The 247,674-nt window shown below is 40.6% G+C and overlaps 2 protein-coding genes and 1 non-coding gene across 10 annotated transcripts in view; 1 reads left to right on the forward strand and 2 right to left on the reverse strand.

Moving 5' to 3' along the window:
* The window catches only part of XPNPEP1 (X-prolyl aminopeptidase 1), a 50,915-nt gene extending 17,752 nt beyond the window's left edge, over positions 1-33,163 (reverse strand). The window contains exons 1-9 of one of the 3 annotated variants that reach the window (XM_035028697.1): positions 33,050-33,163; positions 25,908-25,996; positions 19,267-19,391; positions 8,457-8,520; positions 7,122-7,226; positions 4,715-4,807; positions 4,248-4,391; positions 2,406-2,501; positions 164-245 (exon numbers count right to left, since the gene is read on the reverse strand). In XM_035028697.1, the coding sequence (XP_034884588.1) occupies positions 164-245; positions 2,406-2,501; positions 4,248-4,391; positions 4,715-4,807; positions 7,122-7,226; positions 8,457-8,520; positions 19,267-19,391; positions 25,908-25,996; positions 33,050-33,081 (830 nt within the window). In that variant the 5' untranslated portion in view covers positions 33,082-33,163. The remainder of the gene's footprint in view (positions 1-163; positions 246-2,405; positions 2,502-4,247; positions 4,392-4,714; positions 4,808-7,121; positions 7,227-8,456; positions 8,521-19,266; positions 19,392-25,907; positions 25,997-33,049) is intronic. The other 2 variants (XM_035028704.1, XM_035028713.1) reach the window with 2 other exon arrangements.
* A 75,895-nt stretch (positions 33,164-109,058) lies between these two features.
* Positions 109,059-233,245, forward strand: ADD3 (adducin 3). 6 transcript variants are annotated; one of them, XM_035028727.1, is made up of 15 exons: positions 109,059-109,246; positions 200,919-201,141; positions 214,741-214,879; positions 218,930-219,081; positions 220,028-220,108; positions 220,963-221,112; positions 221,601-221,744; positions 221,858-221,956; positions 223,064-223,246; positions 223,804-224,061; positions 225,739-225,858; positions 226,308-226,394; positions 228,555-228,678; positions 230,263-230,358; positions 230,990-233,245. In XM_035028727.1, the coding sequence occupies exons 2-15, from the start codon at positions 200,947-200,949 to the stop codon at positions 231,280-231,282; spliced, it is 2,121 nt and encodes a 706-aa protein (XP_034884618.1). In that variant the 5' UTR covers positions 109,059-109,246; positions 200,919-200,946; the 3' UTR covers positions 231,283-233,245. The 6 variants fall into 6 exon arrangements, with proteins under 6 accessions (XP_034884618.1, XP_034884656.1, XP_034884628.1 ...); XM_035028765.1 differs by lacking the exon at positions 109,059-109,246 and adding an exon at positions 110,790-110,804; XM_035028737.1 differs by lacking the exon at positions 109,059-109,246 and adding an exon at positions 111,136-111,440.
* LOC117998858 lies at positions 139,327-139,433 on the reverse strand. Its single transcript, XR_004676103.1, has one exon. It is a non-coding gene; the product is annotated as a U6 spliceosomal RNA (small nuclear RNA).
* Positions 233,246-247,674: the final 14,429 nt, after the last annotated feature.

The raw sequence follows: 247,674 nt of genomic DNA on the forward strand, positions 1-247,674 counted from the left end.
AGAGGGAAAGGAAGAGAGAAGCAGCAAAGGGGAAAGGCAGAAGAAAAGCAGAACACCAGCAGGACCTCAGGCAGTGATGGGGTTGACCAGCAAGGAAGGGGAGACAGGCCATCTGAGGAGCTTCGAGGAAGGAAGGACTTTCCGGTGTGGGGCAAACACTCACATGATCGTCTCCAATCCTATGATTGCATAGGAGAAAAACACCGGATTGTGCTCCACATCTGACCCTCGGAGATTGAACAGCCCTTAAAAAAAAAAAAAAAAAAAAAAAAAAGACCCTGTCACCTGCCTGACTTGAGATTTTAACAGATAGATTAGAGCGGGAGGGAAGCACTCTGGCATCCGTGGAAGGCTTCCATGGAAGGATTCGGCAGCATCTCTCAGAAAAGCAGGAAACCTGACTTCCTGGTTCCCCCACGGAGCTGCAGTTGCTCATGTCCACCAAATGGTGGCACCAGAACTGTTTCTCAAGCTGCCACATCACTGTCCCGGGAACAGAGTGGAGGTTAGGCAAAAACTTGAGAATTACCCTCCAAACAAAGAGTTGAAACGGTCCGCCCGGTGGTGACCTGCCAGGCCTGGCCTTGCCCTGGGGAAAACCTCTGGCACTCCCAAGTGAAGGGAAAAGAGCCAAGCGCCCTCTCCCTTCTGAAGCAAACGACTAGGGCAGAAAAACTGAGACCCACCCACGAGGAGGGAACCCAAATAAGGCCCTCTGGCTAAGAGTCAAGGAGCCCCATGGAGGCGGAGCTTCCAACACAGGAACAAAAGCAGTGAGTCAGCAGGGCTTAGGCCCATGAATGAAACCCAAATCCGAGCCCACCCAAGGGCAGGCTGTGGTACCGAACCAGGGTGGGGGACCCGCCTACAGCCAGTGTCAAGGGGGGTTTAGGGAGGTCACTGCATGTTTAAGAAACTACGGGGGTCAGCAGAAAGCACAGCCTGATGCTTGCTCTCCTGAAGAACACAGTATAGAAAAGACCCCGGTGAGAAAAGTATTGCTTCCATTTTAGAATAATGGCTTCTCACAGTAAAGCAATGCAACTTCTTTTACCTATCAGACTAACACTTTTTAAAAACGACAGTACCCGGGACTGGGAAGGTGTGGCAGGACAGGCATATTCATATCCACCGTAAACATTTCTGGGGGGTAAATGGCAAGATGCGTCCAAAGCACTACCACGCAGACACCCTCTAACACCGTAATACCACCCCGAAAAGCCAGCCACAAACAGAAGAAAATCATCGGAAACCAAGACACAGATTTTGCTGGTAGCATCATAATAAGATCATGGGAAAATCAGAAATAACTCAATGGTCATCCTTAGGGTAATGGTTAAATAAATTATGGTATAACCAGATGGTGGGATATTTATATTAACTTAAATTATGATTATATATGCTTAGAGTATACTGATACATTGGAAAAATCAAGGTATAAGATTTATATACGCACAGAATATTAACAGTGACTATCTCTGGTAACAAAATTATAGGTGATTTTTTTTTTCTTCTTTTTACTTCCTCTACATTTTCCAGGTTTTCCACAACAGGAATGCGTTTTCTTAAAATCAAAGGGAGAAATTAACTTTATATATGCTATTTTCTCTAATGTCAAGGTTGTTAATTAATTAAGGATATCAATCACTGATACATGACATACCTGTCAAGCATCACTAATATCTGACAGTTTTGGGGCTGGGGATTGGAAAGATAGGACACTGTGTAGTAGGGTCTCTTTCTCTAGTGAGAAAATAAAAAGATAAGGTAGTGCCCATTCTCAGTTAACCCTGGGTCAAATCCAGTCAGAAAACAGAAGACAGGACAGGAAGGTTCAACCAGATTCCTTCAGGTTCTGGAGGATGACAAGGTACTAAACAATTACATAAGGGTTACATAAAGATTCACAAACTGCTACTGTATCCAAAAGGTTGGTGAAGAATTTTTAGTTCCTGAGTTTTCTGAGGTAGAAGTATTTCTAGAACATTCTCACTGTAAAGAACTTAGGGAACTAGAGGAAAAGTGTAGAGAAAAAAATAATCTTCTATGATGCCACTTCTACAAATAGAGACACACATGAATGTCGATAGACTCAAAATGTTAGGAAGAAATGTCCTTCCTCAGCGGTGTCACAGTGCTGAAGAGACTGGCCAGGGGTGGGCATCACCACTGATTTAACGTCAGCCCCTAGCTGTAATACTACTCTGGGAAAAGCCACATTCCTCTCCGCTTTCTCTATAATTCTTTCTCCGTCCTATCTGGTGTATCATATACCCATTTGGTGACACAGTCTTTTGCTTATTTCCTGGCCACTCAGAAAGCTGATTGGCCTGAACACACAGATTCCCAGAGAACCCAGGGAGAGACTGGGTAACATGCCCAAACACTAAAGCCAGAGCTCTTACATGCAATCTCATCCAGGGCAGTGACCACAAACCACACGACGTTCCTCTCAGCCATTTTCAACCGAAGGTCTGCAACCTTGTCCTTCCAGGAGATGCCTGCAAGAAACAAATGTGCTTGCATTGCAACTCTCGCTCCAGGGACCCACGGGAGCCAAGTGGAAGAACCCATCTCGAACACTGCTAACCAGCACCACATCCTAGAGAGAGTATATCACTTGAGCAAACAGGAGGCCTGATTCAAGCCTCTGTCCAAGCCTGTTGACTTTCTGGAGCCCTGACTGCCTCACCCACAAAATTAATGCATCTGTTCATCCAACAAGTGTGTATGAAGTATCTAGACTTCCCAGGCATAGATATCTGCCAGGCGCTGTGCTGGTCACTGTAGTTCCAGCTCTGAGCGATGCCCAGCCCCTGCCCTCATGGGGCTTACAATCTATCTAGAATCTTCTAGACTGTAAGACAGACAATTAATCCAGCAATAGCTATACTTCTGTGTAAAGACTGACGCAGCTGCAGAAGCACAGGGAGCTATGAGAACATACTGCCTGGCAGAGAAAACTCAGCCAGTCTTGGAGGCCAAGGGAATACCACCCACCACTTCACATTCTTGGAGCCCAGAGACTCGCGTCTTGGTGCCAAGACCTAGGAACTCCCTGCCATCTGACTCACTGTGACTCATGCTTCCAAATCACACTTGCCCTGTCACAGCCAGGGTCTCCCTATGGCTCTCCAGATGAAACTGTGGCCCTAGAGAAGCTCACCCTATCACCACCATGACCACCACCACCACCCCCATGAAACAGCACTTAAACTCAGGTTACAACCCCTGGGAACAGGGTAACCATCTGCCATATTCACCCACACCTGGCACAGTGTCCTGCACGTAATAGGCACTCACGTTTGCTGAACAAATGTCTTACCCCCAACATTTGCTCTCCCCTCTCCTACAAGTAATAGGTCCAAGCCTCTGATTCAGTTTAAAAAAATTCAAAACACTCTCACGGAAAATGTTTAGCTGACCCTGGGCCACTCACTGGACCTATCCCCCTCAGTGTGCACTACCCTCCGGTGAGGGCGTCCGTCACAGGGAAAGCAAGCTGGGGGCTGCCCCCACAACCAACACCGCTTTGAAGATCAGCTCCGGAATGCTGTTTAAAACTTGGCCAAGAGTCTGGGCTGTAATGCTTTCTTCCCAGGACCCCTCTGGGCAATCTGCCTGCATTCCAGACATCCCCCATCCACCTCTCCTCTTCTGTTTCTACTGCACGGCTCCCTCCCCTACAGCCCCACATCCCTGGCCTCTCTCTGCATCCCTCGCTGTTCCATAAATCCACACTTTCAGCTCCCACGAACAGTTCACAGCGCTCGCTCTTCACCAACCACTATCAGACAGGCCAAAGAAACCCACCCACACCCAAAGCCTCTAAAGCAGAAGGTACTAGATGCAAGGTGGGGGGGGTCCTAGGAAGGTAGATCTACAAATGTGGGCAGAAGGAAAGGAAATGGAACCTAGAAACCCGCACCCACCCCTGCCCCGGCCATTTCCAGTATCAGACATGTTAGAGAGGCAGTGTGGTAAAAAAGCCATCTTAGCAGCAGCCAAAGGTCTGCCCAGAAGAGCGTGGCAAGAATAAATTATGTAAAATAAGTGGCAAGTGGGTGGCTCCTGTGGAAACAAATAAAGCTCCTGCTTTCATCAAATGCCGCACTGTGCCAGGGTGGGGCCAAATCCTGCCATCAGCTCAAGCTCAACTCTGATGCAGAGGACTGGGATGGGGAGAACGGTGACAGGTGGAGGGGACGGTGGCCGGGAGCCCCCGATGGACGCAGGAGGGTTCTGACCTGTGTAGTCCAGACCCAGTGTGAGGAGGGGCTTGCATGGGCGCTCGGGGCGGTCTGTCCAGATTTTGTCCACGAGGTTCTCCTTGACAGGAATGAGGTGGTGGCCTGAATTTCTCAGAACCTTGGCCATCTTCTTCCAGTAGTCTGGGGAGAAATACACGTGGCCCAGCCATGCATGAACCGCACGCCATTTCAGCTGAGGCAGGCAGCAGTGCCTTCTGAAAAGCGATCCTCCCGTGGCCCAGTGCTGGGTTTGCAGGGTGAGCAACTATAAAAAGGTTATCTTCACCACCCATAGCCTTCCCCTGCCTCTCTGCCAGAACTCTTTTCTTCACCTTGACCTTTATCATGACATCAAGTCATGCTGAGCCCCCGAATGATCCAAGTCCCACAAGCAAACAAAGAGTATGGAGAACCATCTAGAAGCCACTTCCTCACCCACACTGGAAGGACTCCAGCTCACTCACCTGTAGGAATGATCAGTGGGTCCACACCAACCCTGGATCCTTCAGGAAGTACACTCACCAGCCAGTCTTCCTGAGTTGGTGTGTCCTTCAGACCTACAGAGGGAAGAACATAGAAGAAACAATTCCCAATGGACCCAAGGTCATAGTTCTACCCAGAAGGATGCAATCCACCAACAACATGATAACAGGGTCCTTATGAAGCACCTTCTGTAAGGTGGGTTGGCAGCACTTGAAAAATCTGAACCTTCCTTAATCCTGGAAGCATGCAAGGAGAGTAAGATGGTATATTTAAAAGCGTATGATGGGGCACCTGGGTGGCACAGCTGGTTAAGCATCCAACTCTTGGTTTTGGCTCAGGTCATGATCTCAGGTTTGTGGGATCGAGCCCCGAGTCGGGCCCTGTGTTTAGCATGGAGTCTGCTTGAGATTCTCTCTCCCTCTCCCTCTGCCCCTCCCACTTGTGCTCTCCCGTCTCTCTCTAAAATAAATAAATAAATCTTAAAAAAAAAAAAAAAGCATAGGGGTAAGAAGACCAAAAAAAGGGAAAGAAAGAAAGAAAGAAAAGGCAAGATTTTCATTCGACTCCTGGTAAAAATGGCATCCTGAGAATCACTGCAACAATGACATGTGTCGTTGCAAAGAACATTCTCTCAGCCTTTGGTCATTTTACCACTACTGGGCACTTGATGAGCACTTGGGTGGCGACCGGTGAAGGCTGGGAGCTGGGGACCTCGCTCACACCCCACACCAGGTTAAGGGAAACATGGGCCACGGTGCTCTCCCCTCCCTGGAAGGCAGGGTGGGTGGCAGACAGGAGGCACCCGCCCCTGAACCAGGCCTGACTGGATGGCTGAACACAAGTCTCAGAAGCAAAGAAATCTTTCGAAAGATTACAAGAGGGCCGCACAGGTCCCGTCACCATCGTCTCTACGATGGCTCCCTGCCTTCCCAATTCCCAAGAACAAACAGCCCTTCCCATTTCCAAGAGGCTAGTCCTGGGACACCAAATAAGCTTCAACAGAGGAACTGAAATTATTTTTGATATTCCAGTTTTTCTTTAATCTAAGCCAATACCTTCTACGTTTGGATGTATGCTTCTTAACTGATCAGATTTTACTAAAAAGTTATCATTTTGGTGAAACAGATCTATATTTAGAGTGAAAGTTCGTATATTCTAAAACAGTACTTATCTTTACTGTTTTCCCTACTGACTGCTGATAACCACATAACCACAGAGGGGAAGTTCAAAGGTTTATAAAGAAATGAGCTCATGAATCTCAATTCCAAAAAACTGCCTAAAAACTGGCACTGACCTGTTATTTTGCTATTTGATTCTTTGCTATTTTTTTCCAAACCGCTAAAAAGCCACTTACTAATGAAGTTTCTTTTAATGCCCCTAGTATGACTTTTATAGGATGAAGTCATGCTATTTCCTAGCAGACAGATATCTGGCAAAACCCCAGGGATGAATCACTCCCCAACCAAACCCACCAGAACTTCCCTACACAGGAGAGATGCCTGAGGAAAGGGGGGTTTAGGGAAGACATGGCAAAGTAGAGAGGGACTTGGAAGGAAGGAGGACTCGTCCCCCGGGGCCGCCATGTAAGGAACAGGCAGACAGAATTCGCTTCTCTGACACTCTCACCCCCAGAGTGCTGACAGCTGGAGATGTGGGCCCTAAAGAGAGATACCCACCCCCCAGGGGTACACTGAATGATCCACTGGGGTGCAAACAGAAAGTATTAAGATGTGTATTTGTATTTTTTTTCTAAAAAATAAAGAAATTAAGCTTTGCTCACATGTGAAATGCAGATGGACACCAGGACGTGTGTATAACCCTATAAACAAGTACACATGTATGTTGAGGGTGCACGAACCATTAACAGAGGCATGCAATCAAAAAGTTTAAAGTCCGCCAGCCTGTCCATTTGTAACAAATGTCTGCCTCTGTGTGTGTGTCTGCATGTATATGTGAGAGAAAGAGGGCTTTCTTGGGCCATGAACTGGATCGTGTCCCCCCAGAATTCGTATATTGCAGGCATAAGGGTGGCGTTCTCATCTGACAGAACTGGTGGCCCTTTAAGTAGAAGAAGAGAGAGCTCTCTCTCTGCCAGGTGAGAAGGCGGCTGTCTGTCAATCAGGAGGCAGGCTGTCTCCAGAACCTGACCAGGCTGGCACCCTGATCTCCGACTTCCGGCCTTGAGAACTGAGAAAAAAATTTCTGTCGTTTAGGTCACCTAGTCTATGGTATTTTGCTATGGCAGCCCGAGCAGACTAACCCACCCTCAATTCTCAAAAGGGTCCTTGACCTCATCAAAAGGTTAAGATCCAGAAACCCTGAGGCCCTCGAGGGTCCCTTCCCAAAGCTGGCCAACTCAGGTTGGGCTGGCCATAGGCCTCTACACACCCATCTTCATGAGCGTCCAGTTGCTGTCCATCTGCTTGGCCGCCTGGAGAAAGTAGCGTCCGTCAGTCCACATGGCCGCATGCTCTTCTGTGATGATGGCCGTGCCTGGAGCAGGGGAGCCAAAGAAAGCGAAAGGCTTCTGACGACCACACGCAAGCTGCACACAACGGCAACAGGCCAGCAAGCACGTGAGAAGCACCAGCTCCTGTGTGGCCCAGCCTCCCACCAGCACTCACTCTAGTGGGACAGATGGGCCTTCGACTCCAGGAAAAACTCTAGGCAAGGGAAGACGATGCCACTGAGAACCAGCTGTGGGTCAAGCTCTGAAGGACGCAGGCTGCAGGCAGCCCTGGCTGCCCGGTCCCGGCCCAGAACCCCATTTGCAGAGCACGAGTCAAGGCCAGCAGAACAGGGGACTGTCCACCTATGCTCCAAACAGCCTCATACTCAACAAGACAGCGGTGAAAATGATTCCCGCACAGTGATCACAGCCTTCTGCTCCACCGAATACCCCAAGGGAACTGCTTCACCTTTCTGAGAGAAACCAAGTGGACTCTTAAGTACTCACAGGGACTCACTGGTCACCAGCAGGGAGCTGACACCTCCCACCCCTACCTGCCCAGTTCCTACAGGCCTGACAGAACCCCGGGCTTTCAGCAGAGGTGCCAGCCAAAAGCAATCCTGAGGTGCCAACCAACACAAGCATGTATAGGAAAGGAAGCAGTTCTTGCCGAGTCTAGCTAGCTCAACAGATGGGAGTCTAAGGGGCGGAGGAAATCACCCTAAACCTCAAGAGCACAACAGTTTTGGACGAGTTAGGGCAGGGCACCAATGTAGCTCGACGTTAACCTTTGTTATTTAAACTGAAAGTGAAATTACTGAGCCCCAAAGCCAAGCACTTAGAGAATTACATAGGACCAGCAAGCTAAGGCAGGGGACCTGGGGTGCTCTTAGTGTCCCATTTCTTGCTAGTTACACAGGTATTTTCAGTTTAATCGATGCAGCTTTCTGTATGTATGCTATAGTCAAAAGTTCCAAATATTTTTAAATAAAAATGTTTTAAAACGTTACTAGCAAAAAAAAAAAAAAAAAAAACCAACAGTAAGAAAAATAAATAAAACTTTAATAGCAAAAGCACTGAGAAAAGGGCCACTGAAAGGTGAACTTCGAGAGCTGCGGGATGCTGGGAGTTCACACCTTTCTGCAGAGGCTCAAGGGGGGAGTGTCTGGTTTACATTTTCTTTTTGGTTCTCTCACAGCCTGAAACTTGGCCCAGTTATTTTGGGGAAGCAAACAAAAGTACAGAAAGAACAGAGAGAGAATTTAGCAACTCACCCGCAGAGCCATCAAATCCAGAGACGAAGGCCCGCCGGCAGTCACACGGAGCAATGTACTCGCTCTGGAAAACAAAAAGGATGAAGTGGACCTGGACCCGTCACGTACCGACTGCTCTCCATGTGCTCAGTTGTGTGCGAGGCCCAGCAGGGACACAGAGGCTGGCGAAGCCTTGGCACCTTCAAGGAACAGTCTAGCTTAAAAGTCAAGCTGCACATGAAAAAAAATTAGCACACACTGCAGAAGACCCTAATTAAGTAAGGGCTAAAGAGCTATTCCCGCTAGCCTCTCTTTCTTCTTCTAGAGAACAAAGCAAATCAAGACAAAACATAATAAACTGCTCTTTCCTCACTGAGATCTTACTCAAAAAACAAACCAACAGCCTTCCCCCTTCCTTTGCCACTGACATTTAGGCATCTGTTATTTTTCTGAAAGGAAAGGCTGAATTTCTGTTTTAGGTGCCAATAATTCTCCGAGATCCCCTTGGGCATGAGCCTGCTTCCGAACTTCCTGTGTGCGTTCCCCTCCAAGGTAGCATCACCAATCGCTCCCATGCAGACCCTGTCCCTTCCTATTATGGAATAAATGGAAACACTTCCTCCGATCCAGGAGGCTTCAGCAAAAGCAAATGTCATGACCCAAACCAGGTCTTTGCCATCCCTCGCCTCTAAATGGAAGGGGCTGGGAGACTGAAGAACACAGGCGGTCCTCACTCCCATGCAGAGGGTACACGGCCATGGGTACTTCTGCCAACAGCCAGGAAGCACAGAGAGTGAAGTGACTTCCCGAAAGTCACACAGTGGCAGCGGCGGGCTTTGAACTTGGGCTCTGAAGCACCCCGCCACGCTGCTCCCACAGGACACATTATCTCTCATCCTCGTAACGACTCTCCAGGGTGAGACAACCGGCAAATGAGAACACTGAGGGGTGAGGCCAGAATCGTTAGGCAACGTGCCCACTCCCAGGTCAGGAGCAGGCCCAGATGTGGTGTGTTGCGCCCCTTCCAGTGCTGGCAGCTTTCTCCCGAGCTAAAGCACCCGGCAGGGTTAGGAACGCTGAGGATGGACAATGGGTGCTGCCGGACCAAGGCACTTTTAGGTCACCACGAAGGAGGGGCGAGAAGGCACCCACGTCTCACTCCTGCCCCTTTCACCAAGGCAGCTGCAGCCAAAGGACCGCTACCCACGAGATGCCGGAAGAGCTCTTGGGGACCCTTGCCCTCCAGCAGGCCCCGCTAGGTGGTCTGCGGTAAGTCTCACTGCACCTCTTGGCTGGGTTCCTCATCTAAAACAGCTCTCCTCAGACTGCTGCAAGCAAGAGCAGGTACATGTTTTACCCCAGAACACAGAGGAACACTTGATCTTAGCAGTAAGAACAAGAAGAAATGGCCGCCAGCAGCACTGATGAGCTGCAGAATTCTCATTTGATTATAACCCAGTAATCACTGGGTGCGAGACTAAAGAAAATGGAGGGCAGAGGAGAGTTCCCACCCTTCTCCCGGGATTGTCGTGAGGAAGACTAAGTGAGTGTTTGAAACAACTCACCAGAAAACCGAGAATGCGGCATGTATGCAATGGAACAGATAGTATTAGTTTCTTGCTGAATCGTGCGTGAAAAAGCCACCAAGAGGCTGGGCAAACGAGGTCAACAAAAATAACTCTCGTGCTATAACTCAGGGTACACAATGGGGAAGACACAGGGGACACTCCTGATGGACGAGGAGGTCCCCCTGCTTGGGACTCACCCACCTATGACATACAGTGAGGATGCCAGCAAAGGGCTGGCAGAGAAGGTCCTACTCATCTCGGCCCAGCGAGACTCTTCCACGCAGGGACGCAGCTCTCCTGCCTCCTCCAGGGACAGGGCCTCTCGAAGGAGCTGCCTATCAGCAAAGGCAGGAGGCAGGTTTCTCCAAAGGGAGGTGGAATTAACAGCAGGTGAACATGTTTGGTTTGGGATCAAGACAAGGTCTGGGCAAGAATGTCTAGACATGACCTAAGTAGTCAACACGCCAGGAAGCCGTCACTGACCGAAGCTGTCACCTCCACACAAACGGGCTAGGCAGAGTCCAGACAAGAACTGGGCCTGGGCCTCCCACTCTTCCCCCAGTTGTGAAGCTGGCAAAACCCAAGAACATTCTCCCCAGACAACAGAAAAAGGTCTAAAATAAGCCAAATCCTTAGCATGCCGGGAAAAAGAAACAAGGAAGCAGAGCTATTGGCTTTTTCTCCAAAACCACCATTTCTCTCCATCTCTAAGACCAGCACTCAGTCCAGGCCTCCATCATCTCCCCCTGGACCAGGGACCCAACAATCCATTCTTCACACACACTCAGAGTGAGCTTTCCCAAATGTCTATATAGGCCATGTTAGCATCCTGCTCAAAACCCGCCAATAGCTCCCCATCATACTTAGGGTAAAATCCAAACCCCAGCCCAGTCCCCAAGGCACTGCCTGACCAGGCCCTGCTGTTCTCTCAGAGCTCTCCTCCACTCTCCCAGCCACTCAAGACATTAAAGCCACACCACCTGCTTTTTGCTCTTTGTACTTCCCAAGCTCGTTCCTGCCTCAGGGCCTTTGCACATGCTCTTTCTTGTGCCTATCAGAGGCTCTCTCTGATCGTGGCTTGGCTAGCTCCTTCTCATCACAGCATAGGTAACACATATTGGTCCTCAACCAGTATCTGCTGAATAAATGAACAAGCGAAAGGAAAGATGAACCTGGGGCTCCTGGGTGGCTCAGTCTTTTAAGTGTCTGCCTTCGGCTCAGGTCATAATCCCAGGGTCCTGGGATTGAGCCCCACATCGGGCTCCCTGCTCCTCAGAAAGCCTGCTTCTCCCTCTCCCACTCCCCCTGCTTGTGTTCCCTCTCTCGCTGTGTCTCTCTCTGTCAAATAAATAAATAAAATCTTTAAAAAAAAAAAAAAGGAAAGATGAACCTTTTTCCCTCTATCTGGTTAAAACCTTAGCCATCTCTTTGAAGACGGAGGAAGGGCTACAACCCAAGGAATGCAGGTGGCCTCTAGAAACTGGAAAAGGCAAGGAAATGAAATAGATTGACCCTGGAGCCTCAAGAAGAAAACAGAGCCCTACGGACCCACTGTAGACTCCAGAGCTCCGGAACTGTAAGATAATAGATTTGTGTGATTGTAAGCCACTAAGTTCGTGGTACTTTGTCACAGCAGCAGTAGGAAATAATATATTACTCAGACCAGAAGGGATTGTAACTGTAGTTTCAAATCCAAAAGTCCTGGGGTGCAAGCAAGCAAACGAAACCAGCGAAGCAGGATAAGGAAGAGACTTTTCCAGAGAGCAGCTCTTCTCAGCTCGGATTCCTTTCATGCTGGAATGCAGGCCACGCGTTGCCACCCCTTAGTATTTCAGAAGCTAACTTTATGTGTGTTCATGAGAGATCACCTAACTTTTTTTTTTTTTTAAGATTTTATTTATTTGCGAGAGAGAGAATGAGAGACAGAGAGCATGAGAGGGAGGAGGGTCAGAGGGAGAAGCAGACTCCCTGCCGAGCAGGGAGCCCGATGCGGGACTCGATCCCGGGACTCCAGGATCATGACCTGAGCCGAAGGCAGTCGCCCAACCAACTGAGCCACCCAGGCGCCCCAGATCACCTAACTTTTAAGTGGTGGCATCAGATACAAACAATGTAAATAATACACAGCCAAATAAAGCACATCTATAAATAAGAAAAAAAAAGCTTTAGCCACCTCTCAAACTCCAGCTCAAACATGCCCTCTTCCACAAAGCTCTCCCCCTCCACTCAGAGAACTCCCACGTGTCAGAATTTTTCAGGACCACCCACACGGGCATTTATCCATGCCCTACCTTAGGTGATGAAGACAGAACTCCTACTATTGCCAACAACTACATTCCCATCTAGGACTTCATTTCTCAGGTCCCCATGCAGCTAGGTGGGATCACATGACTAGTTCTCAGCAATGGAATGTGGGACCGAAGTGATGTCCGGTCAGGACAGTTAAAAAGCAGTGTGGCCTCTCCACACTCCTCCTCCTGCCACCAGCTGGAATAGTGGCATCAGAGGATGGAAAGAGCCTGGATCTCTGATTCACTCTCTTCCTAGTAGAAGAAAGACACCCACCACCACCCACTCCAGACCACTACATAAACAAGAGACAAGCACCAGCCCACTGAAACCGTGAGAGGTGTTATCACAGTAGCAATACTCTAATTAATACAGTGGATAAAATCACTGTGGGGGCGCCTGGGTGGCTCAGTTGGTTAAGCGACTGCCTTCGGCTCAGGTCATGGTCCCGGAGTCCTGGGATCGAGCCCCGCATCGGGCTCCCTGCTCTGCAGGAAGCCTGCTTCTCCCTCTCCCACTCCCCCTGCTTGTGTTCCCTCTCTCGCTGTGTCTCTCTCTGTCAAATAAATAAATAAAATCTTTAAAAAAAAAAAAAAAAATCACTGTGATAAAAATCATTACTCCACCCTAGGAGAGAGCCTGTTTAAGAAATACCAAACAGGAAGCCAACTCCAGGAAGAATGGGAGTAGGACAGAGGTTAGGAAAATCTGATTCAAGTCTTCCAGAAGGAGGAATCATAAAAAGAGCCAAAAACTCAAGTTGGCAGAGTCCCCCCTGACAGAACATGACCCCCTGATTGCATTGCGCCCAAGAGCAGAATATGAAGCCTTAAAGATGCGGAGGATAAAGAACTGGGATTTCTAAAAGGCAGCGCTGGTACAGCTCGGGCCCAACCAATGGTTCTCCCGGTTTGGAGCCAGTGGTACGACGAATCTCAGTGTTTGACTTGGATGGTACATGGAAGCATCCAGACTACCAGAAAGAATGGACAATTCCTCACTGTGAAAGTGCCCCTGGGCCCAAACTCATGGTTACCACAACCCTTGTTCTGGGTTTACCAAGAACGAACCCTCAGAGTTGCAGAGGACAGCAACCGGAGTGCCCGGGCCTTGCGTAATTATGCATTTGGGGTGCATTTTCTCGCTAGCACGGAACAGTGTGTGGGTGTGTGTATTTGTGCTTTGGAAAGTACACAAAGGACAGAATTCAAGATTCCCCTTCCTTCTCCAACACCCTCCCTTCCCCCACCCTTAGGAGAAATTCCATCAACCCTGAATCTAGCCTGAAATGAAACAATAAGGAACAAGAGCCACAGAGAACAGTAGCTTCTGTTACTGAGAAGGCTGCTGCGGCAGGTCACACACAAAGCCAACCCTTGCTCCTTGTCCTCACGGTCCTGGCAAGGCCCCAGAGTCCCAATTAGCAGTCACCCCAACTATGCCCCACCTCGCCAAAGGAACTGAAACAAGGAACTGAGGACTTCTCATTTGTTTGTCTGGATGGCACCACAAACCCTCCCAGGTTCCAACCTCGCCAAGCCCCTCTGCCATCTGCCTGTAGGTCCATACTCAATCTATGTTCTACTGCTTCTCCTCCAAATCCTTCCCCTCTTCTCCACTCCGAAGGCCAAGCACCAAGTCCAAGCCCTCCGTACCCTGACACCAGGATCCTGCAATGGTCTCCCAATGGCTTCTCAGTTCCCAGTATGTCCCTTCTCCATTCCACACTAAACACTACTCCTTTGATTAATCATGTCACTCTCTTGTTCAAAAGCCCTCAATGGGTCCCTACTATCTGATAAAAACCTAAATTCCTGACTCACAGTTTCCTCATCCAGGGAGAAGCCATCCAATTCTAAAATTCTGGGGTCATTAGCAGGGGATGAAGAGCTGGGAAGAGCCTGGAATATCACCTGTGGTTTGGCCAGTCTCACTGCCATTCCCCAGTTTAACAAGGAACTGCTTTGGGCATATTAGGCCCAATCAGGGTTTCAGACTAGGAACAGCTTTATAATGACGGGAAAAATAAAAAAAATGGCTCACGAACAGCACCCAGAACCAAGAATATCAAAATAAACTTGGCTTATCTTGGCTACAAGGACATCCCCTACTAGTAAACATATAGATTGTATCCTAACTCCAGGCAGAAGAATACAAACTGAAATCCCAACCCACCCTTAACCAGAAACTTTCAACTTCTAATTCAAATAACACTCACAGTCCAGCCTTTCCTACACCGAGGCCTCCCCTGGAGGTGAAGGCTCACAAATGTAGTAGTACTGTAAGGAGTCTTTGGCTGGGACTCTACAACAGGCTGGGCGGCCCTCTCGGAGGAGAGACCCGATTTCACACGACAGAGTGCTAGGGGACTGTGACGGTGAATTTTCTGCGTCACCTTGGGGGTTAAGGCACCCCCAGAGAGGTAGCTGGTAAAACATTATTTCTGGCTCTGTCTGTGAGGTGGTTTATGGAAGAGACCACATCTGAATCAGCAGACTGAAGACTACCCTACCAATGTGTTCAGCATCCAATCCACTGAAGGTCTGAACAGAACAAAAGTATGGTGGGAAGTCGAATTGGCTCTCTCGTTTGAGCTGAGACATCTGTCTTCTGTCCTCAGAGATCACCGTTCCTGCTTCTCGGGCCTTTAACTCAGACAGGGACACACGCCATCCGTGCTGTCTGCAAGCTGGAGAGCCAGGAACGCTGGTGGTGCAGTTCTAGCTCAAACTCAAAGGCCTGAGAACCAGGGGAGCTAATGTGGGAGCCCATCCCTCAGGATAAGTCTCTCTCTACATAGATATCTCTATATATCCTATGGGTTCTGTCTCTCTGGAGAACCCAGACTGAGGGACTTACAGAAGACCCCATACCAATTGCCATATAAGGGGCTCCCACCACAGGAATCACCATCCTGCTCAATACTGAGATAAAACAGCTGCAATCAAATCAATCCAGGGCAACTGCCTGATGCTTGAAAGGCAGAAAATTAAAAACACCACTGGTACATCAGCACAGAATCCACATGACATGAAGCCCAAGCCCAGAGGCTAAAGCCTGGCCCTGACAGGAGGGCGGCGGGGGTCGGGGGAAGGGGGGCATTTCCTCAGGGACAAGACTAGAGTCTGCCCTTCTTAAATGCTGGGTGCCTGTTACCTAGACCTCACGACTCAGGCCCAGGCTGTGTTGGCCAGCCTACTTATTCATCTAGTCCTCAGCCAAGATGAAACTTTCATTCCTACGAAGGTGGTGAATCTTGTTCGTCTATCCTAGAGGACAGAGGTGAATGGAAGAATTGTCATCAACCCCCACCCTAAACCGCACCCACCTCCCCCCACCTCCCCATGCTTATTCAATCTAACAGTAATGCACCCCACTACCATAGCTTCCTCACATGCCACCAAACCCCGCTCCAGCCGGATCTGCTACTTCTCCAATACTCACATCTTGCACTCTCTCGCCTCCCCTTCACCCACTTTTACATGCAGAACCCTAGTCTTCGGTGGCTTCTCCTCTCCTCACAAGGATCTCCCATTCCTCTCACCTCTTTGAGGATCAAGTTCTGACCCATCATAGCATGAAAAGTACCGCTGTGGATCAACGGACCAAGGAATTCCATGGAACACTGAGTCCCTGAGCCTACCCCTGAGAGGACTGTGGGAATTCCATGGTCATTTAAGTCTAGAAAATGCTGAATACTTCATCCTCTCCTTAGAGCTGCACAGTGCACATTAAAGGCCCTGAGAAGTCCTGCAGTTAAGAAACTTGCTCAAAAGGGCAAAGGACTTGAATAGACATTTCTCCAAAAGAGACATACAAGCATATGAAAAGATGTTCAATATCACTAATCATCATGAAAATGGAAATCAAAACCACAATGAAATATTACCTCATATCTGTTAGGATTCCACTATTGAAAAAAAAAAAAAAAGAAGTGTTGGCAAGTATGTGGAGAAACTGGAACCCCTGTGTACTGCTGTGAGAATGTAAAATGGTACGGCTACCATAGAAAGCAGTATGGAGGTTCCTCAAAAAATTAAAAATAGAATTACTGGAGCGCCTGGCTGGTTCAGTCCATAGAGCATGCGACTCTTGATCTTGGGGTCCTGAGTTTGAGCCCCACATTGGGGGCAGAGTTTACTTTAAAAAAAATTGAATTACTACATGATTCAGCAATCCCACTTCTGGTATATATCCAAAATAATTGAAAACAGGATCTCGAAGAGACAATTATACACCCATGTTCTCTGCAGCGTTACTCCCAAGAGCCAAGAGCTGAAAGCAACCTAAATGTTCATAAAAAGATTTTTTAAAATGTGGTATGTAAAAAAAAATGTGGTATATACATACAATGGATTATCAGCCTTTAAAAAGGAAATCCTGTCATAAGCTACACCATGGACAAACCTTAAAGACATTTTGCTAAGTGAAATAAGCCAGTCACAAAAAGACAATTGTATGACTCCACTTCTATGAGGTATACAAAGCAGTCAAACTCTTAGAAACAGAAAGTAGAGTGGTGATTGGTGGGAGGCAAGGGTAGGGGGTGTTCAATGGGTGTAGAGTTTCAGTTCTACAAGATGAAAAAGTTTTAGAGATCTATTACACAACAGTGTGCATACAGTTAACACTCTTGTACTGTACACTTAGAAATAGGTGAGATGGGGGCGCCTGGGTGGCTCAGTCGGTTAAGCGTCTGCCTTCAGCTCAGGTCATGATCCCAGGGTCCGGGTTGGGGCTCCCTGCTCAGTGGGAAGTCTGCTTCTCCCTCTCCTCAACCCCACCCCACTCATGTTTGCTCTTTCTCTCTCACTCGCTCTGTCAAATAAATAAAATCTTTAAAAAAATAGTTGAGGGCGCCTGGGTGGCTCAGTTGGTTAAGCGACTGCCTTCTCATGCTGTTTCTCTCTCTCTGTCAAATAAATAAGTAAACAAAATCTTTAAAAAAAAAAAAATAGTTGAGATGATACATTGAATGTTAAACTTGTTATTCATTTCAGCCCTTCATTTGCTCCTGAGGCCAGGAAATCTTGTTTCCAGGCAGGGATCCAATCTTCCTGCTATCCCAGGTTAATGCTGTTGTCACAACCATGGGGTCTGACACCTTTGGGGAGGGGCAGAAAAGAGGCCAGTTAAAGTGGACATCTGTTGGCAACTGCTCAACTTACAGCAATCTCTTACCTGCCGCCCCTCCATCATGGTAGACCCTCATCAGTCATGTCTGCACCACATGCCATCCCACATATGCACACACAGACAGACACACGCACACACACCAGGACCAAGGGTAAACACCAAGCTACTGTGCTAATCAAGTTCTCACTCAGGACTCTGGATTTGGGATTAAGGTTCTAGCCCAATCTGGTATCTTGAAAGTAAAGGATCAAGAGATATAAATGTGGGAACTTTTGGATGGCCCCCTATTTACCATCTACCTTGTTGCCTAAAAAAGGGAGAAACAGATCTATGGCGAGAGCTGAAACCCTTCCCATCCCAGTAGTTCTGGGCCAGCTGCATACCTGCCCTCAGTTTCCATGAGACACCCAATCTGAGGCCCTGACATTCCACAAGTCCAGAGACCACCATTCACAAGCTGGAGTTCTGCCTAAGCAGTGGCCCTGCCCCTAAACCCTTATAAAGCCTTTTTATTGTTCAAAGGATCTCAAGGCGGTTTCTATTACCTGCAACTAAAGGATCCTACAGCGCCAGCTAACTGTATTTCTCCCTATTGCTTATGCCCTCCTTGGGCTTCTGACAGGGGAATTTGCTATGGTGTTTCTGAAAAGCACTCCAACCTTCCCTGCTTCTCCGCCTTTGCCCCTCCTAACCTTCCCACCTACAATCCTTTCCACTTCCTCTATTTATCCAACTCTACCCATTCTTCAACATCCAGTTCAAATGTCTCCCCTGCTCATGAAACCTTTCATCATCTTCCCTCCCACCCTCAAACTTCCATAGTGCTTTGTCCGGATTTTCTTGATAGCACTTCCACATTCCACCTCGTAATACAGACATGTCTTTACTCCATCACTCAACTGTCTGCTTCTTGAGAACAGGACCACTCTCAGCTTCCTGTCCTGCACCACACCCAGGGCAGTGCCTTGCACATAAGCAAAGGCTATAAAATATATATGTACAGATGACTCTATGGAAGAATAGTACTTTTTATGTTGTCTCATCCCTCCATCAAACCATAAGCATAGTGAGGGCAGGAATTCAATCATAAATTCATCTTTGGAACCCTGCAGTCCCATGGCCATGTTATAGGCATTCAAACACTTGCTGACTCAATGACCTAAAAGAGAAGATACTAGAATCCTTTCACCCTTCTGCCCTTTGGCCCCATCACATGCAGTCTCCACCTCTCCAAACCCGACTCCTCCATATTTAGGTCACTAGTGTTTTCTCAGTGACTTAAGCAACACTTACTGAGTTGCTTCCATCAAAGGTAATGGTTGTGGGTGGAAGGAGAAGAGAGGATGGTATTCAGAATTATCCCTAAAATCTGCTGGGGTAGAGATCCATGACAACTTTCTGGCTCTTTCTCTGGCCATGTGAGAGGGATGGGACACTCTGGACGGTAAGAAGGGAGGCCGGAGAGACAATTCTTATAAGGACAGGGTGTGGCAGAAGAGATGGGGTAAAGTGTGTCAGCAACACAAAGGCCCAGACCTCTGCTCCTTCAGTTGTCCATTAATGCTTCCACAAGTTATTGAAAGCTGGCTATATTCACCAGAAATAAGGAAGCCAGGGACAAATCAACACACGTTCAGTAAGACCCTATTAGACACAGGTCCCTGTGCCAAGCCCTGGAGGACATGCTTAGTTGTGGACTGACAACTAGAATCCTACAAACACACTGGAGATGGGGGAAAAGAATGAAAACACATACAAACACACTGGAGATGGGGGAAAAGAATGAAAACAGATGAAAGGCTGATGAGATCCATCACCGGCCCAGCTCCACTCAGTACCTGGTGAGCATCTCCCGACGGGATGATGTAGGCCTGGATTGGTTCTGCCACATACTCGGCGTTCCTCATGGCTTGTCTCAGCTGCCAAAGCAGCTCGGAGGTGATCTTCGGAGCCATTCCGCCGTCTGCAACAACAGGAGAGTTAGTTCCAAAACCAGCCTGCCCCATGCAACTCCATGACTGGTTCAAAGGGAGCCCTAGAGATCACCTATAAATTGTTTTGTAGTGTACTATTGCATCCGTTAAAGTTCATTTACCCAATTACGTATTCCCCCCCCACTTTTTTTTTTACTATAAACAAAGATAAATCTCCTCCTTGCTCTGCTCTCTCTCGTTCTCTGTCTCTCTCTCTCAAATAAATAAATAAAATCTTAAAAAAAAATTACAGAAGACATATAGATTATTCTTATTTAAAATTCTGTACGTGCATATGCACAGAGAAATTTCTAGAAGGCCAGTCACCCAAGTGTGGATCGGAGGAGAGGGAGAAACAGACTTCCCGCTGAACAGGGAGCCCCATGCGAGGCTCAATTCCAGGACCCCGGGATCATGACCTGAGCAGAAGGCAGACGCTTAACCGACTGAGCCACCCAGGCACCCTTGGAATGATTTTTATTTTCTTTTTCTGGTGTCTTACTGCTTAAGTTTGACTGCATTAAAAGAGGTGTGTTTTACATTTTTGTTAAATAGCCAACCACTGATTAGGAGTAGAAAGGTCAATCCACTAAAAGTCAAAGTCAAAGTCATGTGCTCTGGTGAATACCTACTATCAACTGAGGGCGTGCAACCTCAAGGAGAAGGGGATCGGGGCCTTAGTGGTCTGTGTTCACCACTCTAAAATATGGTGGGAGCAGAGTAGATCCAGGATTTTCGGACTGAGCCCTGAAAAAGTCACAGGGGTCCCTAGGAGTCTATCCCAGTAAAGCTAGACTTTTTGGGGATAGAGTCACCAGCTCCAGAAAATACAAAATAGAAACAGAAATATGAAAATCATTAAAAAGAAAATGATAAATGTAGTCTTACTAGAAATTCTTACACTTTTACTAATTTCTATGTACTCAACAAGGGCATTGCCTCCTAGTGAGTACAGAAGACTTTCTATGTGATAAAGGCACAGATGATGCAAGTTGACCTTCAAATCATTTTTGTTGGTTCTTCAAAAAACCTTTTCCAAAAAAATATTGATATCAGCAAACAGTTCTGATAAATCATACTGTATGGTAACTACAGATAAATGAATACATAAGGACTATCTCTAGCTATAGTCCCATGTGTGTATAACAAAACACCTTCACAAAAAGCCAATTATAAAACAGTGACCATACATATTTTCCTATATCCCATACAGTAGCACAAAACTATACTATTAGAATTCAGGTAGAATAATGACTTTTTCCAGCTCATTTTTTAAACAGATTTTATTTTTTTAAAAGAGTTACAGATTCACAGTAAAATTGAGCAGAAAATACGGAGAGTGCCCATATACCTCCCTTTTCCCAACATACCCACAACCTCCCCCACAATCAAGACCCCCACCTATGGAGCTAGAGAGCATTACGCTAAGTGAAATATGTCAGTCAGAGAAAGACAAATACCATATGATTTTACTCATATGTGGAATTTAAGAAACAAAACAAACGAACATGGGTAGGGTGGGGAAGGAGAGGAAAACGAAGAAACAGACTGGTAACTACAGAGAACTGATGGTTACCAGAGGGGAAGTGGGTGAGGGGATGGGGGATGGGGATTAAGGAGTGCACTTACTGTGATGAGCATTGTACCCCTGAAACTAATAGCACATTATATGTTAACTAACTGGAGTTTAAATAAAAACTTGAAAAAAAAATAAAATAAATTATTTTAAAAAGATCCCTCACCAGAGTGGTGTATTTGTTATTACTGATGAACCTACACTGACACATTATCATCCCCCTAAATCCACAGTTCATATTAGGATTCACTCTTGGTGTGGTACATTCCATAGGTTCTGACAATCGCAAAATGTCATGTATCCAATATACAGTATCATACGAAATAGCTTAATAGTTTTCATTGCCCTAAAAATCCTCTCTGCTCAGTCTATTTATCCCTCCTCTCACTGTCCCCAACACCTGAAAATGACTGATCTTGTTACTGTCTTCATACTTTTGCCTTTTCCAGAAAGTCCAACAGCTGGAATCACAGAAGTACACAGCCTTTTCAGATTGGCTTCTTTCACTAAGCAATATGTATTTAAGGTTCTTTTGTGGCTTTTCATGGCTTGAGAGCTCATTTCTTTTTAGTGATGAATAACAGTCCATTGACTGGGTATACCACAGTTTATTTATACATTCATTTACTGAAGGTCTTCTTGGTTACTTCCAAGTTTTGGCCATTATGTATGAAGCTGCTATAAACATCCATGTGCAGGTTTTTGTGTGGACATAAGTTTTCAACTCCTTTGGGTAAATACCAAGGAACATGACCACTGGATCATAAGGTAAGAATATATTTAGTTTTGTAAGGAACTGCCAACTGTCTTCCAAAGTGGCTGCACCATTCTGCATTCCTACCATTAATGAATGACAGGTCCTATTGCTCCACTTCCTCACCAGCATTCAGATTTTGCCAACTCATTTTTTTAAACAAATAAAAATACTTTACTTAACCAAAAGCGTGCTAACATACAGTGCTGTAACACAGAGTTACACTGGGGCCATTACACTACCAGTTATCTTCAAGGATTGACACCCTGACTCACTGTAGCTTGAACTCTGCTAGGTATGGATCTTTTTAAGTTTCTTTCTCTTCAACATTTTCATCTGCTTCTTCTCCATCATTACCAGCATCTGGGGCTACAGAAGTCTCAGTCATGATGGTCACCTCCCACAGATTCCCTTATGAGGTACCATACTGATCTTGGGCCTCACTGAAAAAGTGCCCCATTCTTAATTTGCAAGGATAGCTTCAACCACCGGCCTCAGAACTCCATCTCAGAGTCTCCAAAGGACAGACGTACTTAAAAGACAGAGTCACGGGAAAGGGTCCTAGTCACAATTCAAACATGCCCATGTTCCTTGCATTATAGCTACTTCTGAATACTTTACAGAGGAGCATCCTCTCCTTTTGTCTAATGTACTGAACCTATAATTTCTCATCTAAGAAAGAGAGATCACAATTATCTTATCCAACCTAAGTTTATATGTCAACACCTCCAACTAGCTTCAAAATAAAGCCCATTGTGATCTCATAAGCTTGCCAGCATCTGAAACCTTTTTAGGACATTTCCAGGGGTTTCAAACCAAATTTCTAAGCAGTTAACAGTATTAAAGAGGGCACGTACTGCATGGAGCACTGGGTGTTATACACAAACAATGAATCACGGAACACTACATCAAAAACTAATGATGTAATGTATGGTGATTAACATAACATAATAAAATAAAATAAAATAAATAAATAAATAAATAATAAATTTTTAAAAAAGAGTCAAGCCAAAATGTAGACTTCCTCTGGAGCAGTATTTCAACCCTGATTACAAAATAGAACTACCTGGGGGACTTCTAATTTAATTAGTCTGGAGTACAGCCTGGGCATCTGGAATCTTAAAAAGCAAATATATGATAGAAGCCAATGTATTTTCTGTCAAGATCATTAATGTCCTTATACAGTTTGGCTTCTATTTGGGCACATTCTGACGTAAGGAATTCGATGGCACTGACTGGGTGTTCACAGCACTGACTATAGTATGTATCAACATTATCAGTCACTGACTTCATCAATGAAGCCAACAGAACGAATGGCAAGCCCAAAATCCTCAATTACAAACTGAAAACCATCAAAGGTGAAACGGAACTGGTCAAAGGCATCCTCTGGCTCCTGGGCACCAGAACCTGCGTCCTCACCACCACATTCTGGCCTTCCTCACCGTCTCCTGCCTCACCATCACCGTCCTCCTCTTGACTGGCCTTACTCTAAACAGGGGCATTTCACACTTTCCCAAACAATGCCGCCTGCCATCACCACTGCCCCTGCTCCCTCCTCCTCCATGCCCTTCACATTTGGCTGGCCACCTGGGTCAGAGGCAGCCACTTCTTTGTCGCCCATATGAGACACAAAGAAAGAACTCGCAAGACCACAACCTGCAGGTAGGACGTGGTAAGCGGCAGCGGCATCCACAGCAAAGGTGAAGAAGACAGTGACGGGCAATGGCCAGAGCAATGGGCTGTGGCCGTGGAGAGAGCTTCCACCGAGGTGGCGACGACGCCCAAAGATGGCGGGGGCAGCTGTAGCCACAAGCACAAGAGGCCGTGAAAGTGACTGACTGGGTGAGCAGCTAGCTGACGAGGGGACAAAGCTGATATAACTACAAGAAGCAGCCAAGAGACAGATGAGAGTCTTACAGGGATCAAATGGGTTACCATGTGCAAAGCACTTAGAAACAGTGCCTGGCACATAGGAAATGTTATGTGTGTTCAATGCATAGAGTTAGACACACAGTTAACTAGCCATGAAAGCAAAGTGATAAATAGTACAACAGGTATATATATTGCTTCTCCTTAAGACAGGGACATGTCATCCTCATTCCTGAATCCAGGTATCTAGCCCGCCACCTAAACCTACGTATACTCACTCAAAGATGACTGGGGGAATGTCCCACCTTCGTGTCATGATCTCTTCAGACTCAATATAATCAACAGTAATGAATCTTCAGTGAAAGAAGAGAGCTAGGCTATTAGACGACGTCGTATTACAGCATCTGCTCATTCCACATTCCATGACTTTCAGAAATTTAGAAGCAGCCAAGAGCTAATCAGGGTGTGCAGGGAAGTAGGAGGCCAAGAGCAACAAGCCTAGTCCATGATGTAACATTAGCCCATACGCTGCCAGGTATTTTTAAATCATGCTTTAAAGAGAATGACTCATTTCAAAGTCTCTTGCATATGTGGGCCTGCTTTTAGAAATAAGTTCCGAAACCTTCAGCCTTTATCATAAACAAAACTTTTCACTGCTTAGAAGTGCATGAAAAGCACACTGTATTTACCTCACTGGGTGGGTAGGAGAATTCAATTTGAAACAACATGTGTGAAAGCACCATGCACAACATCTGGTACATATAAAAGCTCAAGAAATATTATTCGAATCTGGATCTGCAGCACCAGCTGAGTTTCTAACATGCCTTGTTATAAGCCTAGAAGGGGCTGGTTTACTCCAATTTCAGCATCTTAACACACGCATAGATGCCAGGCTGCTCTTCCAGCATCAATAGCTTTAGAGACAGTGGTCTGTTTCTCTCCCTCACTGCTGAGCTAGGACCAAGGGCTTTACACACATTAGTGGTTAATTCTCAAAATAACCCTCCCAAGGGAGGTTTCAGTATTCCCATTTTACAGATAAAGAAACAAGAGTTAAATACTGGCCCCAGCCAACTGGATTATCAAGCACCAGGACCCAATATCTATCCAACTCCCAAGTCTATGCTCTATTATACCGTATTATCTAGAGGACATGACAGAGGCTCTCTTAAAATATCCTAAGACCAATGGAATCAAAACAAGAGGATTCCACTTTCCAGTTGGATCTGCAACCTCAGACAACTGATGTACCCTGAACCTCTATTTCTTCATACAAACTAAACAGAAGTTCTCTTTAAATTCTACATTTGATAATTCTATCAGTTTACCTTTCCTTACTTTTTTCCCCTTCCTTCTTCCTTCTTCCTCTCCTCCCTCCTAATATGGCCCAAAATATGTTGGATATCTGTATTTTTAAAGAAAAGGGACCTAATTGTATGCAATTATAGCATTATTCTCCCAAGGAGAGACCAGTCATGATTTATAAACTTCAGGTAATCAATTTTTTTAGTCAACTAAAAGAAAATGCTCTGGTTCTCCTGGGTGGCCTACAGAAAAGCACTAGCTTTCAAGGGATAGAAATACAGTAATATACCACTTTTCAGAATTCAGGTTTCTGGCAACCCAACAATACAAATAACCAGTTCTGGGAAGAGAGCATGGTTCCAGAAATTTTCCCAAAAAAGATTTTCCTGAATGCATAATTTATACAGCAGAGTAATATACTCTTAACTTTTCTCTTTTCAAAATCTTATGACAAAAATTGAAAGCCAACCTCTAAGGTAATCAATAAAAGTTTACATTAGAGATGAGAAAAACTAGAATTGGGCTTTTGGGGGGGGGTGGGTAGCGTGTGCATGAGGCGGGAGAAGGAGTGAGAGACTCTTAAGCCCAGAGGCTGATGCAGGGCTTGATCTCACAAGCCTGAGATCATGACCTGAGCCAAAATCAAGAGTGGGAAACTTAACCGACTGAGCCATCCAGGCAACCCCTAGACCCTAGAATAGCGCATTTTCAGTAATAACCTATCTCCTCCACCACCACTGCCCAAACCCCAGAAATAGGACATACAAAAATTATAACTCTCTAACTTACTACCTAAAAAAAGTGGTAAATATACAAATAGTAACCAACTACCCAGAACCCAAAGGACAAAATGGTCTTTAATTTCCAGATACATGTCCCCTTAGTCCCAGCCATGAGCAATTATTAATCCTTTACCCTCTATTCTCTCCCAACTTGTGGTTAGAGTACAGGAACCTAAAATTCTTTTGAGACATTCCATCTAATTAATAAGCAAAATATTACCTCTTTCCACACCTGGGTCTCCTGAGTGTGTCACCTCGTTAGGCTCAATTATTCTTAAATTTTTCAGCTGAAAATCCTGATGATTCGCCCTTAAGAAGAGAAAGAAGAGGATATTGCAGACTTTGACCATAGGAAACGTGGCAAGGCTTAGTTAGCAAGTATATCTACTTGCCTTAGCAATTTTCCTTCGTGACTCAGAAGGACTCTCACCCCAGTATCATAACGAAATAAGTAGAAGTTTCAGATAAAACTTGCAGCTAAAACAGCACCATGGTAGGCAACCATCAGATCTAACCTCTAATTCTTGAATTCTCTTCAGCTATGTCTAATCTCCTAACTAGTCTAAAAAGATTTTATTTGCAATGACTGTATTTTTCACATGTATAAATTCTTTTGGTTCTTTTTAAATCTGCCTGCTCTTTCTTCACGGTGTCCCATTCTTTCACTATGGTTTCTATTCCTTCTCTTAGTTTTAATTATTTGGGGCCTTTATTTTAAAATTCATTTCAGACTTCCTATTAGAAGGTCTTGGGGTAGTAATCTTCAAGTTTGCTGGGTCTGCTGGCTCCCCCTCAGTAAGTTATTCCTTATTTGTTCTGTAATCTTTTATTAAGAGCTTATCTTCAGTAGAGACTACTTTATGTATGAAAATTAGTCTCTTTGCTAACAGATGATATTTTAGCAAAGTCCTAAAAAAAAAAGTGAGGGATCAAGCCATGTGAATGTCTAAGAAAAGAACGTTCCAGAAAAGGGGAGGGGCGCCTGGGTGGCTCAGATGGTTAAGCGTCTGCCTTCGGCTCAGGTCATGATCCTAGGGTCCTGGGATCGAGCCCCACATCGGGCTCCTGGCTCAGCGAGGAGCCTGCTTCTCCCTCTGCCTCTGCCTCTCTCCCTGCTCATGCTTTCTCTCTCTCTCTCTGTATCTCTGTGTCTCAAATGAATAAATAAAATCTTTAAAAAAAAAAAAAAAGAAAGAAAGAAAAGGGGAATTTTAAGTGCAAAGGCCCTAAGGCAGGAGTATGCCTGGTATACATCAGAGAAAGCAAGGAGGCCAGTGTGTTGGCAGGTGGGGAGATATGTGGTTAGCAGACAAGATCAGAGAGGCAACAAGGAGCCTGTAATAGGTTATACAAAGGGTTTGGATTTTATTCAGTTATGAACTTAAAAGTAATTCTGTTATAATTTTACCACATTTTTATGTGTTAGTAGAGGGAGAAGAGCCCGCATTACCTCCATCTACCACACAGAGAACCAGAAGACCAGACATTTTCACTAATCACTCCAGGCCTATTCTCAGAAGGAGAATTTAATTTTGTTGGACAGAATGGGATGTTCTTTACTGAGGGAACCATATATTCTTTCATTAAAAAGTAAGACATATCAATATTTCTTATAAATTAAGTGCAAATATCCTCAAGAAAATACTAGCAAAACTGAATCCAGTAACATATAAAAAGGATCATACACCACCACCAAATGGGATTTATCCCAGGAATGCAAGATTGGTTCAACATACAAAAATTAATGTAATATACAATTATCAATGGAATAAAGAATAAAAACTACATGACCACCTCAACAGACAGAGAAAAGGCACTTTGACGAAATCCAACACCTCTTCATGATAAAAGAACTCCGTAAACCAGAAGAGAAATTCCTCAACCTGATCAAGAATACTACAAAAATCCCCAGCTAACATCATCTTTAATGTTAAAAGGCTGAATGTTTTCCCCCTAAGATCAAGAACAAGACAGAGATGTCCAATCTTGCTACTTCAGTCAACATTGTACTGGAGGTTCTATCCAAGGCAATTAGGCAAAAATTGAAATAGAAGGCATCTAGATTAGAAAAGAAGTAAAATTACCTCTACTTGCAAAGGGCATTATCTTCAGTATAGAAAATCTTAAAGAATCTACACCAAAAAATTAGAACCAACAAGCTCATCAAGACTGCAGGATACAAAATCAATATATAATATAAATTGTTTTTCTATATACTTAAAATGAACAATCCAAAAATGAAATTAAGAAAAGTTCACTTACAATAGCATCAAAAGAATCAGTACCTAGGAATAAATTTAACAAAATAGATGCAAAACTTATATTCTGAAAACTACAAAACATTGTTGAAAGAAATTAAAGAAGACCTAAATAAGTGGAAAGACATTCCATGTTCATTGATTAGAAGACTCAATATTGTTAAAATGGCAGTACTCCCCAAAATAATCTGGAGGCAATCCCTATCAAATTTCAGCTAGCTTGTATATGCAGAAATTGACAAGCAGATCCTAAAATTCACATGAAAATACAATCCAGAACAGCCAAATCAATCTTGAAAAAGAACAAAGTTGGAGGATTCATCCTTCCTGACATCAAAACCAATAAAACTACAGTAATCAAGACAGTGTGAGGGGCGCCTGGGTGGCTCAGATGGTTGAGCCTCGGGTCATGACCCCAGGGTCCTGGGATCAAGCCCCATGTCCGGCTCCTGGCTCAGCGGGGAGCCTGCTTCTCCCTCTGCCTCTCCCCCTGCTCATGCTGTCTCTCTATCTCTGTGTCTCGAATGAATAAATAAAATCTTTAAAAAAAAAAGAGAGGGGCACCTGGGTGGCTCAGATGGTTGAGCGTCTGCCTTCGGCTCAGGTCATGATCTCCAGGTCCTAGGATCAAGCCCCATGTCGGGCTCCCTGCTCAGCAGGGAGTCTGCTTCTCCCTCTTCCTCTGACCCTCCCCACTGCTCCTGATCTCTCTCTCTATCCCGAAAGAATAAATAAAAAATTCTTTAAAAAAAATAAATAAATAAAATAAAAAATAAAAAATAAAAAAAAAAGAGAGTGTGATATTGGCATAAGGACAGACTTAGAGATCAACGAAACAGTTCAGAAATAAACCTCACATTTACTGTCAATTTTTGACAATGGTGCCAAAACTATTCAGTGGAGGAAAAAAAAAAATAAATAGTCTCTTCAACAAATAATGCTGGGACAACCAGATATCCACATGAAAAAGAATGAAGCTGAACCTTTACCCTCACATCATAAATAAAAATTAACTCAAAATGGATCATAAACATAAATGTTTTCTTAGAAGAATAGAAACAAATCTGCCTGATCTTGGAGTGGGCAATGATTTCTTAGATATGACATCAAAAGCATATGCAACCAAAGAAAACAGATACACTGGACTTCGTTAAAGACTTCTGTACAAGCACCTGTGTGGCGCAGTCGGTTAAGCGACTGCCTTCAGCTCAGGTCATGATCCCAGGGTCCTGGGATCGAGTCCACGTCGGGCTCCCTGCTCAGCGGGGAGCCTGCTTCTCCCTCTCCTTCTGCCTGCCACTCCCCCTGCTTGTGCTCTCTATCTCTCTGACATATAAATAAATAAAATCTTTAAAAAAAAAAAAAAAATAGACTTCTGTACTTCAAAGGATACCATCAAAAAAGTGAAAAGACAAGAAAAAAATGAGAGAAAATGTTTGCAACTCGTATCTGGTAAGAGTCTAACATCCAGAGTATATCAAAAGCTATTACAACTCAACAATAAAAAGACCACCCAATTTTAAAATGGTCAAGGGCATCGAATAGACATTTCTGAATAGACATTTCTCCAAAGAAGATAAACAAATGGCCAATGAGCACATGAAAAGATTTTCAACATCTTTATCCATTAGGGAAATGCAAATCAAAACCACAATGAGATATAATTTCACATCCACTAGGAAAGTTATAATAAAAAAAAAAAACAGACAATAACAAGTATGCGTAAGGATGTGGAAAAAAGTGGAACCGTCAAACATTGCTGGTGGGAATATAAAATGGTGTAGTGACTTTGGAAAACAATTCAGCGTTCCTCAAAACATTAAATAAAGAATTATCCTATGACCCAGAAATCCCACTAGGTATGGGAAATTTAAAACATTAAGTCCACATAAAAACTTATATACAAATGTTCATGGCATATTCATAATATCCAAAAAGTAGAAACATCCCAAATGTTCATCAACTGATGAATGGATAAATAAGGGGCTTATCCATACAATAGAATATTATTTGGCAATAAAAAGGAATCAAGTAATGATAACATGCTACAATATAGCGAACTCTGAAAACATTTTATGCTAAATGAAAAAAGCCAGTCACAGAAAACCACATATTGTATGAATCTACATGCAATGTCCAGAAGAGGCAAATCCATAGAGACAGAAAGTAACTGGCCATCGCCTAGAGCTAGAGTGAAGCTGGGGGGAAATGAGGAGTGACTGCTAACGTGTATAGGGTTTCTTTTGGCAGGGGGATAAAGATGTTTTGAAAACTGATGGTGGTGATGGTTGTACAGCTCTAACAAATACTCTAAAAGCCACTGAAATGTATGTTTTAAAAAGGTGAATTGTGTGGTACATGAATTATATCTCAAGAAAGCTGTTATAATACTTTACAAAGTAAGAAACCTCTTTTTTTTGGACAGAGATCCATGTAACATTGTCACTGGCTTTCCTTTGACTTCATATACCTGTTGACAAGATGGTGAGCCAAGGAAGTCAGTTTCTCTGTATGTTCGGAGTTAACTGGTCCCAGTAACTAATTAAGACACAGGCAAGACAGTTGGAGGGAAATTATTCAGAAGTAGCTCTATTCATTCACTTTACAAGAGAACAAAGATGACTTGCCACAGGCCATACACCTCAGCTGCAAAGCCAAGACAAGAAATCAGGTCTGACACGTGATGCTCATGGGAGAATTTGAATTCAAGCTCTCTCCCTTAGCATCACTACCTCTACCTTCCTATCAAGATCAAAGGGACCATGAAGCAGCTAAACATTATAGTTGTTCCGCTCCGGTCCTACCCTGGGCTCTGCAGAATCCAAGATCCAGCCGCTCTTCACTTACTTGAACAGATACATTCGCAGGCTCTCAGTTGAAGCAGGGCTACCATTTAAATGTTAGAGCTACAATGTACCTTAGGGACCATCCAACTCAGCTCCCTCCTCTAGACAAAGAAACAGAAACAGATCAAACAACTTGCTGGAAGCCTCACAGCTAGCTGGTGACAGAGCTAGTCTAGAACTACAGTCCAGGCCTCCCAATTGCCAGCACAGTGCTCTTCCCCTTTCCAGAGCTTCTTCAGCCTACACCTTCTCAACGTCATGATGTGCCATGTGCCAGGGGGTGGGTCAGGGTAAGAAGCATGCAGAGAACTTCCTGTTCAATCTTTGCATAAGATGGGAAGGGTACATCTTTCTCTGTCTCTCTTTTTAAAGAAATCCCAGCAGGGTTGTGCTTATCATCCCCCTTTCCCTAGTCCATGATGAGAAACATACACATCTATCACTCGGGACAGGGCAAAACAAGGACCACGTTGCTCAATCACACCTCAGGAGTTCAGATAACGGTAGACTGAAACAAGTTATAGGGTGTAGTGGGAAATGTGGTCTTTTCCCACCCCAAATCTATCCCTCCCTCTTTTGGTCAAAGCACAATGGTTTCCATCTGAGACTGTCTTGTCTCCATTTTCAGTCCACAGAGTTGGGATGAATCTCATCCCCTAACCCACCAAGTTCTGGGACCCAATCTATCCCTGTGGCCATGACTGGTTCAGGAATAAACATAAGGTCAAGTCAGCCCACTGGAAATCAGATCTGGGATTTGTGCTCCAACCATTAGGAAAGAGGGCTCTATTTCTGCTGGGGCTGCCAGCACAGAATGGTCATACCTCCCAGAAGGAAAGTTTGCCTTAGAACGAAGCCTTAAGAAATCAGAGCCAAGAGATGCAAAAAAAGAGGCCAAGTCTGATGCCAGTGTTGGTCTCCTGGACTCGGTTGCACTAGAAGCCAGCTCAACCCCTTTTTACCTAAGTCAATTTTACCTGAACTTCAATAAGTTCTCATGTTTACACTGAATAGCACTTAAATTCTGCCACTAGGGGAAGGGCCTGGGGCAAATGGCCCTTCTCAGCCTCTCAGTTGCCTTCTGTGTGTGATAAGGAGGCTCTGCCAGTTGATGCCAACAGACCCTTCTGCCCCCAAAATGTTGTGATTCTATAAATCTAATCTTGGTCCTCAAAGCTACTCATGTGCCTAGGACCTAATTCATCATTATCCACTTGCCTAACCCCATTGCCAGCACTTAACATAGGGGCAACTCCTTCCACACTAGGTTTGCCACACCTCCCCACATCCTTACACCAAGATAGGTCTGGTTCTCTACTCATCCCCAACCTGACATAGCGAGGCCAAGGCCAGGTCAAGGTCAGCTTGGAATCTGTCCACTCACAATCACAAGTACAAGCCATGGTCTGTGTTCAGCAAGGGAGCCTGGCCATGCTGCCAAGTGTACTCATTCAAATCTCAACGGGGTGAGATCCCTGATCCCATGCGGATCGCCAGGGATTCTGGCTTCCAGCCTTTGTGATCTCCAAACATTTCTCAGTCTCCCACTTTGTTAGCTACTGTAATAAGTACACCCTAGTTGTGGGGGGAGTATAGGCTGAAATGTGTTTGACACCAGGAGATTATCCTTCCCACCTCCCTACCCCCAGGGAGAGCCCAGGACAGGTTACTGGTGGGATCTTTCTAGAGATTATGCCAAAGTATTCCCTTATAGACAGCCTCTGAAACCATGTGGGTGGGGATGGGCCCGCAGGTGCCTATCTTCCTGGCCATGGCAGATCAATAAGGCGAACTGCTGGTGTACTGTCAAGGTTGTAATCTGAAGATTATATTCCACGGGAAGAGGGGCGAGGGCAGGGGCTCACCCACTTCCCCGGACAACCGGAGGCGCCTGGAGGGGCCAACTTCCTGCAACAGCGGGGACCTTCCTGCCAGGCCAGGGGGAGAAGTGGGACACGGCCACCGCCCCTCGGGCTGAGCGCGGCAGCTCGGCGGGCACAGGCATCCGGGGGCCGGGATTGGGCTCCCAGACGATGCCCGCGGCCCTCCTGAAACGAACCGGAACTTGCCCGGCTGCATGGCCCCCTCCCCCTGCTCCCGCTCCGGGGGCTCCCGCAAGCCGGAGCCCTCTCCAGACTGTGATGGGCCGCCTGCCGCTTCTCCCCCTCTCGTTCCTGCCCTCCGGGGTGCAACATGCTCGTCCGGGCCCCAGGGATCGCGCACTGCCCAGAAGCCGGCTCCCCGGCAGAGTCCCTCACCTTACTCGCGGTGCCTTTCTGGAGGCTGCCATTCGGCGGTGACGTGCCCCGACCCACGTCAGGGGAGCGCAGACCAGCTGATCACCCTGGGAAGAGCAGGAAGGAGCGAGGCCGGCGCGCACGCGGCAAGCGCGCGAGCCGAGCGGCCACGCCCCCTTCTGTGGCGTGCGCTCGCGCCGCGGCCCCGCCCACCCGCAGGCCCCGCCCACCAGCGCGGCGCTCCCGTGGGGTCGTCAGGGAGGCGGGAAGCAGCAGGCGGGTCTGCTTTCCACCCAGCAGGCTTTGCCGCGGCGCACCATTTCTGTTGATTTTTCTCCCTGTTCCCCAAAGAGCAAAAAGGGCCTTTGCCGGCTGAAAGGGTTGTGGCCCGAAGAGCTGCCCTCCAGGGAGGTTCCGGCCTTGAGGAGGGCAGAGAGAGAGACGAAGCCAGTTCCGATAGTACTGCAGCAGGGTCTCACTTCCTGAGGCTTTAGAGATGTCCCTCGAAATCACTTCCCCAGGCAACGTCCAAATCCAGCTGGCCACTCCACTTGGAGAGCTAACAAGCCCTTCAAACTTAACATGTCTGAACCGCGCTCCCGGCCCAAAGCAACAAAACAAAACTGCTCCACCAGTCTTGGCCATCCCAGTCAGTGGCTACTCCATTCTTTCAGGATGCTCAGGCCACAATCTTGGAGTCATCCCTGCCCTCTTCGTTCAAGCACCGCATCCGGTCGGTCAGAAAATCGTGTTGACCTGTTTTTAAAATAAATCCCTGGGCGCCTGGGTGGCTCATTTGGTTAAGCGACTGCCTTCGGCTCAGGTCATGATCCTGGAGTCCCAGGATCGAGTCCCGCATCGGGCTCCCTGCTCAGCAAAGAACCTGCTTCTCCCTCTGACTCTCCCCCCTCTCATGCTCTCTCTCTCTATCTCATTCTCTCTCTCAAATAAATAAATAAAATCTTTAAAAAAATAAAATAAAATAAAATAAATCCCTAATCCGACCCCTCTCACCCCCCGGCCCCCAACAGTCCCTTTTCTGGTCTGGCGCACTTGTATGATTGATTTCACCGGCCTCCCTACTGCGGGCGGCGCTGCACAGTCCGGCCTGAACACTGCGGCCGCGGCAGCCCTGTCAGCTCTGGGATCCTGTTGCTACTCTGCTGAGCCCTTCTGATGGTTCCTCGTGTCACTCAAGCCAAAAGCTCTACTCGATCTGCCCCTAACCTCACTTCCTTCTTTTCTCACCTTGTTCACTCTGCTCCAGCTAAACTAGCCTCCTTGCTATCCTTGGAAAAACCAGGCACACTCACCCCAGGGCCTTTGGACTTGCTCTTCCCACAAATATTAGGGCTGTCTTCCTCACCTTTCTCTCACCTTTCCTTTGAGTCTTTGCTTACACATCATCTTCTCTCTTTAAAATTAAAAATATATATATTTATTTATTTATTTGAGAGAGAACAAGCAGGGAGAGGGGCAGAGGGAGAAGCAGACTCCCCGTTGAGCAGGGAGCCGGATGCGAGGCTCCATCCCAACACCCTGAGATCATGACCTGAGCTGAAGGCAGACGCTTAACCAACTGAGCCACACAGGCGCCTTATATACCACCTTCTCAAAGAGACCTTCTCTGACCACCCTATTTAAAATGCAACTCCACTCCCACTCCTAATCCCCTTTACCCTGCTGTATTTTTTCCATAGTGCTTATCACCTTCTACTACGATAAAAATTTACTTGTGTGTATTGTATTCTATCCCCTCTTATACACACACACACACACACACAATAGCCATCAGTGCAGGAATTGTGTCTGTGTTGTTTAATGATGAACAATTCCTGCCGTGTAGTAGGTTCTCACTGCATATTTTCTGCGTGAATGAATGCCCCTCGAATGTGCAGTCCTCAAGGGTAAGGGACCCTGGTGCTTAGAACAGCACCTGGCACAGTCAGCACTTCGGAAATATTTGCTAAGTGAAAGTAACCACATGTTTAAAGGTGACCTACACTTCTTGCTTTGACCTTGGTGAAGGCCTTAATACACCTTATCAAATAGGTCCTGCAGCCTGCAAGAACTCGAAGTTCTGGTTGTTATTCAGTAAGCATTTAGACAAGCTAAATTAGGCCCTGTAGAAAAAGTCTGAAAGAACTAAAAGATGTGGCGCCTTGGCAAGCAGCAGACAGCTGTTCCATATCCCCAAATTTATAGAGCCAAAAAGAGAGAGATTGTAAATAAAATGACTGGTTCCAGCCCACATCTGATAGATGGTGGGAAAGATCAAGTTGTAAGAGAAAAAAGGAAATGTCAGAGAGATGGATAAGGGGGGGCATAAAAGAAACAGGTATTTCGTAACCGCACTGCCGAGGAGGAGCCTGCTCAGCATTTACAGCATCTGGCTTTAGCAGAGAAAGAGAATACTTTGTGTTCCCTGGACTGGATTTGAATTCCGGTTTGCTGTCTAACAAGGCATCCCTCCCCCTATTAAGCTTCTTTTGGGACAAGCTCAGAGAGAAGTTGTTGAGCCAAATTATCACAAAAGGTGAGAACACTGGGGTTATGTCAGGCTCTTCTGACTCTCCAGTCCTCACATGTCTGAAGAGGTGGTACAGTCACTAACATTTCCTGAGTGCTGTGTGCCTGGCCCACAACAACCCAAGGAGTGGAGGACTGTTATCCTCATTTTACTGGTTAAGGGGACTGAGGTTTGCAGAGGTTAAGTCACTTGCCCAAAGTCCACAAGCTAGGCAGTGGTGGGGCTCTGTGGGCTACATTCAGGCAACAGGATGGATTCCTAGCCCCCAAGCTCTTAAACACAAAGGGGCCCTAGAGGTCATTTCATCCAATCTGCTAGTCCACACACCGGCAAGAGAGTAGTAGCCAGATTCATCATTCAAACTCAGACTGCATGGGCCTTAAATGTAGCCAGAAACATTAAGTGTGGAAAGACACATTACAGGTTGAATTGTGCCCCCTACATACACAATTCATATTTTGAAACCCCAACCCCCAGTACCTCAAAATGTGATCGACTGTATTTGGAAATAGAACCTTTGCAGGTATAATTATTAAGATGAGGTCATACTGAAGTACTGGACCCCTAATCCAATATGACTGGTATCCTTATAAAAAGGGGAAACTTGGACACAGACAGAACACCCCGTGACAATGAAGGCAGAGATCAGGGTGATGCATCTACAAGCCAAAGATTGCCAGCGAACCAGAGGAAGCTAGGAGAGGGGCATGGAAGAGATTCTCCTTCTCAACCCCCAGAAGGGACCAACCCCGCCTTGATCTTGGAGTTCCAGCCTCCAGAACTGTGAGAAAATACATTTCTGCTTAAGCCATCCAGTGTGTGGTAGTTTGTGACAAAAGCCCTAGGAAACAATACAAAATGAGTTCTAAATGTTCAAGCGTATGAATTGTGGGACTTATTTTGGCCACACGATACTCATTCATTCTCCTTCCGGTAACCATCCTTTTTCCCTCGGAAGACCCATCCTTTCCTCCCTCCCTCACCCCTCATTCTCAATCTCTGTTATTCTGGTGAAACACTCGGATTCCAGGAGTCTTTCATGACCTGGGCGTAAGCTGCAGTGAAAACTCCGAGATTGCTATGGGATTAGGGCAACGCGGTTTTCATGGTGAGTGCCGGAACGGAGCTTTGTTCTCCTCTGCCAGGCGAAAACCTGGACGCATGTTCTCTGGAACTGTTGCCTTTATATGCAACATGTGAGCGGCACCAAAGTGCAGAAGGCAGAGCAAAAGGAGAGAGGAAGAGAAGCAGAAACGTCATAACGTTATTTGAGCCCTGAATCCTGCCATGCCTGAAACCAAATCTCCCCCTGGACTTTTCAAATGTCAGCCAAAAAATTTCCCTTTGTGTTTAAGCCAGTTTGACATGGATTTTCTGTCACTTGCAATTGAAAGCCTCCCTGAATCATTTAAGTAAGTTACATTCCATCTGTACAACTGAATGTTATGCATGGAGTAGATATAATTTTATTAATATTGATAATTAATCATGAACTAAGAAATGGAAAAAGCCGATTATAAAACAATGTAATATCCCATTTTTATAATCATATATGTACATATATCTCTATTAATATAGATACTTTTTTTTAGAATAAAAGGAGAATGATCCACAGAATATTAACAATGCTTATCTTGAGGTGGCAGAATTTGGGTTGATCTTAATTTTGCTCTGCTTCTTTATTTTGAGATTGGTTTTGTTATTTTTAAAAAACTCAAAATACTACTCATTTCTCTGACCCTTTCTTCTTGAAAGATAGAATGAAAGACCTGTACCATTGTCCAAATCTGAGCATCACAAGCATAGTAGCCCTCCAATATTCACCTTAATAACTGCTTGATGGCCTGACCATTGATGTGGGGAAAGGAGCAACATCCCTTTTGATAAACCCCCAGATGAAAGGACTGAAAAAATAAAAATTCTTGTAGGATATCAAACAAAATTACAACTTCAGAGGAGGGTTTTAAACTTTTCAAACATTTCAATTTGCTCTAACAAAATTGATAACTATAGAACCAGTGATGAGTGAGGCTCTCATAAATTGTTACAATATGGCCTTATTTTTTGTAAAGTTAAACAAAAGATAGGCTTGTGGTTACACCCTAGAAAGGAATGGGAGAAGAAAAGCCAACTTTGGGGATTGTAGAGTCTGCCAAAACAATGTACTGTAAATTAAGGGTGGGAGAATGCATTTGGCTCAGCTCAGAATCTACTCACCCTTTGTATTCAATGAAAACTGAACTCAGACCTTTTGATATCTGAGTTCTATTTACTCTTGGCAAAATTCAGTTCTTTGGTTCACATGAAAAAAAAAAATTTTTTTTTTAACTTAAAGAGACCCAAAGGATTTCTTAGACATCAAATGGTTCTTGCACAAACAACATAATGATGAGCTAAGTATAAATGAATCAGGAATATACAGAGTAAGTGACTGAAACATGCAGACCTCCCCATGCTATAGGAAAAGAGGCTCAGGGAAGCACTGTGTCTGTCTCTTCCTTTAAGGAGGATTCCTTTTTGCCATATTTTATCCTTTTCTCAAGAAGTCTTTGAGGGACCTTTGGAAAATGTGGGAAAAAGATGAGAGTATATCCAACTGTTCCTGATGTTGACTTTTCACAATGCCTTCCTGGCTCCGCCTTGAAATCTGGGCTTTGGATAGAAACAGCATGGCCTAGAGGTAAAGGTCAAGAGACGAGTTCTGGCCCTGACTCTGCCACTAAATAGGCACGTGACTTTGGAACTGGCAGATCATCCTCTTCTCCGGTTTCCTAGGAATTTGGGTTTGACCAGCCCCTTCCAGACCTGCTACGCATTCGATCGAGTTCTAATCAAGAGACTTGAAGTTGGCAGCCTGGTAGATATGTTTTGTGTGGCTCTCACTATAGTCATTTTTCGTAACAGTTTTATTGGGATATAATTCACTTTCTACACAATTTGCCCATTTAAAGTATATAACTCAATGGCTTTTAGTATATTCAATTTTAGAACAGTTTATCACCCTTGGCATTTACCTCCCATTTCCCTTGGCACGGACTTCCCATGTCCCTCCATCCTTTCTATTCTAGGCAATCACCAACCTACTTTCTATAGATCTGCCTTTTCTGGACGTGTCATGTAAATGTAATCTTATAGTATATGGTCTTTTGAATCTGGCCTCTTTCATTTAGCATAATGTTTTCAAGGTTTATCCATGTTGTACTATGTACTTGACTCCTTTTTATTGCCAAATAATATCCCATGCAATGTTTATCCATTGATGAACATTTGGGTTGTTTTCACTTTTTGGATATTGTGAATAATGCTGCTATGAACATTCATGTACAAGTTTTTGTGTGGACATGCTTTCATTTCTCTTGAGTAGATATGTAGGCATAGAAATGTTAAGTCATATGGTCACTCTATGTTTCACCTTTTGAGGAAGTGCTAAACTGTTCTCCAAAGTGGCTCCACCAATTGTACATGCCCATCAGCAATGTATGAGAGTTCCAATTTCTCCCCATCCTAATCAACACTTGCTGTTATCTTTCTTTTTTATTTTAGTCATCTATTATAGTAGACATAAAAGGGTATCTTGTGGTTTTGATTTGCATTTCCTGATAGCTAATGATGTTGCGTTTTTTTTTTCATGTGCTTATTGGCCATTTGCATATCTCCACTGGAGAAATAGCTATTTAGACCCTTTGCCCATTTAAAAATTGTGTTGTTTTTTCAGTATTGAGTTGTAAGCATTCTTCATATATTCTAGATGCAAGTCCCTCATCAGATACATGATTTGCAAATATTTTTTCCCATTCCGTGGGTTGTTGCATTTTTAAATTCTAGTTAGATAGCAACATTTAAAAAAGGAAAGGTTTGCTATTTAAAAATCCCTATCTTCAGCTTCTTTTGAAAAATCAGAAGATTGGTTTGGCAACACCGGCCCTTCCTTCTATGCAGCAACAAGCAGCATGAACAGGGGCTTCTCCCTTAAGATGGGACAGAGAGCCCTCCATTTGACCATATAGGAGGATCTGTTACCTGCCAAGCCACTATAGACATCCCAGTATGCAACTTCTAGAGAATTTGACAAAGCATGGCCTGGATTTAAACTCCATTGAAATTGCCCTTGCAATTGAATTAAATCAACTACATCTTGCCGAAATGTTTCACCTCTGGCACTTAAACACAGAATGCCCCAAACTGAGCACCAACTAGCAAGTCCTTCACTCTTCCTGTTTAGTGGTTTGGATTTTGCAAGGCATGGGGCAACTCACTGGGGCTTGGCAAGGTCTGCAGAATTTTGGCAGCCCTGCTGGTACTTATGTCATGAGTGTCCCTTGCCATAATGCATCCTCATTATTAACTCAAACAAGCCGAACTCAAACAAATGGAATAAAAAAACAGAGGAGCAGTCTGCCTGAGCTTCAAAACACTGCATAAAAATATCAGGAAAATAATTTCATGCTTAGGACCATAGCCAAGAATAAAAATCACAATTTCTGATTGTTAAACATCCCCTCCTCTAACCATAATTTGCCTACTAAAAGCAGCCCCTTCTCAGAATAAAACAAAGAGCTCTAAAAATATGTATTAGTAACTTAACATACTCTATAACATTCTTCTCTTCTATTTCTCATTAACCTTTGTTTAAATTTTTATTCATAACACCACTTCATTTAAATCTTTTTATCCTTAGTATTATTTTTTAAACAACTTCATTGGTATATAATTCACATACCATATAATTCACTCATTTAAAGTACACAAGTAAGCGATTTTTAGCATATTCACAGAATTGGGCAACCATCACCACTATAACGTTTCATCCCCCCTAAAGAAATCCCATATCTGTTAGTATCACTCCTCACTTACCCCATCCTCCCCAGCCTCATAAAACCACTAATCTGTCTTCTGCTTCTATAGGGTTGCCGCTTCTGAGCGTTCCATATAAATGAAATTATACAATATGTCACATTTTGTGTCCGGTTTCTTTCATTTAGCATAGTGTTTTCAAGGTTCATCCATGTTGTAGCCTATATCAGGGTCTCAGTCCTTTTTATGGCAGAATAGTATTCCATTGTATGAATATGCCACATTTTATTTATCTGTTCAAATGAATATTTGGAATATATAAGGAAACTCATACAATTCAATAGCAAAAAGAAATAATCTAATTTATAAATGGGCAAAGGACCTGAATAGAGATTTTTCCAAAGAAGCCATACAAATGGCCAACAGGTTTATGAAAAGGTGCTCAACATCACTAACCATCAGGAAAATGCAAATCAGAACCACAATGAGGTATCACCCCACACCTGTTAGAATGGCTATTATCAAAAAGACAAGAAATAACAAGTGTTGGGGAGAATGTAGAGAGAAGAAAACCCTTGTATATTGTTGATGGGAATGTAAAATGATACAGCTATTATGGAAAATAGTATGGAGGTTCTTTGAAACATCAAAATAGAACTACAGTCTGATCCAGCAATCCCACTTCTGGGCATATATTCAAAAATCACCATCTTGATAAGATATCTGCCCTCCCACATTCATTGCAAGATTATTCACAATAGCCAAGACATGGAAACAACCTAGGGGTTCATCAACAGATAATGGATAAAGAAAATGTGATAATATATACACAATGGAATATTATTCTGCATTAGAAAAGAAGGAAATCCTCCATTTGAGACAACATGGATGAACCTGGAGGACATTATGCTAAGTGAAATAAGCCAGACACAGAAAGACAAATATTGCATGATTTCACTTACATGTGAATTCTAAAAAAAAAAAAAAAAGTTGAATTCATAGTAACAGAGTAGAATGGTGGTTACCAGAGGCTAGAGGGGAGTGGAGAGTAAGGAGGGAAGAGGTAATGTTGATCAAAGGATACAAACTTTTGTTATAAGATGAATAAGTTCTGGAGACCTAATGTACAACTTGATGAATATAGCTAATAATAATGTATTATATATTTGAAATCTGCTGAGAGAGTAGATCTTAAGTATTCTCACCACACACACACAAAAAGTAACTATGGGAGGTAATGAATATGTTAATTAGTTCAATTGCGGTAATCATTTCAGAATGTATACATATATCAAAACATCACATTGCATACCTTGAATACATATAATTTTTATTTGTCATAAATAAATAAATTTTTCAATGGACATTTGTGCTATTTCTACTTTTTGGCTGTTATAAATAATGGTGTCACGAATATTTATGTATAAGGTTTTTTGTAAATGTATGTTTTCATTGCTCTTGGGTATATACCTAGGAGTAGAATTGCTAGGTCATACAGCAACTCTATTTTTAATACTTAGAAGAACTACCTGACTGTTTTCTAAAGTGGTTGCTCCATTTTATATGCACACCAGCAATGAATAAGAGTTCCAATATTTCCACATCCTGGTCTGTTCTTACTATTCTTTATCGATATATTTGTCTTTCCTCCATCTACTCTCTCCATATTTCTTTCTTTTTTAAGATTTTATTTATTTATTTATGAGAGAGAGAGCACAAGCGGGGGAGGGGGGCAGTGGCAGGCAGAAGGAGAAGCAGGATCCCCGCAGAGCAGGGAGCCCGATGTGGGACTCAATCCCAGGATCCTGGGATCATGACCCGAGCCAAAGGAAGACACTTAACTGACTGACCCACCAAGGAGTCCCTACTCTCTCCATATTTCAAATGAAATTCCTAATGACTTTTGCCACTGGCAAAGTGAGGTAGCACTTCATCTTAGAGTGAACCCTTATTTAGCCTCTCCTTTTAGGGAAACCGGCAGGAAAAATTACACTCAGATTTCCCCTATACTCTAGTAAATTAGATTTGTTTCCCTAGTGCACCATAAGCCTGAGTCTCTAAGCACCCAGTATAGACATTTTAGGTACAAACAGAAAAAGGAGTACTAATTCAATCACTTACATTAAAGCCATAGATTCATGGAATTTTGGAACTGGAAGGATCCCTTCACCAATGCCTTCATTTAATAAATGAGGATATTCAAACCAAGAGGGTCATGTGAGCAAGGCTACACAGCCGGGTTACTGCAGAAGCCTGGTCTTCTGCTTCCCCTCTATTCCTCTTGTTCTTCAGCCCACAGTCTCTTAGTCAGCTGTGCAAACCCAGCATAGCAAACCCTGGATGGTTATAATTTCAAGAGCAAGGGCTACATTCATGAAGTAAAGTGAAAAATTAGGTGATTCCCTGGATAATCTCTACGACAAAACTCACACAAGTGAAAACCGCCATCAAAGGTTGTGAATTGAGTACCCAAGGACTAAGTCTGGCCCATAGATATGTTTAGCTCATCCCACATGGTATTTTAAGATTTTTAAAAAGTAGTTGTCAACACATAAAAACGAAGAGATTTCACCCCACCACAAATTAAAAAAAAAAATCTATTAAGATTGGACCTGTGGTTCTTGCTAAAATTTTGCAACCAGACATGGTGGAGTTGAGCAGTGGTGCCCAGTGCCCAGCCAGTGGGCCTCCTGCATCATGCTATCTGCCTTGTTCCTGAAAGTATTCAGTCGGGCACTCTTAATCCAGGTGATTGAGACATCCATAAGGTGTTAGTGCATTTGCTGTCTGCAGGAGAGGTCTAGGCAGGTTGACCATAAACACCTTTGCTGCAAGCATTTTTGCCACGTTAACTAATTGGCCATAAGGCAATTTTGCCACACAAGATAAAATCATGAAAAATAAAAGAGGGACATTCACTTAAAAGAACATAATGAAACATGAAAAGTGAACAAAATTTAAAAGACTATTACAAAATGCAAAATTTTTGAATATATTCAAAACATATAGTGTAGGTTCATGGCGATACTGCACAAATAACTGATTTTATTTTGTGGACTGTACCTATGTACTTGTCTTCAAAGTCTTGTTAATAGTATTATATATATATATATATTTTTTTTCTCGTTAATTTGTCTTTTCATCCAGCATTGCACTTTTTCTTTTCCACTAAGATTTCTTCCTTCATTAAAAGAAATACTAGGATGGGGCACCTGGGTGGCTCAGTCGTTAAGCATCTGCCTTCGGCCCAGGTCATGATCCCAGAGTCCTGGGATCGAGCCCCATATCGGGCTCACTGCTCAGCTGGAAGCCTGCTTCTCCCTCTCCCACTCCCCCTGCTTGTGGTCCCTTTCTTGCTGTGTCTCTCTCTGCCAAATAAATAAATAAAATCTTTAAAAAAAAAAAAAAAGAAATACTAGGATGGATATTTGTTACTGAGCTCTGTATTGCATTGTGAAAGCCTTCTTTAAAAAAAAAAGATTTTATTTATGTTTTTGAGAGACTGTATGAGCATACAAGCTGGGGGGAGGGCAGAGGGAGAAGGAGAAGTAGACCCCCGATCCCAGGACCCTGGGATCACGACCTGAGCCAAAGGCAGATGCTTAACCCGCTGAGCCCCCCAGGCGCCCCTTGTGAAAGCCTTCTATACTGACATTTGCTCTTGGCATATTGTCGCATGTCTGTTGATAGATGTTCTAAAGTTCTATGGGAGATGTGGGCTCAAAAGTACACCACTGTATAGACCATTATGAGGGCTAAGATTTATATAATAAAAAAATGAGAGTACTGCAGCAGTGGAGAAATGAAACCAAACTGTCAACCAATTATTTTTTTCTTTTATGACACAAATGCCTTATGGCCAATTACTTACGCAGCAAAAACGTTTGTGGCGAAGGTGTCTAGAGCAGAGATGCCTACAGTGACAAAGCCAGACATGCTGCGGGACTGCTCCCAATCTACATGGCTCTGGTTAATAGAGAGGAAAACAAACACCAGACAGACAGATGCTGGTGGGCAAGTGAGATCCTTGCAGGCTTCGAGGGCTTATCAGAGGAGCAGATGATCAAAAAAGGGCACCAGAGTGCTGAGAAAGTAGGGTGAGGAGGAGGCTGTGGGGCCTCTGTAGGACCTCCTTTTGGCCGAAATTCACAAAATAAGCAGCAGATGCTGTAAGACCTCCACAGATTTCAAGGAGAACTAACGACAGTGTTGCCTCAGAGCACAAGTCCCCACAGGAGAAAGGCTGGGAACAGCATGTGGTCTTGTGAGCTGGGGCCCTTCCCCTCCTCAGGTGCAAGGAGCTGGGCCTCCCTTGTTTCCAGAAAGTGCCATCTAGTTTGCTCTGCTGTTCAGCACATCCATTTTTTTAATCAATCGCTCATTGCTGATTGGGAAAAAGAAGAGGTGACCCAAAAGGCTCTCTGAAGACTCAACAAAAGAACACACGAGAAGCACTTTGCACTTTATCCGGAACCCAGAGAGAACACAGTGAACATTAGCTCTGTTATTACTGGTGAACTCCCACAGTGCATTTTAAAAATCTGAAATCTATGCATCTTCATAAAATCATGACTGTCAAAACCGGAGTCCTTGGAGACCTCCTAGTTCACTAACTTACGGGAAAAGCAGTTTCCTCCTCCAGAAGAAGAGGTGGTGGCCCTGACCAGCGTGTGGCCCCACAATCTAGGGTTTTGTCAATGCTCGGATTGTGTAGAGCAAGGCACACCTGTAGCTAGGAGGGGGGCTCGGCCCAAGGGGTAGGCCTTACTGTTATGCTGAAGAGTCACCTCTCTGGGCAGTTTTGGCTCACTACTTAATAGTCAGAAATTAAGAGGCCCCTGGGTGAGGCTCAGAGACAAATGAGCTCTGAACACATGGGGGAGGGCATGATTTACATCCTCTCCCTCCTCAGTGGAGTCGCCCGAGGGAGCGTGCGAGGAGTGGGATGGAGGGCCCTCAGGCTGGAGTTCAGCGCAGCTGTAAAAACAGCCTGTCCCCATGATTCCCCCACCCCCAGCTCTCTGGCACAAAGGAGCTGCCTAGCGGCTTAAAGAAGTAAGAGCCAACCAGGAACTGCTCTTAAGTGGAGAGAGAGTAAAACAGAAAGTTTCTATTGTACGACCTCATCACCAATCAGGTTTTTCTTCCTTTCTTTGGAATTAGGAAGAACTGGAATCATGTGGGTGTTAAGTAATTAAAAAAAAAAAAAAGAAAGAAAGAAAGAAAAGAAAGTTACAGATTGAAAAGCTCTAGAGAAGATTTTGTTGTCTGTCATGATCACCGGTTCTCAGGGCCTAACAACCACAGACAGGCTTTAAAAATCTAAAAACTTGAAGCTGCTGCCCTGGACAAGGCCCTAACCCACCCTCCACCTCATCGGTGCCCCTCTCTCTGGGCTCCAGCCCTACCTTCCAGGTCCTCTAAGGGAACTTCCCTTGTGCTTTGGGACTTTTGCACAGAGTAAATGCCCCAAGGGGCTGCATGTTCCCTGAAACAACAACAGTGCTTGGGGTGAGGGGGCCGGGACTGGCGGAGCTTAAAGAAAAGGGGATCCAGCTGATGGCTCAGAGCAGCCATAGGACAAACTAGAAGAAGGAGCCCTGGCTCTTAGAAGACCTGGCTCTGCCAAAGCTGAAATGTGTGACCTCAGGAACCCATGCCCCACTGGGCCACAATTCAAGGAGAGCTGTACTCTTTTAACGTATGCACTTCCCTGTAAGCATATTATACTTCAGTCAACAACATTTTACTTAAAAATACTTTTAAAGAAGAAAATACAGGAGACTACCTTGGGGTAAGGAAAGATCTGGGGTAAGGAATATTTTCTTAAATAAGGCACAAAGAACACAAATCATTAAGGAAAAAATGGATTAATCAATAGTATAAAATTTTTTTAAATTAAGAGGGAAGCAGAGATAATAACTGCAGTGAACCTGCAAACAGCTTCAGTCTGATAAAGAATAACATCAGGAGTAGGTAACGTTTATTTTGCCATGAACTATGCCATGCCCTTTGCAAACATCACCCATTGAACCCTTATAATGACCCTGTTGGGTCAGCACTGTGATTCACCCCTAGTCCTCTCCCCCTGGGGGTTGCCCCCAAATGCCAGGTTCATTCCAACCTCTGAACACAGTTTCATAGTTTCTCCTACCTGGAAGTCCCTCCCCCTCCTCTTCAATCTAGTTCTGCAATCCTTCCAGGCCCACCCAGAGCCATGCCTATTCTCCAAAGTCAACCTCTATCACTCTAGGCCAGCACGGCCCGATAGAACTTTCTGCAAAGTAAAAATATTAATTTTGCACTGTCCAATATGGTGGCCACTAGCCACGTGTGGCTACAGAGTACCTCCTATGGTGAGGATGACCGACAAACTAAGTTTTTCATTGCATTCCATTTTAATTAATTTACACTTAAATAAATTTACACGTGGCTAGTGGCTACAGTATTAGATAGCACAGTTCTGGACTATGCTGACTCCCTGTATTGCCTTGATTTTTTTTCCTTCTCCCAGAACTAAATACAAAGTTGGTTAGTTCTCTAAATATTTTATTTGCATAAGTCTTACCTTTGGGGCTGGACCATTAGGTAAGGTAGGAAAAAGCTACTTTTGTGGCCCTACTATTGGTGTATAGTGCTGAGCACAGAGCAGGTTGGTATCCTGCTAAAATCAGTTGTCATTCAGAACAGGGAGAGGGGAGGGGCGCCTGGGTGGCTCAGTTGGTTAAGCAACTGTCTTCGGCTCAGGTCATGATCCTGGAGTCCCGGGATCGAGTCCCACATCGGGCTCCCTGCTCGGCAGGGAGTCTGCTTCTCCCTCTGATCCTCCCCCTCTCATGCTCTCTGTCTCCCATTCTCTCTCTCAGATAAATAAATAAAAAATCTTAAAAAAAAAAAAAAAAAAAAGAACAGGGAGAGGGGAAAATGCAAAGCCAAGAGCACTTGGAACCCAAAGTAGAGGATGCTCCAGGACGGAGGGGTGGTGCAGGGTGGGGTGAGGTTCCAGGGAAGAAGCGAAAAGCTCCCCTGTTAGAGAAGCTGTGCCTAGAGCCCAGATGAAGGCAGCTTTCGCTCTAGCCAAGTACTTAACCTCCTCTGAGGCCTCCTGCATTTCCTGGAACCCTCGTGTTGCACCTCACAAGAGGCTCACACGTTCAGTGACCGTCGGGGTACAGATGGTTCCACTGCGGCAGGCGGGAGGGAGCCCCAGTGCCCCCGGGTGCTGGCTAGGGGCGTTGACTATCTAACACTCCTGGAACGCTGTCAACTCTCTCTTCCTTCTCTCAGCCTCAGAAACACCCTCATTGAGACTTGCTCTCTGAAGGGCTGACTGAACAGCAGGGGTTGGAAGGGGAGGTGGGCCAGGGACACCTTGATATGGACCCAGTCACCGCAGCTTGTCCTTAGGCTCTGCCCACCAGTCCAGGGTGTTTTCCATGGGGACAAGGCATGAGGAAGGGGTCAGCAGGGGCACACTCAGAAAAGGAGAAGGGGCTCTGAGTCCACTGAGACAGGAAGATGGAAGACATACAGAACGTTCATCAGGTCCACCCCCGCCCCCCGCCCCACCCACAAGGCACAGGCACTCGCACAGGTCAGACGGGGATTTTGAAACAGACAAAGGTTAAGTTGCAAGATGAAGACAGGAGTGAAAGTGAGAGGATTTGGGGAGCCTGGATGTTGTGGCAAGTAGTCTACACACTAGGCAGTCTGGGAGGTCCTTGAGTGGAGTGTGAATGGTCCCCAGTACCTTCCTTTAGGGGAAGGGGGGAGGTGGAGAGGAATGGAGATATCCCAATAACCCCCAGGATGCCCGGACTGTCACTGGAAGATGTCTCTGGGCTGGCCGAGCGAAAGGAAGAGCAGGAAGGTACCTGGGTACCTGGGTGTGTTGCAGATGGGCACCCTGGGGTGCCAAGTGTCCCTACATAGTCTGGGAGGAGAAAGTATATGGGGTCTGTAGGCTGTGGTCTGCCATCTGTAGTAAACTCCACTCTCACCTGCTACGCCCACACTTGTCCTTCCCGTCCTGAGAGAAGTGCGTCAATAGAGGAAAGGCCCAATACAAAAAGTTCTTCACCTCTCTAAGCCCCTATTAGGAAAAAGATCGCCTTCTCCCTCTTCTCTGAATTCTGCCCTCTCTCCCTTGACCTTCACAGACAGGCTCTGCAGCGTGTGACCCTACCACCACTGCCTCACTTCCCCCCTCTCCTCATGGACTATCCTCCACCTACCGCATCCCTGCACAGGGACCACCAGTGACCTAGCAGCCACCCCCCTGAACAGGCACTGCTGAGGCCTGATCTAACTTGGCCTCTGAGACAACCCCTCGCTCTTCATGAACTGCTCTTCAAGAGGTTGATACAGTGTTCTCTCAATTTCTCCAGCCTCTTGGGACCCCCTTCCTTTTCCCACTGCTGTAGGTGTCAAGGCTTCTTCTCACTCACCCTGCACTCCTCCTGGGCACTGGCCCTGCACTGTCCCTGGATGCTCGCCCTGAGCCCACTCACCTCCACTGTCATGTTTTTAACTACCATATCTATATCACCAGTAAAACCCAATTTTCTGAGCACTGCGTCCTTATTCCTAACTTTCTACTCAACAGCTTTGCCCAAATATTCTGCAGGCACTTGAAACTCAATAAGTCCAAAACTAAAATTATATGCTCTGTCTTTGAAGTTTGATTCTCATATATTTACAAATATTCAATATCATTCTATTCACTAATAAAAAGCCAGAGCCTGATGAGATGCATTTTTGCATTTATTTTCCTTCTTTCCTTTGACAATACACGGATTTCCATTCAGGCAAGATCCCTGGCCACCCCATCCCATCTCCAGCCCATGTGTGTCTGGTTAAGATAGGGCCAGGAATGGTCCTTGTTTACCAGTGTATCCCATCCTCTTGGCCCCAAACTTAGGTTTAGGAATAAGGAGTACATGGCCCAATTTGAGCTAGTGAGATATGAGGAGATATTCTCTGGGGGCGGGAAAAAAACTACCTCACCCTTATAAACTTGAACAATTGGTTTTATCCTAATGGATGTAACTAAGGAAGCATGAACTGCTCAGAACATTCTGGAAGCCTTCCTATGATCATAAGGCAGCCAGTCTTATGGTGAAGTAGAAAGCCTGGAAGTCCGAAGAGAAGAAGGCAGTCATTAGGCAGTCTGGGAGGTCCTTGAGTGGAGTGGGGAGAAGAGAAGAAGCTGGGTCTTTGGTAAACTTCGGAATCAAGCCCTACCTGAAGGCCACCTTACCACTGGGCTTGCCAAAAAATTCCTTTTAATTTTAAAAACTACTGGACCTGGATTTTCTGTTACTTGCAACTGAAAGCACCCTAAGTGATACAACTAGTAATAAGCCCTTAATAACTATTTGTTGAATTAAACTGACTCTTTTTTTTTTAAGATTTTATTTATTTATTTGAGAGAGAGAATGAGAGAGAGAGAGAGCACATGAGAGGGGGGAGGGTCAGAAGGAGAAGCAGACCCCCTGCTGAGCAAGGAGCCCGATGTGGGACTCGATCCCGAGACTCCAGGATCATGACCTGAGCCGAAGGCAGTCGCTTAACCAACTGAGCCACCCAGGCGCCCTAAACTGACTCTTAAAAATGCATTATGTGTTGACCTCTCAGCAATATAATGCCTTGATCCAGTTAAACTACACAGATCTCATTAAGAAAGCAAGTCAGTGGCAGAGATTGCTCGTTTTAGAGGTTTCCAGAAATAGAAGGCCTTACGAAATGCCTCCAGTCATACCGTGGAAATAACTAGCCATGCTGCTAACACATGAGCCTAGTTTGCTCTCTCTATTTCAATTTCCTTGTCTCTAAATCCAGGTGATTAAAACTTACACTTCCTTCTACTGCCCCAGGTCATGAAAAAGTTGGGAAATCAGAGGTACTAAATTTTGCAAGGTGTTTTTTGGGTTTTTTTCCCCACAGCAAGAAGTACAGATGTTATCTATAGAAAGCATGCCTAGTAATCTCCTCTTCACCTTTGGAGGGGCCATTTGTTTCTTGGAAACTTGTCAGAAGACCCCTTAGGTTGGCTCCTTACGTTAAGAAAACATCTGATGAGGTATCAAAATCACAAACAACTCATTATGCCCAAAATAAACTTATCAAGCTATAAGAAAATCTGGAAAATGAGAAGGATGAACTAGATAGAGGTTTTCAATCACACTTTTCTAACATACTGGTAAATCACAACCCAATTGTAATGTGAGTTGTAAGTAATTTCTTACCAATAACTGTCTAAGTACCATGTTTACTGTAATGAACATCTGTGAGTTTCGCCCACCCAGCCTCCGTTCTCCTGGTTTCTGGTAACAGCCCCTCAATTTTCCTTTGGGGAATACCATACACCCACTGTTAGACCATGTGATTCAGATAAAGCTGACCCTAACTCCATCCCCCACCCCCCATGGTAGAGAGAGAGAAAATACAGTCCCAACCAATTAGCACATCCCAATGACCCAAACCCAGGGCCTGATTCAGAAAGAGCAGGCACTTCTTCCAATGAGTCTTAATCCTGGGATTTATGCTGGAACTATTGGGAAAATAAAGCTCTCTTTTCACAGAGGGTGCTAAGCCTTGCGAAAACAAGCCAGCAGCCGTTTATCACTCATGAAGAGACTGTCTGAAAATGTCAATACAAAGAAAAGCAGAACCTGGAGATGGAGAGTCTAAGTCCTGATGAAATCATTTGAGCCCCTGGATCCCGCCATGACTGAAGCATCTGCTCCTGGACATTCTTTTATTACATAAGTCGGTAAATTTTATCTGTTGCTAAAGTAGGTTTGGTCAAGATTTTGTTTTATATAAGGATCGTGAGTTTGTATTTTTGGAAAACAAATGGAATGAAATCAAGGTTACCCTCCTAATAACATCTCTCTTGCTTACCTTATGATATGCTTTCTTGAGTGAGAAAGAAAGAAGCCAGCACCAGCAATGGCATTCGACCTACAGTTTAGGTGTGTCTTGAAGTGAGAAACCAAAAATCTGAGCCTGCCAAAGTAATGTGTCCGGTTCTTTTTTTTCTTTTTTTTTTTTTTTTTAAGATTTTATTTATTTATTTGACAGAGAGACACAGCGAGAGAGGGAACACAAGCAGGGGGAGTGGGAGAGGGAGAAGCAGGCTCCCCGCAGAGCAGGGAGCCCAATGTGGGACTCGATCCCGGGACTCCGGAATCATGACCTGAGCCGAAGGCAGTCGCTTAACCGACTGAGCCACCCAGGCGCCCATGTGTCCTGTTCTTGACCATGATTCATCTGAGGGTCTTCACAAGACGAAGGCTGAAAACCTCTTTACTGTGTTATTGCTTAAGTTTCCTTCCAGATTGTATAAATGACTTTTATCATCACAGCACATTTCTGTCTTTAGCTTTTTTGATTTCTCAAAGCACTTTCCTGCTCAACACATGGGCACGTTTGCACTTTACACAACTCTACGCACCCAAGAGAAATTATGATACCACTTGACAGATGAAGAAACTGAACCTGAGAAAGATGCAGGGACCCACCCAGCCCCGGAGCAGGAGGAACTCAGGTTTGCTCATTTTTTTTTTTTTTTAAGATTTTATTTATTTATTTGAGACAGAATGAGAGAGAGAGAGAGCACATGAGAGGGGGGAGGGTCAGAGGGAGAAGCAGGCTCCCCGCCGAGCAGAGAGCCTGATGCGGGACTTGATCCAGGGACTCCAGGATCATGACCGAGCCGAAGGCAGTCGCTTAACCAACTGAGCCACCCAGGCGCCCCAGGTTTGCTCATTCTAACCAGCAACCTTTCCTCATCCTGTGAGGATATAGGAAAGCACTTGGGAAAGAAGGAAACTCTATCAATGCCAGATGTATTACTATAAAGCCAAACCTAAGTACAGAATGACCTTGTTATCACCCCTGGAGTGGGGATGCTTACAGATCGGGCCTGCTTAATCTCCTTGTCCCCTGGGGAGAGCATCCGCAGCTTTCTCCAGCGGGGCTAAGTCTTGTAAGTTCCTGACATCACTTTCTCCAGAGGGGACCCATCAGGAGGAAAAGAGTGACATCTCCTTCATTCCTTGAAAACATCGCCCCCCTAATTATGCCCAACTCAGGCCAATCCAAACGTCAGAGGGTAACAGGGGAAATGTCAGGATTCAAAATTTATAGACAGTGTGGACATGTGTGATGGTTTGTTTGGGGAAATGGATTCGTCATGTGCATGATATATGGCACCAGATAAAGCATCCTGACAATGTTACACGCTTGGGGGTGGGGGTGCGCGAGCATATTATTTTGAAAGCACGCTGTTATGACATTTAAAAAATTCCAGACTGAATGCTGAGCAGATCTAGAGGCTGATGCGGTGCGGGAACACGCAGCTGTGCAGGACCATGAAGAATGAGCCGTTTTTGCATCACAAAGTGCATTTTTCAGTTTCTTCTCTCCCAAATCACGGAGTTCAGAGCATTTTAAGCAAATTTGATTGAGGTCTATTTAAAAGTGTGTAATGTAAAGATGATAATAAAGACTCGTTTTTGAAATGTTGAAAATGCGAATACTCCGAAATTAAGAATTCGTTCAACATTGCAAAATTTTTAACCTGAGAACCAGTGACTTGGAAACTCTGCTTATTCTCTTGCCAGCTGGCCAACGTAAAAGGCCACCATCCTTTGTTAGGAGGAGCCTGGGATCATGAGGTTTGTTTGTTTTTGACTTACAAGAGGTCTCACAAGGTACAACTCTCATATAAAAAACTTCCCTATACTCAGATATACTAAATGTTTTAGAGGGCTTGTTATGTGTAGGCCCTCACACATCTGCTATTTTAAACTTCACAACAGCCTAAGAAGTAAGTAATACCACCCTCATTTTCCAGAGAAGAAAATAGAGGCTTAGAGGAATCGAGTAATTTGCCCAAGGTTACGTGAGCAGGAGGGTGCAGAGCCAGAACCCATAGGTAGGGCTTCTAACCCCTCAGACACAAGCACCTCAACCTTTTGGGGTTGAGATGAAGGACATTCGTGCATGCATCCATTGACCTCCAGGCAGGTACAGGCACTGAGCTGGGCACTGAGATGATGGGGACAGGAAGATTCCAGAACCAAGATCTCAGATGGGCAGACAGTGGCACAAGATACAGGGTGCAAAGTTCCAGGCTGGTCCCTCCAGACTTCAGTATCTGGAGATTTGCATGGTAGTAAGACATAGGAGGTAAGGCTGCGGGTATTCCTCCTACCAATTGACTCACTTTCTCTAACTGAGTTCAAAGCCCTGAGAGAGAACATCTGTTTAGTTCACTTAATCACTATTAATCCCCTGGTGCAAAACTTTTATACCAGGCTACCTTATAGCCTGTGGGCCAGCCAGTGGACTAGCTGCCTTTAGGACAAGTGTTCACCACTGTTCCAATCAGCTATGACTTTGGAGGTGGAGTGGGATGGTGGTGGGATCCTATAATACAGAACCGCCTATCTATGCTTAAGGAAGAGCTTAAGACCATTTCTTCTGCAAGGAACTGTCATTCATCCAACCTTCCTTTCCTGGAATGCTGGGGAGTCTAACCAGGCTGGACTTCCCAGGGCTGGGCCTGAGCATGGAGCCAAGAGGAAGTCTGAGACCTGAATGAATGGGGAGCAAGAATCAGATACAAAACCAAGGGTCAGCCAAGAAGATCAGGCAGGAACAGCTGGGGAGGCAAGGCCCAGCGAGACCCTCTGAGATAAATGGGCCTGCATCAAACCTGTGGGCCAGCAGGTAGGAGGGAGGGTCACTGTCTGGTTTGGACTTTGGTTTGGCTTTTGATCCTTTTGCAACACAATGCACAATCCACACTTCATATATTGATCCCATATACAAATAAATAACTAAAACGTAACTTCACAAAACAATGTTTACCCTTGCTAGATGGCTTGCCTGCTGTTATTTTCTTATCTTTTTTATCTCATTTTTATGTTTCTAAAAAATGTGACTCACTAAATTGATTTCACAGCTCATTAATGGGTCATAGCTCACAGTTTGAAAACATTGACTTGATTATATTTACATGCATCCTTTGGCTATTTATTCTTTTCTATGATTGGCCCTTGGCAATGCCAATACCAAAATCTTTCAACAAATGCCATGTTCTTTTTTTTTTTCTTATTTATTTGACAGAGGGAGAGAGAGAGAGAGAGTGCAAACAGGGGGAGCAGCAGAGAGAGAGGGAGAAGCAGGCTCCCCACTGAGCAGGGAGCCCCATGCGGGACTCAATACCAGGACCCAAGGATCATGACCTGAGCCAAAGGCAGACACTTAAATAACTGAGCCACCTAAGCGCTCCGGTAAATGCCATGTTCTAAGATGTATACCCTTCCCATACAACCCCTTCTCTGAGAACTCTTTCCAATTCCCCCCCAGGAAGGCTCCCCAAAAGTAATGAATCTTTAGATTCATGTGTCTATAACATGATGTTTCCATTCTGGGCATATCTCATTGGACGGGAATGGACAACTGATCCAAAATGGACAACAGTTTCTCCCAGAAATTTGAAACTAGACCCCTGAGATGATAGCTAGTTAGATGATGGGTGGTCCTTGAGGCAGGGCTGTAATATATAGTTGTATAGGTTGTGGACTACACAATGTTAGGGATTGTCAATCACATAGAGTGTAGCGTGAAAGGTGCCCCCTAGAGTTGCTTAGTGTACATGGTGTACAACTCTACATGACAACCCTGCTGGAGCTGGAAGTTAATTAATTCCAGGGATACAATGGCCATATTCTATCATTTCCATGTAAAACAAAGTGAAAAACATTTTTATATTATCAGATAGAACTAGAATTCATTTTAGGGAAAGAATTATCTCTGTATGGGAAAGTACCTTGAAAAGCTACTTATGGAATCTTTCAATAACAAACATAGGCTGGTGCTGAGACATCAGGAGAGAAGGGAAGCCACACTGCTGGACACAAAGAGAAATATTTCTTGTGTTTCTCCTAAAATGGAAAAAAGAGTTGAACAATGCTAAATTAGGAGGAAGCTGGTAGGCCACTGCCTAGAATGCCAATCTGTAAGCAGCAGTAAAACCTCACATAAAAATGCCACTGGAAACATGAAGAAAATGGAAAATTTGAGGTTATCAAAACTTCTTTCAGAAAGAGTAATGTAAGTTTGTAACAGATATTTTGTTTAGCCACACGGGTTGGGATGAGTCACCAGAGCATGGCTGCACAACAACAGATAATTGGTTTTAAAACAACTTCCTAGGAGAGTGGGTCAAGCTAAACACAATTCTCTTATTTTACCTAGTGAGCTGTGCATGTTTGGGGCTGGAGCGGAATTGCTCAGGAGGACAGCAGAGGCCGAGTGTGAGCCTCATCCTTTGCTTTCCCCCTTATACCCCACAGAGGACATTGCCTCCCTTCCAAATATTGGTTTGAGAAACATCTCCTTATTAGTATTTCCAAAGCGACAGATTGTTGATCTGTCCATAGTATCCAAGAACTTTTGTCTGGTTCTGGGTATAAGAGGAAGGAGAAAGAGGGAGAGAGAAGAGTGAAAACTAAGGAGAGAAGTTCAGAAGAGGTGAAGTGAAGCGGTGTGTGACTTAAGATTGGCGACACCTACAGTTTCATTTAAGGTTTGCATCATCAGAGTTGTAAGCTCTTCCTCCACTTCTTCCTCTCCAGTTCCTCCGTACAAATTTTCATGCTTGTAAATAACTTGCGTGAGGGGTGTGTATGTGTGTGTGAGTCAGAAAAGGGTTTAAGTTTCATGTCTGGTCACTGTGGAACAGAACAGAGACCATATGAGCTGAAGAACTCAAGTGGGAAGAGAATCCACAAGATCCATTGGGAATTGAGAGACAATGTGGAAAAGGCTTGGGATACCCATAGGACAAGGAATTGAGAGCTTGTTCAAGTTTCACCTAGAACTCAAGGAAAAAGGAAGTTCCAGTTAACATCTGGGTTACATACAGCAGAGCAATGAAAGCCAGCCTCCAGAGAGAGACAAAGGGTTAAACAGACACACAGAGAGACCATGTTGCTTCTTGTATTAATTAAGTAGGCTAAGCTGTGGTAACAAGTACACAAACTTATAATTGCTCAAAGGCAATAGTTTATTTTTCACTTACTCAACAGTTTGAAGACAGCTCTTTTCCATCTGATGATTCAGAAACTCAGGCTCCTTCCAACTTGTGGCCGTACTATCCCTTAGGGTCCAGGACTTCATCATTATCTATGTCCAGCCAACAGAAGGGGGATGAAGTAGGAGGGGATACACAAACTTCTTGACCTAGAAATGGCCTGTATCACTTCCACTCACATTCTGTTGGCTAGAACTCACTCGTAGACACATCTAACTGCATATGTAACCTGGAAATTGTGGTCTATCTGTACATTAAAGAAGAAGAGGAAATGGATTTTTAGTAAACAGCTGTCAGTCTATCACAGTCTGCCCTTCCAGACACAGCTGTCCATTTGCGCCCTTCTTCCCAAATAGAGAGCCTACACCCATGTCCTCTCAAGGAAGACAACCCAGAGCTCCACTCAGTCACTACAACCACTTCAAAGTCTGGGACTCTTGAGAACACAATATCTTCTCAATCAGGCCTACATGTGGCTCCTCATGGTCCCACAATTTATTAACTAAAAGACCAGTAATCCACTCCGCTAACTCACATCTGTTATGCCATGGGGGAACAGGGACATGGTAATTGCATAAGACTCTCATTCAGAAAAAGGAAGAATGGGAAAGAGTCCTTGGCTAACAGCATGATGGGATCCTGCTAGGTGGGCAGTGTGAAGACCCTCTGCCTGATAAGAGGGGAGAAGTGCCTTGCTTACTCCTTTAATCTGCTCTCTGGGAGGATTTCATTGTGTTTTTCTCTAGGGCCCCTTAGTCCATCCTACTGGATATCCTTCCTTGTCCATTATCCTTTTTGGCCACTTCCGAAGTATTCTCCTTGAAGACCGTACAGCCTTCAATAGCCCACTTTCTTCTCATGCAAATTTAGGAACAAAGGGTAAGCTTGACCCAATAAAGATGATTTCATCCCAGCTTGTGACTTCTTTAGTAATATGATTCCCTCCAAAACTTAGTAAGCTTCTCATTTATTTGCATCCATTGAATTCCAAGTGCTAGTAAGCACACCCAGAATTTTTTCCTGGACATAGTTCTGAAGCCTAAATTATTTTTTTCCTCCTCTCCATAGCTTTCTCACAACTTAATGGCAGCTACCTTGAGGCCATCTGAATGATAGACCTTTAATCTGATTTTTGCTGCAGGGGCCGAGCTGCTATATTTAACTGACTTCTTAATGGGTTTTTGTCCTCTCCAAGTCTAGGGTTTAATTTTTTTTTTTTCTTCTAGCCTTATTTCTTTCTGTTTGGGATCCAGAATCAATAGGCTTTTCCAGATTTGGGGGCTGTCTTCATTCCCTTTCATTTCTGCTTATAAACTGGTCAATTATTGCCAGGGACCATATTTTTCTAGGAGCGTCACTTGTTATAAGCAGCAAGGAGCTCAACTCCAACACACACTAACATTCTGTCTCTTTCCGAACGGCTTCCCCAGAGCTACAGGCTCATCTTGTTTCTGCCTTCCAAATGATGAGGGCAACAGTTTTAACAAGGATTTTGCCACTGCATAACATGGGTCACCATTTTTGCGGCTTACTCTATTTTCTTGTCTCTCATGGCATGACTACTAAGCGCTCATACTTTAGGTGTTTCTTACATTAGCACTCCCTCTCTAACACTAATTTCTGTATTACTTAAGGTAGGTAAACTGTAGCTAAAAATAGACCCAAAATGTATAATGACTTGAGGAAAATAGAAATTTATTTCCATTCTCATAACAGTCTGAGGCCATTGTTCCTGGTTGTTGGGTGACTCCCCTGCACAGGAATAGTATTCCTTTGTCCTGTGGCTCTGCACACAACGCCGCCCCCCCTCCCCGCCCCAGAACTTCCTCATCTTATGCAACCAGTCTCAGAAGGTAAAGAGACTGTGAAGGGGCATACCTGCTTATTGAAAGGTTTGACCCAGAAATGCTCCACATAACTTCCACCTGTGTTCTATTGGCTAGAACTAGTCATGTGGCCATACCCAATTACAGGGAAGCTGGGAGACTAGTCCCTGGCCGAACAGCCATTTTCCATTTTTCCCCTAAAGCACGTCTCCACACTTCCTACCTTCCTTGATGTGGCCTCCTCTCTTCCTCTAGTTGTGGAGTTTGTTTTGTCAGTCCTCAGATCAGTTTCTTGGGTACTCAGAATGATTTGTTCCAGGGACAAGACAAGCCTAGCGTCCTCCTACTATGCCACCATCTTAGCTCCCCTCCTGAGCAGCCATTTTCCAAAAGCAACTGTATAGTTCCAGGGATCCACAAACTATAGCTGTCAAGCCAAATCCAGCCCATTGCCTGTTTTTTAGATAAAGTTTTATTGGAACATAGCCATGCTCATTTATTTACATATTACCTATGGCTGCTTCCACACTTTAACAGTAGTGCTGAGTGTCTGCAACTGAAACTATATGGCCGACAAACCTTAAAGTAGTTCCTATTTGGCACCTTTACAGAAGAAGTTTGCTGACCCCAGCTTTATACTGTGGGCCATCTTGCCACCACAAGGGGGAGTCTGGAATGGCTGGGGCCCACCACATGACAGCTGAAAATAAGCCAATCAAACAGAAGGCAGAGCCTAGAGATGGAGACAAACCAAGTCCTGTTGACCTAATTTGAGCCATGAGGCCAGCCACTCCTGAAGCCAACCCAGCCTTGGGCTTTTTAGTTAGTCGATCTGATACATTTCCTTTTTCACTTAAACCAATTTGAACCGAGTTTCTGTCTCAACGGAAAGGGCCCTAACTGATAATCTCTCCCACCCTAGCAGTGGCAGGGAGTGGGCTAGAAAGCAATGCTTATCTTATACTTAAGAATAGTAACAAAACTTCAGTCTGACTTAGCCCACCAATGGGTCAGACTTGAACTGTGGACAAGAGCTACTGAGGTGAGACCAACATGTGACACTTCCCCAATTTAATCCTGCAAAGCTATTGAGTCACGGATCACTGGGAGCTTCCTTTGAATATTTCATGTCCCTGTCTAAGTGGATCGAATTTCTCAAAGCAGGTGAATGTGAAAGGCAAGGGTTCAACAAGGCAGCTGCTTAATCATCCCTCAGCCCTAGGAGACCTTGGATAAAACCTGGCCAAGAAACAAAGCAGAGATTTTTTTTTCAGTCCGGCCTGTCCTGGAAAGGCCCTGTGTCATCTACACAATGAAACATAATAAGCAGTCTTTCTTCCGGGACGAGCCCTCAGAGTTCTCTGCAGGTGCACTGACAGAGTATGGAGGGGTTGGCAAAGGGCAGGTGGCTTTGTTCCCCCTGCTGCCTCCTCCTTAGAAGTTGCTCATTACAGAGTGAGACGGTGGTGTTATATAACACAAACTCAGCCTAATTCCACTAAAGTACAAGGAAGAGCAAAATATTTCATTGTCCTCAGTACACAGCAGACAGACCATATATAGGACTCTTTAGACCTTGACAGATGGGCAGTGCATTGAAGTCATAATATGCCCTGGACTTCCCATGAGGTGCCCTTGATGAAGGCAAACACTTGTTCTATGATAAGAATCTTCTAGGGTAGGTTAGCAAAGCCTGTATTTCTAATAAATTTTGGCATTGGCCAAGCAACCTCCCTCCACGGATCTCCAAGAGCCTTGCAAACATTTGCTGCAAACTGACACACAAACACATACACACCCACAACCATACTTACTCTTTAGAATCTCCCTTGTGAATAAGTGAAAAATAATGATACACACTCCCTTTTAATTAACAAACACCTACTCCTATAGCTACTTATCTCCTGTGACACGAATAAGAAATCCATCCCCCAGGAGATGGAAATGGGTCCGGATGCTTTTTAACCTTTTGTGAAAGTATGGGAATACTGTGTAAACAATGTGGTTTCTGAGTAGGGCAAGAATTTTTACTCCACTGAAGCACAAAAAGCCAGAAGCCCTGGAGGCCATGAGTGTGTGGACAGTTCTGCATATAGCTAGCTGAGCTCAGTCATATGTGTCCAGGTCCCTCCTCAGAGTCAACTGACGAGGACACAGGATTGGCGGCAGATCAGAGGAAGTTTGACTCAGGGAAATAAACAGTAGGTAGGCCAAAAAGAAAGTTTAAATCATGGTCATCTAGGAGAAAAACACAGGTTGAAGCTAGAGATGTAGAGCTAAGGGGTGAGGCTAGTTCATGTGTCGAAAAATAAGTCAGAACCTGAGAAGGTCGGATGGGGAGGTCAAGTGCAAGGTAAGTCAGGGCAAATGGTCCAGCAAAGAATATGTATATAATGAGAGAGAGAGAAAAAAGAGAGATCTATTTTCAGAAACTGGCTCATGCAATTGTGGAGGCTGACAACACTGAAATCTGTAGAGAAAGCCAGCAGGCTGGAAATTCAAGTAAGAGCTAGGGTTGCAGTCCCAAGTGCGAAACATGCAGGGCAGGCCAACAGGATCTCAACGCAGGCAACGCTCCTGTTAGTCTGGAGGCAGAATTCCTCCCTCTCCAGGAAACCTCTGTCTTTGCCTTTGAGACCTTCAAATGATTAAATGAGGTCCACCCACATTATGGAGAGTAATCTGTTTTATTTGAAGTCAACTGATCGTGTTAACCATATCTACAAAGTGCCTTCCTGGCAACATCTAGATTAGTGTTTGACCAAACGCCTGGGCACCATAGTCTAGCCAGCTGACGCATAAAATTAACCATCACATGGTGTTTAATGACACCCAACAGAACCAGATGCTTACTAAGTTCCTTCCATCACAGAGATTTAAGGCTAGGAGAAACGCTATAGATGAGGAATCTTAAAAAAAAAAACAAAAAACCAGACAGTCGTGAAGAGTGACCCTTGGGTCATCCAAAAGAGAAGCACGGACTTAGGTCTCCTAAACCCCAGTCCAGCACTTTTTCTCAAACTCTGGAGCTAGGCATCCCAAGCCCCAGTGCCAACACCCACAAGGTTTCTTTTTTGATCAAACTTGGTTGGGTGTAAAAACAGACATATGCCTTTAAATGAAAGCCAGCTAGATCACATTCTAATCATCCAAGTATCTATTTCTTCAATAACTTCAGGAGGAAGTTAGGGATAGCAGAGGCTAAGGACAACAACAAAATGCAAGAGTTTCCAAGAGTCTGGAAAACATATGTGGATTTGGAGCCTTGCCTTTATGGGTTTTAATTCTAAGTCAACCTCATCTAAGCAGCAATTACCCTGGGAATTCTCATTTGCACCTATGTTCATCTATTTGCAAAAATGAGTTTCATCAACATGGGCCTACTTGTCAAGATAGGGGTATTTACTTTCCCAATTTTTTAGGGCTAAAATGGTGAAATCAGCTTGTTTCTGACTTTCTGTGAATGAAATAACAGTGTTCGCTGTGTGCAACCATCTGGCCCGTGCGCAGCATGGATTGTGTGCATCAAGCTCTGCCTGGCATCCCTCTGAGGTCAGAATCCTCCTATGACCGTGGTGCCTCCAGGAAGTGCTTAGAGCCACAAAAAAATTGGCAAAAATAGGGCACCTGGGTGGCTCAGATGGTTAAGCGTCTGCCTTCGGCTCAGGTCATGATCCCAGAGTCCTGGGATCAAGTCCCGCATCGGGCTCCCTGCTCGGCAGGGAGCCTGCTTCTCCCTCTGCCTCTGCCTCTCCCTCTCTCTCTCTCTTTCTCTCTCTCTCTCTCTCTCCGTCTCTCATGAATAAATAAATAAAATCTTTAAAAAAAAAAATTGGCAAAAATAATCCACAAGAGCATCATGAATGCAAAAACCCTTTCCACAACAGAACAATTATCAGACAAGCCAGGCACTTTTCTGTGGGAACCAGGGTGTACTTGAAGAAATCACTCAGAGACCAAGGCAGAGAGAAACGATCTGCTACCATTCTCCCAATTTGGCTTGCTTTTATTTCTCTAAAATCACAGTTTGCAATGTGTGGGTGTTACCATGCTGTTTTTTTCCCCTAGCAGAAATAACAACCATGAAAACCTCCACACTGCACTGGAACAAGTATTTGTCAATTTGAGCAGTATATATTGAGGAATGACGATAGCTGATTCAGTGCTCATTATGTGCCAAGGAATGTTCTGAGCATTTTACATTAACCAACTCATTGAATCCTCACAACTACCCGGTGAGGTAGATATCATCAGTCCTCTCATTTTTTCACTGTGAAAATGAAAGAGAGAGACGTTAGTTTAGAAGACTAAATTCCCAAAACAAGGGCCATAGTTCATCAATCCTAAAACAAATTTTTGTCACATGTTAGCAACCACTGAAATTAGGACCATGCCCTACCATTGATGGCACATTCGTATTGTGTTCTCATTTAATTGGCAGCTTTTTCTTCTTTCTTAGTGATGCTTAACACAATGATGTGTCTTGTGGTCAATAACATCTTACATGTGATGAGAAACGGAAGGTGGGAGAGCCAGAGCAAAACCCAGGCAGTTTGGTTCTGAAGTCCATGTTCTCAGGCCACGCGGTGAGAAGCAAAGGGGAAGAATAGGCTTTGATTTCAACCAGGAATACAGGAAGTGCCATGAACAGGATTTCCAAGAAGACCACACCATTTACATTCTTTCTTTTTTTTTTTTAAAGATTTTATTTATTTATTTGACAGAGAGATTGACAGCGAGAGAGGGAACACAAGCAGGGGGGAGTGGGAGAGGGAGGAGCAGGCTTCCCGCTGAGCGGGGAGCCTGATGCGGGGCGGGGCTCGATCATGACCTGAGCCGAAGGCAGACACTTAAAGACTGAGCCACCCAGGCGGCCCTACATTATTTCTTAAATTGGTCATTAAAAAGCAAACCTGTTTAGTTGGTTTTGAAATGGAAAAAAAGCCAACGCAGCCTAAGCCAGTTTCTCGGTCCTTTTATTTTTTCTTTAATCCTCAATGCTTTTTGATAAACAAAAAGCTCACCCTGGTTCCCTCCCTCGGACACCCCCAGGAATTCTGATATGCTGAACTTACCGTCACCCCACTCAGAGTGAGAATCTTTGGCCTGAAGAATATCCAAAGATTTTCTTGTTCTGTGTACAATTATGCATGGGATTTGATCAACCTTTGTCGTTTCCTATCTTCTTGAGCATAATAATATTCACACAGCACTAAGCTTAGAATTTTTAAAAAGAGTGAAGGCGAATCAAAGGGTGAAGAGGGAGTTAGGGTGTGTGTGTGTGTGTGTTGTTGTTGTTTTCCTTTGCTTTGTTTTATATTTTGGGTTGGTAGGAAGGAAATCACTATCTAAAAAAAAAAAAGAAAGAAAATCTGTAAGTTAAACCAATTTATTATTCCCAGTTTTTCTATCAACAAAACATCGATTTTTGTTGTCCAGGAAACTAGAGGGAGTTTCTGGAGAATTAATTACCTCATTCCAAACCAAGGGTCACTAAGAACTCTCTTTTCAACTCTATTTTCATAGGAAACAAAGGCCCTTCCTTGTAGCTCACCTGAGTCTCTCTCCAGTCTGAAACCTGAGCCTCTACTCATTCCTGGGATTTCGCACTTCCTGCTGCAAACCATATGTTAGGTTATAACGGGAAAACCCTACAGTTACAGTTGGGGAGGGTGGGGGAGAAAGGATGAGGTCACAAATCCCTGTAGGAGGCAATCACAGCTCTACCCCAAAGCTGCTAGAAAAACATGTTCCAATAAATTAGATTGTTTTCATAGCCCTTCAACTTCAACATTTGGCTCCTAATGGTTGGAAGTGTCTCTCCCTCTACTCTGTGTCGTAAGTGGACTCTTTCTAGACATCTGCAAAAGCTCGTGGCTTACCCGCCCTGACCTGTAATCGGCCTGGATTTTATTCCCTACACCTGGAAAGTTATTTTAATTAGATGTATTTTGATCCTTCTCCTTCCTTTGGTGGAGACACTGCATACAGAGGGCCTGGGGGAGGAGGGGCCTCCAGGCTCACTAACACAGACCGAGGCCTCTTCCCGGGCTTTGGTGGTGCTGAGGACCCACCTGGGATTCCAACAAAAGATGCCTGAGGTACCCAGGTGAGAGCACCGGGGAGAATTTTCCCTCCCCAGGGCACAGGATGGGAATGAAGGCACACTCACGCACACCACTGCTGGAAGGAAGACCCCAGCACCCAGGAGTACTCCGGGTGCCAACCTGTGCCGAGAGAAAGTCATCACCTGGATGAACACACGGTCATTTTCCCGTAAGTGGAAGACAACAGGCATGTTACCTTAAAAATGACTGGCAGAGAACTGATCCAGGTCAGAAAGGCGGAGGAGAAAGAAACAGGATTTGAAATCTAGCAGACCCAAATATGAATCCTGGCTCCACCACTTGCTAGCTGGTGAGCTGCAATGGATTACCTGAGCTACCTGAACCTGGGCTGCCTCCTCTATAAAAGGAAGATTACAGTATAAAGTAGGACTCTTGTGAGAATTAAATTATGGATTTACAGTGCCTGACACAAAAAGGCACTGAGTAAATGGTCTGCCCCTGTGCAGTGCCTCATCCAGATGTTTATGACTTAATGTCTCTGCATGAGGGGATTAGGGCCACACCTTTGCTTGGGAGGGAGCATCTCTCCAAGACAGCAGTTATGCTCTGTTTTTTTCTCCCCAACTAAGCTCTGACTTTTCCCATTCTTCAACGCATCTCAGCCACTTTTCTCTGGAGTCTAGTGGGCCTCAGATGTTAGATCTGGGCTTATTCCACTTCTCCTAACAAGAGACCAGGAATGTGGACATCTCTGGCCTTGTAGGAACGATATGCTATTTGGACCAAGTGGGATTAATGTTGTGAACCATTCACTGTCTTGCGTACTTTCAAAAACGACTTGAAGGGGCGTCCTTTCTTTCTTCCAATTCTGTTCTTTGAATTTATTTCCACAATAAGCACATTTTAGAAGCCACGTGGTCTGGCTGCTTCCATTAATCCTTTCTATGGCCTAGATGCCTTTAAAATCCCCATTCTGCCTGGGGTGAGAACCCCGTCTCCTCCATGAAGCCCTCTCTGACTGCCCTGCACCCGCTGTGCCCTCCCTTTCCAGAACTCCTGCAACACTGCTAATCAGCACCAGATGGCTCAGCAGGGAGCCCTCCTTTCGCTGCATAGTGCTGTGGTCATTGCTCCTGATTGCTCTTAAGTCCCTCGGCGGGGCTTGCCAGATAAAATACAGGCTGCCCAGTTAAATTTGAATTTCAGAGAAGCAACAAATACCTTCTTAGTATAAGTCTGTCCCAAGTATTGCATCCGTATTGTCTGCTACCTCTGCCGATAATAAGGCCAGCCTGTCATGCTTCTGCATCTACAGCAGGATTCAGCATGGAAGTGAGACTGTTCTAGGCCACATGGTAAATAATGGTTGGTAATAACAACAACAATAGTAACAGCTGACATTGATCAAGCATCAAGCACCTCCATTTGCCAGATACTGTGCTAGACACAGACGATGTCAAGGACAGGACATGTATACATTACATATTTACATAATGCAAGGTGGAATATGATTTTTTTTTAAAGGCGATGTAGCTTAAAAGATCGAGGGGAGGTCCTCGAAGCCATCTAAGCCAGCTCTGTCATTTAGGGTCCCCGTGACACTGGGTGCTTACCTAATCTTTCCTTATTCTCCTCATTTATAAAATGATGTCTTTCCTCCTGTAACTGTTGAATTGAGACAATACACTGGAGGTAAATAAGATAATATAATAAGGACAAAACACAGCACCCAGCACACAGTGAGGGAAGTTTTCAGGAACTGTGAAAGACATCCTGGTGGTGTAGATGGTGTCACTCTTGAAGTTTAGAGAGGGACGCTCTTTGGCCTGAGTGGTTAGTAGTCTTCGAGGACTGGTAGATTTGACAAGTCGAGGGCAATTCCCAAGAGAGCAGGAAAGTAGAAGACAGTTTTAGGAAATGGTGAGGAGACTTATTTGCCAGAGATCAGCAAATGAACTGCTTCAGTTTGCATGGGATTGATGAAAAACTTTCTTTACCATCAAAAATGCTATGTTAATCTAAAGGAATTTTAAGTCCTCATAGCTAAAATATCTGCTGTCTTGAGTTATAGCAATTTACAGATCTTTAAGCAATTTACAGCAATTTAAGGACACAAGTTTAATATTCAGGGATAGGATGAATTTTTTTAAAAAGGAACCACCACGTACTATTCTAACTTGATTTCTTAGCTTATCAAAATGAGATAACCAAGGCACTGAGATATTTACTGCCTATGATTCTATCAGTTGACAATAAAAAGAGTTGTCCTTTGTTAGTAACGAACCTTGAGAATCCTCTCCAGAAAATTCCTTTCGCCCCTTCTTTCTTACAGGAAGACTCGGGTACAGAATCATGGGCCTAGCACTTGGGACCTTTTGCAGGATCTGGGCTTCCATTGAGGTTTCTGCTCAGAGCTGGGGCTGTGGGAATGAAACCAGAGAGGGTGCCAGATGGCAGGGTGTGGGAAGTCTCGGGCTGGAAAAGGATGGCCAAGATAAACAAGCGACTGGAGGTCTGAAAAATGAATGGATAAACATCCAGACCAAAGTCAACAGTGCTGGAGAATCCAACCCAATCTCCACAGCCGGGGAGGTTTTGACACATGAGTTCAATCTCAAGTCCTTGAAAGAACTTTTGTGCATCTGATTCTGAAGCATCCCTGCCTTGGGGCACTGGGTGTCGGGGGATCACACAGTTCCTGGAGCAATGCAGGGACTGCTTGATTTTCATCAGTCTGATGAAATCTAAGATTGCTGCGTAAAAATCAGCGGATGACTGGATGCTGTTTGATATTAAAGAGATAATGTTCATTTGTAAAGTCTGATAATGGTATGTGTTTGTGTTTTTAAAAGACTCTTTATCTTTTAAAACTTCGTACTAAACGTTTACAGATGAAATGATAGGATGAGGATTTGCTTCGAAATAATCCAGGGTTGGAAGGTGGGGATTAGCCATAAATTGACAATTATTTAAACTTGGAGAGCATTATATTATTTTCTCTACTTTTATATATGATCCTTGAAATCGCCCATGATACAAAGATTTAAATAAAAGCTGTCAGACATACTTATTTCTTATTATCATAAAAAAAATCCAAACTAGGATCTAACAGAATATATGTCTGGGTTTTTTGTTTTTTTTTTTTAACATGATGGACATTGGTTTCGTGTCTACATAGAGCAAAATGAAATGGCGCCCAGCAAAATCAAGCCATTTGGAGCTACGAAATAAATATCTTACACATCTGAATATTTCGCTGCAGAATGCCTACACTCTCCCGCAGACTCACAGGTAACATGTGTATCAGACTACTGGTATTCTCACTTTCCTGGATAACTGGATTGTATAGACCTAATCTTAGGAAACAGTAAGTTCAAGGGGTAGAATGTGTAGTGTGGATCTAAGAGATGCTTCAGACATCCAGCAGTTATCACTTGGTTGCCTGGTGGCCCCCGTTTGCAGTTCAACGGGGTCTTAACAGACTGGGGCAAAAAGAGGAAACAACTACTTGAAAGTAAGGACTCTAACACACTGACCAAAAAATCCCCGCTGGAATTCTTTCCTGACTCAACTCATTTCCTCCCAGTCTTCTGGTACGATGGGGTTTTTTTGTTGCTGTTGTTTATTTGGTTTGTCTTTTCAATTCCCAATAAATTTGAATTATAGTAACTTGATGGTGTATGCTATGGGGGGAAAAAAAAAAGAAAAAAGAAAAGTATTTAGAACTCTTGTTTAAACAGGATTAACGGATTCATCTTTGAAAGGAATACATGACCATTTCCTGACCAGCAAAAGACCCCAAATCCTGTGTGACCGGGGTTAGTACTTATGCAACTCAAATGCCTCGAGGCTGCTGCCCTTGGGGGCTGGACAGAAATGCCCTGCTGTTTCTCTCAAGAATGGCTGGCACGGCCACGGACGAGATAATCTTACTTAGCTTGCACACGTTGTTAGAAACCCAGCCCATGTCATATCATATTGTTTTTAATGCAGTAAAGGGTCTGATGATCCTGCACAGCTTGCTAAGTGCAGGAAGGCCGTGTGCAGGCCTGGCTGCTCCACTCAATGAGTCCAAATCAATTATGCTCTAATCAGGACTGTTTCCGGAACTGGTCAGAGGGAGGTTCAGAGCAAAAAGGCAAAATGGCTATTTCTCTCCAGATCCTGTTTGCATCAGCCGACTCCATCTCAGACACATCCTGTTTGACCTCTGGCATAGCAGGGGAGGGTGATAGTTGGTTTGACTTTTGACTGTCACTGATCTAAGGGCCTCTGCTCTAAAAATATTTTAGGAAAAGCTTGAATGAGTATTCAAGCTCAGTCATCATCCTCCGTCTGGAAGGATACACAGTCTGGGCTATTTATTTTCTCAAATGCTGGTTCCTGGTGCAGCAGAATCCCTGGGAAATGCTTGTTTAAAATGCAGATTTCCACCTCTACCTTAAGGCATGGTCTCTAGGAAGGTGCTAGTAACAAACCACACAGGCGATTCCGAAGAGCAGGCAAGTTCAAGAACTTGCATCAGGGGCGCCTGGGTGGCTGAATCGGTTAAGCGTCTGCCTTTGGCTCAGGTCATCATCCCAGGGTCCTGGGATCGAGCCCAGAGTCAGGCTCCCTGCTCAGTGGGGAGCCTGTTTCTCCCTCTCCTTCTGCTTGCTGCTCATCCTGCTTCTGCACATGCTCTCTCTCTCTGTCAAACAAATAAACAAACAAACAAACAAATAAAATCCTAAAAAAAAAAAAAGAACTTGCATCAGGATGTGAACTGCTCAAATCCATGCAGGTCCGACTCCCCTATTTATGCTCTAATGCTGGAAAAATTGTCTTGAAATTTGGGTACCTACAAGGGACCTCCAAAAGAAATGGAGGAACTCACATCCATACGTTCTCAGGGAGTGGTCAGTGAGAATGGGAACGTCAGCCCAAAGGCTACCGTTTTCACCAAAGCATGTCCAAAGGAGAAAAATAAGGGTAAGATTACATTTATTCAAATTGCTTTGTGATTATGTTAACCATATCTTTCGAGAGATGTTAAAATATCCGTCTCACTCTGTTTGGGCTGCTGTAACAAAATACCACAGACCAAGTAGCTTATCTACAACAGAAATTTATTGTGCACAGTTCTGGAGGCTGAATGTCCAAACTCAAGGTATCAGCATGGTAGGCTTCTGGTGCGAGACTACTTCCTGATTCATAGCCAGTGCCTTCTTGCTATTTCCTCACATGGTGGAAGAAGCTAGAGATCTCAAAGGAGTCTCTTTTATAAAGCATTAATCCCAGTCCTGAGGGTTCTACCCTCAGGCCTTAGACACTTCCCAAAGGCCCCACCTCCTCATACCTAGGGATTAGGATTTCAAGACATGAATGGGGGGTCTGGGGGACATAAACAATATATTTTCTTTCAGAGACTTATTTTCCATTTCTTTATTTATTTTTGGAATATCAGTACATAATGCCCCTTGCACAAAATTCAAAATGTACATATTGACTATGTGGGACATCTTCCTTCTACTCCAGAATTCTGGTTCCCAAACCCAGAAGCAGCCACTGTTACAGGTTTCTTATATCTTCAAGAAATGCTCTATACAGGTACAAGCAGATATATTTATAGAAATTCATTTTTGATACAGCAGGTAACATCTTGCATCTGGCTTTTTTTACTTAACATATTACAGAGATACTTCCATATCAGTACATTTGGGGAATTTTTTTTTTTTATTAAATAATAGTGATGGTATATTGTAGTTGAGCATTTTAAAAATGCCCTGAAGACTACACACACACACACACACACATACATTTAGCAGTCTCATACTGGAACCCCAAAATATTTTTTTTTTTTAAAGATTTTATTTATTTATTTGACAGAGAGAGTCACAGCGAGAGAGGGAACACAAGCAGGGGGAGTGGCAGAGGGAGAAGCAGGCTCCCCGCCGAGCAGGGAGCCCGACGCGGGGCTCGATCCCAGGACCCTGGGATCATGACCTGAGCCGAAGGCAGACGCTTAACAACTGAGCCACCCAGGTGCCCCACCCCAAAATATTTTAAATTTTTTTCTAGTTGTGAAATCTGAAAACTGAAGCTGGCATAATATAAATATAAATATAAATATAAATATAAATATAAAACAATAACAATGATTATAGTATTATAATAGTATTATAATACAACATTTTGTAATAAGATATTTATGTAATAATGATTTGTTAAACTATTAAATGATAAATGATAAGAAGAGTAACAAACATTTCAGAATCCAACAGTTCTGGGCTAAAGTCCTACTTCTGTCCTTCTGTAGCTCGAAGAACTTGGGGAAGTTACTAATGTCTCTGAGCCAGTTTCCTCATTTGGCAAAACTGAGGGTAGAATGGGAAGTGAAACGCCCCCTCCTGAAGTTGTGAGGATTAAATAAATAATGAATAGAAATCACCAGGAGCCTCACACCCAGGGAGATGACTGGCGCATGGGGCACAGCCATAGAGCTGGCAACAGACACATGCTGCCGAGAGACTACGCGAGGAAGGGCTGTAAGTGTGCAGTGACTTCGGCAGTTGGGAGATAAGTGAAGACTCAGGCAGAGCTCAGCAGAGTATTACCAGCAGAAACCAGAGCTGGGAGGAGGGGAGTGGCAGCTGCTGATGAGAGCAGTGGTGAGTATATGCACAGTTGTTGAAGCTGGGCACTGTGTGGTCCAGTCTCACAGCAAGCAACATCTTGGCCAAAGAAATACCATCTGGCAACCAAAGAGAAAATTCAGCCTTCTGGTCCTTTATCTGCATTTTCTGAATACCTGGAAGGAAGAGTGTAGAGTGATTTTTCTTTTTTTTCCCATCCAAATCCTACTTGTAAATAGGAAGAAATGGAGAATGGGTCCCTTCTGTGTGCAAGTCGATTGGGAAAGACAAAACATTGAATAAGCGCTATTGAAACAAGTTTTAAGAAGTGGCCTATACAGTCTTGAGAAGTCAGATATTGTAAAATATTCTTTTTAAACAATGATGACAGAAGTGATGCATCATGTTCTGTTTCTCATTTTTTGTTTGCTTGGGTTTTTATGGAGAATTTCAAACATATATTAAGTAGAAAGACAGCATAATGAGTCTTATGATCATCTTCAACAACGATCAACTCATGGCCAATTTCCCTGCATATTCCTGCACCTCCCCTCAATATTATTTGAAGCAAATACTATACACCATGTCATTTCATCTCTAAATATTTCAGCATGTAATCCCTTAACATCATCAAATAGCCAGTAAGTGTTCAAATCACCAGTGGTCTCATGGATGCCATCCTTTCTTTTAACGGATTATTTGAGTCAGGATCTGATAAAATGCATACATTGCAATAGGTTTTTTTGAAAAATCAGTACGAACTCCCTCCATTTCTCTTTCTCCCCCTTGCAATTTATTTATTGACAAAACATCTTTCCTTCAGAGTTTCCTTCTGTCTGAATTTTGCTGATTGCATCCTGTGGCATAATGGAACACATTCCTCTCACTCTTCCCTAACTCTTGTATTTCCTAAAACTTGGAAATTACATCTGAAGGCTTGGTCAGATCCAGGTTTGATTTTGTGTGTGTGCATGCATGTCAAGACTATTTCAGAGTGTTGTTTCCATCAAGAGGAACTTATGGCTACTTTTCTCTTTTTTGTGCTGTTAGCAGTTACTAGTGTTCAATGCCAAGTATCTCAGTGTGTTTGGTTTTCCTGTCTCTTTTGTTCACCGTCATCCAATGAACTGTTACTCCTGGGTGAGGTCAAGTTACAGGTTAAGGTCTCCAAGCTTTGGATTACTAAGAATTTTCAGAAATCCATCACCCCAAAGTTATGCTTTTTCAGGATTTTTTTTCCAGTTTGTTGAGTTATAATAGACACATAACACTGTATTCGTTTACAATATACAACATAATTATTTGATGTATATCTATATTGCAAAATGATCAACACAATAAGTTTACTTAACATCTCTCACCTCACATAGTTACAATTTTTTTTCTCATGGTGAGAACTTTTAAGATCCCCTCTCTTAGCAACTCTAAAATGTACAATACAGTATTGTTAATTATAATCACCAAGCTGCATATTACATCCCCAGAACTTATGTATCTTATAACTGGAAGTTGATACCTTTTGACCACATTCACCCCTTTCCCCCCCTCCCCACCCCCTGCCTCTGGCAACCACTGATCTATTCTCTGTATCTATGAGTTCAGTTTCTTTAGATTCCACATATAAGTGAGATCATACAGTACTTGTCTTTCTCTGTCTGATTTACCTCACTTAACATAATGCCATAGAGGTCCATCCATGTTCTCACAAATGGCAGGATTTCCTTCCTTTCTGTGGCTGAATAATATTCGATTGTGTATGTATTTGTGTGTGTGTGTGTGTTCACATATATATATGTGTGTGAACATATATATATATACACTACATTTTTTTATCCACTCATTCATTGATGAACACTTAGTTGTTTCCATGTCTTGGCAATCGTAAACAATATTGCTATGGGCTCATATGAGGGTGCAGATATCTTTTCCAGACAATGATTTCATTTCCTTCAGATATATATCCAGAAGAGGGGTTGCTGGATCATATGGTACGTGTGTGTGTGTGTGTGTGTGTGTGTGTTTTCGAGGATCCTCCTTACTGTTTTCCATACTGGCACACCTCACATGTGTTCCCTTTCCTCCACATCCTCACCAACACTTGTTGTCTCTTGTCTTTTTGATGGTAGCCACTCTAACAGGTGTGAGGTGATAGCTCATTGTGGTTTTGATTTGCATTTCCCTAATGATGAGTGTTGTTCATGAGCATCTTTCCATGTACCTGTTGGCTATTTGTATGTCTTCTTCAGAAAAATGTCTATTTAGTTCCTCGGCCCATTTTTAGATTGGATTCTTTGTTTTTTGCTATTGAGTTGCATGAGCTCTTTATATATTTTTTATATTATCCCCCTTATCGATATATGATTTGCAAATTTTTTTGTTTTTTGTTTTTTGGTGCAAAAAGGTGATTTTATTAAAGCACGGGGACAGGATCCATGGGCAGAAAGAGCTGCTACTGGTTTGCAGACATTTTCTCCCTTTCAATAGGTTGTCTTTTCATTTGATTGAGGATCTTTGCCATGAAAAAACCTTTTAGTTGCTTTTGCTGCCTTTGGTTTTGGTGTCAAATCCAAAAAAACTCACTGCCAAGACCAATGTCAAGGAGCTTACCTCTATGTGTTCTTCCAGGAGTTTTATGGTTTCAGGTCTTATGTTCAAGTCTTTAATCCATTTAAGATGGTCCTTTATCTGCATCTTTCTGAACACCAAGAAGGGGAAAAGAGTGTAGGGTGATATTTCTTTAAGCCCCACTTCTCTCTTAAGAACTTCACCCTGTTCTTGTGTTTCTTCTACTAAAATGGTTCCCACCCTGTAATCTCCTCAAAACCTTCCTTATCGGTTAATGCGCCTCTTCCTCATCTTCCCCTTCCCTTCTGATTCTGTATCAAGAAGCCCAATGAACTATTCTTCCGGCAATGACAGAATTCTTCTTAAAGGACAGAATGATTCACAAAAAACACAATCCGCTTTGAGTGTTAAGAGGGGGGGAAAGGTGGGAACTCTGCTATGCAATCATTTTTGTCCCTTCACAAATGAATGAAAGATCAACCAGGCCAAACTCCAGCTGGGATGCTGAGATCCCTGAAATGTGCCAAGTGATGAAACTTGAGCAAAACTGTGAGGTGCTGTGAGAAGTATGTGCCCATGACAAAGTGCAAAGCGCACACTGCATTTCATATGAATTAGTTGATTACAGGCACCTTGCTGGACCAGCAAGAGGGGATATCTGGGGACAGAGACTGTTCTGAGGCCTCTCCAGTAATTGTGTTAAGGGAGCCGGTTATTCTCTCTGCATATAACACTGGCATTCATCACCCTGAACCATAAATCCTGTGGTACGCTACCTTTTTCCATTTCTAAATAAGCCATCCATGGCCAAAGCCCAGCTGGGAAGTGCTGGGCGAGAGGCCCACCGTCCCAAAGTGAGCACATGATGGGCAAAAGAAGACAGGAGCCAAGGGGAAAGGGCCAGTCGCTTAGCTCTGAAAGCATTCCAAGCTCCTTGGAATAGAGGCCTCTCCCAGCCTCTCTTCCCTACTCCCCCCTGCAAGAAAATTAGAGCCCAATTTAACAAGGCAGAAAGATGGAGGACTTGACCATGTGTTAAACTTGGTTACTTTCAAAATGATACTCTGGTTTACTTAAAGGTGCAGTACACAATAATTCAATTGATGTGTTTCATCAACTCAAATGAAAGGTGTATGTCAATGTGAATAAGTGATAACTCTCTTTTACACAGACAAACTCAAGCTAGGAGAGGCAAAACTGGAATTGTGGGGTTGCCCAGGCTTTGGGATTAGACAGACCTTGTCACATCCTGACTCCATCAGTCCATCAGTTTTTATCTGTGTGTCTTTTGGAAATTGCTCAATCACTCTGTGAACCATGCTTTCCTTATCTGTAAATGAGAATAACTAACCATGCCTACTTCATAACATTATTGTGAGAACATGGGGGGGACACTTGGCATTGTGCCAACAGAACATGGGGTTCAATAAATACTTTTTTATTGTTGCTGCTAGGAGTTCTTGGAGAATCAGACTTCATGAATGCGCAAGATTTGTTCAATAAACTTTACATTCTTGGAATAATTTTACCTTTGTGGAAAGGTTGCAAAGACAGTCCAGAGAGTTCCCAAATACTCTTCACCCAGATTTTTTTTAATGTCAACATCTAATACTATCGTGGTACATTTGCCAAAACTAAGAAGCCCACCCTGGCACATCCATATTACTATAAACTATTACTATTATCATTACTATTACTATAAAACTTGACACTTTCCAGATGTCCAAGTTTCCTATTCCAGGATATAATCTAGGATGTCACATTGCATTTAGAAGAATATTTTTCTTTTTCTTTTTTTTTTTTTAAGATTTTATTTATTTGCGAGAGAGAGAATGAGAGACAGAGAGCATGAGAGGGAGGAGGGTGAGAGGGAGAACCAGACTCCCTGCCGAGCAGGGAGCCCGATGCGGGACTCGATCCCGGGACTCCAGGATCATGACCTGAGCCGAAGGCAGACGCTTAACGACTGAGCCACCCAGGCACCCCGCAAGATGCACTTTTAACAGGGTGGCCAGAGTAGGTCTCATGGAGAAATCACGGGCAATCACTTATTTTCCGGGCAACTTTTTTTTTAATTACTCAAAAAAGCTTCATTTGTTTATTTAGCTTTCTGACTCTGTGATTGTGCCTTCCACACTTTGGCAACGAGTTTCTGCTCCTCAGTAAGGAAAGCATGCTTGATCCTGTCACGGACGGACTCAGCACACACCGAGCTCTCGTTTTGTTTTTTTGGGGTTTTTTGTTTTGTTTTTTAAGATTTTATTTATTTATTTGACAGAGAGAGACACAGCGAGAGAGGAAACACAAGCAGGGGGAGTGGGAAATGGAGAAGCAGGCTCCCCGCAGAGCAGGGAGCCCGATGCGGGACTTGATCCCAGAACTCCAGGATCATGACCTGAGCCGAAGGCAGTCGCTTAACCAACTGAGCCACCCAGGCGCCCTAGAAGAATATTTTTAACTGACACAGCAGTCAGCATTGTTAGTCAATCAGTGACTCCATGGTCAAAACTTAAATGTGCCTTTTTAAAATCCTTGAGAGGTCTTGAAAATCATTTATTCTCTTAAGTAGTTTTTTTTGCAAACTATTAGTTGATGTAGTAAATCCTTTTGCATGGTCAGTGAAATGGTCAAATGCAGGTTAGCGTCTGCCAGAATGATCACATTATTCGTTTTATTCAGGCTTGAAATTCCTAAGATTTTACTGTGCACGTACTCATGGCCTGCAAAGAGATAACAGTGTTTGGCACTCAGTAGGTGTTCAAAAAGTGTGTGTTGATCACCTAAATGTAAAAGGTAATCCAGATCTTCTGACAGCTTGATCTGCTTACAGGCACAGTTAAGTGTATTTTGCCTTGGGCTGGGTCTTATTTTGAGTGATCTCTTGGAGTTTGGCTTTGCCTTTGCCTATAGAACCTGTTTGTACAAGACTACACAGAATCTGAGCAAATAAGACTCACTGTTTGGCAAACTATGAATTTCTTTACTACCATTCACTCAGCAAGAATTGTCCCTTGGGGAGATCAATTCTGATGTTGAAATAAATCGGTTTTACTTTTATCTCCAAAAAAAAAAATACTCATGTGTGTGAATTCAATTTCTTGCAGGTTAGTTGTGGTAGTTGCTGTTTTTTATAAACAGTATTAACCCGGGAGGATGAGAATCCCCAGGGTGGCTCTGGCAAGGAGAAAGACGGAAGCGGGGGTGTCCAGCCAGCCATGAGTTTCCTGGTATGATCGGGTGGGTTTGCTGCAGCCACACTGGGACCTCAGGGGTAAGTTATTACAAGGTCGTTGTGGCAAGGGCATGTCGTCCTTCCCCAGTATTGACAAATGCTGTACTGCATCCAAGCCATTCACTGAATCATTCTTGTATTTAATTTAAAAACCCTATCGAGTGACAACTACATACCATTGACTAGATGTCTGTTACGGAAAATGTACCCTGTGAAGCATTCACTTACTTGGAGGCTTATTAGAAAGGCAGAATTTCAGGGGCACCTGGGTGGCTCAGTCTGTTAAGTGTCTGCCTTTGGCTCAGATCGTGATCCCAGGGTCCTGGGATTGAGCCCCATGTCGGGCTCCTTGCTCACTGGGGAGCCTGCTTCTCCCTCTCTCTCTCTGCAGCTCCCCCCTGCCTATGCTCTCTCCCTCTCTCTCTCCCTCTCTCTGTGCTCTGTCAAATAAATAAATAAAATCTTTAAAAAAAGAATGCAGAATTTCAGGACCCACCCCAGTCATCTGAATCAGAATCTGCATTTTAACAAGCTCTGGAGGTGATTCTCACTGGACTAGATGACAGGGGTAAGAGCCAGAATCCCATCATATAAGTGATATATATTTATTGAAGGGACTATTGATAAAATTTCAGTCAGCCACAGGATACCAATAAGGAATGGTGAGGCACACTGGCCTTAGTGTTAGCAGAAACCTATTAGCACCCCAGCAGGAGCTGCTCAGTAGAACCAATGGTCTTTGGTAGCAAAGAATGTGTCTCTGGCAGGGCCAACAGAAAATATCCATCACACCATGAAACATGGCCTCTGTTCTCAATGACTTTGGTCTCTAGAAGACCTTATGTACCTGTGGGTTGGCGGTGATGAAAGCCTCCATTGTTGCAACCTAAACAAAAACTACCTTTTCAAAATGACCTTGAATGTGATATTCTAGGATTCTCTTAGATTATTCCTTAACAACCTAACCGTATTTCTGAGTAATTATTATGTGAAAGGCACTCACCTAGATCCTGAGTAGGTAGAAGTGTTAGATATGGTCCCTGCCTTCAAGAAGTTTGTGATTTTAGGTTTAGCATCGATTAATGCTTCTTACATAAAACTGAAAAAAGGCTCAAAAATTCAACCAGAACCCAATGAAGCAGGCTATGAAGTTGAGACTCTGGAACCAGACCACTAGGTTTGAACTTCAGTTCTAATATTTACTAGCTATGGAGCTGTGGATATCCTGCCTAGCCTCTCTATGTCTCCTTCTCTTCCTCTGTAAAGTTGAGATGATAAAATCAGTTGCCTGCCTCAATGGGCTATGGTGGTGGCTGTCAGGATTAAATGAGTCAGCATGTGAAAAGTATTTTCAGTGGTGCCCAGCACATCATCAACCCTCTACGTGTTAGTTATTGGAAACTAAGAAATAACCATGTCCTCAGTGGCAGAGAACCTAAAAAAGCAGAGTACCAGGTCCATGACATAAAGCTGCCCTTCTAAATTTATGCATTTTTATTTATTGATTGGCTTTTAAAGATCTATTTATTTATTTTTAGAGAGAGAGAGAGAGAATGCACGAGCAGGGGGAGGGGCAGAGGGAGAGAGAGAGAGAGAATCCCAAGTGGATTCTGCACTGAGCACAGAGACCAACGTGGGGCTCAGTCCCACGACCCTGAGATGACCAGAGCCGCAACCAAGAGTCAGACACTCAACCAACTGTGCCACCCAGGCACCCCTAAATTTATGCATTTAAATAAGTCGATTAAAGGATAAAAATAATAAGTTAATAATCATAGAGTTGGTACAAGGATAAAGAAGTATTGAAGCAGTTAAGTTTGAGAAACCCTGACCCTCAGTTACTTCTAGCCCCCAGACCCATGCAATGCCTTGTCTAAGTGTTCTTAGAGGGTTAAGAGACTTTCTGAAGGGACAGGTTCCCACAAAGCCTTCTGGGTTAAAGGAAAATGAAATGTAAGTATAAAAGTAGGAGTGCTTTTAAGAAATTGAAGTTAGTAGGGCGCCTGGGTGGTTCAGTTGGTTAAACGTCTGCCTTCAGCTCAGGTCATAATCCCGGAGTCCCAGGATGGAGCCCCACATCAGGTTCCCCACTCAGCAAGGAGTCTGCTTCTCCCTCTTACCCTCCCCCATCTCGTGCTCTCTTTCTCATTCTGAAATAAATAAATAAAATATTAAAAAAAAAGAAATTGAAGTTAATTATGTATTCAAAACCAACTAAAGGAGTTGTAAACACATATGGGGGTGCAGCTACCCTGCATATCAAGGTCAGAGGCTCTAAGAGCTACACATATAGTTATGCCAATGGAAGTCATGTACATACATCTGAGGGCAGAGGTCAGCTCTTGAGATTTCATTTAGTTACCTCTTCGTCAGGATTTCCAAAATTTCAGGCCTCTTTTCTTAGATCCAGCATTGTTTTTTTTTTTTTCTTCGCGTTCTGATGAACTTGTGACCTAAATTGTATTTCCAATCTCCAGTCATTTAGTGGAAGGCCATTAGTGACTGGTTAAACACACACATGCACGCGCACACACACATTCATGTATTACATTTTCAGACCAATTGAATTACAGAAGGAGCCAATCTGAAAAGTTATTGAATTAAAACCCTAGAAGGGGGCGCCTGGGTGGCTCAGTTGGTTAAGCGACTGCCTTCAGCTCAGGTCATGGTCCCGGAGTCCTGGGATCGAGTCCCGCGTCGGGCTCCCTGCTCGGCGGGGAGTCTGCTTCTCCCTCTGACCCTCTTCCCTCTCATGCTGTTTCTCTCTCTCTCTCTCTCTCTCTCTCTCAAATAAATAAATAAATAAAATCTTTAAAAAAAATAAAAAATAAATAAATAAAAATAAAACCCTAGAAGGGAGAGATGGGTTTTATTGTTAGTGGTTGGCATGACAACTTGATATGCTAGAGAGGAATATGTGCTGAGTTCATGTCTTGGAGCCTCTGACAAGTTCAAGGCAGGGCTTTTGCCTCTAAATCTTGTTGCCAAGGTAATGCAGCATAAGGCCAGAGTCCACTGAAATGAATACCTCTGACAGCTCATGCCAGCAGGAGCTATCTGATTAAAAGGGATCTTAAAAAAAAAGAAAAAGAAAAAGAAAAGAAACAGTATTTTAACAAGAGCAGGAGGAGAATGCAAAGGCGGGATATTGAAATATGGACAAGAGAAAATCTGAAAGGAAAGCAGTTAGCGGGTGCCAAGAAGTAACTCAATAAAGGGGTCTGTTTTATTAGCAAGGGGTTGGTGATGTGTGAAGGTCTACAGGCAGGGATCCCAGCCCGCCGGGCCATTTTGTTAGTGAAATGATACTGCCCCAGTTTGGTTCCCTGGCTCAAGTTCAGCAGAATGATTTCACTTGATTGGTGGCTGCCCCTTCCCGACTACAGATTTTAATTTGACAGATTTCCTTCTCTGATAATACATTAAAGAAAATGGTTTCTGAGGGACCTTATAGGTCACACATATATCTCAAAATGAAAAGGGAACCCACAAAAACCTCAACCCAGAGTAGAGGCCACCAAATGCCATGCCTTCAGCCACCAGAAGAAAGAATCCTCAAGTTCATGATCATATTTCCAAGAGGGATTTGACCCAGACTCCAAGTAAGCTGACTCTCTTTCACACTTCCAGGGATTTAATGGGGATAATTAGTAAGTGCGGACATGTGGGTAGGAGGGTAAAAGGTGGAATCTGAACGGAATTCAGAATCCCAGGTCAGCAGTTCTAACTTAGTTCCTATGAATTCAGATCAGAGTACTATTTCATAAACAAATGAGGGAATGAAAATTTACTATCCTCATCCCACCCTATATAAGTAGCGTCGACAGTGTGATCTGTAATGGAGAGGATATTGGCCTTAGAGTTACCAAAATCCAACTCCTGCCTCTGCAATTGATTTGCTGAGTGGTGTTGGCCCAGTATTTAACATGTTCTGTCTCTGTTTCTGAAGCTATAAAGCAAAGTGGATTATCCCAGTCTCTTCCTGTAAGACTAGTTCTCTACCTGGAATGGATAGCCAAATCACAGAAAAAGCTCTTTTTAGAAATTCAGATTCCCTGGGCCCTGCCCCAATTTCTGCTAAGTCAAAATTTAGACCTTTCAAGAGCTCTACACATGATTCTGATTTGCATCTCTGTTCAAGAACCACCAAAGATTATATATAACTTGTAAAGATGAATAAGCTAACATATGGGAGTTGTCTTAAGCTCCTCAATCAATCGAAAAGGAAAGGTGCTACCAAGTTCAGCTTTTTTTCCCCCAGCTTACATTTTTAATATTTAAAACATGGCAAAGAGATTAGGAATGTAGGAAAGTTGGCATATGTAAGGGAGTTCACATTTCTCTTTACAGTTTGAGGTATTTGGAGATGTCCAAGCTTTAAAAGAAAAGCTCTTGAAGTAACTCTTTTTGTTCATGGTTTCCATGCAATATCCCCCACCATCTTTATTGATCTGGAGAATGAAAAGTGAGGTTTATCTAATGCTTACTGGCACAATTTTGAGTGTTTTGTTATATGTTAACTCATTTGATCTTGCCCCCTCTTATACACACTATGGAGAGATGAAGTAACCTGAGGCCATTGGTGACAAAGGGTAGAGCTGGGCTTTGAACCCAGGAACCTCACTCCAGAGCCCCACTCCTAGTCACTGTGTTGAAACCATTGGTAGGTCAAACATTTCCATGAATAAATTGTTCAGCCTATATATGGGAGTTTTTCTAGGTCTGAGTCATCACTTCCTAAAATGTGGTCCTTAGACTTCCTATGTCTGCATCATCCGAGGTGCTTATTAAAAATTCTGTTTCCAGGGATCAATCCCAGGCCTCTGGCACTAGCATCTCAGGTATGAATAGATGGCTGGAACTGGCATTTAGAAAGTATACTCCTTAGGTGATTGTTTTTCCAACTTCACTGAGGTGTGACAGGCAATACATTTAGGTTGTACAATGTGATTTTTTTATGGTGTATAACACAATTTAATATATACATATATGTTGTGAAATGATTACCACAATCAAATTAACACATCCATCATCTCATATAGTTAACCTTTTATGTGTATGGGTGTGGTGAGAACACTTAAGATGTACTCTCTTAGCAAGTTAGGTGAGTAAGCCCAGTAAAATTTAAGAACCACTGGCCTGGGATTAACATTCGTTGGTCACCATTGTCGAGGATGAGGACATTTGGGAGCCGTCAAACCAAAACTGTTTTCCAGAATTAGACACTGGGCACTACCTGGGGTTGTTCATGGATAGTTTGTGGCTGTTGGATAGTTTGCACAAGACACAACTTCTGCCCAGAAAAAAAACTGGTTGTTGTCTGTCGTGGAGGGAAGCCAGCAAAATGACAGTATGAATTTGCCTTCAGAGCCCAGATCTCATTTCCCCCCAAGGGGTTCCTACTTATTGGTAGCAGGGCTAGCACTGGACTATAACTTTGATGTTTTCCTTCGTAATTTCCAAGCTCTTGGAAGTCCCCGTGTCACTCGCTGCACGCCCCATTGCGGACACAATGACAGAGTCAGGGAGCAGACCATGTGGAATGCAGTCTGGCCCCCTTGGGGCTTTGAATTGAGCAGGAACTTGCAGACTCCCACAAGAGATCACTGTGGTGTCTTTTTCAGATGGGCAAAGAAAAGGAGGCCAAGAAGTAAACCCAGAAGGGTTGGGGATTTGTACTTTGGAAGTAGTCCACAGTGATTTTTTTTTTTAAAGATTTTATTTATTTATTTGAGCCAGAGAGAATGAGAGAGAGAGAGAGAGCACATGAGAGGGGGGAGGGTCAGAGGGAAAAGCAGACTCCCTGCCGAGCAGGGAGCCCGATGCGGGACTGGATCCTGGGACTCCAGGATCATGACCTGAGCCAAAGGCAGTCGCTTAACCAACTGAGCCACCCAGGCGCCCCAGTGATTTTTTTTTAATTAAAAATTTTTATGTGAGGCTTCTTGAGATGTAATTTATACACAGTAAATTCAGGTGGGTTTTTTGTTTTGTTTTTAGTGTGTGGTTCAATGAGTGTTGGAAGCTATACTCAACATCATACCACCAACACCAGTTCTGTGAATTTGACTGATGTATATGGTCAGGTAACCAACATCAAAAAAGACAGAACACTATCAATTCCCCCGAAAAGTTCCTTTGTACCCCTTTTCAGCCAACCCCACCCTCTTTCCCCCATTCTTTGGCTACCACTAATCTAATATGCATCCAAATTCTAGAATGTCACATAAATGAAATCTTATCATATGCAGCCTTTCGTTGGTGTGGATGTCAATAATTCTTTCCTATTTATTACTAAGTAGTATTCCATTGTATGGGTTGCCACAATGTATTCGTTGATTCACCAGATGATGGGCATTTGGGGTATTTTCACTTTGTCGCAGGAACTGAGATTTAAATGAGCACAAATTCAGCAAGCCCACAGATAAGCCGACTCTGGAAAGTGAAATGGTTTATGCCTACAGTCGTTCATAAAAATCACCATCACACTGGAAATTCCAACTAACACCTAAACATCTGTGGCTCTGGAAACCAATGAGAAGGAAGAAAATGCATTAGGTCGTGTTGGTGGAGTGATTAGAAGAGCATTTGGTGTCCTTGGAGAGCCCTAAAATGATACTACCATGCTGAGACACATGAGGGCGCTCTAACCAGCTAGCATTAGCAAAGCCTTCGTTCTAACAAAGGTTGTTTGTTTTTTAATTTATTGGAATGCTTTGTTGAAAACCCTGGTGAATTCTCACTCCCACCCTTGGTCTCATTGGCCACTCTCGGATGATAGAAAAGAATTTGGCATCCAGTGAATCTGTCTTTGACTAATCCTCAGGGGTTTATTGTACCCAAGCACAGTTTTATGGGGAGGCTCTAGTCAGCTTCCCTACTTAAAGTTACATGGAAAGGCTTCCAAAGGAACTCAAGATCAGAATACCTCATAAATCACAAAGAGAACTGAGATGGTCCCTAAAGTTCCTTTTTAATTTTATTGTTATTTTCAGGCCTTCCCAGAATTTAGCACACGGGTGTTAAAAAATAATTGCTGGGCAATAATTTAGAGAGACTTGTGAGTCACTCCTTTCACATGGATCAACAATTTAGCTGGTTGAGAGTTGTTCATTCTCATCCAAGGAAACACTGTGATCCATATAGAGGATTGCTATCTTTATAGCAAAGCAGGAGGGAGAGAGGACAGGGTTACTGGTTTGGGTTTTCTGAGAGGCTATTCAAAACCAAAACCAAAAAAAAAAAGTTCTGGATACATTTAAAATTTTTTGAAAATCAATGACTCATTTGTTACAGAGGAGTGAAATCCAAAATAAAAGAAACTTCATATAAACTGCATTAGAAAGCTCTGATGGGACTCTAAATGAATTTCATGCTGGGGGTGCATGATTTTCTTCCAAGGTCCGGGGAGTCTTAAGGATCCCTCTCTTAGGGATAGGGGTTGATCCCATCATAGCAAGGATGTTTCTGCAAGGACTTCGTACAATTAACAGAATAAAATGCTTACTGAAGAAAGAAGTCTTTTACTCAGTCAAAACTCCCGAACATAAAATATGATTGTTTCAAGCAGAAAATTATCTTTGGCTGTTATGTCCAAGTTACATAATACCATGGCCTTAAAATTAAGAAGAAGACAGGGAAGAGATGATTCTAAGGACAGAGTGTGGCCCTGGCCTGGATTCATGGATGCTTGGCACCAATCAAGAGAACCACCCTGGGGTGCTCTCTCTCCCCATTTGAGTAGAATCCTGAACCGCAAGACCTGGGCCTACACACAGTCCCACTGTAGACTTTCTCAATCACCCCCTTCAAAGGACATTCTCCTGTTCTATCCTTACCTTATCTCTTGGATCCAAAGCTCCCTGGCTGTGTGAATATGGTGGTTAAATGTTTGGACCAATGAGTCGTAGCTAGCTATGTGATCTTAAATAAATTAACTTTACCTCTCTAAACTTCAATTTCCCCACCAAAAAGTGGAGATTGTAAAAGTCTTTATTTTGGGGGCACCTGGGTGGCTCAGTTGGTTAAGCGAATGCCTTCGGCTCGGGTCATGATCCCGAGGTCCCGGGATCGAGTCCCACATCGGGCTCCCTGCTCAGCGGGGAGTCTGCTTCTCCCTCTGACCCTCCCCCCTCTCATGCTCTCTGTCTCTCATTCTCTCTCTCGCAAATAAATAAAATCTTAAAAAAAAAAAAAAAGTCTTTATTTTGGGTCTCTGTAATAGTACCCACCAGAAGTTGCTGAGAAGATTAAATAAGATAATGCATATAAAGTTATATAACCCAGTGTTTGGTACATAGTAAGCCCTCCAGAGATTGACATTATTATTTTTAGCATTATTATCATCATCAACATTATTATCAATATTTCTGGTTTGCTCCTCTCAACTGTCACCTCATCCCCCTCTCCTGCTAAACCACCTTCAGACTCCAGGGGGAAGAATCTTCCTAGTCAACCAAGCCCTTAACCTCTCCTCTCCCTGCATCTGCCCAAAGCAAACTCAGCCAATGCTAACAGTCTTGTCCCATCACACATCAGGGTTGTGCTAAGAATGCCAGGAGCATCAAGTGGCCATCAATCTAGCTATAACCATCAATTTGGGGTGGATTTACCTTAAAAGTGACGTGCACTCCTTTCTATTATAAATCCCTACACTATTCACCCTTCCAGGTGAGAAATGTGACTTCAAGAGCATATTCTGTCCATCAACAATCATCTTCCTATAAAGGAATTGCAGAAACAATACAATGTGAGTGGACAGGGGTCCTTTTTAAGGAGAGGAAATACTATTTTATATCATTGCAGTTATGTCCCCAGCAAGCAATAGAGTCAAGTCCCAAGCTGACAACGGTACCTCCAAGTTTTGCAAGAGAACTGGAAGAAGAAAAGGAAATCCAAAGAGATTGTGATCCCAGTTTAACAATGAATGAGGAGAAGCAAAATGCCTCAAAATAGATCTGTTCACGTTTCCTTTTTAAGAATGGGAGGGGGAGGTTCCTCCAGACAAGTCAGAATAACTTACAGTCAAGTTGTATTTTTAACAAGTTCTCTCGATTAGCTCACGTAGTGTTTAGGATTGTAGATTCTGGATCTGTCCAGCGGGGTATTCTGCTTCTGTCTCTTAATCCCCATAGGCCTTGGTTTCCCATAGGTAGAATGGGGATAACAATATTGTACACCTCACAGCATTCTCATTAGAATTAAATGCAATCATCCGTTTATACCACCAAGCACAGTGCCTGGAAATGAGAAAAGGGATGGGAGAGGAAGGAGAAGAGAAGATCAGAAAGTGACCAGGTCCAGACTCACGATGAGATTGTGTGAACCCAAGAGTGTGATTAATTCAACCACATGCACCTGAGGTTCAAGGAAAGCAAGAAGGTGAAGGAGCTTTAGCCCATGGACTTTGATGGTGTGTTTCCCTGCTCAGCATCTTTTGGCGTATTTCCTCCTGTTCCACTGTGTCTGACGAGGTGGGTTTGCTGGATAGCCAAGTTCCAGATAAAAGGAGTAGCAAACAAAAAGAAGCTGAGGCACTTATGCATATGCAAAGAAATAAACCCACAGACTAAAGGGACTTCCGAGGCTCTTTAGGTCAACCCTCTGAGGTTGGAGAGGTTACGTGGCCTGCTCAAAGTAATGCAGCTAAGGAGACACCACGCCAGGACTAGAATCTAAGGGCGTCATAATCTACCTCCCAAGTACATCAGACTGCAAGAGGATTGGAGATACTAATAGCAACACTACCTTCTTTTATATCTTATGCCCAAGGAAAAATGAAAAAGAAGATTCTATGCAGACACCGTTTGAAGTTCAACTCACAATAGGCCTTACACTTTAAATGGGTCACTCTGTATCACCATGGTGATTCTTCCAAGTTCTCCTGGAATCATCAGCTGTTTTCTAATGAGGGCACTCCCCAGAACTTGCAACTCCACCAAACAGATAACTATTTCCCAAGAGAAAATACTTAGCTCCTTATTTTGCAGCTTAGTCAGCAATTATTTTCCCTTCTCTACTTCCCAGGGAAACGATCTAAAGATTGTGCCTAGGGCTCCTGGGTGGCTGTCGTTAAGCAGCTGCCCTCGGCTCAGGTCATGATCCCAGGGTCCTGGGATCGAGCCCCACATCGGGCTCCCTGCTCGGCAGGAAGCCTGCTTCTCCCTCTTCCACTCCCCCTGCTTGTGTTCCTGCTCTCGCTGTCTCTGTCTCTGTCAAAGAAATAAATAAAATCTTTAAAAAAAAAAAAAAATTCTTAAAAAAAAAAAAAAAAGATTGTGCCTACATTTGCTTTAGAAGTCCCAGAGTTCTCAACGCCTGGGTGGCTCAGTTGGTTAAGCGACTGCCTTCGGCTCAGGTCATGATCCCGGAGTCCCCGGATCGAGTTGACCCTCCCCCCTCTCATGTGCTCTCTCTCTCATTCTCTCTCTCTCAAATAAATAAATAAATAATCTTAAAAAAAAAAAGAAGTCCCAGAGTTCTTTTAAAAACCTCTTGATTCCACTGATGGCAACTCTGCTTTCCTGGGTTTTGTGTGATTTATATGTTGAGAAACAGCCACCTTCTTGCCTTCTATCTTTCTAACTGAGCAATAAGTATATCACAACTACAAAGCTTAGTAACAGTACAGCTGTTCCTCAAAAAATTTTAAAAAAGAATCACATATGATTCAGCCATTACAATTCTGGGTATCCATCCAAAAGAATTGAAATCAAGGTCTCAAAGAGAGATTTGTACACCCAGGTTCAGAGTAGCATTACTTACAGTAACTAAAAGCTGGAAGCCACCCAAGTATCTATCAATGGAGGAATGGGGATAAACAAAATGTGATACATATAATAAAATAGTATTCAGCCTTTAAAAGGAACAAAATTCTGACGGGGATCCAACATGGATGAATCTTGAAGACATTATGTGAAGTAAAATAAACCAGGCACTAAAAGACAAATACAGTAGGATTCCACTTATATGAGATATCTAGAGTGGTCCAATTCATAGAGATGGAAAGCAGGATGGTGGATTCCAGGGGCTGGCAGAGGGGAGAAATGGGGAGACGTTGTTTAGTGGGTACAGAGTTTCAGTTTTGCAAGATGAAAAAGTTCTGGAGATGGATTGCAAGTAACGTGAATATACTTAACACTACCGAATGGTGAACTCAAAATGGTTGCAGTGGTAAATGTTATATGTATTTTATCATAGTTAAAAAGGTTTTAAATAAAAATAAAATGAGAGAGTGAGAGAGAGAGAGATGGGGAGTGTCTAAGTCCTATATACTTATTACAAGCATATGTATAGTTATTTTAACTGTCATTGGTCTCATTATACTTCTCAGTCATAATTGTGAAGGTTCGCTGCTTAGGATTCTCTCTCTCTCCCTCTGCCCACACTAGCACGCATGCATGCTCTCTCTCTCTCTCAAATAAATAAATAAAATCTTTAAAAATTTGCTTTCACACAATTCATAAAGGAAATAAAGTGAAAGGAAAGACAACACCACCTGGGCAGACCTCATCACCTCCGCAGAGATAATCTCTGTTCAAGCTGGGTATGTAGTCCTCCAGAATTTTTGTTTTTGTTTTTGTTTTTTAAAGATTTTATTTATTTATTTATTTGAGAGAGAGAGAGAGAGAAACAGCATGAGAGGGGATAGGGTCAGAGGGAGAAGTAGGCTCCCCGCTGAGCTGGGAGCCCAATGCGGGGCTCGATCCCAGGACTCCGGGATCATGACCTGAGCCGAAGGCAGTCGCTTAACCAACTGAGCCACCCAGGCGCCCAGTCCTCCAGAATTTTTGGTGCCTATACATGCATGCATATATGATTTGTGCATTTGTTTTTAAAAAATAAAATATAATCAAATAACACATGCTGTTCTACAACTTGCTTTTCTTCAATTAGCAATATATCCTAAACAGCTTTCCATATGAGTACATATAGGTATGATTCTTTCTATATGTTCCTTACGCTATCTAACCAATTGTCCAATAAAGGATGTTTAGATTACGTCCAGTTTAGTGTTGTTGTAATTAGCACTGAAATGAACATTCTTGTGTCTGTATCTTTGAGCACTTATTTGAGTGTATCTACAGGATTAATGATTCTGCATCCAATTTTACAATGGGGCAGCGGGGTGTCCCCACACCACCAAGCAATTCTCAATAACAGCTGGGTGTCCTACAATTTAACTTGATTCTTTTTTTTTTTTTTTTTGAAAGAAAGAGGCGGGGGTAGGTAAAGAGCAGGGGGAAGGCAGAGGGAGAAGGAGAGAGAGAGAATCTTAAGCAGGCTCCACGCCCAAAGCAGAGCCTGATGTAGGACTCAATCTCACAACCCCAAGATCATGACCTGAGCTGAAATCAAGAGCTGGACACTTAACTGACTGAGCCACCCAGGCATCCCTCAGCTCAATTCTGACACTATTCTGACACATCTGCCTGGAGAGAGCATCAGATTCCACAAGTTAAGGGCTCAGTCCCGCAAGACTGCCCTCCAATTCAGACCAATTGCAATTCCAGATGTTTCTGACCTGTGCTTTTACTCCTCTGCTGTAGATTACAAGTTCTAACAACTCCCTCCTTGGGTTTTATTAATTTGCTAGAGCAGCTCACAGAACTCTGAGACACATTTTACTTACTAGATTACCAGTTAATTATAATAAGATATAACCCAGGGACAGCCAGATGGAAGAGATGCATAGGGCAAGGTATGGGGAAAGGGCACAGAGCTTCCATGCTCTCTGATGTTGCCCTCTCCCCAAATCTCCATATTTTCACCAATTCGGAAGCTCTTGGAACCCCATTCTTTTGGGTTTTTATGGGAGCTTCCTTACATAGGCATGATTGACTAAATCATTGGCAACTGAGGATTGAACTCAATCTTCAACCCTTTTCCCCTCCCTGGAAGCCAGAGGGTATGACTGAAAGTTTCAACCCTATAATCATATGGTTTGTTCCACTGCAACCAGCCCCCATCCTTAGGTGTGGTCCAAAACTCATCTCATTAATATAACAAAGGACACCTTTATCTCTCTCATCATTTAAGAAATTCCAAGAGTTTTAAGAAGCTACATGTCAGAAACAGGATGAAGACCAGATATATTATTTCTTTTATATTATAAGTCACAATATCTCAAGGATAAGTTCCTAGAAGTAGAATTCCTGGGTCAAAGGGTGTATGCATTTTACATTTCCATAGATTTTCTCTATGGACTTTATTATCAGATAAATCTGGGGTTGAATCTGGGCTCTGTCACTTACCGGCTGTGTTACTTCAAACAAGTTATTCATTCTCAACCTCGATTTCCTTAGCTATGAAATGGATGTAACTTAAAGTCTATCTCAGAGCAGTTCATGGATGAAACATGTTCAGTTGATAATGGTTAGCAGTTAGCTCACATACGCTCATCTCTTTCTCTCTCCTTTATTGTCTCCCTCGTAGCTCTTCCTTGGATTTTTTTTCAAAGATCACATTTCATTTCATGTCAACAAATATTTGTAGTGGTCTAATATATGCAAGGTTTGACAAATGCTGAGGGGACTCTAATTTTTTTAAAAGACACAGTCCTTTTTGGAGCTTACAGTATTATACAGGAGAAAAACATCTCTCAGGTCTTAGTATATGGCAAGCCCTTACTTAATATTTTTGGAATGAATGAGTAAATGAAGGAAGGAATGTTGCTGAATAACACCACCCAGTCTGGAAAAGAGCTCAGCAGAGGTGCTATCATCCATACAGTGGAACGTGGAATCAGGAGTGATGGAATTGAGGCTTCTCAAAATTTTCTTCTGAATTCCACCTAATGGCAAGGGAGACACTGGGGCTGAAGGCCAAAGCATTTGGCTAGGAAATCATATGGAGTCTTGTATTTTATCTTGAAACTTCACATAAAATTTGTATTCTACTCCTTACATGTTGTTTGCTTCCATATAAATAGCATCCTTCTCCTTGACCCCAGGGTAAAGTGGACACGCCGGCAAGATGTACTGTATTTATCAGATGACTCAAGTTCCTCCTGACATGGTGTCAAGGGTGTGTATACATGAGTTTGAGAAGCATGAGATTAATATGGATGCCGAATGAGCCTTCATTTCATGCTTCACCAACTGTCTCCCCGTCCATCTGCCCTGCATACCCGTCTCACACCCCCAGCCGCCCATCTCCCCCCTGTCTGCTAAACTCTCTCTCTCCCTGTTGTCTCTTCAATCCTGATTTTGTTTTCCTAACTAATCTAAGTGTTATGTTGAAACTCCACCACACAAAAAACATTGAAGAAAAATGACTCAACTGCAAAACTCCTCCAGTAACCATCTGAGGTCATTAAAGTTTCGTGGGACACCCTTCATTTATCCCCATTGTGTTGGCTTTTGGTCTGTCTCATTCCCGGCATCTATGACAATAGACTCTTAGAGGGATGCAGCTTGTTTCGTTTAAATCTTGACAAGCACCCAGACGAATGCCGTGGTCAATTAATGTTGCTCTGGTTCCGAGCACTCGGTTATGTGCTCTCCTCTGTGCTTGAAGGCCACTGTAAATGGAACATATGTTTTGAATTGCTTCTCCAGAGCTCAGGGTGACTCTGATCTGTCTGCTTCTTCTCCACTCCCACTGCCTGGGCTCTGGGTCAGGCCCTCATCATTTCTCACTTAGATTATTGTTCTAGTTCCCAGTGTGAAATTTCTTGTCTTTCACTTCACCCTCCTTGAAGCTGCTAGAGTGATTTTTCTAATAGAGGTCAGTCCACACCATTCCCCTGCTTAAAACTTAGGTGGGAATGATCTACAACTATGCACAATGACATTATGTTTCACTTATCAACATGAGTGAAAGCACCAGACACCAAAGAGTGCATCCATTAAATAAAGCACGAGACCCAGCAAACCCAACTGGTGGTGTGTTATATATTTCAGGAGTGCCAACAGGTACATGAAGAGATGCTCAGCATCACATTATCAAGGAAATGCAAATCAAAACCACAAGGAGATGTCCCCCCACGCCTGATAGGCATGGTTTTACTAGAAAACAATAAAACAGCAGGTGTTGGTGAGGACATAGAAAAAAGGAACCCTAAAATACTGTTAATGGGAATGTCAACTGGAGCCACTGCTGTGGGAAGTAGTGAGGCAGTTCCTCAAAAAATTAAAAATAGAATTATTGTATGACCCAGCAATCCTGCCTCTGGGTATTTATCCAAAGGAATTGAAATCAGGATCTCGAAGAGTACCCACATTCCCATGTTAAAGGTAGCATCATTCTCAATTGCCAAGATATGGAAACAACCTAAGTGCCTACTGACAGATGAATGAATAAAGAAAATGAGGTATACATTACAGTGGAGTATTACCCAGCCTTAAAAAAAGAAGAAAATGCTGCTATTTGCAACAACATGGGTGGACCTGGGGAACATTATGCTAAGCAAAATAAGCCAGACACAGAAAGACAAATACTGTATTATCTTACTTACATTTGGAAACTGAAAGAGGCGAACTCAGAGGCAGAGAGTAGAATGTGGTTGCCTGGAGAAAGGTGGGGTGGGGAGATGATATTCAAAAAGTACAAAGTTTCGGTTCTGAAAGATAGATTAGGTTCTGGAGATCTACTACACGGCATAATTCCTGCAGCTAACAATACTGTATTGAAAACTTAAAACTTACTGACAGGGTATATCTTATGTTAAATTTTTTTACCACACAAAGAAAGATAATTATAATAAGGGGGGGGTAACTTTGGGAGGTGTTGGATATGTTTATGGCCTTGATGGAGATGATGGGTACATGGTATAGACATATCCCCAAACTCACTGAGTTGTACACATTAAATATGCATAGCTTTTTACATGTCAATCAGACCTCAGTGAAGTGGTTAAAAGAAAAAAAGAAGTCAGGATAGCTGTTATGCTTGGCAGGGGGGTGGAGCAGTAGTGATTGGTAGGGATGGTGAAAGGGACTTCTGGGTTGGCATTAATGGGATGGCGTTAACTTCTTGATCTGGGTGCTAGTAGAATTGATGTGTTTGGTTTGTGAAAATCTATCAAGCTGTACACTTACGTGTTGGGGACTCTTCTGTATGTCTACTCCTGCAGTAAGAAGTAAAAACAGACAGTATTGGTTGCTTCCCCTTAGCACGATGCACAGGGTCCCATTTGTCCCCCTTCCCTGCCACCTCCAATCATCTTGCCCAACATTCTGCCACATCAGATGACTCCATGTTCTCCAAACGCGGCATGCTTCCTATTTTTCCCTGATGCTGCTCAATTTGACAGAAGTCCTGCAGTTGAAAGTTGGCTTATCCTTTGATTCTCTGTTCAAATACCACCTTCTCCACGAGATCTCTTCCTGACCAACCTCAGCAAAATTAATGGTTCTCTTCTCTGTGCTTTCATAGTACTTTGTCCTTCCTTTCCTGCAGCTGCAGTGACCCTACTTTCAATATTTAAAAAGAGGATTCTTGTTCTGAAGAGTATGAATTATACTTACAGGGTCACTAGGATAGACTGCTGGGCTCAGGAATGGCCTGGAACATCCAGGCTGTGTAAAACACAATGTATTATAGTAATTTCTCTGGATCTGTGTCTTCATCTAGACCAAAGGTTCTTAATCTTTTGTGTGCCATGAATCCCTTTGGCAGACTGGTAAAGCTTAAGGGCCCTTTTTTACAGTAAATCTTTATTGAAGTACAATGACTTTGAGTCCACAAATTATAGATGGATAGCTCAATGAATTTGTATAAAGTGAACACTTTCATATTGCTAATATCTGGATCAATAGATAACCCAAAAGCCCCACACACCCCTCCCAGCCACCACCCCACAAAAGGGTAAACTCTATCTTGACTTCTAACTTCAGAGATGAGCTAACCTGTTTTGAAACTTTGTATAAACTGAATCATACAGCGTGTTCCCTTTTGGGTCTGGTTTCTTCTTTTCAGTCTTAGTTTGTAAGATCCCTCCAAGTTGCTGAATGTAGCAATTGTGTATTCATTCTCATTGCTGGGTGGTATTTCACTGCATGAATATACCACTGCTGATTTATCCATTCTTCTATTGATGAACATGTAGTTTGTTTACAGTTTTATGTTGTAATGAATAGTGCAGTTATGAACCTCCTCATACATGGAAAACATATATTATGTACTCACTTCAGAACACTGTTTTTAATGTATAAAGTAAGATACATAGGAATACAAAATAACTAAACTAATATAAAGCTTTCAAAATATAAAACAAAATTTGAGATATAGTTACATTTGTGCTTTTTTTAAAATTTTATTATGTTAATCACCATACATTACATCATTAGTTTTTGATGTAGTGTTCCATGATTCATTGTTTGCGCATAACACCCAGTGCTTCATGCAGTACATGCCCTCTTTAATACCCATCACCAGGCTAACCCATCCCCCCATGCCCCTCCCCTCTAGAACCCTCAGTTTGTTTCTCAGAGTCCATAGTCTCTCATGGTTCATCTCCCCCTCCGATTTCCCCCCCTTCATTTTTCCCTTCCTGCTATCTTCTTTTTTTTTTTTTAACATATAATGTATGATTTGTTTCAGAGGTACATGTCTGTGATTCAACAGTCTTACACAATTCACAGCGCTCACCATAATACATACCCTCCTCAATGTCTATCACCCAGCCACCCCATCCTTCCTACCCACCCACCACTCTAGCAACTCTCAGTTTGTTTCCTGAGATTAAGAATTCCTCATATCAGTGAGGTCATATGATATATGTCTTTCTCTGATTGACCTATTTCACTCAGCATAATACCCTCCAGTTCCATCCACGTTGTTGTAAATGACAAGATGTCATTCCTTTTGATGGCTGCATAATATTCCATTGTATATATATACCACATCTTCTTTATCCATTCATCTGTTGATGGATATCTTGGCTCTTTCTATAGTTTGGCTATTGTGGACATTGCTGCTATAAACATCGGGGTGCATGTACCCCTTCAGGTCCCTACATTTGTATCTTTGAGGTAAATATACCCAGTAGTGCAATTGCTGGATCATATGGTAGCTCTATTTTCAACTTTTTGAGGAACCTCCATACTGTTTTCCAGAGTGGTGCACCAGCTTGCATTCCCACCAACAGTGTAGGAGGGTTCCCCTTTCTCCGCATCCCCGCCAACATCTGTCGTTTCCCGACTTGTTAATTTTAGCCATTCTGACTGGTGTGAGGTGGTATCTCATTGAGGTTTTGATTTGGATTTCCTTGATGCCGAGCAATGTTGAACACTTTTTCATGTGTCTGTTGGCCATTTGGATGTCTTTGGAAAAATGTCTGTTCATGTCTTCTGCCCATTTCTTGATTGGATCATTTGTTCTTTGGGTATTGAGTTTGCTAAGCTCTTTATAGGTTTTGGATACTAGCCCTTTATCTGATATGTCATTTGCAAATATCTTCTCCCATTCTGTCGGTTGTCTTTTGGTTTTGTTGACTGTTTCTTTTGCTGTGCAAAAGCTTTTTATCTTGATGAAGTCCCAATAGTTCATTTTTGCCCTTGCTTCCCTTGCCCTTGGTGATACATTTGTGCTTTTTTATTAACACAATTCCCAGATTTGGCAGTGGGTCTAATAACTATTACAATTTTGAAGTAATGATGTGCGTGAATGAAATTTAAAATTTCTGCAAAACTACAACCTTCTATGAATATGTCCATCATTTCTGTTGGTGACAAAGTCACAGGTAGTGTGAATACCTCTGCAATTTGTTCTATAAATTCATAACTGAAGGAATGTTAAATTTCAGTTAGAGGTTAGTAAAAAATAGAGATGTGATTTTTTTTCTCATCCAACTTCAGGAAGTCCCTGAATTGACCTCTGATCTAGACTTAACCCCCTTAAAAGCAAGGATCATATACTACCTATATTAAAAATTCAGAATCTGACACAAAACTTGCCACTCAGTATGCTCAATAATGGGTTTTTTGGAATGACAAATTCACAAATGACAATAGCAAGCTTGGGTTGAACATGTAATATGTGCCAAGTCCTGGGCTAGGTTCTTTAAATGTTCTTCTAAAAATCCCCACAACTTTTGACTACTGGCCCCATTTTATAGATGAGGAATGGAGGCTTGGCGAGGTTATATAACTTGCCAAAATTTAACAATCAGTAAATGTTAGGCCAGGAATTCAAACTCAAGTACTTCTAACTCCAACCCCCCCCCCCCCCCCCCCCCCCCGCAGCTGATTGCTAACTTTTATGTTTTACTGCAGACAAATGAATGAAGAGATAAATGAGTAACTAAACAAGAATTAAACAGGATGGTTTCTCAATGCTGAGATCCTTTTTATCCAAAGGAAGCAGATTAACTTTAACCATTTCCCTGGAAAAGCTATTCTCTGAGGGAGGGCTCCTGAAATTTAGGAAAAGGTAACTAAGTGCTTAAACAGATGTTTCTGAATTCAGCTATTCTCTTTTCATTGTTTTTTAAAATTATAAAAATAATATTTATACATGTAAAAGCATTCATAAATATAAGCATTTAAAGTAAAAATTTAAAGTGTTCTTCACCTTCCTAATTCTACTCCTCAGAAGTAACTATTAACATTAACAGTTGCCTATATAGATTTCCAAACTTTTTTCTAAAACATACATCATGTATTTGTATCTACACGCATGCACAAATATATACACACATACATATATGTTAGTATGGCATTACTCTTTTTTTTTTTAAATGAAAGTCAGAGAGAGAGAGAGAGAGAGTCATGAAAGTCAGAGAGAGAGAGAGAGAGAGAGAGAGAGAGGCAGAGGCAGAGGGAGAGAAGCAGGCTCCCCGCCTAGCAGGGAGCCTGATGCGGGACTCGATCCCAGGGCCCTGGGATCATGACCTGAGCTGAAGGCAGATGCTTAACCATCTGAGCCACCCAGGCGCCCCAGTATGGCATTACTCTTTGCACGTTTTTCTACAACTACTATTTTCCAGAATAATATATCACGGACATCATGTCAGTTTAGTATATCCAAGGTCAGCATCATGTTTTATTAATGCTGCATCGTATTTCATTTTGTGAGGCTGTTATAATTGTTTTTACTATTCTAGTGAAAGTTTTATATTATTGTTTCTTTTGTTTGTTATTGGAAAACACATAGTAGTGTGTAACTATCTTGTTCAGATGCTCATACAAGGATTTCTGTAGAGTAGCTTCTTTTAAGTGGATTTGCTTGGTTAAACAGTCACATGTTTTTATTTTTTATAATTATGGCCAAATTCAAGAGGAGACACTTTGAAGCTTTCATTCCTAAGGAGACTTTCTATGAGGTTTTAATTGACTGTGAGATCCGTAGCACTGTACTATCTCACTTTTAGATTCACAGAATTCCATTCACTCCAGTAAAATTAATACTCTCTCCTCCCAGTGCACATTTTAGCTCCTACCCAAACTTTCCCTTATTTTGGAAGCAAATGACTTTTTTTGCAGGAAAAGTCAGAAGGCCCTCATGCTTCAGAGTAAGGATTAAACTCCACCTCTACTGCAAATTTTTTTCCTAATTGGTCAGTATACATTCAGCTACAAGTTCATAAAGTCCATGTTCAAGCTTCCTTCTCTTTTTCTAGTTGTACAGCAAAAGAATATGTGAATTTATTGGGAAGGGAAATGCAGGGAAATACATAGGAAGTGATTATTTAGGACTGGAAGCAGGGGAAAAGTTAAGAAGATTTCAGAACAAACCACTGGAAGAAGGACCTGAAATCATGCCATGAATTCCTCAAGCCTCAATAAATATTGATTTTATTATATTCTAAGAAAAAGAATCCTCCCAGTCTTTTTATTAAGCATTCTCTATATGAAGGCATTTTATATAAATTATTCCTAATTCCCTCAACAAACTCGCAGAGTAGGTTGCCATTTTTCCATTAGACAAATAAGGAGACTGAGCTTCACAGAACAGATACAATTTGGTTCCGATTCCACAGCTAGTTAAGTGCTTGAGATGGGGTCCAGGCTCGGGTTCACCTGATTCTCTTTCCACTGTCCTATATGATTCAGTTGCCATCAAAGTCACCAACTCAGAACTTCAGAGGAAAGAACCCGACCAAATGAGTCAAAGTCCTGAGGCAGAATTTAGCTCAGCACAAGAGGGATAGGAGATAATGAATGCCATTTAATAAGAGGGTTGGGCAATTCGTTTTCTGTCAGGAATATTACAGACAAACTTCCTGCAATGGATCAGAGGCTGCTAGATCAAATAATCTCCAAGTCCACTTCCAAGTCTACAAATGTATAATTTGACTCTCACAACCATTTTACAGAGAGGGAAACAAAAGTTCAGAATTATTAAGTTAACTTGCTCAAGTTCAATAGCAAACTAACACAGAACTCAGGAGTCATGGTGACTCTTCTGCGGACCTTTCTACAGAACACACTTTACATCCAAGATTGCAGACTTTCTAGCATTTTGAATCCCTTTATTCGTTGTTTGGGACTTCAGCTAACCGAGGTTCCACCTTGATTTCCTAGAACAATGTATGATTGTGGCTGGGAGAGTAACGCTTCTGTTTTTCCCTCCTTATCTCTTCTTCACTCCTGCCCTCACCCCCTCCCGCTTCTCTTCTAAGAATAAGGCACAAAGGGCAGACGCGCTTGGTGTACCCCACGTTCTTCTTTTTTAACACCTTGGATTTCTAATCCAGCAGTAAAAGTATTAATGCTGTAGATAAAGAAAGTAATGGCATGAAGGAAGGGCCCTGGCATACTCCTGGATAACAGAAAAGCCAATCCCAACCAGAGGTACATCCTATAGGTACTCGGGCAATCTTTTAAAAGCGTAGTCAAGGTTGGATCAATTCTACGTCCCATCCCATGGAAAAGAAAAAGAAAAGAAAAAACTAAGAAAAGTCTTAAAGAAACTACCACCTTCTAGGCTGAAGCATACTGAGCCGTGGCCAGACTGCAGGGAGACCAGCTCAGAAAATCCACACGGGTATTGGGAGAGCCTCTGAATGTTTGAGAAGCATGTTTCATGTATGTGCCACCCTCGCTGCATGCCACGTTGCTCCCACGTGGGGCCACGTCCCACACTGGTGTCTTAATTACCTCCCTGGCGAAGAAGTAAGAACCACCTCTCAGAGAAAGAACTCACTTTTCTGAGAGAGATTGCCACTCACTCCCCCCTCTCAAATCCACGGTAAGAAAGTATAAACCCTTCAAGGGAGTTTGAAAAGCGAAGGCCTTGCTAGTACATTTGGAGACATAGAGAAGATCCTTCATTCTCACTGCTTTACTTAATAGAAAATCCGGGTTAGTACACTTCTGTCAAGGCGGCTGGAAAGGCTCACCATTTAGTTGGCAATTAACATCTAAGCAATTAGGCTGCTGGAAAGCCTATTTGTTTCGATTACCTGGTTCAAATTAACTTTAAACGTTTAAAGTGAGGAACTTGAGCGCAGGTAGAAGGAATGACCAGGTGCTGTTTGCCTCTTTGGCCTAGCAGGGTTGGAAGGTGGTCAGAGAAGTCCAGAAGGGTGGTTGAGAGTCCAGATTCTGGAGCCATTTTATTATCTGGATTCAAAACCCAAACCCGCCATTTGCCAATTCTTTGATCTTGGGCAAATGACTTAATTTCTCACTGCTTTATTTCCCTTCTTCCTTTTTTTTTTTTTTTTTAAAGGTTTTATTTATTTATTTGACAGAGACACAGCGAGAGAGGGAACACAAGCAGGGGAAGTGGGAGAGGGAGAAGCAGGCTTCCCGCAGAGCATGGAGCCGGATGTGGGGCTCGATCCCAGGACCCTGGGATCATGACCTGAGCCGAAGGCAGACGCTTAACGCCTGAGCCACCCAGGAGCCCCTATTTCCCTTATTTCTAAACAGAGATAATACGATAATACCTCATGGGGTTGTTGCAAAGATTAAAGGAGATATCTACATTATAAAGCACTTTGAATAGTACTTGGAAAGTAGTAAGTGTTCAGCAAATCTTAGTTTTAATGGTAAGAATGGTGATTCCCCCCACCCCCCACCGCAAATTTGAAAGGAAAATGATTGGTTATGCAGACTCTATTAGATTTATATCCAGATTTTGTTGTTATTTTTGGTTTTTACAAGTAGCAACCACTATTAAAAATAAAAATAATTAACTAGATTGGTTTTTACATTTGAGCTCCATTTACACTGCATATAATCTTCAAGTGATGATTCATTTTTATTAGTGCTGTTAAACTGTAACATGCTCCTTATCTCACCCTGGGTGTGGCTCACACCCAGAGCCACAGAGCAGTGTTGGCTTTGTTTGGCATCCTATCTGTTGTGACTTGATTTCAGGAATCACTACCAATAAGGTTGTGAGAAACTTGTCTTGTCCCAAGACTGTTGCTTATAAGACATGAGTGAAGTCATTCATTTCTTAGAGTCTTAAAAAGTTATAGGTCTCTTTTTTCAAATGAGGGGGGAGGGGAGAGGTCAACCAATGACTAGGATTTCACCCAAATGATTAAAAGGACAGGATGTCCTTTTTCCCCTAGGGGCCACTGAAGGAAATGAGAACTAAATTTAATATTATGAGTTCTCATGTTCATAAATTGATGTCTTCGGCTTATGTGGCCTAGTAATTATGCCCTGCTTTGGAAAAGCTTACTCTGAAAGTTGAGTCTGAAGATAGAAATTCCGGAGCAAGGAGGACTAAGCAGAAACTATGAAATAAAAAGGTTTGAGAGTTTCCAGCAAGGTATTTATCTCATGAGTAAACTTGGGGCAAATTCTGAAGTGAGACTGATGTGTCACGTCCCAGCCACCCTTTTACTTCCTGCCTCATCAGGTAGAACTGATGTCAAGGCTTAGAGCCCTTTCGTCAGCCTCTGCCTGCTGAAGTGTGTTATTCAGGCTCTGCTATCAGATGTTTACACTTTAGTGAAAACTTAGGTCAGTGTATTACTGCTCCCCAGGAGGATTTGTTTTCAAAGCCTTAATTATAAGTTGCAAGGTTGTTAATTGCTGTGTCATAGATTATACTGCAAGCAACCGAAACCACTCTAAGCAAACACAGAACTATATTGGAAGAATAAAGTTCACAGCTTGTAGAATTGAAGGAGAAGCTGAACGATCAGGTTTTGGAAAGGACAGGAGCCAAGTCACTTCGGTGAGATCTTTGCAGCAGTATCTAATCACATTCTCTTCAGGGACCGCCCTCAAGATGAACTCTGATCTTTTTTTTTTTAGAGAGAGAGTGAGAGTGAGAGAGAAAGAAGGGAGGAGGGGCAGGGGAAAAAGAGGAGAGAGAATCTTAAGCAGGCTCCACACCCAGTGCAGAGCCGAACACAGGGCTTGATCCCACGGCCCTGAGATCATGACTTGAGCCGAAATCAAGAGCTGGACCAACTGCCTGAGCCACCAGGCACCCCAGACTCTGATCTTCTTAAGTCTCTGTGTCACTCTACTCAGTATTCAAGTGTAGGGAGAGACCATCTGGTTGCTTCAGCTTGGAGCCAATGCCTCGCCCAGGGGGAGGCAGGGCCCCAAGACTACAGTAATGGGGTGAAAAAAGGTTCCTCAAAGGAACACTGAAACACTCTTACTGAAAATGGAAATAGACACTGTGCAAACAAAAACATGCATTTACTATAATCACCAGGGAAAGGAGTTTCACTCACCTGTAAATAGGTGTAGGGCACAAACACAAGGATTGGCCCAGCACTTAGGGAGCCGTTTTTCTTCACATGAAGGACCCCTCCTAAGAGACCCCTTCCTGGTCTTCAATGATAGCATTGAGTCAAATGAGATGGAAGGGACCTCAGGATTCTTTCAGTGGTTTTTCTCAAAAGCTTTTAAATCAACACCTTATGATTTGCCTGTATTTAAGAATACCATTGACTTCTATGAAGCCATACTTTGTAGTCTTTTGGGATGGTGCTGAAATGTGGTTTCTAAGGTAAATATATGAATGAACACTAGTATATCCGAATTACTAGTTTCAACTGTAGACCACTGGCCATCTACAGTGCTGGCTAAATATGCAGTTTCCTGAGTTCAACTTATTAAAGCAGAGTCATGGTGGGAAGGTGTTAGGGTGGAGGCTGATTTTCTAAATCTTTAATAAGTTTGTGCAGGTGGTTTTGATGTACACTTAAGAACCACTGAACCAGACTCAACAAATCCCATTATTTATTGAGCATATACTCTGTGCCAACCAGCATTCTAGAATCTAGGCATACAACAAAGAACAAGATTAACAAGGTTCTTGCTCTTTTGAAGTTTCTTTTGGGGAGGAAATTAACAATGAACAAATACCCCCCAAAAATTAACTAACAAGATAATTAGAGTAGAATAAGGATTCTGAAGGAAAGAAAGAGGGTAATCTCAAGCTTAACATGACCAAACAGAAGTGTTCATTTTTACCTGTCATGCTACTTCTCAAGTTTCTTCCATCTCAGATAAGGTGCCCTCATCCACCCAGATGCTCAGACCAAAGGCCTAGAGATCATTCTGGATTGATTCCTCTCTTTCTCTTCTTCCCCTTACCTCCCACGTGCCTTCTATCAGCAAGTCATGTCATCCCTTCCTCCAGATCGCCGGGTACACTCACTTCTTATCTCCACAGCCACTCCAACAACAAGACCCCATTTCCTCTTGTGTGGATGACTTTAATGGCTTCCTAACTGGATTGGAAGAGTCTCAGGACCCTGAGATCATGACTTGAGCTGAAATTAGGAGTCCAGTGCTTAACTGACTGAGTCACCCAGGTGGCCCATTTCCAATAGTCTGTTTTATTTTCTTCATAGCCCTCAGCATCTGAAAATACCTTTATTTATCAGTTAGCACCTGTGTTTTGCCAGTACAATAAAAGTTCATGAGTGCAAGGAAATCTGTTTTATTCCCTGTGCTATCCCTAGCACCCAGAAGAGTGGCTAGCCCATAGTAGGAGTTCAGTAAATACTGTGGTCTCGATGAATGAAAATAAGTGAGTGAATTAATGGAAAATAACTTGAGGTGGGGCTACTTAAACAGGCTGTCAATAAACAAAGGCTGAGTTTTCAGGATTATGGGTTTGGGGATGACAAAATTCTAACTTTGCCCTACACAAACTCTTCATTCCAGACAAACAGGTTTACTTGCTGTTCTACCAACACACCTCATACTTTCCTGTCTCTATTTAGTGAAGAGACCTAGGTCATGCATTCACCATGAGCATGGCCCTGAGCAAAGTGTAGGGGGACGTGACTCAGAAAACTCACATACACACCTCTGCTCCTGCCACCTCCATCATCCAAGGCCCTGCTCCTCCATCTTCCCCTGTCACAGTCCTGCTCTTCTTCCCACTCTGAGATATCCTCCCTGCTTTCTCCAGTAGGAATTGGCCTCTCTCTTCCCTGACTCCTTTTGGACTCTTTGTATATACTACTTACCCTGAATCTGGTATACTTACCCAATGTGTGCCTTGGGCAAGTTATCTGAGCTCTCTGAGTCTTACTTCCTTCATTTGAAAAATAGGATTAATAATACTGATTTAGCAAGATTGATAAAATGATTAAATATAACATATATAAAATACCAAACACAGCGCTTGGCACATAATCACTCATTAAATTATAGTGATAACACAAACAATGAATCATGGAACACTACATCAAAAACTAATGATGTAGGGCGCCTGGGTGGCTCAGTTGGATAAGCGACTGCCTTCCGCTCAGGTCATGATCCTGGAGTCCTGGGATCGAGTCCCACATCGGGCTCCCTGCTCAGCAGGGAGTCTGCTTCTCCCTCTGACCCTCCTCCCTCTCATGCTCTCTGTCTCTCATTCTCTCTCTCACAAATAAATAAAATCTTAAAAAAAAAACCAAACTAATGATGTAATGTATGGTGATTAACATAACAATAAAAATTAAAAAAATTATAGTGATAACAATTCATTTTTCTTCCTATTGATAATAAAACTATAGTAATTATGTCTTAATAATTATTAAAATGAAAAGTAACATTATTGACATGCAGATATTTATTGAGTATTCACCATTTGCTAGGAGCTTCACATTTATTATCTCATGTGGTGATTTTGCAATCTAGTTGCTTCACACATTTGTATTTTATTTCCCAATTAGATGTTTAGGGCATAGGCTATGTCTTAAGGTTTTGGGTTTTGTTTTTTATTTTAATCTTCCCAGGGCCAGACTAGTGCATAGTTCATAGCAAGTGCTCAAGAACTATTTGTTGCAAATGATATGATGATCTGTTGCTTTGAAATTTAGTGACTTGCATTAGGTTAGAATATAAGCTGATTTGAAAAATCAGACCAATTTGACCTGCAGTTTAAAACTTGAGTTTATATATGTCAGCTCCTACAATAGCATGCTGGTGAAAATTCCACCTTCCATTCATTCAGTAAATACTTTGAACAGTACTATGTGCCATACTCTGTTATAGGCAAAGGCTTCTAAAATAGAGAAATGATGACACTTGTTTGTCTGTATTTTTGGCATGTTTATAAAGTCCATTTTTGCAGTTGCTTGTTCCTTCCAAGAGACTGGCTCATAAGCTTTATGTAAGCACTTAGAGAACATAGAGAACATACAGCATAATGAATAGTTAGGCTCAGGAGTCAGAAAGCCTCAGTTTGAATTGCAGCTCCACTATTGTTTTGCTTTGAGATCCTGGGGAAGTTACTTACCCTCTTTAAGCCTCAGTTCCTTCATCTGTAAAATGAAAATAATAATAGTATCTACCTTTAGGGATTATTGTAGGTATGAAAATAACGCATCTGAAGCATTCAATACCGACATACTGTAAGAACACAACATATTAGCTATCATTAAACAACTAGCTCATATTCCTCTACCAAGCATACTAAGGATACTGGACAAGAAGAACACACCTTTAAACTCATTTTTGAACAAGGAGAGAGGAAATGAACATATGCATAAGTTCCATTATATGTCAGGTATTAGAGTAGATGTTCTCCACATGTTATTTAATCCTCACAATAGCATGGTGAAACATATTATCTTACAGATGAGGATGTTAGGACCCAGAAAGGTTAGTATTTTAACCAAGGTATGCCATAGAAATGGTGGAGCCAGGGTTAGTCCTCCTCTGAATGCTTCTCACATAATGAAAAAGGACCCACCTACATTTCATTCATTGTGACTCTTGCGATTCTACATACATTGCATTGTTCCTATAGGATAGCAGTGCCCAAATTTTGATACATGAGAATCACTTGGGCTGCTTTAAAAAAACCTCAATCCAAGGCTCACCCTAAAAAGATTCTAATTCAAGGATAGGGCCCGACAATCAGTATTTTAAGAAATACCCCCAGGTATTTCTGTTCCAAGTGGTTACTGATCACATTCTAGAAATAGTGCCGTCAGGATTAAAACAGGATTTAAAATCAGGTAATTAGAACATATATACTAAAGATTAGCAGCTGAAATCTTAAGGCCTATGACCATGTGATGAAATGTAAAGATAAACTGATATATTTTAGGTTTCACGCACCAACTGCATACTTTGTATTCATTTTATAGTTTCTCTTCACAGAAACTGATTTTGTATGAGTTTTTACGTCCTACCTGTGAATGGGCTTCTCATTCAGAGTATCTTATTTGTAGTAGTTGTTTATTGGCAGTTATTTATTTAGCTATGGTGATTTTAAAAGTTTCACCAAATGGAAAATGAATAAATGAGGATAAATACCTTTTTTAAAAAAAGGAGACCACTGAGGGTGATATTTAGTTAATGTTACAGAAATTTATCAGGCCTGATTACTTAAACAGTTGTATAAGGATCTGTCAGGTATTTGGTTGAAATAATTTCTTTAAAAGAAACCATATAGGTCACATAGTACTAATAAAATATGTTGATGAATCTTTGAGTATTGTCCTGATTATGTCTCCTCAGGGAATGAAGAACTCATTAGCATGAGTTTCATGTCAGTCCTTCTTACTCTGTTCCCCAAGTACTTTCCAGGCAGGCATGGCATAAAAGGGGGATCAAAATGTATATAGCATGGCAAAGTTTCAAATGAATGGCTCATCTAGCCCTACCAGTTAGGTACAGGATGGTATGTAGTATGATAAGGCTGTTGTGCATCACTGAGTTTACTTTTCTGTCTGAGAACTTTTTCAAAAAGGTAAATTTTGGCAAAGGGATGGGGAAAGCTATATAAATTCTTAGCTCTTTATATTCAACTGCATATGCATATTCCCCAGTCCAGGAAAAAAAGCCTCAAAGCCGAGAAGTTGTTAAATTGGAAGCAGCAGGGTGCATATGAGCGTGTGTGAACACACACACACACACACACACAGAGATGAACCGATTTGCTTTCTGAAACAATAAGTAGTAAAACAGGTTGTTTAGGGTAAAGTCCCTTGAACTACGTAATTGCTTTTAAATACATCTGCTTATAATAATACCTTATATTTACATAGTCCTTTGAAAACTTCAAAGCACTTTTCCATTTATTATTTCATTTGAACTTCACAACCACTCTATGAAGTAGGTACAGCAGGTATTATAATCCACCACCTGAAAGATGGCTAAACTGAGGCACAAGGATGTCAAGAAACTTGTTTGAGGTCACATAATCAGTTGGTGTCACAACTAGAACTAGAGCACTGGAATTTTGAAACTTAAGCCTGTGTTTTCTTGGCAGAAAGTGTCTCAGCTACTGCTGGATCTACCCAGAGTTCATGTGGAGATTTGTGGCTACAATTTAATTGGAGAATACAAATCAGGCATGCCTAAAGAGCTCTACAGAAAGGAGATTGTTTCTCTTAGATCATGACTGTGTTAGAAAAGGGAGGTAGAGGATAGAGTCAGTTGTTTTAGACAAAACAAATTGCAAACAAACAAAAACACTTTGTAATCAGTTTCTGGATATTTTGGGGGCTATTCATTCATTAATTCGTGTATTCATTTTTTTTAAGGATCTACTAAGTGCCTTTATATAAGAGACTGTACTCAGCACTTTTAGGAAGATACAAAGAAATGCATTTAATTGGGAGGGCGTTGAATTATACAGGTAATTGCCATTTTATTCACTGTCTATTACCACCTGGTAAATGAAATGCCTTCCTTACAGAAGAGCAAGATAAACAAAACCAGATGAAGAAATTGGGCAACTAATTTCCTTCGATTCTCTCCCTGTAGGAAGCATGCTTTTTTTAAATCAAGGTGATAAACTGTCCTGCCAGATACACAAAACACCAAGTTTGCTATGTCATCTAATGTAACACAGACTTTAACTGTAATGGCCCCTTGAAACTAGGGAGAGTGGGCTTAGGTCAGTGCCAGGTTCTTTACCAGGAACACCAGATCAGGATTGAAGGGAAAATGTTACTATCTAATAGCACAAAAAGTAACTTCCAAAAAGCATCTCTGAAGGCCGGAATTAAAGTCTATGATACTTTCCCTTGCCTGGCTCTTAAACTTTTCCTCTTGGCAGGCATACTTAAGGATGTAGACAAAAGGGAACAGAGGCACCAATGGGCCCAAGGAAACAACCAACAGAGTTGAAGTCCCTGTCATTTGGGTGGAAGATAAGCAAGAGTTTGCCAATGAGTGTTTCCTTGGAAGTCACTTAAAAAAAACCCAAAACAACAACAAAAAAACCCACAACATTTTCCTGGAAAAATTTCTTCACTTTCTAGGGTAAACCCAAAGGCAAAATTTGTGCTAATGTTTGCACACACTGTTAAGTACTTGTTTGATATTCTTTAGTTTATACTACAGGTACACAAACAGTGTCACTGAGTGAAACTATTGTTTTTTTGTTGTGATAGGTCCTGCTCAGCCCCCAGTGTGGGTATATGAAACTGTGTGTATGTTCATACGTGTTGTTTATTTGCCTTGTGTGTGTGTATGAAGAGTGGAGAGTCAGAGTAAAACCCAGTTCTGTCCTTAACTCTGTCCCCATTTTGCTTCTCTGGGTTTCCATCCTTTCCATTTATAAAATTACAGGACTGGAGTCAGTGAGCTCTAAACTTTGTTCCAACTCTACCATCCAGCAATGCTCAGTTTTTAAATGCTTTCATTATTATTAAACATTATGTACTCCACTCAGTCAATACCCTTAGCAATATAGTAGGGTCCTGCTTCAGGAAAACTGTTCATAGTTACGTACAAAATCTTAAGTCAGATAAAATTAAGTTTATTCATTTTATAAAAATGATTATTTGATCTGCAAAATAATTCCCAAAATGGCAGTAAATAACAAACTCTGGTTATACATTTAAAATAAAGATTTATTTTTAATCCAAGTTTTCATGAAAAGTAATCTAGAATGAGACACACTTGCATTAATTAACAAAAATATAAGCAAATAAATGTCATAAGTCATAGTATTTTGGAATGTTAAAGGAAAATTTCAATCCAACATCATTATTTTACAAAACAGGGAACTAAGGACCAAATAAGGTTACATATTAGCTCAATATCACACCTGTAGTTAACAAAGGCCCTGCAAAGAAAATCAATTGCAAAACATTTTCTATATCTCTCTCTATTCATATTTTGAGGCCACAACTCTACATTTACCTATGAAGAAAATAATCACAGCTGTCCATTCACTGCTTAAATCAAGGATTATTAATTATTGAATAAAATTTAAAGTTATAATGCAGACTATCAAGTTTCTCCTGTATGGGCACATTACATTTTAATAGTCTAAATAGTAGATTCACATGTACTTAAAGTAAGTTAATCTACTTATTTTCTTAATTTTGCTAATTTTTGAATTGCCACTGAAATAGAATAGTGCTCTGCTATTATTGTTTAGAATTATTTTAGATATTTGTTTTTCTATAAATAATAAAGTGATTTTTAAAACATGAATACACACTGAAATCTGTCAATAATATATTTTCTAATACCAACATCCACTGAAATTCCAGGTATGCTTATAAGGGTTAGAAGGCTTGGACTTCATTGCTCCCTGTCACATGAATGAGTTTTGTTATTCTTTTTGAATTCTTGTATTAAATGCTAATAACCTCCTTTTATTTGGTTATCATTTTAGTGCAATGATTGGAAATTAAATATTAGCACGAAATACTAACTGGTTTCCAGGCACACGGGTTTGTTTTTGCCATGGACCCCAGTGTTTGAAGTTAGCAGGGCTCTTTAAAATATTTTTAAAACTAGTGAGCTTCCAGCATTTCATTGATTCACACTAAATCAGTCCCTCGATCATCCAGTTAATTTTAACCTTGACCTCTCACAGCTGTACTGCTTTACTCAGTCCCAAAAAGTCCCTGCTTCTGCTTCTTATGAAGCAATAGTAGAGAGGAGAAACAAAGCCCATTCCTTTAAGAAAGATTCCGCCTCCTTTTTTTTATAAGCAAGCGCCTAATGGTAACCGGGAGTCTCTACTAAGTCACACACTTTACTACTCAGCATTGGGAGAAGCTGCTGCGGCTGCTGTCTGTAGCTGCGGCCGCCGCCGCGGGTCTGAGGCTGCAGTGGTTTCACTGCAGAACCCACACTTACAGAAGACACACACGTCTACTACCCTGGACACAAGCAAGCCTTGCATCTTCCGCGGGTAAGGCGATCTTTTATCCATTTTGTCCAGAAACTGTGGGAAAGGGAATGATCATGGAAAAGATTGCTCATCAGACATGCTTAAAATGGATTATGGTAATTTGTCTTCCTTTGGGGGGGGTTGTTTAGATTTGTGACTGGCAAATGCTCTATATAGTGGAGACTATTGTCTGGTAAGTGCTCTTAACATACTTTTTTTTTTTGCTAGTCATAGAAAGGCTAACCTTGATGCATGCAAAAGCTTTTCATTTTTTGCTTTATAAATGCAAAAAAAAAAAAAAATCCAGCCACTCCCAATATCTCTCTCAAATACTGCAGATATTTTTAAACACCAAATAAAATGACAGGCTGAGCATTTTCTAAGTATTTCCTCCCCAAAGCCAGGAAGCCTTCCCTCGATCCTTTAGGGGTGTTTAAAAATCATAAGGCATGGTTAGATTTTGAGCAGATGGGAGATGGTGGTAGACTGAAATTTCTATAGCCTTAGTCCAGTGGAGAGAGAAAAGGAGGATAAATGAATCACAGTTTGTGCCAACACAAGATTCATTTTCCACACTTCATATGTGGGAAGAGGAAACTACATTTTAATTAGCACATTTTTAGGGAAGAGGGAGGGGATGAAGATGAGGGGGATGGCATGAAGTATTTGAGGGGGAAGAAAAGAGTCTGCAGAGGAGGAAGGAAATGAAGTGGACTGTCGCCAGTGCCTTGGAAACGAAGGGAGACAAGGGTGGGGAATGAAGTTTGTTCTGTTTGGTAGGGTGGGGTTGACTCAAGGGACCGTGAATAACCAGAATGGCGCTTGCAGGGGTGTGCTTGCGAGTGGATTCGTGCCGTGGAGGACATGTGTGCGGGAGGGATGTGCAAATCGTGGGTGGCTGAGAAAGGTGTGCATTGCTGGGAGATCTGTTTCGAGAACAGGTTGGGGTGAGAAATGTATCTGGGCGACGGGGGGTGGGGGAGGCCCAGTGTCACCTGTGGATGGATCCACATCCGTGCTATTGCACGTTGCAAAGTTTACCCAGCCCCAAATTCATTTTGAAAGCTGGCCCTGCCTCCCTCGACTTTTCCCCTCCAAGAAGCCAGATCTCCTAAGGTCACAAGGCCAGGGGCCAAAGTAGGGGTGAAGACCCTCCACCGGTCTAAGTGGAGCAGGATTGACAGAGCCCCTGCCCTGCCCCTCTGTGGAGGTGAGTAGGGGGAGGAAGCGCCCAACAGGCAAGTATGCTGAGGAGAAAATCTAGGCCCCTCCTATGGGGGGCGTGCGGAGATCGAACCTTAGCCGTGGCCTCCCCCTGAAGACCCAGCTGCCAGAGTAGGCGGCAGAGGTTGACTGAAAGCTGCGGCCCAGCCTCGGGACGGGGAAGGCTCGCTCAGGTTAGGGCGGACGACATTTCTGAGGATTCCTCCTCCTCCTGGTAGTCGGGTTTCCGTCGGGGTTATTTCCCCCTCCGACCCTCAGGGGACGCCACGGATCGGAACCCATAGCGGGAGGAGGACGCTGAAGAGGTGCCAGGGAGCTGCCTAGCGCCAGGCCCCCCCAGAGGCCCGGCCGGCTGGTAGGTCCCTGCGGTCGCGGCTACACAGATGTGGTGCTCGCGGGCGGGGAGGGGGCCGCAGCGGGTGGAGCCAAGGCTCGCGAGGGGCGCGAGGGGCCGCGAGGGGCGGGGCCTCGAAGAGGCGGGGCCCAGAACGTCCTGTGATTCCGGGGGGCGGGGCCAGGTCGCTCGGAGGGGGGCAAAGGGCGGGACTAGGGGCGTTCGGGGGCTGCGAGGGGCGAGCCTCTAGGAGGCGGAGCCAGAGGCGCTTGGGGGCCTAAGGGCGGGGCTTAGGGGGGCGGAGTCAAAGGACGCTCCGGGGGCGCTCGGCCAGTCCCGCCAGAGCGCGAGCCGCCCGCTGGTAACGGTCGCCAGGACGAGGGGCGGGAGGGGAAGGAAGGGGGTTTAAATCATTTTCTTCAAGAGCAGTGAGCGAGAGCTAGAGGCATCGCGACCCAGGTGTCTCCGCTTCCTGCTACAGAGGGCTCGGCGCCCAGGTCCCTCCCTCCTCACGCCCCCTCCCCTTCTGTCCTCCCCTGTGGAGCCGTGCGGCGCTTAAGAGGCGGCCGCGGCGGATCGAGCAGCCGCTGCAGCTCGGGCGGCCTCGGCGAAGAAGGAAGGGAAGCACAAAGCCCGCTGCGCGAGGCGAGCTGCGAGGTAATCCTGAGGGGAGAGAAGGCGCCGTCGTTGAGCCCCTCCTCCCAGCGGGGATGGCTGGCGCCCGCGCGGGCCGAACGGCGGAACCCTTCCAGGGGGTCGCGCGGGGGCGGGGAGCGCGGCGGCTTGCGGGGCCGAGGGGACTTCCTATTGGCTGTCCCTGCGGCCTCAGGTGAACCTCTCTCTTCGCGGGGGGCCGGAATGGGAGCCCTGGGCTCGTCCGAGGGGAGTGGACGTGCGGGGGAGGGAGGGCCTCTGGGCGCCGCCGGGTGGGCCCGACTCGGGCGGCCTCTGGTTTCCCTCGAGAGTGCCGTAGGGCGTTGTGAAAATCGAGAGCTAGTTGAAGCGTTGGTGACCTGGGACCTTAAGCTCGGAAGGTGGGCCCCCGAGGTTGCCGCGCTTGGAAAAGGTGGGGGTGAGGGAAAGAATGTTGGTTTGTTTTGTTTTCCTCGTTTAAAAAACTTCCGTTACTAGTTGAAAGCGTTCAGCCACCTTTCTCCTGTGATCCGCGTCCCCGTTCTCCTAGCGCGCGCACACACCCCTGCGAACGCTTACACCTTAAGGTTGTGCTTCCTGCCTGGGGTGACAAGCAGAGTTGGCAGCGGGTCCACTGTGCTGGTGTTTGGGGCACGTCCAGCCTCTTTGGAGGTATGCTGTTAAAGCTGAGGCGAGACCACGGAGACAGGCAGAATAAGCTAGGCCTCTGCTGAATTGGCCAGAATGGCCTCAGGTGAACTTTTTTGTTGCAGAGATTTAATTGCAAGTCGGTGCCCGCTCAACATGGGAGCGTAGTAAAACCGCTAATTTCTTTGGCACGTGTGCTGTTGCAGTCGACCACTACAGTGGTAAGGAGAGAAATGGAATTTAACTCGACCAGGAGGTTTTGAGTCGGGATTATATGCAAGTGTGGTGGAGGAGTTGGTAAGATTCTGGGGGTTGGAACCAGCTACATAAACGTGTGTGCATGTTTATATTAAATTATACAATATTTCAGATTTAGCAGTATGAAATGGTTGCTTTTCTTGGAATGAAGTGCCTCTACATCATGCTTAGTATATCCTAATTTGGGCTTCAGAAGACTTCTGGAGTGTTGTTAAAGAGAGTAAGAGTGCAGGGTAACCCGTCGTTAAGAGCTTGACTATTAAAAAATTTGTGTAATTAAGGTATGGTACCAACTCATTTATAGCGTTACTTTTGGAGCATATGTGTAAAGTTTTTTTGTATCCAAATCTTGATTGCATTGTAATTGGCCTCTAACTCGTTTTCCTTTGCTTAAATTGAGCAGATTAATTTTGCAGAGGGAGGGCCAGAAAAATGTGGTTGCTTTTGCTACATTTAATTCTTCATCTTTTTAAAGAGTTCTTTTATTTTTTTTAAGATTTTATTTGAGAGAAAGCAAGTGAGAGAGAGAGCATGAGTGGGGGGTGGGGGAGGCAGTGGGAGAGGGAGAGAGGGAGAAGCAGACTCTCCACTGAGCTGGGAGCCTGTTGCGGGGCTCGATCCCAGGATCCTGGGATCATGATCTGAGCTGAAGGCAGACGCTTAACTGACTAAGCCACCCGGGAGCCCCATCCAAAGAATTCACTCTTAAAAATTGACCTCAGGTGCTGGCATGTTGGTAATAGTTTTTTTTAAAGAAAAAAAGTGGCCTATCAATTTTGAATGTTAAACATAATTTATCTCAATTTAAATGTAAATTAAGAGATAATTGGTTATGGGGCATTCAATATGTTGTAGCTTTTTACATGTATGATAACAGGAGGTTTGTTGGTAAACATTTGACATGACAGGTGATCATAAGACACCTGGGAAATATTTATTTTGCATGATAGAAGAATTGTATTTTCAAAATATGTTTTACATTCTAAAAGTGAAAAAACTGTACACTTTTCTATTTCTAACCCCTTTTTTCAATAATGCTATACTGGGAAGAATGTGTGTTCCATTTGGTGATGTTTAAAGTGTGGATTTGGTCTTGTAAAACCAGAATGTCTTTTGAGACTAAGAGGACATAGCATCAGCATCAGCTCCTACACACAATCCTAAAATCTAGACTCAAGGTGGGGCTCAACTTCTGCAGTTGTGAGGCTTCCTGAAGTAGGTGTATCATGTCTGTTTTTGTTACACCTAAGCCTATACAGGTTGTTAGCTGTTTAATCTGTTCAGTGGCAAAGCAGTTGGTTAGCAGTACTGGGCAGCATTTACACATGTCCTCAGGGTATAAGAAGCATTTCTATTGAGGGAGGAAATCCTATAAAAGCATAGAAACCCATATCTGAACAAATTCAGTTTGTAGAATGTTGTGGAATGATGTCATAATATTAACTGAGTTGTTTTATGTAAAGTGTTTACAATATGGTCTGGTACTCGGTGTTTTATGACTTTATCATCACTAGTATATAAAATGAGTCTTTTCAGAAGGTGGTTATATCACACTACGTAGCAAGTGAAGACTAAGCAAATATTTGTAATAACCAGTATTTATTTCCTCTACCTCTGTGCCAGAGTTTTATATGATTTAATTTACTTATTCCTCACGACACCCAAACGACTAAACAGAGACCTAGGTTTTTGCCCAAGGACTATAGGCACCAGGTGCCACAGGCTGGTTCTGAACCCAGAGTCTGACTCTAGAGTGAGCCCGTGTAACTAGTGGGCCCTGCTATTATACTTGCAGTAGTAGTTACAAATCAGTGAAAGGTCTTCGAAGCATTCCCAAAACTACAGGTATCCCTTGGTCTTGCTTAGCCACACCCTCCTGTATTAATACCACCAACACACCAACAGATTGTTTAAATATGAAGGGTGGTGATTAATCTGCATTAGGTAGAATCACCTTTTGACTTTGGAAGAGGATTCTCTTTTGATTCCTAAGTTTAGCTAGAATACTATATTTGGGCTAGAGTATGTTATCTTTTTAATTACTAAAGATATTAAAGTCATTTTTTTTTTTTTTAAAGCTTGCCAGATGTGCTGGGACCCATCAGGCCCAGCAGGCACTAGTTTTCCTTGGAGAGATTCTGGTTTTGCACTAAATCAGTAAGGCTGATCTTCTGATTATCAACATTATATCAATCTAAGATGGATTGTCACTTAAATTTGTTCTAAATTCCGCCTGAGTTGCCTCCTAAGATTAGCCTTAAGATATAACTATGGGGGGCGGTTGGGTGGCTCAGTTGGTTAAGCGACTGCCTTCGGCTCAGGTCATGATCCTGGAGTCCCGGGATCGAGTCCCGCATCGGGCTCCCTGCTCGGCAGGGAGTCTGCTTCTCCCTCTGACCCTCCTCCCTCTCATGCTCTCTGTCTCTCATTCTCTCTCTCTCAAATAAATAAATAAAATCTTTAAAAAAAAAAGATATAACTATGGCTTGTACTCTGTCACTCACATTCCTCATGGAATTGTGTGTTGCTTCTTCACCAGTGTAGTTGATAGGTCAAGCAAATAAATTATAACGTAAATCAGGAGCTGGTTTCAGTCCTGTTTAGAATTATTGTAGAGAACTGAAACGGCGTTTTGTTGACAGTTTAGTGAAATATAATGTTAGGAAAAAATGTTTAAAAACAAGCATATGTTGAACTAAGAAAGCCCAAGCTGTATTGAAGACACAGGTTACTAATCTGTTTCTCACATAAATAAATACTAAATTTTTTGGCTAGAATTAATATTCAGTGCTGTTTCCAAATCCTTTGGAAATGCTAAATATGTAGAGTTTGAATAGAAAAAAAATTTAAATGTCTAATCAGAGTGCTATTCTTTTTTAAACACGGACACCTTATTTAAAATTAATTGAGTTGTAGACTGTGTTAGGTCATTGAGGTTCAAAATGAGTGCCCTGATACTTTCATGTCTTTTGTGTTAATGGTTTATCATTTGATCTTGGGGTCCATTCCAGTATCTTTTATAAATGAGATTGTTATGAGGTCTTTCGGGTTCTGCAAGTGACTAAGCTCTCTTGGCTAAGAGCCAGGACAATCTCAAATTTTTACTGTAATGGGTTGTATATATTCAGAATCCTTTATATCCTACAGGTTAGAAGTCTTTCATTGACTGAGGCTTGAAAGAAAACATGTCTGTTAACTCTTATATATCCCGTTTATATAATAACTAGATGAATTTAATTATTTTTTCCTTCTAGCAGTAGCTGGTTATGAACATACATGTATATAATTATCCTGCTTGGGGGATACTCTTCCTTTCATGTAAAGTTAAAAATTATTCACCTGGCATTCATGCAATAAATAATTTGAGTATCAACAGTATGCATTGAATAATTTTAACTGGAAATTAATTATGTTAATTTTAATTAAGTGTTGCAGAAAAAGGTTTGTGGGCACTTTATTTCATGTGCATTTTAATAATGTTGATCTTTTATATTTGGACAAGTTTCAAAGTGCAGTTCAGAATTAAGTTAATTGCACAGTTGAACACGTATTTGAATGTTAAGATGGTACTGTTTAACTTACTGTAGAGCCTTAGCTGATAGTACAAATAATGAGAATCAGAGTCTCTTGTTTCCTTAAACTAATTTTTGTCAGATATCTTTGAAAAGCTGCATTAATAATCTCTTTCAGGTTTCTAGGATATTACTACACTGAAGGAGCAATTTAAGGAGGAGTATCCTAGAAACCTTAAAGATTGAATGTGGCATTCAGTGTTATCTAGTATAACCCAAAAAGTAGTACCATGATCACTGAAAGGTATAAAATGAATGAAACCCATCTTTTATATTAAAAGGCTTATTGTTCTTGTAAATTTCCTTCTTAGGAAGATAGTATAGACTGGTTTCTAACTATGCCAAAGCTGAACTGTTATTGTATAGGCTTTGATGTACAGTACAGCTTTATAATGAGTTTAGATGTAAATTGAACTTTAATCTGATGTCAGACTGATCTGCATTGCCACCATATACCTTACATTTACTTGTTTTTAAAAGTTGGCATTAAAGCTTAATTGGAAATGGTAAGACCTCGCTGGTATAAGATGAACTTTGAAACCTCTTTGTTTCAAATTGTCCAAAACTGCGCCTCAGGATATTGGTGTATAGGCAGTACATTAACTAGCATTTAAGATTGCTACCTCCTCAAACAAGACTACAGTTTGAACCTGGGTGATGAAACTCACTTTTTCTGCAGCAGACATAAGGATTTCCATAGGATAAAAATTTCTCACAACTAGTTAGCCAGGGGTTAAAACACTTTTTGGAAGCTTAAGGGCAAATGACATAATATTCTTAAAACCAGTGTCTTTAATAAAACTTTTAATTTTAATGCTCCCAAGATGCATTAAGGCAAGTAGACATTAAAGCAAGCAATTGATTAAGCAAGATGGAAATCTAACTTCAAGTGACATACGTGAAATTGTCACTTTATTCTTTTTGCTACCTGTCATACTCCTTTAAATTTATTCTTGTAATTTTTTTTACTCCCCCATCCCCTTACCTCTTTGGAAGAGGAAAGGACCCTGCAGGTATGAGTTCAGGAGACTGTTTAATTCCGTTCCCAGGCTGTTGTTGGTTGCCTGCTAGGGGAGCTGGAATTTCAACAATGTAGAAAGCAATCAGGTTGGAGAAGTGCTGAATTTTTCAGTATCTTGGGACTTGGTGTATGCCTTTAATTTGTCACCATCAGCAGTGTTCCTGTGACGTTCTTCCACAATGGCTCAGTTATCCTGTACAAGGACAGCATTTCCTTTTTCCATACAATATTCTCATCCTGTCATCTTTTGATCTGCTGGAATGACTAAATGCCATACCAAAAAAAAAAAAAATTGGGTTTACTCCGTATCCTCATGGAGAAGATAATTAGGCTTTCTTGGTATGTCTGAAGACGCATATTTGGGGATCAAGTCCTTCCCAGGGACTCTTTAAGAACGCTCTGTTTTTAATCCTTCGGAAATTAGAGCCAGCAACTGTTAGCTGCATTGTTATTTCTAATCTCATTTGTCTTACTAGTACATGAAAAGATTCTAAGGGCAGCGTTTTTTAATGTCTATGGAAGAGGTTGGGGAATGGTGATGGTCACAGCTCAAGTGGAGTTGTGAATGGGCTTAAGTGCATAGGACGAGCGGCACAGATAGTGGAAAGGGGAAAGAGATTGGCAATGAAGTTGATATATTGGTCTTATTCCTTGTCCCCACTCCCAACTTTTTTTTTTTTTTTTTTTTTTAACTTTAAAACCATGTTCTTTCCACCTTGCCTTCCTCCCATGACTTGTATTGCCAGAACTGAGTTTTAGGTCCTCTAGAGAAAGGTGGAATTTTCAAGGTGATTCCTATCTGATTGCTGAAAAGTTTGGCTTTTAGCTAGAAAGTTCACTAAAAGGAATTTCCTTCCATCGCTCTCCACAACTGTCTGTTTTTTAATTAAAAAAAAAAAGATCTCTGAAACAGAAGTGTGAGAAACCTTATCATGTAATAGTTGGGAGCCATTATGCATTAAAATTAAAATACATATTATTAATGAATCAGAAATCCATATTTAAGCACTTTTTTGCAAAACTAAATCTACAGTAATTTTGTGTTAGGATGTTTCTTTTTAAGTGGGTATCAAAAATTATTTTTAACCAAAAAATGTTGAAAGTAATATGAAAGAAATACATCTTTTGTCTTAGTGTTGATGATGACAAAAAATCATAGTACTCTAAACTATTATCATTAAATATTCTAATGAAATACTAGATAGAAAAGGATTTGGTCACTAGCCACTGAAAGACTGTCTAGAGCAGAATGTAATAGGAAAGGAACATTTTATACCTGAATAAGAACAGTGTATCTGCTTGACATAGTGAAGGCTCTGAAAAGCTGATTACTTGATAATCACTCACGTTAGGTGATTTTATATTGTTTGATGTTTTTATAATCTGAATTTCGCTGGGCTCTTTTTAAAAGTGTCTGGTTGGACCATCAGCTTTTGATGGATACATTTCTGGAGGGATTGTGACTATCCGTTAAAGTGCTTTGAAGAGAGAAACCCTGTTTTGTATCTCACCTGACTGTCACAGAACATGCTTCTTGGAGCTTGTTTAATTTGGGCTCAAAGGGAAGAGTGCCATCTACTGAATGGCCAGCATCAAGTTGAGCAGCCCCACGTTTTTCTTACAGAACTCTCAGCTGGCTACTGAAGAAACCAGACCTCACTTCACTGAAGAATTTGACAAGATTTTAGTACCAAGTAGAATTGTTGCTTGCTTAATTTTAATTACACTTTCCGCAGGAGGCCTAAACACGTGATAACTAATTCACCACTTTTTGGATTGCATGGGAAAGGAGAAACTTCAAGAAGTTGTTGAGACTTTATATTAAATAATCTAGCAGTGGTGAAATCATTATTAAATCAAAAGTGGTAAAGAAAATTATTTTAATAAGGCATGTTTCATTAGTGGTTCCGGTTATTGATGGCTTCTGCAGACAACAATGATGTTTAAAATTTGGCCCTAGGGCGCCTGGGTGGCTCAGTTGGTTAAGTGACTCCCTTTGGCTCAGGTCATGGTCCTGGAGTCCCAGGATCGAGTCCCACATCTGGCTTCCTGCTCAGTGTGGAGTCTGCTTCTCCCTCTGACCCTACCCCCTCTCGTGCACTCTTTCTCTCAAATAAATAAATAAAATCTTTTTAAAAATTTAACTTAAAATTTGGCTCTAAAATCAGACAAATCATTTATTTAACTAGAGGTAAGGGTTTTAAGAGTATTTGAATATTTTTTTTTCTCTTGCCCTTTTACTTTGTCTCCCTTTCTAAGGCAGTGATTCCTACTTGAGTGATTTCACTGTTTCAAAGTGGGTTTTGTTGTTGATCTGCTTTACTCAAGTGGCCTCCTGTTTTGTCAAGTTTTTCCTAACTTCCAGAGACTGCCAGTGGTAGTAGTCATGGGTAGAACAGGAGGTCACAGAATCAGATGTAGGTCAGTGGAGGTTTACAATACCTGGAATAGGCCTGTCGAAGCCAGACAAGAAGGAACTTTGACATTAGGACTTGAAAGGAAGCTTTGAAATTATACTATCTTTGTTGTTAAGTATCAGATATAATTAATCAGTAACCATTTTTCTCAGCCCTTAAAACCTGCCAAGGATCCTATTAAGCACTTTACCTAAATTATCTGGAATTTAGTTAAGTAACTAAGATTGTACAGTTGATAAGTGGCAGAGCCAAGGTTTGAGCCCAAGGCTAACCCCTTTAAATGGGATTCTGTACTGCTCATTTATTTAAGCTCATTCTTGTTGGTGACTGCACAAAAGACTTGAACCAAGATTAGAAGAATATTTATGCCTCTGCGGGAAAATACTGGTAGTTTTTTGTTTGTTTTTTTTTTAAAGATTTTACTTATTTGGGGGGGATGCGGAGAGCAAGCGAGCACCAGCAGGGGAAGGGAGAGGGAGAAGCAGACTCCCAGCTGAGTAGGGAGCCCGATGTGGGGCTCGATCCCGGGACCCTGGATCATGACCTGAGCCAAAGGCAGACGCTTAACCGACTGAGCCACCCAGGCACCCCCTGTTTGTTTTTTAAAAAGGTGATGAAATGGGTAAAGAGGATTGAAATTTCAGTAGGATCAGGAAGTATGTATGAGATAGACCCTCAAATATTTGCTATTTGTTTTTATCTAAATATTCATGTCTTTATTCCGTTTGCTATATTATTTATTTAAAACCACAAGAAGGGCACCTGGGTGGCTCAGTCGGTTAAGCGTCTGCCTTCAGCTCAGGTCATGATCTCAGGGTCATGGGATCAAGTCCCTCGTCAGGCTCTTTGCTCTGCGGAGAGCCTGTTTTTCCCGCTCCCTCTGCTGCTCCCTCTGCTCTTCTCTCTCTCTCTCTGTCAAATAAATAAATAAAATCTTTAGAAAATAAAAAAAACACAAGAAAAATTTATAATTGAAATAATGAAATTGTTTCATGTTGCTTAAAATATGCTACTTCATGGGAGGAGGGGTTGAGTTACAGAAGGGTTTTATGCTGGGATTCTGGAGGGGTTGCAGTTAGGCGGGTAAGAAGGATGTGTTAGTTGCCTTTCTTTATTTTGCTTGCTCCTAAATATTTTTAGGTAGTAGTACTTCTTAATATGGCAATAATATCCCATATCCACAGCACAATAAAATTCAACCATGTGCCAATCTGAGGTCTTGGGGGAACTTCAATTTGTTGTGCACACCAAGTGTGCTCTGAGCACCAAATGAGTACTATACCTCTCATATATGTACTAATTAGTTTTGAATGCATATATTCTCTCAATTAAGAGGTATTTGTATTTAATACCTACTATTGAGAGTGCTTTCAGCTTTTGAAACCTATTTTGACCTTAAAAGGTATCTTTTTTACTTTAACAGGTTGGAAATCATTGTTTTGGTGTAGCCAAAAGCTTCTAAAATTGCAGTTCAGAGTGCTGTGTATTATAAACCAATCACTCTTGAAGGACCTCTGACTCTTCTCTTTCATATGTAAGAGAATTATGTTTTGCCTTCCAGAAAACCCCTTTAGGAATATCAATTACATAACTCCTTGGATTCTGACTCTACATTCCAGTCAAACATAGAAAAAGTCAGCAACAACTAAGATGACAACACAAAAGATATTACTTGCCAGTGTGTGATGAATGCTGAATGGCAGGTACAGATAACAAAGGCTGTATGGGTCATTTCATCAAGAAAGGAGCCCCATAGATGGAGTGGTCAGAAAAAAATCTCAAGCAAAGAGGACAAGGGTGGGCCTTGAAAGGCAGGATAGGATTTCACTAGGTGCAGGCTAGGGAAAGAGTTTTTGGCAAGACATTACTGTCCATGAAAATAATTTTTTTTTCTGTAGCATGATTGGAGATAGTTTATAATAGTGGTTCACAGTCTCTTCTCACTGTAAGGCACTTGAAGGCTACAGTATACTCTTATGAGTAATAGTGCCAAGGACGCACCTCCTTAGAAGGTATATTAGAGTATTGCGGGGATGGGAATGAGAGGGTGGTGGTGAAGGGCATGTAGATTTTTTTTTTTTTTTTTTTTAGGAAAGCTCCATGCATGGAGCCTAGCGTGGAGCCCAGTATGGGCCCGAACTCACAACTGTGAGATCAAGACTGGAACTGAAACCAAGAGTTGGTTGTTCAACTGACTGAGCCACCCAGGTACCCCGTCATGTAGATTTCAATAACACTCCTTATGAACCCACATGAAAATGACTGGTTCATAGAAAAATCCTGATACTGTTACTTTGAAGTAATGTTTAGGAAAGTTTGGTACTTGGAAGAAGACTTTAGAAATTCTCATCATTCCCAACACTCAACAAGAAAAGCCTCCTTTTGGGAAGAGGGGTGCCTTTTTTAAAAGCCTGAATTTGTCCATCATCTACTTTGCCAAATACCAGAGTATAATTCTGTTGATGGCTCTGTTATATCTTTTAAATCTAATGTATCGATAGATAGACTTGTTGATATTATGAAATATAATCATTTGTACTTAATTTTTGTTAATGTCTGTTTTTGGATTTTAGAGGATTTGTTCCAAGTGTCTGAATTCTTAGATTTTGTAATGCTTACCACTTTTTGAAAAATACTTAGTGTAACTATTTAAGATATTTTGAGCAAGTCACTTATTTCTTTCTCATTTTAGTTTTCTTTTTTTTTTTTTTTTAAAGATTTTATTTTTTTATTTGACAGAGAGAGACACAGAGAGGAGCACAGGCAGGGGGAGTGGAGGGGGGAGAGGCAGGCTTCCCGCCGAGCGGGGAGCCCGATGCGGGGCTCGATCCCAGAACGCTGGGACCGAAGGCAGGCGCTTAACGACTGAGCCACCCAGGTGCCCCTCATTTTAGTTTTCTAATGTATAGAAATCCCAGCTGAGCAAGGAGCCTGATGCGGGGCTCGATCCCAGATCATCTTAAAATCCATTTCAGTTTAAAGATTCTGTGATTTTACTTCCAAGGAAGGTAAACTCCCCAATTAGTGGTTTAACTTGGAAAGTGGCCAAGAAACCTATGATTGACTGTGTGAAGGTCCTGAAAACAGGTCTAATTGAAGGCCAAGACTATGAAAGTCCTTGGCTCTATGTATATGTGGCAGTTGAGAAAAGGACATTACTCCAGGACCCCCAGAGTTTTAGTTCTTCAGAAGCTAAGGGCCCTTGGCAATGGACAGTGGATAGATCCTTTTCGAGAACAATGAAATAAATAAGGATAGCAATTATTCCTAAAGCAAACTGGAAACATAATGGCATATTTTTCAAAAAATATTTTTCCGTTACAATTCCATTTTTACTATATTTAGTGTATTAGTTCCTTATAAATATTTCTGACTTCTGTTTAGCTCTTCTTTTCTGAGCCACTTTGTTTCATTTTATTCATTCATTTAGCAAATATTTATTGAATGCTTATTATGCGCCAGCCCATGTTCTAAGTTATGGGAATTCAGTAAGCAAAACAGAAGAACTGTCCTGTCCTAATGGCGTTTATATTCTTGTAAGCAAAAACAAACAAGTAAAGTGTGTGTTGTATTGGTGTAAATGTTCTGGAGAGATACAGAGCTGGAAATGAAAATAACGGGAGTATTTGGGTGTATGGCAAGTTTAAATACAGTGGCTAGGTGAAGCCCTTACTGAGAAGATGATGTGTGAGCAAAGATGATATGTAATTCCCTTGTATCACATACATTCTTACCTCCTTCATGGCATGATTCATGGCAGGCAGATGGCTTAGATAACGCAAAAGAAAGATCTAAGATGATCATTTCTGTGAGTCTCAGAGAACAGAAACTAGTTGATAAATAAGTTTATTAGGTCTTAAATCAATAAAGATGGCTCTTTTTGCCATACCTATAATTTAAAAATATGGAGAACTCAATTCCCAATAATTTTTTTAAGCCAACCCAAGATGATATTTACTTCTTAAAAATGTTATTACTATCAAAGAGTTGCCTGCTGAGGAAGTAGATGAAAGGATTATCTTTAACTTTCGTACCACTTCCTACTCTTATTTTTCTTTTTTTATTCTGTTATTTTTTGAATTAAGATATAATTCACATACCATAAAATTTATCCCCTAATTTTATTTTGAAGAAATATATGTATTCATATATTCTTTTATTAGAATGAAAGCTTCTAGAGAACAGAGGTCCATATTACTTGGATGGTTTAACATGTTTTCAGCATTTTAAGGGAACACATGAACCAGACAAGAAAGATAGGGTAGGGAGATAGGCACTTCTGTAGCTGATTCCAACACTAGCTTGAGAGCTATGCTAAGGCAGCAATTTAAAGGAAGTGCAGAGGGGCAAAAAGAAGGGAAATGTTTATCCCACTGAGAGAAACAATTCATGAAGGAGGCTGACATTTAAATTGAGTTTTAGAGGATCTCAAATGTTGGAAGAGAGTGAATTACAGACCAAGATGATAGAAAGGCAGTCTACAGGATAAATGTGGTGGGAGAGGAAACAGGAGAGTAAGGTTGAGAGCACTAGATCATGAAGGCCTTGGGTACTATTTTAAGAAACTTAGATATTATTCTGGGGCACATAATCAGATGTGTCTGAGATTGGTGGTGTGAAGAATGTTGTCATGGAGGAAGTGTTGGCAAAGAGACAAGTTAGGCATTTAGAGATAAGCAAATGAAGTAAGGCAGTGGCTCTGAGATGAGAAGGGGAGGAATGGGACCTTTTGGAGGCAAAAATATGTACAACTTGCTGAATAATGCAGAGGTTGAAGGAACATTCCATCACCATAGGTAGACATTTAAATGTATTTTACTCCATTTCCAATTCTCTGATTTATGACAGAGGGGAGATACACCTATACTGCTAGAAAGGAGACAGATTCTTGAAGGTGTCTTTTCCTTACCGTACATAAAAGACTTTAGAAATGTGACTATTTCTTAATTTTACTTAATTTTTTACAACTTGTCAGTTACTACCCAATTCAGTCTTTGGATTTGTTTTCATTTGTGTCTTTGGAAATGGCCGAATAGTCCTCATTTTGGTGTAATAGTATTTGTTTCCAAATGAAACTCCCTCCCTATCCTGTATTTTGTATCTTAAACTTTTGTGTAGTGGAATAATAAAGAATTGAAGATACAGGGCATTTCAGTATCAAGTATTGCATGCCGTCATTACAGGACATTGTGCCATCTTGAGGTTTCCCCTTATACTTAGTGGTTTATCTTGGAACTTCAAAGTAAACATATGGTGAGCACTTATAAAGAAACAATGAGAAATGTCAAGAAGCACATTCAAAAAATTGGTTTTTTTTGTGTGTGTAAATTTAGTAGAGGATCCAATCCAGTAAGGTTCTGCGTATTTGCGTAATAAAACCAGTAACGTAAGATTTGTCTCCTCTAATGTTTCCGATTTATTAAAAGGCATGATTGGCTATTTTTGTTTGTGGGTTTGTAGCTCCCTTTAATAAGACATGTAACAAAGAGGATATTATAGCAGGACATAGTTATTTTATAAATGGATGGAAGAAAATACAAGATTTGACAGAACTAACTTCTAAAATATTATAAGAAAACTTTCATGCTTAAAATTTTAAAGCATTAAAATAGCTTATTCAAAAGCAATTCTTAAAAATAATTCATTGACCTAAAATACTATGACAGGTTTGACAATCAGAAGAGTAGAAAGCCCTCACTGATTTATTTTAAAGCAAGAATTTATTTACTTGATTTATAAGGTAAACTTATTGTGAGGCATATTTTTATGAAATTATTTTCATTTTTAAATATTTGAAATTAATTTTTGAGTAAGAAGCTTAAGGACATGGAACAAAATCCAAAAGGCACAAAAGAGTATACAGTGAGAAGAAAGTTGTCATTCCACTCCCAAACCACTCAGGTCTCCTCCTTTTGTGTATATTCTTCCAGAGATATTTTTCATTGTTTATTTTTAAATTCCTGAATCAAGACTGCCTGCCTACACCTGGTGGATGAATTGCTGCATAAGAACTAGAGCCTTAGGCTCAGAACAGCCTGGAGAAATAGCTAGCCCTGTTCTCCTAGGTGTTGTTTCCAGATCCATTCTCTCTCTCTCTCTCTTTTTTTTTTTTCTTAAGAGTGTCCTTTTCTAGCTTCCTCTCCACTTAGAGCAGAGGTATGAAGAGTGGGAGGTGGAAATTGTAATCATCGGTCACTCCTGTCTCATCCTAGGCAATGACAGATAACTTTATGAAAACATACATGCTAACAAAGCAAATTCTGTTTGAGAAGTGTTCCCATAGAAAAACATCCTCTAGGAGGGAGGGCAAAGAAGGGGTCAGGAATGGTCAGCCTTTACCATCATTGTGCATCTGCCCCATTAGGCCAGCTGTAACTGTACCTTTTCTAAAACTTTTTATTTTTGGTAGTTGGCATTATTTTATTGACTCTTGCCTTTGGCCACCCACTAAGTCATAAGATTTTCTACTAAGCCTTGGGATTGCCTGACTCTAAACTTACAGTTACTAGACTTGGTTTCTTTTCTTGTTTTGAATTTAATACAGTGTCATTCCTATACAAATACTATAAATAATAGTCATATCTGGGGGGGGTTCTTTTTTAAAATTTCCAATATATTTATTTTTGTACCAGTCATCTTTTATTGGGTGTTAATTCTCAGTTAGGATATGAAAGGCTTCAGCACTGATCCAGTTCCTCAAGAAGGGATGCCAGGCCACCCTCCACACTGTACCCTCTTCGGTGGAACTCGCTTAGCCACTCTTGTTTGAATTCCTTGTAAGGAAGATAGTAGTTGAACAGCACATGAGCTGCCAGCACCATAGAAAGCCCAGCAATGCTTCCTTTCTTCACATTGACATATTTGTAATATTGGTAGTAACCTCTCTGAAACTCTCCAACAAGTGCCTTTAGGGACAAAATCCTGCATCAGTATCCCTATTTGAACATCTAGGAGTTTCATCTTCATTGGTAGAACTGATACTCACGTCTTGGAGTCCTGGGTGTCTGCTGTCTGCCGATATTTTTTATTGTGGGTGTCCAACATAGAATTTACCATCTTAGCCATTTTTAAAGGTGTAGTTCAGTGGTAATATTCTATAACTACCACCACCTTCCATCTCTAAAACTCTTCATCTGGCAGCATGGAAACTCTGTACCCATTAAACTAATTCCCCACCCCCCTCCTAAATTCTTAGATCAAAAAAATTTTTAAGATCAAGGTTTCAGTTGATACAAAATCTCTTATTTTTATACCTAATCAAGATTGTAATTTGAAACGCTACACAAATCTATATCATGCAGCAAAGGTTATGACCGGCAGTCAGGCCCCTGGAGTTGCGACAAGGCGCACAGAACCTATAGCCTTTAATTCATATATTAAAAATTTATTTATTTGAGAGAGTGCGTGTGAGAGAGTGCGTGGCGAGGTGGGGCGGGGGGAGGGGAGGAGGTGGGTGCGCAGAGGGAGAGAAAGAATACCAAGCAGACGCAGGGCTCAATCCTGGGATCCCAAGACCCTGAGATCAGACCTGAGCCGGAAGCTTAATCAGCTGAGCCACCCAGGCACCCCTGCTTCATATTTTAAAGTGAAGAACTGTAGCCTCATTATACCCCTCAGCTGTGCAAATTCTGTGTTGGTGGGTTGGAGAGGGAGTTTGATAATTATGGGAGGGGTGGAAATCTGCAAAGTGGTGCTAGCTGACCTCTGCCTTCATGACCCAATGAAAAGGAAGTTTCCCCACTAATAGAAGTAGGAGATCCCCAGGTTTGCAGATCTCTTTGGATGCTGAAATTCTGCCTTTGTGTGAATCATTTAGACTTTCCATTAATGCTTGGAAATTTTCCAGAATTCTCTGTAAATTTTAAAGTTTGGAGAGGCATTTGGAGTAAAGTGGGGGATGAAATCTAGACACACAGAATTTTGGAAACCCCTACCTTATTTTATGGATGAAGGACCTGGTCTGGTTGAGCAAAGTGGCATGTTCAAGATAATGTTACTTGGGGATGATCTGGACTCACAGCTGTGTTTGTAACTCTCAGTCCAATGCCTTTTCTACTTTATGACTTTACCAGCAATCTTAACCCATTCATGCAATTCTGGGGTAAGGGAGTTCACCAGAATTTCACTTGATCTTCCCTAGAGTAGGGTTTAGACAGGATGAGAGACCTCACCATCTCTCAGTGATTTGAAGCTGCTTTTCAAGAAATAGTTGGTACCTTTGTTTTTTAAATCTTTCATTGAATTAGGAAAAGTTTTTTGAAATTTAAAAACTCTGGAATGTGTCATGTACTTTCTTGTTATTTTGACAAAAACTAGGCTGATCTTCTGTATATTGTTCCAGTTTTAGTATGCTTACCACTGAAGCCAGTCATGTATATGGTAAATGTTTCTGACATATTTAGGAACATTATATTGAAAATTCAAACTAGATCTATTTAGCTGCCTTGACTTTTTTTTTTCCCTTTTGGAAAAGAACATATTTAAATGAGAAACAGGTCCACACTCCAAAGAAAAGGGAAAGTTTTAGGTCATTTGAGTAAAATAAATTATAGGATTTATGGCCCCAATTTTCCATTATTTTCAACTGAGTGGGCCATTACATAAGGTACAGTGTTTTGTGTGAGGCAAATTATGCTCAGAGACTAAGATTATCTTTGCTAATAATTTAACATAGGTTCACTGCAGGAATTATAATTTATAATATTTCACAAGCCAATAGCATACAGGATGATGTCTCTTAATTAGCCAATAAAGAAATAACCTACTCCAAAGCCAATGATAGATCAATTACACTATTCCAGGCAAAGGGGAGACAAAAGATTAGAGTCCAAATTTAGTTGAGGTGTATCTTTCTATGAGTTGGTTCTTGGTACAGTCGATCCTTCCAAACAAAAACTTGGGTATCTGCTGCTGGCTTAGTTCCTCACTTCTGGGGCATGTGGCTAGTGGGTGATGGCCCCAGTATTGGCAGCAAAGTGGGTTGTTCTGAAGGTTATTACTCCATGGACCATAACCCAGTTCACACCACTGGCTATGAGGAGTAACCTTGCCAAGGCCAGGACAGATCCCCCTTCTCTTTCTGAGACTGCTGTATGGTTTAACACCACTGTTGACCACATAGTGGCCTGGCCACAGTGGGAGTAAGTGTTTCGAGATCTTCAGAGAGCTATTTAGATCAGCAAAGAGTAGCCTTGCCCACACCAAACATTCTTGGTAAATCCTCACAAATTCTTGGTATTTAAAGTTTAAATGTCCATTACATCATAGCTGTTCTTCCATATGATCTTATTCATAAGTCCCCAGCAGTGCCCGTCAACAGTTGAGCTAGGAAGTGTTTATAAACAACAGATGTTGATGACAACATCCCAATGCAGATTCCTCAATAAAAACAGATTCACCCTTAGATCAAAACAACCTCACTTAAGTCCTAAACAAGTGGATTTGAAATACTAATAAACCGGGCGCCTGGGTGGCTCAGTCGTTAAGTGTCTGCCTTTGGCTCAGGTCATGCTCCCAGGGTCCTGGGATCGAGCCCCGCATGGGGCTCCCTACTTGGCGGGAAGCCTGCTTCTGCCTCTCCCACTCCCCCTGCTTGTGTTCCCTCTCTCGCAGTCTCTCTCTCTCTGTTGAAAAATAAATAAAATCTTAAAAAAAAAAAAATACTAATAAACCAATATACAACACAGTGAAGGAAGAAATCTGTCATATTGGAAATGTTAGTGTTTTAATCTAATTTTGTGATAAACTTATCAAGATTTTTAGCATTTAAGAATGCATCTTATCAATGTTGCATCATACCAAGGACTTTGAATGGAATTTATCAGATTTGTTTTGATTTTTTTTCCCCCATGTTTTGCTGTAACATTTGGTTTCACGACAGTTTTAGAAAGTAATTTACAAGATAGCCTGATTTTTTTCAAAATAAGACCTTCAGTAATTCTGAGGAACTAAAAGGATTCATTATTATGGCTGGGGTCTAAATAAAATATAATTGCTTTTGATTTCACTGTTAGTATGTAAGATGTCTTTCGATCTATTTTTAAATGGATTTTAATAGGAATAGGTACAAGGTCAAGGTACTTATTGGAGAACTTTGAATTCAGTGTTTTAATAAGTTGATTTTAAACTGAGTACTAGCTGTTTCATGGTGACAAAATTTGTGGGGTTTTGTTTGTTTTTAAATTCCACTTATCAGTGGAATCATAATGGTTTTTGTGTTTCTCAGTCTGACTTATTTCACTTAGCATAATACCCTCTGGGTCCATCCATGTTGTCTCAGTTAGTAAATGGCGGCAATATTTGTATTTAAAACCTTATAAATCAGTTCTTTTATAAAAACCATGTAATATTTAAGTTCATGATTGATTTTTTAAAAGTTTCTATTGGTACTTTTTCCTGAGATTTTATAGGGAATAAAACATTGATAGAAACTTCAATTACCTGAAATTCCTTGAGTCCTCTAATGAAAGAAGACCAAATGATTAAGAATACAAATGGATTTCAGGGATATATTAGAAGCAGTAACTTCTAGGTGAGTCCTAAAGTCAGTGTACGTTGACTTTTAGATCTTCTGTGGTCTAGTACACTTAGAATCAATATTTGGAATAAAGGCCCTAATATCTTGCCCAGTTCTTGAGCAGTAAAGATAAATATGTTCATGAAAGTATGTGAAACCAAAGGTTGGAAAGACAGCTTTTAAGATTTTGGAGAGTGTATATGGGGGAGAAGGCTGCATATATTTGGCTTATTACTGTAAGAATTAACATTTATTTGCCATTTCTGATCAGAATAATTACATGAATTTTCCCAGAGTGTTTTTCTTTCGATAGCTCACTGTCTTTTTTTTTTAAGAGGTTTAATTGTAAAGGTTTGGGCCTTCTGTTCAGGGATGGTGTTTGTACGGGAGGATGCCTTATGTACAAACTATCTGTGTAGTCTGATTTGAAGTCTCATAGGAAGGCCTTAGAATACTGCTGTCCTCTCCCCCAGATACATAATAGAATTTTAAATTTTCAAGTGATGTTATTAAAAAAGGAATAAAATGAAATTTTTGAAATATATTTTTATACTTTATTAAAATTTTATTTTCAATATATTTAAAATATTCTTTCAACATGTAATCAATATAAAAAGCTAATGAAATATTTTGCTCTTTTTATACATTTTGTGTGTATTTTACACTATGGCACATCTCAATTCAGACTAGCCACATTGCAGGTACGCAGTAATTACGTGTAACTGGTGGCTACCAAATTGGGCAACACAGCACTAGAATATCATTCTTTTGTCCCCCATTAGTGTTGAGGATTCTTCCAGTAGAAGTCTATTTGGGGGACTGTAGCCATCTCTATGTATACTCTTCTATAATTTAATGGAAAATAGAACACTTCTGAGACAAAAAAAATAAATCATTCTTGGTCCTCAGTTTTAGCTATTTTTCCCCTTTATAATTGACAACCAAAAACTAGTTCTTCTAAAGAATATTGAAGGAGAACTTTAGAGGGCAGGTTCAGTTGGTTGAGCTTAAGTGAGGCAAGCTGGAATAGAAAGGGAAGAGTTAGCGCTGGGTTGTACAAATAAGACAGATTTGACTTAAAATCCTGCTGGCCTTGAGCAAGTTACTTCTCTGAACCTTCTTTATTAGTATGTAGAATTGGGATAAAAATACCCATTTCTTAGGTTGCTTTGAGGATTAAATAAGATGCCATGTAAAATATGTCATGTGTATTCTGGTACATATAAGGTGCTCAGTAAATTTGTTTTGAATAAATGATTGTTGCTTACTTACATCCACCACTCCCAAGTCCCTGTTTGTGAGAAAAGGAAGAGGAAGGAGGAATGCCTAAAATGAATGTTGGTCATATATTAAAGAAACTTAGCCAGTTTACTAAATTAACTACAGTTCAATGTTTGTCCAAAACACTAAGCTTTGTGGTTAATTGAGATTTTAATTCAGGACCTTTCTCTGAAAGTTTCAGAAAGTAATGATGTGAAATAGTTCATCCTCTGCATGTTTAAATACTAAGAAATGAATTTTGCCATTTAATTTTATTTCCGTATACTTATCCTGTGAATCCGTTAACATAGCATCTGTACATGTTTCTAAATTTCAGCTATTTAAGAGAAAAATCTCAATCATTAAAGACACTTCTTTTTATCTTTTCCTAGATATGATACAAATGCTACAGGGGTTATTGCAATTTTCAAATATAAATGTGTTTTGCATCTACTTTGAAAGCTAGTCTACAGAGTAACAAGTAAGTGATGACTGTAAATTTTTGTAGTAACAGGAACTAAGGAAAACTTTTTTTTTTTTAAGATTTTATTTATTTATTTGACAGAGAGACAGCAGGGGGAGTGGGAGAGGGAGAAGCAGGCTTCCCGCTGAGCATGGAGCCCAATGCGGGGCTTGATCCCAGGACCCTGGGATCATGACCTGAGCCGAAGGCAGATGCTTAAGAACTGAGCCACTCAGGTGCCCCAGGAAAACTTTTCTAAATGGAAGAAAACTGCCACTCATTGACTAAGCTTTATGTTATAATGCAAGTGATCTATTGTTCTTGTTCAGGTATTAACATCAATTCGTATTTTTTGATAGAGTGGGGGCTTTTTATGATACATCAGCTGTATGGTGTGTTCTGAGTCTATTTAGGAGGAGGCAGTTTTTAAATCATACATGTATTTGTGATTCGCTCTGCATTTTTGAGAAATTTACTCTATTTGAAAATTTGAACCATCGCTGAAATGTGGGAAAGCATGGAGAGTTCTAAATAGATGATTAGATTAGATATGAACTCTTCAAAGCTTTATACTCACCCAATGTGTAGGCCACATCTGTGGTAATGTTCTTGGAAATCGGTCACATTTGAAAATCCAGTTCTTTGCCAATAGCATCTGGTTGCACTTTACATACTTTGAAAGTACTTTTTGAATTGCAAAAAAGCGAACCATATGACACAGACTTTTCTTACCTGATTGAAAATTGTTTACAGTTACAGTTGAACTTTAAACAAACCTAACTGAAGGCATAATTGTCCAAATGCATGAATTATCACAATACCTCAGGAAGAAGGGATTATTATATTAGCTTTAAAAAATTGTTCAGACTTTTACATTGTTCTAATGACCCCTTACAGAGGTCTTATTTACTAAAAATTCTTTCAGGTTTGTGGAATTTTAAAGGTGCTGACCTGATTGGAATACACTCTACTAATGGGCAATCAAGAAATGGTGTTGATTGATGTGATTGGCATTCCTCTACCAATGTCTAACAGCTCCCAACAGCTGTTACTAGTTATATACTGTGTCATAGCTGACTGTGCCAGCTTTTGATACACAGGTATCTTATTATAGTAATCTAGGGTTTGACAACCTAGAAAGGATTTATGAGATGATTTTAAGTGGCATGGGTCTGAGCTAACCTGTGATCTACGCAAAACACGTCTTTGGTTTCCTTAAGATTCTCTTCACAGCGCACCCCCCCCTTTTAGTTTTCCTTCTTTACTTCCCAGGTGTGTCACATAATCCCTGTTGAAATGTCAGCTGATGTTTACATTTTATTTTATTTTATTTTATTTTTTTGGTTTTTATTTTGTGTGTGTGTGTGTCTTTTTTTAAAATTTTTTTATTATGTTAATCACCATACATTATGATGTTTACATTTTAAAAGTGAGATCTTCTAACAAGGCTTTTAGGGTCCCTAGTAGAATAGTAGAGCAACAAGTCTTAGAGCAGATTCTTTGGACAGGGCGCAGGCTTGATGCAAGGATTGTAGAGCCCCACTGTTCAGTATGGTACCTACTAGCTACATGTGGCTATTGACCATTTGAAATGCAGCTGGACTTAATTGAGATGTTAAGTGTAAAATATATACTAAGTTTCTAAGGTTTACTACTACAAGGAAAAAGAATGTAAAATAAGTCAATTTTTAACATTTAAGTTGAAATATTTTGATACTAGGTTAAATGAACTGTATTAAAATTAATTTCACCTGTTATTTTTTTTAATTGGCTACTAGAAAATTTAAAAACAGCTCTGACTTACATTATGTTTCTACTGGAAAATACTTTTATAAAAAGTTAAGAGAGTTTATGTTGTATTCTTACTGTTAGGAGCTTGTTAGAGGTTCAGGGAAATGCTCCCTCAGAAAGCCTTCGCTGTAGGTATTCCAGCTGACTTAGCTGAGCCAGTTTGTATCACAGTGCTGTTTTGAGAACTGTTGCCTACAAGCAGCCACTACCTCTCCTTCTCTAAGTCCCAATCTATGAGATACATTTTTTTAAGTTACTCTGCCTACTACCTCTAGTGATTATGGACTCCTGACTAGCTTCTTCATGAAGACAGGTGATTTAAAAACAGTTTTTTAATTGCTACTGTTTATTGGGTACCTGCCATATACTAGATACTGGACCAGGTACTTTACATAAAATCTTGAATCCTCACATCAGTTCTTCCAGATTGATATTAGTTAAAATGAAGAGATTTAGATACATTTTAACTTTGCCCTGGGTCAGCTAGCAAGTAGCAGAATCAAGATTCCAACCCATGTCTGTCTGATTCTAGAGCCATTGTTCTTTTGCTATATTATGCTCTCGTTGTGTTTTCCATTAACTATGTGTGTCCTTTAGCATGAAGCAGAATGCTGTATTTAAAGGGGTCTCTTGCCAAATGGTGTTAGCTGATCCTTTTTTTTCTTGGTGAACAACTTGAGTGCCCCCATTCTGGCCAGGCCACCCTTTTCCCCTGCTAGTACCTAGTGAGTGGCTCAAACATTAATCAAGAGACTTCACCTTAGTGACAGCCTGTTGAGCAGGATCAATAATCTAAAAGCCTCGTGTGAAAGAACGTCTCTCCCATCTTGAAAATCAGTCAGCAAAGAATGCTTCAGATGTCTTCAGGAAGAGATACAGAAGAGTCTCCTTCTCTAAATGCCAGGAATATCAAATCTGAGACTTCAAAGACCGACCATATAAGGAAGGGGCTTTTTATAGACAAAGAGGGTTGAAGTAAAATAATGGGATAGAATAAGCATATTGAGCTGGATAAGTCTTTAATAATCCTGGGTCCTCTCTTAATGGCTATGTCCTTGATATTGTTGCATTTAGAATGAGAGCATGGGGAAATAGTCCATGTGTTGGCATGCTAGTCTGTAAATTGGAGTAGATGTAATCACAGTTTGTAAGTGCGCTGGACGGCTGGATTCTGCATTTACACGCTGCTGCTTTAATTCAGGCTCAAGCAAGTGTTGCTGATTTGGGGAAGATAAGGCGAGCAAAGGAAAAACAAGTTCAAGGAGTAAAACTAGATGAGGTGGGCTGCGGGGAAGTTTTGGACAAGTTCAGATTCAAAGCCTTTTTATACACACACACACGTATTTATAATACTAAAAGCTATGTAAGCTGTAAAATACGATTTCAGGAAAGAAGCTGATATAGTAGGAAGAAAATAAAATTTCTAACTAGGTAGTGTGGATTAAATTTTCCCTGCTCTATCATTACCATAACTGGGTAACCTTTGGAAATTATAGAAGATAATCATTGTCGTTCTACCTCTCTGGCTTTCCTTCATGGTATAATAAGATCATGATGAATTGGAAAACCTTTACTGTGTGCTCACATGCTCTATACATGTTGTTACTGTTTTTATACTGTTATTTACTTAATCTGAAGTATTGCTCACCTGAAACTTCTTTCAGAGGAAAAAATATGTACCCCCATGTGATTAAGGGAAGTTAGAGTTAAATGGCCAATTTAAATAGGGCTAATTTGGCTCCCATCCCTAGGCTTTATCAAAGGGACAGTGGCAGCCTTGTGGGTAAAGGGAGTGTGGACCTCATTGCTTATTTATTTATCATCCCTTTAACCCCTTTTAAAACTAGACCTTTGTAGGTTGATTATATAATGTGGGAGCATGCAAGCACCCACGGTGTTTCTCTAAAATGAAAAGCCCTACTGAATGACTATTTTTTTTTAAAAGATATTGATATATTCATAGTAATAAACCTGGTTTGCATTTATTTGAGGCTCACGGTCTTCAGCTTCCGACCAAGTTAGTAAAAGGTTGCCATAACTACCAGATGGCAGTCTTTCCTAATCCAGTGTTAGATGCCAACAAACTAATACAGAATAAATGTAAGCAGAATTCAGGCACAGAATTTGAAGTATCATTTAAACTGCTCAGCTAGCAAATTTAGCATAAAGAGGGTAAGTTGAATATATTCATGTTACCATACAATTGCTTGGTTCTCAGGGCAATTCTAGAATGCATCTTTATGTTCTGTGTAAATTGCTGGGTACAGGGATATTTTGCCAAATGCCAGTTTGAAATTTACTTGGGATGCATCCAGCTGGCAGATCAGTTGTACTAATCAGATGAGCCCGTTTCTGGGGAATTCATAGCAGCAGCCGTGTTCTTGGAGTATAGTTAAAAAGAAGTTAATTTTTCTATTTAAAATTTGCATGTGCTACGTTAAAATGTATATAGTACAAACATTGTAACATAGTGCAAATACTTCATACATTTTGTAAATAATAAAGAGCAGTGACAGTAACTTCATTGTATTATACTTTTTATTTCTATTTTGGAAAGTTCCTGGGTTCATAACTTGCTTCCCTCTTAATCTCTGTGAACAAGAAAGATCCTGAAGTGCAGATGAATTGTTTAATATCTTTAGGCAAGTTTCTGTATAGAATGAGCTCAAAACTAATACTCTGTTTAAGGTGAACAGGTAGATAGGCTGAATCAAAGACCACTTGGCACAAATGACAAGGAATTCAAACATCATAGAGATTAGATCTGAGAAACTAATATGGATCCTTTTTAATCTCAAAATTAACCCCATATAAGTGTAATACATTGTCATTTTCATATTAGAAGCCTCATGCCCCAGAGTAACATTTCCCACACTGTGTTCTGTAGTTCTAAGAGATTACCCAGGAAGAATAGTTTCAAATATGTTTGGAAAACTATTTTCTTTACTCTTTCTCTTAAAGGTTCATAATGCACATTAGCATAACAAAGACTGAGAAATATTGCCAGTTGCTGAGTTTACCTTTAAAAAACAAAAACAAAAAAACCTCAGTGTATTTCAAATTAAATGTCCCATAGACCAGGGAAATCAGTCACTCATAAAATGTATTAATATCCTGTGGAACTCTTGTTTCTTAGAATGTACTTGGGGGAAAACAAAGCCCTTAAGTAATGTGTTAGCAGATTTCAGAATTTTTGTGATTACTCTTTTTAAGAAAAAAACCCACAATTACATTTTGACAGTTACAGATGTCTTGGGTTGGGGGATATAAGGCTTGTGTTTATAAGTTTCATTTTAAAACCAGTATTATAAGGCAGTTTTACATAGAAATGTTCATTTCCATAGGATAGGTCTTTAAATTGATATTGGTATTATCTCTTGGGGGCATTTTGATGCTTTTTGTGAATGTGACTTTCCTTATATTTAAAAATTTACATGGACTTTTGATAGGCCAGGTAATTTCACTAACAAGCTATTTTCTAATTTAAATTGTATATATTTTTTCAAGAGTAAAATAAAATGTAATTGTTTTAAGTTCGACTATTTGGTAAAGAGATGTTTTAGTAGCAATAGGCTGTTTTCATTTGAACTGAAAGGAAAACCAAAGATTTCAATAACTCAGGATACTGCCATGTAATTAACTCTGTGAAATGAGGTTTTAAGACTATCAACTAAGACAGTGGCACTCTGAGGGTAAACAAATTACTTATCTGTACCAAAGCCTATTATTTATATTCTCTAACTTGAATATACATCAAGGATTTTAGACATTTCTTTGCTTTCCATGAATTCCTTAAACATGATATTTGAGCATGCTTTTTTTTTTTTTTTTAATGTTACAGCTAAATGTGGTTCTGGAATCATCCCTAGGTTGGAAAATTAGAAAGTTGTGTCATATTGTGAGTAATAGAAAATACTAAAAATATTCACTCTTCTAATTGTGAGCCAGTGCATAAATTCAGTTAAACTAAAAAAGTTTAGCCAGCCATGTTTCAGGTTTTGGGACGTATAATGTATAAATGTAGTCTCCTACCAGAAAAAGTTCTCTTACCATTAACTGCCAAACCAAACCATGAGATGATATTTTATTTTCAGTTGTATTTGGAAGACCTCATGTCTGTTAGCTTTGGCTTGCCATTTCCTGAATAACTAAAAATGGCATGTTTAATGCTAAGTAGTATTTATGACTAGACCATCAAACCCCAAATGGATTTAAGGGAGGGATTCTTTTGTACCCAAATGTAAAATAAACATTTTTTTTCCTTGTGTGTTATGTTAGCATGAGATCTTTACACTTACCCTTTTGTGGAACAAAAGGTAATTATCTCATCCATAGGGTTTCCTTTCTTCGGTGAGTCCATCTACTCAGGGCCCCCTTGATGCTAATAACTCTTCTTGGTTGATATTCTCTTTCCACCTCCATCCCCAACCCCACACTATCAGCATCCCATGTTTTAAAGGACTTACAGGTAATAGGGAGTAGACTCACCTGAACAATCTTTATTCTAAAGGATATTACTTGGTGAGGAAGTCTAAAGATGAGTGATAATTCTCTACAAGAAAGGAACTGTTCAGCAACAGAAATGGGATCAGAAGCTTAAAAGCCAAGTGAGACCAGCTGACTAAACGGGAACTGCGCTTGTGATGCTGTCTCAGCTCCCTGCAATGGGACTGGCGCTCTTGCTGCCAGTCACACGTGATCCCTTTAGGCTAGTGGTTCTCTGACTTTAGTTGCTCCAGGAAGTACCTGGAGGGCTTGTTAAACCATTGATTGCTGGGCCACACGCTACACTTTCTAAAGCAGCAGGTGTGGAGTAAGGCCCAATACTTTGCATTTCTAACAGGTTTCCAAGGTGCTGCTGCTGCTACTGTTGGTGTGAGACTAATTTTGATTACCATTGGTTTTTTTTAGACTAGGAAATTGTTTGACTCTTCTTTTTCCTCCTGTCCATTTCTTCCCTCATGCTACCGCCGTCCCCATCAAAGCCTGCCATTTTGTTACGGACTGTCCCAGAAGCCGCCTTTTCTTATTAGCTTTTCCTACACGATGTGAAACTTTTGCCAAGACTGAGAGGTGATTAATAGGCCAGCTTACCTGAAACATGACTGAACAAATTGCACTGGCAGGATTACACAGCACATACACAGTTTAACCAATTAATATATGTGTACTTGCACAGTAATTTTTAAATGGTTATCCATAATTAGTAGTTAACTGCAAATTTAAGTACTCATTCTTCCATTGTAGTATAAAGCAGATAATAGTTTTTTTTTTTTAATAGAAAGAAGTAGCATGATTTTATTGAGATGTTCTAGTACAGTGTTGGACGATCTTAAAATCCTGTATTCTAAACCAATACAAGTACTGCAAATGATACATTCCCGAATCTAGTGGGCATATAAACAAAGGCAGGTTCTAATAGGAGTATCTGCAAGTTGCTTAATACACTTTCAGTTGGAGGATGAGCAGCTTTGGTGTATGTGTATTTCTGTGCCTCTCCTTTTCAGCTAGATACACGTGAGTCCAGTCCCCATTCAGCAGAGCTGGACAGAAATGAGACATTTGGTGGTTTCGCTTAATGTCTGCACACAAGCAGCACGGGCTCTACAAATTCTGGGATCGGGCCGCTCCTGAGGCCACTTTCATCTTTCTTGAATTGAAACCATCACACAGTTGAGGTTTACACTGCCACTGTGTATGGCCAAGTCTAGTCAAATTAGTTAACGTATCAGAACACTTGAAAGCAAAAAGTGAGGCTAAAAGAGAGAATCAGTTGTTAAGTCAATAATGATAATGCAAATCTTTATCTGAAGATTATTTTGAAACTAGCTTTCTTGGACTCAATCTTAAGAGGAAATGATACATTTAAATCAACTTTTTTCAGTCATGTCAAGGTGTCTACTCTTGTATGCTGAGGCTGTCTACCTGTGCGTGTTTGTAACTATGATAATGCAAATTTTTATCGAAAATATGGAATGCTTCACGAATTTGCATGTCATCCTTGCGCAGGGGCCATGCTAATCTTCTCTGTATCGTTCCAATTTTAGTGTATGTGCTGCCGAAACGAGCATGCAGATAATAGTTTTATAGCAAAGATTATATCATGGAGACATTTACATACCATGTTAAAGAATTTGGACTTTATTCTTCAATAATGGGTTGCCACTGAAGGATTTATAGGAAGTGGAATGATGTGGTCAGATTTGTTTTAAAAATCTCATTTTGGCAGCAATATTGAAAGTAGATGAAGGGATGAAGGGTTGAAGGCAAAAAAGATCATTATAGTATTCCCTGAGAGAGAGAGAGCGAACAAGTACCTAAAATAAACCAGTAATCCTAGGGATGGAGAGGAAGAAACTTCTACTTTCGGATGGAGAGGAAAAATAGCAAAATCAGAAGGAATTGGTTACTCTCTGGATGTGGGAGGTAAAAGTCTGGTTAAAAAAACTCCTAGGTTTTTGGCATAGAAGAAGAAAACTGGGATTGAAGATCTCTTCCCTCTCCATCCTCCTCCCCATTGAAGAATGTGTGGGTAATATGAGTTTGATTTTTTTTTTTTTTTTAACATGTAAAGGTTGAGAAACTTGCATAACAGTAGGAGATATAAAGTGAGCAACTGGACGTATATATCTGGAGCTACAAGCAAGAAGTTTGACAGGCCTGGAAATACAGATTTGTGAATTAGAAGAAATGATAGTTGAAGTTGTGGGAGGCAAATGAGGTTGTCCAAGGTGAGTGACAGAGTGAGAGAAGTATTCCAAGGATGGAACTTTATTGAATACCAAGGTATAAAATTGTTTTTTTTTATAGCCACTCTCCAGACTAAGAAAATTCCAGTGTAGGCATTCATTCTAATCCCAGCGCTGTTTAGGATTATATTGATTGAAGTTCCAGGACTCCTGTGTAACTGAACAAATCACTTCATCTCTGAGCCTAAATTTGTTCTTCTATAAAATGAGGGGAGTGGTTCAAAACGATTCTCAAGCTTTTTGCTGCTGGATTACATGTAACATAGGGAATTCACATGCACAGCATATTTCCATGGCTGTGCTCTGAATTATGGGCTCTTTCTGTCTCTGTCATACAAGAAATGCAAGGAAATGAAAGTTATGTTAATATAAAGGTAACTATGGGACTGTTCCATTATGTATTTCAAAAAAGCAGATATTTCACAAACTTGGGTACTTAATCACAAAATTAGTTACTTGTGATAGATACCTCACAGCTGATAGGCATGTACCCATAAAACCAGACTTAAAACCCCCAATCTAGTTAGATCACTTCCTAAACTTTTGGAGTCACAGGCCGCTTTGAGAATCTGATGAAAGCTATGGATTCACCCAAAATACACATATAGTTTATTTTTTTTTTAAGATTTTATTTATTTATTTGACAGAGACAGACACAGCGAGAGCAGGAACACAAGCACGGGGAGTGGGAGAGGGAGAAGCAGGCTTCCCGCGGAGCAGGGAGCCCGATGCGGGGCTCGATCCCAGGACCCTGGGATCATGACCTGAGCTGAAGGCAGACGCTTAACGACTGAGCCACCCAGGTGCCCCTAGTTTATTTTTATTTTTATTTTTTTTTATTTTTTAAAGATTTTATTTATTTATTTGAGAGAGAGAATGAGAGGGGTGAGGGTCAGAGGGAGAAGCAGACTCCCTGCTGAGCAGGGAGCCCGATGCGGGACTCGATCCCGGGACTCCAGGATCATGACCTGAGCCGAAGGCAGTCGCTTAACCAACTGAGCCACCCAGGCGCCCCCCTAGTTTATTTTTAATTTGAGAGATCCCAAATTAATTTTTCTGAAGTTTATCTATGGACTCTCTTGGGATTCATGGACCTTCTATTAAATTTCTTATGTAAAAGTCCTCGAAGATTTTGACTTTATGTGTTGCAAAAAGAGGTCTCATTCTTTGGAAATGTACTTTGTGAGTAGGTAGTTGTAGGTAAGGAATTCCGTAGTAGTTTATAAATAGTATTGTCTTTTTAAAGGCATTATTATTTATGTCAGAGCTTGCGATAATTAAAAAACAGCTTCCTATTCTGTGGACAAGCACATTAACATTAAGAAAAATACGATGATTTAAAACACAACTATATTAAATAACAGTTATTTTAAGCTAACATTCTATATTCTTGGGAGGGAAGCAGTGAGGGCAGTGGTGGTAAGGCAGCCAGGAGGAGACAAAGAGCACAGGCATTCAGGAGGTTTGACTCTAGTGCAAAAGTGTTTTTGTTCATGGCAGTGTGTTTGTGAAAGTCAGTCTTGCCCAAATGACTTGGAAGTGTTTATCGAGGTATATGTTAGGTGAGCTGAGAAATAATCCTATAAATCATTTTACAAAAAACCCTCATGCTTTAAAAAGAGAAAATACAATTCATTTCAATTAAAATACTATTTCTTAAATCAGGAAATATTCTGGAATAACATGGAATGTGGATTTTAGTTTAGAATTAGCACACTAATATAATAATAATCTTTAAATTTTTTTATTTTTAGATTTATTTATTTGAGAGAGAGACAGAGATAATGAGAGAGAGCACAAGTGGGGAGGAGAGGGAGAAGCAGGCTCCCCACAGAGCGAGGAGCCTGACGCGGGGCTCGATCCCAGGACCCCCGGGATCATGACCTGAGCCGAAGGCAGATGCTTAACCGACTGAGCCACCCAGGCACCCCGATAATAATAATCTTATAACTGAGTTTGCTTTGGTACTTTTTTCCATCAGTTTTTTTTTCACTTCTTAGACTCAGGAGCCAAATCTAATTCTCCTGATAATTACAAATAAGTACTACTTCAACAATTTCCACCATCCAGTTATTTCAAAAGAAAGCTTCTACTAATGATGAAATAATTTGATTTTGTTCTTTGTCTAAAATTATACTAGAGATTTTAAATTAATGTTAATCTAAACTAGCTATTAAAATTTTGAGAAAGTAGGGCACCTGGGTGGCTCAGCCATTAAGCGTCTGCCTTCGGCTCAGGTCATGATCCCAGGGTCCTGGGATCGAGTCCCACATCTGGCTCCCTGCTTGGCGGGAAGCCTGCTTCTCCCTCCCCCATTCTCCCTGCTTGTGTTCCCTCTCTTGCTGTCTCTCTGTTAACAAATAAATAAAATCTTAAAAAAAAAAAAAAAAGACTAAACAAAAAATTTGAGAAAGTAGAATACATATTTTACTTCAGAGTTTTAATAGGTCAACTTTTATTTTATTTTTCATGAATTGTCATGTATTTTAGCTTTTTGGCAGATTGCATGCACTGGGCCAGTAATGATTAATCTTGGTTCAGTGGTCAAGAATGTTGATTTAAAAAACTTATTTTCAGGCTGTGGAATAGCCTAGGGGAAGACATAGTGATTTTGTTTACATTTGAATTGTGTGCTGGAGACCTTAGTCTGTGTAGTTGTTGGGCCAGTCCACTTTTCAGTTGAACTGCTTGCACTTTACAGGTGGATTTCTCTTTCCACTCTTCTTCCTTTTTTCTCTTGTAGTACCTGTAACTTTACTTGAGGTAGTCTTAGCCTTTAAATCCAGGTGAGTTGGTTTGTTTTGGTTTTTTTTCCTGAAATAATTGTAAGCATTGAAAATAGGATGAATGTATCATCAAACTTTTTTGATATTTTAAAATCATGTAATAGGAACTCTTCAAATTTGCACATTTATATTTTTGAGAAAATGAGTATTTTTTTAGTTATATATGAGTTTTTAAAGAAAATTGTAACATTATCATGTAAAGAAATTGATTCCCCCCCCTTTAGTGTTTTCTAATTACCCTACTTATTTTTTAAGTATAGCTAGTCTTTTTCTTAGGGCTTTACTGTGTAAGTTGCATTTGAATGTTTCTAGATATTTGACTCACTCATTTGCTGTTACTCCACTTTTATGGTTAAAATTACCCAGTCTACTTTTTTATTTTTATGTTGCAACCAAGGATGAATAGCTCAGGAAGAACAACATGGTAAAAAGAATATACCTTTCTTTGAGGGGGAAGAAAATACCACGTTTGAAACCATAAGTTTTCATTGAATAAGTTTTCCCAAGAGTAGATTGGGAAATTTTAAGATCCACATTAATCCCTTGAAACTAAGATGCTATTTTCAGGTTATTATATAGGAGTTCTAAATTCTTCATTCAATAAATATTTTAATTCTTGCTGGTACTAAACAGGAGAGGGAGGATACAAAGATAAATCAGAAATAGATCTTCTCAAGGAATGTTGTATCACTTGGGGAAGATATGCTGTGTACTTAAATAACTGCAGTATAAAGTACAAGGCGGTAAGAAGGTACAGATCAGGGGCTGTGGTAACTCAAGAGGAAGAACTGATTATTTTTGGTTTGGGAAGAATGAGAGAATTAGGGAAGATATTCTTATGAGTCTGGTATGATGAAATTTGTTAAACAGTAGGAAAGGGAAACTTCTGGTTATATAAATTAATTTTATAGTTTGTATATCCTATGGGAAACCTTATGTGAGAATTTATGATTTGTATTATTGTATCTTCTGGCCTATTAGACCATTGGCTCCTTCACAGTAAGAGTCATATATTTTATATTTGTTTTTACAGAACTTCATACTTGATTGATGTATTTTGCATGTATTTTTATATTTTTATACTTACGTATTTTTGTATTTATGTTTTATATGTATTGCATGATATTTGCATGTATTATTGCATGAATTTAGAGAATGAACCAGCAAGGAACCCAGAAATTTCCACTGAATCAGACAAGTATTTCTTTTTTTTTTTTTTAAAGATTTATTTATTTATTTGAGAGAGCGAGAATGAGAGAGAATACATGAGAGGGGAGAGGGTCAGAGGGAGAAGCAGGCTCCTCGCTGAGCAGGGAGCCCGATGCAGGACTCGATCCCGGGACTCCAGGATCATGACCTGAGCCGAAGGCAGTTGCTTAACCAACTGAGCCACCCAGGCACCCCAGACAAGTATTTCATGTAGTTTTATGTTGTAGTCTGACAAAGATGCTGCCGTCTGTAACATGAGCTTCAAAACATTAAAAATATTCACAGAATATCCCTAGTTGATAGGTAACACTAATGAAATTTTTATTTCAGGGATAGTAATGTCATGGAGAGGGGGAAAAAATATACTCCTTCACAATAAAATTGTAAACTACAGAAGTAATAATACATCAGAACAGTAAGCAGTGAAGTCTTCAGATTTTTTCCATGATATTAAGAAAATAATGACCTCTTAATTAAAAAATGGAAAATGATTGTTATACTTTGGAACTAGATAACCTTACTTATCAAATGCTATTTCTAAAAATGCTGTACTTACAGTACTTGTGTGTGGGGGGGGTGGCATAGTTATGTCTCAAAGTAGTTTACTATGTGCATTTGGCGAGAATTGGATTTTGACTGCAGTCTTCCAATGGAAGCCTACTGTAAAGCACTCTCTGGCCAGAGGAAGAGCACAAGGAGATAACAGATTGCTTTCCTTGAGGACTTTTTCCAGCATACAGAGTTTGAAATAGAGTGCTGATGTTGATGTTTCCACCAGGACTTTGTTCCTAATGGTGAAAGTATAGATTGTTTTAGGGTCATTTTGTTGCTACTTAGCATTTTTGAACTATTAGTTATATCAAGAATCTGTATAAATTGTATCTATTTATATAATTCTAGAGATGAGGGATCAAAAGCTATGAAGAACACGAACTCCTGTCTAAAGTGAAGTTTTTATGTATTGGTTAATTGGAAAGCTGTAATTATAAGAGCATGGGATTCAAATCTAGTGGTTACTTGGTGATACAGGTCTTAAGGGTCATGCTTTCCTAATGCACCAGAATAATAAGGATAGCTAGTTCACAGTAGCTAACTGTGTTGTTCATTATTCTTTAGTATTTACCTTTAGGGCAGTATTGAGAGTCTTCCTATTGATAGATCATTTATCTGTTTAAAACTGACATAGATAACTTACAATCTAAAAAGGACATTTACCAAATTAACACACTTTTTGTAACCTTGTAAGTAATATTGGGCTTAGACAGTTCTGTGTAATAAAGTTGTAGGACTTGGATTCTATTACATGACCATGTAGCAAGTCACTTGGCTAACTTAGCCTTAAGTTGGTCATCTATAAATGCAAACTGTAACACAGAATTACTGCATACAGTTGTCATGTCAAATGAGTTCTGGTGGTTCTTAGGGAGATACATTAGGATCAAATTCTAGCATTTTACAAGTCTATGTATCTGGGTCCCATTCCATTCTAAATCAGAATATCTGTGGGTAGAGGCCTAGATAGTTTTTATATGGATCCATGGTTAAGAATCATTTTACAAATGAAAATTTGTACAAACCCTATCTTATAATATTTATTCTTCTTTGAATCTTAAATTTGTATTTTGGAGCCAATGGAGGGAAACTCTTGTTATGCTACATATTGTTGATCTTTGGGAAAATCAGAAAAGACAACCATAGGAAAAAGACTCAGTTGCGGAGCAGAAATGAAAAAACAATTTAAATTCCAGTGATTTATCACTGAAAAAGTAGTTTTGTGTGATCCCCAAAGAACATCTTGGGAGTATCTTGGGGTGGTAAGGTAAAAATGAGTATGTTTTAAAATTATATTCAGCTAATGAGAACTACCACCCCATTTGAAACAAACATTTTACAAAAATATTTACCCAAGTATGATACTTACAAACCTATTAAAATACTTAAGAAGGATATGAAATATATTGTCTCAAGTCATTTTACTGCTTTCAAAAATATCTCTGGATGATATGGAGTATGAGTCCCCTCATATGTTAGCAGGAGTATAAGTTGGTATATACACTTTGGAGAGCAATTTGGCACTATCAAAATTAATAGTGTCCCAGAAATTAACCCTCGCATGTATGGTCGACTTTTGACAAGAGTGCCAGTATCATTTTATAAGTAAAGGACAATATTTTTCAACAAATGGTACTGAGAAAACTGGATCTCCTCGAGCAGAAGAATGAAGTAAACCCTTAGACCATACAGTAGTCCCGACCCCCACCCCTTACTCACTTTTGCTTTCCGGGGTTTTAGGTTATGGTCAACCATAGTCCAGAAGCAAATGATCCTCCTGGCATATGGTGAGAAGATCAGCAGTAGGCTAATACTATGGCTCATTGCCTACATCATTCACTTCATTTCTTCACATCATGTAGGCATTTTATCATCTCACATCATCACCAGAAGAGTAAATACAGTAGACTAGTACAATATTTTTGAAAGAGAATGAGAGACCACAGTCATGTAACTTTTATTACAGTATATTATAATTGTTTTATTAGTAAATTGTTACTCTTACTGTGTCTAATTTATAAATTGAATTTTATCATAGGTGTATATGTATAGGAAAAAGCATAGTACATATAAGGTTCAATACTATCTGCAATTTCAGGCATCCACTGGAGTGTATCCCCCACAGATAAATGGAGACTACTATATATAAAAAATAACTGAAAATGAACTAAAGACCTAAACTAAGAACTAAAACCGTAACACTCTTCAAAGAAGCCAGGGGAGGAGATCTTGATGACACTGGATTTGGTGGTGATTTCTTGGATATGACACCAAAAGCACAGACAACAGAAGAAAAAAATAGATACATTGGACTTTGTAAAAATGAACTTTTGTACTGTCAAGAGTGAAATATTTGCAGGATGGGAGAAAATATTTGCAAATTATATATCTGATAAGTAATCAATATCCAGAATATGTGAAGAGCTATAACTCAAGAAAACCCAATTTAAAAATGGGACTCGAAAAGACATTTTTCCAAAGAATATACACAAATGGCCAATAAACACATGAAAAGATGCTCAACATCGCTAATCATTAGGGAAATGCAAATCGAAACCATGAGATACCACTTCATGCCCATTAAGATGGCTGTTGTCAAAACGGTAAATAACATTTGTTGGTGAGGATGTGGAAAAATTGGAAATTGCTGGTAAGAATGTAAAATGGTACAGCTGCTGTCAAAAACAGTTTGTTCCTCAGAAACTTAAACATAAAATTACCATATGATCCAGCAATTCCACTTCTAGGTATATATCCTAAAGAATTGAAAGCAGGGATTCAAACAGAAACTTGTACACCAGTATTCATAGCAGCATTATTCACCGTGGCCAAAGGATGGAAGCAACTCAGTGTGCGTTGACAGATAGATAAACAAATCTGATACATACATACAATGGAATATAAATCAGCCTTTAAAAGGAATGAAATTCTGATACATGCTACAACCTGGATAAACCTTGAAAACAATATGCTAAGAGAAATAAGCCAGATACAGAAGGACAGATATTGTACATATATCTAGAATAGGCAAACTCATAGTGACAAAGTATAATAGAAATTACCAGGGACTGGGGGGGGGAAACAGGAAATAGGAGTTATTTATGTGTATAGTTTCTGTTTAGGATGATGAAAATGTTTGAAAGTGGGTAGTAGTGATGGTTGCACAGTGTTGTAGATTCAACACTGTGAATGTATATAATGCCATTGAATTATACAGTTAAATGGTTAAAATGATAAATTTTATGTATATTTTATCACAATAAAAAACTATTTTTTATAATCTTTGATCTGACAATCCCACTTCTGAGGATTTCTCAGAGATAGACTAACAAATACATGCAGAGAAGTTTATTCAAAGATAATCGGTGCAGCATTATGAAAGAAAAAAGTATGTAAAATATGAATGCCTATTATGGGGGAATGTAAAAAATGATATCCATAAAATGGATTACTGTGCAACCATTTAAAAATAGGTAGATCTATACATTCTGAAATAGAATAGACTCTTAAGATATGCTGTAAAGAACAAAGCAAGAAGAGCATGCATTCTATAATTTTTATAAAAATGGGCAAGAAGAGATATATGGAAAGAATCACAAGAAAGTGGCAAAAGTAGTTATTCTAGAAAGGGGTGCAAAGTTAGAAGGAAGACTAACTTCATTGTGTATACTCCTTAATACAATTTGACCTTTTTTTGTACCTTAAGATGTTTCACCATATGCAATATTATTTATAAGTAAACAAAAAAAATTTAAAATACACCAACAGTGTGTTTTTATAGAGAGATCTTTTATATAACCTCTTTATCAGTCTGGAAAATGAGTAAGAGCTAAGGCCACCTCCCTCTTAAGGAAAGCAGGAAAGAATCACTGCTCATAGACATCTGCTTCATTCTAATGGACTGTGATATCAAATGTATAGGGTAAAACATTAACTTCCTGAGGCAGGTTAAAGTACAGGCTCCTTCTTTGCATAAGTATACCATGGCTATTTTGACAAATAGCTTATATTAAAAACAAATGAATGAAATGCCAGATGTCATATGTATATTTGATAATAAAGTGACAGTGATTCAAATGAAAGGGACTATATTAGGATCCTCCAGAGGAACAACCAATAGAATTACTTGTCTGTCTGTCTCTATCAAAAGAGATTTATTGTGAGGAATTGGCTCATGTGATTATGGAGGCTGAGAAGTCCCATGATCTGCCATCTGCAAGCCAGAGACCCAGGAAATCTGGTGGTATAATTCAAAGTCTGAAATCTTGAGAACCAGGAGAGCCAGTGGTGTAAATCCCAGGCCAGGGGCAGGAGATGAGTTGAAATGTTCCAGCTCAAAGAGGTAGAAAAACGTGAATTCCTCCTTCCTCTGTTTTTTGTTCTGTGCAGGCCTTCAAAAGATTACATGATGCTCATCCACACTGGAGAGGGCAGTATACTTAATCCACCAGCTCAAGTGCTAATCTCATCCAGAGACCTCTTCACAGACACACCTCTAAGTAACGTTTAATCTGGGCAATCTATGGCCAGTCAAATTGACATGTAAAATTAACAGAAGCACTAGGGCCCTTTCAGAGGCAGTGTTACTGGAGAAGTTGAAGTAGAAAAGAGGAATTTCCTTAGAGCTTAAAGAAACCATTGTTCAAATATAGCACAGCAACAACCATATTGTAAGGATGTATATAGCATATTCTGTTGAGTTAACAAATGAGAGTAATATTCTGAGGTGGGCGAAATATCTAGTTTAGAAAATGAAAAAAGCACATGGGAATAACTGCAACTACAATAGGAAAGGTAGAGTTTGTGCTTTTGCTAGTGAGCAACTACTTTTCCAGTAGTACAGTAAATATAGTCCGAATCATAGCAGAAGGGGGGGGGAAACTCAACAATTTACCATACCACAGTGATCATTCTACATTTTTGCATTTACTTCAGTGGTAGTAAAAAGGATGCTTTTAGATTTACTTTAAAGTAGGTGAATTTAAATAATGCCAATTTCTGCTTGAGTTTAATGTGATTTCTTTTGTAGCAAATTATAATGGCACATAATATAGCTTTTCACTTTTTTTTTTTTTAAGATTTTATTTATTTGAGAGAGAGAGGATGAGAGACAGCACAAGAGGGAGGAGGGTCAGAGGGAGAAGCAGACTCCCTGCCGAGCAGGGAGCCTGATGCAGGACTCGATCCGGAGACTCCAGGATCATGACCTGAGCCCAAGGCAGTTGCTTAACCAACTGAGCCACCCAGGCGCCCAGCTTTTCACTTTTTAATGAGCATTTCTCAGTATATCAACTGTCCATGTGGATTCTTTAAGGTCACTGTTGGGTGTTTAGATATATTTTATGTCTGTATTTCTAGTAATACTCTTAAAATCTAGTACATATACTCTAATACCCCAGACTGTTCTTTTTCTGTATATAAACTTAAAGTAGTATAGTTTATGTCACAGAATGTACTTCAGTTATTCATCTGTTTTTATAGCTTGATTTCTTGTTACTGTTTTTAACTAAACTAAAAAAAAAAACCCCACCCAGTAATTAGAACTAAAAAACCAAAACAAACAAAAACCACTTAGTAATGAAATTAGCAGTCTAATCTTGCTGTGAAGTTAATAGAACCACTGATTCCTTAAGCATTAATGTTTTCACTGAGTATAGAAATAAGAGTGGGTGAGATTCCCCTGGAACAGAAGTTGTAAATGAAACATTAATTCTAATTTACACACTGTTAAGGAGACTGTTAATAAGTTCAAATTTCATTGAAGGCAGTTTGTCAATATCAGACTAAATGTGCTTATCCTTTGACCCATCAATTATATTTCCAGGAATTTACCTTATATTTTACTTCCAAAAAATGTGCGTATGGATATGGCTACATCATATGTATAGGGATAACTGTCATTGAAGAGTTGGTTTAAAAAAAAGAACAAACTGAAAATGGGGGATGACTATACACTGTAGGCATTGAAGAATGACCTCATTCTGTGTATACGGACTTAGAATAAAATATCCACTATAAAATTGTTAATTTAAAAACTAAGGTGTAGAACAGACTATGTAATGCAAGGAGGTTTTTTTTTTGTTTTTTTTTTAAAGATTTTATTTATTTGACAGAGAGTGAGAGAGCATGTGCGCACAAGCAGGGGAAGTGGCAGGCAGAGGGAGAAGAGGAAAAGGGGAGAGAGAAGCAGGCTCCCCATAAGCCTGGGATCATGACCTGAGCTGAAGACAGACGCTTAACCAACTGAACCACCCAGGCACCCCAACAGGACTTATTTTTTAAGTGTCAGCAAGAATGTTTGTTTATATATGCAGAGAAAACGTATGAAAGAATACCTGGTAAACTGATTAAAATGTACTTCTGGAGAGTGGTATGTAAATATGAGTGTGTATTATTTTTATAATTATCAGAAATCAAGAGTGTAACATCAAGATTAAGAGCTGTAAACTTAGTCACAAAATATTTTAATACTGCCAGATAATGCTAGCATTATATGTGTTTAATGGATGGAGCACTGGGTTTTGAGTTAGAAGTAATAGAAGTAATAATAGAATAGGACTAGCTCAAGACCTTGGGAGGAAGCTAATCTTTTAGGAGCCAATTTTTTTTTTTCTTTTTAAGATTTTATTTATTTATTTGAGAGCGACCACAGAGGGAGAGGGAGAAGCAGGCTCCCTGCTGAGCAGGAAGCCCAATGTGGGGCTCGATCCCTATCCCAGGACCCTGGGATCATGACCTGAGCTAAAGGCAGACGCTTAACCGACTGAGCCACCCAGGCGCCCCACAATATTCTTGTTTTTAAATCCACATAAAGTATTTAGCATCTAGTGAGTGCCCAGTGATATTAACTGTTGTTACAGTGCTGCTGAAATCTTCCTTGATTGACATAAACTGGAAAAAATACCGAAAGGACGAGAAACAGGAATAAGCTATGGTGATTAAACAACCAAGGAGATGTACTCACAATATTTGACCGAACTGCTGAACTTCTTGCCCAAGTGTTCTGAATTATTTTGGTATGGTGTGGATATAGAAAATAGTGGTAAATCATTCTTTTCATAGACCACTTAGCTGCTTATCACAATTAACCTTAATTTCAGAAATACGACATGTGTTATTTCTTGAACATTAAATATGTATATGTTAAGTGCTGAATATAGTGTGTATTTGGCAGAGTCATCAGAAATCTGGGTTGCCTCCAAGTGTCCACTAACAGATGAATGGATAAGCAAAATGTATATATGTACATGGAATATTCATCAGCCTTAAAAAGGGAGGGAATTCTAACATACTTGAAACTTGGGAACATGCTCAATGAAATAAGCCAGTCACAAAAAGACAAAAACTATAATGATTCCACTTATATGATATACTTCAAGTAATCAAAACTGTAGAGACAGAAAGTAGAATGGTGGTTGCCAGAGACTGGGGCAGGGATAATTGAGTAGTTGCTATTTAATAGGTATAGAGTTTCAGTTTTACAAGATGAGAAGAGCTGTGGAGATGGATAGTAGTGATGGTTGCACAGCATTATGAATGTGTTTAATGCAGTGAACTGTATACACACAAATTTGGTCAAGATGGTCAATCTTACGTTACGTGTATTTTATCACAGTAGAACAAAACTGAAAAAAGGGATTGCCAAATTTCACAATATAAGTTACTGAAAGGATAGTACTAAGGTCCAGAGTCTTTATAAATATTTACAATATTAAGAACTTACTGTTTTTCCATGATTTTTCATATTACAAGTTTAAGAAAAGCCCAAATTAACAAAACCAAGAAGCTAAAAGTTTAAGTGACTGAAGTATGGCAGCTCACCTGCCTAAGAATAAAGAGGCAGATGTCAGAACACTTGGATTCCAGCAGCCATCAAAAAAAATGAAATCTTGGGGCGCCTGGGTGGCTCAGTCGTTAAACGTCTGCCTTCGGTTCAGATCATGATCCCAGGGTCTTGGGATCGAGCCCCGCATCAGGCTCCCTGCTCCAAGGGAAGCCTGCTTCTCCCTCTCCCACTCCCCCTGCTTGTGTTCCCTCTCTTGCTGTCTCTCTCTCTGTCAAATAAGAAGTAAATAAAATCTTTAAAAAAAAAAAAAAAAGAAAAGATTAAAGTTTAAAAAAAAAAATGAAATCTTGCCATTTGCAACAATTTGGATAGAACCAGAGGGTATTATGCTAAGTGAAATAAGTCCATCAGAGAAAGACAATTATCATATGATCTCACTGATACGCAGAATTTAAGAAACAAGGCAGAGGATCATTGGGGAAGAGAGGAAAAAATGAAACAAGATGAAACCAGAGAGGGAGACAAACCATAAGGGACTCTTAATCTCAGGAAACAAACTGAGGGTTGCTGGAGTGGTGGGGGATGGGGTGGCTGAGTGATGGACATTGGGGAAGGTATGTGTTGCGGTGAGTGCTGGGTGTTGTGTAAGACTGATGAATCACAGACCTGTACCCCTGAAACAAATAATACATTATATGTTAATTAAAAAAAAAATTGGATTCCAGTCCTAATTCTGCCATTTACTAACTCTGTGTCTTTGATGGATTTTAGTCTGTATAATGGAGGTATAAATTTACAGAGTTGTTTTGAGCATAAAATGAAATAATAGAAAAGTGTATTGTAGCCTAGAAGGCACTATACACCTAGAAGGAGCTATATAATCATTTTCTAATCTAGACTTCCTTTGCACAGTATGTTTCATTAGATGACATTAAAGCTCCTCGTGCCAATTTTCTTAATGGAATGAGACTGTAATGGTAAAATGGAACACTTACTGTAAATCCATGCTAACCACTATGAAAGCTTTGGGCCTAACTGAACATGCAGACTAATATAATGCCTGTGGTAGTGTATATGAGCTTATGACCTGAAGACTGTTAAATTGCAAACAGATTTTTATCAGTACGTGAAGACATTAATCCAAAATCACATCACAATTGCAGATGTTCTTAGTGAGATGACTAGCTGCACAACTGTCACCTTCCCCCAGTTCCAACGTTTAGGGTTGGAAGGGAAGCCTTAGTCCTTGAGCTGACATAATTCAAGAAGAGTTCTGATGAACCTCAAATGTATGCAATATGTAGTTCCATGAATAAGTTGCATATCTAAGTTACTTCCATTTTGCATATGTAAACTTTCTGTTCCTTGATTGAAATGTTTTCTAAACAATTGGTTCTTTAATGATCAATTTATGTATATAAATCCAATAAATATAAATTATATATTATAATATTTATAAAAAGCAGGAAAGTGTGAGAACCAGCAAGGATTTAAAAATTAGTCTTTATCTCCTTTTATACTGGGAATTAAAAATTTTTTTTTAAGATTTTATTTATTTATTTGACAGAGAGATAGAGAGAACAAGTACGCAGAGAGGCAGGCAGAGGGAGAGGGAGAAGCAGGCTCCCCGCTGAGCAGGGAGCCCGATGCGGGGCTCGATCCCAGGACCCTGGGATCATGACCCGAGCCGAAGGCAGACGCTTAACCGACTGAGCCACCCAGGCGCCCCGGGAATTAAAATTATTTTGAAGATGACAGCCCAGCTTAAGTTGAGGGTCGCCCCCCCCCCCCCCCAACACAGCAACAGTAGACATAATTTTTTAGAAGTAAAAGAATACTTTTAACTTTTGGGAAGAAATGAAGTTTTTTTTTTTTTGCAGAGTAATTCTAGGACTTGGAGTAGAGAGTGAGAAATGAACTTCATAGTTTAGAATGTTAATTTGCTTTAACCAGGAGTTAACAGAAGGAAATGGAAAATGGACAAAACGGATTTTTTGTCTAGTCAACACGGAATAGATTCACAAAAGTATTGAATGTGAAACCACTGGCATGAATTTAAAATCCAAGATCTTTATCCCCAACTCCTACCAAGTGAAACTTGATGAAGTTACTTGAAGTCTGCCTTCCTCAGAAGTACCCTCACCATGCATCTAGAGCAAATGGAGAACCCTTTCTTTTGATTGGTGGTGTTCAGCCTTCAAGAGGACTGTTTGGACAGTGGCTGTCCTAGTGGGAAGATGGAATTATAATCAGATTACTTTTGATTCTTTTCAGACCCACGTCTTTATTAGAAGGTTGTTTGGATTCCTGTAGTCAGTGGTATAAGGAAACACTAGGTTATTAACAGTTTCCAGTGATTTCCTCAACAGTTACTTTTGTTGTAAAATCTTTTGATGCCTTTGTGGATAAGAGGTGGGTGAAGTTAGTGACAGTTGACACAGACTCTTAAGAAATCTGTGATACTCCTATATTCTTCCCACACCCCCAATTCTCCCCTTCCATACCCCATTCCATTTATACTTTTTAAATTAGATATTATGTGACAACCAACTTTTCTCTGTATTGAATATATTACATTGTTGCTATGTATCAAATATAACTGCCAGTAATTTTCCCTAATAGTTGCTCTGGAAAATTCTCATTTCCTTTGAAAAGATGAAGGAAAGCATTTTTACTTAACGAAGAGGTGTTTTTGTTTTTCACACTAAATCTCTTATTGTATTCATAGATTAGAGACTGATGTCTTAAACTTGGAAGGTAGTCTTTGTAACATGTATTGAACTGTATACATAAACGTTACATGTTAAAAGACATTAAATGTATTGTTAACAAGCAATACACTATAATGAATGGTTCTACCTTCTTAGAAGTGGGGATTTTGTATTTTCTGTTTGTGTATGATGTTACTTTTACGTTGTTTTTAAATCATGGACAATATATACTTTTATCAAGTATATTCTTGGGATATACTGATGGGACATGCTTACAGCATTTAGAATATTCATGTAGAAGAGAAAAGTGGTGTACTAAAAACTAAGTATGGTGGATATTACAACATATGGTATAAATATTGAGAAATACTTGTGATTCATCTGTGAGATGAAAACAGCCAGGAAGGAAGGGATCCATGACATACCTGTCCTGGTCCAGAATGGGAATTCTTTAGAATTTTGTACGTAAACTTTTAATTTCTAATGATATATTTAAATTCAGGGAATGCCCTTATGTGGGGGAAAATTGAGTTCCATTTTGCTTTTACTAGTTGATTTAAATTGCTTTTTAAATAAACATATAGAAATACGGAATTTGGGGCGCCTAGGTGGCTCAGTCGTTAAGCATCTGCCTTTGGCTCAGGTCATGATCCCAGGGTTCTGGGATCGAGCCCTGCATTGGGCTCCCTGCTCCGCAGGAAGTCTGCTTCTCCCTCTCCCACTCCTCCTGCTTGTGTTTCCTCTCTCACTGTGTCTCTCTCTATCAAATAAATAAAATCTTTTAAAAATATATGAAATTTAAAAGGACTATATTTTGTTCTATGAAGGACTTTAATTTTTGTTAGTTTTTTGGCTTATGTTCCTTAATTCCACAACATCATTAATAATACTTACCTTTGAGTTAGGGCATTTCCTAATGCCTGCCTGTATTCTTCCCACTGAGAACCAAAACATCTTGATTTGGGATTATTTGATTCTTCCCAAACATATACTTGAGTATTGGTGCCTAACCCATTCTTGCTAATTTCAACCCTCGTGTGACTTTTTGACCCCAAGATTTAAAAAGTAATAAAATAAGCAGAATATTTTAAACAATTAAAATCTTTTGCTCTGATTATTATATTATGGAAGCACCCCTGTGTGCTTCGTGTGTGTCCACATATCTCAGGATGACTATTCAGTCAGTCCCCACTTTGTGTAGCCTAGATACGCAAGCTGGAGGCAGAAACGGCATGCTTGATAGCCCCCTCTGCAGAGATTATATTTCGACTAAGGTGAGGTACTATTGTGGATAGCAAGTACATCTCCCCTTCCCACAGAGTAAACTGTCCTGTACCCTCAGTGAACCTTCTGATTTGGTTGGTATGATAGGGAGAAGATAGAGGAATATATTTCTAGGGATTCTTTATTTTTATTTTCCATTCCTTCAAAGGCCCAAAGTTGAGAACCAGTGCTCTAATTCATTAGTACTCGATATACTGTTTTTTGGAGTCATCTAGGAAACTTGAAAAATACTCATATCTGTCTTACTCCAAGATGCTATTTTAAAGGGAATGGGGTGTAACTTGGGTATTGGAAAAATTTTTTAAAGCTCCTCATGTGATTCTATTTGCTGTAAAAACTGTAAAGTTTGAAATCCACTGCCCTGTCTGTAAAGCGAAAGTAGGCAAAGCGATTTTTAAAACTTATCCTTCACAGTTGTGAATAATGTAAGCTCCTTGAGGACAGGAAATTTGTTTTCCACTGTGTACCTAGCGTGAAATGGTGTCTAGCACTTAGTAGGCACTGCAAGAATACTTTCTGTAGAATGAAGAAGTATGCTTAAGAATCAGGGTATTTTAGGGGCGCCTGGGTGGCTCAGTCGTTAAGCGTCTGCCTTTGGTTCAGGTCTTAATTCCAGGGTCCTGGGATGGAGCCCCACATCGGGCTCCCTGCTCAGCGGGAAGCCTGCTTCTCCCTCCCCCACTCCCCCTGCTTGTGTTCCTGCTCTCACTGTGTCTCTCTCTGTCAAAAAAAAAAAAAAAAAAATATCAGTGTATTTTAAAGAACGAACCATTCAAGCCTTAATTCTTTGAAATAATCTGAATTATATGAACTACTGGTAAGTTAGTGATGAAACAGATTAGATTCTTTTTGTGTGCATGTGGAAGAAAAGCTGAAACTAGGTATTTATTAAAATAGCGATAAGAATCCCTGCATGAAGTGCAAATATGTTTTTGTTATTCCCCTTAAGTGTATTTGCACTTGAGCTAACCCTCTGGGACAAAGTGATTATCCCACTGAGGCTAACTCCTACCATGTAATGTTTCCTTGATATAGTTATTTTATCCTTTATCTCTTGAAAAAGATTTTTTCTGCTTGTTGTCTACATGTGTTTTGCTTTTCCCGTGTGTGTGTGTGTGTGTGTATTTAAATGCAGTACTGTCTCCTTCCTTCAGGAAACACCTTTTTTTCTGTGTGATGATATAGTTTTTGTCATTTCCACTTTAATGTGAACTAAGAAGTCCTCCTTTTCCTGTGAAAAGGAAATTTCCCAGCTGTTCATAAATTGTGGAGCCTGCTGTGGGAGAGGAGAACTCAGAAAGAGTTCCTTTTCTCTATTCCATGTGTTCTTTTATTGCTTTTTCTGTACAGTTTTTCTTTTCATTTCTAATATATACCATCTAATTGACAAGATGGTGACTTTCTGGTGACTTCCCAGGATGGTTTGAGGGTTAGCTCTGTTTTTGTATAGTCAGACCCATGGTGATAGTACTTTGTGAGAACTGTGGCAACACTTCTTTGCTCTCCTCCAGTTGATTGAAAAGATAAGCTGGGAAAATCAAAAGATTGAAAGGGGTATTATTTTGGAAGTGACTTTACAGTGTTTTCTTGTTTAAAATGCTCACCACTTCCTCTCTTCTGTAAACACACCCATTTGAGCATATCATAGTTTCCTTTGTTTTGAGCCTCTCTTATATGTATGTAGAACTACCATTTTGAATATGACCTCCTGTTGATTTAATGGGAGCACCTCTAGTAAACATCTGAAGTATCCAGCTAACTGACTTAAAGTGGAGCTGTAGGAAAGATTTTCCATGCTATTAAATTATTGTTGGTCCCAAATACACTGCTGCTTTTGCTCATGTGGCGTCTAATGCCTAGAACATTCTCTTAACTGCTTCTTTGCTTGGCTTTTGTCTTTTTAAATTATAATTTATAAATCACATGTTAGCTCCATTATGAAATTCTTCTTTTCCACCTTTGTTGCCTTGGGCCTGGGTAAGGTGCCTGATGTTTATGAGTTTACATAGTATCCTGCAAAGGATAGAAAAGGAAATTCTGGGTTTTTTAAGTTATATATTGGTGCCATAGAAACAACTTTCAGAAATGGGAGACTTAAGGATCATACATAGAAATACAAACTTCTTAAGAGCCAAGGCAGGTTTTGTCATTTTTGTTACAACCTGTTTCTTCAGAAGAGTACAGCCAACACAGGTTTTTTATTTGGGGACATCATGATTAAAGGTTATTCTGTGGACTCTCAAAATACTTGTCATCCATATGTTTACTGACACTTCATCAAGGCTGTTTGAATGCGTGTATTACACAGGCCTGGTCAAAGGGTGAGTAGGTGCTGGACATGAGAAGTGAAGGGAATAGAATTGGGGCTTGGGAACGTTTATGTTTTTTTAGATTGCTACTTCCTGTTCAGCTAAGGAGAGTCCTGTAATTTTTCTTTTAGTTAAGGAGATAGTCTGTAAGCTTGACAGATGACCTATCACAGCTGTATCCTGTGCTTCGTGTGAAAATGCATTTGCTTTCTCGCCTGTTCATTTTATTTTTCCAATTTCCTAATATATTAAAGTTTATTCTAGTGTTTCGTGGAGGAAGAGGTTGGACGTGTGCCCAGATAGGAATGTGCACAATGGTTAAATACTAGGTTGTAGTCAGAGAGTGAATTAGATGTGGGTATGTGTGCTGCAAAAACTGAGTGACAAGGAGAAGCCCCCTCTGAATAAATTTTTACAAGAAGGTCCCAAGAGCATTTGAATGTTTTAGACTAGTGCTGTCATTGAAGTCGGTTTTTTTTCTTTTTATAAGCCACACAATTCCTTTACGAAGAATTAAATACTTTCTCTGCATTCTAACCATTCCACTGTTTTATTCTCAAAGTTTTAGAACAACCTCAGGATGTTATTTCTTTCATCTAACCATCCTAAACATCTTTGATTGCCACTGGAACAGTATTACCCAGAGCTCCTTCCTTCCTTGAAATTTTATACTCTAATGTCTGTTTAAGTTTAGTACACTGGTAGGTTATGTCCATTAGCACATCTTCATTTTTGACATTGGTCAGATAGGTTCGAAATGTTTCATGACATCTCTGTTGAGGTGGAATGTTTCATTGATGATACAAAAGAGTGACGACATGTTCCGTAGGAGAGAGGGTTCCAATTTGAGCATTTTCTCCTAAGCAGCAAGTACCAACCTGAAGTCAGGAGATAAGTGCTTTGTATGACCTTAGGTAGTGACCTTAGGCACCTCTGAAATCTCACAAGTACAAAGAGAGAGTTGGACGAGATGACCTTTAAGGTCTTTTCAGCTATTTTTGCTATTCATACAGCCTGAGCTCTGCTAGCACAAAATGCAGTTGTATCTCTCCTATTAGTGTCTGTTACTCTCAAAGACTCACTATATAATATGAAAGATAAAAAGAAGAATGAAGCCAAGGGCACCTGGGTGACTCAGCCGGTTGGGTGTCTGACTCTTGGTTTCCGCTTGGGTTATGATCTCAGGCTCCTGAGATCCAGCCCCGAGTTGGGCTCCTTGCTCAGTGCAGAGTCTGCTTGAGATTCCCCCCCCCCACACACACACCACTTGCACAGTCTCTCTCTAAAATAAATAAATAAATCTTTAAGAAAGATGAAGCCATAGTGTTCCAGCTGGTGGGGCTCATCAAGCAAAGCCACATACTACAGCCAAGGTAGACGCAGGTAACGTTGATGGCTTCCTGACAGTGTAGATAGTGGACAGGGGCTTATGGGTTGATTTATTCAGTGACACTCACTTTTATTGGTGTAGTACAGTCTAGAAAAGGATTGTATTTTTTTTCTCTTATTGCTGGTTGGTCTTGGAGAGGTCTAAGTGAGGGGACTGACTAGAGTCAAGCCTTTGGGAACTTAAAATGAGAGCATCTTCTACAAAAGTAGGGATCCAAAGGGGTACGTGCACCCCGATGTTTATAGCAGCAATGTCCACAATAGCCAAACTGTGGAAAGAGCCAAGATGTCCATCGACAGATGAATGGATAAAGAAGATGTGGTATATATATACAATGGAATATTATGCGGCCATCAAAAGGAATGAGATCTTGCCATTTGCAACGACGTGGATGGAACTGGAGGGTATTATGTTGAGTGAAATAAGTCAAAAAGAGAAAGACATGTATCATATGATCTCACTGATATGAGGAATTCTTAATCGCAGGAATCAAACTGAGGGTTGTTGGAGTGGGGGGTGGGGTGGGAGGGATGGGGTGACTGGGTGATAGACACTGGGGAGGGTATGTGCTCTGGTAAGCGCTGTGAATTGTGCAAGACTGTTGAATCTCAGATCTGTACCTCTGAAACAAATAATGCAATATATGTTGAGAAAAAAAAAAAAGAAGAGGAAGGTAGCGGGAGGGGAAGAATGAAGCGGGGGAAATCGGAGGGGGAGACGAACCATGAGAGACGATGGACTCTGAAAAACAAACTGAGGGTTCTAGAGGGGAGGGGGGTGGGAGGATGGGTTAGCCTGGTGGTGGGTATTGAGGAGGGCACATTCTGCATGGAGCACTGGGTGTTATGCACAAACAATGAATCATGGAACACTTCATCTAAAACTAATGATGTAATGTATGGGGATTAACATAAGAATAAAAAATTTAAAAAAAAATGAGAGCATCTTCAAAGCAGTACTTTTGTAAGGAAGGAAGCAAATTGGTACTGTATTTCAGAGTCTGTCTATAGGGCACGTAAAAACAATACATAGGTGGAATACAAGTGCTTATAGAGCAAAAAGAAATATCCATTTGCTTGAAGACCTTCCATAACAAATAGACTGGTTAATGAAGGATTAACTATTTGCTTTTTCTTTCGTGTTAACTGTGATTAGGTAGTATAATCATCCATGTAAATTTCTATTCCGTGATACTTTTCTTCAATAGACTCATCATAAAATGTTAGCATTGTATGAAGTCTTTGACATCCGATTCAATCCTCTCATTTGTAGTTGAGGAAACTGAGGCCCAGAAAGACTGAGTAACTTGGCCAAAATCATGCTGTGAGTTAGAATCAGAGTTAGAACTGGAACTAGAACCCAGTTCTGCTTGCTCTTAGATTTTTTATTATTGAGAATACATATCTATTCTTTATATATTTGAAAGTATGAAGTGTGCCACAAAAATTTTCAAAATAGTAAGCAATTTTAGTAAGTTAGTGAATGAGACTAAATCTTCCACTTTTTTTCTGGGAATCCTCCCCCTGAGCCTTTGCTCTTCAATAACATCAGAAAGTAGCGTTCTGCCAACAGATAAATTTTCATGTCACATTCTCTATCAGATTCTTGGACCATGAGATAAAACAGTGTTAAGCAAAAGTAAGATAACATGAAGGTAATGTTCTGTGCAGTAAGAATCAGAAAATTCTCTTATGATAGGGCAAGAGTGTAACACTGAAATGTGTTGGTTTTGTTTTGTTTTATTTTATTTTATTTTATTTTATTTTATTTTATTTTATTTTATTTTATTTTATTTGAGAGAGAGAGGGAGAGAGAGAGCCCAAGCAGGGGAAGTGGGAGAAGCAGGCTCCCCGCTGAGCGGAAAGCCTAACATGGGGCTCAATCCCAGGGCCCCAGGACCACGACCCGAGTCGAAGGCAGGTGCCCAACTGACTGAGCCACCCAGGTGCCCCATGTGTTGGTTTTAAATAGGAATTTCAGAATCTTAACCCAGCAGAGATGGGTTATACAGGGGGAAATAAAGAATTCCTGATTATCTGTTGTACATTAGTAATTACAGTTTCTTGCTTTTATTTTACATAATGACTTAATTTTGAACAATGTCTTAATTTTTTAATCACTGTAAACCCTAATTTATATTTAAATGTATTGGGAATGTTTCTACTTACTGAAAAACGGTAACGCATTCTGAAGATGGGAGAAGCTGTTGAAGAGGTCAGACAATGGAATGTGTTAATACTTAACATTGCTGTTGACCAGTGTTTGAACATTGTGATCATTTCAGCTGTACTGTGCATTTCAGTCTGTTCACTCTGCTAATGTGAAGAAGTGGAGTATGTAGTATACTGATTTGAGACCTAAATTCTGTTTGAGAATCTCTCAATTTATTCCTCCATGCTGAGTAGTTAAAATTATATGGATTACTTAATTTGTTCTTGTTTTTATAGGAAATAGACAATTCCAACATGTGTGAGAGAGCTTGGATTACAACTTAAAGAGTTTAGATTAGGAAAATGCTTTGGTTTTGTGAGAAAGAGGATTTAAGTTTTTCCAGAGAGCTAAACTAGCCAACAGAAAAGATGGCATCAAGTTATAAGTTCTTGCTACAGAAGAAAGGGAAACTTTCCTCTCTCGTAGATTATCTTAGTTTTTTTAGGTAAACCACTAATAGATCTAGGGAAAAGTACACAAATCATAAGCTAGAGTTTGACAGGTGTGTTCATTGTATAATATCACCTAAATGAAGACCTGGAACACCAGCAACCCCCTGGGGTGCCTGCTTTCTTGGGCAGTATCTCCTCCTCGCAAGGGTAGCCATAATCTTGGCACCTCGTAGTTTAGTGTTGCCTGCTTCTGAGTTTATATAAATTGAATCATTTAGTATCTGCTCTTTTGTATCTGGCTTCTCTTGCTCAACATTTTTGTCTGTGAAATTCATCCATGTTGTTGCATCATAACAATAGTTTATCTCATTACTGTTTGTAATCCTTGATATGAATGTACAATAATCTATCCTTTTTGTGGATGGTCATTCAGATTGTTTCAAGTTTTGGGCTATTAAAAAAAATTCTGGGGGCACCTGGGTGGCTCAGTCCGGTAAACGTCTGCCTTCTGCTCAGGCTCAGGTCATGATTTCAGAGTCCTGGATCGAGCCCCAAGCCCCATGTCCCCATGTTGGGCTCCCTGCTCAGTGGGGAGGCTGCTTCTCCCTCTCCCGCTGCCCCTGCCCCCCACTCGTGCTCGCTCTCTCTCTTTCTCAAAATCTTTTTTAAAAAATAATTTTACCATGAATATTCTTGTTTTTAGTGTTCTTATATATATATATATATAATTTATTGTTCATATATTTGTGTGTCTGTGTATACACATACATGCATCTGTTGAGTGTATTCCTGGGAGAGATGTAGCTAGATTACAGGGTATGTGTGTGTCCAACTTTTGTAGATAATGCCAAAAATTTTTCCAAAATACTTGACTAATTGGCATAAGGGTTTGTACTGTTTGAGTTCCAGATGCTCCACATCCTTGCCAATACTTGGTATTAACAATTTTTTTGTTTGTTTTCATTTTAACCATACTGATAGGTAGATAGCATATTTCCTTGTGGTTTTAATTTGTATTTCCCTGATGACTAATGATGACAGGCATTTCATTCATTGGTCATTTGGACATTCTCTTTTGGGAAGTACCTGTTAAAGATCTTTTACTAATAAACAGATTAGGTTGTCTTTTTTTTTTCTTTTTTTAGTGATTTTTAAAATATATTCTGGATAATCTTATCAGATTAAAGTTTTATCAGTCTAAAATCAATAGTTCTTTCTTCCCTTCTGAACAATACAAGGATCTTAAAACATTTTAACTATCATTCTCTATTTCTGTATTCTGTGATATTATTTATCAGGATTTTAGTTCCACTTTTTTAACCTTCTGCATTTGTTACTGCTATTCTTTTATATGGTATTTTAAAAATTATTCACTTGTTTACCATTTTCCTTCCTCTTCCATCTCCATTCTTCTAGTTTTAATTTTTCTGAAATCCATCCTCTAAAAGCTTCTCTAATGAGTTTATAGAACTCGTTAGTAAGATAGTTTTTTTGTTTTTTGTTTTTTCTTTTTCTGTTTTTGTTTTTTTTACTTACTCTTGATAGTTCTGTTTGATTTACAGTTCTAGGCTGACTGCTATCTTCTCTCAGCACTATTATTTCTATGTCTTATGACTTTTTTCTTTGAAATCTATTGCAAATGTAATTAAGTCTTTTATAGGTGATTTGTCTCCGAAGTTTCTAGGCATGATTTCCTCATATATGACCTCTCCCCTATTCTGTTTCCTCTTTAGAAACTCTGGTATGTTGGATCTCTTTGCTTTCTCTGTTTCTTAGCCTCTCTTTTACACATTCCATTTCTTTGTCTCTCTGCCATTCTGGCTAGTTTTTTCAAATTTAGATTCCAGTTTATTCTCTCTACGTGGGTCTAGTCTACTCTGTTTAATCCATTCACTATGTTTTTTCGATTATTCTGTAGTTTTTCAGCTCCATTGGTCTTCCTTTATAACATCTTGTTTCTCGTGCTTCCAATTCTATCTTTAAGGATTTTGAACATTGTAAAAGAAAAAAAAAACTTATTTTATATTCTGTGTCTTAGTATTCTGTTGTCTGCAGTTCTTAGGGGGAAGTATCAAATTCTCTCTGTTGTTTCTGCTGACTTTTGTTTAATGTGGTTTGTTACTCATGTGCTTTGTAATTTTGAATTTTTAACTTGGCAGAATTTTATCTGTGGAAATCCTTAGGCAGTCTGTTTTGAGAGCACCTTTCTCCAGACAGAATTTATGTTCCCTTTTTGTGGGGTATCAGTGGTGCTACCAACCTAAGGCCACTTTGTTATTCTGTTGGCTTAGGATTTTTTGGACCATGTTGGAGAGTATGTGTGTGTGTAATTTTTTTTTTTTTTTTCCAAATACCAAATTCTTTGAAGAGTAGGCCTGTTGTTACAGATTCTCAGGGGAGACTTTTTCTTTTCCCACTCAGCATTCTGGAAAAGACAGATTAAGATGTTTCGGTTTTTTGTTTTTTGTTGTTGTTGTTGTTTTTGGTCTGTGTGTGTGCTTTTTAATTCCTTCTATTGGTGGATAGATTTTTTTGGTCTACCTTTTAACTGAGGGTATTACCCTCTAGGATTCTGGATTTATTGTATGTGTATGGTGGGGGTCTATAACAACTCCCTACCTTGTAGGAAGAACTCTCCAGCCCCGTTATGACTTGAGGAAAACCTGCTTTATTTATTTAATTCAGCAATTTTTTATTCACAACATTGAGCTCATCATCTTCAGAATTTTTTTCTGAAGATTTATTTTTACTTCTGATCTTACTCATCCTAATAAATCAACTATTTTATTTTTTACTTCTGATCTTACTCATCCTAATAAATTAACTATGACTATGATTAGGATTCCTTCATAAGTTTTAAGCACTTATAATTTGTTTATATTGTTTTGTGATATAATTTGTCTAGTTATTTTGAAAATAACTGAAATAAGAGTATTTCCATGAGTGTTTTCTAATAATGGTATGATCTTATAACCGCTTTATATTAAGATTTGCATGTTTAGATTCCTCTTTTGAGTCCTAGCTACAAATCTTTGTTTTTAAACCAATGATCCAAAACGCTAAAGCTGTGGCTGGTTGCTCTGTTCTCACTATACTAAAAACATTGGTCTAGATGCACTGATTGTTTACAGGTTTATGTACATCTTGACTTTTGTGTCATAGCAAAGGCAAACACTGGTTGAATGCACAAGGTCCTTCTTCCAATTCCTGTAGGAAGGTACTAACTAATGCTTACAGGAATGAACAGATTTGATTAATGTAGTAAATCATCTGCAAAAAGCTTGAAATATATTTGAAATATCTTTTTTTTTTTTTTAGCTTTCATTTCTGGGGGTGTAGCAAAGGTAATAACTGTTTAAACTTGAAATTGAAGAAAGTAATTTGCTTCTGGCAGAAGGCCTTTCCAAATTCCTTTCTGTAGTTTCCAGGCACATGATTGAAAAATATCATAGTAAATGTATATTATCGTATTGCTTCCAGTTTTTTTTTTAACTTAGAAGTAACTCCAGAGGTACTCGTTTGGGTCTTCTTTCTTCCCTCTCCCTCCTTTTTATTTAAAACACCATATCATTTATTATATTGGGCCAGCAGGAATCAGTTTAAAGGGGTTGAGAGCTGTTTTAGATTAATGACTTGGCAACTTGGAAATAGCCCACAGGAGTCACAGTCCTGCTTATCTTGGAGTGAGTTTTAAAAACTCAGCCATTAAGAATTGTTTCCATAAGCTGCCACATTGAGAGTTGGAGTGAAGAAAAACCTTACACTGCTTCACATACCCCAACATTCTTGTCAGTGTGCTTTATGGGGATCTTGTTGTTTGAACGATGGCATAGTCCACAGGATAAAAAGCTTTGTCATGACAATCAATAAATAATGCAGCTCTGGGTTTACATAGACTTATATTGCTTTTCCTCAAAGTTCTCAGTTTTTCATTTTTATATATTATAAGGTATTCTCTTTTGTTTAGTATTTTTTCAAGTGATAGCCATTTATTACATCCTAGCTTTCTATATTGGAAAAACACTCCTTTTTCTTTTTCTCATTTGTAGGATTGCACAGCAGCCTTTCAGTTAAAGAAAATAAAAATTGTCCACTTGTTCTCAGTGTTCCACCCCCTTGAAATAAGCCACAAAGCTCCCTGTGGGTATGCCCAGCCTCATGCTGCTGCCACAGTTACTTGATCCTCCTTCTCTCTCTTGTCACTCTTGGCCCCTTTAGGATGTCTCTTCATGTGCTTTCTTAGCTCTTCCTCTGCCCTCTTCCACCCAGTTTTTGTACTGTTCTAGTCACCTCCCTTCTCAAAGGCTCAGGAGCAGTTCTCATGAGGCTTTTGGTTGTTGTTGTTTTTTCTTTTCTCTAACTATTCTGAGAAAGTTAACTTACTACACTGTCCAAAGGTATGTGTTTCACTGAGGAATTCCTACTCCAGGATCAAACCTTTCAGTCTGAACATTTTGTAACAGTTTTTTTTTTCTTTCTTTGTCAGAGCTTAGGTATTATAGGTGTGAATTAATGAATATAAAGTACACATGGCTCTTGCATCCCAGTATAATGTGTTAAACACAGGAGAGATTACTATCTGAAAGAACCTGGCAAAGAATCTTTAAAGAATTCACATAATATAAATAATCCTACCTTAATTTCTCCGTTTTAGATAATTTTCACTTAGGTTGTCACATAGTGTGTGCTGTAAATAATGATCTTCATATTGGTTTTTTTTTTTTTAAAGATTTTATTTATTTATTTGAGAGAGAATGAGATAGAGAGAGAGAGCATGAGAGGGGGGAGGGTCAGAGGGAGAAGCAGACTCCCCGCAGAGCAGGGAGCCCGATGCGGGACTCGATCCTGGGACTCCAGGAACATGACCTGAGCCGAAGGCAGTCGCTTAACCAACTGAGCCACCCAGGCGCCCTTCATATTGTTCTTCATAAAAATGGAAGATTTGTTATTTATGTGTACTTTCATGTGGAAACCTATCTTAAACTTTAACCTTATGACATTTTCACATCGGTAGTAACCTGATCAAAATGGGTGATCTGTTCTCAGCAATTTAATGTGGCATCCCTTTTACTTTTGTCAGATTAGCCCACAAAAGAACCTTTCTCATATGTATCATCTTTCTGAGCCTTGAACTTGAAAATTTAGGCGACTTACAAACACAATACTTGTGATTAGTTGTGTTTTTCTTTTTTCTTCCCAGCCCCTCCCATTAAATCTACCGTCCTTGTACTTGATACCTTTAAGGATTTGAGCCCATAGAGTATGGTGTACCTGTTCCAGGTTGACCATGTCTTTGTATACTGACTTTGGTATTAACCTAGAACATTCTTATTCCTCCTTCCATGAGGATATGGTGGCAGATCACAGTATGACTGGCTTCAAGATAATTGGTCTTAATTATTTCTAAGTCATTGGTTAGTGCGGCTTAAGAACAAACATTGTTCCAAGAAAGGATACAAATGGCTTTTGAGATTCTTTTCTTAGCGCACAAGTCAGAAGATTAGCAAAAGCTCAAGACACAAAACTATATGGTTTGCTAGTAGATTGTAGGGTTCCTATAGTTTAAATTATACAAACCACTGTAAGTTGTTAACTAGTGACAATTTTTATTTCCCTTTTGTATTAGTTGCCATTAGTGATACTTTTATTTAAAGTAAAGCCAGGTGGGGTGCCTGGGTGGTTCACTTGGTTAAGCGTTCGAACCCTTGATTTCAGCTCAGGTAATGATCTCAGGGTCATGAGATAGAGCCGTGTGTTGGGCTTCATGTTGGACGTGGAGCCTACTTAAGATTTTCTCTCTCCTCCCTCTAACGCTCCTACTCTCTCTCTTACTCTAAAAATAAATAAAATTTAAAAAAATAAAGCTACATGTTAAAATACAAGTTTATTAAGAAGCATCTTGTCTTTTCATATCTTTCTGCCAGAGTTGTACATCATCCCCCCACCAAACCTTTTAAGACCAAGCTCAAGTATAACTCCTAGGAACCTTTCAAATTGGCTCTTTTCTCTGAGTTCATAATATGTCTATTATAATACGATAACACAGTGGGCTAATATAATTGCTTAAGAAGCTGTCTCTCCCTTCTTCTCCCCCCAGCCCACTAAGTTGCTAGTGTTTTAGGATCAGAGATAATGTCTCATTCATTTCTTACATTCTCCACCATATTACATCCTCAACTCTAGAACGTGATAGGTGTTGAATGAATTATTGTTAAAAGAATAAATGAATTCAACCAGAAGTAGAAAGCTTTATTGATTAATTGACTTACCAACTTTGAATTTAAAGGTAAATTTTTAAAATCTAAAATCAGAGTAGGGCGCCTGGGTGGCTCAGTTGGTTAGGCGACTGCCTTCGGCTTGGGTCATGATCCTGGAGTCCCTGGATCGAGTCCCGCATCGGGCTCCCTGCTCGGCAGGGAGTCTGCTTCTCCCTCTGACCCTCCCCCTTCTCATGTGCTCTCTCTCATTCTCTCTCTCTCAAATAAATAAAATCTTAAAAAAAAATAAAATAAAATCAGAGTAGATTAAAATCAGTGCAGCTGTAGATTTGGCACAGAACAAGTTGATATTCTCCAATTAGCGTAATACTTGGGGGCAGAGAAAGTATGATGCACTAAACTGAAAGTGTTTCTAAAATGATAAGAGATGTGTTTATAGGCCAGTTTTTGTGTTCATTTTTGTTTTATTTTTTTAAAGATTTTATTTATTTGAGAGCAGGAGAGAGAGCACAAGCAGGTGGAGGGGCAGGGACAGAGGGAGAGGGAGAAGCAGACTCCTTGTGGAGCAGGGAGCTTGACTCAGAGCTCAATGCCAGGAAGGCGAGATCATGACCTGATCTGAAGGCAGACACCCAACTGACTGAGCCACCCAGGCGCCCCTCATTTTTGTTTTAATTGAACCTCCTATCATACTACCAGTTTGCCTAAGGAAATAGAAAGGTAGCAAATCTACCAACTATCTACAGATACTTGCACTGAGGGCAGGTGGAACTGGATGGAGGGATTGAAGAATGGGAATGAAAAGGAGGAGAACATTTCTAAACCTGTCTCGTGTCCTGATTTTTATGGTAGCATTTGGGGGATTTGGAACTTTTTGTTTTAGAGGATAGGATGTATTCTTTTTTTTTTTTTTTTTTTAAGATTTTATTTATTTATTTGAGACAGAGAGAATGAGAGAGACAGAGAGCACATGAGAGGGGGGAGGGTCAGAGGGAGGAGCAGACTCCCTGCAGAGCAGGGAGCCCGATGCGGGACTCGATCCCCGGACTCCAGGATCATGACCTGAGCCGAAGGCAGTCGCTTAACCAACTGAGCCACCCAGGCGCCCGCGAGGATAGGATGTATTCTTGTAATGAATAGGGAACATGTGTTCCAGAGCTTGATCTGAGAGAAGATCGTTAGTCCTTTAAGTTATGTGATTTGTCAGCTTGCCCACCTACCTACCTTATAGCAGTGTTTGAGGCTAAGTACCTGAAGACTTTTTTTTTGGATGAGAATACTTAAATTTCTGAAGATTAAAAAAGAAGGCTTTTTTTAATTGGGTAAATTATTTGAAATGTGAAACATTTTTTCAACCAAGATTTTTTTTCTCATGTTTAGAAAAAGCAACAATTAAAAAATGTCAGCTCTGGTCCCCCACACCCTTGGATGGAAGCAATCAAAACAACAGTAATATTTTTAACAAAAAATTGCAGAAGCACCTGGGTGACTCAGTTGGTTAAGCGTCCAACTCTTGATTTCAGCTCGGTCATGATCTTGGGGTCGTGAAATTGAGCCTTGCATCAGGCTCTGTGCTCAGTGCAGAGTTGACTTGAGATTCTCTCTGTCCCTCTGTCCCTCCCTCTGCTCATGCCATGCTCACTCACTCCCTCTCTCTCAATAAATAATTAAATCTTAAAAAAAAAAAAATTGCATGTGTCATGAATGTCTAGGTCATATGGCCATAGTGCATTTACAATTACTTGTTTTCTGTTCCTTTTTTTTTTTTGGACTTTTCCCCAAAGCAGAAATTATTTGTGAATGCAGGTTTTTTAATAGCACATAAACATTTACTCTTCACTTTTTAATGTTTTGGTTTTTTTTTTTTTCCCCATGTAGTCTTTATCTTCCTCTAAGAGGTGGTTAATAAAATGCATTGTTTTTGGAAGTATTATGCCCTGGGAGAGTCAAAGCCACATACTGTTTTTCCACTTCAAGTTTGGCAACTTTCAGATACAATACAAACTCACCAGTTTGGTTAATTTTTATCTTAAATGGGGATCATGTCCAATCTTTAGACCTAATGATTTACTGAACTTCTCCGTCAGCTTTATTAGGCTTAACTTGCCAATCATTGTAGGTTATGTTGTATACATTTTTTTATCCAGCAAAAAAACTAATTTTGAACATTAACCATATTTCACTTATTCCCAACCTTGCCTTTTCTGTAACTGCTTCATCTTTAAATCCTGGATTACCTCTTTTAACAAATAACCATCTATCGGATATTAAATAGGCAAAGGATATTATTCATTTACCATCCATATTTTTTGAACTTGCCCTATGCTAGGTGCTTAGGGGCCCTGCCTGCCAGTTGCTCACAGCACGTATGAGAGCTATACCAGCAAACAGAAAATTGTGAGTCGATGTAATGAGTGCTATGTTGGAGGTAAGCTAGAGGGCTGTGGCACTTGAAGCTTTGAACTTGAACGTGAAGGCTTTCCTTCACAAACCCATCTTTGCAAGGGAAGCAAAACCAGGGTTTTCCTAAATGGGAAATTACGGAATATAGCCAGATGCCTGCAGACAAGAATTGAATTTCACCAGCTTGGCAAGGCTCTCATTATCTTCTGAAGCATCAACACCGTGGTTGGCATTTTTATCAAGGAGTTATCCATGTTGTATTTATTACTTCTGAGAACAGTTGGTTTGGGTTGGGAGTGTCATTAAGAGTAAGAGCTATGATTTAGCACTGCTATGGTTCTAGGGCCATTTCTGACTTAGGTTTCGTAACTCCAGGATGCAGACTGTTCATGGAGCTGAATCCTACTACTCTTAATTGTCTCAGCTTTGGTTTTTTTGTTTTTGTTTTGTTTTTCTTGGCCAGGTCTTTTTTCTCCCCTTGAGTTTTGCTCCCTCAGCTGAATCTCTTGTGCTATTTGGTTGTCCCTCCCCTATCTGGGTTCTGTTAATCCCAGAGCCTCCCCACACTCTGTGTAAAATTGGCCTATTATGAAAATCACTTGTAATGAAAAAAATCACTTCTCTATTTTATCTCCATTGCCACGAGTTGTGTGACCTTATATGCTTAACCTCTTGGAGTCTCCGTATTCTCATATATAAAAGGAACCTAGTAGTACTCCCCAGTGGAGCTGTTGTGGGTGGTACACAGGATAGATATTTAAAGCACATAGCAGTTTGAATTATTCCAGTGGCACTTCAACTGCTTAGCAGCAGTTACTTCTCCAAGAACACAAGAGTTTGCACACAGTTGACTTTTAATCTCTTTAATTTCATGCCCTGTGATCATCTCCCTGCCCCCCACTTTTCTAGCACTTTGCTTTCCTTTTTGGTGAGTGTTTGGGCTTAGCGTTTTGGTTTGTTTTTTGTTTGTTTGTTTGTTTGTTTGTTTTCTGCTACTTTGATCATAACTGAGTACCCATTATCCAGGCATATCCATTCAGCACTTATGGACAGTTTCCATGTGCTAGGCATTGGAATACAAAGATTCTCCCATTGAAGTAAGGGAAACTAATGGAAGCAGCCATCTGGTATGAGTTCTATAATGCTGTTATTTAAAGCATAATGGAAACACAGGATGAAGAAGCTTTAATTTTGTTCTGAGTAGATTAGGAAAGTAGGCTAGATTTTAACTGGGCCTTGAATTCTCACTTGGTGGTTAAAAGGGAGATCACGCTAGGGAAAGGGAGCTCTTTATACAAAGACTGGGGAGATATAAGTATTATATGGTGTAAGTAGTCACTACAAAGTCAAAAGTCTATTCTTCCCTCCCCCTGCCATTCCAGTTCTGTCATAGTAGGAAGGCAAAGAGAAAACAAGTAGCATTTTTTTTCCCAGACGTAAAAAATCGCTTGCCTCTGTAGCGAATAAAGAGTTCTGCTTTATTTGCTATTTTTTCTTTGCGTATGTGAAATGAGAGCAAACATAGGAGTAGCACAAAAGCTTCCAAGCAGTATGTGAATGGGCATATGCTTGAACTATGCCCAGAACTGTTGATTTTGCTTCCACTTCTTGTGTTTCCTTCTTTGGATCACTTACTGCATGCCAGGCACTTTACAAAGGCTATCTCTTTTAAGCCGTACAACTTTTATGAATTAAGATTTTCCTTGTTTTGGGCGCCTGGGTGGCTCAGTTGGTTAAGTGACTGCCTTCGGCTCAGGTCATGATCCTGGAGTCCCGGGATCGAGTCCTGCATCGGGCTCCCTGCTCGGCAGGGAGTCTGCTTCTCCCTCTGACCCTCCCCCCTCTCATGTTCTCTCTCTCTCATTCTCTCTCTCAAATAAATAAATAAAATTAAAAAAAAAAAAAAGATTTTCCTTGTTTTACATAGGACAAAACTAAGACTCAGAGGAGTTTAAAAAACCAAAACCAAGAAACTTTCTTAAGATGTATAGCCTGTAAGTGGCAGAGTTCTTCCTCTGAGCCAGCATTCTCTCCCAAACTTCTGTTCTCTTCATCCTAAAGCCAAGTGTAGAGCTGCTGCCTAAGAACCTTAGACTAGGCCCAACCAATAAATTACTGACCAGCTGGCTGACTGGTACAGGCAGCCAAACTTCTGAAGTTTTGTTTCCTTCACCTTCAAGAAGTGGAGTAATTGGAGCAGATGAGTCTACACTTCCTTTTAACTTTGTAATTTCTTCTTAGGCTTCTTCCATCTGTTTCATTCACGCCTGATCACTTTGTGCAGCCAAGTTATGTGACGTAGTGGGGAATGTTCTAACGCATAGGTTGCAAAGGCATGACTACTATTTAGAGTTGTTTAAAATCAACTCTTTTTTTAAGATTTATTTATTTTAGAAAGAGAGAGCGCACGGTGGGGGGGGGGGGTTGTGGAGGGACAGGGAGAGGGAGTGAGAGAATCTCAAGCAGGCTCCCTGCTGATCACGGAACCTATTAACAAGGGCTTAATACCATGACCTGAGCTGAAATCAAGAGTTGGATACCTAAAATCACTTTAAAATCAAAATAATGATTGCCTCTGAGGAAATGGAAGAGGGCATTGTCTGGGGAGAGGCATGAGGGAACTTTCTGGGGTTGAAAGTAATGTTCTGTATTTTGATAGGTGTTTGTACAAGTATACACTTACATTTCTGCATTTCATTGTATATAAATTTTATATCAGAAAAAAGGCTATAAGCAAATATTGAACTCTGGGTAATGGTATGCATGCTGAAGTATTGGGGGATGTATATGGATACCTTTCACTTCAAAATGCACTAAAAATAATGTAGATTAATGGTTGTATAGAAGAATGGGTAGATGAGGTGTGTGATAAAATAAGTATAGTACAATGTTAATGGTAAAATCTAATAGGGTTTGTATAGTGCTTACTGTAAAATGCTTTCACATTTGTTGTAAATTTGAAAATCTAAAATAATATAAATATTAAGATAATTGTCAGGGTGGGGAAATCACTTTTAAAATGAGTCAGCAATTTCCTATCAATAGTCACCTCCTCACTTTTGAAGAGTCTTTTTTAACACCACCTCAGGCTCTAGTTGGATTACCATGAATTTAACCTGATTTAAACAGCTCAGAGAGACCTTTTCATTCCTTAGCCAGTCCTGTAGATGGGGAGGTTCCTTCCCATAGACATTTCAAGTTAGTCTGAATGTTCCACAGAGCTGAAGCTTGCCAAGCAAAGCTCATCTCTGTGGCTCTCTGAGTCACTAATAGTTATACCATATTTCTAGAATTTAATGTCACCATCAGCCAAAGATTAAACTTTTCTCTCCCTCTCTCACACTAGAAATATCCTTGATCTGGTGACGTTTGTTAAGGGAAAAGCCCTTTTTTTGGTTTTGTGCTTTATTTTCAGTCAACCACAAGTTTGAGATTTGAGGTGCCTTGTGTTTCTTTATTCTTTAACAAATGACCCTTCGTGCTTCCCCAGAGCTTTAGTTGGAGACAACTTCTCATTGTGCTGGTTTGAGTTCTGGCACTTGAGAGCATCTTCATTCTGAAGCTTATGGAATGTCCCTCTTGTATTTGAAACAGAGTGCTTATCTTCTCTTCATTGGTTAAGCCCCAGCCCCTGGTGGTGCCCCAAAGAGTGTCTCATCCAAGTTGTGTTTGAGAATGTATGGGTATGAAGAGTACATGAACTCTTGTGCAGCAGAAGTGAAGGGGAGAGCCCTTAGAACAATGAGTTAAATCATGGCGATACCTAATTTCATTAAAAAAAAAAAAAGGTAAGATAGCTAAAATATGTTTTGAATTACTTTCTTCTAAAAATGTCATCTTTTTTTTCTAACTTTAATAACCATTTGTTACAAGTCACTTTACATACTGAAAGCACAGATTATTTTACAATATTGTGTGTTTGAAAATATAACAAAATGGCATTTAAATGAAACAAATATTTGAAATAAAATTGGAGTTGAAGGGCACAGGGAGGGGGATCAGGACACGTTTTGAGTTGTGCAGGAGCCCGTACTATAATTTTTAAGCCTCTGGCACTCAGTAGACAATGTTTTTATTTAAAATCCACAAAGCTGGTATGGAGAGGGAAGGAGAAATTAATTGCTTCTGAGAGTTACCCTAGAAGATTGGATCAGTAAATTTACATGAATCCCTGAAACAGGCAGGTGTATGTGAGTGCCAAAAAATGTCTGAACTAACCAAGAAAAACTTGCTTTTCTACATCACTGTGGTGAAAGCATTGGTTCCCAACAACTTTCACGTTTATGAGGATTTTTTTTTTTTAAAGGGCCTAATAACTATACATTGGGCAAGCAACTGTGTAGTCCAAAAAGTATTGGCTGGATTTAACATACTGGGGCATGTGGATTCCTAAGAATGTCACACCTTGTCTATGCCAATAAATCAGAGTGTCTATTCCTGATACTAAATCTGATGGCACTGGCAGCTTTTCCCCTTTATTGGAAGGACAATAGTCAGAAGGGAGATTGTTTTTTCATGTATTTTGCTCTCTGATTGGGGTGTTTTTATGATTTTTTTATTTTTTTATTTTTTAGCCATGAAATAATACTGGCAAGTCCCAAGAAAACTAGATCTGGATTTCATTTTGTCTTTTCAACTCTATGTGATCTTGTGCACATTCCTGACATGTTACAAACAGCTTGTGTCTCTGAATGTGCAGTATCAATTTTCAGTGGTGAAAGCCCCAAAAGGAAACAGACTGATTCTTCCATGCACAAACAGCTGGGCAGTTGTGGATGGAATTAATTGCTGATATATATTGGCTTTGTTTTTCTTCTCTTGTCATTTCCTTTGCAGCTGTGAAAGTGAAGTTTGACTTGAAAACAGACATTTCCAGCAGTGCAAATCCAAAAAGTATCAAAATGGGATTCTTCAAATATATCCAACTGCTACCTTTGAGTTCAGTTTGGGGCTGAGATAGAGAGCAGCAAGGGATGGCAGGTGATTCATAATTATATATATGGTTGAAAAATAATTAAAACAGGCACATGCACTAAGTATTTTTGAATGGGTTGATTTATTTTATGGTAAAAGTGACCTCATAATCCAACAAAAGGCTAGATCAGTCAGCAAGCACCCCCTTTCTAGGATCCTGGAAGAAGTTGTTATAGGCCACCTCTGAAAATATGGGGGGCGGGGGGGGGAGAAGAGGAAAATACCAAAATGTTCAGTACTGCAGACTGATTTATTGTTCCAGTGTGAGGAAGTAGCAGTTGGCGCAGAGGGTAATGTGACAACATGTATCATTAAAAATAATATTTTCCTGGTCTTCTCCAAAAGCCTTTTCTTTGTTCTAAATTCAATGTAAATGATTATATAGCTTTTTTTTTTTTTTTTTTTTTTACCTGTGTGGGTATTTTACTAAAAAAACCGTATTTTTTATTCCATGAGTTATAGGAGTTCAGTTAAAAGTAACTGTTCGTTGTGAGTCTGAATGTGCATATACAGGAAGTAGTATTGATTAAAGTCACTTTGAACAATAACCAGATGTTTGGTGACAGTTTCAATAACTGATTATTTTAGACACTAAGCTTTTTAGGCAGTATGTATACATCTTACAGAATATCTTATTTGTAAATCAGAAAAAACTGAAAATCAAAACTCTATGAAACTATTTGAAAAAGCAGGTGCCTATACAATTTTTTAAAGTCTGGTATGTATATTAGTGATTTCCATCAAAATAATCCTCCCTTGTATGTATTTTAATATTTTACCTAAAACAAGTTTATAAATCAAATCCTTTTTTTTTTTTTTTAAGGCAACCCTTGCTAGTTAGTTGATAAGAAAATGCTTTTATTGTTTCTGCATTACCAGGAGAACTAGAGCATTGATAGAGAAGGATAAGTGATGCTTATGTTCATTATTGGATCCCCTATTTTGGCCAAATAGGCCAAAAGGTTAAGTTCTAGAGTGAGCAATGTTGCCAACACCTTGAGATATGCAGAAGCTGCTGTTGCTAAACTTAGAAGTTGGCGTGGTTGGACTTCCTTTATAGTAGTCCGCTTCCACCTTACATTCTGCTGGTTGAGCTGCGTGATCTACCTGGCATTTTATCTTTACTTTCTTCACAAAAAAGGAATGAGTCCATATTTTATTTCACAGCAGGAAAGCAGGAGGAACTGCCCTCCCCTCCCCCGTTTCTTTCAGGAGGATTAACCAATTAGTTTTGACTCTGAGGCCCTGAAAAATGTTGTGGCAGTATTAACGTGCAGTTTGCTGTCACTGAAGTCTGCGTTGGGTGTGTTATTTCCCCCAGAGTGGGCTCCACCCTTGCTCTAACCGCACCGAGTGTGGATATCTCACTGTTTAAAACAAAGTTCATTTTTAGGGCAGCATTGCATCAGAATTGCCACACAAAAACCAGCTTAAGAAATGTACAGCAGCTTCAATTTTTTTTTGTAAGTAATGGGTTTTCTATTGTAAAACTGATAACGACAGCTTAGGGGGAAGCATAGATAAGATAGATGGCTAGTTTTGTGCTATCTGCTAGTAATGTGCAGTATTCTTCTTGGGAAGGAGCCTGTAGCTTTATCACTCAACTAAATTTTTTCCTGTTCACTTGCTTTTTTGTTGTTGTTGTGTCTTAAACAGTTTACTGAACTGTTGTTTTTGTTTGGGGGAATGACAATGACTGTTTAAACTAAGGAAAATACTGGTAGTTTCCCAAATGTGCTAATTACTTAACATAAAAATGCTTGAAGTAGTGTTTTGCACTGAATTTATTGGACCCATTAACAGCATAATCTGGCAATACTGTATTTCGAGACATCGTGGCATGAACTTTGTGTGTAAGAGTGGGTTCATTGAATTAAAAAAAGCCAGCATCTAAAGAGCCTTTATTTCTGTTATAATGATGCTTTGTCCTGCTGCTGTTGGGTATTTGTCAGAAGAGTGGGGAAGGCTGCAGCCCAAAGTTCTGTTCCATGCCTTGTCTGTGCCTCTGTGTTCTTTTCTAGAGTTTGTGACGTGAGTGGTTAAGTTGAACTGTAGGAGAATTCACCGAGGTCCACATTCAGCAACTTTTCCTTTGCAGATGGATCTGACTTTTTTTCCCCTTACATATTGGGGTTTCATTTGTAGCTGTGTTTTAAATGCCTGTGAAGTGTTTAATTATGCACTGACCAGAGTAGGCATGTTGAGAGAGAGGCTGTGCTCTGTGATCTCTTCTGTACTATTGTCTTCCTCTCAGGCATGTCCATTGTGTACCCTTTTAGGATAGACACACCCATTCAGTACAAGCAAGTTGAAGCACTTGCTTCAGTTGAAATCAAAGCTGAATGTTGAAAATGGCAGATTTTCGTAAAGCTTGCAGGGGTGACATTGTGTCATCCTTTTTGGACTTAGACTTGTGAGCATTTCCTTGCTTTAGCTTCTTCTTTGAAACTTGGTAGTAATTGTGTTTAGCCATTTTCTAACATCACAAGGATGTAAGAAAAAAGTAGAAGCTTGGTGTATCAGATAAAAGCACTAGGCTGGGAATCAAAAGGCTATTACATTGGACAGGTTTCTTCACTTGTAAACTTGGGAATTTGGGTTAGCTAAGAACTTTTCCAGTTAAGAATACCTTAATTCTCATTGTAAAGACACATGCCTATTCTAAAAATGCTAAAGGGGATGTATTGGAATTGAGGGGAAAAAATGTTTAGATGTTAACCCAGAATCATTCTTATCAATGACATGAAAACTAAAGCTTTACTTTAAACTGTGTATATCAGAAATTTTAGAAATTTACTCTTTGATTCTATTCTGAGCAGTAGAATTCACTAATCATCACCTCAACAAAATAAATTTTCAAGTTGTTTTGCATCCCTACCCAATACACAAACCACATACACACCACTTAATTTCTGAAATAAGTTTCCCTTACAGCACAGAAAACACTTTTTTGTTCTTTTTCATTTTTAAAATGTTTCAGTCTACTGAGCTAGATGATCTCTGCTGTCCCTTTGAACTCTAAGAGAATACAACTTACTCTTGATGTTTTTATAGTTGCTCCAGAACAAAGCTTGCCAACCACTTTGTTGTTAAATACTGAAATTGGGAAATTTTCTAAATAGATTTTATATGGAACTTTTGTAGAAGGTCAGTAGTTAATACCTCCAGTAATACTCGTATTCAAAATATTTAAAAATCTGGGGCACCTGGGTGGCTCAGTCAGTTAAGTGTCTGACTCTTGATTTCAGCTCAGGTCTTGATCCCAGGGTTGTGAGATCGAGCCCCACGTCAGGCTCATGCGCTGGGCATGGAGCTGCTAAAGAATCTCTCTCTCCCTCTCCCACCCCTCTATAAAAATCATCATCATCATCTTATTTTTTCTTGTAATAATTATGTAATATAAAGAAAGTGGAGTGATTTTTTTTTTTTTTTCCACCAAGCTCTGTATAGCTGCCCTTAAATCCTCTCCTGCAACCCTAATCCCTGAGCCCTACTCCCTGGGGGGAGGGGGGGCGGTGGTTTCTTCTCTATTTTTCAAAAAATATTTCTATGAATGAGTGCACATCTTTTTTTTTTTAAGCAAATTAAATTTACAATGCACACCATTGTGTATCTACCTCATTCTTTTTAATGGCTGTATAGTACTTCGGTGTATGGATGGATGTACTATAATTTATTCATTCATCCTTTGATAGAGATCTGGATTATTTCCAAATTGTTCCCTTTCTCCCCTATCAGATATACTTAATCAGTCCTCTCTCCTACCTCCATTTTGGAGCCAGAACCCAGGTGCTAAAAGAGGTAATAGTGCTGTGCAGAAATAGAGAAATCCCTCATCAGTTTCTCCTCCTCTGGCTAGAACACCAAGGATAGGCCCCACTGTCCCAGCCATTCATGAGTGAGTAAGAACTGCCCTAGGAGTCATTTTTCAGCAGATTAATCAAATAACATTGGGTTCGAAGTCTGGTAACTTGAGTGTAAGATTATGGGCAGGTCAGTTAACCTCCTTGATCCTCAGTTTTGCCACCTATAAAATGAGAGGTTAAAAATAGATGCTTTTTTTTTTTTTTTTAAGATTTTATTTATTTATGTGACAGAGAGAGAGACCACAAGAGCAGGAACACAGGCAAGGAGGGTGGGAAAGGGAAAAACAGGCTTCCCGCGAGAGTGGGAGAGGGAAAATCAGGCTTCCCCCGGAGCAGGGAGCCCAAAGCAGGGCTCGATCCCAGATGCTCAACAATTGAGCCACCCAGGCGTCCCAAAATAGGTGAGTTTTAATGCCCTTTCCAACTGTAGTATTTACCTATATTTTTGTTGAAGTATTGATTTAAGCTATATAACCCAATCTGTATCAGGTTTCTGTTACTTAAATTGAAAACATCTTTTGTGTATATTGTGTGATGTGTAATTTATTTGGGCTAAGCTATTTTAAAGTGTAAGACTGTAAAAAAGAGAAGTTGAATGTTATATTTTATATAAACTCTCCTTTTCTAAAAAGTCCACTTCAAAAGTATAAAATCCATTCCAGAGAAATCAGATCCTTTTATCAAGCTTGAATACTTGAGAAGAAGATTCTGAGTGAGGCGGTATTTGTTTTTAAAATGGATCCTTGTAATTTTCAATGAATCCAGCCATTCAAGGCTAATCCTCAGGGCTTTGAAACTTGGCTTCAGCCCCCTTGTTTAAATTGTTTTCACATTCTAGTCCTCTAATCCATCTCCTTGTTTCATTGAATGCTAAAATTGATATTGCTTGACATAGCTAAAGTTGTCTGATTTGGTGCTGAGGAAGCAGCTTAGAGGTGAACTATACACTATTATCCAGCCAGCAAAGTCATCAAGTTACACAGCAAAGTTATAAAGTAACAGAAGCAGGAGTTTTTGCTGCATCACACATAAGATGTTTAGGATTGCCTGTTTCACAATTTTATTCTTGCAATTCTGTCAAATGACAGCTATCCTGAAAGCAGAATGGTAAAGAACTTCATTGTTTGATTTGTGTAATAACAAGAAGATAAAAAGATACTTTCTCAGCCTGTAGGTAGGGGAGTCTGTGTGTTCATATGCTGGTTTAGCCTAGCTTTGTGGCAGAAAACTTGATGTTCCTTGATTAAGTATGCTTCTCTGAAACCTGAGATGTTATTTATTAATCGAAGCAATGCTGCATAATTACTACCGGTATTCTGTGTTGATTTTCATATCAGTTGTTTGACATATGGTTCAGTTTAGCAAAATGTATTGAGGACCATCTAGGAACCAAGCACTGCATTAAGCAGTGGAAGTACCTAAATGACAGAGACAGTCTAGTCGTACTGGAATCTATTAAAATGACAACTCTTATTTCTTCCATTGATAGAATTTTGGGCAGAGAAAATTCTTCAAATTTTGAGTCTGTGAAAATAGATAAAAACAAGGTATATTTTAAATAATTAAAAAGGTTTTAATGTCTTGTTAGGACAGTGTTAACTACTGTGGAGGCACACTCTTCTGTGTGTGGATCTGCTAGTGACATCAATTTCTCACTAATGAGATTCCAAACAAAATAAAGTTGTGGTTGGACTAATTGAGCCTTAATTTTTGCCCACTTACATGTATCTAACATATAAAAACCTGTTACCATTATTGTACCTCATATATTATGACTTAATCTATTGCTTGTATGACACTAACCTTTGAAGATGGTCACACTATGTCTTGATGACACATCCTGATATCTTCTTTGTCAAGTTACCCCATTCATTGTGACATTTACGACTAAGGAAATTCTCTATAGTTAGAAATATACAGGATACTGCTGTCTACAGGATGTTGAACAACTTTGTCTAAAACATTTGCAATCATTTTAAGAAAAACAATCCTATGATAGCAAAATCAGTCCAGTAGATTATAGTTTGAGCTGAAGCAGAAAGCCATTTTAAGTGTGTGTGTGTGTGTGTGTGTGTGTGTGTGTAAAAGAGAGAGAGAAGAAAAAGTCTAATCATTACTCTGCTCCATTATGCAATCCTAGAAGGGACTGCTGTTTCTTCTTTGGAGCCCAGCTTTTGGCTGGAGTCCTGTGACACACAGTGGGAATTCACTTCCTATCAGGAAACGCTGTTTTTCAATGTATTATCTTGTTGAGACAACCACAGTGAACAATAGGCTATTAATGTATTAGAACAACAAGTGTCATAACTAAGCCAATATTTGCTTTGTTTTGAGTGTTACCCTAAAAAAAAAGCTTTGGCCAGCCTTCAGAATACATATGACCATCAGTAACTGCTGGGCATAGAAGTCATGACAGTTAAAAAGAACAAAGAAGAAAAAAAAGTGTTAATAGCAGTGATGAACTTTTTGCAGGTTTACTCACTTTCCGCAGAGAGACAAGAATTAATTAAATGGTTTCAAATACGTCTTTCAGCTATGAAAAATGTCTACTTAAAGGCCTGTTTTGAGTTCTGAAAGCTACACCAAGAAGCTAGTACAAAGAAAAAAGCATCAAACTCAGGGTCTTTAGGAACTATCAGATGTTTTTACGAGATACATCACATTTGATTTTGGATATTTATATTTAAAATAATTTTATAATACTTATTTGAGGACTGTCTACTTTTTCAAAGCTGTGTTTCTTTCATAATGATTAGGTAGAAGAAAACCCCATTCAGGGGATGGTCAGTATCAAGTCACCACTATAATTATGTGATAAGAATATAACAAAACTTCAGAGGTGGAAGGTAAACCTAGAAGTCATGTGATCAAACCATCACCTCATTTTATACATGAAGCACATCAGAACTTACCTTTCATTTCAATTGAACTTCCTTTACTATCTTAACCCAAAATTCTCTTTAACAGCCATTCTCAACAACTCTTGGGTATTTTATATTTATCTTTCATTTGGTAGTTGTCATAAACTGGTTTTTACTGTTCGTTACCTTTCCATGTGTCATGTCTTAGTTCTTCTGTGATAAAACTGAGAAGTCCTTAAAGGCAGGACCTAGACCTGTGTCTTATATTTCTTTATAGACTTTACCTAACAGCTGAATTAGTGGTTGCTAGATTGATAGGATCAATAGGGTTTGTTGGGTTTTTTTTTTAATATTTTAAAATGACATTTTTGTACCACAACTTGTACCTCATTTCAAAACCCAGGAGTAAGTATAGATTTTTTTTAAATTGCTCTTTTTATACCTTCACTTTTTTGTGATTACTTTTCAGTCAGCTTAAGACTTTTATATGCAGGTGAAATTCATTACCTCAGCCATCTTGGGTACCTGGCCATTCTGAACAAACCATGATTAGCCCAGTTTTCAAGGGTTGCTCTAAATTCTCTGCTCTAGTTTATTCTAAGTCAAGTAGAGAATGGGATATTATGATTCAGTAGCCCTACTTACCTCACTTAGTTTAATAAACCCTTATTGCATAACGGTAAGTGGACAGTAAAGAAAGAAAAAAGATGTTGACCCAATTACTGGAGCAGACAGACCTACTCAAATAATTTAAAGGCAACACAGACTATGAAAAAGTGCTTTGGGAACAATACTGGTGGGAGGAAAGGCTAATTCTTGTGGAGGAGATTGGGGAAGCCATTATGGAAGGAGTTGGCTTTTGAATAAGACTTCAAAGTATGGATTAAGATTTGGAGGGTTGGAGATGAGAGGGAAGAGAGTTCAAGTACATGAGAAAGAAGGTGAGCAAAGCATCAATCAGGGAAATGGCTTTTGTTTGGGAGAGTCATCATTTTCCTCTAAGTCTATGAGGGACACACTTGGAAGTCTTTTCCATCCTATTTTCAGAGCCTAAATTTTAGAAACCCCCAGGCTGATTCCTAAGTGTTTTTTAAAGGTAGGACTCCAAGGTGCTTTTTTTTTTTTTTCCTTGAGGGAGGGACTAAGAAAATTGTGTTTTTTTGAAAATTATATAGTAGGTATCTTTGTGCTTCTCAGTTGTAACCATGAACCCCAAAGGTTGTAGTGTCCATACTACCTTTCAGATGTTTAAAATAACACTTTCTGGCACTTTGCAACTCTATAGAACTCTTCCTTGACAATAGAGATCAAATGTAGAAACAAAATATTTAACAAACTCTGTGGAGAGCTACTTAAGTTACTAAGCTCCATGAAGTTTGCTTTTTATTTGACAATAAAGTACTTGATGTAGGCTTTAAGTCCAGCTAAATAGGCACTATAGAACTAAGCTGTGAGTCTACTCTTTGTGACTAGACAAAAACAAGAATCCTACTCCAAGCCTGAATTTAAAATATAGCAAGCAATTTAAGCGGACCCTTCAGGCATGTGTGAGTGGTACAAAAAGCTGAGTCATAAAGTTTATTCTCTCTAGTGAATTACCATTAAAGCTTGAAAGAGCAGCATTCTCATTATTTTAAAAGTGGTTAAATTGTTCTAAATTCTTATGAAAATACACAAAAAATCTGTTTTGTATGTTGTTAACCCTGAATGCTACTTAAAAACTACTTAAAATCAAGAAATTGGAGCTTAAGACATTAGGTGACTTTTCTTTTTCATGAAAGGTATCATTTAATGCATAGTAGCTTCTGAAATTAGTTTATTGCCACAATCTTTAAAGGAATTTTTTAATGCAGTTTCTATTTTAAATCTTTTCTTACATTGACAGATCATATGATCTACTTTCTGTGTATCATATGCTATTCTAGTAATGTGAAAAGTCTCAAATTGAGGGACACTTGAGAAGTCACATTCTTTTTGGGACCTGTTTCTTCATATGGAGAATTGAGGCAGTAGGATTAGATGTAATAATATCTTAAAGGTATTAGAGCTTAGTAGGACATAAGTTCTAAAGATGCTATTCTTATTTTGGTTCTAATTAAGTAATATTAGGAAAGAGCAGTATATATTTCTTGGGACAGTTGTTATTTGGGTTTATAAATGTTTTGTCTCTCTGTTATCCTTATAAAGGTATTCTTCATCCTTTAAAAATCTGCACTTCTGATGTCTTTGTTAAACTTTCCTTCGTAAATTAAATGATGAATTAGTTTAATGCTTTCTCTTTTTCCCTGATTTTGACCTTAGACTTTTTAGGTCTTCTTTCAGATTTTCTTTTTATTAAGACTTCAGGTTCCAGCTGTGGTTTAGAGACTTCAGTTGTTGTCTCTATTCTCTCCAGTCTCCTCAGTGTCTCCATGTCAGAAAAGGATCCCAATCTCTTTTCTCTTATATGAATTAATTGTCCTAAAAAATTAAAATGTATGCATACATTTTCAAGGTTCTTAATCATATTGACTAAGCCTACTTTTCAAGGCTAAATCTTACTTTATACTTGGTCAGAGCCTAAACCTCTTTAAATGACAATAAATGACCAACACAGTACTAGATGAAATAATGGGGCATATGTAATCTAGATATTAGGTTCCAAAGAATTCACCCACCACCACCACCTCTTCCTAAAGCTTGTAATTATAGTTGTAGTTTATATTATACTTGGTGGAAGATTAAATTTGGTGAATTACCAGGAAATTTTGCTTGTTTATTATTGACTTAATAATCCCTGAGTGTCAGTCCATCGACAGATGAATGGATAAAGAAGATGTGGTATATATATACAATGGAATATTATGCAGCCATCAAAAGGAATGAGATTTTGCCATTTGCAACGATGTGGATGGAACTGGAGGGTATTATGCTGAGTGAAATAAGTCAAACAGAGAAAGACATGTATCATATGACCTCACTGATATGAGGAATTCTTAATCTCAGGAAACAAACTGAGGGTTGCTGGAGTGGGGGGTGGGGTGGGAGGGATGGGGTGACTGGGTGATAGACACTGGGGAGGGTATGCGCTCTGGTAAGCGCTGTGAATTGTGCAAGACTGTTGAATCTCAGATCTGTACCTCTGAAACAAATAATGCAATATATGTTAAGAAAAAAAAAGATAGCAGGAGGGGAAGAATGAAGGGGGGGAAATCGGAGGGGGAGACGAGCCATGAGAGACGATGGACTCTGAAAAACAAACTGAGGGTTCTAGAGGGGAGGGGGGTGGGATGCCTGGGTGGCTCAGTCGGTTAAGCGGCTGCCTTCGGCCCGGTTCATGATCCCAGGGTCCTGGGATCGAGTCCCACGTCGGGCTCCTTGCTCAGCAGGGAGCCTGCTTCTCCCTCTCTCTCCCTCTGCTTGGGCTCTCTCTGTCAAATAGAGGGGAGGGGGGTGGGAGGATGGGTTAGCCTGGTGGTGATGGGTATTAAAGAGGGCACGTTCTGCATGGAGCACTGGGTATTATACTCAAACAATGAATCATGGAACACTACATCAAAAACTAATGATGTAATGTATGGTGATTAACATAATAATAAAAAATTTTTTTTAAGTCCCTGAGTGTCAGACTCTGTATGACATGTTTTCATGTTCAAGTAAACTTCATTGTAAGAAAAATCTAATCTATGAAAATAAATATTTTGCCAAAGAGTTCACATTAGAGGTAGGGACTTAGATGGTGTTCACTTAGGTGACTCACTTAGATTTGGGGACTGGGGTAGGGGAGGAGTTGGAAACATTTACCAAAGGATCTTAATAGGTGTAAATTCGAAATGACTCAAAATTTAAAAACATCACTGGGGGTTAGAGAGAGGAATGGGATGGTGGAAGGTAGAGACACAATATAGCACAGTGGTTAAGAACAGAGGTTCTGAGCCAGTCTCCTTGAATTTATATCTCAGCTAACACCTACTCCTGTGTGACCATGGATAAACAACTTCTCTGTGCTATTTCTTTTTAAAATGAGTATGGTAATAGCACCTACCTTTCTAGAGTTATTATGGGGATTAAAAGAGTTAAAACCTGCTATATTCTTAAGACCATGTAAGACAACATTAGATGGTCAGGAAATGTTGACTATTGGCCATTATCCCTCTCTTCACATAAAAACATTTTCATCAAAAAATGTGTTTTTAAAAATTCTAGTGTAAATTCTTTAATGAAGACACACACAAGCTAAATTACTAAGAAGAATGGTGTAGGGAATGGAGTTGCAGTGACTGAAACATGCCTGACAAGGATTTGGAATCTAGGTAGATCCTTTGAGGCCTTGGCAGAACCCTAGCAACAGGCAATAGGGAAGAACCCAGGTGTGTGGACTCTCAGTAAGAGGGAGGTTCAACAGTAAGTGTCCAACCCTGACACATGGGCAGAGCATGGGGACAGGGTATTTTGGGAGAAGGCTAGATGGGGAACTCTGCATGGCATCAGAAATCCCCTGTAAGCCGAGGTACGAGCTGTCAGGTGACCTCAGGGAACTATAGAAACTGATGGAAGGGTCCAAGACTCAGACCTGACGTATCAGGTTCAGGTATAGAGTTTCTATTTTGAAAGTATTTGGAGTTACCTGACAGAGAAACAAGAAAGGGATTTCGGCTGCTTTATAGTGAGTGGAGGGGCTGAGAGACCAACAGAGTTTGATCTTTAAGGATTAGATACAATTACTGCTCAAGTGAAAGTCAGACAACAGAGTAGAAGCAGCAGCAAGACTAACTTGATGTTGAGCTGCTTAACTAGTTTCTTACAGTTTTTCATAATCCTAGGGATCCAGGGCCCGTGGCGTGACGTTGAAACTGCAGGTTAGGGTTCAGTGGTCCCTAGTGTGGGTAGATGAGCAGAAATTCTGCATGTATGTATGCATGGCAAGAACCTGCTAACCTGAGCAAGTGGCTTTTTAAATCCATCCTTAGTTAAATGAAAAAATATTCCATCAGAGTAATATTTTATAGTTTGATAATTGCTTTAACACTTTCAGCTATGATAGAAGTAGTAGAGCCCACTGCATCTTTTATTTGTGGGTAGCATTCATTGTGAGTTCATGGAGTTTTACAAAGAAATTTCTGTTAAGCTTCTGATGTGACAAGAACATTTGTATTTTCTTGGCTTCAGATTTTCTTGGAAACATTGTTTCTCAGTCTAAAATTGTAGTTTGCAAAAGTCATGCCACTGTGGAATGTATTTACCTTGCATTGCCCTTACTTATTATCAATGATGTCTGTTATTTCTAAAGAGCCAACTTTGGGGCGCCTGGGTGGCTCAGTCGTTAAGCGTCTGCCTTCGGCTCAGGTCATGATCCCAGGGTCTTGGGATCGAGTCCCGCATCGGGCTCCCTGCTCAGCAGGAAGCCTGCTTCTCGCTCTCCCACTCCCCCTGCTGTGTTCCTGCTCTTGCTATCTCTCTCTCTGTCAAATAAATAAATAAAAAATCTTTAAAAAAATAAAAAAATAAAGAGCCAACTTTGATTCTGCAAAGGTGTGCTATGTGTCCACATTGTTATCTACATTGTTATGATGGCAAAATGGCTTGTGAAAAATCAGTATTATCAGGATGGAAATTCCATTGGAACAGCGTATGTATTTGTTTCCTAGGACTACCATAAAAAAGTGCCACAAAACAAGTGGCTGGAAACAGCAGAAATTTATTCTCTTACTCTTGAGGCCAGAAGTCCAAAAGCAGGGTGTCAGCATGGTTGATTTCTTCTGGGGCTCTGAGGGGAAACCTGCTTTATGCCTCTCCTAGCTTTTGGTGCCAGGAGCCCTTGGCATTCCCTGGCTTGCAGCAGCATCACTTTTATCACTGCTTCCATCATCACATAGCTTTTTCCCCCTGTGTTTCTTCTGTGTCTGTGTCCACATCTCTCTCGCTTTTTTAAAGACACTAGTCATTGGGTTTAGGGCCTGCCCTAATCCAATCTGACTTCATCTTAACTTGATTACAAATTAAGGCCCTATTTTCAAATAAGGTCACATTCTGAAGTCATGACATGAATTTGGGGAGATACTCTTCAACCCAGTACAGTACGTAAAATTGAACTCTAGATCTAAAGGATGATTCATTTGAAAAAGGTTTCACAAAAAGTTTTTGTACAAAAGCAGATTTCTGAGGTTGATGAACATCTCTTTTCATGGACTGCCACTTATTACAATGATCACATTTCTAAAATGGCAGGGTCTGACCAAGTATTTTTCAAAGTGATTTTCAAGTATTGTTACCTATGCTTAATAAATTTCATTTTCGTGGCTCACTGTTAGACTTCCCATAGAAAGAAAACAGATGGGGTTGTGATGATCTTGAAATCCTCCTTACTAGCCAAAATCTGAAGGTGGGAACTCCTTCAAATCAGACTTCCTTGCAGTGACAATGTATTGAGTTACCTACAGCTTTTGGATTGGCTTTTGCAGCTGTATTTTACATCTATCTTATAACCATAAAAGCCAAAATTCCTTAGCTGGAATACCTGAAATAGTAGATCAGAATGAACTCTTGGGACTTAGTGATACCCTAGGTTCTTTAACTATTTATATATTTGTTTCCTTCCATTTTTACAATAAAGAGCTCTGCCTTGGGGCGCCTGGGTGGCTCAGTTGGTTAAGCAACTGCCTTCGGCTCAGGTCATGATCCTGGAGTCCCAGGATCGAGTCCCGCATCGGGCTCCCTGCTCAGCAGGGAGTCTGCTTCTCCCTCTCCCGCTCCCCCTCTTGTGCTCTGTCTCTAAAATAAATAAATTAAAAAAAAAAAAACTCTGCCTTATGTGTGTGTGTACGTGTGCGCATGCGTGCCCTTCCAGGCCCCCTCCTGTTTCTCATTGGTCACAGTGACCCCCATTAGGAATGAACCATTAGAAGTATCATCCACAGTAACAAATCCGTTTTCTAGACTAGACTTTTGGGTGATTGTTTAATTTTGCAAACTCAACTCATTTTTTTTTTTTTTTTAAGATTTTATTTATTGATTTGAGACAGAGAGAAGGAGAGAGACAGAGAGCACATGAGAGGGGGAAAGGTCAGAGGGAGAAGCAGGCTCCCTGCCGAGCAGGGAGCCCGATGCGGGACTCGATCCCGGGACTCCAGGATCATGACCTGAGCCGAAGGCAGTCGCTTAACCAACTGAGCCACCCAGGCGCCCCTCAACTCATTTTTAATAATGAGCTTTGTAGTGTTGTTTGCATTTCTTCAGAGTGAGGAACTAGAATTTCTTGACTTCAGAATCCTTGAGAAATAAGTAGACATAAGATTGGAATTTGGGGGAGTTAAGTTTTCCATATTACTTATATTCTCATATTCATTTTGGAAAGTTTCCTGAGGTTTCTAGATACATGTACCATATTAGGTAAGAGTGAATTTGACCTCAAACATTGTTCTCAATAAAATGTCAAAAGCAAGGGCTTTAAATTTTTCAAGCTCAGTGCTGCACATATTAAATAGACTTTAGTGTTTCTTAGAAACAAAAACCTTTTGCCCAGAAGGACTACCATATAGTCAAGAGCCAAAGATTTAAGGTTATCTCCAGAAATTGAGAGCAATAAATCTTTTTTTAAAAATCACAATCTCCACTGATTCCACTTTTTAAAACCTCTCATTTATCATGAACTGTCAAGTTCTGGAGAGTTTCCTGGATCTCAGTTTTAAAAATTTCACTGATACCAGGGGACTCAATAACAGAAACTAAATGTCTGAGAGGCACATTCAAGTAATCAATCCACTAGTCTCTGTCAAACTTTCTCTTAGGAGAAGAAAAAAATCCTCCTTTTGTTTTTTCCCAATCATTTCCAAAAGCTCCATGTTGAAGACAAACGAATACTGAGGGAATATATACAGAACATACATTAAATTTTGTTGCAGAAAAGAGGGTAAAGGCACCAAGGCCATCTGTTTTTGGATTCTGCAAGATACTTGGGGGATTGTCTTTCTGTGGTTGATTGTTTTACTGACCATTTTATAAGGCTATATGTTTGTTTATTTAAAAATCAGTTTCATATTTGTTTTTCCAGATGATTCATGTTGGGAACAATTTGAGCTAAATCTAGATAATGATTGAGTTTGGACTTCAAGAAAATACACTTTATTTTCTTGAACTTTTTATACATATTTTCAAGTTTGTAACTCTGCCTCTTGCATGGCCATTATATTTTGTAAATTTGATCTATTTATAATGAAAGGTTTCTTTTCAAGTTACCAGTAAATGTTATTTATTTATACTCCTGCCAATGCCTAAGCAAGTAACTGTCCTTCTTCTCCCCAATCCGTCCTCTTCAAATACAGGAATCCAGCACACTGTTCCTTGCAACAGGTAATGTTGATCAATGAAATATTCTTCATCAAGTATTGGTACCTTAATGAGAAAAACGTTTGATTATTCCTATGCTTTCATCCTGCTATCCAGCAGTTGAATGAATACTTTTAGTCTTTGGCTCACCCTGCTGGATTTTGACCTAGCAAACACCTGTTCAAAATTTTTGTACTTACTGCTCTGCCCTTAGATGTCATCATAATATACATTATTTAAAATATAACTACTATATTCCAGTTGTACAAGCACAGGATGTATTTTTCATGTTTGCTAAAATAATTTATCTTAATTAGCCGTGTATTATTTTTCTTTTTTTTTAAGATTTTGTTTATTTGACAGAGCACAAGCAGGGGGAGCAGCAAAGGGAGAGGGAGAAGCAGGCTCCCTACTGAGTAAAGAGCCCGATGTGGGGCTGGATCCAGGAGACCTGAGCCAAAGGCAGACACTTAACCCACTGAGCCACCCAGGCACCCCTATTTTTTTTTATAAAACAAAGTTTGAAACCAAAACATTCTCATAAGTATGCCCTCCGAATGACTATTTTCTTTTATCTGTTTTTGTTTTTGTTTTTTAATGACTACTGAGCCAGCTATCAAATTCCATTAAGCACAGGACATTTAGCGGCATGATAAGGTGGTGTTACCATTACCAGTTTATTTGTTTTTTTCTTTGACTTTAAGTTTTGATTTTTAAGGTTAAGGCTCAGAATAATAGTATCTTTTACTAATCAACTGTAGATTCATTGTTTCCTGACTTTTATATAGAAGTCTAGAATTTATAGTTTTAAAGATATACTCAACAGAAGTCATTTGAAAAGATTCTGGCACTAGGCCAGAGAGAGTTAAGTTTCTACATTTATACCAATTTGATAGCCATACGAGACTTATTTATTTTTTTATTTTATTTATTTATTTTTTAAAGATTTTATTTATTTATTTGAAAGAGAGAGACACAGCGAGAGAGGGAACACAAGCAGGGGGAGTGGGAGAGAGAGAAGCAGGCTCTCCGCTGAGCAGGGAGCCCGATGTGGGGCTCGATCCCAGGACCCCGGGATCATGACCTGAGCCGAAGGCAGACGCTTAACCGACTGAGCCACCCAGGCGCCCCATACAAGACTTTTTAATCTCACTACTTTCAGAACACTTGCCATTTCTATTTTGGTGGTAAATATTGTGATCCTGTAATGTATTTCCAGGCACCACAATAAAGAAAGGTTGTAATTAAGGTTGTGATAGCTGTATATACTTCTAGAAAATGGCAGTCTTTGAGCCATTCCATCTTGTGGTCAACTCTCATACCTATTGAGATCTGTAACCATGAATAATTCCACATTTGGTGAAGAACATTTGGTAATCTGAGGCAAATTTTTTTTTTTTTTACTTTTGATTTGATTTGATTATGTTATGTTAATCACCATACATTACATCATTAGTTTTTGATGTAGTGTTCCATGATTCATTGTTTGAGTATAACACCCAGTGCTCCATTCGGTACGTGCCCTCTTTAATACCCATCACGAGGCTAACCTATCCCCCCACCCCCCTCCCCTCTAGAACCCTCAGTTTGTTTCTCAGAGTCCATAGTCTCTCATGGTTTGTCTCCCTCTCCGATTTCCCCCCATTCATTTTTCCCTTCCTGCTATCTTCTTTTTTTTTTTTTTTTTTTTTAAACATATAATGTAGGGGCACCTGGGTGGCTCAGTCGTTGGGTGTCTGCCTTCGGCTCAGTTCATGATCCCAGGGTCCTGGGATCGAGCCTCGCATCAGGCTCCCTGCTCAACAGGAAGCCTGCTTCTCCCTCTCCCCCTGCTTGTGTTCCCTCTCTCGCTCTGTCTCTCTCTGTTGAATAAATAAGTAAAATCTTTAAAAAAAAAAAATTTTAAACATATAGTATATTGTTTCAGAGGTACAGGTCTGTGATTCAACAGTCTTACACAATTCACAGCGCTCACCATAGCACATACCCTTCCCAGCGTCTATCATCCAGCCACCTCATCCCTCCCACCCCCCACCACTCCAGCAACCCTCAGTTTGTTTCCTGAGATTAAGAATTCCTCATATCAGTGAGATCATATGATACATGTCTTTCTCTGATTGACTTATTTCGCTCAGCATAACACCCTCCAGTTCCATCCACGTTGTTGCAAATGGCAAGATTTCATTCCTTTTGATGGCTGCATAATATTCCATTGTGTATATATACCACATCTTCTTTATCCATTCATCTGTCGATGGACATCTTGGCTCTTTCCATAGTTTTGCTATTGTGGACATTGCTGTTATAAACATTGGGGTGCACATACCCCTTCGGATCCCTACATTTGTATCTTTGGGGTAAATACATATATTTAGTATAGCGTGCAGCAATTGCACTACTGTAGAATAGTAGTGCAATTGCTGGATCATATGGTAGCTCTATTTTCAACTTTTTGAGGAACCTCCATACTGTCTTCCAGAGTGGCTGCACCAGCTTGCATTCCCACCAACAGTGTAGGAGGGTTCCCCTTTCTCCACATCCCCACCAACATCTGTCGTTTCCTGACTTGTTAATTTTAGCCATTCTGACTGGTGTGAGATGGTATCTTATTGAGGTTTTGATTTGGATTTCCCTGATGCCGAGCGATGTTGAGCACTTTTTCATGTGTCTTTTGGCCATTTGGATGTCATCGTTGGAAAAATGTTCATGTCTTCTGCCCATTTTTTGATTGGATCATTTGTTCTTTGGGTGTTGAGTTTGATAAGTTCTTCATAGGTTTTGGATACTAGCCCTTTATCTGATATGTCATTTGCAAATATCTTCTCCCATTCTGTCAGTTGTCTTTTGGTTTTGTTGACTCTTTCTTTTGCTGTGCAAAAGCTTTCATCTTGTTGAAGTCCCAATAGTTCATTTTTGCCCTTGCTTCCCTTGCCTTTGGCGATGTTTCTAGGAAGAAGTTGCTGTGGCTGAGGTCAAAGAGGTTGCTGCCTGTGTTCTCCTTTAGGATTTTGATGGACTCCTGTCTGACATTTAGGTCTTTCAGCCATTTTGAGTCTATTTTTGTGTGTGGTGTAAGGAAATGGTCCAGTTTCATTCTTCTGCATGTGGCTGTCCAATTTTCCCAACACCAAAGAGACTGTCTTTTTTCCATTGGACATTCTTTCCTTCTTTGTCAAAGATTAGTTGACCCTAGAGTTGAGGGTCCATTTCTGGGCTCTCTATTCTGTTCCATTGATCTATGTGTCTGTTTTTGTGCCAGTACCATGCTGTCTTGATGATGACAGCTTTGTAATAGAGCTTGAAGTCCGGAATTGTGATGCCACCAACTTTGCTTTTCTTGTTCAACATTCCTCTGGCTATTCGGGGTCTTTTCTGGTTCCATACAAATTTTAGGATTATTTGTTCCATCTTTGAAAAAAGTAGATGGTATTTTGATAGGGATTGCATTAAATGTGTAGATTGCTCTAGGTAGCATTGACATCTTCACAATATTTGTTCTTCCAATCCATGAGCATGGAAGGTTTTTCCATTTCTTTGTGTCTTCCTGAGGCAAATTATTAAACCTCAGTTTTCTTATCTGTGAAGCAGAGATACTACCAACATAATCTTTTTCTGAAGATTAATTTGTTTCATTATAAACAGAGACCCTCAACTCTTTCGAAATGATGCTAAATTAACTCTGGGGTAAGAGTGTAAATTTGAACAAAATTTATTGTTACCCAGGGCACAGTCAGTGTCATTTTGATAACCTCTGATTAAGACATTGTAGCCATTTGGGTTAACAGAACTTCCAAAGTACTGATCATTGCCCGTTTGGTGGTTTCTTCAGATGGATTTGATCCGATTTAAGGGCCTTTACTCTGCATTTCATTCCTTTTTGGTTGGAACTCAAAAGTGTGTTGAATGTTCCATGATATTTTATGGTACCATTCATCTTTTCCTGCCTCATGAAGCTTCTTGATCAGCCCAGCTCCCAATACTCCTTGTCTTTATGCATCTTTATGTCTGGCTTCCTAAGTACTGATGGAAAAGACCAAGTATATAGGGTGGCAAATTATGAGGAAGCAGTATTGTGTCATGGAAAGAGCCCTGTACTAGGAGAACCTAGATCACCCCGATGATGCTTGGTATATGGTCTTGGGCTCGTCTCTTTATGAAGACTTCTTCCATTAGTTATCTAATCTGGAAGATAAGAGATTTGGACCAGATAGTCTCTTAATTTTTGCTTCAAAGAATTAAATGAAAGACACTTCCTTGACTTAGTGGTACTATGTTAGTGAATACTTCTTAATCTTTAGAAGTCTAGTTACTTAAATAAAATGTGTTCCTTTTGTATTTAAGTGAAGCAGATTGCCAATGAAAAACCTAATTTGTTTATCTACTTTTCTGTGCATGCTAGAGGGACAGTCATACAATTAAGTCTGTTTACATGAGCTAAAATTTGTAGCCCTTCTTTATAGCTTATTCCTCACAGTCAGTGATATTTATAAAATTCCTGCATAAAATGTATGTGATAGGCCTGGGGTTTTTTCATATATTTCATTGGAAGAGTAAATTTTGACCATGGGGCAATCTGTGAATGACATGATGGTACTAATGTATGTCATTATTATGATTTTATAGCAATATCTGATACTTGAACATGGTAGCTTTAGAAAAAGCACTCAACACCTCTGAGTGTAATTTCCTCTCATCTGTAAAATGTGATCCTTGAATCTAGTCTGAAATATTCCAAGAGAACTCTAAATAGAATCCATAGCCATTATAATAATAAGACCCTAGTGCTTGTGGGATAATTATGTCTTCTTCCATTGGGGCACTTAGAAAGTTTTATCTGTATTACTTGGTGCTACTCAATGCCTGTTGTTTGGGTTGTTTTCTTTTCTTTTTCTTCACTTTTCTCTATGCCTAGTTCCGTTTTCCCAAGTCTGTTGATTTCCATGTCAGTTGTATATAAAATCTTGGCTTGCAGTTGAAAGTAGTTCATGCCTTTTAGAATTTAAAACTTTTTTCTTTTCTTTTTAAAGATTTTATTTGTCAGAGAGGGAGAGCACAAGCAGCGGGAGTGGCAGGCAGAGAGAGAAGGAGGCTCCCCACTGAGCAAGGACCCCCAATCCAGGACTAGATCTCAGGACCCTGGGATCATGACCTGAGCCGAAGGCAGACGCTTAACCGACTGAACCACCCAGGCATCTCTATGCCTTTTAGAATTTAAAATGAATAAAACTTCTTTGGTCAATCGAAAGTTGTGGCTTGTTACAGTTTGTGCAGGGTCCAAATTGTTTTCTAAAACTTTAAATACCCTCAAAATTTTACAGTAAATTTCATTAAGAAAAACCCTAACTTAATAAACCAGCATTTGTTGTTGTTGCTATTGTTGTTTTAAGCAAATATGCTGCTTTGAAGTCGTGGCATATCTTTGATTTTTGTTTTAAATATGGAACAATAGGCCTGGGACTTGAAAGTACAACCATCTTTTTGCTTCTGTTCTAGAAGAAGCTGTTAAAGTCTTTCCAAACTTAATTCTTGGGGAGTTTTTTTTAATAACTTTTCATAAGATTGTTTTTTACCATTCCCAGCCTAGAACTAATACAAACCAGATTGATTTGGAAGGAATTGTGAGATAGTAAACTAATTCAATTTATCCACCACTTATGGAGTCCCCTGCCTGTGGGAACTACAAACATAAGCAAAGAGATCTGGAAAATTGAACTAGAAATAGATAAGACTCAAGAAAAAATGAAAAACAAATGGACATTGAGTAGTACAGATGGCACTAACTGCCCAAATGGAGGAAAATGTAATTATCCCCCAAATCACTAGGATCTAACTGCTATAGTCTGCCATAAACATTTTTTTAAAAATCTCAAGGAAGCATTTCCAGTTCCCTTCCATCTCTAGCATATATTCAGTCCCTCCTCCCCCATCTCATACACAAACACACCTCTTTTCCTTTCTGTTTTCCATCTGACCATAACTTAGAGTCTCTACAATAGTGTTTTTCAAACTGTGGGTCACAACCCATTAGTAGACCAAGAATCTATTTGACCAGTATTTTTTTTTTTAATGAAAAAGATTAAAATAGGAAATAGCAGAATGTACCACATAGTAAGGGAAAGTACCATGAACTTATTTCAGTTATATTATCTCATGTATGTAATTATACTTAATGTATTTCTTATTGTGGATTGCCATTTTTAAAGAGTTTGGAAGCCATCGTTATGGAGTATTTCATCTGTGCCTTGAATCTAAATTTCTTTAAACATACATGTTGGGTGGTTATTTCATAAATATTTGGATAAGATTTTTTAAACTAGAATTTTTGCTTATGCCTGTTATCTTGTTTCTAATCTCTATGGCCAGAGTGAAACCCATGGTGTTGACAGTAAGTTTTATAACTTTACTTTGTAAAAAAAATCTGTTTCCCTGCATTATTTTCAATTCAAAGAATCCTCTTAGAAGATGAATATTTTTCCCGGTAATGGAGTTCATACTGGTTTGCACTGGTTTATGTTGCTTTGAAGTACTAGAAAGCATGACTGTATATATGTAACATTAAAAATAGGATTGGTTGTTAAAACCACGAGATGTCACTTTACACCTGTCAGAATAGCTAAAATCAAACACACAAGATGTAGCAAGAGTCGGCAAGGATGTGGAGAAAAAGGAACCCTCGTGCACTGTTGGTGGGAATGCAAACTGGTGTAGCCACTGTGGAAAACAGTATGGAGGTTCCTCAAAAAAATTAAAAATAGAATTATCATATGATCCAGTAATTCCACTATTGGGTATTTACTCAAAGAAAACAAAAGCAATAATTCAGAAAGCTATATACACCCCTGTGTTTATTGCAGCATTATTTACAATAGGCAAAATACGGAAGCAGTCCAAGTGTCCCATCAATAGATGAATGGATGAAGAAGATGGATGTGTATGTGCACATATACGTGTGCACACGCACACACCCCCACACACATGGATTATTACTCAGCCCTTAAAAAATGAAATATTGTCATTTGCAGCAGCATGGATGGACCTAAAGGGTATAAGGCAAAGTGAACTAAGTCAGGAAAAGAGAAATACCATATATTTTCATTCATATGTGGAATTTAAGAAACAGACAAACAAAAAAACAAATCCTTAAATAGAGAACAAACTAGTAGTAGCCAGAGAGGAGGGGAGGGGGGTTGAATAGATAAAGGTGATTAAGAGGAGCACTGAGAAATGTATAGAATTGTTGAATCATATTGTATACCTGAAACTAATATAACACTGCATGTTAATTATACTTGAATTAAAAAAATAGGGTCAGTTAATTTTAAAGAGAAGGAGCCCTGGAACTGAATTGTTTCCATATCCTCTAGAAGCAGAAATATGTATGCTTAGTTTAGTTGTTCAGGATTAAGAAAAACTTTATTCCCTTAAAATAAAGAATCTACCACTTTATTCCCTTAACCCTCCTTGGGAAGCAGTATAGTGAAGATGCATGACTCCCTTCCAAACCATGGCAATTCTGGTACTTTTCGTTTGTTTGCTTGCTTGTTCGTTTGGAAAGGTTTTACCAGTCTCAAAAACAAAAAATCGTCAGTGCTACTGAGTAGCTGGAATTGGCGTTTGAAAAGAAGTACTAGCTTACCTCTGGGTCTGGGTTGTGATGAAGACCACTAGGACTCTAGAGAGCTACAGACTAGATTTAAATCCCTGGTCCACCACTTGCTAGCTCTTTGGCCTGGGACAAGTTACTTCTCAATGATTTTATTTCTTCATTTGTAAAGTGGAGATAACACCTACCTCATGGGATTAAGAGAAGTAAATAAACTAATGTATATAAAGTTCAGTAGCTAGCATATTCTTGCCTTCTTTGTTAAAGATTAATTGACTGTATAATTGCAGGTTTATTTCTGAGCTTTCTATTCTCTTCCATTGATCTAAGTGTCAGTTTTTGTACCATTATCAAACTGTTTTTATTACTACAGTTTTGTAGTATAACTTGAAGTCTGGAATTGTGATACCTCCAGTTTTGTTTTTCTTTTTCAACATTGCTTTGGCTATTCAGGGTCTTTTGTGGGGGTTCCATATAAATTTAAGATTGTTCTAGTTCTGTGAGAAATGCTGTTGGTGTTTTGATAGAGATTGCATTAAATCTAGGTAGTATGGGCATTTTAACAATATTTGTTCTTCCAATCTGTGAGCATGGAATGTCTTTCCATTTCTTTGTGTTGTCTTCAGTTTCTTTCATCAGTATTATAGTTTTTGGAGGTTCTTTCCCCTCTTGCATTAAGTTTATTACTAGGCATTTTATTTTTGGTGCGGTTGTAAATGGGATTGTTTTCTTAATTTTCTGCTGTTTTATTATTAGTGTATAGGAATGCAACAGATTTCTGTACATTGATTTTTGTATCCTGTGACCTTACTGAATTCATTTATCAGTTCTGGTGGTTTTTTGGTGGAGTCTTTAGGGTTTTCTTTATACGACATCGTGTCATCTAATGCACGAATTTTTAATCTTACAGTTTGCTTGGTCTCAGTTGCACCAGGGCAGCTGTAGAGATGAATTCCATCAGAGAAAACTGTTATTAGAGACAAATACAGTAATCTCACTGGTTGTTAACTGTGTTTTAAAGATGAGACCAGATATCTCTGGTTTTTATCAGAGGTTCAGATCCCTAAGAAGAAAGTGGCCTTTACCACCTTCTTCCTGAATCTGTCTAGAGAAGTGTGATTATCATGATAATTAAGTGACTCCGCTGTTCAAGTGGTTTCAATAGCTTTTTACTGTTTCTTGAATTTGAAGCACTATCTGCTGTAGTCTGGCAACCTTAGTAATTCCTCCCAGGAAGCTGAATCATTGGAAAAACTTGAAAGACAATTTTTAGACTTAAGAAACGGTTTCTCTCATGTGTTAGTAAATTACATTCTCTATAAAAGGTAGGGTCATTAAATATGGCCAAAGTTTGGCGTAACATAAAAAAGCATGAGTAAGAGAGAAAAGAGAAGCTCTAGGGACAGTACTCACTAATTGTGGAAATTTTGCCATTTTAGATGTGAGGTTTTACTTTCAGAGATTTTGATTGTTCCTCCTAAAGATTCAGTTAGTAGTTGATGACATTATTATAATTGAAGAGTTTTCATTACCTTTGAAAATATTAGTTTCCAATTTAGCACTTTGAGACTTTTACCTTAATAAAAAATTGTTCTAATATTTTTTGAGAAGCTACTTTTTTTTTTTTTTAAGATTTTTTTAAAATTTATTTATTAGAGTGAGAGAGAGCGCGTAAGAGGGGGTAGGGTTAGAGGGAGAAGCAGACTCCCCGCCGAGCAGGGAGCCCGATGCAGGACTAGATCCCGGGACTCCGGGATCATGACCTGAGCCGAAGGCAGTCGCTTAACCAACTGAGCCACCCAGGCGCCTGAGAAGCTACTTTCTAAAGAAAGTTGCCACTGGTACTTTCTGGGTAAAAAAAAAAAAAAAAAAAAAAGTTCTGCTTAACCTCCGTAAAATCTAATTTAATACTTATCATGAATGTCCTTGTTTGTGTTTATTAATGCAGATAACAAGGGGAGTTGCTGACTTGAAGCATGAGTTCAGATGCCAGCCAAGGCGTGGTCACTACTCCTCCTCCTCCCAGCATGCCTCACAAAGAGAGGTATTTTGACCGCATCAATGAAAATGACCCAGAATATATTAGGGAAAGAAACATGTCTCCTGATCTACGACAAGACTTCAATATGATGGAGCAGAGGAAACGAGTTACTCAGATCCTGCAAAGTCCTGTGAGTTGAAATAATTAGAAGGCTATAATCTTTCTTCTCTCTGGAAACCTTGATACAGTGAGGTAGGAGGTATCTTAAAGTATGCTCACATTAGAAGGGGGGTGAAGGAAGAGTGACTGCTAGTTGCCCCCAATCTTTCAGAGGTAAAATGAACACCTAATTTATATATTTAATTTGCAAAGCTTTAATAACAAACTACTATTGTCTTGGTGGTGTAAATTTTCTTTGTGTGATTTCTGAGTGTAATACTTCATTAAAGGAGGACAAAAGATCCAGCTGAGCTAGGATACCCAGTTCAGAGTGAGTATCTGTGTAGAAAAGAAAGGCATGATTGAATTGTTGCAAACCAAGAAATGAGTTCGGTACATCCCATGCACATATTTTCTTCTTTCTTTGTGTACCTTGACACTCAGAGCAGCATAGGAAGACTTAAGGTTTTTGAGGTGGTCTTTGATTTGGCAGCCTAATGTTATGTAGACCTAATGCAGGCACACATATATGCATACATACCAAACTAAATTAAAAGTGGATTATAAACTTAAGCTGAAAATTATGTCTGCACAGTAATATCGAGACTTTGTAAATCATATTTAAGTGATTTGTTAGTTTTCTTACAAACCCTTAGTGGAATTGCAAAGGTCATATATCAGTGATGGAAAATGAGAGAATAGCTTGATTTAAGATGCAAAATGAATTAATAACTTTATGCATAATGAAGAACATGGACCCCTTAAGGTAGAGTTCAGCAAACATAGACACATGATGCCTATGTTGGGATTATATTAGATTTTCAACTTCAGTACTAAAATAAGCACCAAGGCAGGGGCACCTGGGTGGCTCAGTTGTTAAGCATCTGCCTTCGGCTCAGGTCATGATCCCAGGGTCCTGGGATGGAGCCCCACGTCGGGCTTGCTGCTTAGCGGGAAGCCTGCTGCTCCCTCTCCCACTCCCCCTGCTTTTGTTCCCTCTCTCGCTGTCTCTCTCTGTCAAAATAAATAAATAAAATCTTAAAAAATAAATAAATAAAATAAGCACCAAGGCATAGAACTGCCTAAGGTGGCCCTGGTAAATCATTTTTGTTGTGCCCTTGTGAATTTAATCACAGAGGTTGAGCCCAAAGCCAAAGGGGAATTCCACTCTGAGTAATCCAGCTATACCAGTGACCTAGATAAAAGCAAGTACAAGTTATAAAAGCAGTGCAAGCTTTGAGGAATTTAAGTATAGCTTAACTTTAAACCTATCCTTTAAATAAACCCATAAAGAAATCCTTTCCCAATGGAAAGGAGATTAACCAGAGGATTCATCATGAGGGAGTAAATGTTCAGTGCCTTCTTTTATGCAAACCTAAACTTTCTGTGTTTATAAATACTTGAAAGACACATTAATTATTTGGATTAAAATAGATATATTCCCTCTTCTAAAGAAACACACCCCACTTTTAAGAACAACTTATTAGCCAAATGATTACAGTAACATATAGTATAAAGTAACTGAGAGAATGAGATGAAGTTCAGATTTTGTTAAAAGTTGTTAAATACTGAGATTTCTCTTAGAAATGTTCCAAAAAGGACCATTCAATTTTAACTATAAAGTTTAAAAGGAAAAAGTACTAAGCAGCATTTCTATGCCAGGGCTTTCGTTTTAATTTCCCCATTAAATAAAGACAGCATAACTTTGAGTAGATGTTGTAATTTTTTTATACCTATGTATTTTCGTTTGTAAATTGGCTAGAAGTATCAATTTCACTTATGCCTTAGGGAACTAAATGAAATTATGGGAAAAGCCAGACATACCGATTGTCATTTCTATATTCACATAGCAAGAGTGGTAATTTTCAGCCCAGATAGGAACAGAGAAGATTTAAAAGTATTGTGGATTGATCATTTTTTCCCTAGATCTTTGCTGGTGAATTTAAAATGTCATTTGTAAAAGTCTTAGAAAAGTGTATAAGTTTTGTCTTCTGTGTTTTGGGACAACAGTTGTCAAATTTCTTTTAATACAACAAACTTTTCACCAAAGGATATAACCCATGGTGACCTGTGTTAGTATCTGTTGCTAAATAAGATATTACCTTGAAACTTTACAACTTACAACAACAAGCATTTATTATCTCATCGTTTCTGTGGGTCAGGAATTCAGGAGCAGCTTAGCTGAGTGGTTCTGGCTCAAGGTCTTACACAAAGTTGTAGTCAAGACATCATCCAGGGCTGCTGTCATCTGAAGGCTTGACTGGCCTGGAGGTTTCCACTCTTGATATGGGTCACTCATGTGGGTATTGGCAAAAGGCCACAGTTCCTGGCCACGTGGACCTTTACCTGAGGCAGTTTGAGTGTTCTCCTCCAGAGCATGTATCTGAGAGAGAACCAGGAGGAGTCTGCGGTGCATTTCATGACATAATCTCAGACATTAAACACCATCATTTCCACCATATTTATAGTTAGAAGTGAATCACTAAGTTCAGCTCATACACAAGGAGAGCGGAATTAATACCCACCTTTTGACAGGATTTCCACTCTCTGATCACAGTTTAATTTAAAAGCACTGCAGTCTGCTGCAATTTATTTAACTTCCTTCCACATGCAAAATACACTCACTCTCTCCTAACACCCCTGCAGAAGTCTCGTCTCGTTAGACTATTTTCCTGAATCCAGAATCTTACTAAATCTGGTCCAGCTGCAGATGATGCTCCTCAGGTGTGATTCCTTAAGTACAGCTCCTTTAGTACAAGTCCTCTCAATTGTATACACCAGAGAACTAAAGAGACAAGTTATCTGCCCTCACACACAGCCAGTGGTGGGGAAAGCAAAGATAACTGTTACACACATTCCTGTTCAAAAAGGAAATTAGTGGTACAAAAGAATAACTGGTCCATAGCAATTGTGAAATCCATCTGGGAAATGTTTGGAAGTTCCCTTGATGAAGACCCAGTCCTTCTACTTTCAAGGGGGTGACTCTCTAGCTAGTGGCTCTGGGCTTTTCATTTTACCCCCTGAATCATCTTTCCTTTTCTTTGAATGGTAGCCTGTGTTTGTTTTTTTCCTCAGCCTTCTTCCTTCTTGTAGAGGTTTAAGGTTCAAAGACCTCTTTTCTTTTCTTTTTTTTTTTTTTTTTTTTTTTTAAGATTTTATTTATTTGAGAGAGAGAGAATGAGAGACAGAGAGCATGAGAGGGAAGAGGGCAGAGGGAGAAGCAGACCCCCTGCTCAGCAGGGAGCCCGATGCGGGACTCGATCCCGGGACTCCAGGATCATGACCTGAGCCGAAGGCAGTCGCTTAACCAACTGAGCCACCCAGGCGCCCTCAAAGACCTCTTTTCTTTTGGAACTACCTTTGTTCCTTTATGCCCAAGCTTGCAGTGTTTCTGCAAATATAATTCTCTTAAAACCTATGTGTCTTCTATGATATTGGGGTTCACTCTGTTAGACAAAACCCATAACTAATAAAGATCAAAATCAACTCCAAAAACTGTAGAATACTCATGGAAGAAATTGAGGAAGACACAAAGAAATGGAAAAACATTCTATGCTCATGGATTGGAAGAACAAGTATTGTTAAAATGTCTATGCTACCTAGAGCAACCTACAAATTCAGTGCAATCCCTATCAAAATACCATCAACAGAACTGGAACAAATAATCCTAAAATTTGTATGGAACCAGAAAAGACCCCGAATAGCCAAAGGAATGTTGAAAAAGAAAACCAGAGCTGGTGGCATCACAATTCCGGACTTCAGGCTCTCTTACAAAGCTGTCATCATCAAGACAGTATGGTACTGGCACAAAACAGACACATAGATCAGTGGAACAGAACAGAGAACCCAGAGATGGACCCTCAATTCTATGGTCAACTAATCTTTGACAAAGCAGGAAAGAAGATCCAATGGAAAAAAGACAGTCTCTTCAAAAATGGTGTTGAGAAAATTGGACGTCCACATGCAGAAGAGTGAAACTGGACCATTTCCTTACACCACACACAAAAATAGACTCAAAATGGATGAAAGACTTAAATGTGAGAAAGAAATCCGTCAAAATCCTTGAGGAGAACACAGGCAGCAACCTCTTTGACCTCGGCCGCAGCAACTTCTTGCTAGACATGTCTCCAAAGGCAAGGGAAGCAAGGGCAAAAATGAACTATTGGGACTTCAACAAGATGAAAGCTTTTGCACAGCAAAGGAAACAGTCAGCAAAACCAAAAAACAACCAACAGAATGGGAGAAGATATTTGCAAATGACATATCAGATAAAGGGCTAGTATCCAAAATCTATAAAGAACTTACCAAACTCAACACCCAAAGAACAAATAATCCAATCAGGAAGTTGGCAGAAGACATGAACAGACATTTCTGCAAAGAACACATCCAAATGGCCAACATGAAAAAATGCTCAACATCACTGGGCATCAGGGAAATCCAAATCAAAACCTCAATGATATACCACTTCACACCAGTCAGAATGGCTAAAATTAACAAGTCAGGAAATGACAGATGTTGGTGAGGATGCAGAGAAAGGGGAACCCTCCTACACTGTTGGTGGGAATGCAAGCTTGTACAGTCACTCTGAAAAACTGTATGGAGGGTCCTCAAAAAGTTGAAAATAAACTGCCCTATGACCCAGAAGTTGCACTGGGTATTTACCCCAAAGATACAAATGTAGTGATCCGAAGGGACACGTGCACTCCCAATGTCTATAGCAGCAATGTCCACAATAGCCAAACTATGGAAAGAGCCAGGATGTCCATCGACAGATGAATGGATAAAGAAGATGTGGTATATATATACAAAGGAGTATTACACAGCCATCAAAAAATGAAATCTTGCCATTTGCGACGATGTGGATGGAACCTAGATGGTATTTATTATGCTAAGCGAAATAAGTCAATCAGAGAAAGACAATTTATCATATGATCTCACTGATATGTGGATTTAAGTAATAAGGCAGAGGATCACAGGGGAAGAGAGGGAAAAAATGAAACAAGACAAAATCAGAGAGGGAGACAAACCATAAGAGACTTTTAATCTTAAGAAACAAACTGAGGGTTGCTGGGAGGTGGGGTGGGGGGAAGGGGTAGCTGGGTGATGGACATTGGGGAGGGTATGTGTTATAATGAGCACTGGGTATTATGTAAGACTGATGAATCACAGACCTGTACCCCTGAAACAAAAACTACATTATATATTTAAAAAAATCAAAATCAAAGATATTACTAATTCTTATTTGTAAGAAACAGGTTTGTAAGCCTTCTATTTAAAATGTTGAGTTTAGGGGCACCTGGGTGGCTCAGTCGTTAGGCGTCTGCCTTCGGCTCAGGTCATGATCCTGGGGTCCTGGGATCGAGCCCCGCATCAGGCTCCCTGCTCTGCAGGAAGCCTGCTTCTCCCTCTCCCACTCCCCCTGCTTGTGTTCCTGCCCTTGCTGTCTCTCTCTCTCTCTGTCAAATAAATAAATAAATAAATTTTAAAAATAAATAAATAAATAATAAAATGTTGAGTTTATTTGAGAAGAAAGGGAAATAGAGAAACTAATAAAAGCAAAGTATAATACTTTTTTATTAAGCCCCCTATTAACACCTATTATGGGCAGCTGTTATGTATCAAATCCTATTTAATCCTCAAAACAACTCAGTCAAAAAAATATATCTCTAGTTTACAGTTGAATAAACTGAAACTTTAGAGGTCTTAGAAAACTTGCTGAAGTTTTTACAAGTTTGGGCTCTGAATGTAAACTCCAAAACTCACGCTCTTAACCAGTAGGCTGTACCACTTAAAGCATTCAATAACAATGAAAAAACTCCACCCATATATTATTATTATTGCTTTATTCATCATCAAATTCTGTTGCTAAGGTTAATTCAACCCAACACAAGAAGAGTTTTCAATCATAAGACATTTTGGTGTCTGTAAATTTGGATGACAAACACAGTACCTTATTGCCTTCAGCTAAGAAAATAAGAGAAAAGAATGTCTCATCCTGACTCCCAAGTATTACTTATTTCTAGGAATTTCACAAAGTCTTTTGTCAAAACCTAAACCAGGTTTAGCTAGAGATGTTGTTAATGCACTAAGGAGAATCTACAAGTTTTCTTTGACCAGTAATATATATGTCTATGGAGACCCTAGATTATCATTAACCCCGTTATCTCAGAATGAAGTGTCCAGGGCAAACTGTTGAAACTAAATGATGCTTCACCAGCATTAAAGAAGCATGTTAAGTTGAAAAACTAACAGGACATTGTGCATAGTAGATATTTAGTTAAAATTCCACATACATACATGGATGGATGGCTATATGAATAGCTGGGTGGACTTTGAGTCATTAAACACCCGAATGTTGCCCACCAAGCTCCTGCTGAACTTGACAACCTAATATGGAAAACATTTGGTGGGTTTCAGAAAAAGGATCAATGTTCTTAAACCTTACCACTGTGGGAAGCAGTTTAGACTGATTGATGGAAGTGTGCAGTGTTTCTCTGAAAGTTAGAACGACAGGAGTATATAGGTGGCACCTGTGTGGCTCAGTCGTTAGGCGTCTGCCTTTAGCTCAGGCACATGACACACTAACATTTCTTAATAGGGCAATGTGTAATGCTACAAGTTTACTTCGAAGATAGGAGAAACTTCAGAGCCATGTACATTTTAGAATATCACTGTAAGGCCTAAAATGTTAACAGGGCACCAGAGGGCGCCTGTGTGGCTTAGTCGGTTAAGCGTCTGAACTCTCAATTTCAGCTCAGGTCAGTGTTGTGAGATTGAGCCCCATATCAGGCTCCGTGCTGGGTGTTGGAGCTGCTTAAGATTCTCTCTTTCCCTCTCCCTCTGTCCCTCCTCCCCTCACTCTCTAATAAAAAAAAGTTAACAGGGCACCTTAATTAGATTAGTTGATCAGAAGCACCATGATTTATCTGGTTGCTTTGGGAGTTTAAGATACAGGACTTCTTTATTAATTTTGTTTGCGTTTTTATTATACGCCAGCATCACGAAAAGATATTATTCTAACCTTTAGCTTCATATTAAGACTTAGGCTGAGGACAAAGACCATCCAAAAGAAAATTTGGTTTATTTGTTTTTTCTCCTTTCAACAGGACCAGTGGTAATCTATTTCCAAATGAATACATTTCTTAATGGAGAAATTCTAAGTAAGTTTGTTATGCTCCTAATCCCACTTTGGGAGAGATCTAATAACATAATTGCAGGGTGCCTTGGGAGCAGCATGCTAGTTCTTTTTGCTCCAGTTTTTCGCTCTAGTAATTATTATGAGGTAGAACATCCAGATGTGAATATTTAAAATCTATCTGTGATATTTACCAGCATTCTGTTGTTTGATGTCCATAAGTTAAACATTATTTATAAATCAGCCTATGTGATTTTCTTTTTTATTTTATTTTATTTTTTTTTTTAGCCTTAACTGAAATAATTGCATCAGGTCAGTTTCTTTTATCAAATTGATCCTCTTTTCTGTAATTTAAAATACCTTTCATCCAATACCACTTTCTCATAAAAGCTCTGATCCTAGGTACAGAAGCTAAGATCTGATACTTCAAGATAATTCTACCTTTGGTTTATAGGATACATAAGTATGTTTGAAATTAAAGTATACTCTTACCTACATGAATGTCAGGTCTCCAAATCTGTCATGTTTTTATAATCATGTTTATTTTTATTCAGACCTTATGAATTCAGAGTTTATAGGATCACTCCCTCAGTATTGACAGATGATGTATAAAATAAAAGGGTATAAGATTCAGATAAGGCTTTTAAGGTACCCTCTTTTAACTTAAACATTTTGTTTTTCATCTGGTGATTTTTTTTTTTTTACCATACTTTTTTGGACATGTGTCTAATGAGAGAGCTGTCCAAACTATAATGCTCTGGGGACAAACCAAGTTTTCAAGTAGGATTTTGTTGTTTGAGTTGAAGAATTAAGTGACTTTTCAAAAATCTATAACATTTAGTGAAGATTCATTTCTTCTTCTTCTTATTATTATTATTATTTAAAAAAAAAGATGCATTTCTCCCATTAGATGATGTACATACCTAATTATACAGGAAGAATTTCTCCTTCAAGTAACAGACTTTTAAGATGGTTTTCTAGAGCTTCAAATTCCAGTGCTAAAAACCTTTGAAATGGATTTTGCTATCATTAACTCAATCAAGACTGAGATCAGGTTCTTTACTTTCTTTCCTTATATTCTAGGAAAAGAAGAAGACAAACAAGTTGCCTGGGTGGTTCAGTCGGTTAAGCTTCTGCCTTTGGCTCAGGTCATGATCCCAGGGTCCTAGGATTGAGTCCCGCATCGGGCTCCCTGCTCAGTGGGGAGTCTCCTTCTCCCTCTCCTTCTGCGACTCCCCCTGCTCATTCACTTTCTCTCTCTCCCTCTCTCAAATAAATAAAATCTTTAAAAAAAAAAAAAAAAGAAAAACTCTAATTTACTATTTTATTAATTGAGCATTGAACTAGACACTCAGGGAGACTCTAGCAATGTGAAAGTCACAGTCCCAACCATCCAATATCATGGTGTAGTAGAGTAGGAAAAGTAAATCACAATCTTATGACAGGTACCCTAAGTGTAGTAAAGGTAAATGTTAAAAGAATTTAGAAGAGGGTGGAAAGAGAAGAAATTGGAGATCAGATCTAATTGGGTGATTAAAGGAGAGACTTCAAGAAGAAGGTGGCATTTAAGATGAGTGTTAGATGAAGGTTGAGAACTGATTAGGTAGAGGAACAGAGGAAGCCAGCATTTCCCTTTGATGAAATAGAGTGAGCAGGGATAGAAAAGTACAGGTTGTGATCAGAGAGTGATGAGCAAACCTCATAGGCTAAACCAAAGCATAAGGTAGTAACGGTAGATACAGCCAAAATGTTATATTATGACAGATTATAGAGATCCTGGAGTACCAGACCATCTTGACCTGTTAGGAGTCAGCCCATTTTCTCATCACTTCCAGTTTTAATCTGTTTATATGAATGTTTTTATATGTATATATATGCACATGGTGCTTGCTTTGGATCTGGGTTAACCACCACATACTAGCTATGTGACATAGGAAACTCACTTAACTTGAGCTTCAGTTTCCTTGTTAGTAAAATGAACCTCGTGGGGTTGTGACAATTAAATAACATCAAAGCAAGCCACGTAATGACTAGCACATAGCAGGCAAGTATTTCTGTGAAAATTGTATGCATAAGTTATATACAGTATTGCTGAGTGAAAGCATTTTATGGCAACACTTGAAGATTATATAATCACAATTCCTTAGACTATATTTTGGTTTTCTTGAAGGTCTCCAAAGAATCTATCATTCTGATGGCAGTCTGGCTTATTCACGTTCATGTATTCATGCATTCAAGGTGTAAAAACTCCCACAACCTCTTCTGTTCTGTTTCAGAGAGAGATAGAAGACCTGGTTTATGCCGTGGCTTTATATATGTGTTGTTTGATCTTTTAGCCTGACTCCTCTAGTGGACACTCTAGGGAATTGTTAGTTTAATCTGATTTTAGAAGCCCACCTTGCTGCCCTGTGTATAAATTAGTTTTTCATTCTGCTTTGATGGGAGAAGTCCCAGCTATAAGAGGGCAAGTATTTGGTACTTGTGGATCATCATCTGCTGCTGCTATATAAATTTTTTGCTCCATCATTACAACATAATGCTCTAATCTAGCCTGGGAAGTTCACCCTGTATTTCTGATCACAACGTGCCTGCTGCCTTATTAGTTGTATTTAGTTTCAGTGATACAACGCATTTCCTATAAAATTAGGGAAAGATCCTGTGCCCAGCTGAGAGTTCCAGATTTCAACCTTTACTCCGTTTACATATTAGCTGTGCAACCTTTTTCTTTTTTAATTTTTTTTTTTTAAGATTTTATTTATTTGCTAGAGAGAGAATGAGAGACAGAGAGCATGGGAGGGAGGAAGGTCAGAGGGAAAAGCAGACTCCCCGCTGAGCAGGGAGCCCGATGTGGTACTCGATCCCAGGACTCCAGGATCATGACCCGAGCCAAAGGCAGTTGCTTGACCAGCTGAGCCACCCAGGCGCCCTAGTTGTGCAACCTTGCTCAAATCATTGCCTATCTCAGGACTTTGTTGTGAGATTCAAATGAATCAACTATAAAGGATTATTATATTAACATTGGATTTTAGTAGAAATATGATTAACTGTCATCATAAAGATAAGTATGTTTTTCTTTTAATACAATATTTTAAAGCTTAATAATATGTTTATAGATACATTTTTAAAACCAGCTGAGATAATTTTTTATCATTAGTTTTTATAATGTCTTATGACTTAGGTAATTATCTGAATAATATTTCAAAAATATTTGAAACCTTAAAAATGAGTTATAAATATGTTCATGACAAAAAATAATAAATCTTTTGTTATAGAAGAATTCTTATCTGTTGAAGCACTTACAACTGTATAAAAAGGCCGGGGAAATTTCATTTACTTTGAAAATTATTTTCCTATACTGTGTAGAAGCTATTCACTAGCCTTATAGGGGAAATTCATATATTTCTCTTAATTGATTTTAGAGGGCTTATATATTTCCCCTTATGACACTGGATCATCCCAAAATTTTAGGATGGTGCCCACCATGTTGTGGGATGTATGAAAGTGGAAAAAGCATTTTCACTAATGAAAATAGCATTTGACCTGAGTTTTTGCCTTGGACAATTACTGCCTTGGACAAATTTTTCGACCTTTCTCATTTAGCTTTCTCATCCCACCCAGCAGAAGTGTCTCATCAATTCAAAAATAGTTGTGATTCTCTTGAACAACTGGTTGGTTTTTAATCTTAAAGCCATTGTATATCAGCATACTGAGCAGATTATCTTAATTCATGTTGGCTGCTAGAGAGTTTAGATAAAATTTGGCCAATCTCTAGCAAATGCCTATAGTTTTATAGCATGTACTTTGTATCTTAACCTCCTTCCTGGCTCTGACTAATCTCCTTGTGCTTATTTCTTCCGTAGCTTAATTTTTCTAACCTATATTTGTTTTTGTATAATTTTAATCTATGGAATCTGTCTTAAATTCTTCCTGGAACATTGTGAGGTGGGGTACTCAGTAAAATGATGCCCATTTCTCAGAGCTATTGCAATGTAAATCATGAGTGATACACATTGTAGGTATTATTATTAATTATTATTTTACTGAATAAAAGAATACTGGTTATAGCTGCTTTCAGCTGAAGGAAAGTTTAAACAGGATTTGGTTTCGAAGGGAAGATAGTTTCAGAAGAGTCGACTGGCCCATTGCCAATGTCCAGAAGTTTTCTATAGTTTATATAAAGATAAATGAGTATATCTAGAAGATTCTTTTCCTTTCAGCCTTAAATATGGTAAAATACTCATGTTACTCATCTGTATGAAGCTCACAACCATTTTATGTTCACTAAGTCTTAGAAATGGAGTCTTCTGATCAGTGTAATGTGTCTTTGTAGAGGATATTTTATAGGATAGGTTCTGTGGTTTAAATCATATTTAAATGAACTAGGTACAGTCAATGGAATTAGATGTTTAGAATTTGTATCATTGTGCTGATGATTTACATTTAACAAGCCTCAAATTTGTAAAAGAAAAACCATGTTTAACTGGTATAAACTGTTCCATGAACTCAGAATTCAAATATGGTCACTAGAATTTTTTTTTTAAGATTTATTTATTTATTTGAGAGAGAGAACGAGTGGGAGGGGGAGAGGGAGAGAGAATCTCAAGCAGACTCTGTGCTGAGTGCAGAGCCCAAAGTGGAGCTTGATTTCACAACCCCAAGATCACGATCTGAGCCAAAACCAAGAGTCGTATGCCTAACTGCACCATCCAGGTGCCCCTGGTCACTAGTACTTTTTAAATCACTCAAACATCCACTTGCTGTATTAGTAGAAAATACAGCATCTTCCTCTTGGAATTTCTACTCCCCTCTAAGTTGTCCCAAGAACGTCAGTGGCTTACATAGTCCAAAAGGGTTCATCAGTGACTTCTATATCCAAAATGTGGTGTGTACATATGTCTGCATGTGCGTATGTGAGTCATGCTGAAGTGTATACAGCCCATGGCCACTGGACCTCCCTGGTGTTGAAAACTACTCTTACTCTGTCCAATAGAAGATGCAGGTTCATTGTTGACCCAGATGCCTGTACAGGCCACCATGGTGCATTAGGGAAGGATGACCTCCCTCTTCCTGTGCTAAGCTCAGTTAGGGTATTCCATGGTGCCCCATGGTTGAGCTCCCAAGATTACAGCGGTTAGCACTCAGCTCTTCACATCACAGATACCTCTCAACTGTTGTTCTGAAAGCAACACAAGCATTGAGTCAGGACTGGTCTTAATATCTGCAACCTCATAGCTTCAAACCACATTTCTCCTTTCCTCCATGGGGTTCCTATCCTTTTTTTTTTTTTTTTTTAAGAAGTCCTTTCTGAAAACCTCTGAGTTATGCAGCTATCCTCTAAGCAAGGCTACATCTAAGCAGGGACTCCAGGAGATCTTATTCCCAGCCTTACAAGAAGGCTACTGTTGGTGACTCAAAGGAAATTCACCCTCTGATGAAGATTATTCCAGTGGTCTCCAGGGGGTTAGTATGTACTCCTCTTGGAGGTAGTGATTCCAAGGCAGTTTTCTGCCTTCCTCCTTTTAGGTGAAGTGGAAAAAATTGAACTTAATTTCTGGCAGGCATTCTGCTTCACATGTAACCAAGAGCAAGGTTTAGAGAATTTATATCGCAAGAGCTTTTGTGTTTAAAATGAATGAAAAAAGTCTTGAGCAAGAGAACAAATAATGAATTTAATAAAATAAGTACTGGTTGGGTGTTATGGAAATAAAAATGAGCTATTTCAAGTAATGTGAAGGATTGAGAGGTTTCAGATGATGAATCATATTAGCAACTCAAGGGTTAGTAAAATAGAGAATTTCTCTTAATGTTCAGAATTCTTATTTATATAAACACTGTTTCTGACACATGTACATATGCCTGCAAAAGAAAAGATACAGCAGAATTTGAGAACAGGAACATATAGTACCCAAAGTTGGGGAAAAAATGTCCTTTCTTTAGCACAGTGTTGCAGAAGGGGAGTAATCAGTTCTCCATGCTTATCAGTTTGCTTTCAGTGTTTGTGGAGCTAGGGGATTGCCATGGAAATCATAAATGGAAGCTGTGATGTACTTAGTATGTCTTAGTGAAGACTTCTGCTGTGAGGCGGTCTGTAGTCAGAGCCTTGCCCCATTCAAATAGGGACTCTAGCCTGACCTAGATAATGAGGCTGCTAGACAAGGCATGGCTCTCTTTCCCCATCAGTCTGTACTTAGTCCTCTAGTTCCATGTTGTTAACAGGGTTGTTTCATCTGTATCTGTCTGTTGGAGATGTTATAGTAGCTCATTTTCTTTGAGATTAAGAATTCCTAATGATTTTTCCCTCCCCTGAAAGCGCGCTTCTTGCTGCTGCTTCCAGTGCTTTATTATTTTGTGTTTCATATCTGTTTTAAAGTAGTGTAGATGAAAGCTTATTTAAAAGAGGGATGGGGAAAAGATTGATTATAGAGGAAGTTATGTTTGGATCGTTCTGCTCCAAGTGAGATGTATGTGCTTAGTGGTTATTTTTGTGTGTTTCAGGCCTTTCGGGAAGACCTGGAATGCCTTATTCAAGAACAGATGAAGAAAGGCCACAACCCAACTGGATTGCTGGCATTACAGCAGATCGCAGATTACATCATGGCCAATTCTTTTTCAGGCTTTACTTCACCTCCCCTCAGTACGTCAGTTTTGGAAAGTTTATTAATTTTTTTAAAATTTTTATTTTAATTCATGTATTATTGGTTTCAGAGGTAGAGGTCAGTGATTCGTCGGTCTTATATAATACCCAGTGCTCGTTACATCAAGTGCCCTCCTTAATGTCCATCACCCAATTACCCCATCCCCTTACCCCCTGCCCCTCCAGCAACGCTCAGTTTGTTTCCTAAGATTTAAGAGTCTCTTATGGTTTGTCTCCCTCTCTGGTTTTGTCTTGTTTCATTTTTTGCTCTCTTCCCCTAAGATCCTCTGCCTTGTTTCTTAAATTCCACATATCAGTGAGATCATATGATAATTGTCTTTCTCTGGCTTATTTCGCTCAGCATAACACCCTCTAGTTCCATCGATGTCATTGCAAATAGTTTTGGGAAGTTGAAAAAATTACGATTTTATCTCTACTTTGAATGGCAGCCTACTCTGCTCTGGTTCAGTCCTTAAGTTTATAACGTCTAATACTTAAAGTAACAAAGTGTTAAAAATCTCTTACCTTTTCTTATCAACCAGGCATTTACTAGACTTTGTAAGATTATAAAATAGTTATAAGACAAGGGCCCTGTCCTAGATAAATGTATATTTTTGGTTGAGGAGACATTCCATGAATGCAAAAATGATTAAAACTGCAAGATAACTATAGAAGAAAAACTTACAAAGCAGTTCATAAGAAATTGTCTAATGACCTTTTAAAAGGCTATGAACTCAGAGTTGGAATCGATTGTTGGCTGAAGTGGACTGAGAAAACTATGGAAAAAGAGAGGCCTGAACTAACCAGGCTTTAGAAGATGGAGTAGTTAGAATTTGGTATGAAAGAGGAATGAAGACATTTTACTCATTTAATAATAGCTCTTTGGTGAGAGCACCATTTTGGTGAGCTGAACACTATAAGCACTTTATATCTCAGCAATTTATGTACAGAGCTCACTGCAATACCAGAACAGATATGGAGTACCAGAAGGTACTGTCAGGGACTGCTTCATGTCAGAGTCAAAGGATTGTCTTTTTCTTCTCTTTCATTTTCCTTCTCTTCCTTCATTTCTTCCTTCCTTTGTTTCTTTTTGGTTAAAGATTTATAAGTAGGAGTCAGTGAATTCAAGTACTTTCCAAATAGAGGAATGGCATAAAAAGAGACATGATGATGGAAACATGCTAAGGTTAGGGTGTGTTTGTAGAACTCACAGTGGACCAGCATGTTGGCACATACATATTGTTTAAAAAAACTTTTGAAAGAGTCCCAGTGTGATGTGTAAGTGTTTGAACTAAAACAGGAGTGTGGGTACAAAAAGGAAGAGATCAATGAGAAAAAGGCATCACCAAGGAAGAGTAGAGAAGACTTAGTGACAGGTTTGATGTGGTATTGTGGGGATGGAGTGGGAGAAGAACTATGAGTTCCAAAATCACTCTTGTAGCTTCGGAGAAACCTTCTCTCAGAAGGAACAGAAAAATTCGAAGGTTGAGCTAGTTTGTTTTGCTCTTTCTGTAATATTGAGTATCTGTTATGTTCCAAGCACCCTGTTAGAGATAGGGCATACAGTGATAAACAAGATGGGCAAAGTTTCCTGTGCTTGTGGAGACTAAAGAAAATGGTCAGATAATAGGAAGTGCTGTGCAAATAATTAATAGATGGTGATTTGATAGGAAGAACTAGGTAACTACTTTAGATTGGATGATGAGGGAGAATCTCTCTGAGAAGGTGACATTTAAACTGAAATCTGAATTGTAAGAAGGAACAAACCATACCAAGATCGAGAGAAAACATTCCAGGTAGAAGGAATAAGTACAAATGTCGGGTGGAAACAAGATGAGAATGAATTTGGTGGTCTCTTCAAGGAATGAAAATTAAAGATTATGGCTGGAGAGCATGAGTTTGGGGGGACAAGTAGAACAAAGTGAGGTCAGCAACATAGGCAGAGGCTGAATTATTCAGGGTTTCCCAGCCAGAGTTGGAAGTTTGGATTCTATTCTAACTTTGAAAAGCCATTTTAAGCAGGAGGGTGATTTAGAAAGACCTCTGTGGTTTCTGTGTGAAGAATTAACTGGGAAATTTTGTGGTATTATTAGACAAAAATAGGAATGTCCAGAGTTGGGGATCTTTTTGGCTTGGGAAATGGAGGAAGTTCAACTTTAGGCATGCCAAAGTTGCCAAGAGCTGCCAAGACATGGCTGCAGTTGGAAATACAGTCCTAGAGCTTAAGGGAGTGCCTTGGGAGATGGACATAAAGAAGTATTACTCATAGCTGTGTATGTTGATTAAATAATCATTCAGGAGGGCATAAGCAGGAAAGAAAAGAGTCTAAAGAGAAAATTTCGAAAATTGGAAGAGGAAGACAGGTCAGGGAAGACCAGAATAATAAGAGGAGCTATCCTGAGTGTCCTAGATACCATAGCAGGAAAGAGGAGCTGAGCTGCCAAGGTTGCTGGCTGGAATATACAAAGGCATGGCAGTAGGAGATTTGTGCTCCGTGGTTCAGAGGTCAGGGACTAGAAATCAGCCAATTTGGCTGGAAAATTTATGTTGTGTTGTGGAAAGTAGAAGTTAACATTGGCAGGGAGAGTGAGAGATCGATTCACAGCTGCCTCTGAAATTTTATTAGAAATTATGCTGTTTTGAATGTATGGCTTACATATTGAAACTCGTTCTTTGAATTAGTTCAGAACATTTGAGAAGCTCTCACATTCGAGTGTTGACTTGAGACTTCTGTTGAAATGTTCGCCCCGACCTCCGACTCTCACATGGTAGCAGCCGATCGCAGAGCGTCAGCTGCCCCTTCAGCCCAGGCTTGTGGCCTCTCTAGTGCCTACAGTCTTCAGCAGGCCCAGTTTCAGCCCTTACGTGAATCTCCTGGCACCTTGTAGGCCTTCACGTTGGGCTTTTGCAAAACTTAGAGCAGGGGAGTAGTGAGGCAAAAGGTGACTTTATAAAGAATGGATTTACAAAGAGAGGGGCTACAGGCAAGGAGAAAATGAGGCGGCCTATTGAAAGCATTACATGTGAGGCGAACTCAGGGATGGAAAATGAGGAAACCTGGAAGGCAAAGGATGACGGAACACGGTGATGGATTACGTATGGTGGCCCAGGGAAGGTTACTTCTTGTGTGAGACTGTGGGAATTGTAGTACCAGCGCATCAGAAGACTGAGGAGGAGTGAGAAGGTCAGAAAAAGCAGGGAGATAAAATCGCTTTTAGACCTTTTTAATGTGTATGTTGTTGGTTGCAGGCCGTTAGAAGCAGTAGGCTGGAGGGTGGGCAGGAGGCCCTAGTCACAGATAAAGCTCAGGGTGTCTTCCACACGGAAGTGACAGTGAAAATTCAAGAGTCTGTAGTGTTTTCCTGGGGAAAAGTAAAATGAGAGGGGAGCATAGTGGGGGACTGAGCTTTGGGATGGAGCCACAGAGGGCAGAAGGGAGGAGAGCTGGTTGGAGGAGAAGGAAGCAACAGGTGAAAGGGGAATGGGAGGTCCAGGCCGTGTCACACAGGCCCGCAGAAGAATTCCAGGGGAGAGGTGGTAAATGGTGTCAAGGAGAACAAAGACCAAGAGAAAGTGGAACATGGTCACAGTTGAAGTTAGTGGTTGGGTCACTAAAGCCCAAGACTAGGTTTTGTTGCTTAGTGACGGCTAAAGGCAGACCGGTTTGAATGCATTCTTCTCTATCTTAAATAAATTTTTTTTTAATAAATGTCAAAAGGGCTATTAGAAAAGTAGCTTTCTGTTGAGATCTTTTCATCATAACATTAGCAGTAACCTCAGTATTGATAACACTTTCGCCATTAGGATCCTGTGACCATTTTCCTACCAAGTCCCTCCCTCACAAGTCCAGTACTAGGTGAAATAGCAAAGATTGCTGATGCGCATTTTAGCTCTGCGGGTACTCGTGTGAAGGAAGATAAGCTAAGGAACGTTGTGTGGGCTGAGAAGTTTCACATCATTATTTACAAGGCTGGGACGCTCGCAGACTCAGGCTGCTTCCAGGTACCGCGTTACTTGACGTGAATCTCTCTCCACAACTTTTCCTTTTAGGTCTCGGCATGGTCACACCTATCAGTGACCTTCCTGGGGCAGATACAGCCTCATACGTGAAGGGAGAAAAGCTTACCCGCTGTAAGCTTGCCAGCCTGTACAGACTCGTGGACTTGTTTGGATGGGCACAGCTGGCAAATACATACATCTCCGTGAGTTCCTTGGCTTTCGATTCCTTTTCTAAAAAATCCCAGCCAGAAGGCAGCTGTACTCCTCTCACCTTAACTCGTAAGTCCAGCCAGACTTCATTTTCTGCACCTAGCATGCTGGGTTACAGCCAACTCCTGATTTAAACCTTGTCTTCAAGGGAGAGGCTACAGTTAAGCTCGCTTTCTTCTCCACTTTCTGTCTGTGGTGTCCCTTTTGTTCAAACCAGCTGTAGAACCTATCCAAGAAGAAATTCTTCTGGCAGAATTTTCTCTCTCCATATTAATTCTGTTTGAGCATGAGTGTCACTAAAAAGCACTTGGGTTGGGGCAGGAAAAATAGAGGGGATCAGGGAAGTTTCCTCCCTGGGCTTTATTTTTTAAGTAGATTTTTTCCATTATCTGTTTTCATGTTGTCACATTGGAAAGCCAGACAATATTTGGAGGCTTATGAAACTGGTGGTGGAAGTGGCTCAGGTGCAGTCTTCCTTACACCTCTTCTTCCCTCCCGGCCGCTCCTTAGTTTCCCCTTCATCTCCACTTCAGCTCCTTCCCAAGAAGAGACTCTGTTCTCTTTCCTTTGCCCCTTTTCCCTTAATTTCCATGTTGTAAATCGAAATTATAGTCATTACCACATTCAGTTAATATTTTCTCATGCATGTAGCTGACCCTAAGCAACCTTAGAACTCCCGGGATAACACTTCAGGTAAGTTCAGTAAATGAGAAACTAATGTCAGAAATTTTTAGCAAGTGCTTGAGTGTTCAGGGAAGAAAACTTTTCAAGGGAAGTTTCCTGTTGCACACCTTTAATTTCTGCTTTCTTGCTTCCTGTCATCCTCCCCCCACCCCCGATCTCTTACAGTTATTCACTGCAAGTATATTCCCCGTCGTATTTACACTGCAAAATAAGAACACCTTACAGTAATTACCTATTTTTTTTTCTTTCTTTCAGGTGAGAATAAGTAAGGAGCAAGACCACATAATAATAATTCCTAGAGGCCTGTCTTTTTCTGAAGCCACAGCCTCCAATTTGGTATAATTTTCATTCCTATGTTACTTTTTCTGTCCTTCTTTGTGCTTTTCTTACAGCTTTTAGTTTTTAGTACAGGACAGAACAAGAGAAGGTATGGATGGGAAAACATTTGCTAATGAACAGAAAGAGTTTGGAAGGTTATGTTGATTTTTTTTTTTAAGAAAAGCTTTAGGGGTCAAGAAAAACAAGGTAGTTGAAGAGACTAATAAATAAGTTGGTCTTATCAGTGAACCTATCCATGCTTTGAAGGGAATCTTTCGAATTTTTTTCCACGCTGTACACTCTGGAATTTTTTTAAAACCCACACACAAAGTCTGTGTGTATTTTATAGATAGATTTCAGCAAAATTCAGTTGGTCTGAGCAGAGGGGCTGACTGTGTAGCATTTTATTTTTCCATGATTATGCTCATAGCCAGTATCATTGGCTTCTAGAATGGCAGGAACTACATTGGTTCTTGGTGCTGCAGTGTTAGCAAATGGACATTTTCCAGCCAGTTTAGTAAATGCCAGACCTTGTCCAGACCTTTAGTGAAGAGTTTTAAGTTATTTGGCTTTTTAGAAACTACTACTTATAAATTCTAAGTTTTGTTGCAGACTGCCTGTTTTTTGTAAATAAAGTTTAATGGGAACAAAGCCACACTTTTTTTTTTTTTTTTACAGTTCTTTATGGTTCTACATAAAGTGGCAGAGTTGAGTAGTTGCATCAGAGGCCCACAAAGTCTAAAATATTTACTGTTTGTCTTTGACAAAAAAGTTTGCCACCCCCTGGTTTAGCTGGTGGACCACAGGCAGACTTTGATACATGTCTTTGATACATTGATACCAATTAAATATGTCTCTCTGATTTTTTCCAGGTGAAAGTCAATATAATAGGAGAAGTGGTTGATCAGGGAAGTACTGATTTGAAAATTGACCACACAGGCTTCAGTCCCCATGCTGCAATCTATTCCACACGTCCTGATGTTAAGTGTGTGATCCACATCCATACTCTTGCAACCGCAGCTGTAAGTCGCTGAAGACTAAACCCAGCAATGGCTCTGGGAAGTGTATTTAATTTCCATGGTTTTCCTTATGTGATGCTTTACTACCTGCACGCTTTCACACTGCATAATCATTCAGAATTATATTCAAAATATTAATCCTCTGAATACCCAGAAAGCAAAAGTTCCTTTGGACCAAATGCTGACATTATAGGAGACACCTGGAGAGATAGCATTGGCCTTTTTAACTAATCAGCTAATAATTGGGTACTGAGTTCTTTGGAGCAAAGTTTCTCTCATAATATTTGGCACAACATTTAAATTGACTTATATCCCCTAAATCCTTCTTTTTTCCCCCTCTGGAAGAAGTGACGAGCTGAAGTGGGAGATGGGCTGGAATGGTGAACACAGTGAATAGGCCAGTGCTTCCTGAGCTGACTAAAGAATCAGGTTCCTAGGAGAGTGTAATTAGTAACTAAATGTGTCCTCTTGACATGGACCCAATCAAATAGGTATCCTCCATGAAGTGTGGGATCCTTCCAATTTCTCAAGAGTCCCTCATCCTGGGAGATATTGCCTATTATGACTACCAAGGGTCACTTGATGAACAGGAGGAGAGAATTCAACTGCAGAAAGTTCTGGGGCCAAGTTGTAAGGTATGTAAGTAGAGTTTCTATCGAAGGAGCTATTTTTGTTGCTGTTGCTGTTGATGAAAACAGTGTGAGCTATGCCAGTTATTTAAAGTGATTGCTTTGGGATTCTATTTTAGGTGCTGGTACTCAGAAATCATGGTGTGGTAGCCCTTGGAGAAACAGTTGAGGAGGCTTTTCATTATATATTTAACGTGCAGATAGCCTGTGAGATTCAGGTAGGAAAAATTATCCTCCCCCCCCACACACACACTTTTTTTTATTGCTTTGTAATTTGCTGTTGAGATGGGTTTTGTATTTACTTATTTTCAAAGTCCTATTGGCTTTTTGTTTTGTTTGTCTTTTAAGAGAAGTTCTGTTTTACTTGAATAAAAAGGGTCAGCTCAGTTATCTCTTGAATTGAAAATAGGGTGGGAAAAAAGTGTCACATATAAATACACACAAATTTGAGTGCCTCATAAACATCATTTTCCCCATAATCCTTCTTTTTAAGATAGTGTAATTGTACACATCTCTGTTTTTACCCTGAAGTGGTGTGGTACTAATTGAGAAACAGAGGCAACTGTCAGTCCTCAAAGATCAGATGTATTATAGCCACTTTTGTAAAAAGTGTAAGAGCAGGGTCAGAAGTCTTACTAACTTGTGCAGTTTCTAACAATTGCACGGCCTCAGATTTATTATAATAGGTTGGATAGTTATCAGCCACTTTTTTCTCAGAGAAGCTGAATGTATTTTTAACAGACCTAATTTCCATCTTCAAGAAGATTCTCTTGAAGCAAATGGTAATAATCTTAATTTATTGGAAGGGCCACAAAAAAGGGGAAAAAACTTTTCTGTCAGTTTTAATGTCTTAACCAACCTTTTTTTTTTTTTGCTTTAGCAGTTCCTCCTCTTCTCAAATGAAGCTATGAAAAGCTTGATTAAAATGAGCTGACTTCTGCCTAAATATCCTTAAATTCACAGTATAGTGTCTATATTCCTTTAAAATTAGAACTTTCAGGAAAAAAAAAAAGGATAACCATGGGAAAGCTGCAAGATAACTTTAAAATTTGGCAAGAGAATTCAGTTTCTTGAAATACGTTAAAAGGAATGGCTCTAAATGTGTTTTCCATCAGGGAGGGTCAGAATCCTGGAAGGTATCTTTTTCAGATAGGTAGAAAAGATACTTCAGCTGCCTGTTTTCACAAGTATATTGCCTTATTTTTGTTGTTAGTAGCCTGAACAAGTGTTATAGGTATTTGCTGAATTAAAATTATACCTTTTTAAAGGTAAAATATTTATAATCTTTACAGTCTTGTGCCTCTCTATTTTGCCATTGATTACAGGTGTGGGCATTAGCAGGGGCAGGTGGAGTAGACAATCTGCTTGTGCTGGATCCTCAGAAGTACAAAGCTTTCACTTACACTGTGGTAGCATCTGGAGGAGGAGGAGTGAATATGGGTTCCCATCAAAAATGGAAGGTTGGCGAGATTGAGTTTGAAGGGCTGATGAGGACTCTGGATAATTTGGTAGGTGAAAAATTGTACATAAACTTGGTTTTCATGTCTTCAGATTCAGGAGCAAATGCCTCCATCCCCCTTTGGACTATCTGGGGCCCTCCTTATGCCTCTGGCATTCCAGTGTAATTTTACCACATTTTTAAGAATCATACGGTGAAACATGCAGATGTCATCTTAAGATTTTACCCTCTTCCACTAAGGGTCAGAGATAGATTGCCTTCAGACCCTGGAACAAAGACTTAAATGAGCACTGAGATTTGGCTTCCACAAAACTGGAAAATAGCTAGGAAAATGTTTCTGGTCAGCAGTTTTGAAATTACCTTTGTCAGGAACAGTTGTGTGAGTGGAAATAGCATTGTCAGCTGGAATCTGTTTTAACCAAATCTTGAAATTTGCTTAATTTCAACTCTAGTGTTATGTGGAAGTTATGTGGGGTTTGAAAGATACTTTCCCCTTTATTTTTCAACAAAGGAGTCTTTTTGATCATTTATTTAAAGAATTAGAGTCCAGATGCTGTGTTTGGTACATGTTTGATCGCTTCAGATGTGGTTTTTTTTGTCCCTTAGGGGTATAGAACAGGCTATGCTTACAGGCATCCTCTCGTTCGAGAGAAGCCCAGGCACAAGAGTGATGTGGAGATCCCAGCAACTGTGACTGCTTTTTCCTTCGAGGATGACACAGTGCTACTGTCTCCTCTCAAATATATGGCACAGAGGCAGCAGCGGGAAAAAACAAGATGGCTGAACTCCCCAAATACTTATATGAAAGTGAATGTGCCTGAGGAGTCTCGGAATGGTGAAACCAGTCCCAGGACCAAAATCACAGTATGTCACTATTTATATGGTTCGCCTTTACGAAATATTTTGCCTAGTTACTCATGAATTGAAAGTTCTCTGTTAAAAATACTGGGAAAGCAGAATATAATAATAATAACCTGTCATTTATCAGTTATAAACTTTGTAACAAGATACTTTGTTTTATGGACCATAAGTGAATTCTCAGTTAATTCTCTTAATACGGAGAGGATGCTATTTTTCTCCCCCATTTTATAGATGTGAAAACTGAGGCACAGAGGGATTAACTAATCATTTGTGAATAGTAAAGTCAGTATTTGAATGCATACAACAATGACTCTGGAGCCCTCTTCTTAATCCACTATTAGCTACTGCTTTGCAGTTTATATTACACCAGTGAATCAGAGCTATAAAAGTTACCAAAACGTAATGGTGCCAGAGTTTCATGAATTACTGCACATATTTATCCTTAGGCAAGATCTTGTAGAGAGAGAAATGGGTTGTCTTATCTTTTTCAACATTTTGCTTCAGATTTGGTTTAGTTTTAGAGTGCTTATCACCAAATATCCTCTAAATACTCAAAATTGTTCATCCTGTCATATCAATCAGTACCATTCAATATGGAAGTGCCTAGACATCAAAGCGTTTCTCCCTAGTCTGTAAGATTTCTTATCTCCTGGGGTGCCTGGGTGGCTCAGTCGGTTAAGCGGCTGCCTTCAGCTCAGGTCATGATCCCAGGGTCCTGGGATCAAGCCGCACATCGGGCTCCCTGCTCAGCAGGGGAGTCTGCTTCTCCCTCTGACCCTGCTTGTGCTCTCTCTCACTCTCTCGAATAAATAAATCTTAAAAAAAAAAAAAAAGATTTCTTTTTTTTTCTAAATTCTTTTTTTTAAGATTTTATTTTATTTATTTGACAGAGAGACAGTGAGAGAGGGAATACAAGCAGGGGGAGTGGGAGAGGGAGAAGCAGGCTTCCCACCGAGCAGGGAGCCCGATGCGGGGCTTGATCCCAGGACCCTGGGATCATGACCTGAGCCAAAGGCAGACGGTTAACAACTGAGCCACCCAGGTGCCCCCCAAAAAAGATTTCTTATCTTCTAGGAAAAGAACATAATTAAACTCCTTAGTTTCCCAGAATTAATTTTATTGACAGACTGATGGCCAACCATTACTAATCTTGATGAATATTAGCCTTCTTTTAGGGATATAATATGGGGTGAAGAAGAAGAATTCTGTAGGACTCCTATCATTCTGTTATATTATGGGCCACTACCAGATTACTCTCTTTGTAAAATGCTGGTCAGGGGGTCCTTGAGTCCTTTTCGGTGACTTAGCCATCATCAGTTGAAGAAACTTCAATGCAGGCGCCATCTCTGAATGTGAGTTAATACGAGATCAAGCTCTGTATCTGTGCTTGGAATGTTTTGAGCATCATATTTGAAAATGCCAAAAGGGGAAAATTTAAGTAGCCATATAAATGAGTATTCATGTAAATAGTAATCACATTTTTTTAAGTGAGTGCTAATCGTGAGCCTTTTTCTAACTAGTATGAGATATACAGTAATTGACCGCTAAATACTGCTTAGTGAAATTCTTTAAAATATTGGCAGTGTATGCTCCCTCTCCTTGGGTCAATAAACAGTTACCAAGAACCTACCCTTGTTCCTTAACACAAAGCTTCATTCTATAAAATTTTTTATTTTTTAGTGGATGAGAGCAGAGGATTCTTCTAAAGTTAGTAGTGGAACACCTATCAAAATTGAAGATCCAAATCAGTTTGTTCCTTTAAACACAAACCCGAATGAGGTACTAGAAAAGAGAAATAAGGTAAGATGTGGTCTTCTGTGGCCAGGGGAGGCATTTTTTATACTGTTTTATGTTCAAATAACTAGTGATTAAATCTGATTAATACCAAGCTTGGGGGTTTGAATAAAGAAGATTTTGAAACTCAGTGTAATTGTGGCTTGTATTGAATATGTCCAGCTCTGTGCTAGTCAGTGGTAAGCGGGCTACACGGGGAGAAGCACTAAACATATTGCTGCTGGGTTAGTGAGAGTGAGCCCCGGCGCTAGTGGAAAATGTAATTCTCTAACCACATAAGGCAATAGAAATCACACATCAGGAAGAGTGGAGGAGATGAATGTGCGTTGTTGGGATGGGTGGAGACAGGAACGAAAAAGGCTCTGGGTGGTCAAATAGCAAGCCTGTGGGAAAAGAGAGAGTAAAAGTCATCTACATACTTGTCCCCAAGAACTTCTTATTGTATTTCAATTCAGATTCGAGAACAAAACCGGTATGACTTGAAAACAGCAGGACCACAATCTCAGTTGCTTGCTGGAATTGTTGTGGATAAACCTCCTTCTGTAAGTCCATGAAGCAATATGATCTTTGATTTATATCTACCACATTAATTTCTTTGTTTTTTATATATGAATATTTATTTTTACTAAAGTTAATATAAGCACAAGTTGAAAAGTCAAGTAACTGCCAGACTTAAAATATCACCTTCAACTTCCAATTTCCAGGGGCAAGGACTTTGTTCTAACATTTACCTTCACGTTTCTAAAGAGTTCTTGGCCTGTTAATTTTAGATCTCAGTTGATTTCATCGAATCTCTGTCATCAACTGTAAGAAGTACCGTTGTTTTGTATATCACTAAAAGAGAAAAAACTCTCACAATTATGATTGTAGGAAGCTATCAATCATTAGATGAATCCCGATTTCAGAGATGAGAAAATGTGGGGGAAAGATTATATTACAGTTTCCTGGTTAAATCAGCTTTCAGTGTTACTATTCACAGTATTCAGTGTTTACTGCTGAGCCAGGTAATATCCCATGATTACAAATCCTTTCTTATACTAGTCTCTGACCCCTGGAGTTAATAAGTGCCTCCTTTTTTCGTTGGCTTAGTATTTTAGGTACATTGGCTTAGTTCTTCCCAAACTTTTCAAAGGAATTTTAAAGCCCTTATTATTATTTTCCAAAGGGTCGAAGGTAACAGGTAATCTCCCGTTACTCTGTCTTTGAAGGTAACAGGTAACCTCCCGTTACTCTGTCTTTCGGCCCAGATCTGGACTGGTTGCTCTTTAGGCCAGCTGCACAGTCTCATCCTGAGGATTCCTCTGATTCTTGACTGTGTAGTATCCCCTGTTTCCTGCATCGTGTCTTCCAGTTTCTTGATTTATTCCTTTATCGATGAGCATATCCTCTTCCTAGCTTTCTGAAAAGGGATACACAGAAGGTAACAGCTTGAAATCCTGTGTCCTATCCTCAAATGTTCATATAATAGACATAGAATTCTAGTTTAGAATAATTTACCTCAAAAATATGGAAAGCATCACTCTGTTGTCCCCTAACTCCATGTTACTGTTGAGAAGTAGGAGAGGAGCACTGTGATTCATGTGACTTTGTGTAGGGCCCTTTTTTATTCTTTTAGATCTCTTCTACATCCCTGCTGTTCTGAAGTTTTACGATGATGTGCTCTGTAGTAGATTTCTTTTAGTCTTTGTTCTTAGCATTCAGTAACCCTTTTTTTTTTTTTAAAGATTTTATTTATTTATTTGACAGAGAGAGACACAGCGAGAGAGGGAACACAAGCGGGGGAGTGGGAGAGGGAGAAGCAGGCTCCCCGCAGAGCAGGGAGCCCGATGCGGGACTCGATCCCAGGACCCTGGGATCATGACCTGAGCTGAAGGCAGTCGCTTAACCAACTGAGCCACCCAGGCGCCCCTCAGTAACCCTTTTCAATCTGCAAAGTCCTATCCTTCAGCTCTGGGAATTTTTAAAATGTATTTGTTCAATAGTTTTTTCCTCCAATCTCTTTTTCTGTCAAGATTTGCTGTTAGTTGAACCTCTTCGATTTTTCTTTCCCATTTTCCATCCCTTTGTCTTTTTTTCCTGTTTTCTGGGAGATTTGCTTGACTTTATTTTCTTATCCTTCTGTTTAATTTTCTGTTTTGATGTATTTTTGAAAAATTTTCAAGACTGCTTATTCCCTGAATGTTTCTTTTTTAAATAACACCTAGGCTTGAGCGCCTGGGTGGCTCAGTTGGTTAAGCGACTGCCTTTGGCTCAGGTCATGATCCCGGGGTCCTGGGATCGAGCCCCACATCAGGCTCCCTGCTCCGCGGGAAGCCTGCTTCTCCCTCCTTTATTTTCCTTGTTTCTTCTGAGTTCTCTTTTTTTTTCCCCCCTGGTTTCTCCCTTCCATGTTGGAAGCGTTCCTCAGGTGTCTAGTAATACATGGCAGTCTGTTTATATTTAAGAACAGGGCACTGAAAAGCCAGTCAGATGCTCTGGGTGTGTGCAGAGCTTGGGAACTGGTGAGCTTCACTCTAAGGTCACTGGTTGTTTCTCTGGAGAATCCCCAAATGTTAATATCTGTAGTTCTTTTATCTGAGGCCATTTATCTGGAGAATTCTTCAGTTTCCTACAATTTTCCCACCATCATTCTGGGAGCCCTCAGAACCCCTAACCCAGTTCTGAAGAATAACCTCTGATCTCTCAATGTTTTTCTCTGCAAGACCATGCAATTTGAAGATGATGATCAGGCCCCACCAGCTCCTCCCAACCCCTTCAGTCATCTCACAGAAAAAGAGCTTGAAGAGTATAAGAAGACAATTGAACGTAAACAGCAGGGCCTGGAAGGTTAGTTCATTTTCAGATTAAGCCTTATAACCATACTACTAACAGCAGAACACCTTGAGTTGGATGGAAGGCAGTCAGTGTTTTGTTTTTTTTAAATGTTCCTTCTGTAATTGATTGTGCTATGTTATCTCTCCCAGACCTTACTGAGTGTGGGTGGAGCTAAAATGCAAAGAGCCACCATAGTCCATGTATGTTAGCATGTAGAAAAAACAGTTTTCTTCCGAAAGCAATCTGATGGCCAGCAGAAAGTCTTTCATAGTAATGTGAAATCCACAGATAAGAATTATCAGCTAAAGTAAATACAGATACAGTAATAGATTTAAACATTACAGCATATATTGTACGTCTTTTAAGGCTTTGTAAAATCTCTCTTGTTTTTGGGTGTTGCAAGGTGCCAGTATTATAATCTGAAAAGCAAACTGCCGAAGTTTTGAGGTGACTTTCTTTAAGCACATGGTCACTCTCATGAGGTTGAGTTTTTCTGACTTCAGAACCCTAAGTAAGGATTATATTTAAAAGTTGTTCATGAAACCCCAGCTAATTAAATGCTAGCTCCCTTTTTCTCAAAAATAAGAAATTCTTTATAGCAGGGGTTCTCAATCTTGGGTCTTTAGATAAGCTCCAGACAGTCCATGAGCCATCTGAAAAATATATGCTTAATTTTATATGATATACATTTGGGGAAAGAGGGCACTCAGGGTAAGGGACAAGAAGTCTGTGACCCCAAAAAAGGGTAAAAGCCTCTGCTTTAGAGCATCTACAACATATAGTTGAAATTTTTACCCAAAGCAGAACCAATAGATAAAGAATTTTTGTCCATGTTAGGTATCATGTAGAAAGAATTGACAGCTGGATCACCCAGGGAATGATTTTTATCAGTATGTTAGTTGGTGCCTTTGTCACAAGAGGGAGTCATCCTGACTCATTAATGTGATTATGCTAAATGTTCTAAGTGGTATTAGTGAATTTATTTATTCTAACCTAAGGTTGGAAACTTTGTTTTTCTATTTTGTAAAATGGTCCCTCTTTAATCTCTCATTTTTTGAAAGCCTAAAGATGCCAGGTAATAAGTACTGCACTCTAGAACCGTCACCTTTTATATATATATTTTTATAAATAGTTTCTTCCACATTCATTATGGCCTTCTGAATTAGCTCACTAATATTGCTCTGACAGGAATCACTAATAGGATATTGTTCAAAAATTCAGTGAGGCATTCTGCCTCATGAATGTAGCATCATTGGTGAGACTTCATCATTCTTTTCACCTGGCTGCTCAATATATTTTGGTTTTCTAACACTCTAGCAAAAGCTAAATGCATACATATTATTTGCCTGGTCTGTGAGTAGCCATGCTTCCTTATAGTAAGCATGTATGTAAACTTATTATTAGCAGCCAGAAATGTTAACACATTAACCTCCTCTTAATGCGTAATTATTGATATATGAGATAGCTGTTAGCATGCTCAGCTCATTGCTGAAGAGTTTATCATATGTCTGCAGGTGTTCCAAGTATGCACTAACCTCCCTGAGATCTTACGCTTCTTTGTTTTGCATGGCTTTTAACTAAACTCTCATCCAACAGATGCTGAGCAGGAATTACTCTCAGATGACGCTTCATCTGTTTCACAAATTCAGTCTCAAACTCAGTCACCGCAAAATATCCCTGAAAAATTAGAAGGTATTCACTGTAACTTCCCATAGCATTCACTGAGTTAGTCTTAAGAGTTTGTCCTCTGTCGTTTGTTTTCATGTAAAGAAATTGAATGCCTGATTGCAATAAGTTTGCCATGGATTTTACTTAAAGCTCCCAATAATTTTATATCTCTTTTTTTATTAAATGGTGTGCTACTTTTGTTCATAGTTTATATTGATTTACCTTAATCGGGATTTTGGCAACCAGTAGTTCTTAAGAATTTGTGAAATTAAAAGTGGTTTGTCCCACATCTTCCAATCAGAAGCATGAAATCTTTTTCAGTTTTGATTGCCAAATGACCCCAAAATTAAAGAAAAATACATGTTGTCTTCCTCATTTATACTGATTTGATTTACAATGAAACTCAAATCATCAAACCAGACTTATCTATCCTTCATCCTTTGGTCTAAAAACTTTGTCCCCTTCCCCTTTATACCATGTGAGAAAATCAGCTTCATGCTAATAGATCCATAGTCTATTAAGATAATGATTTATCTTTATTGAAATTAAAGTAATGCCTTAGTACATTGCTGAAACGTTTCAGTTTTGTAAAATAAAGCAAAGATTTTAACTATATAAAATAACCAAAAAAAAAAAAAACCCTCCCCTTTTGTAGAAAACCATGAGCTATTTTCCAAGAGCTTCATCTCCATGGAAGAGCCTGTCATGGTAGTGAATGGCAAGGATGATATGCATGATGTTGAAGATGAGCTTGCTAAGCGAGTGAGTAGGTTAACTACAAGCACGACCATAGAGAACATCGAGATTACCATTAAGTCTCCAGAAAAAATTGAAGAAGTCCTGTCACCTGAAGGCTCACCTTCAAAATCACCATCCAAGAAAAAGAAGAAATTCCGCACTCCTTCTTTTCTGAAAAAGAACAAAAAAAAGGAGAAAGTTGAAGCCTAACTAAAGTCTTTTTATAATAATTATTATTACAATGTGACATTGCACATTTAAATACCACATTTAAGTTGATCATTAATATGCAGTGGTAGATAAGATTGGGGGTATGTAGCAAACCGGACTTTAAGAACTGGAAAGAGATTTTACTAAAAGAAAAACATTATAAAAAAAAATCTCAAATTCATCTCTCATTTTATATGTCCAAAAAAGGTTTTTGAATTTTTAAATACTTGCTAGTTTTAGTTAGCTCTGCCCTCATGAAGTATTACTGTAATTCACCACAAACAGATATCTGTCTGAATTACTTCAGGCCTTCTGCATAATATCTGTTGGAAACAAATTACCAGTGAACAAGCGAGAGAATTTTTATTTCTCAACACCTGCTTCACTGGGTAATCAGATTATAATTTTTTACCATGATTATTGACTGTACCTTTTGGGTTCCCATTGTTTCAGTGGGCATTAACAGAACGCTTTAAAAGCTTCTAAGAATCTATGGCATTAGTATACACTGGCACATAATTTTTTTTAAAAAAAGTTTAGGAAAAGATTCATTTGGAATTTTATTCATAGTATAAAATTTCCTCACCTGAAGTAACTTTCTTTGCCAAAAAAAATCATTTTAGTAAACTATAATTTTTGAAAACTTCCTTTTTTATTAGTTTAGAAAGCCCCTTATTTTTCAAGAAAGGGGATTTTGTACACGTAACATGGGTTATTTAGTTTAACTCTGGTAAAAACGATTTTTGTATGTTGAGATGTTTGTATACCATTCAATTTAAGCATCATAAGCATATTAGCCAATCATATAACCATAGAGCATATTTGAGGCTGCTTGGTACTAAGTATACTTAAATATAATTCAAGAATCCAGGGACTTGGTATCAAAAGGGGGATTAGAGCATTTCAAGGTATAACTAGGTTCATATTTGAACCTTATCATGTATTTTTCTCTTAGTATTGCTAACAAATGAAGAAGCTCTCATACGGTAACCAAATGAGAAGGAAAAGAGAAGGTGAAAAATGAAGGGAACAAAAGTGGTGTCATGCAAAGAATTCTAGTTTGATAAAGACTCATAGTCACGATAGGATTTGAAGCGTAGTTTATTTGAAACATGTCCCAAATTGCTAAAATTCTGCTTTGCCAAAATCATATTTCTTCGTTGATATTTGAGTTTTAAAAGGGTCAATTCCTTTTAATTTCTGTATCTTTAGAAGGCAGTACTAGAAGAAATCAGTGGGTCTGATCCCCCAGTGAGAAAACCTACCACTTCTTGATTTTTACAAAATTTTCTTATCTTGTTTCAGTTAACTTTCTTTCTAATGTAAATACAAATTTAAACCTAGACTTAATATAGTTTTTTGCCCCCTTCACCCAAGTGATGTCACAAATCAGTGTAAAATCAATGATCCAAAATGGTCAGTGGGTAAAAATAATCCAAAGTGTTTCTGGAGGATGAGTTGGCATGTAAAAAAAAATCACATTGATTACAGTGTGTTCTGGGGCTGGTTCTGTTTGACTGTATGTGTATGATGATGCAAAGTTGAAACAGAGCCTGGAAATTTCATTCTAGATCTCACTAACTACTGGAATCAGTGTGTTAATCTCTTAGTGGAAACTTTCAGTTGCTTAATTCTGTATTTGAGGACTTTTTTTATGTTCTACATCATTTATGTTGTATTACAACGTATGTAGAAACAGTAACCTGTGAACTGTGCTTTTCCATAACTTTTTAAATATATATATATATATATCTTAAATGAATGCAGTGTGCATAAATATTTTTTAAACGCAACAGTGAACTATTTGCACCTTTTGCTAATGCCTCTCTTTACTTGCTTTGGCATAAAGAATGAGCCAATGAACCTCTGTGTCCTGTGGAAAATGTATAAATGTTATCTGATATTGCTCTTAGATGTAATGCTAATTAATGTTAAATCACAAATAAACAGTATTTTAAATAGATGGATTTGGTATCACGAACTTTCAATTCAGGGGTGGTTGCTTAGCCTGAATTACTTTGTGGAATTTTGATTTTTTTTTTAACCGCAGTGAGATTTTGAGTAGGACTATTGCTTCTGAATAAGTGATGTCCTGGTATATTTATTTTCAAATTAGTTGAAAATTCACTATATAAAAACCCTTCTTGTTTCAGCTCATATTAGAAGAAATGTTCCCCAAGTGACCTATTTTTTGTCTTGACAGTGTATGGTGACCTTAACTATATCTCTGGGATCTCAAGATCCTGGAAGGACTTAGGACTTTGATTCTCAGTCTCAGTTCTACTGTCCAGATCTATGGATGTAGAATAGAAAATGTTGCAGAATATGTGCTGAGTTTATTCTATACCTTACCCTTGTCTATGACTTTTATTTATGTAACAATGTGACAATAAAAAGAATAGAAAATAGGTTACAATTCCAGCACATTAACATTGACAATAAATCTATTCCCTTCCAACTCTTGATGATTTATAGGTAGATCTTATATATATTGCTCATCGTGGTGTGAATGTAATTTTATTTTGGGTTTTTTCTCCTTAGCATAATTCATCCTAGAAGATTTTCAAACCCAGTCCTTCACAGGAATGACTTCTTGTGATTCTTTTTTCCACTTTGTCCTAAAAATAGAGTGCAAGAGGGGAAATCATGTTAATTGAGGGTTCTGGTTCATTGAAGTTTTTACTATAATTACCCATTATAAAAATGAAGGGTTTTGGGCGGAGAAGAATAGATTCATAGTCTTGGGCATATTTAATTATTACCTTGGCTTGTAAATAACCCTGTGGTGAAAAATTGCTGCTTTAGAAAGATACTCATTTCAAAATTCCCTTCCATAAAGCAACAAAGACCATTAACTTCAGTTGCATTTGAGAGTCATTGTGGCAAGAAGGTGTGCTGCCTGCCTGCCTGTTCCCTCCAGTGTTCAGTGTTTTCATTGAGCGGTGAAGAGAGCGAGCCGAATGAATCCAGTTGTAACAGCACTGGCTTCTCTTAACACTAGCTTTTAGGGTTTTTTGTTTTGTTTTGTTTTGTTTTACATAGGCAAAAAACACATAAAGGCAAGCTGGTTATTTTTTAGACTCAAGGGTGTTACATATACACATCCAAATTGCCATCTTGACCAAACTGATTTTTAAAAGAACAATCTTTTTGGCCACTAGAGGGTGTAATAGACTTAACAATCCACTATGTGCATTAAGTTCTTGCCCTTAACTTCCCCGTTAGTCGGTAGGCACCATGTTTGTTGTCAAATACCCAGAACTCAGAAGACATTTCCTTTGTTGCTTATCATTCTCTTCGCTAGATTGTTCTCAACTTTGTTGTCTTAACAAGTCCCATTTCACTAATACAGACACCACCAAGCAAGGACTCTAATGCCTATGGTGGAAAACACATTGAAACAATATTTGAAGTGAGGTCTCAGGAAGAAACCATGGTAGAAAATGACTCCTTGTGCCTCTGAGTGGCAATATAATGCTTTCTTCAAAAATTGGCATGTTTTGACTGGGGAGATTAATTGATAATCTCTTGTTTCTTAATGCCTTCTGTTACCAAAAATTATGCTAAGTGCTTTTCATGTATTACCTCATTTGGCCTTCCCAACATCCCAACAAAATAGATACTATCCCCATTTTGTGGATAATGAGACTAAGGCTTACAGAAAATGAAAAGGGAGTACTAACATTTCACCCATCAAAAGTCAGATATTTAAAATTACTAGTGACACCTGTGGGCCAGACCCAGTGTGGCTCCAGTGTATTTTTTTTTTGAGGTTTTTTTTTTTTTTAGGCAGTTTCCTTAGTTTGGATTAAGTCCAACCATGCTGAATTCACGTTTTGATATAAGATGGGATATAGGCTTAGAATAAAACATTAACTCTTGATTTGGAAGACTTTTCTTTTTCTCAACAACTCACCCAAGAATGAAGAAGTTGATGAATACCTGCAAAGTAGGAGTGACCTGTGGTGATACTATCCTTTACTATAAGGAGCACCCCTTGAATCTTTACCGTGACACCTGGAAGACAAGGTATCTCTATACCTGTGCTTAAGATGCAAAAAAGACTTGGGTAAAAGCCCTTTATCTTTTCCTTGTGTTTCCTTTTTCATTTTCAGTGTTGGGGACAAGGAGAAACATTCCAAGGGAAGTGTTATTTTAAAAACCTGAAAAGACTGTTTGGAGAAGTAGTTTTACTTTTTTTCTTAAGCCTTGACCTTTTATTTTTTTTTAATTTTATTTATTTTTTAAGTAAGCTGTAGGCCCAGTGTGGGGCTTGAACTCCCAACCCTGAGATCGAGAGTCTCATGCTCTACCCACTGAGCCAGCCAGGCACCCTGAGCTATATAAGTAGTTTCAAAGATCAGAAGTATACTTTTATTTACTTACAACTTTATTTAAATAAATATACTTGGAGATGATCTTTCTTGGAGAAAAATCTAGCATACTTGCTGGAGATCAGAACAAGGATAAGCCTTTTGGGGAACTTTTGATAGAAAAAATAACTTTCATTTCTAAAAGATGACCATTAGAGGGCAATCCTGGGTCTAAATTTAGTTTTAATTAATCATGAGAACTTTCATTCAAAATATTTTTGAGCTTCCATTTAGGACTTTATTCTGATTATGCATTGCTAGATGTACTTTAAGGTTGAGGAAAGTTTAAAGATACCAAATTACTTAATTTATTCCTTCAGCCTCGTTTTCTCGTTCTGACTTAAGAAGGATCAGTCCTTCAGAGAAACTGTGCTTGCCTAACATCATGCAGCTCGTAGGCAGCGAAGCCAGGAGTTAAGCAAAGGGCTTCAGGTCTGCATCTCCTGCTTTTCTACTGTGCCATAGTCTCCCCTGGAAGCTCATCAGGTCGTGACCTAGGAATAAATACAGTTTTCTAAAGTTCTCAGCAAATTCATATGTTGTTACAGAAATCGTTAAGAGAAATCTATTGCAGGACTGAGCATGTATATTATGTAAACAATAATTGTTTTTCCTAAAGTGTCAAGTCTGCAGAGAGATTTGTGTATTCTCTCAAATTAATCAAGGTGCTGCAACCTGTAATATTTTAAATGTCATTTATACCTTAAATGATAAACTGGTACCTTTTGATATTCCTTCCATAGCAAAAAAGTTATATGTTTTATCTAGCAGAAAGATAGATGGGTATATATGCAGTCTGTAATTTTTCTAAGGCCTGTATAATTTCTGGTTGGGTAAGTCTTGATACTGAAGCAATGGTGAATGTTACTGATTAAGCTACCTTTTGTTTTATTCCTACACAAAGTACTTTAGGTTTTGTCATTCTCCAGGGCCAGCTTTGACCCTGCTCACAATAGTTAAAAAAAAAAAAAAAAAAAATTCCCTTATTTTCAGTCCCAGGTAATTACCCATCACTAGACAAAATACTAGTTCCTTGCTAAATTCCATACCTTAAAATCAATAACATTGATTTTATTAATCCAATTTTGTAAAAAGCAAAAGAGGAACCAGAGTAGTATTACTAATCTAATTTGGATGTGCACTGATAAATATTAAGTTTCTAAGAAATTATTCCAAAACTTTTTAGCTGTGTTTTTAAGATGACAAAATACATAGAACAAAATCTTGTCTATAATCTTGTGTCTTGTAGACAAGACTTTGTCCTCATTGTTTGTCTACTTGTAGTAGGCTGCCCCTCAAAAAGCCACTAAATGTATGAGCCCTATGGAAAGACCAATCTGGAGTATTACTTAATTGGACTTCTTAGACCAGTGTCCTCTCAGGCTGATATTTAGACTTGAGATTTTTGAAGAAAAACTTGGATGTCCCACAGCAGTAATATTTTAACAGATGGGTTGGAAATGAGGAAAGTGGTATGATTATAAAATGCAGGAGTTAAGAGGTAGACAGTTTTGTGAATTTCCCACTGGTCCTCTTTTCTGGGTTTAAAAACAGATGTTGGTAGTGACTGTCCCAGCCCGGACCTAGAGCTGCAGCGCTGCTAGACCCTCTTCAATGATATGCCAGCCTAGTGTCTGTCCTTAATGTTAGAATATTTTCTAATTGGTTTTTCCAAAAGCAATAGCTTCTGAAGATTCTCACCAAGCAGGAGCTGTGGAGGAAGTCGTTGTTGCGTTCTAGAACTCACCCTTTCCTGTTGAGTAATGCTCTAGGGGCTGGATTTCAGTGGTGGCTGGCTTGGTAGACTTTGACTCCAGAATAGGTGACCCACTCAGTTTTAGGGGAAGTAGGGAGGCATGGCCAACTGGTTGGCAGGCAGAGGCATGCTCCTCAGGGGTGTTTACTGGACTCACAAGTTAAGGTTATAGATTACTTCCTACCTGATTTCTATTTTGGAAATGTCGGCTTCAATTATTTCAACTTAAAGGTAAACTGAGGCTATTCAGACAACCAAAAATGTTTTCCAAGTATTAGCTACCGGTCCACGGGGGTGGGGTTAGGCTCCCACTGCACCTGATGTTTGGGTATGTTAAGCCTTTTAAAATACGTTGTGTGGTAACTGAAGACTTTTCATTTTTAAAATATCTTTTAAATAGTTTTCTGTCTTCAAACCATGTATGTGAAATGATTTTGTATAAGTATGGTCTCATGTCTCCATTTTGACCTTTAGGTTAACATTGAGCAAGAGTACATGCACATACCCTTGCTAAAGTCGAGCTGAGCATGGCTCAATTAACTGCAGAGGAACAGGGCAGACTGGGTGGGGCAAGCTCTGGAATTCTACCCACTCACTGAGCAAAGTCAGGCGTGGGGAGAGCAGCTCGGGCTGAAGCAGCTCGTAGGAAGTCCAGCCCAGCAGGTGAAACATGGAATCTGGAGGACATGGCAATCAACCAGAAGCACAATCTGGTAAAGTGGCCTCCGTCAGGGAAGTGTACGTCCCAGTCAGGTGTCCGGAGCAGGAAAGCAGGACTGCAAGTCTCCTAGCCTGTGTAGGAGCCCCAGCTCAGGCTTCAAGGGCAGCGCTTCCTCGGCTTCCTGTGGGGCAATGGCAAGATCAAGGCAGGACCTCAGGCTTAAGGGGCAGGAGATAGTTCCTCAGGACAGGAACCCAGATGTAAGGAGGATGACAGATGGGGATCCTGTTACCAGACTTGAGGTACATGATACCACTCAGAATTCCAGAAGCAAGGCAGTGCTGGAGCCAAGACACAAGGTCGTGACTGGCCTAGAGACAGGCGTGGCTTAATGTTGAGTGAGTCGCCAGAGCCGCCTGAGTTCCTCGTGCCTCATCAGGGCTAGTCCAGGAGGCCACAGCTAGGTGAGGGGGTCCAGGGGCCCCAGCCGTGGAGGGGAGAGGAGTGCTGCGGGGCCAGGAAGGGGCCTGACCTGACTTTCACAGTGGAGGCAGCCATGTGAGAGTCCTGCAGGGCAGCAGGACTGGGCTATTGCTGTTCACACCAGAACCTACCGGGGTGGACGAGCACTGAATAATGAACAGGGGCCAAGTGCTACCAGCACACTGGCTGTGAAGACGGCCAGATGTTCCTTGTGAGCTCATTTGCCCTATCTGAAAGTACAGTTTCACCACAGGGAAATTAGCTCCAGTGATGACTCTGGCCCCCTTCCTGGGCGTCACTAGAAGACGCTCCTCACGAGTACTGACTGGGTTGAAGAGAATAGGTGGTCTGTGTTTCTTCCTCCAACTGGAATAAATGAGGCTGTAAGTTCAGACGAGCAAAACAGCTTTGATTCTACAAGGTACATCCTCCATAACCCCCTGGTTGTGGTAATTACCTTTTGCCACTGAGTCAGAAGGCCTCTCTGATTCATCTTGCCGCACTTGCCCAAATAATGACCTCTCCATTCACTCCTCCAGCCTGCCACTGGAGAGAGAATGGCTTCCCTGGGCCCCACTTGCAGAAGCTCAGATCTGTCATCAGCATCTGCTTGAATTACTCAGTCCCCTGAGCCAGCAGTTGTCCATAGAGCACTCCCTGGCAAGCAGACCCTCATTACACCCCTCTCCCTAACCTACACACCTGGCCAGAGGGCTTCCTAGCTCTCCAGGCATCCTCTACCACCTGGCCCCACCGATGTTTCTCTCATCAAAATGATTTTTCTTCCTTTACCAAACTCCAGTGGCACTTTAGGATCATACCTCTCTCGGCCTGTCTTAAATTAACATTATTGATTATGTATCTATCTCCCCTAAAAGGTTGTGAGCTCTGGGAGCACAGAGACTGTACCTTGTTCATCCTTTTGTCCACCATCATGCTTGGCCAAAAATAGAATCTGCATTTTTGTTGCTCATGGTAGACAATACTGTTCATGTTGATGATATGGTGAATAATATGTACATAGCAAAAAGATGTTCTCCTATATCTTAATAGTGAAAGTCAGGAAGTGGCTTGGAATACAAATCCTAGTTGAAGTTCCTAGTCTGATCTGTAAGGCAAATGACTGCTACAGTTTAGACATTGGGTAGGCATTGTATTGCATGTTTAAATTACATTATCTCATTTAATCCCCAATCCTTCACTGTAGGGCTAACTCCACTGAGGGGAAACCAAGGTTTAGAGAGAAGCCAAGTAACTTATCCTACATTCGCACCTGGTAAGTGGTGGATCTGGGATTCAAACTCCAAGTCTGTTTCTTATTCTCATGCCAGGTTATTCACCAAAAGCAGCCTGCTTATCAGCTGGTAGGAACATCAAGTGTTAGAACTTAAGGCGGTGTAGGAGAAGCTTTCCCCAGCCTGTCTCATGGTAAAGTGGCTTCTAGGTGAGGCAGAGTTTTACCCCAGGGCAAACTGCCTGGGTAGCCGCGCTGGCGTTCACTAATCCAGTGTGGGGAGGGGCTTCCTGTGCAAGGATATGGTGAGGTTCTGGTTAGGAACCCAAGGACGAATTGGATCTACAGAGAGTATTTGTCTAGCCTTAGCAAACCCTACGTTGATATAGCGACTACATCCTGATCGCCAGTGTGGTTTTTCAATTCTTGTATCGCCCATTGGATCTTAAGCAATTATTTATTTAACTGAAGGCCGCTGTCATTGATAGACGTCATTGGCACATTATAACTCTATGGGTTAAACGTAATAGTAGAATTTACTGAACACCCAAGTGCCTTAAATGGATTCATTAAGTTAATACTACAAACCTCTGAGGTAGAAGGTAGTATCCCATTTTACAGATAAGAAACTAAAGTTTAAAGCAGTTGCCCAAGGTCACATAATTAGTAAGTGGCAAAACTGGGGTTCCAAACCTGCATAATCAGACTTAAGAGCTTATACTTCTACTGTCTTTATTTCCAAAAGATAACTGCTGTCTTATCTTCTTAATTTACATGAATCTCTAGAGACAGCAGACATCAATTAAGTACATTGTACTGGGTTCACGTTTTCTTTCTCATTTGTCATATGACATACTACATATCTTATTAAACAACTATACCAACAATACCCTAAAATTTCCACCTCTGACATTGTTGTAGCATTTTTTTCTTTGTCCAACAATAAAGCATTATAGTTTAAAATTAAGAGTTTATGCCCTGGAGTCCTAGAGACCTGACTTTGATTCCTAGCTCTTCACTTTTTTATAAAATGGGTATAATTGCACTAACCTCTTTGGGTGGTTATAAAAATTAAGCAAGATTATAATGTACACAGACTTAACCCAGTATCAGTAAGCCCTGAATTAATGTTGGTATCGTTATAGTGTTATCCTTTGCTTGGTCTCCTTTATCTGCTGGAAGAAAATGCATATTAGGGAAAAGATAAAGGAGTAAACTACATCTGGTTTGCCCTTTCCACTGTTATCCACTTGAATGTTGTCATTCCTGGGGCACCTGGTGGCTCAGTTGGTTAAGCATCTGCCTTTGGCTCAGATCGTGATCCCAGTGTCCTGGGATCGAACCCCAGCAGGGAGCCTGCTCCTCCCTTTCCCTTTGCAGCTCCCCCTGCTCATGCTCTCTCTCAAATAAAATCTTAAAACAAAAAACAAAAACAAAAAAACTTGTCATTCCTGTTCTTTCCAGAATTCTTTGTACAACTGTGACCAGATATCTAGTCTTTGAAAAAGAAGTACAGGATGAGAAGGGATGAGTAGATAACCCTATGTAACTTGCCCTTTTCCAGTAAGAAATCTCGCTGGAAGGTGTGGTTTGTGCCCTGGAAGGTGATGGAGAGGAAACTGTCATGTCAGTTCCTCCCAGGCAAGGATGCTCCAGAGCAGCAACTTCCTTCGAGATCAGTGGGGATGCCTCAACCTAGGGCAGCTTCCTGGCGAATCCCATAGGACTCGGCCGATCACTGTAATTCTAAGTTGCGTTCAGGGCAACAGCTGACTTTGGGGCTCTGGTTGACAAGGCCGACCTCTCCTAACTCTCTTTGCCCCTTGAGAGCTGAGTGCCATCACACGGGGAGTTGGCCATCTGCAGGCTCTGTGGCCCCAGCTGTCTGATGTTGGCAATCCAAGAAGGTCCTTTACGAACATGCTTCAGTGATGCCTCACAGTCTTGGTTGCTCCTCTTGCAGATGCTCTAGTGACGGAGGCTGGTCGGAGCTGTTCTCACAGCAGCCTGGAGAAGACCCACAAAAGGCAGGTTCACCTCAGTCCTGCGCTGGGCGGAGCATTACTGAGAAAATAAATATGCCCCTTAAGAAAAACCTGAATATACTTATAGTATAATGGTAGTGATAAGGGAGAGGGAATGGGAGTATGTAAAAGTAAATGGGGAGGAAAACCCCAGAATATGAAATTCATTTCACGGTTTAAAAAAAGTACACATATTACACATCTCATATTCATAGGGGAAAGACAGGAAAGAATACACCCAAACAGTAGGTATTGAACAGCAATGACTTCTTGATGGTGGGATTACAAGTGCTTTTTATTTTTTCGACTTCTTTACATTTCCCAAGTATGAATAATAAAATATCAAAAGCTCAGAAAATAAAAAATTAGGATAATTAAGGGAAATGTTATCTTTAAGTCCTGTATCAATATTGAATAATAAAAGGCACAGGACAGAACCACACCCATAGTATGCTATGGTTTGTGTAATAAAGGGAGCAAACAATATATATTATTTGTGTGTATATAAAATATCTCTGAGAAATTAAACCAGAAATCAGTCACAGAGGGTTAACCATGGGAAAGGAAACTAGCCCATGGGGGAAAGGGGTGGAATGGAGACTTTTCCTATAACCTTATTATACCTTATTTTTTATCTAGTACCTACATAAAAAGTTGGCAAAATACAGTGTACATTTTTTTCCTAACTTTTGTAATGCCAAGAGTTTCTGAAAACTGTCAGAAAGTGCATCATTATAAGTGAACTATATGTTCACTATTTCAAACCTCAATATGATCTACAGTAGGTAGAGTATCTGCAAGATACCAAGGTATCATTCACCATACAGTGGTGCTATTTATCTAAAATCCCACATGTCAAATGTGTTATCATTATTCAAAGCCAAAAGAAAAAAAATAGTTTTAATATGACCCATTAAGTTCCCATTTTTACCTTGGCCTGAAAGAAGCCTTAAAGGCTCTATTTTGTCTTTAACCAGATTTTCTAATTGAAGGAAACAGTCTCTTCCCTAGACCCACCCCATTTATTACTTCACTCGCATCTTTCAAATCTTGTTCTGATAGCTTTCCATGTTGTTACAGCTTTGCCTTTATGCTGTTTCAGAGCTTTTTTGGAATTCAGTAGATACATATTAATCTATTGCTGTGTAACAGGTCACTCTAAAATGCAGAGGCTTAAAACCACAATATGCATTTATTTTATCTCATAGTTCCTTTGGGTTCAAGAGCCTTCTGGCTTGGGGGCTCTTTCAAGAGGTTGTAACGAGATATCAGCCAGAGCTGCAATCATCTGAGGGCTTGACTGGGGCTGGAGGATGGTTAGTAAGTTGGTGCTTGCTATTGGTGGGACACCTTCCATCTTCCCCACCTGGGCCTTCCCTACATGGGCTGCTCGAGCATCCTCATGACAGGGTGGCCCAAAGAGTAGATTCCAGGAGAGAACAAGGTGAAAACCACAATGCCTTTTATGACCTCAGACGTCACACACCTTCCCTTCTGCTGTATCCTCTTCATGCAAAAAGCGAGTCACGAGGTCCAGCCAGTCTTCAAGGGGAGGGTTATTAGTTTCCACCTTTTGAAGAGCAGAATGTCAAAGAATTTGTAGTCAAATTAAAAGCCACCACAGGGCATCAGAATTAGTCAATAATATCAAATCACTCAAACGAGAAGGTAAAGACAATGAGAAATGAAGGAAAAAGGGGTTTTAGGAGGAAGGAACACCTACTGAGCGCCTACCGTCCGATGCTCTGTACTTAACACACATTATTGTGCTTAATTTCATAAAAACATATTCTCAGTTTTACAGATGAGGAAAATGAGACTGTGAGAAGACTTACAAATTGTCGGAGGTCACACAATGTCAGAAGAGCATGTCAAGCACGTGTCAGCCTGAGGTCAGAGCTGTGCCATCACCCTCCCTCAGTGGGAAATGGAAAGCATTCTCCATTACTTGCTGCCTGGACGCATCTAAGCCATGACCATTTTGCCACCAGCGAGAAATACGATTAATACTTTCCGTTGAATGAATTCCGACAGAGCTGTTTAACTCGTTTCTAAAGCCTCCGGAATCCAACAGGTGTTCATTCTCCTTCGGAAGCCCCTCGCCTGCCTTCTGCCATTGCCAGGATTTGCCCAGTCTGGGTAGTGCCAGGCCTCTGCTCACCCCTGACTTTGAAAGCCAGCCAACTTCTCTTCCCATTGCAGCTGGCTGTGACATGGAGGCCAGTGAGATCAGTGGAGTAGGGTGACACTGAGCACAGGGGTGTGTGAGGACAAGGCCCTCCCTCTTACAGGGACTGAGCCAAGTCCAATAGGGTGGAGACTGGAGAGCCCATCTGCCCTGGCACCATGCTGGACTGCAGGGCCTTGATAAGGCCAGGGAACCACCCACCCAACTTAGCATCCTCTTCCAAATATAGACTTCTCCCAACACCGCCCTCCCGGCCACATGGGTACTTTCCTCCAAAGGTAGCTGGTGGCCTTTGTCACCATGGGACAGGACCCAATCCAGGGCAGGACCAGCTCTCTGGGGTGCCGTGTGTTCTGGCCACGGGCTGTAGAGAAAGCACTGTGAATACTTACCTCCTCTGTCCCCACTTCTCAGCACTGGCCACCCCATTCCCCTTAGGAAACAAACTCTTCTGGTGGATTCTCTAGTCAACACCGTCCTCTCCTCTGAGAACTTATGTCTGGAGAATCCCTGGAACTCTGCTCCACTGGTCCTCTCAGCTCCTAAGGCACGTTTGCTCGTGCAGAGAATTTTCCTTGGGTTGGAAGTTAGAGGAACCAGGAATCTGTTGTCAGAGCCAGACCCAGAGGAAGCAGTAGGCCAACTGGGCATTAACCAGGGCTCCATCTCTACGGGGACTAAAACCCATCCTGATAAAGGTGAAAAGAATGAAGAACCTCGACTTAGGAAGTAGCTTTCAACCATTTGGGATTAGCAGAACACTACGATGAAATATTCTGAGGTGAGGGAAGGCATTGAGACCTACCTCCTGTATCGATGTGTTGCCAGAGGAGAAGATCTGGCCGACATCAGGGCTGCTTTTCCCGGGTGCGGTCTGTGCATTCAAAGACCATTACTGCTCCCACCTCACCCCACTTGGTCCTCCACCCTTCTGTCTGTGCTCAGCCTCCTCTTTCAGAAAAGGAGTAACAAATAGTGAGAGGTTATCAGCTGGGAGCCACCACCCGGTTATTAGTTCGCACAGGACCGAGGAGTAGGGTGTGCACAGGGCAGGCTGCCCTCCGAGCTTGGCCTCTGGGGTGGATCAGCTCCGCTGCTCCCTGGGACAGAGGGAGACCCCGGGAGGGACTGGACCCATAAAGCAGCTGCTTGCTGTCCACCTTTTTCTCAGATCTCCTTCTGGCTTAACGGTCTGCAGTTAGGACTGAATTTCCCCTTTCCTCATTGCTGGGGCTGATCCCTCACTTGAAAGTCCCCGGGACATTGTCATTGATGAACAAAGCAGGGTGAGCTCACAGTCCTGTCATGAGGGCAGCCATGAGCCAGGCCCAGTCGTGTTCTGTGCAGGTGAGTGAAACTCCTGCGTCGTGGCCTACAGCCCTGACCATCAGCGATGTGGCCCTGCGACCCCAAGAGTGTGTGGTGTGGCCCTGGGAGAGGTCAGCCTAGAAAGTACAGGAATGATAAACTCCACTAGTAGGCGTGGTGCCCCTGCCGCGTCTAAGGCAATGAGCTGGGTGCTTTACCAGGAAAATGGCATTTCCGACGATGCCCCCCACCCAGGGGCTGGGGGCAGGCTCCGATATTACTCACCCTGTCTTAGGAGTGACGAACCTCAGGCCCATAAAGGCCAAACTACTTGCCCAAGAGATCAGGAAGTGGGGCTCAGGAATCAAAGCGTCTCTGAGCCACTGGGTCTCTCCTGAGAGGAGAAGTTGCTTCCGTGTTTGGGACCCCCAATTCTTGCCTCTCCTCTGCCTCTGCCTATTCCAGCCCCCTCCAAGGATGAAGGCTGGGCCCTCTCGCCCTGGGAAGCTGCTGGGCACTCAAGTGATCCCCGTGTGAGACAGGCTTTTCCAGACCAGATGTGGGGCCCGGACCAGGTGGCGCGCATCCCTCCAGAAGGCAGAGCCCAGCTTGGTGAGAGGACACGGGGCTGAGCTCAGGGCCCACGGGCTCCCTTCCAGAACGAGGGGACGAGGCGAGGCAGACCCTGATGGCCGGGAAGAGAGCAAGCACGTGAACTTTGGGGCCAGAAGCTCTGCCACAGGCCCGCTGAGAGACTTGGGGCGAGTTTCTTGCCTGAGCTCAGTCTCCTCAGCTCTAAGGGGAGGAGGAGCACATTTGCCTCGTAGAGATGATGCTGGGGCTGGAACAAGCACGACTCAAGCGCCTGGCTCTGAGCTGGCCCACTCCCGGCATCCACACGCGGTCACCCCGGGCAGACGGAGGCCCCTCCTGGGACCGCCCCCCCCCCCCCCCCCCCCCCCGCGCCCCCCCGGGGCCGGCGGGCCCCCCCCCGGCCCCCCCCCCCCCCCCCCACCCATGCCCATGGCACCTCTGCTCCTGGCTCCTTCCTCTTCTTCCACCTTCCTCCTCCTTCGCGGTTGGAGGCCTCAGAGAGATGAGACCAAGTGTCCAGCGGCGCTCAGGGAGAGGTCACTGGCCACACCGATGGAAGAGGCTGACTGAGCCAGGCCCCAGGCAATCGGGGAAGACCCACCCACCCCTCCCTCATGGGGACCCGCTGGCCACCACCCTCCTCACCCGGACTCCCACCCCAGGACTTCCAGCTCTGGTCTGCGAGAAGCAGCTGACCGCAAAGAGACCATGGCCACGGTCGCTTTCAGCTAAAGGGGAGACTGCAGCTGCCTTCCTCCCTCCCCTCCCCGACTTCTCCAACCTGGAGGAAAGAGAGGCAGGGGGAGGGAGCCCAGAGATCGCTCTCTGTGCGCAGGGGACTGAGGCCTCCTAACTGACAGAGTAAACATGGATAAAGACCCTAGGGCAGAGAGAAGAAGGGGGTAGTTGGGCTGAGGCAGGCCAGGCCCTGGGGACCACGCCGGCGGGGGGGGGGGGGGGGGTTTTGAGGGTCTTGGGAGAAGACCAGATGGCTCCCTGCCCTGTCCCCATCTGGGCCTCTGCTAACTTTAAGCTGAGTGAGCAGGACCTCGCAGACAAAGGCGGATGGGCACAGGAAGGGAGCCATGGGGAGTGCGGCCTGGGGGAAAGTGGAAGCAAGGGGTTCCCCCTCTGTGTGAGGCCTGGCAGCTTGGGACTCCCTTCCCAGAGCCTCCTCCCCCATTCTGCTCCTCGGTGCCCCTCAGCTCACCTGCTCCTGTGAGGCAGACCAGTGCGTGGGTCTCCCAGGCGGGCCGGGACAGTTCCCCATGCTGTGAGTGTGGATTTTTCCACCAAGGGGTTGGAGTCTCTTAGCCCTGCTGAGGAAAGTGCTCAGGGAAAGGCCTGAGGCTGCTTGGGAGATTGGCCCCAGCCACCAGCCCAGTGACAACCCCCCCTTCCCCAGCATAGCCCCAAATCCAGAGGATCTAGGCTTCTGGCCAAGGATAGGGTTCTGAACGAGGGAAGAGGTGGGGATCTGCCTGGGCCCATGTGCCAGCCTCACTCCAAACAGGGCTGGCTGGGTCATGGTCTCCATTCAACACACTTCTGTTTCCAAGGCTGCGTGTTGTGCCCTCCCCCTACCCCCGCAGGAAGAGAGGGCATCCGAGACATCCCAGCTCCTGTTGGGCAAATTCTCTTGTTTCACCGAGTGCCTCACTCCTCAGAGAGGCCCTGCAGCTGGGCTGACCCACCTGAGCTCCAGGCCTCCCACCATAGCGCTCCCCTGCTCCCTCCCTCCCTGCTCCCTCCCTCCCTGCTCCCTCCCTCC

The sequence above is a fragment of the Mirounga leonina genome, unplaced genomic scaffold (genome assembly GCF_011800145.1).
Source record: "Mirounga leonina isolate KUSES-001 unplaced genomic scaffold, KU_Mleo_1.0 Mir_114, whole genome shotgun sequence".
Taxonomy (NCBI): Eukaryota; Metazoa; Chordata; class Mammalia; order Carnivora; family Phocidae; genus Mirounga; species Mirounga leonina.

Excerpts from the sequence above, each read along its gene's own strand:
- ADD3 (XM_035028727.1), top strand. The coding sequence starts at position 200,947 with ATGAGTTCAGATGCCAGCCAAGGCGTGGTCACTACTCCTCCTCCTCCC. Across the intron at positions 221,957-223,063 it reads AGATAGCCTGTGAGATTCAG|GTGTGGGCATTAGCAGGGGC; the intron begins GTAGGAAAAATT and ends CATTGATTACAG. Across the intron at positions 223,247-223,803 it reads TGAGGACTCTGGATAATTTG|GGGTATAGAACAGGCTATGC; the intron begins GTAGGTGAAAAA and ends TTTGTCCCTTAG.